The sequence below is a fragment of the Erpetoichthys calabaricus genome, chromosome 10 (genome assembly GCF_900747795.2).
Source record: "Erpetoichthys calabaricus chromosome 10, fErpCal1.3, whole genome shotgun sequence".
Lineage (NCBI taxonomy): Eukaryota > Metazoa > Chordata > Cladistia > Polypteriformes > Polypteridae > Erpetoichthys > Erpetoichthys calabaricus.
In genome coordinates, this window is record NC_041403.2 from 81,884,568 (window position 1) to 82,172,925 (window position 288,358).

The window sequence follows — 288,358 nt, forward strand, 5'->3', positions numbered from 1 at the left end:
TCCCTCGGCATTTGCAGAAGACACCGCTCCTACTCCCTGGAGGAACACCCCTTCCTCAGCCTAAGCTCCTACTGCCCTGAGGCTCACACCCGCCCACCTACCTCCATCCTAATCAGCTTGACTCTCTCCCACCTATTTCTTTTTTGGTCTTTCATGCTTTTTCTTCTCCTTTTACCCTTCATTCCTTCCTTTCTCTCCTTCCGTCTGCTTGCAGGCTCCTTATATTGCCACGGTTGGGAGCGGATGTGACCCTTCACCCACTTCTAGGTGTGAATGTGGCACCTGACCAATCCATTCTCTTTTACATGTGAGTGCACGATCGGCCAAGCTACTACAATCAACCCTGGAGTGGTGGCGTCTTGCACACACCTGCACCCAATTTGAGCCTGCACATTCTTGAATTCGATTATTTATTAAAACTTGCATTATGTCATGGACCACTTATCACACAAGGTCACAGGCAAACACTTCTAATCACCACTAGAAAAGTGTTAAACAAAGACAAAAGACCAGGCACTAATACCTAACACTAGTACCTAACACTAATATCATCTTGGAAGCATCTTTCAGTTTTCCTATACTGCTAATGAGAAAGAGCCAGAATTGGAAAAAAAGAAGATTCAAAGCAAGAATACTAAGACATCTGTGCTTCCATTTTATATATTGTGAGCTTGGGGGCTGATCGCACCCCTACAGGTTAAAAAAACGCTGAAAGACTACCTTCACATTGCTCCCTTGCTTGCTGGGCTTACTTGCAGCCGATCTATCTCGCGATCTGCGCGGTAGTTCTCAGAGTTAAAAGTCCGAACAGCACCTATTGATTTTTGATTGTTTGCTTTTCTCTCTCTCTCTCTGACATTCTCTGCTCCTGATGTGCACTCCTTTGAAGAGGAAGATATTTTTGCATTCTTTTAATTGTGAGACGGAACTGTCATCTCCGTCTTGTCAAGGAACACGTTTAAACTTTTGAAAAACAGATATGTTTGTTTGCAGTGTTTGAATAAAGTTCCTGTCTCTACCACCTCCTGTGTTTCTGTGCAAATCTGTGATCCAAGTGTGACAATATGCAGGCAGCGATGACAGAATACATAAATGTTTTCCTAACTTTTTTCTGTGGTAGCACAGTTTCTGTAACCAAAAACATCCCAAGGCACACCACTATTTTACTAACCACAAACTCATTATAAGTCATACATGTGGTCAACTGTCCAAAGCGGCGGGATTACTGGAGACACAGCACTTCGTGAGCACTTTTGTGGCATCTGCCAGATTCTTTGTTCCTTTGCATGCCACTCTCTGCTTCCGAGGCAACTTTTAATGTATGCCCGCTAACCACCAGTGCTGTGAGACTTTCTGGCAAGAACAATAGACACTTGGAATAAGCTACCAAGTAGTGTGGTAGACAGTAAGACTTTAGGGACTTTCAAAACTCGACTTGATGTTTTTTTGGAAGAAATAAGTGGATAGGACTGGCGAGCTTGGTTGGGCTGAATGGCCTGTTCTCGTCTGGATTGTTCTAATGTTCTAATCATATACCCAGGCAGATGGATTCTAGTAGCCAAGAGTGGTCTATGTGATGTGTCTGCAACATAGTGATCATGGAGCTGCTTTTATGCCAGCTTCTCCAGGTAGTCCTGTAATCCTCAAACAAGTCTTGACCTCCTGAGGAGCTTGTGGCTCTCAGGTTCATCAGATCAGACTCTTTTAACAGTGGGGTTACACAAGCAATTTTAAAAGTGGTTGGTACAAAGCCGGTGTCATGGGATGAGTTTATTATTGTCATAACAGTCACGATAATACCATGAAGGCAGGATTTAAGAAGTGTGATGGGGATGGGGTTTGGTACACAAGCAGTGGTCCGTCTCATCTTACAAAGCAGGTCATTAACCAATGCAGATGTGGTTTCGGTGGCAACTAGGCGACAGTCAACTGGGCGAAAAGACAACTCGACAAAAAGACAATTCGGCAAAGAAACAAGTTGGCGAAATACAAATCGGCCACATCCTTTGCCAGTTAGGTAATAGTTAGGTTCAAAGAGATTTTTTAATTACATTTAAATGAGAAAGTGATTTAAAATGTTGAAAATAAATTTATATAATTGATGAACAAGCTTCATTCTGCAAATGGAACAAACTTTATCTTACATTATCTTCTGCAACCAAAATTGCTAATCCTTTATATAAATTGTATTGATTGCAATTGTATGATAACGTTATTTAGAATACAAAAGGTGACCTGCGTGTACGGCTTAAGGAATATCTTTACTCTCAACGTATTTGGACTTTCATAAAGCAGGAGATTTTGTGGATTTTCACGGCGCCCTACGTTGTCATTTAAATATTATTAAACAATCTCTTTGAACCTAACTATTACCTAATTGGTAAAGGATGTCGCCGAGTTGTCTTTTCGCCGAATTGCCTTTTCGCCGAGTTATCTGTCACCAAGTTGTCTTTTCGCCGAATTGTCTTTTGCTGAGTTGTCTTTTCGCCAAGTTGTCTATCGCCCAGTTGCCCCTGAACGGCAGATGTGACTGGTGAAAATTTAAAAAAAGTTAGCTGGGTGGAGTGGGAAGACAAGGAAAGATATAAATGGATGAAGGATTTATGTTAGTTGAATTATTTAGATCTTTAATTTAATTGTGGAAACAATGGAGGAACCTTTCACAGACTTCAGTAGAGGAGGTAATTGGGCCAGATGTAGGTTGAAGTAGTTTATTAACTAAGGAGAACAAAACCCTTGGGTTATCCTGGCCATTTTCTATTATTCTGCCATAATGTGTATTCTTGGCAGCGGTTAGTGCATCCCTGTAAGCTCTTTGATGGTTAGAGAAAGCCTGGATGTGCACGGTGAGGCCAGACTTGCGTGACATTCTCTCAAGACAGAAAAAGATCACTAATGGATCCAGCAAGAATAGAGGGACAGATATGTTTAAGGTTTCTGAAAAAAAATGATGTTTACATGTAAGAGGATGGAAAGGTAATGAAACAGTGAAAATTACTGCTTTATGATCAGAGAGTCCCAAATCACTACTGTAAATGCTGCTGACAGATGAGCCAGATCTACAGATCAATTTCAAAATATGACCACGAGAGTGAGTATGAATATCAACATGTTGCACCAAGTCGAAACAGTCCAGTAAGAACAGGAATTCATTCCTCAGTTTACATGTCGGTGTGTCACTATGGATGTTGAAGTCACCGAGAATGACTGCCTAAGAAAGCAAACTTAGGTGGGTTAAAAGTTCAGTCAGATCAGCAAAGAAAGATCCATTGTATTTTGGGGGACGATAGACAACAATAGGTAAATTACAGGACCAGATTTCGCAATTAGCATATCATATCAAGGTTGGAATCTGTAATGAATTCTGATATCACTGATGCTTTACCATTAAGAGATCTTGAGTTAAACAATGCAATATCAACTAATGAGGGTTTGTTTTGTATAGATCCATAGCCAGAGGTTATTTTAACAAATTGAAAATTTGGCACAATGAAACTTTTATTTCCAAAACCATGAATAGGGTGGGGTATTCCTGAAGAAATGCTGCCACTCAACTTTTCATTCGCAGCCTGGTGGTGGCGGCGATCTGACCCGTAATGTAAATATTTCGGGTGCTGCACAATGCCAGTGCCTTTTAGGGCATTCCAGTCTGACCACTTGCTCTGAACAAACTGTTTAATGTGAAAGAGTTTAGCATAAAAGTATTTTAGCATAGTTTAGAGCAATAGTCATCTGACAGTAGCAGAGAAGCAGCGCAGCACAGCATAGAAGGTTAGACGGGTGGAGTTGGGTGGCGCAGAGGAGCAACAACAGCAAAGCAGCAAATACAACCCTAAAACATGACGCTGCCATGGTATTGCACAGGTGATGAGTGGTAACTTTAAGCTTTCTGCATGTGTTGGTTAACTAAATGGCTTAAAGATGTTAAGTTGTGACTGTGAATGAGTGAAATGATGCTGCAGATGTTGAAATGGATTAGGTGGGTCAATAAAGGATGGAAGGAGTAACTTGTTTAGGAAAGGCTGACAGTTATGTGGAAAGCTTTGCAGATACAATGCTAATTAACCTTACCTGCATATCTTTGGAATATGGGAGGAAATTCACTAACACAGAGAGCAATGACCTGGCTCTCCTTTCACAAGTCCGGATTGTCCTCTCTATACATTTAGCTTCTTGACCTCCTCGTTAGTCCCATGCCACTTCAGTGCTCCATTTGACCATTTCCTTTATTCTTAAATAATGCATTTTGTATTTAAATATATTTTTACTTTTTCACTCATTTTCCAAACTTCTTTATTCCAATACAGTGATCCCTCGCTATATCGCGCTTCACCTTTCGCGGCTTCACTCCATCGCGGATTTTATATGTAAGCATATTTAAATATATATCACGGATTTTTTGCTGGTTCGCGGATTTCTGCGGACAATGGGTCTTTTAATTTCTGGCACATGCTTCCTCAGTTGGTTTGCCCAGTTGATTTCATACAAGGGACGCTATTGGCAGATGGCTGAGAAGCTAGATTGCTTACTTTTCTCTCTCTCTCTCTTGCACTGACTTTCTCTGATCCTGACGTATGGGGATTGAGCAGGGGGGCTGTTCGCACACCTAGACGATACGGACGCTTGTCTAAAAATGCTGAAAGATTATCTTCACGTTGCTATCTTTTGTGCAGCTGCTTCCTGAAACGACATGCTGAACGGTGCTTCGCATACTTAAAAGCTCGAAGGGCACGTATTGATTTTTGACTGAAAAATAAACTCTGTCTCTCTCTATCTCTCTCTCTCTCTCTCTCTTTGTCTGCTCCTGACGGAGGGGGTGTGAGCTGCCGCCTTCAACAGCTTTGTGCCGCGGTGCTTCGCATACTTAAAAGCCAAACAGACTTATTGATTTGTTTGCTAGAGATTGTTTTCTCTATCTATGTGACATTCTGTGCTCCTGACACGCACTCCTTTGAAGAGGAAGATATGTTTGCATTCTTTTAATTGTGAGACAGAACTGTCATCTCTGTCTTGTCATGGAGCACAGTTTAAACTTTTGAAAAAGAGACAAATGTTTGTTTGCAGTGTTTGAATAACGTTCCTGTCTCTCTACAACCTCCTGTGTTTCTGCACAAATCTGTGACCCAAGCATGACAATATAAAAATAACCATATAAACATATGGTTTCTACGTCGCGGATTTTCTTATTTCGCGGGTGGCTCTGGAACGCAACCCCCGCGATGGAGGAGGGATTACTGTACTGGGTCTTGGAAGCCTAGGGCCTAACTCAGCAGCGTCAGTAACAAAACAGGAACAAACACTGGGAGGAGTGCCACTCTATTACAATGCACATTTATTTGGGTCGGACTATTTTAGAGTTACCGGCCAACCTGACATGCCTGTTGTATGTTGTTTAGGGGACCAGAGACACATACAAGGAGAATGATTATCACCCTATAGCACTCATACCAGTCATCATGGAAGACTTTGAGAGGCTAGTCTTGGGCCACTTGAAAAACAGCCTTCACAGATCACATGGCCCGCTCCCATTTGCTTATCACCTGATCCATCTGCAGCTACTCTTCATCAGGCCCTATCTCATCTGGAAAATAGAGACACTTATGCTGGAATGCTTTTTATTGACGTCAGTTCAGCTTTCAATACCATCATCCCTCAAGAAGCTCATAGGGATGTTGGGTCTGCTAGACTACAACACTTCCCTTGGCCACTGGATAACTGAACTTCCTGACAGAGAGACCCCACAGAGTCTGCATCAGAAACACCATTTCTAGCACACCATCCTGCTGGTGCTACTAAGGGCTGTGTACTCAGCCCACTTCTGTTCACTCCCCTGATTCATGACTGTATGGCTGCGTGCAGCTCTAATACCATCTTTATAAAGCTGCAGATGACACAATGGTGGTGGGTTTCATCAGCTTACAAAATGGAGAAACGATGAATAGCAGACTAGTGCAAAACCTGTCCCTTAAAGTGGACAAAATGAAAGGGATACATTGCACATTGAGGAGTTTGCATTGGAGTTGGTCAAGCACACCAGATTCCTTGGTATGCACATGGCAGTTGATGTTTCTTGGTCAATTAACACCACCTCCACAGCCAAGAAGGTGCAGCAACATCTTTACTTTCTTATGCATCTGAGTAAGACGAGCCTACCTCTCCCCACGATTCTCACGACGATCAGAGGCACCATCTCTGATCAGCTGCATCACTGTCTGGTTTGGGAATTGCAGTGTTTCTGTCCATAAGGTACTACAACAGCGCACAGGAAAAACGATCATTGGGACCTCTCTTCCCTCCAATAAAGACATCTTTATAAGCTGTCGCATCCTTCCATCAACCTTCCATCTTGCAAAGGTACTATAGAAGTTCTACCAGGTTGTACAACAGCTTCGACCCCATGGCTGTCCGGACTCTGAACTCCGTTATGCCCAACTGCTCTCAGATCTGCTCCTAGTAGTTTATAGGCAGTGCATCTGTTACACTTGTTACTAATGCTGTTTTTTATTATTAGTTGCTGTTATTATTTGTTTACCATTCTGGCCTCAAGGGGGAACTCCAGCTCTTCAAACCCACATAGACAGACAACAGGCCCAAGTGCAGCAACACACAGGGTTTTTATTTTCTGAAAAACTCTTCCATAAGCGTTTCGCACCTGAACAGCATAGTAGAAAGTACAAAAGCACAACACAGCTTCTTCTTTGTTTTTTTCTTCTCTCTCCTTCCTCTAGCAAACTTCTTCCCTATTCCGCCAGGCTACGACTGCTGAAATGAAATGAGGCTATTCCTTCTATGCTGCACCCAGGGGTACTTCCGGTGGCCTGTTAGTGTGGTCAGGAAGTACTTCCAGGTGAGGTTGGAGCCTGACAAAGTAGCCCCTGGCAGCACTCCCAGAAGCCAACAGGGCTGAACCCACAAACTCCATGTCCCAGAGAGCCCTGATGCAGAAACCAAGAGGGGCTGCCACCTAGTGATCTGGGGGAGATCATGCCCTGTGCATGATCTCTCCCAAGTCCTTCCATTATGAAGATGTCCCAGGCGGGTACAGGTGCCAGATTTCAAATTGTAACTATTTATTCACTTATATATTATTTATTTATTCATGTGGTGGGTGCGGCAATGTGCTGTAATCATTGCATTCTCCCAACCTTATTACCTGTTCATAGTATAGTATAGTTCTTTACCTACCTCTCACTTGTCCTGTGTTTATGTGGATGTTGCACTGTGGTCCTAGGTAATGTTATTTCATACCACTGTATGCTGCACTACGGTGTAGGGATGGTGTGACAATTAACTCAGTTGACTTGATCTGACCTGACTTAGAAATTGACACCAGGGTTGTTAGGCAGAAGTGCTGATCACTGAATCACCCAGCAGTCCATTGCAAATATAAGATGTTAAACACCATGCAAAATATACAAACAGTCATAGATAAAGCTTTACGCATATGATGATAAATTTAATGTTTTGTAGTCTTTCGCCTTTTGGTTTTTAATGAGGGCAGTGTACGTAAATGGTAATGGATGTGAGATTATTGGGAAATGCCAGGCTTCAGTTTTACATTCTGATATTGGCTGATAAGTAACCAGTTTTCTTCAGACATGACTCTGCATAAAAAATAAAGGTGGAAACATGATGTGTTCAGTATGATTTGGAATCCAGCAAGCACTTCAGGTTTAGAGTGAATTCCATCTGCAGCGAGACTACTTGCTGTAAACGAATCGACTTGAAGGAGGAGTGCACTGTGCCTAATGATGGATAATTTGTTTGGATCACACCCAAGACTGTTGCAGATGGCCTGCTGTGGATAAAAAAAGTGAAGAAGCATCACTTGTACGGCATGGGAAAGTCCTGCCGATATACACCACAGACACAAGACGTGCTTCAACCTGGGAAAAGGTTGTCATTGAATCCGACTGCTTCAAGGATTTTTCATCATTAAAATCATTTAAAAAATTAATAATGGCAGCCAAGTGAGACAAAAATAGACTTTTAATGGGTATTGAATGCTGTCAATTGCCAAGTCACTAAACCAGATTGGAAAAAGACAGATGATCAGTGGGCAGACTTGGGAATATAAATGAGATGTGAGATCAGCATGTTGGAAGGTCTCGATTAATAGATTAGCACATACCATATTTCTGTGGTGCTTTATTTATTTACTGATGTTATTTTCACTTCATGTCTGGCATAAAGGGAATAAACAAAATATTTACCTAAGTGAAGTCCGCCTTCTTCTCTCAGATATAGTAAAGATTTAGGACAGAGAGCTGTGGTCATGCATCATCTTATGGCTTGCAAATATTTTCTCCCATTTCTGTTCACACACACAAAGTATGTTTTGTATAAAAGTCACCGTCTACTTCTGTTGTGTGTATGAGAAGCTTAACTGTCTGCTCAGCCTCCTTTTTATCATTTTATGGTTTACAATTTAACCCTGGGAATAAAAGAAGTTTTAAATCTCCTAATCTTTAGTATTCACTCTGAAACTGTGAATTTTGTCTTATATGATAAAATTGGCTTTCTTATCACCCTGCCTGTAACGCAGCTCTGGGAGAGAAAACCAATACATCCACCATCACCCTACGGTATTGTACAGTAGAGAATTTAAAAGCAAACATCACAGCGGATTCAATAAAAGGCAGACAATTCAATTTACAATAACTTTATGAACTTTAAACTTCAAAATGCCAAACTAGAGAAGAATCAGTCCGGAAGGATAAGGAAAGAGCAAATGTCTGTGGCCACCATCTGCAAAACCATTCAGTTTTTTGGGGGATGTCCCCTCCTGTGCACCTGTTGTCACTTTCATTTGCACAGAAGCAGGTGAAGTTGATTCACAATCGCTTGCTTATACTTCCTAGCTGGAAAGATTGATATCCCTGAAGCTTAACTGTCTTGGTGTTAAACTGTGATGACTAAGTGTTCCCTTAATTGTTTTGAGCAGTGTATTTGAAGCAGTCCTCCATAATGAACATTCCTGGCCTGATACCCTTCCTTATATTTTAAGCTTGTAGTTTTATCTTACTTAACTGAAGGACTCCCACTCAGCCCTCTGTGCCACAAAGGAAGCAAGTCATGTTGTGCTGTGTGCAAGTGAAAAAATAATGAAGAACTCCTTAACATATGGCAGCCCTTTATCAATGCCAGCACGGCCTAACCATAAACACTAACACACTGGACTTTCTGGGTTCATGTGCTCAATTGTCCTCTTATTCCATTTTCACTTTTCTTTTCTTATGATATCTAATGTTATGTGTTGTTAAAACCACTGAAAATATGTGAGCAACTGTAACTCTATAACTGGAATAAGCAGATTTAGATAAAGAATTGATGACTTTATTTAATTTGTTATCCTATAACATGTTTCCTCCCACAGTCCAAAGACATGCAGGTTAGGTGGATTGGCGATTCTAAATTGGCCCTAGTGTGTGCTTGGTGTGTGGGTGTGCTTGTGTGTGTCCTGCGGTGGGTTGGCACCCTGCCCAGGATTGGTTCCTGCCTTGTGCCCTGTGTTGGCTGGGATTGACTCCAGCAGACCCCCGTGACCCTGTAGTTAGGATTCAGCGGGTTGGAAAATGGATGGTTGGATCCTATAACATATTATATAGGGTAAATAAAACACAAACAAGCATATAAAGAGTTGGGGATTCCACCCTGTATACTTGGCAATAAGAATAAACAAGGAAAAACATCTTTACAGACACAAATTCAAAATGCAAGTGAATAATTAAATAAAAATGTTGACTGTATATCTTGGTGACAGAAAGAGGCAGTTTCAAGGGGACCGGAACTGGACATGACGTCTTTAGGAAGGGGGTTCTTCTGATGGTCTGCAGAGGGAAAGGAGGTGAAAGTGTCAGAGGACAGCGCCAGCTCCTGGGCCGGCAGAGAAACACATTGAGCCCCCTGTAAACTTTCTCGCATGTGCACGTGTGACAATAGTAAGTTATTGTTCTGCCTCTTTACATTATGTAACAAGTTAGACAATGTATGCATTCTGTAACACTGAGGCACATTCAACAACTAAGTTAACTGATATAAAAACTGAAGAATTTCACATTTTTTATTTACTTCATCATTGAGTCATTATTGCAATTTTGTTTATTAAATAGTTTTGTGACATTTTGTCATTTTCAAAAGTAATAGTGATAATAAAATGCAATTCCATGTGTTAGTAGACCGTATTAAATATATGCTTTTTAATAGCACTTTACAATGAAGTTAAAAACGGAGCACAGATTGGCTTGTGGTTTTCTCAATTGCTTTCATACACAGCAGAGTCCAAATCAAGTGATGTGAAAATGGCATCGACTGACATCTGTTAGTGGTGGAGGGCCTGTGACTAAGTGTTGTTCAGTTTTCTTTAACATAACAGTTTTGAAAGCATACCCAAAAGAGTAGTGTGCAATAATTAACAACTGAAAATATCAATTTATACAAAATGACCAATAACAGCACAAAATCAGTATCAATATTACCCTATGAAAGGAGAAAAGGAATTCAAATAAGTTCCCTGTTTAGCTGTTAATATCAGTTAAAACACACTAATGTATTAAAATTGTGTGAATAAGTATGAATTTGGAAAATAATGGATTTATTGCATAATGGGAATATGAATGGTACACAATGGGCAAGAAGATCAGGTGCTTGTTGCGATTGTTGGTGTATATCTGGGACTGAAAGACCAGGGACTGGTGCCAGAGTGCCAGAGATGAGGGGCTTAAACCACTGAAACCTCCCACCTCCTGATGCCACTGTCCATTCTTGAACCCGTCCTGTGTTTATATCAGTTAGGGAAGCTACACTGTTTCATATGTCATCTAAGCACATGGAAGTCAGTGAAACTCTCGCCAGCTCATTTCATGGAAGAGCATGCTTGATAATGTTATGTGGATTTCACCCTGGCAGGTTGCATCCTTACTTTCTTAGCTAACTGAACTTAAAGACTGAGGCAAAATGGCTGCTGGTCTGATGATTTTTGCTTATCATTTGGATGACTGTAGGCTTATTATAAGACTCATCTTCTATGAATCATGTATAGAGACACCTTCAGGAATTCCCTCATGGTTACACTTATCCTAAAAACTGCAGAAGAATTTTCCTAACTTTCTTGCAGGAAAAGGACATCCATCATGGCCCTATTTGAGGGTTAGACTGGTCACCTAGCTCTGTGAAGAGGATTACTTGTGTTCTGTTTTGTGTGTTGTATTTACTCCATTTTTGCCAACCATTGCATGCCCAACTTACCTGGAAAGAGGTCTGTCTCTGAATTGCCATTCCCAAGAATTCTTCCTTTTTTTCCCCTACAAGGCTTATTCTTTTGGGACCCATGCCCAGCCGGACACCCCTTTGTCACTAGATCCGGGGAGCAGCCATGGGAGCCACGCTACATCCCTCAGAACCTTTGTTGGCAGAGTCGGGGCCACTTTTGTAGAACACCGGAGCTCATCTTGGTTGGGCTCCATGGCCTCCGCCAGGGGGAGCTGCATAGAGCTGCACGGCTTAACAAGCCCTTCTGGGTGGGAGCGCAGCCACACCCGGAAGTGCAGCCAGAAGTAGGTCAACGAGCACCTGCAGCACTTCTGGGTGGGCTGTAAGAGGAGCCTGCAGCAACTACTCAGGGCGCCAGAGTCGGGAGTAGGAGGACGACGAAGCAGCCCTGGGAGGAGTGGAAAGAAGAGTGTAATTTGGGGTGATTTTTCTTTGTATTTTGGGACTGTGTTGTGCCTGTGGGGTTCACGGGGAAGACATGCCCCACAGGTGAAGAAGAAAAATAAATCTTTTTGTTTATTTTACACGTGCCTCCGTTGTCAGTCTATATATCACAATATATATATTCTTAGAGAGTCAAGGCTTTGGGTCTGTCATAAAATAAGGCCTGTTAAAACCCATTGAGGCATTCCTTGTGTGATTTAGGACTATACAAGAAATAAATTGTTGTTGTGTTAGCATCATAGGTACCTGTGTCCTAATTGTCCCAGATTGTTCAGATATGCAAATTTTCCCAATTCATTTTTGATAATACCCAAGTTAAAAATTGTGAGTATTTATGTTGCCCTTTTGTAGTATGGTTTAATATTGCTATAACAAATGTGACTAACAATATATTGGAGTAAAAGTAGCTCACTGCTTGACTTGGCCATAACCTCTGCCATCCATATTACTAACCGAGAATGCTAAACCGGATGATGGACGCAGGCACATCCGGCCATGGGCCGTAGCTGCAAAAAGACGTACTGCGCCGGCGCAACAAACAGTCCGCGAGAGTCGGCTGAGGACCCGAGAAAGGCGGACAAAAGAGGGCGAGAGAGGCGGATGAGGGGCCGCGAGAGACGCAGGCGCAAAAAGAGTCCGACAAGAGCACAGAAAACAGGAGTGAGCACATACAGAAAGGAGTCACAAAAATGAGGCTCAACAAGCACCAAAATAAGGAAAAGGCACATAAAAGAGTACTCAAACGAGGGGAAAGCACGAAACACATTGCACACGAAACTAAACACACCAAAAAAAAAGAACAGACGAGCGCACAATAGCAAGGCACGACCATACCCCCCCCCCTACAGGCACGGGACGGGACGGGACACACACCAAGAGGGGGATTCAACAAGCCCATGGAAGACCAAAAAAAAGAACACAAAACCACCCCACAGACCCTACAAGCAAGGGACGGGACACACAAAGAGGGGGATTCAAACAAGACACAGGAACACAAAAAGAAACAAAACGCTCGCGTAGCAACGATCCCCCCCACACATCCATAAGAAAAAATGTCTCGACTCCAAAAACGCAAAGCTCAACTAAAGCTTCTAACTAACGATGTACCTAAAAGTAAAAACTTTATGAACTGCATTAGATCCTACAATAGTTCATTTGCTTTTGCATATACCGGAGTAAATATCAGGCCACCAAAAGGCAATGGCCCATACTGCTTTCGCATATGTGCACAAATACTGCATCGCATTGGAACAGTGCACCCTGAAACAAATCAACAACGCAAATATGCACAAATCTACATCCTAGATCCACATGACGCAAACTATCAATCAAAGTGTTGCATCGCAACAGGCACGGATTCAAAACGAAACACCTCCCGTCTCAGACATACGTTAACGGCAAGGAAGGCTACAACGGGCGTCTCACACAGCACAGGCAAATCGATTACAGCTCCAAAACAACACGTCCCAAATACTACACATGCAACAACGCGCCTCTCAAACGGCACAAGAAAAACATACACCAGGAAAATTCATTCGGATTAATGAATGTCATTTGCAATCATTGTCATTCAGTTCACTTCCCTGAAGAAACAACTGGCAATACAAGTAATACATTTACACGTTGTTGTCAAAAGGGTCAAATTAGACTGCCTTCTTTACATTCATATACTGAATATCTACAGAAGATTCTAACTGACGATGTACCTAAAAGTGAAATCTTTATCAACTACATTAGATCCTACAAATCGGTATCCACTATGAACATTAACGGTGGCACTGCACGTGACATCCGTCTTCAAAAAATGTTGTTTATTGATGAATGTTCAATGACATGAAGTCACTTACTCAACACCATTCATAAACTTCTACAAACGTTTATGAATAATAATATTCGATTTGGAGGAAAGGTACTTTTATGAGGAGGAGATTTTAAACAGTGATTAGCTATTCTTCCAGATGCCATGCACTCAGCTATTGTTCAGTGCACCTTAAAATACGCAGACAATTGGCATTGCTTTCAAAAGATACAGTTAGTAAAAAAGATACGATGTCCAGAACCAGATCATAACAATTGCTTATTACAACTGAGAGATGGTACACTCACCAATACAGATGGACTTCAGCCACATATTATTACAATTCCTCAAGCCTTTATCTGCGACGACTTAGTTACAGAGACATTTGGAACAGCAATCTCATTAGACCAAATGCCCCTTTTAACACAACGCACTATATTATGTCCAAAAAATATTAATGTGGAAAACATAAATACCCAAGTCATTCCATTACTTCCTGGAGAGACACAACTCTTTCTAAGCTCTGACAAACTTGACTCTGATCACGATAATGACCATCTTCATTGACCTTACAAGTTCTGAGCTGGAATTACCTTTTACACTTAAACGGCGTGTACAAAGAAATTTTCAAATAAACCTTTACACTGTGCCACACACTTTATTGTTTGCTTTCTATTTGCATCATCTACACCGTCACACTATTCTATATCTCATTCATACATCACGCTCTTTGTCATTCCCAACACCAGGGGTTGGCGAGCGAAGCCCACCCCACAGACCCTACAAGCAACGGACGGGACACACACAAAGAGGGGGATTCAAACAAGACACAGGAACACAAAAAGAAAGAAGACGCTCGCGCAACAACAATCCTCACCACCCCCCCCCCCACACACACACACACACATCCATAAGAAGTGACACCCAAAGCCACATATTCTAAAGTGAACGTCAACACCTTCACACTAGACAGCATGGGTGTCACCATAGGTGGATCTCCTTACAATAAAGCACTATTAACCGTTCAACTGCAGAAAAGGAAACATATTAACAGTGACTGCGATCCTCCGGAGTGGCAGCAAATCTGTTAATAAATGGTCGTACATGTCACTCAATATTCAAAATACCGGTCCCAATCACAGAGACATCAGTATCCACTATGAACATTCACAGTAGCAATGCCCGAGACATCCGTCTTGCAAAACTGATAATTATTGATGAATGTACAATGGCATCCAGTCACTTACTCAACACCATTGATAAACTTCTACAAACGTTGATGAATAATAATATTCCCTTTGGAGGAAAAGTTCTTTTATTAGGAGGAGATTTTAGACAATGCTTAGCTATTGTTCCACATGCCATGCGCTCAGCTATTGTTCAGTCCACCTTAAAATACGCAGACAATTGGCATTGCTTTAAAACAATACAGTTGGTACAAAACATGCGATGTCCAGATCCAGAATATAACAATTGGCTAATACAACTGGGAAATGGTACACTCACAAATACAGATGGACTTCACCCAGATATTATTTCCATTCCACAATCCTTTATCTCAGACGACTTAGTAAAAGAGATATTTGGAACAGCAATCACATTAGACCAAATACCCCTGTTAACACAACGCACTATATTATGTCCAAAAAATATTAATGTTAATCACATTAATAACCAAGTCATTTCATTACTTCCTGGAGAGACACAGATCTTTCTAAGCTCAGACAAAGTTGACTCTGATGACGACAATGAACATAGACCTTGCCCTTAAAAACGGAACAATAATCATGCTATTAAGAAACCTTAACACAAAACAGGGTTTATACAATGGCACACGGTTAGTCGTCAACACAATGACACGCAATGTTATTCAAGCGACATTTCTTACAGGATCACATGCTAACAATACTGTTCTCATTCTTAGAATTGACCTTACAAGTTCTGAGCTAGAATTACCTTTTACACTTAAACGGCGACAATTCCCCATTAAACCTGCATTTGCCATGACCATCAACAAATCACAAGGACAAACCATGGACAAGGTTGGCATCTACCTCTCTGAACCCGTTTTTGGACATGGACAACTTTATGTTGCCTTCTCACGTGTTCGCCGTTCATCTGACGTTAAAGTTAAAATTATAAATAATCCATGCCAAGGAAGACTCATTCAAGGACAAGACACCATCTTTACTGCTAATGTTGTATACAAAGAAATATTCCAATAAAACATTAATATATGACAAACACTCTATTTGTTATTTCTATGGGCATCATCCAAAGCTGCACACTATTCTATATCTAATTCATACATCTGACTCTTTCTCATGTCCCAACGCCAGGGGTTGGCGAGCGAAGCGAGCAGGGGGCGGAGCCCCCTAGTATAGCAGAGACACCAATGCTTATAGGGTGGCTGTAACGATGTTGGAGCAATCCCTACTACTCCAACAGGACAAAATGGAATACTGTCTGTAACAAGAGTTGGGTGAGAGGTGCCAGTACTCCAAACCTGACTAAGATAGCAAGTGCCCAAACAGAGGAACACCATATATGAGAGGCCATGTGTTCTTGCTGAAAACAGAAACTGACCAATCACCAGTTGCTCAGGATGTGTAATTTTTTTAGGTATGCCTTTTAAATTTTGATAATTTTTCATAAGTTGTGCACTGACTAATTGACATACATTTAACATTCAGCATTTTTTCCTGTCATTTTGCACTAATTTTTAAAATTTTAATTGTTTATATTACAAATAATTATGAAAAAAATAAATCAATTTTATATATATATATATATATATATATATATATATATATATATATATACCATATATACTCATATATAATTATGAAAAAAATAAATCAATAATATATACCCCGACTTGTACGCCCATTCGAAAATGCAACAATTTTTTTTACATCTTCTTGCCTCCTCCAATCTCGCATCAGTTTCTCAGACGCATCGAATTTTGTTGCAGCACCGCAGTTATTAGTTTCTTTCACCACTTTAATGACTTTTAATTTAAAGCCAGCTTAGTATTTTCTTCTGATCGAATGCTCCATCATAGATAAAGGTAAAGGTGTATGAGGGGTTGAGGTACAAAAAACACAAATCACTGCAAACGTTGCTTCGGAACAGTTCGGGTATTACCATGTGGTCATGTAGGCACAATAGAGAGAGAGACATTAGGAGCACACGCTGATACAGCGCATTGCCGCACCCACATAGAAAAAAAAGGCAGCGTGCTCCGTGGTTACTCTCTCAGGAGGGTGTTAGCATATCATAATCCCTTGTACCAATGGTGTGAGTTTTCTGCATTTGACTTATACGACCAATATTATAAAATACTAGAAATTATACGGTAAAATCAAGTCCCAACTTATCCGTGAGTATATACGATATATATATATATATATATATATATATATATATATATATATATATATATATATATACTGTATATATTATCACAAGAACGACAAAAAGACATTGCAAAGGTTTGGGGCAGCCACCCGTATAATATTTCCTGGCTGCAAAAACAGACATGTTCATATAACTGAGTCCAAAACAGAACTGATATACGGCTTTAAAGGCCAGTAAAGGAAGTGATGTCATCAGGTCTGGAACCAGAAGTGACGTCGTTGGCTGCCCCAGAAACAGGCAGGATTGCCCGAGAATGGTCTGCAAGGGATTGAGAGAGAATTAGTACACTTTGCCACCCCCTGGCCCGGCGTGGAATTACATCTAATCAAGCCCTTTAGTTGTCTCCTAAACACGCGTGTGCGACAATATATATAATATAAATAAAAAAGGGTAAGGGTTATGTCTGTCTGCAATGTGAACCACTGGGGCTAGAACCTTAATCTTAGTCTTACTCGAAAGCTTCTGATGTGATACGTGCTGGTGAAGAAAAGAGATTTTAATTGCTTACATTAAAAATAAATATGAAAATGTAATAAATCTGTATACTGTAAAAAGCTAAGGTTTGTGTGTGTCAGTCACACAATTGCTCAAAGAACCATTGGGACAAGGACCTCGATCTTAGTCTTAATCAAAAGCTTATGAAGTGATAGGCGCTGGTGAAGCAGAAAACGTGGCTAGCAGCAACCTCTGTAAAGTTCTTGGTGTTTGCGTCTTTCTTATGATTAACTGCATAGAGAAACTGATCAAGAAGGTGACATGATGAAACGAAAAACAAGAGCAGCGACATCTGCGGAGTGTAAGGCAAATTGCAAATAGGAAGAATGACAGCTCCGGTATCTGTTGTGCATGAAGCACAATGCAGCGTGACAGTCTGCTGGTACTTGCAAACTGCTGGGGTCCTTGGGAGGACTGGGGGTCCAAGTGTGTTCTAGTATTATTGTATTACTAGAGAAAATACGCAAGCAATGCAAAGCACTTCATTCAAGAAAACATTCATTTCAAGGCAGTGCACCACAATATTTACACTCTTACTGTGAAGGTCTGCCTTGCTATACAACATTACCAAAACAGATCTGTGTTTCATTTTTAACAAGATTCTAATGCTTCTAATCACAAACTGAAAAAAAGTTTATACGAACTTCACGAGGAGAAATTCCTAGAATTTATAAAAAGCCTTGCACTATTTGGTTTGATGTTTTTTCAGAAGTCATAATGGCTTACCTGTTGAATAAACAAGACTGCTTTAGGTTGTTTCCAGGGTCCAAATGAGGTACACTTGCTTTTTCCATTTTCCTTAGAAAATTAAAATCCTCTCTAGCAGAGTTGCCATCTTCAGATTATTATGGGAAGCCACGAGGATAAAAATGCAGTCATCCATAGTCTGTGATTTAGTGTTAAATATAGAATTGTGCATTATGGACTGGGCTAATGTTAATCAGAATAACAGACACATTCTGAAGCATAATATACCATTCTTGAACACATTTAATTCAGTGTAGGATTGTGGGAGGTGGTGAGTAGGGCATATCCCAGCAGCCCTGAGGGCAAGGCAGGAAACAGCCCCAGAGAAGGTGCCAGTCCACTGAAGAGCCAGCTCTTGTACATACCCACAGTCACACAGGAATCGCCATCCAACAGCACTTCCAGAAAGCCAGAGCACCTGGAAACAAACCCAGACATGAAGCTGGGGAGAAACATGCCGACTCTCCCAAGACATTGAGCAGACATGTGGCACTGCATCTGTAAGGCATTAGCACTGCCCTCTGTGCCACCTTGCCAACCCTCCTTTCATACAAATTAAGTCAAATTACTCTTGTGTCTAACAGCTATTTTAGAAAAAAAAAAGGTGACATGCGCTCCAACGAATGGACTTTGCATTCCTCCGATATCAAAGGCACTCAATCCACTTCAGAGCCAGAATCTTTCACAGCAGCATCAGGAGCAAAGAGGGATCAGGCACACGGTGCACCCTTTAAGCACACACACTGGGCCAGCTGGCAAGTGCAGGTCTTTGGCAAAAGCAGCGCCACCTGCAGACACAATGAGAACACGCCGACTCCTCGGAGAGGCTGAGATTTGAGCCTGGGACGCTGGAGGCGGGAGACAGCAGGACTACCCACTGTGTCACTGTGCTGCCCACACATCAGCTAGCTTTTCTTAAACATTACTAAAATATTCTTATTGATAAAGCAGTTAAAGCATCTTTCATTTAACATACTACTTCCATTTCTCTTTCAGGATCTGAACAAGACTGTGCAACATTGGCAAAACAAATAAATATCTGGTTGGCAACAGTGCTGTGACTTCACTGGCACTGCGATTCCTTGAATGTGAACACATTTTCCAAGTGTAGTCTTTTTAGGTTTTTAAGCATGGTAGCATATTGTATTTTTTTTTTTACTCATTTTGTTATAAAGCAGACCTGCCAATGACTTGGAAACAAACGTTCAATTAAAAAATGCACAGCTTTCAAAAAAATTACATTTCTGCAAATAGTTTCTAGAAAGTAAACCTGATATTGGCAGTCCAGAAAATTCCTTCGACACTAACGAGTCGATCTTACCAGCTAATTAAATTTCATCATTTTTGCTTCTGCCTTTACTCCCACGGCTTCTGTCATGCCCAGTGGTTTGAATACATACCATAATGGAACCAATTTATGATTATAAAGGTATAATCTAGAGACCATCTCTTTCTGTCTTCCTAACCAGAGGCTATAGTTCATTACACAGTCACTTTGAGATTAGTTGTTAAAGAGGAATCAGACCATGCAGGGCAGCTAAAGCTTATTTATGCTGAAGACAGTTTGAAGTGCAGCCATTTTTCCCAAGAAGCAATAGAAAAGCCAAGAAACAGAACTGGGGAGATGCACAATATTTTGTTATCTTAAATCCCTTCTAATTGGGGATTCTGAAGAGCGTAATTACTCTCGTTGTTACTAGCAGATATGCTATGAAAAGGAGAGAAAGCTCTTGATTAGGGCTGGCCGACTGAAGCCCTGGAGGGCATGAGGGTTATTAGGGATTTTCATTGCAGCTAAGCTCACATTAACTCTGCTTCTTATTTCTTTCAATATACAAATTTATTACTTATGAAGGCTCTCAACATAATTTTTTCTTTACAGGGAGTGTAATCTTATCCAAATTAGCTTTCGACATCCACTGTTAAATGACAGGAAGGAATTTATCATGGAATGAAAGATTCGAAAGTTATTGGACAGGTCAGATCTGCAAAAGCCGCCTGTGCTAAGTGGAGCTGTAAAATGAATTGTCTCCAGGTTTTATTTGAGTTACATTTTATCACTAGGACAATTAAAGTCAATACGAGTTTTAAACGTCGACGTGCAGTATTGGTAAATTACACGGAGAAGAGATAAGTACTGACATGTGAAATAACAAGTGCTTTTCAATATGACGGATGTAATTCAAAGTCAGATATTGCTCGGTATTATTGACATCACAGGCACATGGATTGGACAGAATGAGAATGGTTGGCAGACAGGAATACGTTATCTGTGTGAAAATAACCTTTATGAGAGTACAGAAAGGCCTGTGTGGAAATGCACATGTACAAGCTGAGCTGTTAACCGGCCTGACATTAAGTCCAGCATACCCCAGTGCCCACTTTATATCATCATCTCCTGTTAAAGTAACTAGGATAGGGGAAAGATTACAGATAATGTAAGATCTATTGGGTGGCATGATGGCACAGTGCCCTCCCCTCCCCCCTCACAGATCTAGCACCCCGGATCCAAATTGGAGTTTTCACTTTGTCAGCATGTCCGACTGAGTTTTCCTCCCACATTCACAAAGACGAGCAGGTTTGGTTGATTGATGATTCCAAACTGACTCAATGGACCAACACACTACTAAGGGGCTGTATCCCACCATGTGTCCAGTGCTGCTGGGACCCCCCGAAGACCATGTGTTGGAATAAGTGGGTTTAGAGCTGATTAGGGCAGTTCTGATGAAAATGGGCCATTCAGACCAACAAGAATGTCCACCCTAATTTCTGCAAAATGCAATCAAGTCATGTTTTGAAAGACTAACATCTGTCATTGATGATTAAGACAAGCTTTTACTTTAAAAAAAAATCAATTACAGTAATTGCCGTATATACTCATGGATAAGTTGGGACTTGATTTTACAGTATAATTTCTGGTATTTTATAATGTCGTATAAGTCGAATGTGAGAAACCCACGCTATTGGTACAAGGGATTATGATATGCTAACGTCCACCTGAGAGAGTAACTACGGAGCACACGGCCTTTTCTTCTATGTGGGTGCGACAATGCGCTGTATCAGCGTGTGCTCCTAACTTCTCTCTCTATTGTGCCAACGTGACCACACAGTAACACCCGAAGTATTCCGAAGCAACGTTTGCACTGATTTGTTTTTTGTATCTCACACCCTCATACACCTTTATCGTAAGAGCATGCCTTATCTATGATGGAGTGTTCGATCAGAAGAAAATAGAGACTGGTTTTAAATTAAAAGTCGCTGAAGTAGCGAAAGAAATTGGTTAACTGCGCTGCTGCAACAAAATTCGATGCATCTGAGAAACTGGTGTGAGATTGGAGGAGGCAAGAAGATGTAAAAAAAAAAAAAAATGCATTTTTGAACTTCATATAAGTCGAGGTCTGATTTTATGATTTTTTGGGTTCCAAGACCCAACTTATATGTGAGTATATATGGTAAAAGAATCAAATAACTTATCTCTGAGGCATCTTTAACAGTGGAAATAGCCAATATGAACATTCACTAATACAGTACATACATTACTTCTGAATTCAAATATTAAAATGTATACTTAGGATGCAAGTGTTAGAAATTGTCTTTCAAAAATATTTATACCAGCAGTCACACCGCATGCACTCCAGAACACGACATCCACCTTTTCAGACCTGGCCAGTACTTGGATGGGAGACCATCTAGGAAACTCTTGGGTTGCTGGTGGAAGAGGTCTTATTGAGGCCAACAGGGGGAGTCAACTCTGTGGTCTGAATGTGGATCCCAATGTCCCAGTGCAGTGATGGGGACACTGAGCCGTAAAAATGGCACCGTCCCTTGAATGAGACGTAAAACTGAAGTCCTGAGTCTCTGTGGTCATTAAAGATCCCTGGGCATCCTTTGTAAACAGTAGGGTGTATCCCAATGTCCAGGCTAAACTGCCCACCATGGCCTACTCATTTAAGCCCTCTAATCATCCCGTCTCTAATTGGCTATGTCTCACCTAACAGCTAATGTGTGGTGAGTGTACTGGTGCAAAAATGGCTGCCGTCACATCATCCAAGAGGTTGCTACACATTAGCGGTGGTTGAAGAGGCTCCCCACTCATGATGAAAAGCACGTTGAGTAGTGAGAAAAGCACTGTATAAAATTAAAGACAATCCATCCCATGATCTATTTACTAAAAGCAGCTGAATCGACTAAGCACCTGCAATTCTATGCAAAGTAAGCAAGCAACACAAAGTGGGAGGAGAAGAATATAAATTGAAATAAAAGATTTACCCATTAGCACAGAATTCAGGTTTGGGGTCACACGGGCCAGAGCCTTGCCTGGTAGCATTGGGCACAGGGCACAAGTCAACCATGGACAGAGTGTGTGCCAGGATCCATTTTGTCAAGCCCCGAATTTTTAAACCCCATAAGTAATCAAACAGGAATTCCTTCATTAGAAAAGAGTACAGTTCAAGGCATACTTTGTTTGCATTACTGCTACTTGGTACTTTTATTTATAAATATCTAACGTCTTCAGTAGTATAGTATACACGTTTCCAGTTTTTTTTTGGAGTTAAGGAAAACAAATATCAATATTTTCTTTAATATAGCAAAATGGCATTATTTGTTTTTAGAACACTTTCTGAAAACTTAATAGCTTTGTAACACTATAGAATGCACAAAAAAAAGAACAACAAAAAGACAAGCTCTAGGAAATGGAAAGTAATTTTAGTCCGCTTCAGACTAATAAATCTGTACACCAAAAAGTTCATTTTTGAAACAAAAGAAACTATTTATTTGGAATATGCATTACCAGTACAAATTAAGAGACCATAAAACCTACACCTTGTTAGTTTTCTCACAGAACACAAGAGTTTATTTTGGAATCAAAAAGACACTATTTTTGTATTTTCATTTTTTATATATTTTTACATATGCAGATCTTAAAAGTTAAAACTAAGCCAACTTAGGGCTCAGTGACTTCATACTCTGAAATCATTATAAAAAAGAAGAAACATTCAAAAAACACTGTAGTATTTTCTTTAAAGAACAAAAAACATGCAACAAAGTAAACATTTGATGTTTTACAAATTGCTTCTTTTTTCATTTTTTTTTTTTTTTATTTAAAAATAAAGCATCATTACATGAAGCTTTAAATGATAGTGTGGGACTGCAGAGGAGATGTGAAAAGTGAAGCAGAAGATGTCAAATGCCAGAAACGGCTGATCATTTGGACTACTGTAGTTAAACTGGACTCTTCATGCGTCTGAATGAGCTGCTTGACTTTGTTATCGGATAATATTTAATATTCAGCAGGCTGTAGAGATTGTTACAGCCACACACACTCTCGCTCCCTTTCACTTTTATACGTGCCTTAGTTAGCTACCCCAACAACAAGGGTATGTAAAGACCACCAAGCAGTATGGCTCTGAAGAAGAATTCTCCAAAGTATTAAACAGTACTGGAATACGGAGTGGTCATTAATGCTCAAGTCTTGCATTAACCTGCTTTACTTTGAAACTTTTCACATCACCTGCAAATGGCAGTATCCATTTTTAAAAGTAAAAACAATCGTAATTACTAATCTTAATTGCAGCCCTAAACAAAATGTCTGAAATATTATTATTATTATTATTACTATTATTATCTGTTTCTGATGGCTGACAATGGATTACAAAAATGGACACTGTTCCTTTTCAAAGAAGTGAAACAATAACAAAGGTGCACATTCACATCTTGGAGTTAATTCACAGATGCGTAACATAAAATAAAATTAAAATTTAAAAAAAAAAAAAAAAAACCCATAAAAATAAAAATGTAGGTAGTTCTGTGCCACGACTTAGAAAGAAAAACGTTGTCATTTCTCTATAACAAAATGACGTGTAAAAAGAAACTGTGTCTGTGCGCTGTGAGGGTATTTCACAAACCGCTTCTGAACTCTTGACTGCATTTTTGGTTTTGAGTATACAAGAACATTCATATCAAATGTTCATCAATACTACAAAGAACAAGACACATTTTGCAAGAAACCATGAAAAATTATTCATAAAGCTGACACTATATAGAATTTTCACTTCTGTAGTTTTTGGTATCAAAGTGATGATCTGGGCAGACATGTTAAATTACAAGAAAAGGCAACCTGTAGAAACTAGAAAGAAAACATTTTTAAAATGAAAAAATGTTTTTGATTGGTCTTATGAAAAGAGAGTGAAAACAGGAGAGGAGGTTTATTATTACAAGCTGGTTTGAGGTTTTCATAAGTACTAGAAAAGTGATGGATCTTTTCAAAACGAAAAAAAACCAAAACAAAAGTAGATTCCTGTAAAAACACTTCTTTCTTTCTTAATTCTAGTAAAGCCATTTTCAGACGTATGCTGTTTTGTTTGCCCTTATCTCTCTTAATTTAATTTAACACATTACTATAAATGGATTACACCTTTACATTTGTATCCATTTAGAAAGACTCTGACAAACCAGGAAACAATCACGAAAGCAAAAAGCGTTTATTCAATAGCGGTGGTGACTTGTAAAGAACTGATCAACACTAATCAGACTTGGTCTGGCGCTTCATGGTATTACTTGCAATATGGTAGTAAATTAAAGAGCACATTGATCCATCAGGCAGAATTTGAATATCTACGCGAATATAAAAAGTAACAGTGCTTACGGTTCATGCCAGAAGTACATACATACGCCTTGAAATTGCAGCACCGTAGTAAAAATTTGGGCTAAATTGTGTCACAAATAATACCTTTCAAAGACTGTTTCTAGCTCTACGCTTTCACCAATTAAATCAGCACCTGATGAGACCACAAGCAATACACGTGTAATAAATCCTGAGACTGCACTCAACACGCTTTGCTTTAAATTAAGCTACAATTTGGGAAAAGGCGTACACTGAACACTTGACTTGCATCTGCTAAGTGTTCTGTTCTCACGATATCGATGCAGCCATGGAATACTCTCTCTGCATCCAACCTCTGAGATTTAACACTGCATGGGTCCCAACATGTAAGTGAAAAGCCTACTGCTGGACCAAGCTATAGTACTGAGCGGCTAGAAGAAACACAGCAGACTCGCCAGACATGAATCGCGCCAGTGGTCTTGTACGATATTCTGTATTTCCAGGCTGATACTGTTCCACCCTATGCTATACTTTACAAAATGTTGATGGGAGAAACCACAGCTTTAAGACTTTTTCTTCTTTTGTTTCTGGAGATTCTTGCAGAAATGATTCATTACAGAGTCTTCTCTGCTCACGCAGTACTTCTGCCCAGAATACCCTGTGCCCTGCCCTGCCAAGGGGGAGAAGCGCTGCTACACTCGAGTAACTGTTCACTGCTAGCCTTAGAAGGGTCTGTAAGCAGGCTTCCTCTATTCCTCTGTGGTGGACCTTGGCTTTATTTAATCTAAATCTATCATGTCTTCATTACAGGAATCCATGCAACACTTAAATATGGTGGAAAACCTCCAGATGTTATGTGTTTAGTTTCTTTCTTCTTGAGAGAGATTGTTAAATATTACAATACTACAAATGTATTTGCAATCCCAGAAATACAGTCACAGGAAAAGTGTCCTTTATGTGTAACCGTTCACAAAGAAGACGTTGAACTAGTGCTTTCTGCTTATCATTACAAAGTTTTTTTGTTTTTTTTTTTAAAAAAAAGAACATTTTTCTGTGTTGTAATTACATTTTTTTTTTGTTTCTTTTGCTGAGAGGTAGAGTGAAAGCAGTTAACCTAAAAAGCAGGGTTGCCTATAATTTTGCAAGAGATATTACAGTGAGGAGGCAAACTAGACCCTCAGAATATTATGAAAATGGTACAAATTGTTTCTTAAATTGTATCAATTATTTGTATTTTATAATGTAAATTCTTGAAACGGTTCAAATGTTCCTTAGTGTCATGGGGGGCTTCTACCCAACAAAAAAGAAAGGGTACAAACAACTGTCCATGTTAGTGTTAATTTTTAAAGCACTCCAAAGCAGAAGGAAATCCTATTTCTTATTGGTTGGTGGAACTCCACTCTGATTGGTAGGTGCTGGAGAAATCCAGCACATGACAAGGATCAGTTGGAGGTATCGGAATGAACACTCCCTGGACCTTCTGTTGGCGATGTCACTGATGAGGGGGTAGTTGCGTCCTGCCAGCCTCCATTAGCCTGTAAGGAAGACAAGATATTTTCTATAAGTCTTTCTTTTGTTTGTTTAAGCATACATAGTACAATACAATACAATTTATTTTTGGATAGCCCAAAATCACACAAGAAGTGCCGCAATGGGCTTTAACAGGCCCTGCGCCTCTTGTCAGCCCCCCAGCCTTGACTCTCTAAGAAGACAAGGAAAAACTCCCAAAAAACATTTGTAGGGAAAAAATGGAAGAAACCTTGGGAAAGGCAGTTCAAAGAGAGACCCCTTTCCGGGAAGGCTGGGCGTGCAGTGGGTGTCAAAAAGAAGGGGGTCAATACAATACAATGCACAGAACAGAACAAATCCTCAATACAGTATAAAATAAAAAGTACGGAACAGAATTTAACAGTAGATGATATCATATAATATTATTTGGATTTGTTTAGAGTCCTGGAGACCTCAGCCATCAAGCGCCCTCCCCTATTTGGCCATTCCACGGCTGAAACAGCGCTGGACCAGTCAATCCAATGAAAGAACCCCTCCTTCCCATGATTCCTGCAGTCCTCCATCAGGGATGACTTTACCTTAGGCAGGCAAAACAACTTGGCAGGAGGGCAGTGGCACCAAGTGCCACATTTGAGTACCGAGAAGAGAAACAGTACATAAATCTGAAATGCAGAATGTGGACGTTCACATGTTTACAATTTTAAAATGGTTAATAGTATATCATGCAAAGAATTTTTTTTATGAAAATACACACAATTTAAGTTACTCTCATATATAAGGGGGGTCAAGCAAAACCCACCCCTTCTTCTTTTCATTTCTAAACCTGTTTAATCTGTGTTACAGTTGCAGGGCACAGCATCAAGTGTAAGGTGGGGACAAGTCCAAGATGGAGTGCCCGCTCATCACAGGGCACTAAAAGCCAAAAAAGATTTAATTGCAGAAAGCAAAATCAAATGCAAATGAAAAAAAAAAATCAAATGCAAAAAATGTAGTCAGTTAATGAAGGTGACTGCATGACTAATGTAAAATGAACAATAGGCAAAGTCTAGGGTTACACCAGTCAAGGGGAACTGCTGAAAATCACCAAGTACAAGGCTGGCCTGCTACAGAGAAGATGGACATTGGGAAGACTCAGATATGACAAGAGGATGAGATGGGAGGAACCCATACTATGTAATAAAAAAGAGCGGATAGAAGGGCAAGAGTCAAACAAAAAAAGACTGCCTAGCAAGATGAAGAGGCTAAAAAAAAAAAGAAGTAACGCTGGCTGGTGTCATAAACCACTGAGATAAAAAAGAAACTAAAGTAGCTTGGTGATGGCTAAAAGGGGCACAGCATGGGAGAAAAAGGCAGATCTTCCTTTAAACACTTAATCCATCACACATATTTATTTATTATCACATTTTCTAATTTGTAATACATATAAAAATGAAGTACTTACAAGTGGGCTAAATAATGCAAGTTAAAGTAAGTCACGGAAAACTGACAAGCCGCAAGTCTTTAAAAACATAAATATATATTATTTAGCATCTTCCCCCCCCAAGAATGAAATCTATGAGAAAGATACCAAACACAACTCAAATTACTATATTGAGAATGTATCAAGTCTCCCCTGAAACAAAACTCAAAAGACAAGCAATGGAAGAAGCAATTATACCAAATTATCACATTCGAGACTGGAATGTAAATATAATGGGGAACACTGAACCCATTTCAAATCCCTCAGACAGGCTTGCTAAAGAGCATTTAGGACATTAATAGCAATTTTCATGCCATCAAAAGAAGCCTGAAAATGGTCGTTGGCAACCCCTTATTTCAAAGCCTGTTATTTAAGGTAGAAGCAGTCTGTAATCAAAACAAAAACTTGCAAAATCTTCAGCTTTAGTGACACTTTACATCTATTTCAGAGCCATAATTACTGTTTCAAGGCAGAGGAAGAAAGTCTGCCACATACATGCATTGTGTGCTGACTTGGTCATTACGACAAACTGAAGGGAGAATGGAATAATTTAGCAGAAAAAGGATTTTGCCCTAAAAACCTCTTGCTCTCACAACAAACCGTGGCTTGAAAATGAAGGTCAGTCCTGACTATGGGAACCTGAGGTGTTTCATGATTGCAATGAATATTTATTTCGTTTTGTGCTGTGCGTTGAATGAACACAATGAACAAACAAATAAACATACCCTTTTCCCTCAAAATGGGGGAAAAAAAATGTTACAACCGGCTGCTAAATTGTAATTTATGCATATTTATTATTTTAAAAGCGCAAGTGAATTTTACGAGCAGGAAAACAAAATCAAAGTAAGTACTTTTCTGAATTTTTAAGAGGAATGCACCATTTAAAACCCTTATATAAATTTAAGCATAAATTACATGTCAAATCTAAAAGCCTTGGGTCCCTTTCACTAGAAACAAAGCGGGAGAAGGACGAGCAGATCTGTCACGAGAAAAACAATAAAAACTGTTTAAACATTACTACTGAAATATTGTGTATATTTACAATATAAAAATCATTTGATGCCAGTAAACTAAAATATATGCATGAAAGCCAATAGTACAGGTCATCTAAGGTGCAAAATGATCATCTACCACAAAAGTGAATGTCATATGCGACACACACAGTAATCTATTAAAAATATATCACTTGTGCAAGGTAAATGTTGTTATAAAATTTAATAAATCAATCAAGTACAGAGTAAATATTTGTCAACTATGAATGTAAACAAATGTTTTTCCTCTAACGAATAGAAACCCCAAAATAGAATGACAAATGTATTATGGCATTTCACTTGAGTATCCTGCAAGATGCTAAATATTAAAATCATCTGTCTTTTATGAACATACTGCTTGAAGGGAAATGAAAATCCCTGGTAATGCAAATGACATAAAAATAATAATAATACGTTCAGCTCTCTTAAAATGTGTAGAATTTACTCAACAAAATGCCATTTAATCATTTTCTGGCTTCAGAGGAAGGCAGAAAACTGGCTGAGAACACATCTAGGTTTGTGTCTGTCCTCCTGTCCCAGCTTGCTGTCACCGCCATTAAGATGGCAGACGCATGATCTGAGAAATGCAGTTGGATTGCTGTCCCAAATCTACATCCAGTTTTCCTTGTGTCTGTCTTATCGATTTTCCTCTTTACGACACAGCTTGTCGCTGTGAATCTTCATGCTAGTCACAGCCGCCAGCATACCCAAATTAAAAAAAAAAAAAAAAACCAAAATCAAAGACAACGTTGCTCCCCTTATTTTCCTTCACCACCCAGTGGATTTATTTTTAGAGGGACTTATCCCATCCCAGTGGATTATGGCCATTGGCCCCTGTATGGAAATCACAGTCCGGTCCCCGGTGACATTTTAAACTAGTGTTGCACTAGGTGTCACCTGTTTCGCAGCTCATCTCGGCTGAGCGTGTGTGGCCGCAGGTGCCATGCGAACACTGATTGTATTTGACAGCCTTAGACGCCAGCTGCCTGCATGAAGCCTGCCCGATCACCACTTTTCGTGGGCAGTACGCTGCCGATGGCGTGACCGATACAGAAGCAATCAACTAGGTGACCGTGAAGCTCAGACAAGTCCTACTAAGTGGCATTCTAAGCCCTATGGCTTTGAAATAATTGGTAGAGGGAACAAAATAAAAAACAAGCCTATTTTTCTTACATTGATGCCCTGCGGACTGTACATCTGGCTTGCTGTGAGTCCATCACTGTATCCGCCTGTCTGACTGATAACATGGCGAAGGGTATCCACCTGAAAAAGAAAGAAAAGGTTTCCTCAGATGTGTTGTCCCTTAAGATTTTGGCAGTCCACCAAAACACCTCAACCTTGATAAACAACATACAGTTAAGCTAAGTTATATTTGATATAGCGCCTTTCACAAAGTGCTATGCAAAGCGGTTTTTTTTTTTTTCATTCAATGAAAAATATCAAGTTATGAAAAATCTTAAGTTAACACTGCTAATAATTTCTAACATTTTTTCCAGTTGCTTCTATCAGTTGAAGCTTTTTAAACACCCAACTGGAAATAAAAAGTCATAGCATCGGCATTGCTTTACAGGTGAGGCAGTAAATCACAAAAACGGATTGCTGGGTACAAAGCTCAAAGCAGCCAGCTTTTCTCAATGTGCTTTGGAAATTAGACATTACGTATGGAGAAGAAAGGAAAATGACCTTGATATCTGTAGTAACTCGGATTTCGTAAATCATTAACTCAGAAGACCTCTTTGTTCATTCTTCATCCTTCAGGCCCTCATTGAATATGCTCATTTCAACACCCACAGCATGTGGGGATACAGTCATATTAAAAGGGGGGCAAAAACACTGCTATAGGGAACATTTTGCTGCTGTCCTTGCAAAGCAACAGTGCTGGAATTGTTCCCACACTCAGAATATATGGCCATAAGTGCCTCGAGCACGACAATCTGACCATCATTTTGCGGTGGCGTAAGCAGATGAATGTTGGTTTTGTTCCAAAAGTGTCTACATGATCTGCTTCTCAGTGTGTGCTGACGAGGAAAATTCAAATTTTGTCAAAAATCCAAACAGCTATGAGCTATCTCTGAACTCCTTTCTTCTTGAAAACACTTAAATGTGGAAATTAATTTGTAAAATTCCACATTTGTATATAATTACATTTCTGTTGGATACAAACATATTCTACGAGAACTGGAAATGAGATTCAGCAAATTGTGCTAACTAATGATTTGTTTATGCAACTATATCTTTAAAATGTTGCACCATGCTTGTAATATGCTGTACACAAGGGAGCTGCGAGGCAAAAAAAAAAAACAAACCAAAACATCATGGAATGGACTGGCCTGGTGAGCATGCTTTGCAATAGAAAATAAGTACATTCAATGTGATTTGGATGTTGTGCACTACGGTGCTCACACCGACTATGATTTGGAGGCTGTAGATGAAGATCTAATGTACTGTGTACACCAATCCATGAGTATACCCAGCAGGGGGCACTGCATTCAATTTTTTGGCAACATTTTTAAACCTTAACATTTTTTATACACCCATGAAGATGCAAAGGTGTTTTTTTTTATCCCCTACACTACTTATAGAATCCAATTGTCAAAGTTGTTTACAAGACCTAACATATGTCTGAAAATGGGAGAAACCCCCCTGAGAGAAATACAAGACAAACAGAAAGACAGCTGTCATAGACACTCTCTGAGAACAAGCCTGAGAATCTGTCTTAGACGACTGGTCTGACTGGCCGGTTTTCTTTGGCTTAATGTTGAGTACTGAGAAAAGCGCTATATAAATGTAATGAATTATTATTATTAATGTGATCAGATTATAATGGAGGAAAAAGACCAGTCTGCTCCCAGCTGCACTGCTGACAAAATATGTGTTGCATCTACTATGATTTCTTGAAGTCTTTTAAACAAGGCTGCACTGCATTGTTTTTCTCTGTCAGAGATTTCACTACTTATAGAATACAAATATGAGTTAAACAAAATATGTGCCTAATTCTAAGTGAACCTATGCACTGCAACAATCCCTACCTGCGACTGTACGTTGGCTCCAACCTGGGCCCCTTGGTAAGAGTCCCCATTGAGTGACTGCACGTTCATGAATAAGTCTCCCGAATTTGACATGTTAAAAGAACCAGAAGAACCTGAAAGGAAAGAGTGAGCACCTGAATCACAGAGAGAAGGAGGGTCAGTCTTGCTTTGGCCAGAACACAAGGCAGTGAACATGCAGAGCAGGCATCTCCCATTACAGTTAGTGCAGGGAGTAATGCAAGTAGAGGGTTCAAAGGAAAGTCAGGGAAGTGAGGGGAGTGGGGTAAGTAGGGTGGAGGGTGTGGAAGCTTAAGTAACAGGTGCAAACATTAGCAAAGACAAGTTATAAATTTTCTCCATACAAAGTAGAAAATACATGCTAACAAAGTTCAGAAAAACACCTAAAACTGTAAGTTACGTAGTCATGGGGGGTGGGTTCATATGACAAATATACAGTAAAACTTGTCTGGCAGAAGATGGCAATTAATATGAGAGGAGCTTAATCTGTTACTGTCATTTAAGCAATCTTCAACTGGAGGCAAGAGAAACATCACTTTGTAATCCCAATGAGCCCTTCTGGACAATTTAGCTCAACAGCTATATTAATATATCATTTTTTTTTATATAATACTGATTATATCATTAAACAGCTAGAAAGGTTGCTGGAGATAGCAATGACTTTAACACCCAGATCTTAACACCAATCAATCTGGATCTGAGTGGCACTCTTGCCAAAAGCCCACCATGCAATATGGCTGTGTGCACAAGATGACCCTCTCTTCACTCAGTGACTAAATGGCACTTCAGGAAAAAAACCTCAGCCAGAAAGCCAAAAGAGTGGAGCTCAACATTCACTTTTCAAGCAGCTGATACTTTGAGCTACAATATTTTTAGAACTTAAAAAATGCAGTTAAGGAAGAAAATTATTAATAGTTAGTAAAGTCTGTACAGGAAATATCAGTGTAAGCCATATGCAATGCAAACAAGCAAGTGGCACATCACAGAGACTTCCAGTAGAGAATGGGGCCCAGGTCAGAAAGGATATATTATATTACTGTATGCCTAGGTATCATAATACAGGAAAATAGCTGACATGTATAAATGAGAAATGAAGACGAGTTTATATATTTTTTGAAAACTAATAAAATAATAAAGGTGTTAATCACTAAGTTCTTAATTTATTTTCAGCAAACAAAAAATAAATAGTCTACTATAAACAACAATAATAACACAAACAAAAAACACCCGCCCACCACCCCATCAAAATGATCTCAAACTTGGAGAACTACACTTTCTTCACTGCACAGAAGCTGCAGGTTAATGTTCTTATCCCAGTGCTCATCCCACTACGGAGGGTAAAGACCTGGGATTCTACAAAACACAAATCAAGCAGAAAAGATCTACGCTGGCAAAGAGCACCCTTCTCCAACTGTGGCTACATGAAACTTTGCTGAAAGGCGAATTGAAGAACGCTAACCTGCGGAGTTTGGAGTGGAGGGAGAGTTGGCTTGGCTTCCATGTGCAGATGCATTGGCAGCATTGACGGCGGTTTTGGCAGCATATATGTTGGCTTCTTCTTGGAACTTTCCAATGTTTTTCTTGTATCGGATTCTCTTGTTACCAAACCAGTTTGATACCTGCAGGAGTCATAACAAGTATTAATTTCAGATCAACATATTTCTTTAAAGAGCCATCTTAGTAAATGAATGTATAATTACACGTAAGTAAAAATAATAAAGCATATATGTTTCATTTGTAATTTGGCAAGCAACTGCCAAAACCTACACCATGATAAAATTTGCTGTTTTGTTCTTCCTTTATTTAATTCAAATTATGTAAAGTATCAGACACAAACATCTGCCATTGCTGTTGGTGATAAATAATAAATGGGTTGAAATATTTAATAGTACACCTGTAGCAGATAAAGTTTTTTAAATAAAAATTTTAACTACTTTAGAATACTTCACTTGCTCCTGAGGTTTTTGTAGAAAACTTAACATATATACAAATGACTATCTATGTTCTAGTTTTCCTTAGTAAATCCCAGAAGCAATGGGGTACACGTCCATTCTAGGGAGTCAATACAAGCCCCCACTCAACTCCACTAGGCTAATTTAGTGCTTCTGCCTACCCATAGAGCTTGGCTTTACATTATGGAAGGGAACAAACATCTGCAGGAAACCTATGAAACAGGAGAAAAATGTGTGGACTTCTAACTCAAGAGGTTTCAGTGCAGATTTGAACCTGAAATTCAAGCAAAGTTATCCAATGACAAAGTATTCTGTCACCCACTAATTATGACTCATTCATCCATTTTCTGTACATATTTTTTACACTAGCTGTGTTACCCAGCTTAGTCCAAAGAAATTTCCTAAGACAATGGGCCTCAGTTACAGTGCTGTTAATCAGATATATCATAAATACTACAGAACTAACTGAGCACTTTTCCGTCTATATTTTTTTCTTCTCCTGTAGGTAATATTAGGAGTAAAAATTATATATAGATCAGCTATAGATCAGTTCCTGCCTTTTCTAGTGATTAATCTTAGCGTTTACTGATAGTCATTAGAAAACATAATTTTACAGTAAAACATATTACTTTGAATTAAAACAGGTAATTAGTAGGGATAATGGGAATTTGGGGTATCTATAATAAAATGCTAAGGTCTGAGTGTGTGTCCAAACCCTCTGAGCAGTCTGATTGGTCACTTTGGCTTTGGCGTGATTGGTCAGTTTGGCTTTGTTGATGCGATCAAAAGAGGAAGGGTGAGTGTGTGATACATGAGGAGGGGTAAAGGAGTATGAGCCACGCTGAGAGTCGCCTTCAAAGACAGGAAGAATAAAAGCTGACAGGAGCCGAGCAAGGTGCTTTTAGGTGATAAGAATCTTAGAAGCACACTTTAACGAAACATGCTCAAGAAAGGGGTTGCTGAACAGGAGAGGCGCTGAAGGTACATGTAGGGCAAGTGATAGCAAATACTTTTACTTGTATTCGGTTACTTATCTTTGACAGGTATGGTGGCTAGTAAATAAAATTTCACCCAGTAGTACATCCTGTAAAAATGCGCGTTTCTATCAGATTTGAATATAATGCTTTGATCTGTAATTCTGCCCCATCACAGTTTTGGAGAGTTTAGATCCAAAGCAATATACACTGAATTGTAATTCACTTTATTGCATACAGCATTGACTTTTACAAGTTGCACATTTACATGGGACCTGCAAAGGACTGAATGTTTTTAGCATTGTACAGAAAGAAACAGGTAAAAAGTAATAACATGGTGAACTATGCACAATGTCCCAGTGTTTGAAGTGGAACCAAATTACTGAATATTGGCAGTACTATATTTACACAGCATCTTGTTCCTTGTCACCCTTTCGTCATTACTTTCAGACCTTTGGGTTTCAGAGCACTGTACTGCACTAACATTCACTCTTGTGTTTAATAGATTGGGTGTATGCAGTTAGCGATCCACTGAAAATGCACTGCAATGTCGACCTCCTCTATGCTGTGTCCATGGTGGAGCTGAGTAAGCTTACCAAGGCACAATGTCACTCCTGACTTGTACAGACATAAAGCTTGAAGTGGGCTGGTATGTTGAACCGTCAGTTCCCTATTTCTGTTTTGCAAACCGGAGCACAGCGGCACATCACAGTCTGACCTCCAAGTAAACACCCCAGTTCTGTGCAATACTGTGTGTATTTCGACACCAAGGGCCCGTTATTGCCCACCCTGTTTTTCAAAGAATATGTATGATATATAAGGGCGATGAGCAATCCATGGGGGACAACCCCCTTTCAAATTTGTACATATTTTATTCTGCACTGCAAGGAGTAAGAAGAAGCTAACAAATTAGGGAGTACTGCGTGAACCCATGGAGTCAACTTGCTAAGCACGTCTTCTTTGAGCTTCACGGAACTTTTGTCCTTCCACTTCACTTCTGGTCACAGCCTTCATTTGCATAAAGTGGGAGCCCCACTTCTCTGTGGGATTCCTTCCTTTCCACTGCAATGCTCTGCAGAAAAAATACATTGTCCCTGATAGCCCACTCTTTAAAACATTATTACCAACAAATACACAGAAATAAAAACATGTCAGCTAATTTTCTTTTCTCTACAATGTCAACAAGTTTCAATCAAGAGATTTTGGGGTATCTCGTTTTTCTATTGTGGGGGTGAGTTTAGAGGTAAATATCGACATTTCCTTTCTTAGTAGGTGCCCACTGCCCTAGATGTACCATCCTGCCAAATTTCAGCTTTGTGACTTAATGGGAAATAGTGTTTTTGTGAATGAGTTAGTAAGTGAGTCAGTCAGCCTTGCATATATATAACTCTATATGTATATAGATTATGGGGGCATGCAAAAGATACAGTTATTGCTTTTCAGCTTATTTCAAAAGGGCTACAAGAAATAATAAAATAAATAGTAGAAATAACACTCTTTAAAAGATGTTCAACTACTGTAAAAATGTAGAGGTGTCAATTTAGGGTTTTTCACTCTGAACCATTTCATTTATTTTTGAGAGCATCCAGTGTGAAAGAACGCATAATCAGATGCAATAAATTTGTTGTTTTAAATTAAATTAATGAACACTTGCTTAACACATGAATTACTATGCAGATTGAGAACTGCTCTGTGTATGAAGTTATGATTCCTCAATATGTTTTTAAAAAAGAAAAACAGTAATGTATAAAGACAACAATATCAATAATTACCATTCTCAAACCAGCTTAATCAAATTCAGAGTTGTGGGGGCCTAAGCTTATTCCAGTAGCATAGAGCATATGGCAGGAAACAACAATGGACAGGATGCCAATATCAAACTAATAAAGACTACTAAAAAGTCCTCTCTACATCACAGAAAATGTAGTTTCACATAACATGCTATAATAAAAATGCAAAAATCTAGAGAATACAAATATACCACTATTGTATATAACATGAAATGCAACAGGGGGCCATGTCAAAGATTTAAAACAACAAAACAGAAAGGTAATCCAGGTCTGTTTACCAACACTATTCATAATTTTACTTAAGACTACTTCCATTTATTATTTAGTTTGTACTTTTATGGTAACCTGGTTCAGCCATAAAGTTTAGACAGATATTGAAAATGAGTTAACTTACACACACACACACACACACACATATATATATATTTACATACATATAGTTTAAGTGTCAGCATGAATGACTATAAGATCTAAATTATTAATTATAAAAAACAAAAGGCTTTTTCAAAAGATGACGTCTTCTGGTCACCAGAGGGCAGTACATACACACCAGAGTATTCCATGGATAAAGGGTCATTTCATCTGCTAACTTGGTCTTATTTTGTTAATTGAATTGAAAATGTGTCATTCAAATGGTTTTAACAGCGGAAACCGGTGAAACATTTACAGCCTTACATGCAGCCATATTAGAATTAGATTACTTTTAAAATAAATAGGTTTCAGTACAACACTGACAACTATCAAATATCCAGCATCCATCTGGCTATTCACCTTCTACATTACCACAAAACATCTACAGTTCAAAAATTGTTATAATGTTTATTGGAGCCCAGTAATGTTTTTTGTTTGCATTTAACTGAATGTATTTTTTCTGAAATAATCTTTTATCAAAAGTTTTGTGACATAGATTACAATACTGTTCCAAAATGGCATTCTTTAGAGCCTGTTTTTTGCCTGTAAAATCGTATTAAATATAAAACTAACCTACACTGACATTAGATGGCTGATTTCTATGGCTGTCTTCAATCTCTATCCCTCGCAGTTCAATCAGCACACTGATATCAAACCAGATAAGGGCACAGACTTTCGTTGCACTACTGCCAATATAAGCACTTGACCAATTCAGATTTCATTAGAGGCGTTATGAATCTGGAGCTCCCTTTACAGGGGTGAATGGGAGCAAACACAGCTACAGCATTTACGGATGGAAAAATAATCTACTCACAATGTACAGTACCACAACATTCAAAAGACACTATTTATAAAATATGAAACGGCACAGAGCTTATTCAGAGGATTCTCACAATAACACACCACTCAGGAGAAAATGTTCAATTCATATTGATACACAAAACAGTCTGCAATCATTTAAAATACCTTAATATTAGCTAAATATCTATATTTAATTCCAAATTAGTAAGTATAAAAGTACTCCCATTTAAGACTGAATTATTTAAGGTAATCTAAATATGGTGCACTCAAATTTAAATTTGGGATTTTTTAGACATTATAGAAAGAACTGAGTTGAAACAACCAGCAAAATTATGTATTTTCTTCTTTTTTTAACCTGTAAATGTTATTTAAATGTTCAATATTTTTTACATCTATGCTAAAAAAATATTAATGGGGATGTCTACAAATGAAAAATGCTTATTTCTCATGAAGATTCAAAGCAAGAAAAGCAGAAAAGAGCATTGCTTGACTATCAGCTACTTCTAAACACAACTAAGCAGAATATATTAAAAAGTATTTTTAAAGTAGACATTCACATTTAATTTTTCTGCTTTTCAAAAAAGTTACAATTATATCTCTACAATAAACAAAAACATCTTTGTTTCTACAGACCATTTATATAATCCTGACAATCTCCAAAACCCTGAACTGGATAAACAGGTTAGAAAAGGGTTGGTTGACTAGACCTTTGTAAACTGAACACAACTTCTTACCTCCACAACAGTTTTTACAAACAGGCACATAAGCAGGTTGAGGGACTCGCTCAGGGTCACACAGTAACTTAAGAGGTGGGAATGGAAACAAAGTTTAATATCTCTGTCTTTAGGCTAACAAGCTGTGTGAGAAATATTTTAACCCCAACCAATTGGGCCTGACAACTTTTCTAGCAATATGACAGCTTGACTGTATAATCAGTAAAAAATAATCTGTTTGTGGATTAGTTCCTTTGGACACAATATGGAGATTAAAGCATATCAATTGAGATATCAGAAACCATGTAACTAATCAACAACATTTCCCTTAGTGTTCAAAGAAAATATGATATAAATGAAATGGCTAAGGGCATGTGCTGCCCCTAAAGTGAAGAGAAAGACATTCCACTTCCTGTTTCCAAACTGTCCCTTACCTGTGACACTGTGATGGCACACTTCTTTGCTAGTTCTTCTTTGGCTTCCTCGCTAGGGTATGGGTTACTGAGGTGGGAATAAAAATATTCATTCAGGATCTCTGTTGCCTGCTTGTTAAAATTTCTTCGTTTCCTCCTGTAAATATAAAGAAACAAATTATTTAATTATTAAAAAAAATATTACAATAAGCCTGATTCTTTTAAGTTATAATTTGAATTCAGAAGGCAACTCTCTGAACTCCATACAGTAACAGAACCAACCAATACTTCACATGCATAATCCAAATCCTATACAGTAAATGTCTAATTTAAAAATGTCTTGCTTCTCCAAGAAGTGAAAACCTTGAGTCAGACAGCTTAGAAACACAATGTTTTTATAAAAAAAAAATACATAAATAAAGTAAAATTTAAATGTTGGAGTATACCTGTACTTTTATTAAAAATGTCAGGAGTAATGTACAAAATGTGTAGTGGCAAACCTAAAGACCTATTAAAAATATACTGATTCATGGCTAGGTTATTTTTAAATTGAACTTCAGTTTTTTGTTGCCGTTAAATTTTATTTTTTCATCAAACCATTTTGACAAATATCCTTCAAATTATAAAAGGGCTATTAAAATATACAGGTTCATGGCTAGGTTATTTTTAAATTGAACTTAATTTTTTGTTGCCGTTAAATTTTATTTTTTTTCATCAAGCCATTTTGACAAATATCCTTCAAATTCTTTAATTATAAATAGAGAGCTAGCTAATATGTTGTAAAATCATTCAAATCAATCTTGACTCCTGATACTTGTGCTTTCTACTCCAGACTTAGTACAGCATAATAGTAATAAAAAAGACATTAATAAAGAAAGCAAGCAAATAAGTAATTTAGTGAAAATAAACAAATGTCATATACTTTCTGGTAGAAACACTTTAGACCATCTCCACAATGTATTTAATTACAGCTGCTACTTTTACATTTAATTCCTTTAATTGTACTGGTGCACTAGCTGACAAATAGAAATGCATTTTTTGTGCGCTCAAAAACAGTCAAGCATTTAAACTCCAGATTTCGTCTAAATTACAATTAGCAGGATACAATTAAGTAGTGGGAATTTTTTTGTCATATTAAGTCTTCATTTTTTTGCAAAAAAGTTTAGTGTTATTTTCTACTTTGCCTCCTCCACTTTGGGTTATTTACTGTTTTACAGCACAGCTATAAGTTTATTACTATTGTCTTTAAAAAAAGTGAACTTTTTCAGGTGACCTTATTAACTTTCTACTGTTCAACAGACTATCATAAAAAGAGCTCCTGCTTCAACGTAAACTGAGTGAAAATGGACCACAACTTGTTTAAACAGAAAGACATGATTAGAGCTTAACAGTACAATTTATGTGATAATTTGAACATATTTTGAATGGCACAAGATGTATTTAATTCAAAAAACATTTTTTTAACTGGAAAGCAATATAGGATGGAACAGTCCCAATCAGAACTTGTTCTACAGATGTATTGACGTTATACAATCTGTGGAAAGACCTGCTTAAAGAGGAGCTCATTTAATCAAAAATCATCAAAGACAATATGAGGCTTGGGGATTGAAAATTCAATACCTGGGAAGCTTACCCATTAAAGAATTTAACAAGGAATTTTAAAATAATGCTCTCTATTTCATTTGCCTAAAGTGTTGTCCCAAACTTGCAAAAGCAGTGAAATACTAAATAAAAAAAACACAATAAAAATGTAACGATTGTAATTTAAGAATAAATTATGAAATCCCAGTCCAACAACCCAGACTTATTTAGAGTTCATCATGTTGTAGCATATTTTTGCCACTAATCAAAACACACACAAAAGGCCAAAGTGAAATACAAAACTCTATGTTTTCTTCTGAATTATTTAAGAATGCATTATTGATTATGACGCTGTTAAAAGGGCTCTTCGTTCAACTAATTTTCCCTAAAAGTCATATAATGAGATGAATGGAGTGCAGCCATTTGACCTCAAATGAAATGTAGCTACTGTACCTACAGGAAATCTCACATTTGCTTAAAACAGTTCTTAATAAAAAATACACGAGTAAGACAGAGGAACAGTAAAACTGAATCCCTCATAAGGCAACTGGAATTCACCAACCAAGAAGAAAATAGTCATAGCAAAGTACCAAAAGGTCTGTGAAAGAAACAGAAAACATTAAGGCGGAATACATCTGTGAATCTGTGCACAACAGGATGTCTGAAGAAATGAAAATGGCACTGGTCAGGAAGGACATAAAGAGATCCACTGAGGTTCTAAGCCTTCCAAAGCCAAGACGGGACACTGACATTAAGAATAATAGAATAGGTGTCCATAACCTTAGTAAAAATAAATATCCACAGCTGCCTATGGCGCTGTTAAAACTGAATCTAAACTATAGCATACATAACTAAAGAAACTATGAAGACATGTCCAAAAAAGATGATGGTCAAACACAGACAACATAAATGAGACCAAAAGAATAATGCAAAACACGGATGAGCTGAAGCAAGAAAACCAAAAAGGAGCACAAGAAAAATGAATCCAGAAGGTAGGTCGAAAATGGAATTGGAGTAACAATAACTAGGTATCAATAACAGATATATGGGGAACTTTGAAATGCTACAAAATTTACAGACTTAAAAGCAAACTCTAACAAATGGTAAGCAAAAATTTCTGAATTTAAAATGTTGCCTAATGTTAATTATGTTTTGTGTGAAAACAATACACAGCATGCACAGGCAAGGAAAAGTACTAATCAAGAACATTGATAAGAAAGCTCTTAATATCCTATATGTGATAGTAAATTTGACATTTAATGCAGAAGATGAACTTTTTTTTTCTCAGAAACTAAATTGTTAAAATAAGACTACATTCACGCTGCTTATTTTGCAAGCAATCCAAATTTGATACGAGTATGTACCGATATCTAGCTTGAATGTGCTCCCCACATGTGCAAAATTAATAAAAACAGATTTATCACACAGATGTGACTTAATAAACTATCATAAATAACACAAACAGCATGCTGGATGCTGCATTATGTAACATTACATTCAGTGTAGGACATGTGAAAATTCATCAGCTCATGATGGCAAAGGAAGATAAATTGAAAATGAAAGATTGTGGAAGTTGCTTCAAGTGCAAATTTCACTATCCTATTTGTTCATGGATATCTGTGAGAGAAGCCAGAACTGGTGGGGTTGAGATGTTGAGGGTTTTGAGACAAAAACTGACGTTCTTAAATTTATGAATGTCGCGTGTTTGTGGCGTTCAATTACTAATCTCAACAGCTGTCCACAAACTTCTACAAGAAAAATATAAACATGAGGCATGTCATTTCCATCAGAAAATATGCGACAACCAGGCTGTAATGGCTGGTTACAGTCACCTCAAATGCTTAAGTCTGTAATCTTACTTCATTTTCAAACACCTTAAAAACAGAGACATGAAAAGGTTTTACTTAAGAATTGATGTAAAATTAGTTGGAGAGTGTAAAGTATCTATCTATCTATCTATCTATCTAAATATCCAGACAATTGGAATTCCAGCATTGATTCCAAATGTTTTCGTATTGCTGTTCACACATCTCTAGATGTTTCTCATATGAGCAAAACAATTAGAATTGAACTGCAATGTGAATGTAGCCTTCTTCTAAATGCTGTAACTCCTCTGTCAATCCACTTTCAACTTTACATCAGAAGACACGGTTCCTTAGTAGACTCAAGGTGATTTCACCCATTTTCCACCCAGTAACTCATCACTGTGAATGTAGTTCAGCATAGTGTGTTTTTGGAATTTAGAAACAACAAGATCATCTAGTGAAAATGAAGATACCACCTAAAGTTAACTTAATTTGCTGGATCTTGATGTAGTACCCTGCTAAGGATCAAAAAATACCCATACCTCAACTTCTCACTGTTCAAGACCTTTCAGTAGGTCACTTGCAAATCCCTCAATTCTTATTATAGCCATCATTATAAATAAAAGGAGCAGTAACTTGTGATGTTTTGTGAACACTGTCCGTAAAAGTGTAGAGGTGGCATGTTTAAGAGAAAGACCTCATTTATTCAGCATTTATATAGTGGAAAATTTAAAAGAGTCCATGGAAGTTCTTTACCCATTTCATGTAAAGAGAAGAAAGTTACCATTCAGTATGGCTTGTGTTGTGCTAACAGGAGCACTCTTTCAGATGCTGGTATGAAAAATGACAAGCTATCAGAAGTAGCAGAACAATGGATTACATTCCTTCAACTTAAGGATTCTGCCTATAATGATGCATGCAAATGCTAACTAGCAGCTACTCATGTTTAGCTGAACACAGACGTATTCTCTGGTGTTTCCATATACAGGATCCATGACAGCCTTGTTGAAGTTTGCACCTTTTCTAACTGGATTCACCCATCAACACCTATTAAAAAGAACCATTTCCAAATGTACAGTACCTTGCATCCAGGAAGCGTGAACGTAGGATCATGACAGCCTCACATGTGCTCTGTTTTAGCTGCATCTGAATGGAACTGAATTTGCGATGAATAATGCTGACCATTCGCTCTATTTCTTTAGGAGAGATGGGCCTAGTTCTGCTCTGTTCACGAAGCAGATTCATCACATGAGTCGTAAACTCATTGCATGCCTGAAAGGTGAATAAAGAATGATGACATTACAAAGTTGCGAAAGGCATTTTTACATTAAGTGTTGCATCAGAATACATTAGGAAAGACAAACCAGAGTAAAGCATCTTTGACTATCATTGACCTAGACACTTACACATACTACACTGGAATTGTGGGTTGAAATTACCAGTGAGACAGAAAGCAAAAAAAAAAAAAAGTTTTCTTTTTCTGTTTTTTTTTTTTTTTTTTTTTTTACTTTAATGACATAAGTTTAAAAAGCATGGAATATGAAAACAAACAAAAAGTAATGTAATCACCAATGTTAGAGTTAGAAGATATACAGTAATATAACCAAAACACTTTTAGGAAATAAATGTACCTTTTAAACTGTATTCCCTTTGCAAGCAACTGAACAAAAAATAACCTCTAACTGTGGCAGATTCAGGGCTTAATATAAAACAAGCAGTTTACTTGGAGTAAGAAAGACATTATTTAATTGAAATACTAGTGAAGATATTGAAATGGTCTAAGAAAGCCTATTAAGGGGACACTTGGTAATGAAGGGAACAGAAAATTTCAGTATTAGAAAACAACTACAAGGCCTTCCTTGCCATTAGATTTCATAACACTCAGGGAGTGTTTACTGGCCAAGGGATTAGGAGTTTATTTAAGTAAAAAACATTCATGAATTGGATGTATAATAATAAATGAAGTGCATTCAGGGAGCTAAGGAGATAAAGATGGCCATTTAAGGTAACCTTAAACAAAGCATTAATTTAAAAGCATTTTTTAAACCTTTTCCCTTCTCTTCAGTATATATACTGTATAAGCACATGCTACCTTAAGAAATCCAAACAGTATTACACACCTCAGTCATCCTGCCCAGTCACTCTTCTCCCTCTTACATTCCGACTAATAATACAGGACCATCAACACTTACGTCACTAGACTCATTACTAGGTTTTATTGAGGCTAATCAATGGCCACTTATACTGTACTTTTAAAAAAAAAAAACTGTTTCTTGTGCATGTCGCCTGATGTTGCTTTTAATTCATACAGTTGTATTCACTTTCTGCGATTACTTTAACTGTCAGTTGTTGGTATTGTCCTAATGTCACTAGTCTGTGGAAATCATGCAATTAAGAATTTAATTGCACTATGAACACATGACCGTGGATTTAAACAACAATTACACATATATGGAAAGGCTTGTTAAAATAACCTTTAATAATATTACAAATATACTAACACTGTAAGAAAACAGACTGCAGCAATGCATGTCTTAAGGATCACTTTTCGGTTAGTCTTACTCTGCTTTCAGTTTCTATTTTGGCTGCAACAATAACTTTAAATACATTTGAATGACAAGAGCCTAATAAACAAAAGATGAGAAATTCTAGAGCACACTAAATGATTTCAGCCAATATGAAAATGCAATTATTAATAGACTATTCTTTTTAAACAGTAATCAAAAAACATTTTACACTTCTGTCCTCTATCACTTAAATGTTCTGCTACTGCACAGTGTTATCTATTATCTATTTCGTAAACATAATTTTTTCACTTTACTGCGGCAAACACACATGTATGACCTATCGCATGGCGCTAGGCACAAATCAGGAACCATCAAAATATTAACACCAGTCCATCATTGGGAAGTGGACAATTAACCCAGAATGCATATCTTTGTGAGGCGGCAGTAACCAGATTTGGACAGTTCAGAACAATTTTACACAAAATATATTCGGTCAGTAATTTAAAGAAAACTTTAGTGCTAGATATACATATAATTTTTGTCAATCTTAGATGCAAATCAACCAGTCATTTGCATGAAGCAGCAGGCAGTACTAATGTCTCATGATGCTGGGAAATGTATTCAATCCCTTGCTCGTGTGAATTGTGTGTGGAGTTTCCATGTTCTCTTGTGCTTGTATGGGCTGTCTCAGGGACTCGTTTACTTCTATCACACCAAGACACTGTTAAGATGGTTGTTAACCCTGAATTTTCTTGGTGTATCAGTCTGCTCTGACATTCCTTCCATGATTGGCTGCTGTCTTGTGTCTAGAGTTGTAGGGATAGGTGACCCTGACCTATGCAAGTAAAATCAGCTTCAAAAATTCCATGAGTGGTTGACTTATAAAACTGTGCTTTGTATTATGTGCAAATAAAATAGTAATAAAGAAAAAGGAAAAAAACATTATATAACATAATATATATATAATATATAATTATATATTATACAACAGATAACAAAGTGAAAAAGCATGAGACCTAGAAAAATAAAGAATTTTATTTGAATTTTAACATTATAATCCAGTTTTTTTTAATCACTATCTAATCCAATGAAAATTATCAACACTAATTAGCCAGAATGTCCCCTGTCCAGTTTTACGAACATTTATCAAATTTATATGATTAAATACCGGTATATAGGGAAAGAATACGAAAAGTCATCAGACATCATGAAGCACTTGAGTATAACTCACTTTTGAACTATAACAAAGATGAAGAAATGCAACAAATAATTTTCTTGCGTCGATTATTGTGTGATATTCAAATAAAGTAAATTCGTACTGTGTTTTTTGTCAACAAGTTTTCAAATCCCAAACACTTCTAAATTTGGGACTCCTTTTCTAAACTTGATCACCAGTCTTTTCAAATTAAACCAGAAGTAAAGAACAAAGACTGCATTTTTTCATTTACTGCAGTTTTACAGCTTAGACCTCTTATAATGTCCTGATATGCAGAAAAATTAATACATTGATTGAAGCAAGAATCCTAATCAGTAGAAGAAAATCTGAACACATCTCACTGGTCTTTGCATCATTACATTGGTTAGCTGTGTCCATTAGAATTTACTTTAAAATACTCTTAATCGTACATAAAGCTCTGAACAATCCTGGCCCTGTTTATTTTTGGAGCACCAGTCCTCTTATATTCCCAGTGGTGATCTTAGATGCTCGAAGCTGCTTTGCTTATTGTTCCAAGAGCTAAGCATAAAATAAGTTGTTAGCCTTTTGTTGTTATGCAACAAAAATCTGGAATACTTCACCAACTTTCACATGCCAGGCTAAAACCGCTTTTTTAAGTTGGCTTCTTCATAGTTGTGTTTTTTTTTCTTTTGCTCCAGTTCTAATAAAAATTTTTATATGCATTGCAACATCACACACTTCAAAGATCTGCAATCATTATTAACCTCTACTATTCACTGCTAAAATTTGTTAGTATGATTTAACATACTGTAGCTTGTTATGAAAGCTCTATTTTGTAGTTTAACTGTTCAATAAATGTCTCTGAAATACTACAAAAAACACAACTAGACATTAACAACAAAAAGCTGTTAATTCATTTGAATTGATTTAAATGCACACTATGCCCCATTCAGAATAGCCCTGTGGAGTAAGGAGATCTGAGTATACTTCCTGAGCATTTAGCGTTTTACCTTTGACTAAACCATAGTCTTTTTCAGTATCTACTGTATATATTGCAGGTTTTCTTCTTAAAATGATTAGAAACAGGGCTGCCAGCCAATACAATAAAATTTGACCTGGAAAAAGTGGTCACTTGAGTCACAGTAAAGTAGCATTTTACTAACCTCTACCAAACTACAGCATAAACAATATAAAAGATAAGAATAGAAAATGTGGATGAAGGTTTGTACCTGCATTCCGTTGGCTGCATTTCCTGTGAAACTCTGACTGCCAGTCCTCCCGCAGGTGGATATCATCTTAAATATATAAATTATGAACAAATAATGGCTGCATTTGTAGTATAGTATGTATTGAATACATAGCGTATTATTCTCTAAAATTAACTTCAGTAAATTAGTTGATGGCTGGCAACCCTGGATCCAATAAACATTATTTGTAGATAGTAGAAAAGAAGAAATTTCACCATATAACACAAAATATACACATGTCAAAACTTTCATACTAGCACATCTTAACACATGTGATCAGCTAAGGAAGTTGTCGCCTCGCAATTCCAGCAACATCAAGTGTATATGGACACACTCGATGAGTAATATTCAATTAGCGGGGAGTATTTATCCCTTTTGACATATAAAACCCATAACTCCATACTCAGTGTTGACACTCAAACAATTTTTATCAGCTGCTTTGATCTTTAATAATTTAAAAATTTCCACCTGATTTTAATAATTCAAAATTTTCCACCTGAATGGTCATGTCTGAAGTGACCGAACTATATACTATGCTATTAAGCATGTATACAACAGCAACACTATATTTGTGTAAAAAAATATCAAAAGGTCAAGAATTTAACAAGCCAGCTAATATTTCTTCAGGCTTGTTTTGTGCTCAGATGATGCAGAATGAAACAACACCTTCTACTATTGGCCTTCTAAACAGGAAGCAGATCACTTAGTGTTCAACTAAGTTCAGTATCTTACTTCCAGATGACTCATCCACATTGGAAATCTCATTGATATTTCATTACATTAAAATGTAAACAACAGAAACTTTGACCCAATTCTTAACTGATGAAATATTTATCCAAATCGAAGACACCAATAAAACGTCTAAAAGACGACTATGGCCAGTAAAAATAAAAGTGCCTTCATAAAATATGTGAGATAGTTTGTGATATTTAATGAATTTCTCTGTGGAGATATGGAAAGAGAATAGAGTTATAATGAGTTAATGTGCAAAAAAAAAAACCCAAAACATATATATAAGCTTAATCTTTAATCTACAAAATTTCATCTTTCACCCAACACTGTTGCAGGCCCCAAAAAGCATACATCCTTACTGGAACATATATTCCATCTACCATACGTAGAAGGCCTTTGATTTTAATAAAGAACACTACATCAGGATTAATTAAACACTCATTCACTAAGATTAAACAAATTGAAGAAGCTTTATCATAGTCACTAATGCCGTTTTGTTTACCTGGTACACAAAAAAAAAAATAATCTTAAATTCATATGCTTCTCTGAAAAAGAGGGAAGTTCTTATAATACATCTATTACAACATTATATACTCAGGAGAACAAAATATTTAAATAACTTTTAGAAACAATCCTTAAAATAAAGAGGTCCTTCATTTGTACGGCCATTCAAATTTCAAAAACAGGTCTCCAGTTCAATGTTGCCGGGAGCCTGTGCCAATCCCCAAAATACTTGGGGAGTATTGTGGTACGGTGTGCCAGTTCATGGCAGGACACATTTCCAATCACTAATAAATGGGCAATTTAACTAACATATTTAGGATAGGAAGAGAAAACTCAATAAACCCAGCAATAAAATCATGCACTTCAAAAAAACATTTCCTTATACAAAAAATAACAAGAAATACATTAAACTATGATGGAACCAAGGTAGATAGATGATGGGCTGTCATAATGACTCTGATGACATCTTGCATAAACAGCCATGTCCTTTTAGCCAAAACGTCTGATAAACAGGAAATGTTCAAATGAAGAAAATTCTAGAAGTGTTAGTATTTACCAGTAGAGACACAAGACCGGAAATGATATGTTGAAGAAGGTAACACTTTATAAAAAATCATAATCAATTTAAAACAGTCTATTCATTTACTTAAAAGTAAACACGGTTTAAGTAAAACGCCCAAAAGAATATTTGTTCCACCTAGTTTAATAAGCAGATGAGAAATGGGATAGGATGAATAAGGAATGGGAAGCACAGCACATTTTTTGCTTTAATGTGAATACGTGGTCCATATATGGACACAACAATGTTACCTGCTCATATTTCTCTAGTTCTGTGTGGTAGATCTGTCGGATCTGGGAGAGTTTGGCTCTGTAGTCCGAGTGCTCTGCAGAGTTGTCTGATCCTGCGCCTCCAGAGGCTGCTGCAGCAGCGGCTGCTGCAGCTGACCCGCCACCTTTCTCTGGACCAGAAACGCCTTCTGCAAGTAACATATTGTCCAGGCGCATTAACTGTGCATCTGGTGGCTCCTCTTCCTGCGCACCTCGGATACTTAACACTAAAGTCAGAGAAAAAGCAGAAATAAAATGTTAATTCAAGCAGTTATTTTTAGAAGAAGGAAAAGAAAACAGGTACACCAGCAAGTACAAGAGTGTACATATTTCAGATATCATAAACTATGTTCAATCATCTATTGCTTCTCTGTCAGGCAGGAATATATTTAAATATTCCACGTGCGAGTCTAAGCAGCTACGGGTACATTAATAGGACCTGGTTGAGTGATTTCTTAAATGTTTTCGGTAAGGATATTATAAAATTCTAGTTTAAAAATTCTTCCTTAATTTAAAAAAAGGACTTAAATTAAAATTTGAGTATAAAACCCAGTTCCGAGTTCACATTTCAACATGGACTTTAAAATAATGTTGTCAAAAGCACAGCTCTTTTTTACACTGCCTGTGAAAAGTACAGCAACAGACTTCATTTCAGTTGTATATTTAGTTGACTTGGCATGAGGCAAACTGGAATTAAGAAAAATTATGTTTTAACTAATAATGAAAACCTTAATTAAAAATGTAATTAAAATTCATAAAAATCTAATAATCTAAGTCTATCAAATCCATGTACGCTCTGAGCCTGTTTTATCTCAAGCAGGGCTATGGGGAACAGCAGCCTGGCACCAGCAGTTGCGGTGCTGCACCTCCTGTGTCAAAGTACTAACCATAATTGTCTAAATTTTAAATGATGATGACAATAATTATTGATGATATCTTATAGTACGTCTGTTGAATGTTTAAGTGTCCAAGTAATCATCAATCCCTTCATTTTGTGAGCATGCTTATTCCAATTTTAGGGATACAGAGAGAAGGTGACTATCCAATATAAAGAAATCTGTACAGGGCGCTACTCCACTGCAAGTCAAACACATGCATACACATTCAACCATTCATATCAGGCCAGTTCAGAGTCATAAATCAGCCTAACACACATATGTCTCTGGGACAAGGAAGCAAACTCTAGTAGTCAAGGAAAAACTCACAAGAAATGAGAACAATGTGTAAACTCCACACAGACAGTGATGAGAGTGGGACTTGAACCCAGTCTCCTCGAGTCCTAAGGGAGTAGATTGAACCACTAAGTAATCAGTAGAGCATATTAATTAATTAACTACCAAACAGAATCAATTCCACACAGAAAACTGAATCTGGCATATTACAATAAAACACATAAGACAATACTAATAATATCTAAAAAGAAACAAATTCTTTTTTTCCATCTTTAATCACAATGGCAACATGGCATATCATTGGTTATTGAAACATGATACTGATGGCCATAAACAGGCAAAATGTTTCATACACCAGGTTTGTCAAAGCTAAATCATGGGTTTGGATCTTGGTGTTTGTACAAGCTGAACAGTTACATCACAGATTATGCTTTCAGAGCTCTCCATAAAAAGTACAGAAGCATTGCACTGAAGAATATTCAGAAATGTGGAAAGCCTGGGAGACTATGGGATGAGTTAACTATGGTATGGAGTTTAGAACTGACATATTTGGCAGTAGAGACAGGAAGAAAGACATAATGTCAAAATTAAGGAGGCATCAAAGATGATTGAGAAAAATTACTTTTGTTAGAGGAAGCTGTTGTATGAATTTAACTTCAGATGTCTGAATAATAAAAGTAAATAGCTAGAGTCAAAACAGGATAAACATTTGCCAAATTTCTGAATTTAAGGGCGGGAGCGGACCAGTTTTTTTGAATTGCATAAGAAGCTACATGAGAACTGATTTTATGTTACTCGGGCCAAGCAGTATTCATATCATGGAGACTGTCACTGTTCCTGCCCATTACTAAAGAATATCAAGAACTGATCTGTAATCAGAAATGGGTAATACCAGTGTAAGCTTAGAGGAAGAAATCATTTGTGGGCCAAGTACATAATCCTGAGGGACAGCAGAAGGGAGAGGATGTAAAGAAGATCTACTTCATTAAAACCACATTGTAGTTATGAAACAATGCATCTAATGCATAGTTTGTGCTTATTCAGCTGGACTTGAGTTCATAAAGTTTGAACAACTTAATTTTTTAGGTAATATAACAGATTAAGTATTTTGGAGATATTACAGAAATGATTATAAATTGAGATATGTTTATAGAATATTGTGGAAGGTGTTTATAAAGACTGTTGGATCAGCACAGTATTCCTGCTTGCTCACACCTTCAAAGTCAGGGGTTAAAATGCCAATTCAGGAACAGTCTGTGAAGAGTTTTATTTTGCCTACATGGACACATCAGTTTCCTTCCATCTTAAACAACGCATTATTTTTTACAGCCAAGTTCTGTAAAATCAATATTTTTCCACCTTCAAAATATGCTAAATATCATTTACTGATACATTAAGTTACACTGAAAAAGTCGCTGTTAATTTTACAGTGTAAAACTGTTAAATAGCGAAGGTAAACAACTGTAAAATGTAAAACGGTAAAGCACTGTTTCAGTAACACCGAAGTTACGATATTTGCATAAGGAAACGCCCCCTTTTACCATATTGTTCCTGGTGAATCACATACCTTTGAACAGTAGGGATAAAATCTTAAAAATTAGCTGATTTATTTTTACTTGCATGCTGAAGGTTTTTTGAGGTTATGGAAGCAGATTTATGGTGGGTTGTATTCGATAAGTTGGCACACCTGTAGGACACCATACACCATAAAAGCAAACTTTACTTCTTCACCAGACAATGCACCATAACGTCCTTAAACACTGAATTCTTTTCAATGCATATAAATGATTAATGTTTGCTATTGGTTGCTGTCACTTTCAAACTGTGTATTGGTGATTGACCCTGACAATATTTTCTAATGGTTTATTGATTGGCATATTTATTACAGTACATGGATTTCAGGTTATGGTTAAATGTTCACTTCTATTGGAACGAGTTGTAAAGAGAAGTTATTTACTACAAACTTATACTGCAGACCTAAAAATATTGGCACCTTATTTTTTATGGTAAAATTCTGGCAACCACAGCTGCCAGTTTTGTACCGTAAATTAACATTTTTTTTAAAGTGTATCGTAAACCTAAAAATATTGTCACCTTCTTTCTTATGGTAAAATTCTGGCAGCCACAGCTGCCAGTACTTTACCATAAATCTAACATTATTTTTTTTTGTTTTACAGTGCATGATAAGCTCCAGCTCTTTGCGACCAAGTACTGGAAACATATTTGGACAACACACAAACAAATCTAGCATAGTAATATCTTCTGGCAACTCCACCATCCAACGCTAAGAAGTAAAGCGTGTCCTGGAGTACAGAAATGAATGAAACGGACGTTTTCCATTTTGCTAGCTCAAGGTGTGTCTCACTGAGAAATACTCAACACATAGTTCTGATATAGGGCCTTCAGATTAGGTGTTTCCATAATATACATCCACTATTGCCTATATAATGTATTGCTTTAAAACTGGTGAGCATCATGCTAGTAAGAAAAGTGTAAGAAATAAAATTTTCAAAAGTGCCAAAAGGCATTATCTAATAGAGGTACAAATCAATTGAACAGTGATCATAATCAATCAGCAGATTTCTGTTCATAATGCAAGATTAGCTCATCAATTGATAATATGCCCAGTTTTACCGATTTTACATTAAAGTCAAAAACTCGTGCTGTACTGGAATGCCATCATCATTTTAACTGAAACCTTGCAAAGTAAAATGTTCATTAGTTGTCATTTGTAGATAGACTAATAAATGAAAACCAAACTTTTTCTTGTGGTCACTCTTACTCTTGCTTAAAAAAAGAAAATCATAAGTGATCAGCACATGCATTGCATTGTTTAAAAGAAACCTAAGTACGACAGACTGCTTATATAACTTTGCTCCTAAATGGCTGAGCACTGACTAATTCCAGTCGTATTATTTCAATGTGGCTGCAGTTAAGTTATTATTCAGGGCTTCAAAAAGTCATGGCTGAGTCCATCAGGCTGGAGAGTAAAGAGTAAGATCTGGACAAGGCACATCCCTAACAGATCCTGACATAGACAAGATACTTTTCTTTACATAACCTACCTGGAGAGTGAATTTATAAAGTTTAAGATTATGTACAGTATGGCTACCTTCCTAATCGGGATTAACATCACAGGCTCCTTACATAGGTTGTTTTACACATTAAATTGTGATTCCACATTTCACCTTAAGCCCAAACCCCCATTGTAACATTATTTCTACAGCTGTAGTAAATCCAATTCAAGCACATGGAGACATTGTGTACTGTGCAAAGTTGACAATCATTTTCAGAAACGGTGGTGTCCATAAGACAGACAATGCTATGCCACTGTTTACTGCATCTGCATCTTTGAAGTAACTTCCCAGTGGTGTACAAAAACTGTACTCCTAACAGTGAAAAAGAGTGCCCAAAATGAACATTTTTTCCTGTCCTAATACTCCTAATAGTAATTTTTTTGTTAAAATTCTGATGGAAAATTGATAAAAACCCTTTACATATCAAATTAAAGTAAAACCAATTGCAAAAAACTAAAATCACATCTTAATCAGAAAGCGAAAATTTGAATCCCTTTGTGCTTACAACTTTTTCAGGGAAGGGCAAAACTATACAAAATATGGGAAGCCTAATTATAAAAAAAACACTTCTAAAGCTTAGTTTAGGTCTCAGCTGTGGGCTGTCATGTAGTTAAAGCCACTACTGTGAAAGTAAACAAGTACACACACACACACACAAAAAAAAAAAAAAAAAAAAAAAAAATATATATATATATATATATATATATATATATATATATATAGCCACAGTACATTCTCTTTCATCCATCATTGAAAAGATGAATGGTAAAAGTCTGAAAGTAGACCGAGTTTTGCATTTACATAATAAATAAAATAACAGATAAACAAAACCGATATAGAAAAGTGACAGGTCTAAAGAAAACAAAAAGGAATTTCAACGCTCCGCTTTCTCCCAGTAGATGAATTACTAGCAGCTGAGCAGCCACTTTGATTGTGGCCTGATATTAGAAGGAGCTGCCACAGTAAATGCATATCCTGGGGAGCTTCACTTTGCTGACGAACGTTTAAAAGACAACAAGAAACTGCACAGAGGGAACCAGGCTTCTTTCATTACCAAACTGAACAGCAGAGGTGCAATTATCTTAAATATATGAAACACTGTGTGGACTTTACGTGTAAATAATTGATTAATCGTATGCAATCACAAAGAAACACAGATACTCCATTCCCCCATAATCAGTCTAACATATTACCTGAAAAGCCAATCAAATACAAAAGTAAACAAAATTCTCCAAACTCTGTCGGTAGGTTGACAAGATGTATTATATGATTCAAAGCATGGGCTTAACACTAAAAATAAACCACATTCACACACACACTCCAAACAATCATCCAACCACTTATTATAGTATTGCAATGGATCCATGCAGATACACAGCTCAGCCATATTTAAAACAATGTTGCATAATCAACTGCTAAAATCAGATAGCTTGTGTCTTTGCCAGTTTGATGTACAAATTAATGAAGTTGCAAGAAGCAAGAATCATCATCATCATGACGACTGGCTGAAAAATATATTGCACTTTAAAAGATAATGTCTTTGGATTCAAAGAAATTATTTTTTGCTTTTTCTTTTATTTTTGTCTAGCATCTTATGAAAATCAACAATAAAACAGGATTCAGTGTTTGGAGAATTACCTTCTTCTACATTCCCACTAGAGGTCTCTCTGTGTTTTATGGAATATAATTAAAAACTGAAGGTGCTCAAAAAGAAAGAGAGGAGGGATGGAGACAGCGAGTTTATGCATGTAAGCAATTCACATTTCTAATTAACAGTTATTACTCTCCAATTGTCGGAACACAAAAGCTCTTCAGAATGAAGCGAGGATACAAAGAAAAAAGGGGGAGGGAAAAAAGGGACAGGTTAGTTATTTTCTAAAATGTATACCTTAAAGTAGCAATAGTCTCTAGATGAACCTAAAATAAAACCACCCAGGGAACCTCATTTGCATGCTGATGCATTTCATTTTGTTAAAAGCATCTAGGAAAACGAAGGCCACCATTTTCAGTGATACCAAAAAAAAAAAAAGTGAAAAGAAATAACATAAGAAAAGCCTTTGTCTCAAGCAGTAGCAATTTACAGATGACACACATATGCACCAAGGTGGTGAAAACAAAGGGAGAAGTGATCATCGCTCTGTGTCTCATACTCTCCAAATATGTGATGCACTAATAGCGTCACTGCCTTTTTGAATGTTCACTCACTCAACACACCCAGTGTACGACTGTTCTAAGCATTGACTTGCACAGAAAAAGACTGGAATACAGGAAACTATATGTGACCTAAGAAAGGCTAAGAAATCAGCGTTTAAAAGAAGAAAGATGTAAATGTTTCTAATTCTTGCTGTTGAAACATCATTATCTTTAGAAGAATACTTTGGTGGATCACTGATTTAGTGTATTTTACTGTATTTCAGTCAGCAAGCCAATAGCACCCAGCAGTGTCAGCTTGGGCTGTGGAAGCCTATGGATGTATAGTGCATTCAAAAGCATTTCACCTTGAGTAACAAAGGGGCCACAAAATGTCCACCGTAGGAAGTGCAAAAAATTTAAATCCCTGTTACCCAAATGTGACAAATATTATGATGTGAGGGGTTAATATGTATTTGTGACTTGTCAAAGGATGTCCATGATTCATTACAGTTAGTGAGAGGCAAAGGAGATTCTCTTAAATATCTCTCTCCTTACTACAAATACTTAACAAATGTGTTGTCCTAGGGAGCATCTGCACAACAATAAGTATGTTAAAAAGAAAAGAATTTGCAAATTTATTTAAAAAATTCAGCACAAGTAAAAACAGCACTTACTTTGACAGAGGACATGAGGTCATGTCTAACTAGCCTCAAAATGTCATTCGTTGTACAACAATAAAGGCACCTCGACAGGCAAATGTTGCACAGATCAAGGTGTCTAAAACTTCAACCTAGTGACAGTTTCATCTAAGTGGTTTTGTACCAGCTGGCTGAATATTAACCTTGCATGTTTTAGAGAGATACATAAATGGAAATGTACACACAAATACACTAACACTCAGAAATCAAAGTGTTTATCTAGTGACTACAAAAGTGTTTTTATATTTTAACAAGATATTTATAAGGGTGCAATTAACTAGCAGTTGACTTGCCATTAGCAGGTAAAAACCTTTTTGTCACAGTCATATCAAGGTTTCTATTCAAGAGTGTAGCTTTTGTGGAAAATTAAGAAAATGCACAGTGTGCATTTGCTAATGATGAAAAATGCATCAGTGCAGGTTTCTTGCAATTTCTCAAAGATCTGTAGTTTAATTTGCAATTTTTAATCAGACCAGAGACAGTGAGGACCCTGTAATTGATTGGCACCTCACCCACATGTTCTCAGAATTGGGATAACTGGGTTTGCTAAGTTCGGTTATGTATCAGTGCTTTAGCTGTGTGTAAAAATCTTGAGGAACAGTTGGCTATATATATATATATATTAAAATACTGCATTTTCATTACTGTGACTGTATTATTTAATTTCATAAAAAATGCAAAATACACCTAATAAAACAAACATTGCATTTATAACGTCTTTCACAATACTACACCTTACTGGTCTCTTGTGCTTATGGTGGAAAACAAAATCTATCAAACTCCATTGAAAGTGTTAAGTACAGAAGGTACTACAAAGAGGCAAAAAAAAGGCCTGTACTTGAAAAAAGGTCAAAGCTGGATTTTACAAAGGTAAAGACAACAAAAATTATTTATGTTGTTAAACTCTACAGGGCAGGACAGCATAGTAACTATATATGTGCAGCTTGTACATTCTGTCACAGTTCAAGTACATTTTTCTCCAGGTCCTCTAGTTTTCTTCCCTCAAACCCAAAGAAGTTGGCGTTTAGTTAATTGAATGTGAGTATGTGAGTGTGCCTAGTGATGGACTAGTGCCCTGTCCAGTTTTGTTTCTTCTTTCTGCCCCATGCTGCTGCATAGGTTCATACTCCTGTGACACTGATCTGGGCCAATCGGGATCAATAAATGGATGAATAGATGGAAGGGCTAATGGAGAAAACTATCAATGCAACAGTCATGAGTCAACAACATTCAAGTTGAAGCCATCCACAAGAACAAACTGTACCTCAGGCCTTTATACAAAAAAGAAACATCATTCAGAAGAAATGTTCTATGTATTATACTGATCTACTGCTTAAATAATCAAGTTAATTCATAGTAAACAGCCTTTGAATGGGTACATAGGACCAATTAACAAGAATGTGCTGTTATAAACAACTGAGTAACTTCTTTGCATATCTTCATATACCATTCCAAAAAGTACTGTACATAAAGCACTAGAGGGTTAGCCTTTGCAGTGTGGTTAATTTCAAGGCTTCAAGATGGAAATACCTAGTATTTATAAAGTCTCCAGGGTTTCTGGAGTCATATGGCATATTAAAGCACAGATATGACCATAATCATATCTTCCTTGAGCCCTTTCATTATTTACAAGGAGGTCCTGATAAATTCACGCTTTTGAAATAAACATTATTTGTAACTGATGCTGCCTGTTAATTTAAGATACCATTATTTGAAAATGAAAGGATGTTGGTGTTATAGATAGTAGCTCTATCTAGCAGTAACCATCTGGTTTAGGCTTATGCACTGTGTATGTGCATTTAATTTAGGTACTCTATTTTTATTCTTTTGCATAATCCAACTATTTTCTCTGTTTTTTGAAGTTAATGTTGAATGTAATTTAGCTCAGAGTGATGGAGTGTAATTTTAGGTGAGTACAAGTCTGGCATCCCATCCAAGATCTCACTCGCCTCGATCTCTGCAAAGCGGGTAGTGTGCATATATGTTCTCCACCGATCCACAGGAGCTTCCCTTAAGTACACTTATTTTTGCACCTATTCCAAAGTTGTGCTTGCTAGGTTAACTAGCATTGTCAATGGTTTTATTATCGTGAGTATGTGTATGCGAGTCTTTCCTGTTAGGGATTGGCATCAATTTTTGCTTCTATTGTAGTTAATGCTGCCAAGGTCGTCTAAAGGAACTCATTACCTTGTAAAGGGAAAGGTGTATCAGAAAAATGGAACAATGAACATAACAAAAACTCTCCTAACAGAAATGAGCTGAAACTGCCTGTATTCTGTTCTTGAGGATATGCATATATAAATATTAAAGAAGATCAAAATAATTTAAAATAATAATATTGAAAATAATAATTTAGTAAATGGGCGAATAACATCAGTGAAATAAAAATCTCCAGCACGGCACTCTAGCTTGAGACATCAATTTTCGTCTTCAAGTAATGCTTTGGTGAGGAAGATACGGATATTGTACTCAAAATATGAGAGACAAGCATATACGGTAGATAAATCCAATTTCAAGTTAAGGATTACTACTGTTTTACGGGAAGATTTAAGCAATTTTACCCTTGGCAGCTTGCAGAAGACATAAGCAGTCTTCAGAAACTTAATAACCTCTGCTCCCGCTTTGCTTGATTTCTGAAACCACCAACACTAGGCTATCTAACACTGAACGGTGAGGAAGCAATATTGCAAGACGTGGATCAGAATTACAGCTGTTGGCATGCAGCTCAAGAATCCATAATCTAAGTGTGCGAATCAATCGCAACCAAGGTCAGAATCATTGTTCAAGCAAATGTGACAACTGCAAGTTCCCGAACAGAGATATATGATGAACACAGCCTGGATCAATAAAAAATTGAGAAATCTCCTTTCGCCATTTACCCGGAAAAAAATAATTTGATTCTGCAAGGCAGACTTTCAAACTCTAGAAGAAGCTAAACGCTTGGTGGAAATATTCACTCTTGAGTGTCACCTTCTACACAGTTTCACAACAAAACCAATGTTGAGATACAATACAAAGAATGCAGTCTACCAAGCAAAGAAGTCTCTGTTGCTCTTTCCAATTGTGTAAAGCTGTATCAAACTGGATAAAGTTGGTTTAAAGCAGAGAAAGTGTGACATTTTCAGCATTGTAATACATGTCAGAGACCACTACAGTCCTGAAAGTTCATGCTTATTATTAAACTATTGATATTTTTTCAGCCTATTTTAATTAAATGTATTCTTTTTTTTTTTTGGTGCATTAAAAAACAATCTTCTGTTCACATGTGAGTTTTCTGGTTCTGCACTACCTAGGAGTGATTATTGGCAATCTGTACTTATGTGCTTGGTGTTTTCTTGATACATAATCTGAATTTTTATTTATTTATTCCATTCACAGATTAACTAACCAATTGTGATGCTTCTTATATGTAGCTAGAACAGGAATATACATGGAAGATGTAAGGATGGAGAACATTAGTCAGAATGTTCTTCTGTGTTAACAGAAAAGTGTGGGAAAAGTGTGATCTTATGGACATTCCCTTAAGGTCTGTAAATGTATCATTCTCGCAGGCTTGCCCTGAACCTTTTATTAGGATGATTCACATGCCAAAATATTCCTTAAAATGAAGATGCAGCTCCAATGGAGGATGAAAAGAGCTGGCAACAATAACGGAAAGCTGGGCAGAGTTTGACATTGTATGGACTTTAAAAAGATTGGGCTAAGGGGTTATCGTCTGTCCCAGAGATGTCACCTAACCCCGAAAGAAATCTCAAAAACATAAGTTCTGTGAATGGAAGGAAAATGCTAAGACAAAAAATACTTAGCAGAAGAAAGTGAGGTGGGGACTTGTCTGAACAGTAAAATAACAATGATAATCTTGATAAAAAAACGGATGCTCTGCTGTCCAGCACCGTCTATGTGACATTTATTTATATGTTTAAGAAAATGTGATCTAAGATCAAGCAAACACAAAAAAACTAAAATAAAAAATTTAAAAAAATCAATTAGTTGCAAAAATAAATCCCACATTTCCACTGAACATTTTACAACGAGTCCTTTTTTCCACTTAAGTACCTAAAAATAACATGCATTTTAAAATTCACTTTGCAGCTGCCTGAAATAAAATGCCTGTGCAGACCACCACAAGCAGTAAGAAAAAAGGAAATGTATTCTAAGTATAACTTTAGCAATTCCATATCTTCACCCAAATTAGCAACAATGATTTTATCTTCAGTTTCTTAACAAACCAGGATGACTATCAGCTGCTGAGGGTACTGACCTCCTGATCCACTGACTCCAAACATTTACTTAGTTAGTGAAGCATTTCCTATTCCTCATTTCTTCCTAAACCAAACACAATAAGATAGGACTTTGTTTGAAAATAAAAAAGATAAGATAAGCCTGCATGCCTTATACTGCTGATAAGCAAAGTTGACTATTTTAAAAATATCTAAATAAATAAATAAATAAAATCAAAACTAACAGCTTTCGTTTATGTAAGTGAACATGAACAAGCAATGGCAACTGGTTTGCATTCATCCAAAAAAGCGACTGCAAGACAACATTTACACATGAACAATTCTCTCTGGCGCTGTAAACATTCAATTTCTCCCAGCTAGGCATTATTTTTACACTGAGAGATTTTTAATTGGTTTATGAACCAGGCAATAGGACCATAACACCAGAGACTTGTCTAGATAGTGCCATAACCACTTTTTTATGAATGCAATTTTAAAAAGATTAATTGTACTTTTGTTATATGATACATCTAAAAGTTACCATGCATGATAAATGATTCACATGACTCCCAAACAAAACGAATGACAGTCTTCCAAATTCTGTATTATACAGTAACATCCTGCTATGTCTGTTTCAGAGGAGCAACATCAACAAAAATGTAGGAACCAACAACCCAACCAGCAGTCCCTATGGTTCCTGGAAAAAATGTGGAGTACGCCAAGGAAAGCCAAGCAGATACAAGAAGTGACCAGGCTGGGCATCAAACCTGGCTCCTTGATAACCACTGCACCATCACAATCTTATTTTAATTTATCATGGAGCTTATATATTGCCTATTTCAAAGAATTCCCCCATTCCAACAGTCAAAAACTGAAGTGAGATACATTATTGCCCTGACCAGCTGCACTTCTACATAGGCAATCCCATGTTTTATAAATGGGGTGACCATGAATCTTTATCAAATTCGAAACCACAAATCTTCATAAAGTTCGAGGTGCTATGTACCAATGTCACTTCACTTGTATGTTTTTTTTTGAATGCCAGGTTAAACTGAAATAATTTAAAAAGCTGATGAGAATGCATAAAAGAAACATATGGGAGAGCAGAACTGTTAAGTGTACCAATAAAGTGCCCTGGAACAGCAGAGTTTTAGATGAGAGAGATGGTGCAGGATGTCACAAATCTGGACACACACAGTACAAAAGGAGTAGCTATTGTGCCCTTGTAGCTATCACACTGGATTTTACACCAAAGTGATGTGTGATGTGACTTCAATTTATGTTTATGATTTACTGTGTGACAGGGGAGAGTCACGTAAACCTGCTTAAGTGAACTATGCAGGGTATCTTTGAAGGATATTTTCTATAGGTTAGTGCTATACAATAAAGTCTACTTGTTTGTTATAATACACATGATGATTTAGTGTGCCACGCCGCTGCAGTGGTTTGTACTTAATTTTTTTCTGCCCATTGACTGACCGTGTACAGTTAGCACATTCTCCATGTTTTCCCATGAACTTTGTCTGATTACTTACATTTTTTCTAAGATCTAAAACACTGGCTGACATCCTGACCATGCATGTATGGTTCTTGCCTTACATGTAATGCTGCCGAGATAGGCTCCAACATCCCTGTGACCCACTGAGGGACCATCCAAGTTCAGGTAATGGATAAATGGATATAAATTTATACAGCTTACATGTCATTGCTTCCTTGTAGTGACATTTTCGATTAATTTAACACTAAAGAAATAGCACAAACACAGGTGCACAAAGAGGCATTTGCGCATTTTCAGGTCAATTCATTTTATCAACTGTACAACGGCATTGTAAAATCAGCCTGCTGTGTTTAAACCGGAGATATGCAATCACAATTTTGCAAATGTTAACTTTAAAATCCCTCAAGAAAACTCAGTTGCCATGTGACAGTGAAACAAGATTTTTTTTGCATGCTTCTATACATAACTTTGACTTAGGGCTTTATAATCTGAGGCACCACTCACCCTTCAGGAAACAACATCTCTGCCAACAAGGTGCCTGTTGTTAACAGAAACCAAGCCTCTAGGAGACTCGGCTACTGTGCATGTGGTAACAGAAAATGGCTGGTAGTGAAAACAGTGTGAGGCCGAGCATCATTTGGTGGAAATGTCTCAATTATATTGGACTTTACACAGAACTGTGTCTCTTATACTAGCTGTTAAAGTCAAGGTAGGTATAATTAATAGGATTAAAATAGTATTATTAGTCGTTCTAAATTCTTTTTCGAAATGTATATAAAATACAACAGTATAATATTCTAATACATACTGTAAGTAACATGTTACATGAAAAATTAAACAAAATCCACTGAATGCATTTTAGCCCAGCGTGCTGCTTGAGATGCTGCTCAGCACACACTATATTTTGCTCCCTTTTGCACAGCCTCTCTCTAACAAAACTAACATCTTGCTTATATACAACTAAAGCAGAAATTCAAAATTGAAAGCACTTGCAATCAAGCATGATTCTGAATTCTTTATTAGTTGCATTTCTAGTGCTTCTGCTCACACTTCAGCTGTTAGAACTGAATGGCCTGCAGCATGCAGTAGATGTCTGCCTAATACTGTGCATCATTTAACTGCCAGTAACACTTTACTACACAACTGCCCGTAAGCAGCCCCGGCACACACTCTCCTATTATGAGCCTGAATTAGAAAATTCAGGAAGAGGCAGTCCAAAGTTCCTTCAGTAAAGCAGTATGCTACACGGCTATAGGCCATGGCTTAAGACCCAGGGAGCTACTCTCCACCGAGACCACAGACTCGGCCCACAGGCACGTACGATTATTAGACATGGATGACACCGTCCCCTCCCCCACTCCAGTGTGTCTTGTGCTTGCTTTCCGAGTTCAGGTTTATTCCCGAGAAGTCCCAAAGCTCAGCAGGGATGCATGGGTGCCTCTCTGAAACCAGTGTAATAGCCATGGTAACAAGCTCACGTACAGCATCTCTTTATTCTGGAGATGCCCTGGTGGAATCGAACATTGATCAAGGAGCTTAAGGCAAAAATCTGTTTTGGAGAAGCTTTCACAGAGTCTGGGAGGAAACAGCCTAAACATCTCCTGCTATCTTAAAAGGTGATAAAAAATTGCTTTTTTAATCACAGGAGGCCAACTGAGACAGGCATGTCTGATGGTGCCATAGGGATGCTATGCTGTTCTTGATATCTAATTTTTTTTTTAGATGGTGAGGAGCAGAGGCACTAAAAAGCCTTTAGAAGCTAGCAACTCATTTCATTGATTTCATCTATAAATTAGTTCATGTTCTATGACTGTTGATATTTTTTTTAATTGAAAAGCTAGTGATTCTTAATCCATAAACAGAAGTGGGGTTTACTCACATTGAAGTGTCCTATAGTATAACTTATGAAAACATCTTTTTATACATTGCTGTTTGTTTTTTTGTGCGACTTTAACTTATAAAAAACTACAACAACAACAAAAAATAGTGGTTCACAAAGACAGCAAGAGAAGCATTTTCCAGTTGGAAACTTCCAGTGAAGCATTTAGCAAAGCTGAGGAGTTAAGGGAGTACTAAATAAGTTCTGAAAAGAGAAAGTACTGTGTCTGTCACTAAGTAATACAAATCTGGGATAATACAGTCTATCTGACCTAAATAGCAAGCAAGTTGTTAGTATAAATTTTAATTCGGCTTTCTAGTTTTCCTTGGTAGACATTCTTATCAAATGGCAGAAATTAATTCCTTTAAAGAAACGCTCAGAGGAAAGTTGGATTTTCTTCCAAAAGCTCAAAACCCAGTTTGGGAGGACAAAGGCTGGTAACTTCTCTTTGACATGTGTTCAGAAACAGGAAAGGAGAATCTACATTGGAGTAGGAGTTTATAGATGTAGTAGGTGAGGAGACAAAACCACAGTCCTCATTCAGTTTTTAGATATTTCACAAAAACAAATCACAAAATAAATACCCTTGGTTTCAAAGAAACTAATCTCATTAGCACAAGCAAAGTAGAAAAAAATACACTAAAACAAGTTTTGAAAAAAAAAAAAAAAAAGAAAAAAAAATTAATTTGAAAAAATTACCTTCCAAGATCTCTCGCATCTCCCCAGGAGTTCCCAAGAATTAAGCTAAGCAAGCGCATTTATGCACCAAATAAGGTTAACTATTTGCCCGCAGGGAATAAACAAAATACACATATTGGCTTTCTCAATTTCCATCTCCACTGTCTGATGAAGACACACACACATACTATCACACATACATACAGTGCACACAATTAACTTGCAAAGGTACTCCAAAGATATATTTTAGAGAGTACTGTCAATTCATTCATTGTAAACTTTGTGTCGAATCTAGTGACTGACATTTACTGCTTTGTCAATCCCCTGTAGACAGAGCAGCTCGAAAATGACTTTCTTAGAAGATGACACAAGCATGCACACTGTGATGTGTCTGCAGTGCTATTTACAAACATACGATTAAATGCATAAAATGGATTATCTTAAATAAACACAACTAATAAAAACCCTCCAGCTTTCATAAATTTGCTTCGCTGTAGGTGATAATTAAACCATCCCTTCCAAGTTGGCTCAATTTTAATCCTTTAATAGCAGGCTAATTGATTTGTCCTAATATTATAGGCCTTGGGTCCTTTGAGTTTTGCCATTCGGGGTGTTATTCCATTTCTAAGATGTGCAACTTCGTCACTAGCCCAGGTGCACATAAGACAACAGCCCCTGTGACAAATAATTATTCCCTTCTTTCATCAAAACCATCTTTAATCCTGCAAATTCGGCTTACTGTGAAAATATTTTGGTCTCTGATGGACAAGTTTTCCCATTTGCAACAATTTCAAAGATGACTTGCTGTTAGTCAAGACTTAATCCTACTCCCAGGACACTGACGTGATTCCCATTTGGTATCCGATTAGAAACAATCTTTTATCCTCACACTTTGATTCTAAGTCTTTGGTTTGTCTGTAGTGTCTGGTTTGTATTTATTTCAGCAGTACCTCATCTTCTCTCATGTACAACTGGCTACGGCATATAAATTAAAATACAACCTGTATTACAATCAAACCTTAAACCATTTTTTTTGCCCACCTTGACAGAAAAAATGTATACTGTGGACCAGCATTCCTGGCATCTTCCAGATACAGTATATGAAACGTTTAAAAGGTCGCAGCAAGTCCATGAGGAGTATTCTGCAGAAAGTTTGAGTTTATTCTTTTTTTATTGGACCTACGTCAAAGAGGCCAGCTAACAAAGGAAGGAAGGAAGAAAGAATGAAACACACTTCAGGCTTGCTTTTTTTTTCTTGTTTCCAACTCTTATAACGTCTGGTCTCTGTAAGAAAAATCAATATTTAATAAGAGCTCAGACACAGGAACGTGTGAGCCAGATTTGATATCCTTCACTGAAATACTTGTTTGATGATGAAATGCATCACAATGTTACTGTTTAACTAGGACACAAAAACTGAAAGCATGACTGATTTACCCCAAAGACGACTCAGTATTTTCCTTTCCCTCCTAATTAATGAAATACTTTATTTCAAGGGCTAGCATAGCCCTACAACGTTTTGTCTTCCAATACTGGGTTAAATGTGGGTGTGGGTGGAGAGGGGGCCATCAAATGTGGGGGGCGGGTAGCAAATGCTTTGCTGATCTTCTTGCTTTCTGTCATCAGCAGGGACGCACAATGAACCAGCTCATGATACTGTTTAACCCTCAGCTTCTACAATTTTTTTTTAATGCAGTGCAGACTGAAGAGAAATCTCATTCACTCTTCGCATCCATTATTGAACCTTGTCCAGAAGGATGAAGTGAGCACCATCTGCAGCGCAGAGCACATTAGCAGCCGGCGGAATGAAATATTTAAATTACTTTAGGCCACCCCGCATTTTAATGAGTAATTGACAAAATGGGGAAATTCTCGTATGTTTATGTGAGAGGCAGGGACGTGTTAGTCTGCCTACTGTGGCACATCTTGATGGTTTGCTTCTCTCTTGCTATAAGTCAAAAGTATTTTTTTTAATATTCTAATTAAATAAAATGAAATAAACAAGCCAATAATTAAATAAGGCCCCTCAAACTACTCACTCCCCCCTCCCAATCAGAAAAGGCAACCAAGTCACTCCTTTTCTCATGCTAAGCAGTTAAATTAAACCATGTTTAATTAATAATGTTGGAGTATTCTGTCACAATTAGGAAGATGTATGGTCAAACAAGCAAGTTGTGATGTTTCTGACAGAAATGATAAAAGTTCTCCCCTGTCAGGCTGGCAGATCCTTGGCTTTTAGAACAGCTCCATTTCATGTCGATACAGCAACATGATCACTGCCTACCTCTTGAAGTTACTGGGAGAATTGAGCTTGCCTGCTGACATGTGCTGGCCACAGCATGACAGCTCGAGGGTAGGAACCTTCAACATGACAGACTTCCTTTTGTTTGCTTATTGGTTCTTTTATTCAAATATTGATGAATTAAGTTTTCTTGCATGCTTATCAGTTCTCAAATGGTCTGAATTGATTTGCCACTACAGCTGTTACATGCACAAATTGTGTCCTTTTTCAAATACACTGTTTTCATTTAAGCATCAGTTTTTATAATTTATATAATTATATGTTGAAATGCACAATATTAATCAAACGACCACCTTGACAGCTAGAGGCTACATAATTTCATTTTTATTACAAGTTCTGTTCTACAGGCAACAAATGAGGACTGTGATTGTTTGACTGGGCTTAACTGTAGCACATCCTAAACTATTATCATCAGGAATAGTATTTACATGAAACACATAATCCCACTGTTTTTTAGCCTCTTTTGTTTTACAATAATGTACACTAATATATCTGTAATTCTATCATTTCTATTTGTATTAGATTTGGGACATTCATTTGTTTGATCAATAGCACTCAATGACTCATTTACCTTTCTACATTAATCTCAATACATATATTACAAAAATACATCTTCATTTTTTTGGACAGTTATAAAACTTTCACATTGAAGATGTACAGACTAGTTGGAAAAAAAAGTTTAAGATAAAACATTATTTTAAATCTTCACTATCTACCAGTGTTAAATATTGAGCACAGTATAAAATATCCATCCACCCATTATCCAACCCGCTATATCCTAACTACAGGGTCACAGGGGTCTGCTGGAGCCAATCCCAGCCAACAGAGGGCGCAAGGCAGTATAAAATATAGAAAATTTAAATTAAAGTCTTCTTGTAAAACTTTTATATTTCTCCAGGTACCCTAGTGTCCTCCCACTTGCCCAAAGACATCCATATTGGGTGAAGTGGCGTCCACCACAATGAGCATAATTTGCGCACATCTGTGTGTGTGAGTGAGTGTGCCCTGCAGTTGACTTGGGATGGTTATAACAGTTTAGAGCCCTGTAAAAGGAAAGAGTGGAGTCAATTAATAATATGATAAATCACACAGGAATAACATAAAACATAATAAAATAAATAAATAAAATCCATAATTTGTACTACCAATGGAATGATGTAAATGACATTTTGTGATTACCTAGTTGGCAAGTAAGTACTTTAATGAAATTGTCACCCCAGTATTTTATATACAGTACCACACAATGAACTGCTTGTTCGTGCACAATGTTAGCCTGACAGCAGGTTCTTTCCAAATAAAAGCAAAGCATGATGGGTATTTTGTTATATATACACATATGTTTGTGTGTATAAACAGCATATATATATATATATATATATATATATATATAGGGGGTGTCAATGACCCCTTGACACAACTGCTAAAACACAATCATGGGTTTAAACAAAAGTGGATTTATTTGATAAGTACCTTTGACAGACTTTTTTTAAGTTAGTCCAGCACAGTATAGTACATCACAATCCTACATTTCGTTCTTTCCATTCTTTCTTCTTGTCCACACTGCCATACACACACACACACACACACACACATATATATATATATATACTTACATATACACACACATTTTATATATATATATATATATATATATATATATATATATATATATATATATATATATATATATATATACACACAGTACATCCGGAAAGTATTTTTACCTTATTTTATTTTATTTACCTTATTTATTTTATTTTTATCTGCATTATTATCGATCTTTAATTTAATATTGTTTTTTGTATCAGTAAGGTGATGCTGGAGTATGTGAATTTCCCCTTGGGATTAATAAGGTATCTATCTATCTATCTATCTATCTATCTATCTATCTATCTATCTATCTATCTATCTATCTATCTATCTATTCACAGCGCATCACTTTTTCCACATTTTGTTATGTTACGGCCTTATTCCAAAATGGATTAAATTCATTTTTTTTCTCAGAATTCTACACACAACACCCCATAATGACAACATGAAAAAAGTTTACTTGAGGTTTTTGCAAATTTATTAAAAATAAAAAAATTGAGAAAGCACATGTACATAAGTATTCACAGCCTTTGCCGCGAAGCTCGAAATTGAGCTCAGGTGCATCCTGTTTCCCCTGATCATCCTTGAGATGTTTCTGCAGCTTCATTGGAGTCCACCTGTGGTAAATTCAGTTAGTTGGACATGATTTGGAAAGGCACACACCAGTCTATATAAGGTCTCACAGTTGACAGTTCATGTCAGAGCACAAACCAAGCATGAAGTCAAAGGAATTGTCTGTAGACCTCAGAGACAGGATTGTCTCGAGGCACATATCTGGGGAAGGTTACAGAAAAATTTCTGCTGCTTTGAAGGTCCCAATGAGCACAGTGGCCTCCATCATCCATAAGTGGAAGAAGTTCGAAACCACCAGGACTCTTCCTAGAGCTGGTCGGCCATCTAAACTGAGCGATCAGGAGAGAAGGGCCTTAGTCAGGGAGGTGACCAAGAACCCGATGGTCACTCTGTCAGAGCTCCAGAGTTCCTCTGTGGAGAGAGGAGAACTTTCCAGAAGGACAACCATCTCTGCAGCAATCCACCAATCAGGCCTGTATGGTAGAGTGGCCAGACGGAAGCCACTCCTTAGTAAAAGGCACATGGCAGCCCGCCTGGAGTTTGCCAAAAGGCACCTGAAGGACTCTCAGACCATGAGAAAGAAAATTCTCTGGTCTGATGAGACAAAGATTGAACTCTTTGGTGTGAATGCCAGGCATCACGTTTGGAGGAAACCTGGCACCATCCCTACAGTGAAGCATGGTGGTGGCAGCATCATGCTGTGGGGATGTTTATCAGCGGCAGGAACTGGGAGACTAGTCAGGATAAAGGGAAAGATGACTGCAGCAATGTACAGAGACATCCTGGATGAAAACCTGCTCCACAGCGCTCTTGACCTCAGACTGGGGCGACGGTTCATCTTTCAGCAGGACAACGACCCTAAGCACACAGCCAACATATCAAAGGAGTGGCTTCAGGAACACTCTGTGAATGTTCTTGAGTGGCCCAGCCAGAGCCCAGACTTGAATCGGATTCAACATCTCTGGAGAGATCTTAAAATGGCTGTGCACCGACGCTTCCCATCCAACCTGATGGAGCTTGAGAGATGCTGCAAAGAGGAATGGGAGAAAATGGCCAAGGATAGGTGTGCCAAGCTTGTGGCATCATATTCAATAAGATTTGAGGCTGTAATTGCTGCCAAAGGTGCATCGACAAAGTATTGAGCAAAGGCTGTGAATACTTATGTACATGTGATTTCTCAGTTTTTTTATTTTTAATAAATTTGAAAAAACCTCAAGTAAACTATTTTCACGTTGTAATTATGGGGTGTTGTGTGCAGAATTCAGGATATGGATATCACTTTATAACCCAATGACGAAAGACCAAAAAAATACTCTTGCACAACAAAATGCCAAAATGTTAAAAAAAAAGGCCATAGCATTTAATGGAAAGAATCCTTAGGTACTTTACTGTGACCTACATACTCATTAGAGACCATGTGCTCTTTTTTTCTTTACCTACAGACATGCAGAAAATTATAAGCTTGCTAAATAACAGGACAACTTACCACCAAACTGATTTATGATAAATAAATCATATTTACATGTATTCAAACACACATCATGTATGAATGAATGGTGAATGTAGCACTGAGTTTAAAAAGGAGGCAAAAGTACCACTGGATGAAAAGCCTCAAATGTGTACAGTAGAGTAAAAAATGTGATTTTAACAGTTTGATGGCTGTCATCTTATTTGCTGGGCATTTTGGTTTCCTATCCATTCCAGTACACTGCGTTACTATAATGAATGATGCTGATGTTAAATTAGCATGTAGCTGTCGCTTTGGTTCTGGTCCCTGGTAGCTGACAGGCCCACCGTAGCACAGGCAGGGTTGCTGTGCCAGTGATTTATTAACTTCTGAAGCCACAATGAAGTGCTCCCAGTGAATCACCAACATAAACAAATCGCACTAAATTGTCACTATAAATTCTGCCAGGACCGTAAACCAAGTGTTATGCAAAAGGATTTAATTATTTTACAACTCTTGTTAACTTACATCAAAAAAGATACGTAAATTGCATATCAAACACATATACATATAAGAAAATGTCCACATAAAATTTCACATTCATGTTTTAATTCTGTTGTAATGTTTAGATAATTCACTGCTGTGTTTTAGACTTTCTATATGCAGTACGCTAGACTTTTGTCTATCTTTTAAGTTATTATTTTGTTGTACTTTTCCTCCCCTATTCTCCAGCATAGGACTATGCAGTGAACACTGTGTGCTGCTGCATCACCCATGATTTTCCTTAGAACATGATATGTGAGGATCATATGCCCTGTTTTCCATGTTGAGGAGGATATAAAAAGTTGGCATGCAATAACACTATGTCTTTATTTATGAAAGGCATTTCTTAAGCAAGACACCGCACAGCCTTTGCTGCATACCATACAAGAGTGCTCTTTTAATAGATTAGCATGAAACATTCAAATAAATAATAATTGGACCTACTGATTTTATAGCACAAAATGTCACTCTTTACTTGTACATTCACATTGGGAAATCAGCAATAATCTAAATGTCATTGTTCTGCTTCTTTTACAGTAGGCCATCATTTTGCCAATTGAAATGGGAATACTACAAAAATTTGGGAGGCATCTGTAATATACACCAGATAATTTATACACTTGGTACATATTTCAAGCCGGTGTCATGCAGCAAAAATAAAATAATGAAAGAAAGTGCTGAAGACCACAGTGATTTAAATAGCACTTTTTGGGTTTAATAAGCAATTACCACATAAGCGCGGTTTGAAAGTATCCTGCCTTCTGTCACCCTTTCATACTGTTAGATTGAGTAGCAAGGAAAGCTCAAAGAACAATAAAAGTCGGGAACAAAACAAGAAAGGAAAAAGAAAGTAAGGTGTCAATTAAAAAAATGAACCCCAGCGCATTTTCAATCTGACAGCTTAACTTAGTGAACCTGACAGGCATCACATTAGCCAGCTTTGGTGGCTTCTTGTCTTTCGTGGTCCCCTGAGCTCCAAACCAGTAGTTCCAAGGCGATTGGACAGGCACACACTTCATTTGGTGTTCGAACACCTCCCCTGCAGCTATGTCTAATAATGGTAATTATAATCATTGGAAGTCAAAGCAGGCCAAACCAGGCCTGGGGCAGGTTGTAATGAAATGCTACAGGAAAAGCATTTTTTACTGTGCATTTTAACTCAAAATGGGGTCATTAAAAGATGAGTATTCTATATTAAAAATAAACAATATATTATGCCTGTGGCAATTCAGGCTTTTCCACTTCTTTGTCTAAAATAAATTATATATAAGGTCATTTGATGTATCATGACTCATGTAGATGTGTAGTTATACATATCCTAAGGCTCTAAAATTACATATATTAGCCTACATAATATAGAAAGAATACCATATAACTTTAATAGAAAGAAAAGTGCTTACCATTCTAAAACTATAGAAAACATAAAAAGAAAACATTTACATCGTACACACAATGTGCATGTGTTTACTGTGTATGTATATGCAGTAAATATTTGTGTCTGTCGCTGTGAACTTAAAATGTTTTGTATTCCACTTTATTAAAATAACTCAATGCAAATAATACAAAAGTACATAATAAGAATTTCTTCATTTAAGTAGTCCTTCAGCATAGGTCTTCTATCCTGTAATATGCTACAGTATGCAACTTTACAGATTAAGATTTGCTATGTAAAAAGATTAACTCAGCATTCATTCATTTTAAACAGGGATATTAACGGTAGATGCACCATATTAATAACTCGGGCTGACTGTAATTTTAAATGGTACATTATGTCCCAGACTGGGATAAAACCTCCTAAGGGGGCATCTTGATGGACCTGTCATGTCATTAGTACTACCCTACCTCACCCTAATGCCCTTATTAAAGCCATTCATTCATAGGGCTAAATGAATGTGTCACATTCTTTAACACATTTCAACAATAAACTGGACACTCATGCCAATAAAAACATAAATAATAAAATATTGGAATGACTTCCGAATGCTTTGGTGATTTCTATCAATGACAGACTTCCTTGAAGCACCTATGCTCTAACTGTTGTGGCAGGCTTCTCTTCCTTACCCTTGTCTGCTGCTTTCTTTCATGGTGAAAGTGCATTTGACCTGTTTTCCCAATTAATTATGTCTCCACCCATTTATTAAATCCTGAGTTGATGTCTAGCAGCAACAGCAGCATGCAAAAAATGTAAATGAAAAGCCATTTGTTCTTAGAATTGTCACCCTGTACAAAGACAATACCCTCTCTAACTGCATTTCATTCAAATTAAAACTAATATTTATAATGTTAATACAGTCCATCCATCTATCCATTTCCTTGTTTACAAGAGACTGGGTGTTTACTGTATATACACAAATAGAACTTTCAATGATTAGAAAAGAGATGTGGTCAGTTCAGTTTTTGATTGGTTCCAACAAATGATGATTCTGTCACATTATTACCAATGACAATTTTTCCAGCATCACATTTTATGATTATTCATAACCAATTATAGGTTTCAAGCTTCTGATATTCATTCTGCATTTTCAAGGGGTTTGACAGCAAAAATGGCTAGATATTGCCTCATCATAAATAGCTCTTTTAATCTACTGAACACTTTTTATTTTTTCCACAATTCACTGCAAATGCTGCTCACTAAGATATGCTAATCTCCATATATGTGAGGTAAAAATAAGAATCTATCCAGTCTTAATAATTTATTTTTATGGAGCATAAAGATAATGTCTCACAATTTAAGGTGACCCTCGATGAGAATAAGGGAACTGCCCTGTCACATCTACAAGAGGTAACATCGGAAGGCCAGGGCCTTTCATACCCGTCGAGGCGAATAAAAACACCTGCCATCATCTCACAGGCCACCGTGTTTGTGTTCACTTATGTGGCAGCTTTCATAAGGCTTCGCTCTTTGACTGGCGATGAGTTTATGTGAAAGTAATTAACAGTAATTAATCCTTAATTACTGTAATTAGCCAAGTCGCAGTAAATTAAACCACATCTGGAGCAGATGAGGGTTTCTGAATGGAAGGCAGGCAGCAGTGACGATCAGAGAGACATTGACTTCATCTGACAGCTTTTAAATGTACCTGTTGCTGCAGGTTTTGTTTGCATAATCCTTATTTACTTTTGTTTGGAGATCAGGAAAAACAGTCTGAATGAAAGCGACCTGAGCATTTAACAGCAAGTAGAGGCTGTCTTCATTGAGCTCCGGAAACAAAAATTATAATTTACCTCACAAGAAATACTCCAGCATGAAAATATGTGCTCTTTTTGAGAATTGAAACAAGTCTAGTTCAGCCTCAGCACACACATAATATGCAAGCAAAGTGAAAATGAAGCCAAGGTCACGGTTTTCAATAGAACTGACAAAAATACTCTTTTTTTGTCACTTGGTAACAAATACTTAAAGCAATCCCACCACAGTCATTAACTGCCATAGTGCATTGAAGCTGCCGATGTCTTTTTTTAACCTCTAAAGGTGAGAAGGGCAATGAGGCAGCAGTTTTATGAGCTTCATTTCAAGTCAAAAAAATAAATCCAGTGTTTGTAAAGGTGACACTCTCATTTAAAATGCTTCTGTTAATTGATCCAAAACATCAATAAAGAATATATGGCTCTGCACACCATTTGAATTTCTGGAAATTAATGAAAACTGACATTTACTCATCTTCTGGACCCAGACAAAAACCAACACAGGATGGGATTCCAGTTCATCAATCAGGACCCTCACTCACATCCACTCCAAATTGTGTTAGATACCCTGTTTGCAAAAGTGTTAGTTGCAATCAAGAGCAAAATCGTGTGGATGATGCTACCCACTGCTATCTCATGACATTCCTGGGTGAAAAGTGCACTCAGACATTTTTTGGTTTTATGTTAATTGCATTCCCAGGATAATATTACTGGTTTTTAAAGGTTAAAATGCTCATATGCCATCCATCCTTCCATCCATCCATTGTTCAAACCCGCTTATTCAGATCAGGGTTACGGAGAAGCTGGGTCCTATTGAAATGGTATATTATTTGTCACCACATACTTTATATGACATTCAGATGTGTTGCCAACTCTAAACTGGCTCAATGTGAGTGAGTATCAGTGGTCAGTCCATGTTAGGCTTTCACTTTTCAAATTACGTCCAATGTTACTAGGTCAGGTGGTGATTAACCCTGAAGAGAATATGAGGATCAGAAAAAACCTGCTGTTCAAAGCAGCAACACCCAAGTTTCTACTTGCACATTCTTTGGAAATTCATGACAGTTAACCAAGGTTTTTTCTTCTTTCAGTTATTTCAAATAAGATTCACAATTGAAATGTCATTTTTAATATATCTTATTTACTAACATTTTTACTTTTTAGTGTTTTGCAAAATTGATTTTATACTTATTATGCACATTTCAGTGAAAAATGTCAAGGACTGAAGATGCATACTTCTATCCTTTCTTGATGTTACTCAGACTAATGGTAGAGATATCCCTTTTTTTAGATTTACTTTTAATGAAGTGTAGTTTATATTTTCTAGTTAATAATGGGTATGGCTATTCGCAAATACATGTGCCATGACTGCTGCAAAGACGTTATTGATATTTAACTTTCATCATAGCAAAGAAGGAAAAATGACTGATATATCAATGGTGTGTTACCTGTAATTAAAAAAAAAAAGCAAATATATATATAATTCACTGTCAACAGAATGTGATAAGTACAGAAGTGCTCTGCTGATTGGACAAAGGTACACAATTTGTGGAATAAACTCATGCATCCATCTGCCCATTTCTGAACCCACTTTATTTGTTACTGGGTTACATGAGATGGAGAACGTCTTATAAGTAACCCTCCTTTTATAAAAAAAAATTGTAAGGAATGAGTTTAGTGTTAGAACAATAATGTCTTAACACGGGAAGATAGCAAAAATAAATTCAGTATAACCACAACTAACAGAAGCAAAGGATAACAATACATAACATAATAAAACAGTAACACAAATTTTAATAAAGTATACTCCTGACCTTACTAAGTCTACCAAGTGAAAGTTGGGAGTTGAGAATATAGAACTATGGGGAGTAAAGGGCATATCCCATTATTAGATTAAGCAGACATTTAGAAATAAAATAGATGAGATGAGATGTAATGACAAATAGACCTTGTACTGAGTGAACTTTAATGTTTTCCCAATAGCAATACCCAAATGAGATGAATACCCCCGAGTCAAGCGAGCTTATTATGCCTGCTTGTTTTCTAACCTCAGATGTTATGGCACATGAATAGACTGAAGTTGCAAAGCCCCGGTATAACTTAAAATAAATATTTAAAAGAAATATAGTACATTTTTGGCACTAGCAAATGCTGAATGTTGCATAAAATTCCTTCAGCATAAACATCCAATCCAGCATTTAAAGCCAGGTTTGCAGGTGAAACCTTTGATACACAGGAACACAAGTAATCTAGTTATCTTCATACAATGAATAATTGCAAGAAGCCACTTGCTATGTTTTATTGAGGTTTTAATATTGAATCCAAACTGATAGTGACTTGCAATAAAGTTCCAAAGCCAATGATTCTAAGCAGTGGTTGTGTTATGAAAGGATTTTAAAACGAGGAAGTATAATGTCAGGATTTTACTGAACAAAATGGAAAGAAAGGGTCAGAAAGAGTTGAGATTATCTGAGCAGCAGAAATAGATTTGTTCCTTCATTGCTCATAATGTTGAACATAAAGGTCTTTCTTGTCTAATACATGGTAAAATGATGAATACTAATGTAGTATAGACTGTATTGTATTAAAAAAAAAACAATTTTTTAAAACTGGTGACATCTACAAAACAATGAAAAAATAATTATGAAAAAACACATTACATAAAACTTCAGTGGGCTGGCTCCCTGCCCGGGATTTGTTCCTGCCTTGTGTTGGCTGAGATTGGCTGCAGCAAACCCCCGTGACCCTGTGTAGGATATAGCGGGTTGGACAATGACTGACTGACTGACATTACATAAAATCAATTATTGTCAAGAAAGAATTAGCAATTGAAACCCTCAGTTTAGAAATTTTACCTATTACTCCATGACCACAAGGGCAAAAAAACTGAAAAAAAACTCTACTGGAAACTAGAATGTTAGCTGCTCCATAACATGCAAAGGATACGACCAGCTCAGCTATGGTCTGGGCAAAAACAGGAGCAAAATCAAAGATAGCATCAAAGTCTAAAGTCAAAAGAAACAAACAAAAAAATATATATAAAATATAAAAGCTACAGACTTAACATTGGAGACTCAATTATACAGATAAGGAACCAGGTCAACTAAATAACACATACAACTGGAAACCATTCAGAATATACCAAAACATTCCCAAATGGCTAGAGAGTCTGCAAGAAGACAAAATGGATGTGGCTCAGAAGAACAGCAAGATGTGCAGATAAGTACATCCAAAGGATGCACTGGGATGCATCATCAGTGATGTTTCCTTGGGTCACTGGGTCTTTCAAGTCTCAGAACATCAGACACCCTTGCCCAGGCAACCTATCTAGGGGGAGATCATTCCCTGACTTCCCTGCCAGTAGCTGTGGTTCACAGATCACCCATTTATCCAGAGCCATCTGGAGGCTCTTTCCATGGCTTCTGTGATGCATCTTATGGCTAGGCTCATTGTGACCCCTGTAACACCAAGCAGAGTGAATGTTCTACAGACGTAGCAAAGCCTGTGCAACCCACTTCCACAGACAGGCAACAAGCTTGCCATCCTTGTCCCTGGCATTGCTCCAGAAGGTTCTGGTACCTTCCTCTCATATGTGCCCTCCAGGCAATCCTCTCAGGGCACAGTGGTATGACTAGTTGTTTTGTGGCTATCTGGACACTGCAATGTTGCTACAATGTTTGGTGGGAACTTGAGCTGTTTTGCCTAAATCCACTGTTAGCTGCCAGTCTCAGTCAGCTAAGCAAGCATAATTATTAGACATTGCACATATTTTTTTTAATCAAGTAAGAATTTATTCATATTTAGTGTGCCAGTTTTATTTTTGAAACAAAATATAAATTATATCTGAGAACATTATGCTGTTTGACACTTTGTAAAAGACCCATACACTATGCCAGAAGCTCACTTTTGAAAGAGGTCTTTTTCTTCTATGACATTTAAAGAATGCTATGCATTTCTATAGCAGTTGTTTTACTAATTAACTGATGTATTTTGTCCAAAAAAGAAGGTGTCTTTGAGTACATGTGAGTTGTAAAGGAATGCAGGACATGATATAAAGAATATGTGCCCCTTCTTGATTACCTGTTCCTGTGAAGTGAACAAACATTTCTTTTTTAGTCAAGTGAACAAAGATATTCAAAACCACCTGGCTCGGTGTGAAAAAGTAATTGCCACCTTGCCATCGACCAAGTTAATGGCATGACTGGGGCTGGTGACGGAACACAGCCAGATTTGATTACAGCTAGCCCTGCTCCATATAAACCTTACTTATTTTAACTCTTATCCACAGAGTCAAGTTTCTAGCACAAAGAGTCAACAAGCACATAATGTCACGATCAAGAGATAAGAAAAAAAAATCCTTATCTCTCATTTGTCAGAAAATACTTAAGATGATCCCTAAGCCTTTTTGGTAGAAGTATACAAATGAGAAAGAAGTGAAAACTTTAGAACAACGCATGTTCCATTATACCTGGCATAAAGTAAACATATCACTCCATACTAATAGGATCATGCCAGTAGTAAAACATGGTGGTAAGTGTATGTTTTACTGCCTTTGGACCTGAATGACTTGCAGTAATCAAATAAACCATGAAGTCTGCCCTGTTTCAGAAAATTCTTAAGGAGGATGTCCAGTTACCTACTGGTGAACACTGTAGGGTCATGCAACAAAACAAAAATGCAAAACATAAAGTTAAGTCCACATACACATAGCTAAAAAAAACCTAAAAATAAATTTTGGGCTGGGCTAGACAAAGTCTACACCTGCAGTAAATCCAATATAAAGGTATGACAGGACTGAAACAAGCAGTTCATACCCAAATACCTACTAATGTTTCTCAAATAAAGCAAATCTGCAATTGAGAGTGGGCTAGATTTCCTCTACAGTGATGTGAAAGACTGGGATTATAAGAATTGTTTGACTGTGGTCACTGAAGGTAAAAGTGGTACACCCACTTAATGACTGTAAGGGCACAATTATTTCTTTCATACAGTGCCACATGCTGCTGAATAACTTCGTACATTCAATAAATAACGCAAGTTTAAAAAAAAGTGCTCTTTACCTGATATTAGATTTTGTTTAAAGACCTGAAAACATGTAGCCTCCAAAATAACAGAAAAATCAGTAAAGTGTTGAATCAGTAAAGTGAAGCTGACCACCATTACCAAAACTCATAAAAACGGTGTGGACATACAAAAACACTGAAGGGCAAGCGCCACACATGTCCCAAATGAGGACCACTGAGCATAGGAGCTCCTCAAAAACTTATTTTGATCTACTAAAGCAAAGAGGTCCTGCTATTTTTAGCCAGGATCCCAAAACTAGTCAAATTTAAATACAAAGTAAATCATAGGATATTTCCTAAACCATAGAACAATGGTCGCGCTGTTAGTTACTTCTTATTGATGCTATGGCAAATGATGTTACGGTTAGGAGGGTCCAAATCTATTGTACTATCCACATATTTGCTTGCGTGCAGGCACAAATCAGATGCCAAGAAGCTTTATGAAAATTGCGTTATGTTTTCAGAATAAGTGAACCACAATTGATTTTAGTCCGGGGAGTTCATCAAATCAAACAGGTTTTTCTTCACACTGTAGCTGCCCCTCATATACATGGTCAGCTCTTCAAACTGAAGGCTAATTTGCAAACTGCTGTGCTTGTTCCACACCCTTAAATGCTTATGTTTATGACTACCTGTAGAAAAAAATGCCCAAGAATAAGCTATGCTTAACATAAAAAAGAAAAACAAAAAAAACAATTTTAAAATGCACTATGGTGTAGGGATGTTTAAATATATGCAGCCATTTTATGGAGGTCATACAGAATCGAGGTAGTATCTGGATACAACTCTGAAAAACATTGCATTTTTTCTAGCTTCCTTTTCCAGTATCAGAGTAACTTCTATATTTTCAATAGAGCAGGGACATTCTGATATGATATTTTGATAAAAAGGGAGCTTTTAAATGATGGCATTTTGTTCTTAGCACCCCACTCCCAGGAGAATCTGCTTTGTTTATGCAAATTAGTTTGCACAAAGTACCAGCTGCTTGACATTTAGGAACTAAGCAATGTTTAACATGAAGTGAATGCATACTGCACAATTACCAAGGCAGAGTTGGCCTTTTTTCAGAAGCTTCATAATCCCCCTCCAAATATTTACTAGAATGAGTTGTGGTATTGTGCAATATAATAAAAAATATAATTTTACTATTGAACTTTAAATTTTATAGGACTAAATAATAAATATCCCCATCTTAGAAATAACAGAGTGATGATCAAAGCCGAGATTCAAAGTACACTCACTAAAATACCATAATGAGCCATAAAACGGCCTTCTGCTAAAGTCCCTCCCTATTATACATCTCTGGATTAATTACTCATTTTAATGAGATGAAATATTTATGTGAGTCTTACTTAGCAGTTTAAGAAAATACACCGGTGTAGTCAAAGGAAAGCCAATGGGTTGCTGGTTCTAATTATAAATGCTGCAAGCTGCCTGTGGCATTAATGGTATGTAGAGGTGGAAATAACAGAATCTTGCCTCATACATTATACGTGTAATTTTATACAGTTTTTCAGGAAATGTACAGTGCAAAGTAACACAAATGCTAATTTAAACTCACATCTTGGCATACCGTAATGATATGTGCTATTTTTAGCTAATTAAAACCAGCACAATTGTACATTTAATACAGAGTGAACATGATTGCTCAAGCTCTGTAACAGTACAGTACTTTCTGTTCATATAAAGCATTTCATGAGGAATTAAAAATCTAAATCAAAGCATTGCTCCTTTTGTAAATTAAAATTCACTAAAAATGCCAGTGTTACAAATGTTCTAAACTGAAGAATACATTAAACATAAGAGCAAAAAAAAAAAAAAAAAAAAAAACGAAATCAACAGGCATTACTCTATTTGCTTCTGGCAACTAGGAGGATAAAAATCAGAATGTAATAAATAGACATTATGAAGAGCGCCACAGTTCAGTTTATTACCTATATTGTAGTATTTTACCTCCATTCTCATCTTGCATCTAGGCAGTGTGAGGGGTGTCCCAACGAGCAGCTATAAGCTCAGTACCCGTGCAAGAGAGACAGCAGGGTTTTTGACCTTTGTTTTCTTTGCATTTTGTGTTCTCCTCTTGTTTGTCTCTACTTGTACAACTTACATTTAATAAATGTACCCTTTTTTAATATATGGTGTTCTTGGCATCATTTTGGCAGTGGAGAAATGTCATATGGATATCTATTCCTTTCTGAGCAGAACTGAATTTTCTCCTTTTTGTTTACCTAACTTCTTCCTGTCCAATATGGCAAATTGTTTCTGAGAATCACTAGACTTGTACCAGAACAAACAATTTTCATATTCTGTGCCTCTATTTGGAGTTCATGATTTTTCACACCTATTGAAATATACTTACTCTTTGAATTCCTACATACTGCATACATTCTATCACTACAACACTTTCAAACTAATCACACTCACAATACTGTATATATTTATGATGATGGACACAGGACATCTTTCTTCCTTTCACACCGTATCATCTCCTCTTACCTATAGCCTTTTCTTACCCTTTTGTTGCTTGGATCTGTGTGGTTCATTCTTTTTCAGTTATTTAAAGCATCTACAAATCAATTAAAAGAAAGAATTTTGAACTTTACAATTCCTATTGGATTTATTAGGTTTCTTTAATGCAAGATACACCATTTTAACCTTTCCTACTCAATCTTAAAACTTAAACTAGAGTGCATTGAAATGTGGGCCATAAGAAGCTGAGCAGAAGATTGCGGCAAAATGGCCCCCATACCATTATTGTCTCCAGACCTTCATTCATGCACAGACATTTACACAATTACACTTTCCCCTCCCTTGCCACTGCTGAAACAAATAGAATTCTTGATTTTAAATAAAAGATTAGATTTACAACATAGATTGATAAATAGCTCTTCACTTTGAACTGGAAATCAAAAGTCAGCCAATAGAAAATCATCATAACAAGTTTTCTCAGAACCAAAAAGACTTACTACTTTAGTCTAGCATACCCTGACTAGAGCTGCTGATTAGTTATGCATGCTGCATTTCTGTTTTGTTAGTCACTTGTACACAAATATAGGTATCACAATGTTTTAAACCATTACTAACCCTACTGTATTCTACTTTCTTTCTCTGCGTCAGCATGTGGCACTTGGAGCCACTGCTCTACTGCCAGGCTGCTTACCTGCATTTGAAAAAATCATCTCTGATAAAACAAAGTTGGAATCATCAGACTCCATTATAAAAAATCCAGGAGGGGCAGGCAGCCAGCTGGCCGAAATCTCCAGGACTGTGACTTTGTTTTTGACTTTTCTTTTACAATTTTAATCTCCTCTGTTATTATCCTGCCATAGTTCATCAATTAATTCATGGAAAGATATTGCTGGTTTCGATTGATCTGTTTCTTGTTGTTTGTGTGTTTTAATAAATCTGAATTTATTATGTCTACCACCTCTGTATTTAGTCATTAGTATACTCCATACTTTGGAGCCTTCACTGATGCCATCCGTGGCAAAAGGCTCATGAGTCATGACAAGGTTATGAAAGAAGCTGCTCACAGTGTAGCATTTAGACTTGTAGAACAAGGGAACAAATGTTTTTTGCTGGCAGAAGTTCAGTTAATGTGGACAATGTATGATGTAAGAAATATATTAGGCTATCCTACATTGCGTATGTGTGAAGTATTATATAATAAATTATCACCAAGAAAATTGTGTTGAAAAACGTTCTGGGCAACTTTTGTTTATCATAAAAGCTGATCATTAAGGATTGTTTATCTAAGTTAATTTAACTCATTTGCAAAATTAATATCAATGGTGGAAACATGGCACCTTTATACTGGATAAGATTATTTTGCAACTGAAAAATCATTTCGTGTTTGCAGGTGCAAAGTACTGTGTTCAATGTTGACATATAATGAAACCTTGCACAGTATGACTTATCAGGCTTCAAAATGAGAGAGAATTAATAATTAAATGCTTTTATCCTACTCTTTACATATATCTATACGTTAACAAATGAGATGGACATGATTCTCTATTGGTTCATTAGAAGAAAAGGATTAGAACTTGTAATGACAGCTCAATGCAGTCCTAATGAAGGTGTTGAGAATGCTCTGTGGTGACAGCCTCAGATAAACTGTTACCAACACATGTCCCTTGTGTCCTCCTGTGCATAGAGCCAAGTATAATATTGCTTAGCTCATTTGCTGCAAGAGCTGAAAACAAACTCAGACTTGCTGTGCTAAGCTACGTCTTGAACAAGTCCATTGTAATTTCCAAATGCCCCCATGAGATTGGCCATTTTGGTTTGGCGCAGATACTGAAAGCTGCCAATACTAACTTTACTCTTGGCACATTACTGCAAAACAATAAAAGCTATTAAGAATTAAAGTTGATTATACTACATTATGTACATTGTCAACCACTAGGAAATGTACCATTTAGATTTACTTTATAGAATTACTAGCTTCTATATAATATTTTAATTCATTCATTAGTATTTCATTTATGTGTTGCTCATCTACAAAACAGACTTTAAGAATTAAAAAGCTGCCTTAGCTTCACTACAGAAAAAAAATCTCAGTGGCTTAAACGTCTAGACACACTTCATGCAGAGATGAACTCCAGCCAGGCAGAACGCTGAACATGGTCAACACAGATGAAAAGCTTTCAGACTTTGTGTGGTTTGGCATTGAGATTGCACATGATCACTACCCTAATATTGTCAGAAGCAGACATTAATCATGACAGCACATGTATTTGTTAATTTTTGCAACAGTCTCTTGCAATTAAAGTTGTGCGTAATAAATATGAAAAATTAATCAGACTTTTCATATGTGACCATACTGAACTGTCATTCTAAAGAATGATCTGAAATTCCTCAATCTGAAAAGTTGTTTAAATATAAAATCTTTGTTTTGAATATTATAAAAGTAATTATTTTTCAATATATCACAGATAATTTAACTTCTTGGTAGTGCTGTGGTTAATGCTGCTACCTCACAGATCCAGCTTCAGGTTTGACTTCCATAACCAGTCATTATTTATATGCTATTCTCCCTGCAGCTGTATGGATCTTCCTAGATATACTTATGTTTTCCATCCACCTCAACAAAAACATGCAGGTGAACTTATCTGGTAACTCTAAACTGGATGTGTCGGCACTGAGATTGACGGACGTTGCATTAATGGTTGCTTCCTGCCTTATGGCCAGCACTGCTCCCATTCTGCATGTTCCTGAAATGGACTGAGTCCATCAAATTTGGTGTTGATTTTTGGTAAAATAAGGTGGGACACTACAGGGATTTGTTCTATTTTTGAGATGTGTGGTTACCTGAGAATATAGCCTTTCCATTCATTCATTCATTTAGCAAGTAACCAGCTATGTTATAAACGGTTTGCATAACTGTGTACTACTTTGTCTTTTCCACAATAGTATCATTTTGTTGGTGCAGCAATGGTGAACACTCTCTCTGCAAAAAGTATTCTGAAAAATTTGCTGTGAATATCTATCTATCCTGTGTTATAATAACAGCAAAAAATGAAATGGGTGTCAATTTGTGTTGAGCAGTAGGTTTCCATCTGAGAGCAAGTGGCTTCCAATGGCAAACAGAAATAGTATAGCTACATGAAAAATTGTAAGATGCACTTAGACCTTTAACTATGAACCCCCAAACTGTGCTTAATGCCTATACCATAACTGTATGAAAGTGATCAAAATCAACACCAGATAAGATGCAGTCCCTACAGTAAAACACTACACAAACTTTATTTATTTTTTAGCATACAATTAAGTGTACATTTCCTTCTGTGGAAAACAAGCATTATACATTATGCATAACAAAGCACAAATTTGCACTTCTTTCAAAAATATACTAAAGGAAAAAAAACACAAACCCTGCAAGGAACATGTTTTATACTCCTTTATAGCATAAACATTAATAACTAATGAATGAGAATAAACACATGCATACAACAGACTACTAATGGAGAATGATAAAACTGAGTTGGGGGGAATTCCTCAAGGTCCTGTCTGAATAAAATTTGCTCTTTTCATTATTATGCAGCTGCTAAACAGGAATAATCTCAAAGAAGTATCATCCCCAAGTGCACCACTAGCCTCTGGGAACTGTTTCTCTGTATAATAATGCCGTGTTTCAATCAGGTCGTACTCCTAATTGTGTCCCACATTGACAGCACACTATCAGGGGTTTTTAGCCTTAGAGAAGCATCATGCTGAGAGGACACATTTCGGTATGCTCTTATCTTCTTCAATCTTCCTGTAGGCAGGCATGCTGTACAAATATGTGGCTTGTCCCAACCTTCTGAAGACAGAGAATTACAACTTTTTCTTCTTCGTCTTTTTTTTTTTTTTAACGTACCAAAGAGCCTTTCTAAAATGGGTGATACATGCTCTGAGTTTATGCTCATGGTACACACCTGCCAGTGGAATCGGGATGCACAATAATCCCGCAGCTCCAATGCTCTGTAGAACTCCCAGATGTTCAAGGTATTTTTAGCTTCAATTTTATTTGAACACCTGCCTGGATTGGAGTGTTCTCACAGTAAAGTTTGGACCTTTTCCACTGGAATATTCCAGTAAATACAAACATGTGTTACTGGCTCACTAACCTACTTCAGGCTGCCTATCCCAATTATCTTTCTATCTCTTTATAAACAGCAGTTAAATAACAAGCAAAAAATACAATTGTAGGAAGTACAGGGTGTAAGCTTGTTACATAATTTAGAAGAAAAGTATACCAAAATTTTTTTTACTTTGCATCAGCTATCTTATGCCTCTCTGAAATCTAGCCGGTACATTTTCATCTCTTTCTTTCATCATTAGAGCACCTGGCTAATTTCTAATGGGGTGCTAGACAAATGGTAGTTGTCTTTTATTGTCTTCAATGCAGGTTTATTTTTAATAACAAGTCATTCTCAAAACACGTGGTAAGCAGTTGCATTTGATTTGATAGATAGAGGAATAATTTATTGAATCAGAGAATGTAATAAATTATTAAGTTAGTTACATCATCAGGAATCTTAAAGTTCTCTATTTATTACTACCATGCCAATCTAATCATTGAATGTCTTTCTGTTGTTATATTGCTCAGGAATCTCAAGTGCATATAACTCCTGTAGATTTGAGAATCAAAGAGCCAGCATCTACTTAAACAAAATAATTACCTGCCAGCCCAGAGTCTAAAATGCAGCCCAGAGTCTAAAATGCTAATGGTGGCTGCAGTTCCTTAATTGAAGGAGAACATAACCAAAGTAGCCGTGTTATAGGCATGGACATTGAATGAATTTCGTCAATAATCTAATAGCAACATTTCTCTTTCCATTCTTGAGTTAAAAGTAAGTACTTATATTGCTATATTAAAGTTATAACTAACCAAATAACAAGGTTACCAATAACTTGGATCCTTGTGGCCATATTTGTTTCAGAACCAAACATTTAACACTTGAAAGCATTGTAGTTTTCTTCACTTCTCTGGTCATGTATCAGTCTAGTAGCACATTACTCTTTATGAATGCTTCTAAAGTAACTGTAACCTTAATCTCTACCTGCAACTTTGAATGACAGAAATCGGCCAGCCAATATAACACAACTGCTTCCACTGCCCACCCTTCTCTCTATCTACTGTAGTGAAAAGTCAAGCAAAATGACACCTTTTATTGGCTAACTAAAAAGATTACAATATGCAAGCTTTCGAGGAATCTCAGGCCCCTTCTTCAGGCAAGATGTAATCTCTATCTACTGTGATATTTATCTCATTTACTCATTTGTTTGTGCTACAAATTTCTAACTTTTGTCATAATGTTACACAGTTTGTCTTTAAAGTTCAGTGGGTCCTTATAGATAGATAGATAGATAGATAGATAGATAGATAGATAGATAGATAGATAGATAGATAGATAGATAGATAGATAGATAGATAGATAGATAGATAGATAGATAGATAGATAGATAGATAGATAGATAGATACTTATAGTAGTAGTCCATTGCCTAATTGCTTCCAAACTTAAACATTCTTTAGTAGCAGATCTCTTTTTCCTTCTGTTTCTACAATATTTTTTACTATTTACATGTAGGCATGGAGCTGGACAGTTTGACATCCGTGGCAGAGCGACAGGCACTCAGCAGGCTCCTTCCTATCAATTATGGAGAATCCACTGCATCCACTAAACAGTGTTATCTCCAGACAGAGGAGCAGCTTCAGCGACAGACTGCTGTCACTGTCCTGCTCCACTGACAGACTGAGGAGATCATTCCTCCCCCAAACTATGCGACTCTTCAATTCCACCCGGGGGGGGGGGGTAAACATTAACATTATTCAAAGTTATTATCTGTTTTTACCTACATCTTTATTACTCTTTAATTTAATATTGTTTTTTTTTTTTTTTTTTTTTTGTATCAGTATGCGGCTGCTGGAGTATGTGAATTTCCCCTTGGGATTAATAAAGTATCTATCTATCTATCTATTTAATCATTATAAATTCAATAAAGAATAGCAGAATTAAAAGTAAGAATCTTTGGATCACACTTTATGTAAGCCTTCTGCTTATCTCTGAGTTAGTCCTCCGATGCAATCTTTTGAAAATTTCTTTCAAAAATCTTCTAAATACAATGTGTATAGTACTAGAAGAAGTGGTTCAACGTGCATGAAAACCAGGGGAAAGAACAGTACGGGCAGGTACACAAATGATTAGGCCTACAAGTCTGTTATAAGCAGCACTTGATGGAGATGGATCTCCTGTAAAAAAAACAGAACAGAATTGTTGGTATTTTTATGAGTTCAAGTGGTTAGCTCCAGGTATCAAATTTGTTCAAGTGTGGATGAAGAAAGCAGTAAGGTTCCCTTGTGCTTCAGGAAGAATATAGGAGCCTCTGAGGAAGAGCACTACTACATGACAGATTGAGTATTTTGTAGTAAGCTGCAAATATGGCTTGCTCCATAGTGTGACTTCACAACAACTGCATCTGGTGTTCAAAGTTAGTAGCCTAACTACTGTGGATTAATGTAAGGTCATCTTAAAAGATAAGTCCTGCTTGGACTTACACAGAAAGACGATGAGGGCAATGGTGCAATCAAAGCAAAATTGTTGAATAGCACATCTGGAAAATTGCAGATGTCAAAGTGTAGGATACAACTGGACATTTGAACATCCTGTCAATGATCTAATGTTCTACTGTGAAGCCCTGCCAGGTGTCATTTTCTAAAAAAAAACAATGCTTAGAAGAAACAGTCACTAGACTTGTGTCACATAAAAATATGGGAATCCTTTTGGGAAACCAACTACTATTCATTCAATATCCTCCCCCTCCTGGTAGAAAAGTTGAACACTGCTTGTGTGGATGTGCCACAGGACACATTTAGCACCTGAATGACTCCATACCATGATGCACAGTCACATATATTACCAGCCAATGAAGTTTATCAAATATTAATGACCCTTATTTGTTTTCTTCTTGTACAGCAAAACCTACTTTCTTTCCTCAAGTGTTATAATGCCTTATTACTCATCTATCATGATTTTATGCCAGGTTCTTTTTTGTTTTGCCAATTAAATCCCTGCTGCTTTATGTAACTATTTCTTTGCTATAGGCTGTATTGTCTCAAACAAAAACATTGTACTTCAGTTACTGCTATTCTTATTCCATGACAGTTCCCAAATCCAAAATTGTTATTTATTTAATATAAAGGAAATTTGTAATCCCCTCTAAAAGTTCCAACAAGATGCCCCACATTATCTTGTATACAACAGAAGCAAAGCTGAATGTTCTAATTTTATTGTAGTTGCTTTCTTTTTAAGTGCCACTAAAGTATGTTAGATGATCCTTACCAAAAGACCACCTGGAGTAAGGATTGAATAGGACAAGCAGTATTTTAGTGAAATAGTTAGTTTAAAAGAAGCAGGCAGTAGAGAGAAGTTGCTCAAAAAAACAGAATATAAACCACAAGGTGTGATGGTTCAATCCCCAACTCCAATTACCTGCACAACCTTGAATAAATTACTTTAGCTGCCATTGCCCCAATTATGAAAAGTAATAAGTAACAACTCCTGTGCAGTGCTGTGAGTTTTCATTTAGCCCATCCCTATAGTGCAATATAAAATAATGTTTAATTGACTGGTGTATAACACAGGGTAAAGTAAGGTAAACATTCCCTTAATGTTAAGGAAAGCAGACAGTAAATTAATAAATGATAGAATATTGCACTTTAAGAGGTATGCCTTGACCTGTTAAAGTAATATCTGGAACATACTCTCTTTTAAAATAATATAAAAAAAGGATCTAATTTTTAGGTAGAGATATCGTTACCTTTTGGTTGAGGATGTGGCTCAAATGCCGTAAGGTAACAGATTCAGATCCCATTGTAAATCACTTAAGAATATGTAAATGGCATTGTTCTTCTCATGGTTAGTTTTCTAAAACGGTGCTAAAAACAGAATGAGCAATCAAAGTTCTGCTCTGTGATTATGAATAACTTTGAATGAAAACCGCACAGAAAATATTATCTAATTCTTTACTAGAAGCAAATTATAGATGCATAGTCCTTAAGCACTGAGGTGTCTGATTTATTTTTTTTGTTTATTTACATAAACACTTTTACATTCTGAAATGTTCCTCAATCACTGATGTTAAATATGCTGTATTGCAGTTCACTCACTTGTAATCTTGTTTTCTTGGTGCTTTCAAATTTTCATATTTTAGTTTATTGAGCCCATTACCAAAATAAAACAGAGTGGTTGATACCTTTCCTGACATTCTTAAAATCTCTGTGGGACAGTGAGAATACTGCCGACTTACCAGTTTATTGCTGAATAGTGTCAAAAATGTATCTAAACAAAGCTTTGGCTGCAGCTACAGGCAAACACAATTGAACTAACTGTGCTGCATGTTTCATCAGATTAAGGGGTTGATCATAACTGGCAAGAATTATGTTTTGAAATTATTTTATTTTGAGATTTATAGCATTGTATTCACGAGTGAGGGAAGAATGGAGCGTGAGATCGACAGGCGGATCGGTGCGGCATCCGCAGTAATGCGGGCGTTGCATCGGTCTGTTGTGGTGAAAAAGGAGCTGAGCCGCAAGGCGAAGCTCTCAATTTACCAGTCGATCTATGTTCCTACCCTCACCTATGGTCATGAGCTATGGGTAGTGACCGAAAGAACGAGATCGCGAATACAAGCGGCTGAAATGAGTTTCCTCCGCAGGGTGTCTGGGCTTTCCCTTAAAGATAGGGTGAGAAGCTCAGTCATCCGGGAGGGGCTCAGAGTAGAGCCGCTGCTCCTCCGCATTGAGAGGAGTCAGATGAGGTGGCTCGGGCATCTGATCAGGATGCCTCCTGGACGCCTCCCTGGTGAGGTGTTCCAGGCACGTCCAACCGGGAGGAGGCCCCGGGGAAGACCCAGGACACGCTGGAGGGACTATGTCTCTCGACTGGCCTGGGAACGCCTTGGGATTCTCCCGGAAGAGCTAGAAGAAGTGGCCGGGGAGAGGGAAGTCTGGGCATCTCTGCTCAAGCTGCTGCCCCCGCGACCCGACCTCGGATAAGCGGGAGACAATGGATGGATGGATGGATGGATAGCATTGTAAATACCAAAATGCATGTAAAAAGCACAACATGCATTCAAAGTTTACATAAATTACACAAATTGCCCTTAAGATCTACTTTCCTAGAGTGCACCTCCTTATCAGCAATAGCCCAACTTGACAACTGCAACCAGAGAGCAAATACAAGGCTGACATTGTTTCACTGGTACATGTGGCTCTCCCACACCTGGAGGGATGGCTAAATGGAGATAAGGTTGACTGTATACGTAATGAAGAGAACAAATAAACATGCTAGCAGGGCAGTGGGTTCAGGGAAGCACTTGTTGCTGTGATGCTCACTGTTCAGAGGATTACACTACAGACCTATAAAGAACACATCTGCTTTCTATCCCCTCCTTAAAACTTTCCATTTCTGAAATAAATTTCCATTCCTATCACCAGATCAGCCAATCACTGCTGGAGGGTGGTCTTGTATACATATAAGATAATGTGTTTAATAATATCTATGAAGTGGTCAACTTTGACACCTAGAGATGATGATATGCCTAAAGAACATTTACAATTTATTGCTCTCTGAGGTGAAGTGCCTTATGCAAGAACTTTCATAAAGTCCCCCCATCCAGTATCGAGTCATGGCATAATGCATGTATGTTCATATAATTAATTGCATTTTTTTCCTTTAAGGTAGGCTTTACAGGGTAAAACATTTCAACCAGAAATCTGCTTCCAGATTGACTCTAATGACACTAAAAAAGAGAGACTATTTAGTGATTGATAATGTAATGGAAAAATCTGTGAAAATATGTCAAGAAAAACTAAAGCTAGTCAAACAACAACTAAGTCCTCTGCATGCATTGAATCTGTATCAAAATGTGAACAATGCTCAGATATGAGCCATAAGAATTCTATGAAAGGAAAATAGTTCACAGCTAGAGTACGACTATAAGAAGGCAAAGTACAAAGGCACAGGTAGACTGAAATCACAGCTGACTGGTGTTATGGAATGTATCGAGGAGGCATAGACAATACACACACCCACCCACACACACATGCACAGCAAGACACTGGCATATTTGTCTTTACAATTCTTAAGGTGAATATGTTAATACAGGGGGTCCTCGGGTTACAACGTCTTGACATACGACGTTTCGAGATTACAACGCTCACTCCCATAAAAACTTTTAAAAGTTGAGACGTGAGAAGGAATAAAGGTAAGGATTTGTTTTTACTTATTTTTACAGTACAGTACTGTATATTTATGTCCTTTTCCTTTGTCTGTGGCTTAGTTGTGTTTTTATGTTCTAGATTATGATTTTGCAAATATGTTGGGATAGGTAAGTGACTTAGGCTAGGGTGTGTTTCGACTTAAACCAAAATTCAGGTTACATCACTGTTGTAGGAACAGAACTGTGTTGTAACCCGAGGACCCCCTGTATTTAAAAGATAAACACACATATTAAAGCATCTTCCATCATGCTCCCATTCTCAAAAACATATACCTATGGCTTAGTTTTTGATATGTCAACAATATAATGGATAAAAAGATCCTTTCCACTACTCGGCCCTTCAAAGCCAGAGCCTACCCTGGCTGACATCTGCTGTAGGGGCTAGAAGTACAGTAAAACTGTCTGCAGACTGCTCAGTTACAAAGGACATACACACTCAGTCACATCTGACCAATTAGAGGAACGAGAATGGCTTTTAAAAGTACTTAGAATAAACCTGTGGGAACATGGAAAGAACCCAGATAGGACCTTGAAGGTGTGAGGACACAGTGACAACCACTGGTACAATGTGCTATTATACAAAATTAGCTTGAAGACTCACCCTAAGAATACCTAAAAAGTAGGCATACATTTTTAATGATGTTCAACAATATAACACAACATCTAGATATTATCAGGCTTCTTTCTTTGGCTAAGATCAATATCCTGCTTTACCTCAAGAATGATCCAAATGCCTTGGAAAATACTATAAGAATATTCCAGAGGGAGATGATTCAAAAGTGTAATGTGTATTCCATAGTGGAAACCTCATACCTTAGGTCAAGCAAGTGATGACTTGTCCTACTTGAAGGTTCCATGAATTCTACTCTGCACCAGAAGATTTTTTTTTTTCTGCGATTGTCCAGCTATCCATCTGCAGTCAGAAGGTGAAATGCAACTGGGACACACAAAAAGACAATGATCCAAAACACAAGAGTCTATACTGAAACGGTTGAAGAGAAAAAAATTTTAAGTTTTGAAAAAGCCTAGTTAAAGTCCAGATCTATACCCCATTTGAGGAATTGTGGGAGGACCTGAAATGAAAAGCTCATGCTCAGAAACCCATAAATATTACTGAGCTTGAAGCAGTTCAAGTACACTAAGGCCAAACCTCACTCAATGCTGTAAGAGTCTCATCAATAAATATAGGAAACTTCTGGTTGGATTTATTGCTGCTAAAGGTGGCATAACAAATTTTGACTACAAAATGGCAATTTTACAATTGATGGCAAAGTTATGGCATAACCTTCTTTAATAAAAAAAAAAAAAACTATCAAAAGTGTGTGTTTTGTTTCCTCATGGTTCCTGTTATCCAACAGATTGACTTAAAATCTGATAAAATTCACAATGCAAAATACAGGCAGTAGAATAATTAATCAGTTGAGGGCAAATACGTTTCACATAAAGATTTGCATTTCATTTACAACTGGTTACTACAAAACACCAAATTCTGCCTATTACACAGCATTAAATATATCTGATATGACATGTAGGATATATATTATGTATATATGCACACAAACATTTTTAGTAAACTTGGAAATATATCTAAAATCATGTATTCATTATGACACTCTGGGGTATTGAGGATCTTAATACTTTCTGAATCCACTGTATGTACAAAGTAGTGTGTCCTGTATCTGCTGGGGATATGCTACATGTACCCCCCGAAGATGAGTTAAATTTTGTAGAGAATTAAACTACTTTACTGTATATAAATAACAAGTGCAGTATATGGAGAAGTTAAGTGAAATGAACCTAGACCTAGACCTAAGTGATGCAGCCCTCTAATCTGAGTGAGCAGCTTCAGATAATTGTGCTTTACTTATTCAATTTTTGGTTCCCAGGCCCCTTGTTATTAATAATTATTCTGAACATTTTCCCTTGCAGTAGGCAGACTTTTGTCTGACCATTGTTGTTTGAAGCTATCTCTATTGGAAACTAGATTTTCCGAGTCCGAGAAATGTTTCCTTCCATAATGTTTGCAGACATTGTTACAGGTATCATTTCTTTAGAATTGCATTTTCCTTGAGGAATGTTCTGAGAATAATGCACCCTATGAGTAACCCAATTATAGTTACCTGACAAATGATACTGGGAGTACTACTATCATCAGTGCCTCCTTGTTCCTAAGCATTGCTTTTTTGACTGGCAGAGATTACTTAGTGGGTTGGAGACTTACCCACTAAAGTAGGTGACTCATTGTGGAGACTTACCTTATTTGTAATTTCCCCTGCAATTCTAACATTTTTGCATTCTTTCCTTCTTACAGTTCATCTGTTATTGTGGTGACAAACACAGAAATCAAGTACCCTTATACAGAAATACATCTACGTTTTAGTTGAATTCCAAGTTGTACTTGTATTGGACCTGTTGGAGTTTGGGCATGTAGATTGGTGTTAGGGAAGTAAATAGTATGCAGTATTCACTTTCCAGTGTTTCTGGAGTGGGTTTTTCATTTTTGATCATTAAGGTGAATCCTAATGGCTTAGAGGGAGGAGAGTTTGTTAGTGCAGTGGTCAAAGGAATCTAAGTCTGTGGGTGCTTTGCAAGTTGTGAAGGACAGATACAGAAAAGAAAAAATAAAGATAGAAGTGGACAAAGCAGACTAACTCCACAATAAAAAGAAAGCATGACCACAGGAATAAAGAACAAGTTGAGGACATTTGCTTGTGCTACAAATCTTCTGTTAGATGACTAGGAGCCTAATGAGCAAAAATTGTAAGGTTGAGCAAAGCTAGTAAGAAATACAACGTAATAATCTACAGGGACACGATGAAGCTCATACGCTCATCTTTGATCTACGACTGAACACCACAGAGCTGTGAGAAGAATGACACTTGTACAAAGAAGAACATGAAAGTTCTACACAGAAGACACCACTTTCATGGGAATAAAAGCAAAAATGTACCATAAAATGACACAGAAGAAGGGACACTTTTAACAGAATGAAAACAGTTAGACTTTAAAACCTGATATAATATATATATATATATATATATATATATATATATATATATAGATATACACTCATTGGCCGCTTTATTAGGTACATCTGTTCAACTGCTTGTTAACGCAAATATCTAATCAGCCAATCACATGGCAGCAACTCAATACATTTAGGCATGTAGACATTGTCAAGACGACCTGCTGAAGTTCAAATCGAGCATCAGAATGGGGAAGAAAGGTGATTTAAGTGATGTCGAATGTGGCATGGTTCTTGGTGCCAGATGGGTTGGTCTGAGTAGTTTAGGAACTTGCTTATCTACTGGGACTTTCACGCACAACCCACTCTAGGGTTTACAGATAATGATCTGAAAAAGGGAAAATATCCAATGAGCAGCAGTTCTTTGGGTGAAAATGCCTTGATGATGCCAGAGGTCAGAGGAGAATGGCCAGACTGGTTTGAGATGATAGAAAGGTAACAGTAACTGAAATAACCTCTTTATTACAAACGAGGTATGCAGAAGAGCATTTCTGAATGCACAACACGTAGAACCTTGAAGCAGATGGGCTACAGTAGCAGAAGACCAGACCAAGTGCCACTCCTCTCACCTAAGAACAGGCAACTGATGCTACAATTCGTACAGGCTCACCAAAATTGCACAATAGAAGACTGGAAAAGTGCTGCCTGGTGTGATGAGTCTCAACTTCTGCTGCGGCATTCAGATGGTAGGGTCTGAATTTGGCATCAACAATATGAAAGCATGTATCCATCCTGCCTTGTATCAATGGTTCAGTCTGGTGATGGTGGTGTAATGGTGTGTGGGATATTTTCTTGGCACACTTTGGGCCCCTTAGTACCAACTGAGCATCACTTAAATGTCACAGCCTACCTGAAAACTGTTGCTGATTGTGTTCATCCCTTTATGACTGCAACGTATAAATCTTCTGATGGCAACTTCCAGCAGGATAACACCCCATGCCACAAAGCTCAAATCAATTTCCATTGAGTTCACTGACTCAAATGGCCTCCACAGTCACAAATCTCAAACCAAAAGAGCACCATTGGGATGCGGTGGAATGGGAAATTCATTGATGTACAGTAGATAAATCTGCAGAAACTGCATGATGCTATCACATCAATAAGGACCAAAATCTCTGAGGAATGTCTCCAGGTACTAGCAAGGTGTACCTAATAAAGTGGTCAGTGAGCTTACAGTATATAGATAGAAGACATAATTATAATGTGCAACATAAACAGCAAACTACAGGATTTGGGCTTTTTATAAACATCTGTCCATTATTGACCAGTTACTTTAGTATTTCTTTGTCACATAGCAGTATTTTATATGATTTAAATTCATCTTAACTTAATCTTTATGTCATGAAAATCAGATAAATGTAACATAATCCTGATATGGATTTTACAGCTGTACACAGAAGTCCTACTGTATCTGCAACAGCTCAAAATAATGAAAAACAATCCTTGGTGTACTTCAGGCATAACAAAATAAATAAACAAAAGCAAAGCTTTAAATATTTCTTATTTCAAGTATATTAGTAAATGGCCAATTTGTTGTTTTTTCCAGTCTGTATTCCAGAGTATTTTCTGAACCCATGTAGGGTTTATTTAAACACCACTCATTTAGGTGAGATCACAAGAAACCCTGCTATGGTGTAAAAGTGGAATTCATTTAGATTGTTTCCACCTTTGAGTATCTCATACTTGGCTCTATGCTGCATATTATAATAAATGTTACTTGTATATTTTATGTCTGTGTTTTTATGAATGTTTATTCAAAATACTACAGTGAAAGAGTTGACTTGCACTGTGAAGAAAGAAAGAAAGAAAGAAAGAAAGAAAGAAAGAAAGAAAGAAAGAAAGAAAGAAAGAAAGAAAGAAAGAAAGAAGACACTTACTGACAGAGGTCTGAGAATGGAGCGGCAGAGGATAGCAAATCCACAAAGACAGCACAGCGGAAGCTTGAATGTCATGGTTGCACTGGAAATCAACCCAGGAAAAACAGCATATCCATGTCAGCACATACATACAATAATTAATAATAGCTCAGGTGGGAATTTATTTTTATTAATATTTTTAAAATATTTTTATGTTCTTGACTGCAGGTGCAAGAAAGCAGCTTTGACAATTTTAAATGAGCTAAAATATAATGGCGGTGTTCTGTCAGCTATTTTAATACAATAAATATATTTTCAAACTAATCCCAGTGGTTGTTTAACAGGCTGCAGCCTGCTCATTCATAATACAAACCAGTGACTCATGTCCCTGTTGATATCAATAGAGTTATCAGAACCCTTTAGCTGTTAGTCAAAACTGTTCATTGAATTCTTCTGGCATTTTGATAACAGTAATCTTAGTAGTCACACTGCACACACTGTACATAAGGTTAAAATGAATGGCCAGTATTGATCTGCTGCTTCTAGTATGTCTTGTTTCAACTGATTCATACTCTATTAAAAAAAGTCAGTGTAAGCCACTGCCTTAATGGAAAACAAAAATATTGGTTCTTCTGCAACATATTTAATTTTTTCTGAACAATTGTGTATCTATTGTAGCTACTTTTTTCTTGTAAACCATTTTCCTCACTACAGTGCACCTGTGCTCCAATTTATACCACTTTTTATCAAGCACATAATGACAGCATATATTTAGGAATCCACATGATCTGAATGATGCCTAGCACTGCAGCTTCTCTTTCTGCTTAGCTTTCTCCTCTTCTTGGTTTCCTAACATCACCACTGCCATTTTCAAACTGAATGCTGGCACATATTTCAGGCAGGGATCACAAATGCATTAATAATTACAAAATTTTTGAAATGATGAACTATGGCTTTTGAATGTGACACTTGCAAGTTTCTGATGCCTTCTTCTGAGCCTTCCACTGGGTTAACTGAAGACTCTTTGCAACAGGAAGACCACCGGTGTCATAAGCCGTGTTTCCAAATATTGTATTTCATCACTGCCTCATGCCTGAAACATATTCACTCTTGATTAAAATTATATATTATATGCTTTTGGGGGCACATTATTAAGGGCTACTAACGTGTAAGTCCAGGGACTTAGGTTTAAATCCCAGGATGTGTGTGACGTCTGCCACATGAGTCTCTAAACAATCTATTTTGTTCCCATATTCCAAAGACATTTAACTTTTGGTTAGCTGGCAGCTCTACAGCAGCCTGGTTTTAGTGTTTGTGTTGAAATATCCTGAGATTGAGCTTTGCATCCAAATTTACTTCTACCTTGCCTTGGATGTCAAAAAATGTAACTGCCAGCTTTGTGATGTTTCTTTAGGAAAGATAGCCTTCAGAGAGTGAGGAAGACTGCAGACTAACAGTTCTATGTCTCGCTACTCACTTCCAGTGCTTCGTCTTTAAATAGTAGAGGAAGTTTGACTCTGTCTCTGTGGAGGCTTGTCAAAAATTTGTACTAATATAGTCACAGAAGTATAACATTTTTGTTTTAATAAACCATCATTAAGACTGTACCTACCTTAAAGTATTTGTTAATGCTAGCAATAAAATTTTGCATCATTCATAAGGATGATATGCCTTACTTATCCTTAAATGTTATAAGGCAAATGCAATGAAAAAAAGCTTTATTGCAAATAAACCCCAGGTGTGATTAGCCTGACAGCTACTAATTCAGTGCACAAATAAAGAGCTAGGAAGAAGAAAATTGTTTTCTCTCTCTCTCTAAAAAAATCCATTTGTTTTGGACTGTCTGCATTGATAATGGATCCTTGGACATTTGTTCATTTAACCAGACAATTACACAATCTTCATCTTATAGTAGAGTAAGCACTAAAGTGAGCACTTTCACAGTAAGCACTACCATAAAGTGGATAACAAAGCAATGAACATCCTTCTATTGCAGATTGGTATGATTCTTTGACAGGTTTTACAGTGTGTAAGTCATTATTTAGGTGCCCGATGAATCTGCAATGTACAGATATTAATTTTTGATCAGTAAAAAGTCATCAATTTAGACAATTCAACTGTGCTCCATCCAGGATTACTGCTGCTCTTCTCATGCGAGAAACAACTCTGCGTACACTTTTACCAACCTGCAGGCTGGTCAGTGTTTTGGAAATGGAGGACGTTCAAAATAAAAGGTGACGTTCTAACATGCAGCCCCAAGCATGTCTAGAAGAAGCAACAAAAATCATCATTACTCATTCAGGAACTAAAACAAGTCATGAACAAAAAAACAGAAAATGCAAAGGTAACAAAGGAAAATCAGGACTTAAAACACCATATGACAGAAAACTGCAAAATGAAAAAAAGAAAAAAGGTATACTTTCAGTCTTACTGCTCTATAAAAAAAACAGAAATTCAAAAGGGTTTCAAACACAGGAAAGGGGGGGGGGGGTGCTGCCATTAAAAATACAAGCAATAAATGGTGAGAAATAATAATAAAAAGGAACAAAGAACAAATCAGCATAAAGGCTGACAGCAGAACAGTGAGGTAAAGAAAAGAAAAGAGAACAGGGTAGTAAGAGATGGATGGAAGGCATAGAAGTAAAGAAATGTATTCACAGAATAAGAAAGAACAGAAAAGAATAATGTATGATAAACGGTTGTGTTTCTGAGGCAACACTGAGCTTCTGAAATATTCATATCTCATAATTTTTATTCCTTCGCATACAATATCAGCACATAGTTTGCATCCTTATTTTTGGACAGCATGATTATTTACTTTTTTACAATATCATTTTTCCTTTAAACTTACCTAGAATTCCAGTGTATTCTGCACAAAAATACAACTAATTTGCAATCTGATTATGCCTACATACTGTATATGGAAACTCTCCCCCTGTCTCTGTTGCTCTCTTCCAAGATGTATTTTTTTTTGTATTTTTGTAATGGCCATTTTCCAGGTTCATCCAGGTTGAATAGTTGCCCCCGAGATCTTTGGGGCACTGCAGCAGAAATTCTTAGAGCTGGATACCAAAGTCTCATGCCTTCAAATTTAACTCTCAACAACCAAGGCAGTTTTCTTTTTTTTTTTTTAATATTTCATTACGCAGTTCAGCACTGTTAGAAGGTGCCAGGTGATTCTTGTGGGGTCTTGGGTGAACCAATGTCATCATATGGGCGAAACCACAAAGTAAGGTTAGCCAGTGATATTATAAGGTACAGCTGTAAACATGTTTGGACAAGAGTAATGGTATGAAATATTAAAATATTAAAATTTATATACATGCAAGTAAAATAGATTAAAATTAAATTATACAAATAATGCAACATCACACATGCATGAATGGCTTAGAGAAAAGGACCCCTTTTACCACTATATGAAACATCCAGAGGTGAGATGCCTACTACTACCTTTTAGGTTGAAGATCTTTTTTGTGCTGCTAATAATTAATATCTAAAACACTACCAAAGTTAATATTTTACCTATTCCACTGATGTATAATATTCTTGTATTTATTTTTGAAATATCTGGTCATCTAACCATTTTTAAAGCCACTTATTCAATAAAGGGTTGCAGGATGTCCCTAACTTTCTTGGCAAACTGGATGCAAAGTTGCTACGACCCTGGTTGTGGGAAAACCACAGTACTTTATAAAAAAAACATTGGGAGAATATACATGTCCCATACAGGCACACGAAATTGGACCAAGGACTCTGGAGCTGTGAAACAGTAGCACCAACTGCTTTCGTAAAGAAATGTATGTAAAAAGAAGTCTGCTAAGTTCTTGTTCACCACATCACAGGACTGTGGAGAAGTGCAGTATGTTGATCCAACAAAAATAAAAAACTGTACTCTGCACAATACTACTACTACTAGGAGTAGTGGTACTTCTACACTTAAAACAATAAAAATGGTAAAATGCATGCATCCCACAGACCAGCAATAAGCCACAACCAGATGTTTCCCATGCTGTTACCATAAGGCTCTGAAAGTTATAAGTGGACAAAAAGTACAATACAAGTGTGATCAATTACCTGCGCATGAAGAAATGCACATTTTTTCAAAAGTACAGGTACAGACTTTGGATCAGGTAGCTGTATCAACTCTACATTTCACAGTACCTTCTGTATTAACCAAAGAGCAACCTCAAAATAACACCAAACTCACTAGTAAGCATTTAGTAAGAAGTTGGTGTGAACTGTTGATACTCACGCTGTAAACAGATCTGCAGTGGGGCTAATGTGGCTACAAATGAAGGTTCTGGGAGACCCAATAACAGTGTTGAAAACCATATTTTATTTCCATAATGGATGTCCACTCAACTGGGTAAGATGCCAGCAACTGATAAAATATATGGAATTATTATGACTAACTACCATATACAATCCTGTGCACGTCTGAGTGAAAAATGCTTTGCATTTGATTGTATAAAACACAATCTTTTTTTATTTATTTATTTATTTATTTTTAGATTTTTGTAATATTATATTCCCAAACCTGCTCTATATAATTGAAGCTTGTACAAGGTTAAAGTTTCATTCAGCAGCTTTAGGAACAAAGCAGGAACCAGCTATATATGGGGTGCCAGTTTCAGAGGGCCCATTCATGAACAAAGATAGAGGAGTCCAACTTAGAATTACCTAACGTGCACATCTTTGGGACATATGAAGGAAATTAGAATACATTTAAAAAAAACCCTTGTAGACAAGGAGAGAACATGCAAACCCTACACAGAAAGCAACCAGGCAAGGGAAGTCAAGGGATTCATCTTGAGCCATCTTTTGAGATTTTGTATCATTAATAATTTCTCTGATCTCTAAACTCAATTTAGTTACAGACTGATCTGTCCCTTTCACGCACTGACAAGTTTCCATAATCCTGAAGTGGAATTTTCTAAATGGGGGTTAAATGTGAATGTCAAAGTGGGAATGACAAGTAGTTATTGCGGAAGTAGAATTAAATGCTTCTATATTACACAGACATGCCATAAGAAAGAGGAATATTTAAGGAGATGTGTTCTCTTTGTGTATACAATTTTAGAAAAAACTACACAAGTTTCTTTTACTTTAAAACTAGGGGGTTCCGCCCCCTGCTCGCTTCGCTTGCCCACCTCCGTGTTTGTTTTCCCGGGTATACAATTTAAAGAGATTGTTATTTTAATGGGAATTGTTACGTATGCATTATTTTCACTTCTACTTTAAAAACTTTTGTAAAAACAATACTTGTCCTTTATTTCCGGCCCCGTGCGTGGTTACATCTCTTTCTCGCCAGACGAATAATGTTGCTTGCATTGTGAAGGGTAGGGGGGCACCAAGGATATGCCGTCAGATCATCTGCTGTCTTTTTGCTGCTTGCGAGCTGCCTGTTCTGCTTGTTGCATGTCATTGCTTTAAGAGCTGGGAGCACATGATGCTTGTCTGCCAAATGCAATCCAACAACTGCTAGGTTAGATGTCTGTGGACTTGTTTTAAATGATGGCTCACTGCCTTGTCTCGCATGACATTGTAGAAACAATAATTGTCCTTTATTTCCTGACCCGGGCGTGGTTAAATCTCTTTCTTGCACGATGTATTACGTTGCTCGCGTTGTGAAGGGGGGCAGCTGCTGTCACGCTGCTCTTCGATCATTTTAAAGCTTGTACAGCTGCTGTCCTTTTTGCTACTTCGTGTCTCTGCTGCTCGCGTTGTGCTTGCTTCTCCGTGATCATAAATATACACCTGACCGAATTGTGTTTTCTTTGAAATTAAACTTGTCGTTGCTTTAACTGCTTTAACTGTTGCGGGACCACAGATTCTCATAGCGTATGTTCCATTATTGTGTAAATCTACATTTTGTGCACTGAATGATGCTAATGCAAAAACACTTTGTTTTCTGCTCTTTGCCTTTTATTTCTGACCTCGCTTTTTTCCTGCTATTTTTTCAATTACACCTGATGATTAATTTCCTTTTGTTTGCGATAATGCGATGTTTTAATCGTCAACGTTTCATTTATAACGTATTGTCCTTTATGCGCTTTATATGCACTGAGACACCTGCATCTGTGTGTGCTGCTTCCCTTTACAGTACTGATTTTTTTTTGCTGGCCGTGCTCTGATATTGCTTGTAAGTGAGGCATGTCTTGCAAGAATCTCATGTTCTATATCCCTACGATCTTTCGTCTTGTGGGTCTTTTATTTGTCTTCTGTGATCTTAACATGAAGATCACATATCATTTCCTAGTCATTCCCTCCCACAGGATTTTTTTTTTATAATAGATGTTTTTTTGCATCAACTAATTACAACAAAATGTGGAAATGTCCAGTGGGGCAATGAATGTTGTTATTTTTAAGCTCCTCCATATATAAGTGGGCATAAGGCAACTAGACTAGACCAAGAAGTTCCAGCAAAGGATTAATTTACTTCATTATTCCAATACTCTGTATAGGGAGGAAAACGGTTGCATCTGCTCTTTACAAGCTGGAACTCTCACCTAAATCCTCAGGATGGCTACCCTCATAGTAATCACAAAACAGACATATCTTATATTTTCCATTTCTTTATTTCTCAACATCCATATATAGAAAACCATTTAATTCAAAGAGGCTAACTCTACAAATAAGGTGTCTGAGATCAGGTGGCCACAGACCTTTTAAGGTAAGTCACATTTCCCCAGGGGAAGGGTGCAAAAGACCAGGTTTCAGACAGAGACCATTGTGATTGAGCTAAGAACTGAATGGAGATTGTAGCTCACTGACAAAAGTGAAAGAGTGAGAGGGAGAGAGAGAAGCAGGTAAGGATTAAAGGGGGTCCCCTCAGAAATTCTGGCACACTTGGTCAGACAGGCTTGAACTATCCATACAGTATATAGTGTTATAGCTTTGTGAACTGATGTTATATTTCAGACTCATAAGTAAATCGGTGGCAATTCTTTTAATATGTACTTGTGCTAAGGTACATAAAAAAAGTGTATAAAAAATACTTTACATACCGGCGGTACCTGTCAAGATATTAGGGAAGAGAATATGTGTAAATTAGGTTTAGACGAAAAATGTTTTATTTCATATATGGCGTTTTTGCATCCTCTGTACAGGTTTGAGACACCTTCACAACACAATAGGTGGAATCACCAAAAGATTTTTCAAATGTATTTACCAATATAGGCAAAGGACAACTAGGAGTCAAGAAATGTATAAAAACAGATATCAAACGGCTCATGGGCTGATTTTCTGATACTGCATTTGGCCAACTGATACCATAAGCAGGAAAGTAGCTCTATAAACGAAACTGATAAATGAGAAAAGCAAAAAGGCACTAAAAAGATTCATAAGGAAAATAAACAAATGATTCTGTCAGGCAGCATTATATCTATGAGATGGAAGATAAATTAATCATATGCTTTTTTATAACTTCACCCTAGCAATGAAGTAGAGGACTGCATTTTAGATTTTTGCCTTTCACTCTCAGCTGCTTTACAGTAAATGCCTGATTACAGAGATTTTTAAAATTGATAACAACAGTACTCCCTTGATATTAACTTAGAAAAGAAATGGGGGAAGGGGGTTCTAAAAATAAAGCACCAGCAAGTGTGTACCTCCAGATTGGGTTTTGTGTTGCTGATCTGCTCATTTTGGCCTATCTCCTCTAGTGATAAAGCCGCTAACAGGCCGTTATCAGTGACTCAGTGGAAATGTGCTCCTGCCAGATTAGACTTCAGTCTCTGCCAAGGTTATAAACAGCCGTTATCGGCTTCCCAAACAGAATAATCCGGACAGTATCAGCACAGAAACATATGGGCCACACAGAGAAGATAGCCTCTGATGGACGCTTCATTTTAATTGCAATGAGTACTCACCAAACAGTAAGGAAGGGGAAAAAAAAAATCACAAAAGACAGTTTTATTGTCAACATTTCAGAGATGGCTTGGTCTTGGAAAGGTATAAAATAAATACAATAACAATATATGTGAATTTTTACAGGACTTAATAGTTGCAGTCTTTGCACATATTGATGTTCTCCAATATTTTTTATCCATTTTCTAAAACATGAATGCATTCTGAGCTGCAAAATTCATCCCCGCTTTATAATTAATTTACAGTTTTACCAATTATTCGCACAATTTAACGTAACATGTAAACTGTTAAAAAAGAAAATCTGAAAGGGAGTGGGGCATAAAGTTGTGGATATGAACTTAAAAGTCAAATTCATCATCTGTTGTGTCAAAAATTTTCATTTGAATGTGTGTCCTCATTTTAGACTGTGCAATGCAATAATCACTGCCCAGACCTAACCTTCACACACCATGCCAGAGGCAGATATCTTATAAAAAAAATCATACCTGTTTTAATTACTGCAACAGATTAGACATGGACAACAGTAAGAACCAAAAGGCTGTCTTCTAGAAAGTCATATGCAGAATTATATGTAAAACACATATGTAACAATTCACATATAAAAATTAAATGAAAAATTAAAATTTTACAGTACCTGAAGTTTTATTCCACCACACTACTTTTAGTTCTAGGTTGATTGCTATGCAAATAGCTGTGCTAATTTACACACTTAAAAGAGTGTTACTTGTAATTACTGCTATAAACACTGAGAGGACATCTTGGCTCCTTTTCTTGAAAGATCAAACTGAGCTGCTTTTATCTGCATATTGCCTGGGAATATCCCAGGAGTTGGAAGAACCTACTAAGGATAGAGTAACATGGTTTGTCCAGCTTGGCATTTTGTCTCCTAGTCAGGATGAAGTGAAGGTGGTGAAAATACTTGTCTATGGCCAACAGGATTCTAACACTGCATATCTACATAAGATCTCAGAGGATGGCCTAGGCTTTTCCTCACCTAAAGCCAAGAGTCAACACTTTTGACATGTAGCCTGGCTTACTAGGTAGTTCAGTCTTTACACTACATTCTTGTGTTATCAAAGCAGATTGGCTGGGTGGAATGAGGGGTTACTTCAACCAAACAGCAGTTAAATGCAATCTTGTTATTCAGCTCTTCCTGTCCCTGAAACACATGCAAGTATCCTATATTGCTTGGTTGCAATTATTTACAATAAATATTCTGATATGTGTATTCTAAAAGGCTATCTATCTAAACATCATCATAAATTCAGGCCATGCATTGGCTAAAATTTGTAAAATAGAAATGGTGCCATAGACTCAGGCCCTAACACAGGTAAGACAGAGAAGAGAGAGAAAAGTAATAACCACAATGATATACTGTACATGGTAAAAATAAAGCTATAAGCTATACCACTACTTACATTTGTAAAACCTGTATATTGTGACAATCCTGGATAATGCATTATACACATCAACCACTTTTAAATCAAGTAACAGCCCTTAGCAGCTTATGTATTTTATGTGAAGTTATCACACATTCTCATACTTTAAGCATAAACTCCAATTCATTTCTCCACGAAAATGCAAACAATATTGTTCACCCAATGTGCATTACTATAAACATCCATAGGACTTTACTATGGGTTTGGTAAGCTGATCCCCATGGATCCCTGTGTCAGCAATTAACATTGGACAACAATAAAGCTGTCTCGCTTATAGGAACTATGGGCAATCACACTGACACAGATCCTGCTCCCTCTGATCTCCTTAACTTGAAATGAAGAGAAATTGTCTTTTGATGACAACAAAGATGATCACTTGTAAATGGCCCATCTATTAGTAAGTCTCAGTGTAATTAAACCTTGATCATATTTCTATTCTATGCACTTTTTACTTCAGTAATACTGTTGGGCTTTCAGAATAAAATGGATGGGTTTAATGTATGTTCTTGCTTGCCACCAATCTGACACCAAGGGATTAACGGAGTCAAGGACCAAGAACATGAAGCTCTTTTTCCCCTTCTTTCTTCACGGAGCTAAAATAGCTTTAGTTGGCCTTGTCATGCATTTGGGTCCCTGACCGCTAAAGGATCTTACTTTCTAATCAATGTTTTTTTTTTTTTTTTTTTTTACATTTTAGGGTGCTAATAATAGGGGTTATATGATTTGATCCTAATGATAATTTTTCAATTATGATGCAGGTAGAGATTCTGAAATGCAATCTAATAAGCACCACCTCACTTGACTGTGGTTATCAGATGCCTCTCTTTGGATTATTTGTTGGAATTTGTCCAAGTGTGCTAATTCTCCATCTGTTCTAAGTAAGTTTCTTCAGGCTTGTCAGGCACCGAAAAAGAAAAATCTGACTTAATAAAGATACAAGCAGTAGACAAAAGGTGCAGAATATTTTGATTAAATGAGACTGATAAAGCTGCTGTGTTTGTTTTTGCTGGTAATGAATTTCTCCAAAATAATAATTACTATAAAAATAATATAAAACATGCCAATATGAATGCATTTTTTCATGTAGTTTTATTTTTAGCACTGAAAACAAATTTCACTCCCCTTCATTTCTTGTTTTCATATGACTTAGGTTAAGCATGGCTTTCTTTCAACTGACATGGTTGAATGGCTTGCCCTGTTCCCCTTGGCAAAATAAATCATGTGAAGCAATATAAATATATATATATATATATATATATATATATATATATATATATATATATATATGTGTGTGTGTGTGTGTGTGTGTGTAATAATCTTAAGTATTTAAATGAGAATGTCTGAGAGGACAGCATGTGGCTTCTTCACATTATAGTAAACCTGGATGCCTGACTAATGGCAGGCTTTCACAAATCCTAGTGACATTTCAACCTAGGTAGCAAAAGCAGGCGAGCAAACAAGTTTAAACTAAATCACTGTAAACCCAATAATTTAACCCATTAATAAAACCATTTTAAATAAAAAAGTGTTTCCATATTAAATAAAAGACACAAAATTTACCCTTGCTGGTAATGCTACTTAAACTGATTAGTTCATTGCATGTCTATCAGTATTGCAATAATAATGTAGAAGTGTATGGCCATTTCAAAATTCCTATTCATTTTTTCAATTCTTGCTAACAAATGTGTTCCTTCTGTATTTAATTTTATTGCTTAGAAACAGAAGGTTGTATGTTTTAGAAATATATGATTAAGAATAAATATTGCTGCAAATAAGACTTACAACTTTACCAGAAAGAAAGAACAAAATTGTCTGACTTGCAGAATCTTCCCAGTTTTATAAACTGATTTACCAGTTGCTATTTGCATTAACACTATGAACTGTGGGAGAAAAAAAAAAAACTTTTTGTAGTTTTTTATCTTCTCAGCAGATATTGTATAATGTTTGGTCTGGGCACTCATTCTGAAATAATGGCATTTTTAAGCCAAAGGTGACAAGTTGTAGGACGTTAGAATACAGGACTGTAAGTTCACATTCTCCATCAAGATGGCTATATGACTCGACCTGATGCTCTCCCCATGCATCTGTAACTTGTGTTATGCAGTCCCTATAAAGTGTTTAGGGCTGATGTTCAATATAACACATTCTGCATAATATTAAAGTTGACTGAAGCAGGCACAATAGTTATTGATGTTGCCTCACAGTCAGATGGCACTGATTTCAGATTTTGTGTGGCATTTGCACGTTCTCCCCATGCCTAACTGGATTTTTTCAACACCTGTAAGCTGTGGGTCAAGCTGGGGGTACAAGCACTGTGACAATGCTACCTACTGTGCAGCTATGATGTCAAACATGAACATTTCAACTAAGAAAAAAAGTCACCCAGTAACAGTCACTCACTTGAAGGCTTAATGTTTATTTTAGCAATATACTTCAACTGGTTACAGTAAGTTTTATCTTTACAGGTAACAAGTAACCAGAATGTATTATTTGAACTATACTGTTATGTATTTGAAGGCATGATTAAACTGCCAGAGGAAACAACAGTCTAAAAAGTGAGAACGCAGCACAGTCACGCGACTGACTGCTAAGAATGAAAGAATTCAATTGAAAAGGACACTTATTTTGACAAAACCTAATAAATTCCCAGTTTTATATACTACCTTCAGATTTAAAAGTCTTGTTCAATAAAGTTTAAAATGTCACAGTAGAGCAATAATACAGATAGTATAAACCCGACCCTGGGAAAGCTGTACAACAAAAAGTGCCCCCTTTCCACTTGTGCAATAAAGTTTTATATGTTTGAACTGACTGTAAAAAGGTTTGGAAGTTGTCAGCTGGGGAATAATTGGTCTTCTTTATTGTTATTATCATATTTCCCACAAGACTCTTTTCAATGTGTCAATCTGTCTTGCATGTGACACCTTTGTACTGTCAGCAAAAGCTGTGCATTTGTTTGCTGTGGTATTGGGTCTGTTTTACATCAAATTATGTTTATCCACAATGTGATTTATATCACACTTCCTGTATACGGTGGCCTATGAATATTTTTCTTCTCCAAATATTCAAAACATGTTACAAATTGAATTACACTTCTCAGTCATCTTCTTTCCCTTACTTTGGTATATACATTTATTAAGAGAGTTACTCCAGTGAGAGCTTTCAAATTAACTCTGATCAATCAGTCAATCATGATCCATGCACTCCTGGACTGACATTTATCATTTTATTGCCCCATTCAGAAATGTCACTCTTAAACATAAGAAGAAATAAAAAAGAAAATCAGCCACATTAATACTCTTCTCACTGCAACAACCAACATACAGGTTACACTGGCACTGGCATCATGCCCTTCAATCAATAAGCCACCCTTTACTCAAGGAAAGAGGAATGTTTTTTACTTTATTAAATGACTTGTGTAAAATTTGCTTCTGGGCCTGCTGATTTTGATTCCAGCATGTTTGCTCTCCTGTTTCTTTTTTTTTCTCTTTGTGTCAGATAAGACAAAGGAAGCATGGAATTGGTAGGGTTAAGTTCAGTCTCTAATGAGCTCCTCTGTTCCAGTATGTTGCGTAAACCCATTACCTCCCGCCACATTACCTCATTCATTTCTTATATGTGGATGGTTTATTCTCCCATGAGCACTCTGGCTCAAACACTGCTTGCAATGTGTTCCCTCCCCCTCGCTTTCTATATATCACATTTAACACTCTGACAGTAACAGTCTATAATGTTTCTATTCTACAAGACCACTCTGTCAACTTTTAGATACTAGAACAGCAACTGAAGAAAATGAATCACACTCTGACCATAGTTAGCAAGTCTATGGGAATGAGGGGTTAAAAAAAATAAAACAATTAGATATGTATCATCTGTCTGATTTATTAATTAAATGTGTCTGGAATGTTACTGTACTGCTTTGTATTTCAAAAGAAAAATTCTATGTTTGTAAATGACAGGCTAAAATTTTACATAAAAGTAACTGCATAATAATTTTCCACAGTAAATATACAAGGAAAAATAGCATACATTTACAGTCTGTCCTCCTCATATCTGTGTACTTTTTATCTTGATTCCAGACCAAGATTCCTGTGACCAGTTAAATGAGACACACATCCTAGGCAGCTGAATGCTGCTCCTGTATTGCCTTCTGGGACTGAAGAAAAAAATTAACAAAGGACACTGACATTGCAGCACGGATGTGCTTACATACTGTACATCTTAATTCTTCTGTTTCCAACCCCCCAACCATCACCCCATTGCATCGTAGCAGTTCTGAACAGTGACTGTTGCTCAAGACCATCCACTACTGCTTTTTTTTTTTGTTGACGGCATCTTGTATTCCAGCTGCCATGCTCACATCACCTTGGAAACGGTTTTTCTTGAATTCAAGGTGATTCATGTTGTCTCGGATACTGAGGCACCTGTCTCATGCATTTTTACTGTCTGACCCATCTGGAACCCAGTCAGGTCAACTGTTTTATATACTTGGACAGAACGCTGCTGACAGCAGTTTAAAAAAGTGGTTAAAATGTAAAGGTACCATTTTTTGTCAGGGTTATGACAGCAAATCATAAGTTGTTGAGTTCAACAGTACATTTTTCTCTTTTTCCCAGCTTGGTTAAGAGAATAGTGCTTCCACTTGTGATTTTAATTTGCAGCTTTATTAACTTGCATGTTCAATATACAGGAACAGCAATGATCATTCATTGACTGATGAAACAGCAATTAGAACGCCTGCTTAAAGTCGATCAAGCTCAGGGTTCATGTGCTTTTCCAGTGAGATCTTTCAGTAATTTCACTACCTGTCCCCAGCTGCTACAGCGTCATAGTTCAAAGACTCACAGTCTGGTTGGTAATGCTGAAAAGCCTCGGTGCACCTATGTGGTTGTATGATGTGGTAGAGTTTTTTCTAAAAATTATTAAAATAAAAAATGATTCTCTTCTAAAACAGGGAAGTCTCTTTAATTACAAATACATTAAGAGCAGAATGAAAATGTAAAATGAGAAAGTAACTGGAAAAATAATAAGGAAAGCTCAGACACAAAGAAATGTGGAACTCCATTTACAATGACAACTGTTGAGCTCAACTTGGCAATAGTAATTTTATAGAACAACTTTTAGAGGGAATGAAATCACAAGATATTTTTAAACAAATGCAGCAAAAGAGTAGATTCCCCTTAAAAAGCTTTTTATTAACATTTTTGTTAAAAATGCATACATATGAATCAGGAGTTTTAGTTAAGAATGCTTTATTAGATGGTAGTCCAGTCAAGGAGCACTGCCTCTCCTTTAACATTTGCTTCTCATGGTATTTATGTTTTAGACACCTTCACACTTTTTAGTAGTCAGGCTTTTGATCGTGAACAGTGCCTTTTGTGATAAACCCCATCCCAATGACATTTACATGAACACTGAATTTGCATGGGTTATTAACGTGACTGGATTCAGACACTGATCCAGCCCCACCCAAGGCCTTGTACCAGCTAGACCAGTTGCAGGATCACATTCTAACTGAGGAATTGCACTGGAAACAAGACAGAAGTGAACTCAACTGGGCCAATTTATCCTTTATGCAGGTAAGGTCACCTTGTTGGACAGCAAATGACACAAGACAGCAGTGCGCTGTGTGGGGAAATGACATTAATAATGCTGAAAATTCCATCGCCAGCTGGTGTTTGTCATTTTCTGTCCAATCTCTATTTATGCAAATGTATTATCATGCACAAATAGGGTAAATCTATATTAAACTGCAGACTTAATTATTTCTGCAGTCTACAAGGCACATCTTCATTATGTCTTTTACAATTTGCCAACTGCAGTATGTATAAATATATATATATTGTACTCATAATCCTGTACTCACTGGTATAATCTGATAACTGTTCTGTCTGATGAAGTCTCACCTTACAGGTCACTGTTTAGGCAACTGTAGCTGCTACTCAAAAGAAATGCTTTATATCTAATTTATATAAATAAGTGAAAACACACAAATTATTTTTTCCTTTGCAAAAAGTCTTGTGTTTAGAATATTACAGCACTTGAATAGAATATGTATGCATGAACAAAGAAGTAAAGAAATCCAAAGATAAACAAACAAACCCTAAGTTTAAAGGACAAAAAATGCTAAGAGGGTCAATAAATCTCAATTGTAACAGACAATCGCTCCATTCTATGGAAGTGAACAAGAGTTTCCTATATATTTTGCAAGGATAAACAAACATTCATTTTACTTTACAGAGGTATTAACTTTAATGTACTGTCAGCATGGCTAGCAATGAGGGAACATTAATTTCAATTCACCATTTAAACACTTTGGTTTGTCACAATCATTCATTGTACCACACCACAAGTCAAGAGAAACAATAGCCCTATTTTTCAATCTAATGGTAGTGTTTTCTTTAGCATTAGTGAAAGGGTTGTGCCTTCGAATAAATAAAATGTGACTTCTATTTAAATGCATATTAAAAATTAATAATAAGGGTTTAAGACAGCCATACTCTTAGCAAACAGTCTCTGGATCGAGTTTAAGAGATATTGTAGCCTGAGGCCAAAAGATTTGTTATTTAAGGGTTCTGATTCACCCGATTAGTGGAAATATGACACGCTCTTAATGTAATGGACTAATAGGTGATGTCACTCATAATCAAATCATCAAAAAATATTTAATTATCTCTAGATTCCTGTAATGCTGGCTTTGAATGCAGTTTCTAACAGCCATGCTAGTACAGATGTGGAAATGCTTTCCTAATCAGAAGGTACTGTACATGGCAAAAATCTGTTGAAATTCCAGCCAGGAAAAACCAAATTGTTTTTAATATACAGGTGTTGCATATTTTATATAGTGCATCCTGGACATTCCCTGTGTGGAGTTTGTATATTCTCCCTGTACATGTGTGGGTTTTTTCTCTGTGCTCCAGTTTCCTCCCACAGTCCAAAGACATGCAGTTAAGTTGAAATACTGGTGCTAAACATGGTCCTAGTGTGTGCGTGTGTGTGTGTGTCTGTCCTGTGATGGACTGGCACCCAGTCCAGCTATTGTAGCTGCCCTCTGCCCAATGGTTACTGGGGATGGCTCCCCCTGCCCCACAACCCTATCCTGAATGAGCTGGTTAGGAAGAAGGATGAATGGATATTTAAACAGTTCTGTAAACATAAAAATGTCAAAAAAGAGGGACAATGCAAATACACATGCACACTCATTGTATCTTTTATTCTGATCACAACATATTTGATAAGAAAGACAAGAAAGCATAATCACTGCGCACTTTCTTCTATGGAGTTTTTTTGTATTTTAGTGTGCTAAACTTGTGACTGTGTATAGTTTACTTTTCTTATATCATGAAAGGGAAAACAGTACATTGTTGCTAAGTTCATTATAAAAAAAAATAAATTTACATTCAGCACAGTCCCAATCAAATAATAAATGGTAACAGCATTTGTGGAAGAAGTTAAGAGTCACGAGTACGTCAGGATACACTGCCGCAAGCTTTGAAAATCTGGATATTGCAATGTTTGCTAATGCATCTTTGCAAGCTCCTCAGACTGGATGGCAACTTTCAGTAAAAAGCACATTTCAACTCCAGTTACATATTCACAATTGCAATGCATAACACTAACTCTTGTTTTGATCACCTTCCAGTTTGTTTTTGACTTTTAATTTTTAATCATTAACCTGCAAAAACATTACTATCTGCCCAAGTCCCAGTCCCAGTTTAGAACAATCCTAGTTTTATCAAATAGTCTACAAAAAAATAGAGAAACATTCCAGTGAAAGGATGCTTGCACCAAATTGTTACACAACAAGGATAGGGCTCCCATAATGAACAACGTTACGATTGCATCAAACGTAGCTATTAGCCTTAATGCCACTAAGTCACTTTTGAGTCTCCCTTATGTTTTCTTACAAAGCATATGTCTAGAACCAATGTTAATGAAGGCACAACTTCTTTTATGTTATTCATGGAAAACCAATTTAATTCTCAAGAGTTGTCATCAGCCTGTTAGTGGCTTCCCTGGTTGGCGAGTACACTTCTGGTTACTAAATTCAATTTTGAATCATATATAGATTTACTGCTATAACAAATTTTTACCAAATTTGATGCATTTTGGGTAATTTTCACGTCTCTGTTGATATTCTTAGACTTTTTTTCCCATTATGGTTGACAACCTCTGTCAGATTTACTCAGAATGATCTTTCACCTTCATGTTTTGCTCTTAGGTGATGCCTTAACAAACTGTGGAGCTTCTGAGATATTAGCATATTTAAGTGGACCTTGTGGACTCTATTCAACTTAAGTGATACTCAATGGTAATGGTCTACACATGAGCCAGTTAAGATTCTTCAAAGTGAAGTGTGTGAATTTACCACTTTATATTTGTATGTAAATAAGTAGTTCATAAGGATTTGTTGAATTTTGTTTTAAGATTGGTAACACATTACATTGTTACATTGAACCATATCAAAAAATTCCAATTAAATAAGTTAACCTTCCAGTCTGAAATAAAACAAAAAATTTGAAGGACTGTAAATACTTTTTTGATAGCAGACACTAAGTCAGCACAGCCTACCAGATTCTGCAATTAATTCCAATACAGCCCGATGAGCAGAAGAAAATCTGCTAAAGACAGAATGAAACCTGTTTGATTTTATTGGAGTAAGTTACAGACTAGCTGTAGTGAGTCTCTGGGAAGGTGACATTAGGTAAATGGTTTCACAGAAGCATGTTGCTGACTGCCTTCAACTCACTAAGATTATGTAAATTATGGCTGGAAGACACATAATGTGGGATATAGGAGTATAGCTGCTGGCCAGGGAAGCAACACTCTGTGAGTGATTCCTTGGCAAAGACTACACATGTCTACAGTCATTGGTTAATGGTGGATTTCATGTCATTATTATGCGTTTAACATTATAAAAAACTGCAGGATGTTTAAGCAAATGGTTGACTATGGAGTACATATCTATGTTTCACACTTTAGTTTAAATGTTTTTTTTTCTGATTTAATGTAAAGTAATACTGCACTATTGCCATTTTATTAACAAGTCTGAAGCATTTTTCTGTAAATTATGTAATAAAGTTTTATATAGTTTTGCCAATTTCCCATTAATGGCTGTGTTTCAGTGCAAGTCCCGACTTACATACAGAATCCGGTTACAGACATTCACAGTAATGGAACTTGTACGTAACCTTAGACCAGTATGTATAAAAATAAAAAAAAAAGTTGAAAACAAATTCAAGTTTTTTACATACTGCCTTCACTTACTGACTTTTTATTTAAAATACGAAGAGCTTAGCCACAACTGTTAATGCTGCTCAAAGTGCTTCATCCTAAAATTCAAATCTTGATTGGGACTTTCCCCACATGAGGCCTGTATGCTAGATATGGACTTACTCTGAGTTCTTTGAGATACAGTACTCCTACAGTTCAAAGACAAGCCACTTTCACTGTTTTACAAGAATACACTAATGTTTTTTTACACCCACAGAATTGTAGATGTCTATAAAATATGTTGCCTAGCAGTGAAGTGTAAAGAGACACCCTGGGGAACTTTCACTATATGTCTTAATTGGAACTATTTACTTATGTTCTTAATTGGAAACACATAATTGCTGCACTGTGCGAGGGTATATGCATTCACAAAATACATTAAACAATACTATCATTCAAGGTGTGAGAGCTTAACACTCATCCATGACCTGAAATGTGTATAAATTGTGTAAGGTAAATGAATGGATAGAGCTTAAAAACTGTTAAAGAAGACCTTAAACAGAAGCCAAACAGACATGAAAGAGATTTTGAAGATCTACATCATTCTGATTAGCTAGTAAATGTTTGAAGGCACTGTAAATTAAGAATAAACTACAAAGGTATGGAGACATAACAATAACACATTATTATGAACAACTAACACATTATTATGAACAACTAACCTGTATGTTGTGGAAAATCAAGCTACTTCCTAATTAAAGTGGTGACAATATGTTAGCCTATATTTTCCGGACCTTTACACTTTATTCACCATACCCGTTGTCCTCAGGCTGGGTTAGAAACCTCAACCTGATGTTCTATGCAAAAAGACTTCCGTCAAAAATGGATTCAGATTGGTCAGACTAAGAGGCCGGTAGTGACAGGAAAGTAGTTAGTTTTCCAGGCAGCACATTAGCCTCATAGTGAGGTGTGTTCAAGTAACCCCAGTGGGGAAACAGGGTTGCATTTGTTTAGTTATACTTGATATGCTCTCCCTTGGGGTTTTCACTTTACCTGCAGCCTGGCCTAATTTGTGAAGGTGCGACCTGACTGCCAATGGGCACCAGTCAGTGTGTGATGTGACTCAAAGAGCTAAGGGCTGCCATTGGGCTCTCTGGGACAAACTGCACACAGTGACAAGATTGCAAACATACAGAAAGCCAAGTGTTTTTATTATTATTTATTTTTAATATATCAAGGGTGATATTTTTCCCTAAAATGTTTGAGATATACTGACATAAATGCACAAAATGTGATTTACCAGCATCAATGTACTTAAACTGTAACTCAAGGTTGGCTTTAAAACTTAAGCTGCATAGCTCTCAAGCATGTAAAATTGTCTAATAGGCAGTGGGATTTTCATTTATCATTCAGACTGATGTCTATAAGGCTTGCTTCATTTTTTTTGCCAGTGATAACATATACTCTTGTTTAATTATCCCAGTGCATTTATATTCATAGGCAGACGCAGTGGTGTTCTAATTAGGCAAAAAAAATCCTAGCAATTTTCTTTTACAGTTATAAATGATGCATAACTAGTAATTATAATATAATACTGCTAAGGTTTATATTCTTTACATGTGCTTTTCTTCATTTTGCAACAGAAATATACTAGTTTAAAAAATGGAAACAGTGATCACAAGCTGTTACATATTGTTGAAGAAAGACCAAACGGTTACAGCAGGCTAAAATGTGGTTACAAAGCATAATTTATTCAAATATCGATATAAGAAAGTCTGAAAAATTATCCTAAACAATTCAAAAACATTAAGTGATAAGTAAAAGAGCTCCTCATTAGCCTTTAAGTGCATTTTTCTCATGTTTTCTGAAATTTCTGGTGTCATGTAAACACCTGCAGTATATCAAGCATTCCATTTTTCATTCTGCATTTCCAAGTGTTCTCACCTTGCAGTGTTCATCACATACCTCCCATGATCTATGTCAGCAAATTATTGAGTTGTGGTGAAAAAAGGAATTCCCTGATGAACCAAGGCAAACATCTACAGGCAAATGATATACCATTCATGTTTGAACCAGGGACTCCTTTTATATTGAAGTAAAAAGGGAATGCCGTATTGTGCAATCCCATTCAGAGTCCTATGCCTGTAACATTAAAAATGCTAATTTTACCTTGTACAGCAGGACTTTAATATTTTGGGTCTGTAGCTATTGTATCTTTCCATCTTTAAGTATATGTTCTGTAGCTTGGAAATATATTTTACAGTATTCTCAGAAGGGGAAAAATGGGGATTCCTGCCCTACATTTCCTCAACTGTCTCATGGACCAATTCCTTCCTTTCTCATCCATCCATCCATTTTCCAACTTGCTGAATCCGAACACAGGGTCACGGGGGTCTGCTGGAGCCAATCCCAGCCAACACAGGGCACAAGGCAGGAACCAATCCCGGGCAGGGTGCCAACCCACCGCAGGACACACACAAACACACCCACACATCAAGCACACACTAGGGCCAATTTAGAATCGCCAATCCACCTAACCTGCATGTCTTTGGACTGTGGGAGGAAACCGGAGTGCCCGGAGGAAACCCACGCAGTCACGGGGAGAACATGCAAACTCCACGCAGGGAGGACCCGGGAAGCGAACCCGGGTCCCCAGGTCTCCCAACTGCGAGGCAGCAGCGCTACCCACTGCGCCACCGTGCCGCCCTCCTTCCTTTCTCGCCTTCCAAAATTACAATAAAGCACCTGCCATCTCACCTTTTGTCCATTTTTTTACACCATTACTTCCTTTCTCTATAAACGTCACCCAGCTCACCACCACACACCTCCAAACTTCCTATCCCAGTAGCTAGAGGCACCTTTGAACACCATAATAAGGTTACCTCTATGTCAAATGGTTAGGGGAGTGTAATTACAGAAATACGCCAACAGCAGTAACATTTTTAGCACCTGTCTTAAAAGGGCATATGTAAGGGTTCATGTTTGAATCATAAAATTGAAACTGTTCTCTTATACATTCTCAGAGCCCATATGCTATCTCATGGTGGCATGAAGGATTTGTGGTAGACTCCTACCAGTCACCCATAGCCTTCATGTCTCTTTAGCAATCTTGGAGGTTTCATTTGGTTTTTACCCCCTCAACTGTTAACAACTACCAATACAGTGGCAGGCTTTCTGACACTGTAAGTTTGATTTTTACAGTGAAGCAACTTTTGGCACCATCCTCTTAACTGACTTATCTTCCTAGTAGCCTTACCTGTTAGGAACCCCTTACTTGAAAAATTAAATAAGCTTGATAGACTTCACTTTTCCCTCTCATTTAAGAGAGTCTAAATTTAAATCTCACTCCACTTTCTATTAACAAAAATCAATAAAAGAGTCTTAATATGGTAACTCAACCAGTGAATTGTCACATTTCCTCAAAGTAATGCTTGAAATATTTTTTTTGTTCATGTGCACTGTGAAAACTGTAACAGAAACCACCCAATGAAATGCATCCTCTTCATAAGCCATTAGTTAGTTTTTAATGTTTAAGTTAGCATATACAAAGATGTTCAATGCAAGCAATGTCTTTTCTATTTAGGATTACAATATTTATTTCCATTCAAAGCATTTATCAAGTTCAAACTACTAGACTGAAACAACAAAAAAGCTAGATAACATTTTCTCTGTTGTTTTATTTAACAAAAGAAGAATATGCAACACGATGAGCCCAAGCAGGAAAATATAAAAAGAAAATACAGATTTATACCCTGGCAATGTCAGCATTCAGGCCTACTATATTCAAATGTAAATAATGACAATAATGCACAGCAGTATTAATACATGGTGCTCTTTGAGATAATATATAATGTATTATTATTTTTTATTTCAAAGAGCATGTGCTGAAGTGCCTGAATGTCTTTTCATTAAGACTATATACTAAAAGTATCACAATGATTGTAAATCATAATAAAAAAAAAATGTAAAAAGAAACATTCTATGAAAACAATGCAATAACGGTGTGCCCTCCAATTTCTTCCTTTGACCCTTAGGTGTCTGATGCTTTAAACACGGCAGGCAAGTGTTCATGCTTCACTGAAATCAAATGACCAGCCTGATTTTTTTTCACTCTGCTATACCTTTAAAGTCTAATCTCAGACTCAGACACATAAGCTCTTAGCACTACTATTAAGGCCAGGGCCTAAATTATTGATCTCCTGCCTTTATCAGCATAACAGTCACGTCTGAGTATCGAGATCTAACTACACTGCGGTCCCTTTGCTGTAGCCACTGAAATAATTAGGAGAAATTCTCATTAAAGGGAAGTGAAAGGTTCAGAGAGTGAGGCTGAGCAAAGGGCCTGCGAGGTGTTTAATGCGTCCCACAGGGCCAGGAGATCGCTCTGATCAAATCCCCTGACAGCGTCTAAAGATGACAGGTCTTATCCACAGAAAAATACACACAATAAGAAGACAGTAAAAGAATAATACATGAAAAAGAGGAAGTGGGGCTATAAATAAAGGTACAGTGCATAGGACAATTCAGAGATAATTAGCTATTTGAAGGATTAAATCAAACATAGCCTCATTGCCATTGCCATAGAATAAACAACATATTCATATTCTCAAATAATTTTTAGCATTACCCACTCCTGTGGTGCACATTTGTCCCCTCCCAATATTAACATAATGCAATTTGTTTTTCTTTACTATCAGGATGTCTTGTTGAGGTGCAGGCTAATGCACGTCTGCACCAGTAACCACAACCCAAACTTGTAAGGAGTGGCACAATGGCAGCAAACTTCTGAATATGTAAAACTGTTAAAATTTACAAGTCACTCTTGAAATGATAGCAAATGTATGATAAAAGAGTCATTTTACAGCAATTAATAATGTTTCCTTATAATAGCAGCAGCTTACACTACAATAATAATAACAAAAATAATACAGAACTCTCACGCCTATGATAAAACATTCATTAAAGTTAGAAGAAATCATTTATAATATGTAAATAAAGTAAGTTACCATTAGTAACTTGCATAATGTGATCCAACAAGTGTTGCTTTTCCAAAGCAATGTCACTGTGGTACAAGTTCAAAATTATGGCTGTCCTGTTGTTATTCCTAAATCCGTTACACTTTAATAGAAATCACATCAAACACTGTTTTCACCATTAATTGCATATGAATGTTATAAATATACTAATGTTCTTCTCTATAATGAACACTAGTTAAGAAAAGCGAAACATGCAGGTTTAAATCAACAGGCAGGTAAAATACATAAATTTTGTACACAATAATGAAAAACAATGATTCACTGGTTGAATCAAAATCTAAATTACCTATACATAGCTGGGTATACACCCCCATACAACAAATACCTTCACAAATGTAATGTTAGAGTTTGAAGTTACATGCCATATACAAATTGCTTCTATATTAAAATACAAATCATATCATTCAAAAAGGTTGAAGGTGGGAAATTCTGTCCATGAGGATTCTTAAAGATTTTATATATTTTATGTACATTTTGTGGCCTTCCAGTACAGTTAGGCATACTTAGGTAACATTAAACAACTTAATAGGCAACTTGTGTAAGCCAGAGAACAAGGCCTCAAAATAAAATATGTACAATATCAAGGGAAGAAAATCTGCAGTCTCTACTAAGGAGCAAGAGACACCATACAGTTTACTTTCTTCTCTCTATGGTGGACATCAGGGTAAAGAAAAAACAAAGAAAAGGGTAAAGGGTAAAGAAGAAAAACGTTTCCAATATTTGCCATCATGTAGTGGCTGTCCAGTTCTCATTTTAATGTATCATGTGTTACAACAACTGATGCCCAAGGGTCTAAGGAAGAAAAATGATTACATGATGTGATCACCAGGGTAGGGTGCAGGAATGTCATATTCTCCTAACATTTTCAACAAAAATTCTGAATTCCATTAAGTTAAGTATATACGGGTGGAATGTGGTACTGTTAAGCCAGTGTCTCCTGGATGACAGACACGTTAGTGGGCCCAAATTCTGGGAAGGATGTTGCATTGACTAGAGGGGAATGAATGGTATACATATGTATGTAGATATACTGTGTGTATATATATATATATATATATATATATATATATATGAATTTATGATGTGCCTGTGCGTGCGAGTATATACACATATACATATAAATATACAGTATATACAAAGCATAACTCCAACTAACTTCAAATTGAGCCATTAAGTCTTTCAAACACCTATTGACACATACATTTAAATACTAAAGCGAAAAACTGCATTGCCTGCCACAGAGAATGCACTGCTCATCTAATGTAATGAATTCTATTACAATGGTCATTAACACATGGGGACTGTAAAAGTCTAAAGCACAATATAAACGTGCTTTAGACATAAACTGCATGGTTATGAACTGCAAAACACCATGTCTTGGCAGTTGTGGTACATTTACTTGTGGTAAACTCCTCAATATACTGGGGAGAGGAAGCAGCTGCACCTTGTCGTGCTGTGTCTCAATCCTAGACTTCAACATATCCAAAAACGTCGAGCAGACTGTTACTGGTGGAGTGTAAGTGAAGCGAACAGTGGGTGGCAGCGCTACAGGGTGTGCCAGGATTGCTAAGACAGACGCCAGACATTTTCTAGCTTGTTTTACCTTAGTATGATTAAATGCCAGTCCTAGTCATGAGCTTGGTTCATATTTTGCCATTAAGTTTGCAAAATAAACAAACTATCAGTGACAAACTAATCAACACAACTCTTCCAAATAATTATTTCAAATTCTCACAAATAAGGAGTTCATGTATTTTCTTATACAAACTAATTTTCCTTTTATAATATAAATGCATCATGTAAGGCTAATTTTTAAAAATGTTTATGTCTTGTAATGTTAATCAGCAATTTGTATGATCGTGTAAACCAATCTGTGGACTGCAATGCATGTATACTATTCAGCCTATTTGAGTCCCGTCGGCAGAATGCTTGAAGGTAGAAGCAACCATTTAAAAAGAAACAAATCCAGATTTGTTTGTTTATTATTGCATTTGATTAATGTAAACTTCAGTTGAGCTTTTTTTTCTTTCTTGTTTCTCCTGCTGGCCCTTCCAGATGTCATCTTGTTCTGATGTCCTGTATGCCTCAGCTTTCAGGGCAAGAAAATCATTAGCACAGGTGAATCACATTTATCCAGTACATGGTTCACCATTTAGCACAGTACATGTGAATCTTTTCAGTTTTTTCACAAAGTATTCAAAGTTTTAAATCTTTCATATAACCTAACAAGAGTGAAATCTGTGACTGTGGTGTTTTTTCAAACATACAAAGAACCAAGAACTTACATCATTATACAGATGAGCAGCATTTATCATTTGACTGTTAACAAACTGTATGTACAGCTGAAGAAAATGCACAAGGCATATTGTTCAAAATATAAAATATATATGGCAAGCTGCTATTCTAATATCATTTTGAAAATGAGTGATTTTTCAGTGAGTAGGTTAGATTTTAATCTTTTTAAATTGCCAGTCTTCCAAAGCTACAAAAACATGAAATATCACAGGTAGTTCATCTTCAAGCATAACTGACATTATCAGAATCCAGGAATACAGGTATGATGCATAATGCTCAAAATGTTTTTGTGAATTGTATAGTAGTGTAGAATATGTATGAAACCTAAAGCGTGATTAAATACCTAAATACGTGGGTTATTTGCATCAAATAATTAAACATGTTGAGTGAAATTCAATACTAAATGTAGACTGCTAATGATATCAGTTCATTTTTAGTGTGCATGTCAAAATGCCACTGCATGACAGAGATGTCAAGTGTCATTTAGTGGATTACTTTGCACGGAGTACTCACAACACTACATTTTAGTTAATCTTCAGTACATTTTCTCAACAAATAGTGAAAAGATATATGTTTTAATAAATCTTAATGTAGAGAAAAATACTGCATGATGAGAAAGCAGAAGTTCTACAATATTATCCCACATGAAGACTTTTGCTTGAATTGGCACCATATTTAGTTGTAACATCCATCAATTAGTTCATCCATTTTGTAATCAACTTCATCAGATCAGGTTACAGAATACAGATGTAACTCATTTCCTAAATACAGATCAATTACTGATTTTTGTGCAATAACAAAAAAAAAAAAAAAAAATCTATTCTTTCATTTACACACTGAGCTTATCTCAATCACAGTCACAAGGAATCAGAGCCAGCCCCAGCAGCAACAGGTGGAAGTCAAAACACAGCTCTCAAAGGGATTTGGAGCAACCAAAGGGCACATAAAAACAGGCAAGGACACACTCAGTTTGGAGCAATTTAGAAATTCCAGTGAGCATGACTGCTTGTCGGCTGGAGGTAACAGGAGTCTGAAGACAACACACCTCTGCTGGAGGTAACAGGAGTCTGAAGACAACATGCTGACAGGGAGAAATTTGCAGACTGTACACAGATGACATCATCAAATTAACAGAAAGGAATACAACTCAATATGGCTCTAATGGTCAGAATAAAATACAACTGTTGTTCAAAAGCACTTGTATGCAAATTCTTCAATATATATTTAGGTGTTTACAATCAATGAAAATAATGAACAACACAATGGAAAAATACAAGGTTTAATAGAAAATTCACACATCCAATATTATTTGCTTATAGTATAAAATATACAAAAGTCAAAAACGGTGATGGTTAACAAGAATGTCAAAAAATACAGTTTCAAAATGTTTTTCAAATGCAATGTAATGCATTGCTGATTGTTTCTTAATATGTTACCATCAATATGTAACAAGAGACAGACACGTTCTGTAGCAACGGAAGCACCTACACCCAAAATCTGAGGGTGACTTTGATACTTTAATGATCCAGAGAATAAACCAAAGGTAAACTGAAGGGAGGAAGGCTGTATCAAAACCATGCAACCCTTTGTTTTTATTTTCCAAATATTATCCCCAGTTACAGTAATCTTTACAAAACAAACCTACTGATGCATAAAATTTTCATGTCTGAGTATATATATTTTTTACAGCTTTAAGACAATTAAGCAATCTACATAAAGGTCTGTTAACTTTAGACATTTTAAATATTTGTTAAAATATAGTTTATAAGTTAAAATAGTAACATTTTTTAGCTCAGGTGCAACACTAGTGTACACTGAGTAGCACTGCCACTTTATAGATCAAACACACTGCAGCAATTATCTGTGGCAAGTCTGAATGATCCCCCTGTGTGTTTGTCTGTACTTCAGTTTGGTTAAATGGTCCCAGTGTGAATGTGAGAGTGGGTGTCTGCATGATTGGACCCAGTGATGGACTGGTACCCTGACTGGGCTATTTTCCTGCATTGTGCCCAGTACTGACAGGATACTGCTCCCTGCTCCTCTGAACTAGAGTGGGTTTGAGAATAAATATGACAATTATCAGTTTGCTAGTGAACATTTTTTTAAATATGTATTTCCAAAAGACTAAAAAGAAACGTAAAAGTGAATTGTGGTATCATAGGGAAAGTCCTGATTTTTATGCTGAAATGTTCTTTTTAGAGTTAGAAAGGTGGTAGCCTTCAATAGCCCATTTTTGTTATGCTCAAGTTATCTTGGAGCACTGTTTATAATCTGTTTGTGTCACTGATTTTCACTTTTCAGATGCAGGTTTAAAGGCAGTCAGCCCACTATAAACATGTAAAGGACTGATGATCGTGTATTTCTTTAAATTTCTAAACACAGTCTGTTTTTAGCCTTCAGTTTAGCAAAGGTTAGTCAAGTTTCTTGTAAAGAGCAATGTAAACAGAGGACCTCGACTCCTGCTATGCACTCACACAACACCACCGCGTGTTCCGGTCAACAGCAAAGGTAACAGGAAGGTGACATCCTCTGCATATGACATTAACAAAATGTAAAACAATGAAAAAAACAATAAATTCTTATGTAGCAAATTTAGCGGTTTAAAAACATGTTTACTACTCCCACAACAAGTAAAGACTGCTTACCAAATAAATATGGGAAAAATGTGGGAAATTTGCACATTAAAAATTAGAATTTGCACGAATTAATAAATTTGTGCGGAGATTTTCACAATCCCGCTATACATTTCAAACCCTATTTAAGCAAAAAACTAAGTAATAAACTATATGCTGGTATCTTGACTAAACATTTCAGTTTTACTTAGTAAAGAAAGTCCATCTTATATTTGCTGTTTGAATCCTTCATTATGGAGCAATCAAAAAACAGAAATTTGCAGCAATGAATAAGGTCCATGCAATTTTGAAAAAAATAGAAAACACAAACTATTTTAAATACAGTACAATATTTCTGTGTATTTATAAATGTGTGACATTAAGGAATGATGATTAGTGCGGCTGACTCACAGCTTCCGAAGACTGCATAGCAAGTGTCTGTGTGTGGTTTGTTGTCTCACAGATACTCTGGCTTTCATTCTACATCCCAAGGATGTCTTTTTTAGGTGAACTGGCGACTCTTAATTTGACAAGTGAGTATGTCTGTCATGTGTGTTCACCGTAACAGAATGGTACCCCATTCAGCGTGTGTAGTTTGAGTCCTATATTGTCAATATAGCCTCCAGTCCCCCATGACCATAAATTTCATGGGTTTAAAAACCGAAGATGAATAGATCTTTATGAATTGATCTTTATAATTATTTTAACTGTTAACGCAGTTACAAAAAATACAGAAGAATCGATTGAGTGAAGACCTTTGGAGAAGTCTGGCTTGGATCATCACATGCCTAAGAGCGGTATATTTGACACAACTAAATTATAAAAAAATATGTCTATGACATTTAATCTGTGGTTTTCATCAAAAAGCTATAAAATTATCTGCTGCAGGTACACTACAGCATCATTTAAATATCTTTTGGAAATTGCTCATAAAAGATATTCCAGAGAAAATTTCAATTGAGATTGAAGAACTGTAGACAAACATCATAGAAGAAGGTATACTTGAGGCTTGTCATCTCTGGTTTTTACAGTACCATTCCTGCTTGCATAATCTCGGGCAGGTAGGGGAGCTTTCAGCATCTTTATTATTAAAGACATAAATGTTTTAAAGAAATGTTCATGGCACTCTTCGTCAATCAGTTAATTAAAGGTTTCACTACTATCTATTTTAGCACTATTAAACAAATAAGAATGTACCAGTTGTGCCACACAGGCAGTGACCACAATTAACACAGTATATCATACATAAATTACCACAGTGCACAACTTAACTGAAAGGTTTCAATGGCTTTGTTTTAAAAGGCCTCAAAGAGAAATGTAAAAACGTAAATGGGCTCTCTACTAAAAGTGAATCTAATACGTATGATGACCACACAGGCAAGGCTAGCACAATAATTAATTAATGATTTTTCCAGCTTGTAAAATTGTTACATTCTGGTGTAATGAGCATTCTTTAAAATCAGCGTTATATTTTCTGAAACAGGGCAGCAGAAGTATAAGCTATATACTACAGGTTATCTCCTTTTTACCATTTTTAAATTGCCAGTCGGTGACAGAGTGAGTCACTTCAGGCTTGCCCAAGGCCATAAGACCTCAAATCTGCTAATAATAGAAATCTGTGCAAGAATTTCTTAAAAACCTTTTAAAGTATTATTTAAAAAAAAAATGTCAAAAGTACTGAGTTGAAAGCATAGCACAATAAAGGTACCTATATTTGTTGATAGGGTCAGAATGGAAGGAGTTAAGAATAACAATGCTTCAACCTCCCCTTTCAATAACTCAGTCTATGCCGATCAATATAGTAATGACAGCACAAAACACCCAAGAAGATGGACATATTACGTGTCATGCTAATTGCTTTGTGAGGCACTGCATGTCTGCATTATCTGATATGGAATCTACTGCGTAACTGTATTAATATTGAGTGTAATATGCTAGTACTTTGTTATTTCTGTAGAAATGAAAAATGACATTTTTTCCCTCTAAATCCTAAAGAAACAGCACTGCAGATACAGGACTTAAAACACACTGCAGAAAGGAACGCTTGTCTCCTTTGTAGCATCTGCAAAAACATCAATCTGCAGTGATTAACGAAGAGATTGGTGTAAGAAGGCGCTGCAATTGCAAGGACGCTCATCTCTCCCACTCTTCACATCACCCCCCAGACATTTTTTTTCTGCCTTTTCAGGCGCTTATCACATTTTTAGGAGAAAACAAGGAAATTCACAGTTTATTTCCCATCTGCAAAAATGAAGACCATCCCTCTGTTGCTCACAATGAATTTCTGATAGACAAACCAAATTCAGGTCATGTTATTGAAACAGACTGTGAGAAGCCCTTCTGAGGGGTGTACTTTGCATTGCTTGATGAATGAACTTTGCGGTTCACATTATTTCCAAACTCACCAAATCAAAGCAAATTGTGTTTTCAGGAGTAAAAGCCCCGTGAGAATAAATACTGCCATACATTTTCCTAATTCTACCTGCATTCTGAGAGGGTTTTTTTCATAAAATGGTATTGGGTTGTTTAAGAAATATTAATTGACAGTAAAAATTACAATTAAAGCATGAATAAGAAAGAATATTTGACATTTTATACTAAAAAAAATCAAATTTTAACATGTGCCATAAGAAATAAACACAGCAACTGGCATTTTAATAGGGTTGCTTCTTTCAGTTTCATTTAAAGAAAATTTCACAAGCAGCATGAGCTAACATTTCATAGCACTTGCATCTACTATTATAACTTAGGTTTCAATGCCTCAGTGTAAGAACACTGTACATTCTCCATGTATGAATTTTTCTCAAAGTTGAAAGATATGCTCTCATTATCACCCTTCTGAACTTTACCTTGTTGTGTGTATGAGCATGCATGTCATACTGTTGGGAAAAAAAGCATTTCAGCTTAAGAAATTCTAGCATCAAACTAAATTAACATGCATTTTCACATTACCAGCGTTGCCTTATGGCCGATGATCCCATCTAGTTACTTTGCAGCCTTTTCCTGGGGGCTACTTCTCGAAATGTATTAACACTTTTTCCTATTATTCATATCAAATATGAGCAATTTAAAGAATGTCACCTTCTATGCAAATATGCTGAAAGGGATCCCACTGCTTCCCAATTAAATCACTTAAACACTGAACGAAAATTCACTTCTTCCTAAGAGTTGTGATATTTGGCAGGATGTTTAGGAGATATGGTGTATTTACTTTCACATGCCTTGTGCCTAGCTAAGGTGGCCAATCTTTAACAGGCTAAATAAGATTTAAAAATAACTCCATAGAAAACCTGAACTGTGTGCAAGAACTGGAAAAGTTCATAACTGTTAAACTGAAGATCATTTTATAAGTTCATTGTTAGATTCATAAACAATATGGCTTGCAGAAAGAGCAGGGGCTCAGTATACAAATTGTTATTAATGTGGTATGACTGATTCATGTTTATATTAGGATGAAATGCTTGATAAAGATTTAGTAAAGTTCAGACTTAATATAGTTTGATCTTGCTGATCCAAATTATATTTATAGAGTTCTGAATGTGTGTTCAATAATTTAAAAGAACAATTCTTTATGATCCTTACCATTTTTGATTATGCATTCAATTTAACATCAACATGAAAGTGAGAGGGCTTATTGCAACCCAAATTATTTTTCAATTTTTAAATTTTCAATAAATAATATTAAAAGCTGCAGCAATATCACGTGCAGGGTCTCAGAGAAAGGGATGTTGGGAACCACACCCAGCCTGCATGGAAAGGCATGATTATGTAAATCAAAATCTGAAATGATATCAAAAAGCCACATGTCTGTTTAACTATTTTCTCTCACAGAGGCACTTCTTTTCCCCAATCGCTCATATAGAATCATAGCCTAATAGCATCCCATTAACATAATTGCCAACACAACTAGTGTTCCGTGTCTCTAAACTATTCTCTTCTTTCTACCATAAAGAAAGAAACAAAAAAGGGAGGGGGGGGGGGGGGGGGGGCTGCAGAATTCGTACAAAGAGGACCTCTCTTATCACTTTTAATTAGTAGGGTTTGCTTTGTTTCAGAGGTACATTATGAAAGAATGAAATGTGTAATACACTGTGTTAGCTTTTCCATGAAGAATGCTCAGTATTCATATGATAAGCTGTGGCAGACGCATGCTAAAATTTAAACTGATTCTGCCAGGCGAAATGAAATTCCCATTATTTTTAATTAATCCTTAATTAAAATATATTACTCCACAGATTCTGCAAATCTCTCTTAATATGCAAATGTGGCCCATTCAAGGATATTTACATATCATTAATTAAAGCGGCACATTCTTTCAGTCTAACAAGCTGTGGACTGTGGCTGCCAAGGTGCTGCGTCTCTCTTTTCCTGAGAGTGTACTCTAATTGTTTTTTCGTATCAAATCATTCAACCTGGATAAAGCCATAAAGAATAAAGATAAATCACAATTTTCCTGAAAACAGGAAAAAAGTAGAAAAACAAATGATCAGACTCCTTTAGTATCTTTGAATACCATTTAGTCAGTTAACACACTACCATCAAATGAAATGAGGGAAAAACAAAGTAGTCTTGTCATGACTATGAAAAATAAAGTAACCTACACTAAAGTAACTACTGTAAACTACTTGAATTCTATCCAGTATACTGCTACAGTTTTCAATTTTAATTGCAAGCTCATCTACCTTGTGCTTGCTGTAGAAGAAGTTCTGATATGTTGGTTATGATTAGCTAAATTCTAGTGAGGAAGTGTGCTCCTTCTAAGGACACTCAATCAATATTTATTTTGTATAGTGTATTTACTTGTTAAAGAAATACTCCACCTAAAAATGACATTTTGTTTAAATGTTTCTTACCCCACATGCGTTATAGTGATGGCTGAGAAATATTTTAAATCTCATGTTTTATTCAGAAAGGAGGTAAGCAAGTTTCAATGGTCACAGTAGTTGACCAGAGCAAGACAGCAGCAATCATTATCAAAATGTCCATGAAAAAAATCATGTTTCTCGTGTTGCATAAATCACATACAAAGTCATCCATTCATTTGTTCACAACTGCCAAAAACATTTTTAAATAAACCGCTTCTGGAAAATGCTCTTGTAGACAAGGAAGGAATGTGCATACACACAAAGTGAGAATCTGAGTTGTAGACCCGCCACTCCCCCTCATTCATTGGTCAAAAATCCTGTCTTCAGTTCCAAAGTACAGAATTGAGGGAATACGATGTACTGTTTACACAAAGTGTGCTGCTTTTCCTGGAAATAAATGTTAATAGCATTATAGAAAAAATACATACTTTTTGCATGTTTTGAGCATTCAGCTGGATAACTGACCTATTAATAATACAACACAAGTAATTTAAGTATTTTCTTTCTTTTTTCCATGGACATTTTTCACTTTGTTTGCTGCTGTTCGCCATTGGTGAACATTAGCTTCCACTAAATGATAACACTGTTTTCTTTTGTTCTACCTGAGAACATGAGATTAAAATTTTTTCTTTGCCCTCACTATAAAGCACATAAGGAAAGTAACGTTTAAACAAAATATTGTTTTGCGTGGGGCATTCCATTAACGGAATTTCCAACATCTTCAAAAGTTGCCAATTGAAAGGGTAATTACTCTGCCAATGTTAGTAACACCAGGTTAATTATATTACCAAAATGAATCACAAAGTGAGATGGCTTTAGGACAGAAGACTGTGCTCTTGTCCATTTAAGCTCCTTCATCACTACATCACACTTCTTCTCACTAAACATACATTACTATCAACACTCCTTCAGCAGAGTCTGCTACTTCAGTTCAAAATCTCAAACTCATCCACGTAAGATGTGTCTCCAGGAAAGACCAAGCTTCATGACTCATAGTTAGCATTTCAAATACTTAAACCTGGACTGGCTGAGCTATCATTTGATCAAAAAGCAACTCTCAGATATGAATTCAATGATACGGAACTATAATATTAATACAAGTAAAAAAGCTCTTAATGCTTTAACCATCATTTCTTCTTAGAAATAACCGCTTAAGTTTTTGTGAATGAGCTTTATTACTAGAATGGCTGTTTTCACATGGCTTATTCTAGTCGTTCGGAAGGCTCAATTTTTTTTTTAAAGTCTTGGAATACAATCAAGTATTGCTTTTAATGAGAAATTTTAATATAAGTGGACTGAACAAGGAAAAACATGCAGTTACAAGTCCTGAACGTCTCAATCTAACAACATAACTTTCACATTACTAAAGTGAAAAGCATCACCTTAGTGTAACAACACATTTTTGTTGCCCCTCAGTCCAGAACTGCTACCCCTTTCTAATCTCTCTATGGAGCATTAAAAGCAAGCTTAGACTTTTGATATCAGGTGATTACTTGTAACAGGCCCACAGTTATCGAGTGTTGATACACTCTTCCCCTAAAGGTGTAAAACTGTTCAAGAAAGTAAAAACAGCCCAAATCTATTTAAATAACAGCAACATGACCAATATGTAAGGTTATGGTCTTTAATTCTCTCTCTACATGTATTTTTGACTTATACAAAACAGGTCACACAAACACAGAAACATGTCAAAATTCTTAAAATGGCAAAATGATGAACCCCAATCTTTTCCTCAGAAGGTTTCAAAACTTGCCAATTCAGTTTTAAAACCAGACATCAGGCAACACTGTTTTTTTCACCACTGAATTTAGGTACCAACAACAAAGAAATTGAGATTTATTTCTCATATGGCTAGAGACTTAGACTCATTAAAAATAAACAAACTAACAATTGTGATGAAATAAAAACAGCTGTAATAACAATGACACCAGACATGCTTAAGTGTCCTGGGAAAAAAAAAAAACAAGAGCCATGTGGATGTTTGAAGAGGTAATAAAGGTAGCAGAGATAATGTCAAGAATACAGGTATCACCAAGACCTATTAAGGTATGGCATTAACAGTTTGATTTTCTGCAGATTAGACCAATATTTAGAATGCCACTGTATTTAAGCACATTCCTTCTAATCTATAATGACAATCAGTTTTAGGACAGTGCCTGTGGACTTTTCTATGCATTCTACAAAGCCCCCAAATTCTCAATTGATTGACCAAATCTGATCAATGACTTTCAAACTACTGGGATAGAGCTGATAAGTACACAGATGTTTTCAATGACTGCAAAGTATTTAAAGAATCTATAACAAGATGTTTAGATTAATGTCTACAATATATGTCTTTGAAAGGTACCATAAATATTTAAGATCCCTTTCCTCATACTAGAAATGAGCATTTAAGATTTAACCATATCTTTAAAATATAAAACCATTTTTGTATGTAAACATAAAGCAGTATCAGTTCTTACATGGCATGCGGTAAATCCTGTTGCAATGCTCATGTGAGCAATTTGGGATGGATTCCCCTATGAAAGTTGCTAAGAAACAAAGATTGATTGATTGATTGAACCGATTTACCATTTTGGACTGAACTGTCTCCCCAGATAGACGTAAACGTGCAGTACCACCGATTTCAACCTGACTTATACATCATCAATCAGACTTTTTACTCTATGTAAAAAGGGAAAATTTTATTTTTATTTATTTAACAGTCAGTCCTTAAGAATAAAACTGAATAAGCAGGCCTGTGACTCAGGCTATTGTTTCCTAAAAACAAAACACTGCTCTTTAAATGAGACAAAAAAAAAAATCAGGGAAATAAAAACAAAGTCTACAATCTTTTGTATTCCTTTCTCATTTGAAACTAACTTGCACTTCACAGAAATATTTATCCATGGTTACAGCCTTGACACACTCTCCACACTTCAGACAAAGCTGAGAAGTTTAGGGGAGAAATGTAAAAGTGTTATTTTGAAGACAAAGGGAAAAATAAGCTTTTGTTTGGAGTTCAATTATGAAACATATCACTGACATAAAAAATGTTATTTTCATGAACAGATTCTTTGACCTTAATTTGCATTATGCTAATATTCATGCAAACAACTGCGCTTTGCCTTCTTCTTAAGAATAAAAAGGCAAATAACATTTAGTTTCATTTGATTACCCCCCCCCCCCCCAAAATATCTCTGTCTAAGGTCATCAAGAAAGCCTCTGCTGCCACCCCAACACCTGAAATCCTTGCCTCCTCAAGTATGCACAATCATCTAAAAATGACTAGAGAGCACGAAACAATTACAGTATATGACTTTCAGCTAGATGATAAATGGCCCTACAACATGAAGGCTTCATTTTTTTGATAATTCAAGCATGCCCTCCTGGGTGCACATACTACAATATAATCTAATTGCTGAAAAAGGCTACTGTACACAGCAAAATAAATATGATTGTTAAGAGTTAAATCATACACTGAAGTCTGCTCTTATTTATACCAGTTCACCCTCCCCCACAGCTGGCCACCCCTTGGCTTCCTTTTTTCTTTCCAGGCTGGTTTTAATTTGACACCTTGAGCTTTGGTAACGAGGTGGGGAGAGAGCAGCCGCTGCGGAATTCATTAAGCTCAGCACTGCAGGGTCCGCTCTCTGTGCGTTAATGACATCGGAGGATAGGGAAACGAGACAGCCGAAACGCTGGATGAAATAAACATGAGGACTGTCAGCAGTGACAGCCAAAGCAAAGGGACAGAATGATTTGGGTAAGGACCTTCAGTCCTTAAGATCACACCAGACAGCTTGCAGGCTAAACACTCTTTCTTTTATAGCATAGTTTAGAAAGCAGTGCAATTAATAAAAAGGGAAGATGCACTGCTATGCAGTGCATTTATCTGAAGTGTGAACAAGAATGAAAAGGTGGCAGCAGATTTTGCATGCACTCTTCCTGTTCTAGAAACAATGCCCTTGAGGGAAACCAAATACGCAATTATAATTAAAACACTAATGCATTTACATACACACCATAAAAGTTGCTGGGAATGTAATGAAATTTTTGCATGACACAAAATGTTTTTTTATAGCACACAGGACAGTAATGACATTTAATGACTCAGTCACCCTCCCAACCCAAGCCCCCTCCCCCGACCACCAATCCCTAGCTGCTATTGTTCAATTCAAACTTGCTTAAAAAAAAGTGAGCATCAGAAAATAAAAGGCCATACATAAGGATTCGCATTAGTAATTTCACTACAGCTATTTCACGTCATTGTGCTTTAGAGATGTGTCACACAGTGTCAGGTAGAACAGCAGGGAACTAGAAGAAATTGCTTTTGAAATGAACAGCCTAGCTTTTACCAGGTGATTTTACAATGCTTATTTACAAAAATGCAAAATATAAAGTACTAAAGCACTATATATGCTATACTGATGGATAAAAGCACTAAAAATGTACGCCAAATTTTTTTCTACCTATAGGAATCATTTTTTGAATTTTCTAGAAGCTTCTATCACTTCTCCTCATAAATGATTTAACGTATTTTTTCTTCCTGCTGGACACGGTGGCTGCCTGAATAACATCTATATCTATGTTTCAAAAAAAAATTACTGATTACAAAGACGAAGGAAAGAAAAATAAACAGCAATGGACAATGTGAGGGGGACTGGACAAGAAGGAGCACTTCCAAAGTTGGGTGGTAACATGGAGCAAATTCACCTGCTTTGAACCCAGCCCTCTTTTGACAGTTTTCTCGTCTAGCACTGTAGGAAGAAAAAACTGCACACAATAAAGGAACAGGAGGGATTAAACATTGAAATAAAAATGCTGACAATTCTGAAAACAACAAAAAAAAAAAATTCCACCTCCATGTCTTTGGCAGAACAAAACAGCACAGACCATCAGTCATTTTTCACTGGCACCAAAGTCTGTTGCCACTATAGCATTGGGACTGAACATGTCCACATGAGAGCTTCTCAAGATGTATACCAAAGAACCATGTCCTGCCAGGTACTAAAAAGGTCTTCAGAGACTGGCACACTAGCTGTAATCAGTAGCTCCTCATTTCTCTGCTGTTTTGTGAAAACAATTATTTTACCCTAATGACCACATACAGTGTAGGCAGCCCTGTATTGCAAACATATCTCACATTGAAGCCAGAGGACTCGATGCTCCTGAAATAGCCTAATTAAGAAAGAAAGGTCTAATTTGCATATTGAAAATTCCTGATGCTCCTCAGTGTGATTTCAATGAAGAATCAGCAGAGAGGCACTAAAGCAACCCCAGTGATGTGACCATGCCCAAGAAAATCTTGACAAATTACTACCAGTAGTCTCTTAAATTAATCATACCAACTAACAAGAATAAATAGCTTTGCTTCAAAAGTATATTTAACATCTCTGTTACATGCCTTTGTCAATTTTCACAAATTTATCCTATAACAGATATAGAAATATACACAAATGTATACTTATTGTGACATTTTCTGATTCTGCTTACCTATACACACAAAATACACAAATACACACATATATATATCTAGAAAATTAACAGCAGGTTGCAAGCTTATTCCTTACCAGCAGGAGGTGCTACAACAGGTGTACAGGCTTGAAGAAAGCCCTAAAACAAACACTGTAGGTCAATGTGGAGCTCCTCTTGAAATGCTGGAAGTCCCCCAAGTTGAAAGAGGGCATTGTGAAGCTTCTCCCTGACATTCATCCTATTATTTCTAAGAGGTTTTGTTGTTTAGAAGGGCAGAAGTAACTTGGACCTCCAGAGAGGCCTCCTTACCCACATGCTTCCTTCCATATGGTGTCCAAAACTACAGAAGTGCTTCACTGTGTTTTCTTGAAAGTAATTCAGGACTCTGCCTGTAAAGCCCCATCCAGCCAGTACCAATATAAGCTTGGAATTGGGAGGACTACAGGACAAAGGTTCAACTGGTGTGAGCAAGGAGAAAGCAGAGATTAGAAAACGGAGTGCTATGGAACATGAGGAGAGTATTGTTTTTGGTTATTAGAGTGAGTAATCAAGCAGTGACCCCATGTGCCATTTAGAGCTTACAAATGTTTAGGAAAATTATACTAAATGGGCATAGGTTGTTTTATATTTTACCTTTTTATTTACATGTTGTATTTTCCCTTCAGTATATAAAATTCCTTTAATGAAACAACATTTTCAGTTTGGACTCTTCTTCTTTTTTGTTTTGGGGAATGGCTTGTGAACCCTGCCAATAGTCCACAACATACATACAGACACACACACACACACAAACATATTATATATATATATATATATATACACACATATACATATACATAAACACATACAGTATACATATACATGTATATACTACATTGGAAATATCCACTGGTCCTTACTTATATATACATATATAGAAGTATGATGTCAGGTTTACTTTGGAATATTTTAAACAAGGGCGGCACAGTGGTGCAGTGGGTAGCGCTGCTGCCTCGTAGTTGGGAGACCTGGGTTCGCTTCCCGGGTCCTCCCTGCGTGGAGTTTGCATGTTCTCCCCGTGTCTGCGTGGGTTTCCTCCGGGCGCTCCAGTTTCCTCCCACAGTCCAAAGACATGCAAGTTAGGTGGATTGCCGATTCTAAATTGGCCCTAGTGTGTGCTTGGTGTGTGGGTGTGTTTGTGTGTGTCCTGCGGTGGGTTGGCACCCTGCCCGGGATTGGTTCCCGCCTTGTGCCCTGTGTTGGCTGGGATTGGCTCCAGCAGACCCCCGTGACCCTGTGTTCGGATTCAGCAGGTTGGAAAATGGATGGATGGATAAAAGTTAAAAAGTAAATAAATGTTAACTCAACATCTATTTAAATTAGTAATGGAATATTTTAACCAATGCACAAAAATTAAACAAGTAAATAAAAGTAAACACAATAGCTATTTAAAATTAGTAATATTTTATGTTCAATAATCCATCTATTAATTTCTTTACTCCACAGAGTTACTCTATCATCTGAATAAAATTACAACATCTATACGACATCTATATATCTATACAATTCAGAGTAACTGGCAAGCCCTGCGCCAAGCCGTGGATTATTCCAGATATGAGATAAGAAAATAGGAAACCCAGTCAAACACTGCAACATTATGTAAAATATACACATAAACTAACTTATCTGGGAATTTCTGGTGTTCAGGTACAAGAAGTTGATAGCACTCTCACTATACAACTAATAAAGTTTATTTATTTAAGATAATTCATTTTTAATAAATCTTCTCAGCCATCTAGATTAGTAAACTAGTTGTTGGTGGTGATTCTCAGTTCCTCCTCACAATGTAATAACAAAAAAAGCTATCAGACTTAATTAAGAATTATGAGTCAGAACCAGGGTCAGAACCAGGGAATGAGGGGGGAAACAAGGAAATGACATGTTTCTGTATGTAATTTTTCATAATATTGAAGATAAAATACTTCCATGCACTTTGCAGTCATTTAATTATGGAAAGTGTAATTGCCTCACAGCACTTGGGTCTCAGATTGAAGTGAAGTAGAGTTATGATCTATTCGACGACTGCAAGTTCTCCAAGTGTTTTCTCAAGGGACACCAGTTTCCTTTTACAGTCCAGAGGCATGTGGTTGGGTTGGGTTAATTAACACCAGTAAAGTGGCAGTGTGCATTAGAATAAGACAGAGAATGGTTGTGTGTGTGGCCAGTAATTAGATGAAATCCCAATTAGTGTGAGAGTCTGACTTACAAATATCCATGTTTGGGAAAGCTGAAGAAGAACATTCATCCATTTACTGCTCTTTCCACTTATAAGCTGCAGGGAGTCATAGTAAATCTTGGAAACAACTCTGGATAAGGCATCAGTCCATCTCATCAGGCCATGCTCGCTCACACACACATACTCACACACTCTCATTTAGATTAGATTATTCTTGTGATGTAGGAGCAAAAACTAAAGTAACAGGGGAAACGTTCATGCAAACATGTGGAGAAAGTATAAGTTCCACACAGAGAGGCGTGCGCTGGGATGAGGCAGTGAGACAACAGCTCCAAAAATAAAGATTAGGATGGCACGGTGGTGTAGTGGTAGTGCTGCTTTCTCACAGTAAAGACACCAGAGATTGTTCCTCCCTTGTGCCCTAGCTAGCTGAGATAGGCTCCAGCAGACCCCCCGCAACCCTTTTCAGGACTAAGTGGGCTAGAAAATGACCAACTGATTGACTAATGAAGATTAAATAGTCCAAAAATAGTAGAAGGAATAAATATTAAGTGTTTATTTTTTCATCATATGAATGCACTTCAAAATGTCCAAAAAAAAAAAAACAGAATTTGACATTTTACATGTATTTAAGTATAATAAAAAAAATCACTACTATATTTGCATGACTTTCAGTTGATCTGAGGTATCTATGAAGAAAATTAATTTATAAAAAAAAAAATTATAAACACATCCTTATTCTCCCTCTGGGGAATATTTTGCCACTGGCTTAAATGTACATGGTATACTTTAGGTTTAATATAAAGGAGATGGTGCTTAATGCTCAGAACACAGGAAAAGTATAAATATCTATATATAATTGTGAATTACCATGAAATGGCTGACCATTATAATGTCCGGTTATTTTAAGTTCATTCATTCATTCATTCATTCACTGCGGTGGGCTGGCGCCCTGCCTGGAGATTTGTTCCTGCCTTACACCCTGTGTTGGCTAGGATTAGCTCCAGCAGACCCCCGTGACCCTGTGTTAGGATATAGCGGGTTGGATACTGACTGACATGACTGATTCATTCATTCACTATATTGTTATCACTCTTTTATTTAATATTTTCTTTATCAGTATGCTGCTGCTGGAGTATGTGAATTTCCCCTTGGCATTAATAAAGTATCTATCTATCTATCTATTGTACAAAACATAACCAAAAAGCTTTTCATGAAATTCCAATAAAAGATCAACAAATATATATTTTGTGTAACACAAGAAGAAAATAGGAACTTATTTGCTCAGACAAATAAAGTTTTCAATACAATGAAGAGTGGTTATCTGGAATCAAAATAATCATGTACAATAAAAAATACAGTCAAAAAAATAATAATATCAGATGATCTCAGTAGCAATTTATTAATATTCATCAACTGGGATTTCTTGAAGAGATAAATAAATAAATACCCTGGTACACTACAGTAGTCAAAATTTTCTTCTCGCTTCATTGTCCCCTGTCATAAGTGGAATTTGCTGATGTATAGAGGTAAGATGACCTACAATCACCAAAGAACAAATTCAACATGAATGTGATGGAACAGATTTAAGTGTTTGCAGCAACTGCTCACTTGTCTCACTATGCCTTATAAAAGCAAGTGCTAAAAGTTAAAAAAGTACTCACGCCAACTTGTTTTATTATTCAATCATTCATTCAGTCTATACTATAAGCCAACTGTCACATGAACAGTGTATAATCATATACATGCACCCCATGTTGATCACCCTTTATGGGGATGAATGACCTTGGTGTGTACTACTTACTCTGTTTCACAGCTCTCAAAATCAATGCAGACCTGGATGACAGTATCTTAGCAGAATGTATTATCAACACTAAAGTCACTCACACTAGTTACCAACAGGCCTGGTATGGAGAAAGAGACCTGAGACAACAATAGAACTCTGTTCATAAAGTTCTGGCTCAGAGGTAAAACCAAAACAACTAAAAAAGGAATCGGCATTCAGCAGTTATTCTATGTCGAAGAATACACAGGACTACGAATAAGAGAGAAGGCTGAAGACTGTTATAATGATTAAAAAAAGAAAATTAAAAAAGAAAAAGAAAAGAAAGCTTCAATTTTAAAAAGAAAAAGTATGAGGGACACTATTTATATATTTGGCTGACACCTTCATCCAAGACGACTTACAACATTTACAATTGGTTATGTTTCTTTTGGTTTTCCAATTGGAGCACAGGCAGGTCAAGTGACTTGCTTGTGGTCATAGTGTCAGTAGTGGGATTTGAAACCATAACCTTAGGGTTTGAAGTCCAAAGCCTTAAACACAACATTGCACTGCATGCTAGGTAAGAGTGTAAGTTTACCCCTAAATGCCTTAAATATACTGAGAATGCAAAAGCACACAAGGCATAGCAAGTCTTTCACTAGGAGTACTGATACAATTAAAGTACAGGAAGGCAGGCAGGCTCCGCTGGATGCTCACAAAAAGTTAACTAAAATCAGGGTCTCTTTTACATTCTGAAACAGAGACTTTTGGGTCCCGTCCTTACCTTCCTGTGATCAAGAATGGATTTGTGCAACATGGTGATGTCTATACAAGCCAGAGAATCACCCTGTGCTGTTCTGCAGTTGAAGTAGTTTAGTGGGATAGGAACCTGCGTTTTTCAGGTGTCTGAAACTGAAACAAATAACAGATTGCCAGTTATGCTCATATAGCCCTATGTAAAGTTGTATAAATTTCATAATACTATGGAACAGTTGATGAAATTTTCATTTTCTCTCTTTTTTTCTTTCAGAAATAATATGGAGAGGGCTATTCCAATACGACTCGGAGTCCTGCCACGTGCAAAATTTCGCTGACGACGCTGCTATCATGGGCAGCATCAGGAGTGGGCAGGAGGAGGATTATAGGAACCTAATCAAGGACTTTGTTAAATGGTGTGACTCAAACCACCTAAAACTGAACACCAGCAAAACCAAAGAGCTGATGGTGGATTTTAGGAGGCCCAGGCCCCTCACGGACCCCGTGATTATCAGAGGTGACTGTGTGTAGATGGTACAGACCTATAAATACCTGGAAGTGCAGCTGGATGAAAAACTGGACTGGACTGCCAATACTGATGCTCTGTGCAAGAGAAGACAGAGCCGACTATACTTCCTTAGAAGGCTGGCGTCCTTCAACATCTGCAATAAGATGCTGCAGATGTTCTATCAGACGGTTGTGGCAAGTGCCCTCTTCTATGCTGTGGTGTGCTGGGGAGGCAGCATAAAGAAGAGGGATGCCTCACACCTGACAAACTGGTGAGGAAGGCGGGCTCTATTGTAGGCACGCAGCTGGACAGTTTGACATCTGTGGCAGAGAGACGGGCGCTGAACAGGCTCCTGTCAATCATGGAAAATCCACTGCATCCACTGAAAAGTATCATCTCCAAACAGAGAAGCAGCTTCAGCGACAGACTGCTGTCACTGTCCTGCTCCACTGACAGACTGAGGAGATCGTTCCTCCCCCACACTATGCGACTCTTCAATTCCACCCGGGGGGGTAAACGTTAACGTTATACAATGTTATTGACTGTTATACCTGCCTCGCACTCTCCACCTTGCATTTTTTAATTTGCACTGCATTTTTATCACTCTTTAATTAATATTGTTTTTATCAGTATGCTGCTGCTGGAGTATGCGAATTTCCCCTTGGGGATTAATAAAGTATGTATGTATGTATGTATCTATCTATCTATCTATCTATCTATCTATCTATCTATCTATCTATCTATCTATCTATCTATCTATCTATCTATCTATCTATCTATCTATCTATCTATCTATCTATCTATCTATCTATCTATCTATCTATCTATCTATCTATCTATCTATCTATCTATCTATCTATTCCCCTCTAGACAATTTTTCTGAAAATGTGGCCAGCTGCTTTATGTAAATTTGCACACTTTACCTATAAGTCATGTCTACAGTAAATTTATTTTCAAGCTACTATCAACAGGAAGGGATTAAAAATAGACCCTTTTCTGTAAAGACAGGCATATGTACCTAATATTTGTTGTAGTCAGATGTGGAGAATTACACTTTTTGAAACAATGGTCTGTTTCAAGATAGCATCTTTTTAAACTTTTGTTATATAAATATCTCACCACTATAAAAGTATAAGTAAATATTAAATTATTAATAACATAAGTTTATGATTAAAGGGTTCTAAAAACTTTGAAGTCCTAGAATTATTCTCTAAAATTATGAAAGGCTGTACAGAAAAAATTGCTTTAAAAAAACTACTCATTTTATAATTAAAACAAAAGTCTGTGCTTAATTCTGTCTACATGTTGTCATCTTTTTAATTTTTCCTACATATACTACAGGAGTGTGTATGAATGTTATATGCACACACACAAAGTAGTACAAACAGTTGTAATTGTTTTGTCACATGTCATATATATTTAAAAAGTATTGTGATAGGATAAAAATTAGCTTTGAGTTTTACACATTTTAAAGTATTGCTAAACACATTTTGACCACTGAGTGTCTGTGAATCAGAATGTAAGCCTGTGGACACAATAACTCAAAAATAAATCAGTCAATCCAAATGAAATCTGACACACTAATTGGTGGTCCACATTCCACATTGCTAATTTGATGGAATCTATTGCTGACAGTATGCTGATAATGGTGATGTCTCACCTGTGATACATTAGTGTCTCTTCCAAGTGAGGGATTGTTGCTTTCAGAGAAGACCCTTCCAATGTCTTCAAGTATAACAGCATGAACACCATAGAACATTTTATAGGGATGTCATAGGGGTACAGAAAAACCTCTACCTACATTTCATTGATCATACTAAAGCCATAAATAATTTCCTCAGCACTTGGATATTGATGGAAAATATAATCACATCTGTTTTGGGAACAAAGAGTAAGGGTGAGAATGGGAAATGAGACAAGTCATTGTGTTCATATTAAGAAGGGGATCAGACAGGGTTGCATTTTCTTGCCCAACATATTCATCCTTTAGAGTAAGAGGATTCTATGGGAAATTAACTGTATCCTGGGCTTGATAATTGGTGGATACCATCTGAACAACCTTCAAAATCATATGACACCTTGCTGACAGCTGTTTCTAAAGAGGACCTCCAAGAAATATAAATTAAAATTGTTTAAGAAAATGAAAATAGAAAATTGATCATGAACTGTAAGAAAACGGAATAGATGATGGTCACAAAGTAAAATAAATACAAAAGAAAGCTACAAAAAATATCAATTTTTATGGATTCAAAGTTCAGTGTGTCAAGGTGGAACATTACGGCACCAAATGTTGTACAATGTCAAAATAAAAGGAGAGAAGACTTGAAAGTAGAAGATGTGGTTTTTGAGAAGAATAACAAAAATAATGTCAGGTGAAATGATGAAATGGTGCGAAAAGCCGGAATAAGAAGATAACTGAAGATAACTGATGCCATCATTTAGGAAACAACAGCTAAAATTTTTGTGGCATGTGCTAAGGAAAGATAACCTTGAACTTCTTGATGTGACAGGAAAAAATAATGTAAGAAAGAGTTGTGGTCAACAACAACACATGATATTTATCATACAAAAAAGTTTTTAGGACTTAGTACAATATCTCAGATTAAAGACAAATGGAAGACCATATGACATGCCACATGATGAGGATAAGGATGATAATGAAAACTCTAGAACCTAATATTTTAACAAATTTCATTCCATTTTATTTTGCTCTTCTGAGTTCATGATTTTGCATTTTACTGGTAATGGCATCAAAATTTGAAATTCACACTTTAATTGAATTTACATTAATTCATTCATTTGCTACCGCTTATCTGAGACTGGGTCACAGCGAAACAGCCTTAGCAGCGAGGCTCATTGATCATTTTCTCCAGTCATACTTGAAATCTCAAATTGGGGGATACTAAGACATTCCCAGGTCATCTGGGAGATTCAATCCTCCCAGCAGGCCCTGGATCTTCTCCTTGGTTTCATCCCAGTAGGTTGTGCCAGTAAAACCTACACAGGGAGGTATCTGTATGAGATGCCTGAACCACCCCAACTGGCTCCTCTCAATGCAGAGGGTCTGCAGCTCTACTCCAAGCCTCTCCCAGATGTCTGTGCTTCTCACCCTATCTGCAAGGGAGAGCTGAGCCACCCTGTGGAGAAAGCTCATTTCGGCTGCTTGTATATTTGAAATCTCGTCCTTTTGGTCATTACTCAAAGCCCTCGATCACAGGTGAGGGTAAGAACATAGATTGACTGGTAAATTAATAATAATAATTTTTCACATTTATATAGTGCTTTTGTCACTACTCAAAGCGCTCAAATCAAAAGCTACGGATCAGTATAGCGTCCACATAACTGCGCTCAACACCCCGATCCACCTGTTGTCCACGAGGGAAAAGAGGATGGTGGGGTCAAGACTCCTCCAATAGGGACCGGGTTTGATGTGTGAAAGGCAAATGTCTTGGTGGACTATAATTTAATTGTTTTAGGCAACTCTGAACATGACATGACAGGCTGATGTCTATGTGTGAGTGTGCGTATAGATAGATAGATAGATAGATAGATAGATAGATAGATAGATAGATAGATAGATAGATAGATAGATAGATAGATAGATAGATAGATAGATAGATAGATACTTTATGTAGATGTTGTTGTTGTGTGCAACATAAAAGACATATTACTTGACCCAAATGAATCTTGCACCAGATATTAGCATTGCAAAAGTATTTCAAGAAGTTTACATTAATTTCAGTATAGAAAATAATGCAAATCTATGACTTGTGGTGTCTTTTGATAAACATTTGATAAAAACTTTAAATTCATTACAAATAACTTTATGCTCCAACTGCAACAGAACTGAGGAACTGATCGACACATATACATTTTACATAAGTACAATATACATTTTTTAATTATGTGTTAAACACATCAGATGTTTTTAATAATGAACACCAACATTATAACAATGATATGGGTATTCTGTGATATATATTTTTCTTATATTACCCTCCTAGAAGAGATCTTGGTCAAGGCCAGAGAAAATTAACTGTATAGAAAATTACTACATCATTGTATATGCAGTGTGCCCAACAAAAAACTTAAGAACACTAGTCAGATCAATACAATGTTCTTAGATAAATTATTATCACTACACATTACAATATTACACAACCGTACTGTAACATCTTGGTGAAGCATGACTAGATTTTCAGAAAAAAATGAATACATACAAAGGCTGCTTTAAAATAATGACGACACACACCAAGTCTGTTAACACATCTTAATTTATATAAAATATCCTCTTGTATTTTGGGATCGAATTACCTTCCTTTTTATTGTGGAGAAACAAAAGGTTTAACTCATATTCTCCTTCATAAACCAACATTTTGCCTAGTATGTAAGCTTTTAAAATGAACTAACTAGAACCTACAAAGACTGTGGCTTACTATTTTGCTTGTTTTAATGCAGCAGAATGTCATATCTAAATCTGCTCTGTATCTTGTACATATTGTACACCCCTGGGCAGCTCCTTGTAACAAAACCGCCAGTCAAATTGTTTACTAAGCACTTATTAAATGGTTAGCATTTGGGCAATTATAATTTAGCAATCTGAATGTTGACACCCTAGACATATAGACACATTTGTATTACAATTAACTAAAATTACAACCCAAATGTGAGTTTCATCTGGTTGACAAAAATAGAGCAATAATACAATTGTCTGGGACTATTACAAGATGTGCTATTTGTATAGCATATCTCTTGAAACAGAAAGAACACTCACAGGAGATGCACTAAATTTGGACAGTAAGTAGCATCACCCTGTCAGTGTGGTACACAGAACATTCGAAACGCCCCATTTAACTGCACTGTACTCCTATCAAGTAGCTTCATTTGCATACTTCAGCTGTGCTATGATGGATGAAGATAGATGGGAGAAAATCAACCTCATTGAAACAACTGTTTTATCAAGGTTAAACTATCCTAGAAGCTCTTAACCCCTTTTTTATCTTTTTTCCCCTGTAAAAATGTTCATTAATCTGTTAAAAAAAAAAGTTATTGCTGCAATTTTCATCAGGCAAACAGTTCCTACATGATTCCCTAATAATATTTTGTGCAATAAGACTCATTCAAAATACATTACAATAGGTAAAAATGAATATGTTAAAAATCATTGGGCAACCAGAGTAAAACACTAGAAAATGTTTATTTTTTTCTTACAGCTTATTGTTTTAACCTCCTCCTCCATCTCCTTATATAAAACACAATTTTGTGCAAAACTAGGGGTATTTCAGAAGAAATCTTCAGTTAGCACAGTTACCACAAAGCGTCAGCTGCACAGAACATCACTCACACTAAGAACACCGCATATACAGTATATAGTATGTATCTGATCTCATAAAAAATAATCCAAGTTAAAATTTCAATCAAATAAAAATAAAACCAACAAATTAAAATGCTCCACACTGCAACCGTGATCAGTAATGTGATGCTACCAGACAATCAAGTAAAATGAATGGCAAAATAAAGACTACAAAATTGTTTCATGTTTTACAGGGTTAGCATTAAATCACTACTTACCTTTGTAAAACAAATAATTTGCTTATCTAGAATCTATATTGGATAAACTAAAAAACAAACAAATCTTCGGTTTCTTTAATTTACTTATCATAAGTATCTCAAATGCTAATGTTTTTCCTGTAAGTAATACAGTATGTATACGGATGACTGTTATGTTATTTTTAAAACACATCAAATGAAACTAGGTCGTATAGTAAAAAAAAAAAATTGAGTACTTTAATAGTATATTTGTTTGATTTCACAGCTTGCAAAATGTGAGCATATATATCCAACCATTTTCTGAACCCTCTTTCTACAACTCAGGTACTGGGGGGTGAAACCTGTCTAGGGTCAAAGCATAAGTAAAGAATATAACTTGAAGAATGCAGACATGGCACTAATACAAGATGTGCAGTACGCACAGTATAACATATGCTTTGAAATGAAACAGAAAGAACACTCACAGAAGATGCACTAAATATGAACAGTAAGTAGCATTACCCTGTCTGTCAGCATGGTGCACACAACATTTAAAATGTCTGGTTTAACTGCATCATATTCCTATCAACTTATTCCAGTTTCTCAAAGTTTAAATAATAGCACTTTGGAATTATTCTAACAGCATAAATTATGGCAAAATGTCTCACAATTCTTTATTGAGTACAATCCAACACACAGAAATCTGTATGCGCTATTGCATAGGAGAAACCATTGTGGAACAGAATATTTCCAATATTGCACATAAAGAAAAGCAAAGCCAGCATGAATATTCTGATGTCATGACAAAATTAAAATCTGTCTAGTTTTTACATTAAGCCTTGAAATTTGAGAGAAACACTAATGAACACTGTATCTGAAAAGACCCAATCAGCAATTCTCGAAATGGAGTCCATACATAAGCACAGCCCAACCCCAGCAAGCACCCAAACAGCATAAAACCAAGTCCCTTTTTTCTTCAGCACACATACAAAATCAAAATGTAAAAGCATGTGATAAAAGAGAGAGGAATTATGTGAGGAAAAAAAAGGAAATTGTAGTCAGTCTTTTCATGAGGAAACGGCATGACTGAACAACAAATACGAAATAAGAACAATGGCCATCTGACACATCTAAAAGAGAAATATGCCTATAGCAGAAGATTTGTGTGAGATGAAAGGGTGTTAGAAATGAAACATAACAACTGAATAATCTAGAAAATACCACCAAATGTTAGAAAAGATCATTTCACTTTGAATGTGTGTGGGGAGAAGTCAGGTTGGAATGATTATTAGAGTACTGAACCTTCAGGGAAAATGTTGGCATTTCAGATACTATTCATTTATTTTATTTGAGTGAAGCTGCAACATTTAAATAACTGCAACCAGCAAAAGTAGAATGTTGCATAGTTATTATTGCAATAGAAGGTTTTCTTGGGTGGGGTAAATACAAATGCTAAATAAAGAAACTGGAAAAGTTCATAGTTCATAATATAACTGTGGCCTCACTGTCCATTTATAAAAGCGTTTCTCACATGAACACTCATAAATTAAAGTATCATATTCACACTTGTCTGGCAAGTGACAATGCCTGTATCTAAAGTGATCACATGTGAATTTACATTATTAAATTAACTCTAAATATCTGAAAATATAAATATTCGAAGATAGATAGACCATGAATGGAAAGTTACACCTCACTACACAATACAGTAAACAGCCAAAAAAAAATTAGCAAATACTTGTCCTGAATTAACCTTTTCTAAGTTTCAGAAAAATAAATCAGTGTGACAAAGCCTTGGAATGAAGGAAAAAAAGGCTAAAATAAATAAATACTTAAAATACATACAGATTATATATATATATATATATATATATATATATATATATATATATATATATATATATATATATATATATATATTATATAAAAAAAGAGATTAAAATACGCCCGAAGCTGGAAATAAAAGACAAAGAGTGGATGACAAAGTAGACAAAGTCCTAAAGAGGTTCAAAAACTTTGGCACGATACACATGCAGACCAGGTTAGAAATAATAAAAGTACTAAAATTCAAAAGTCTCAAAAAAATGATAGTAAAGATTGTATTAGTGCAAAGAAAAAGAAATTGTTACTCTGTGAAATAATGGGTGAAAAGAGATGGAATATATTGTTCAGATTTAAACTTTAAGTTGGAGACTTGTAGACTGTCTAATTTGTGTTGCCATCAGGGAAAAGTAGTGTTTCTTCCCAATGAAGAAGCGTATACGAGAGAATTAAAAGGTTTGTTGTTTGGTGAAAGTGAAATCAACATACGCAAGCGTCAGACATGCAAAGTGGCTGGCATGTAGCGCATGCCGGGGGTTAGAGAGTGAAGTCCCCAAATATACTAATAAAAGGCAAAGCCCTCACGGACTCACTGATCACTAACTCTCCAACTTCCCGTGTAGGTAGAAGGCTGAAATTTGGCAGGCTCATTCCTTACAGCTTACTTACAAAAGTTAAGCAGGTTTCATTTCGAAATTCTACGCGTAACGGTCATAACGGTCGACAACGTCCGCCATGTTAAACTTTCTTATTTATGGCCCCATCTTCAAGAAATTTGGTAGGCGGCTTCCCTGCGCTAACCGAAACCGATGTACGTACTTATTTCAGTGGTATGACGCCACTGTCGGCCGCCATGTTGAACTTTCCAATGGTCTTTGTTACTTATGGGCCCATCTTCAAGAAATTTGGTACGCGGGTTCCCAACGCTAACTGAATCCTACTTACGTACATATATACGTCCATAGTCTGCAGCTTGGTCACCGTGTGAGGCGGCGTTGGGTCCCCCATCCCCATGCTTCCCACGTAGTTGGCTGCCTGCCTATATAAGGCTGTCCGTCGTTCCGGTCTCTTCACTCCCTTTCTTGCTGCGCCACGGTATTCACGTCTCCCTGCTGATAACTGCAGCCTTTTTATTTAATCCACGGCTTCTCCGCTGTTTTATTGTTCGTTTATTACGATTATAGTTATTGTGTAGGTATTTTAGACTTAGTTTACATTGTTCAGGTACCCATTTCCTTTATTGTTCCAACTGTACCCCCATTAACATGTCTATCGAGGTGATCACCATCAATCAAAGAACTGTCACTTACCGAGTTGTTTCCATGCCCGGAGGTGGCGACTGCCTTTTCCATTCTCTGTGTTACATATTGCACGGCCATATCAGGCTCACTCTTGATATCCGGAGGAACATTGTGTCTTATGTATTGAATGACTGGAACAGGTTCAAGGTGTGGACTGATGACAGTACAGGAGATAATTATACTACACAGGAGCACTATAAGAGTGAAATGCTTAAGCCCTTCACCTATGGTTCTGCATGTGAGTTGATGGCTGCCGCTGAATTGTTAGGTTGTCGCTTTCAAGTGTACCGAAATGGCCAAATATTTTACACCTTTGGACAACCGCCAATGCCTCTTAAACATCTTAGATTCACAGATGACGATTTGAGTAGTGGACACTTTGATATTTATGAATGTTTAAACTCTCAAAAGCTGGATGCGAAGTTATCGATGAAACCCATTTCAATTCAGACGCCTCCAATTTCCAGTAAGGCTCTGCTTCGCAATGACAATTAATAAGTCTCAGGGACAGACCCTTCAAAAGGTTGGCATTGATTTGAGGCAAGATTGCTTTTCACATGGCCAACTATACGCTGCATGCTCAAGAGTAAGCTCAGCGCACAGCTTGGTCATATTACAACCGGAGGGCCAAACTGACAACGTGGTATACAAAGAGATCCTTAACAAATAATTATTGGTATATTTTCCCTCAGTTTAAAAAGGTTTACTTTTCTTCTTAATAAAAATTTTAAAGCAGTACTTCGGGAATTTTGCTAGTATATATATATACATATATATATATATATATATATATATATATATATATATATATATATATATATATATATATATATATATATATATATATATATATATATTAAATACACACACACACGCACATACACACACTCACCTGCCAATTCATTAGGTGTTTAACTGTTTTACACAAATATCTAATCAGCCAATCAATTAGCAACAACTCAATGAATCTACAGTAGACATGTAGACATTGTCAAAACAACCTGCTGAAGTTCAAACCGAGTATGAGATTGGGGAAAAATGGTGATTTAAGTGACTTTGGGGCCAGAATTTGGTATTAACAACATGAAAGCATGGATCCACCCTGCCCTGTTATTAATGGTTCAGGCCGGTGGTAGTGGTGTAATGGTGTGGGGGATATTTTCCTGGCATACTTGGGTCCCTAAGTACCAACAAAGCATTGTTTAAATGCCACAGCCTACCTGAGTATTGTTCCTGACCATGTCCATTCCTTTATGACCGTAATGAACCTAACTTCTACTTCCAGCAGGATAATGTGCCATGTTACAAAGCTCAGATCATCTCAAACTGGCTTCTTGAATATGACAATGAGTTCACTGTACTCAATTGGCCTCCACAGTCACCAGATCTCAATCCAACAGAGCACCATTAGGATGTGATGGAACAGGAGATTCGCATCATGGATGTGCAGCCAACAAATCTGCAGCAACTACGTGATGCTATCATGTCAACATACACCAAAATCCCTGAGGAATGTTTCTAGCACCTTGATGAATCTGTGACATGAAAAATTATGGCAGTTTTGAAGGCAAAAGGGTGTCCAACCCAGTAGTAGCAGGGTGTAACTAATAAAGTGGCTGGCAAGTGTATATATATATATATATATATATATATATATATATATATATATATATATATATATATACACACACACACACACACACACACACACACACACACACATATACATATATGCACAGACATTTCTTAAGGGACAGATAAACTAAATAAATAAATAAAATTATAATACATAAGGAATCTGACATTTAGAAAGCCAAGATATAAGAGTTTTTAAATAAATTACATTTTTATTAAATGCAATAAAGAAAATTTTAAGAAGGAATTAATTTATAGATTGTTCCTCTCTTAAATTATGTTTCTGATCAGGTGTCTTTGCATAAATTCTAAAACTAACCAACCATGTGAAACCTGTGTCTGTGTACAGTATAAAGCTTTGTTAAATGATACATTACATATGAAAACCATAAATACAAATTAAAATTCCAACACCAACAACAAACTGATTGTTTTGTTTTTACTGTACCTGTACCACATGAAAATTCTTCACATAAATACTAAGACAGAGGCATGCAAGGGATTTAGCTTCCCAGCATGAGGCTAAAATAATGGTGATCCTAACAGCTTCATTCAATTTTCATTCAGTAATTAATTTTTAATGGTATTTGTATGTTATACAAAAATATTTTCTTTATTTAGCCTAGATACCAAAGGACACCTTCAATTAAACTAAGTGGGTAGATGCTTTAATATAACTATATAAAAGCAGAAAACAGTACAAGGTGGAAAGAAATGGAAACTTACTACTCACCAGTAATGTATTTCATGCAGTGTTTTACTTGGGAAGAAAAAGCAACTCTCTATACTGTAATTAATCTAAGATCCTAAAATATGCTTAGAATTACACTATACCTAGAAATTACAGACAAAATGGCATTGATTAACCTGATAAAAATCATATGTTTGCTAAATGATAATCACATGTATCATACGGAACCAGCTTCTAAAACACAAAATCCTGTATTGCTGACATGAGTTTTATTGATTTTTGTAAATCGAACATAAAATAAAGTATTACCAGCATTTCTTAAGACACCTTTAAAATCTTTACAGACTGTTTGCCACCTTAGCTCATGTCTGCAGTGGCAAGGAAAAGACAGAGATCAAGAAATACTAGTGCAAATTCCACTCCAGAGCCCAGAAACAAAACAAGAAAAGAAAGCAGTTAGTAGCAAGACAAATATGACCTGACGGGAGCAGACAATGAGTCAAATGAAACAGTGAATTAAGCAGGAAAAAGGGGCACTGTTACTATGAGCAGAAAAATAAAAAATAGAGTAGAGAAATGCAATACGTTATATGTTTCAATGTTGATGCAAATGAACAGCAATATGATTTGTGATTACATCTAAGAAAACTTCACCCTAATCTTATTGATAAAAATTAATATCTTCAGCTTTAAAAAGTTTAAACAAAAGAACTTCTAGTATTGAAAGAATTAAATAAATGGAAACACTGAATTATACCCTAAGCTGCAGTAAAAATTTAAAGGGTAATGAAAGAATAATAATGTAAATTTCATTTGGTCCAAAGTTTCAGTGTCAGTCTAAAATTGTATAAGACCAATCCCATGAACAAAAGATATGCCATGGATAAATTATTTTCCGAAGTCTTTATTCAGGTGTGATTGCAATCAGACTTTACCTTCAGTAACAGTGTAAACTCTTAAAATTGTCATCAGCTGTCGGGGCAAAAAGCTTTTCTATAAGAGTTAAGTCCCACAAAATCATTACTACAGCCTAATGATATCTTGTCTTCAAATATTCTGGCTGCTTAATTATAATGCACCCTGAATCAGAATGTTAAATATTACCTGCAAGCATTCATTACATTAAAGAAAGCTTTTCACTTAAAACATTTTATTAGCATGCTAATGACCTCTTTTTCCTCACAAAGAATCATGCTGGAAATGAAAAAGAATAAAAATCCAAAATGAATAATAAAAAAAAAACTTTTCTTCTTGTCAGCGTTTCTGTGTAGCCCTTGGCTTCAAAGTAATTTTCTAAATCTTAAAGACAATATTTTGCACCACGAGCTCATACAAGTCAGAATAAAAAGCTTTGGTCCATTACTGTAGTCACATTGTATGCAGTAAAAAAATTAACCCTAGACAGAGCAAGAAAATGTCAAAATTCTGCATTCTATGTATTTTTAAGATACTTATTGAATTAATAGGAATAAGAAAGTATAGTAAATAATTTAATGAAAATGAACAAAAACACTTTTTATTAGGTTCAATTAACATTTTGACTAACAACAGAACTCACGATTTACAAACATTTTTGGAAAAGTAACACGGAAATAAAAATGATTAAACTGTGCATTACAATAACCATGTGAAACCTGTGCCTGTGTGTCATAAGTTAATGAAATGAGAGAACAAAAGCATCAGTGTTAAAATAGTTCTTCAGAGTTTAACAGTTTTGCTTGAAATAATTAAAAACTTTAAAATTGTTCTATGATATTACAACAACTTTACTCAAATTCTACCAAATCATATTTTTCTACAAAGAAATTAAGAACACATTTCATTAAAGATAGAACATTTAATACATTTGTTAAATCTGAGTACGATATGTGAATATAATCATGACGTTTTTCCTCCATAAGGCAATTATGTTCTTTAAACATTTAACATAATTCACAGGCTGTAGATGACGGTGTGTATACAGTGCAATTCATTGGCACTAACCTTTAAATAGATTTAATAAAAATACAATTTCAAAATGGTGTGTTACTAAAATAAAGTATAAAATGGCAAACATAAAAAGTGCTGAAGGGATTTTAGCAGAGATGTTAATACTTCAAGCATGTATATGTACATAGTTTTGCCAGCATTAGCATGTTAATTATAGAAGACTTTATTGAACAATGCAGCATGCTGTATGCTTCACAATACCTGTCTTTTTATTCTAATCTGTGTTGAAACTGATGGAGAAAAGAGGAGTTGCAGAGGAAACAATGATATGATCTAAAATTTCCCAGATATAATTCCATTACACAAACACAGGCATCAGCTTCTCAGCTTTGTGTTGTCATATTAATCCCTTAAGTAACAGAAAAGCAGTTTTTGATTTTCTGTTATAAAATGAATTTGGAAAGCAAGTCATAAGTCAGGATGTCTCATATATTAGCATTAGCGTTCATAACGTAATGTTTATCCAAAGTGATATTTAATTGAGAAATATTAGATATTACTATCTGCACATCGAAACAGGGCTCAGATGACATCTAGGCTGCAGGTTAATTTGAATATAGCAGAAATGGCAGGTGAATACTAATATTGTCAATCTGAGCAAATACATCCACATACCATATGCATAATTCCAACATGTACTCATTTTTATTTTAACATTCTGTGTCACATTTTATTAAACAGAGGTCTTTAAATGTTATGTATTGCTTGCTTTTAGATATAAGCAAGTAGCAGAAAGGTTTTTTGCTAGTTAGTACTTGCAAAAACAATATACTGTATTATAAGATACTATACATGAAATTCCTTAAATGTCCACATAATATCTTTCTTAACAGATCCTCACAATAGATATTTACTAAATTAACTTGCTAAATCTAAGTTGCATTTCTTGAATTATATAAGCATGTAATCAGACTATCAACACCAGCTCCCAGTGACTCTAATTTGTGATAAGCAGGTTCACGAAATGGATGGAAGATATTTAGACTGGATTCATGAACACAAAAATATAAAAAAGAACCTCACAAAGTGATATGAATATATTCTTAGCAGCTGGTATTGGTGCTTCTCCAAGTTTAATTACCAAGTGGTGCTGCAAACTAGAATTCTAATAATTATGGTCTGCCTTGGAATTATTAGGAGAATTCATAATATACACCTCACTGAGCACCAAGTTAAATTAAAAAACAGACAGACAAAAAAATGTTAACAACAAGCTGTAAATATCTCCCTAGTTAATAAACTTAATGTTTCTAAATCCTGACATTAAATTTTCAGTGTTTACCAACTTATAAGCAACAGCATGTACATTTAAACCATGCACAGCTCAGCCATAGATACAATTTACAGTATGTGGGACCAGAAAGTCTTGTGTGTTGAGTTTGCATTCTAACGAAGTGTTGGTGTAGGTTTTCAGAAGTTGCTCTTGTGTATTCTTCTTAACTGTAGTCTCCACATTGCCCAGGTTGAAACATACAGTATGTGTAAATGGCTGTGAAGGTTTTGGCGGCAGGCAGCTCGTATAGATTATACTCTTACTTTGAGGATTCTGCTTGTAGGAAAAGTTCAATCCCCTCTCATTACACTAAAATGGGACAATGTAGAACTGGGAAATAAATAAAAGACTTTAAAAAGCTGTTAACATTTCACTCACTGATTTTGTGAACCTGCTTTTCAGGATATAATCTATCCTATTTATTTTGAACCGTGTTTGATGGAATATGCTCTGGCTCAAAACATCTCTTCCAATGGAACTGTCCTTATATAAAGGATGCTTGTTTTCATGGTAAATGTTTCAATGACTGCAGTCTTTTCATCTTTTGCATTCTATATTTGAACCAGTAAGCCAGCTTGGATAACAAAAATTTTCGATTAATTGTAATTTTTTTGCAACTAACTCAAGATTAATAATAATATAGTACAAGCTCTGCTTTAACTGTTATAACTAAAAACTATACACAAAACATCTTGCAAGCTGAAGACTATAATGAATATTAGATTCACACTGTGTCCAACATGGAATCAGATTGTGTCTGGCAAAGGTGACATGTGGATGAGTAGAGTGTCAGAGATTCAAATTCGTTTTCACCAAATCTTTTTTCCTCACAGCAAATGATTCACATGCCTGCTTGCAAATGTTCTCCTGATCACTGCTCAACATGCAAACCTGTAGGAAATCGCTTCTTTATAGTTAAACACAAAATGTGGTAACACTGTATTCAGAAACTCCCACTCGCAGAAGCATATGCTGCATCAGAATATAGCAGGTTGGGTTACCTCCCTTCCATTTAACAAATACATAAATTCATTCCTTCGTTAGCATAAAACACATATCATGACTATCTGCTGAGTTAATCACCTTTATCAAACCCTGTAACCAACCTTGTAACCAAAAAGAAGAAAAAAATGTTTTACATGTGTTATGCAAATACACAGATTCTCAGCTTGCTGGAATTTCAGCCTTAGTAGGATGTTTCAGGTAAAACATATAAATGTTGAAATCATATAATCAACTGAAGCATATTTCCCAAATCCATAATGCATATTAAAATTAGCAATATGCTATATAATGGACTAACACACTGCTCAGAGTTGGTTTTTGTTTGGTGATTTCTGCTTCTAGGTTTGCTGCACTGTCTGCCTACAACTCTACAACTGAACAGACACAAGTATAGAGGGATGCATGATAATAGAATGTGAAATATGAAACTGCCAATATTATAATGACAATTAATCCATGATGAATAGATTTATGAATGTGTCAGTCAGCACATGTTCATTTCATGAACTCTGTATCCACATTTTTACTAAACTTATGATGCATTTCATGCCACGTTTCTTTTTAACAGAGGTTCAAGAAAAGAACAAACCACTACTAACCAATGTCATATGAACCTGGGTGTTTAGCTGTTTTTATGTTTTGGACATTATCTGCTTTCACACACACCATGGAAGGGGTGAAGTGAGGTGGTTCAGGAGTACCCAGTCATTACCCTTTTCCTTGGAGAAAGTGTTCTTCAAACATCAGAAATATAATTCATATAATAAACCAAAATGCTAATGAATAGACAAATAACAGTTCAAAATAAATAGTATGATTTGTTTAGTGCTTGAAAGTACAATGCATTTAAATTTACAAACCTGTGATATACAAGTCACATTGCATAACAACAGGCAAATCTATACATGAAAATAAAGCGAGAACAACAAAAGAGAATAATATAGGAAGAATTCATTATGAAAACCATTTAAATTTTTTTAGATTTACAATATCTATCACTAAAACAAAATGACAGATAAAAACTTAAAAAACACCAGATCAAAAAAGGTACAAGTAAACAAAAATGGTATAGATAACATATGCTATGCATGAACCAAAGTGATAGAAATTCTCATATATTGTAAAATATAAGATGTAAATTAAAAGAGAAAAATCTATTATGTATCTAATGTACCCTGAGAGCAAAAAGCATGCATTTCTATAAGGAGTTGTGCAGTGGAGAAGGGTGATATATGGATAGGCTGGATGAAGGGTGAAAAGCGTATCGAGATGAACGGCGAAACTGAGCAGTCCGCTCTCACTCCTCAGAGCCCAGGGCAAAAGACGAATAAATGTTGATTAGTGTTGATTTTGTCCAACGAGCGCATGGCGAGTGACAGTTGGACTAAGCTGCTGTGAAAGAGAACCATTAATCTTGGTCTGGTTTAAGTAGTGTATATTAATTTGTGTCATTTTTACTAAGTCGTACTGAGAAGCGCTTCTTACAGCTTTGCATTTGACTGCTTTGGTGGTTAAGCTCTTTTATATAGATACTGCACTCATGTTCAAATGGAGCAGCAGGGAGGGAAGGAAATGAGATTCCAACCCCTGAATTAAAGAAAATGAACTCCTGGGGTGTTGATATGGCAACCACATTTGAAACTGGCACTGGCAGTTAAATTTAACGTACATAACACATTTGTGGATTTTAATAAATTTGCAAAATACTTGGAAGATGTAAATGTAAGGAATTGTTTAGAGCAGCAAATACATAGATAAAAAAATCTGTATTGTTATTTATAAAAGTATACATGCCAGATAATAACATGAGCACTAAGGCAGTTATACTTAAACACTAGTATAGTTCAAACCTGCAACTGTTAATACAAGCTTTTTTATTACTGCATCCTCTAAAATAAACTATCTGTTGGGCATACAGTTGAAGAGATTAGGAAGAAAAAAATTACAATATCTGGCGGTAAATTGTCTTTCCAAAGCAGTTCCTAATACAATAAGTGGTGGTCCATTAGTTTGTTAATGCATTCCGGTACAATACCTGTCAAACAATTCAAACTATGGCAGCAATTTTAAAATCAAGAAAAGGAGTTTCAAAATAAGCAATAGCAGACACACAATGATGTGATATGTCTTATAAAATTACTGTAAAGGCTTTGAAAAAGGCCCAGGAGCTCCATAAACTGCAGTGAGTAAAAAAAGTATTCTGAATGCTGCTGGAAATGTAAGGCCGAGATCAGAGATTAAAATGAAGGTCGGGGCTTTGAAGGATAACAGTTTCTTACAGGAGTTCAAGCAAGTCAAAGCAAGCATTTCTGCTTCTTAGTGAACATTTAAACCAGCAGCTAATTTTCAAACTGGTGCACTATAAATCAAAAGAAAATATGAGGTAAGGTTTTGTTTTCAAACGAATGCATGTACACTGGACACACATGGTATCACATGATTATTTTACTGAAGAAAATTTGATATTATTTTACTACTTTAAACAGTAATTTTACTTACATATATCAATATATTTATACATTAAATATGTCATTTTAACCAAAGAATGATCATAGAAAAGTCAAGACTTTTAGTTAAAAATGAAAGTTAATATTTACAAACCACTGTTTTATTAATGCTCTAATAGCTTTAACAGAATTTACTCAATGAATATCAAATGCACATTATCATTTTACTACACCTCTCTGAAAATGGTTAGCAGCTTCTTGGAAATGTAATGAAAGGCTCGAGGGTCTCTGGCCCTTGACTACTCAAGCCAGTCATTACTTGTCCAGTTCAAAACAGAAATGAGTTGCAATATAGCGTAATTACTTTCACATAATTAACAGGAAGGTTCTGCTTCTACAGCCTAACAGGGGGTTCTAATTAGAACCTCCTATTCTAGACAATAATATATCCATATAATATCTACGCCAGATTTTAATTGTACTAATTTTCTTGTGGGACCTCAGCAGCATGTCAGGAGAATAATTTTTTATAAAGCAGAAGCAACTGTTAATCTTGTCATCTCAGGAGTCTTATTGCTGTCTGCCAACTCTAGCGTATTAAAAAAAATCTAAACTGGGATATAAAAACAGAGTTGTAATGCACATTCAACTCCTGTTTTACAAAAGGCATGTGCGCTACTGAGGGTATCTTATGAAATAATAAAATCAAAAAACAATATAAAACTGGGAAGGACTAAAAGCTTAGTGACACTGTAGCAAAATAATTGTGTCAAACTTGTTGTCATAATTAATTACCGGATCACATGCGCAGTTATATACTTCTGTAATTAAGCATTTAAAAAATGATTAACATGTCTCAATTATGGTGCTGGTAATTTGCATAATTTATAAGGTGTCCTAATTGCACACAAGCTCCGATTTTAAGATGGGTAATAACAAATCCAAAATACACTCTGCATTCATGCTAAAGCATATCCTTTTAACCACAATAAGTAGATTACAGCAGTCAAAAATATTAAAAAGCATTTTTTAATGTTCAGGTGACTTTTTAAGTGCATTATGCACAAGTGGAGAAGTAAAATATGCATAATTTTTTTTTCTGTTTAAAAGCATAAGTGTAAAATTTAAGATATGAAAATGTTGATAGCACTGTTTTTTAAAATATACATAATGTAAGTTGAGCATAACTACTGGACTAGCTGCCACCACAGCATTAAGAAGAAATAACCAGAAAATAGAGCTAAAACTTACAAATACTTAAACAATAAGTAAAACAGTTTGGCAATTTTGTTTACATTATTTTCACATTTATTTAATCTGCTTGCCTTTATTTAATATGTTATATGGTATTTCAGATGCCTATGGTGCCTTTTCACTGCTCTTTGGTCCTAGGTTCAAATTCTGGTCCGATCACTGTCTGCGTGAAGTATGTATAATCACAGTGTCACAGCAGGTTTTCCGTGAGTTCTTGGAATCCTGCTACATCCCAAAACGTGCATGTTAGGCAAGCTGGCATCTGTAAACTGGTCCAGTATGAGTAAATGAGTGCTGGTATGCTTAACGGAAAAAAAAATTAAGCTTATGTTTTACTACAGAATGGAGAGGAAAAAAAGTGCATGACATAAAAGAAACCAATAATGGTCAGTGCTGTACAATGGCAAACAACATGAAAAACGTTCATGGAAAAAACTGGAAAATCTCATGTTATACCTTTGGTAAGAAACATTTCAAATATATCATTTTGGGTGGAACTTTATTTTAATAAAAGAGCACCTTGTAACAGATGGACATTCTATCTGGGTCTTGCTACTCCCATATACCCAGTGCTGCCATGATAGGCTTTGACCCTCTGCAACTGTACAAAGCAGATTCAAAATATTAATGAATGGGTAGATCAGCTTTCTTACTGCTGTAAACTTACTAGGGAAACTAAGATGAAACTAAATTAAAAAATCAATAACCTGCCAAAATATCAGATATAATTTTATTTTATTTAAGTAGCACTTCGAATTAACATAACTGCATTTTGCTTTTAGTTTCAAAAAATTAATCCAAAAACAGTGATTAAAATACACATGTGAATAAAGTTTTAGTAACTTATTACTATAGGAGGTGTGCTTTGTAAAATCAAAAAACTTAAACTGTGTGGACACTCTCAACTCCCCACAACTAAACTATTCCAATTCATTTTTATAAGGGGAGATCTTCTGTTCTTCTGTGGTTCAATGGCCACCTCTGGGCACATCTGAATACCGCACAATCATATTTGTTAGGGTGTAAGCAAAACCGAATGTGTGTTGCACCAGCCGACTATATTAGCAAAGCAAAAACTGTAATGGGATATTACATCTTTATTATAGACTCGACTGTAGTAAAAATAGACAGGTGCTGAGCCGCTGATTGGATTGAAACCCCTCTAACAATGCATTCAGTTATATAAATTAGATCTTTGCCTCATTTCACCAACATCAGCCATTATTCTGCTGACCTCTGTAAAATACTCTCTTTTCACTCATGAAAAATAACATTACATCACACTGCTAGTCATATTTATAAATGGGTCATCCCCAAGGCATGTAACTTAATACTAGTTAAATACCGGCTAGGAGAAAATTGGCCACTGCAATCCAGGAAGCTTAAAAATAAGCTAAGCAAAGTAGACCGAACTTAAATATTAAGAATATTAATTATAACACATGTTCAAGTTGAGTAACAAATGTAGCCACATTAGTTATAAAGTTGTTATTATAAATGTTGCTTTCTAACATTTCATTGTTTTGTGCATGTATATTTTCAATAGAAAAATTTGTTATCTCATTTCCATTAGGAGTATGAATAATTAGGGCTTTTCTTTGTCTGTTTCTTCATGCTTATATATATGAATATGTATATACTGCAGTGAACTTGTATAAAAACATGACTATATAATGTTATATTATGCACAAACCTTCTAACCTATGGCCTCATGCTGATCAGCTCACCACGACACAAAGAAGAAGATTAACTTAGCATGCTGAAATACTGCAAATTCATCTCACTTAATTCTTGCATGGTGCTATTAACAATGTACTGGCATACAGTACAAACGCGTATTTATAACTTTTAATATAGCATCAACAATAGGAATGCTTCTGTAACCTGGCAAAGTCAAGTCACTTGTTGACACCTCATGCTGATGACAACAACATAATGAGCAAGGTAACAGATTCATTCTTCAATTCTGCTACACTATATACACAAAAACATACACATTCATCCAGACAAGCATCACATTACATAAAACCCAGGTACAAAAACAGAAAAAATAAAAAATAATAAATAAATACACATCTTGTGCTGAGAAAAACTAATCCGACCTACCAGTTTCAAACCTGCTTTGTCCAATTCAAAGTCATGGTTGGTCCAAATCATTATGCCCAATATACAAACCAATCACATATAATTTAGATTCAATAAATAACATAACACACACGACTGTAGGATACGCGAGTACATCTGGAGTATCAAGAAAAAAAAATCCAGGCAGACATGAGGCAAATGTGCAAACACCACAGACAGTAAGCGGACTGGGATTCCAACTCAGTCGCCTGCAGCTGTGAGAAAGCAATGCTAACCACTGCATATTACACTGACCCAGGAACATTAACGTTAAACCAAATTCCAAACATAAAAATGTCATGTAATTCTACAATTTATTTCAAGAGGATCCAAGAATTTCAAAAACTATCCACTCATGATGAAAATTATCTTCCAAGTAAAATCTCCCATTAGTGAAATTACATCATGTAAGACTATCCTTTCTCTGTGTCTTTTTAATAATAGCATGACAGAGGTAATCACTTGTGGAATTATATTCTTTAATTAAAAAAAAACAAAAAAACAATTAATAAAATGTGTTTCGCTTAAAATTGTATAAGGAAAAAAATATGGAGATCAGTGCCATCTTAAAAATAAGCTTCATGTCTTTTCCCTGCTTTTTTTCCTTTGTAACATATCTATCTTAATTTTTCTTAAATATGACAATGTACATATTAGTAAGTTTGTGATGAGTTTAACCTTTCTGTGTGTGCTTAACTTTCAGTAATTCTAACCTTCTCTCTTTATATTTCACTTTACAATATATACTGTATAGGTTACAATCTTATTGCCAGTTTTAATCTAATTTTATAATAGATTATGAACTGAACATGATCTGTGAAAACAGGCTGAGTGAACTTTTCACACTGAGGTAGCAGAATGTCTTATGCTACCTCATTTTTTATTAAAGCCCTGAAGAAAAAAAATATACTGGATTATATCCAGTGGCTGTTTATTACATTTCTGCTTTCTTCCACTTTCAAAGGCTGCAGGCTTTCTGTTAAAATAGGCTGTTTATAGAAATGTCCAGAAAAAAGCAGTAATAGGACTTTATGTTACTAATGATAGTATTATTAAAAAATATGCCTCAATCAGAACAGAATGTGGTGCTAAAATAGTTTAGTTTATATAGTAGCCATTGCATCTCCTAAAGTCTTTTGATTGAAGGAAATGGCTCATTTCAAAGCAAAAGATGCTTATCACTGCAGGAAACTTTGCACCTTTTAATTGTGTTTCAAGACGCTGGGGATTTGGGCATGATAGGGGAATTCCCTTTTCATTGACAGCAGTGATAAAAGTTCAGGAAAGGTCAACTGTTAAGTGATGTGAAGCAGGAGTAAAAACTGTCTGCTCTGGCCCTGTCCTGTGCGGTAAATTATGTAACTGGATAGAGTATATTATATACAAACTGAAAGACTGAAAGTGAAAAAAGTGTGCCAGCACAGTGCAACAAAATAGCTAGGAGCACATTGAATATTTAGATCTGAACCATAGTGCCAAATACTTAAAAGACCACTGAGATTTTAAAATAAATTTTAAAATATGATTAAGTGTAGTATAAATGATATGCTTAACTACAGTATTTTGCTTGCTAGCATTGTGGGATAAACAATCGCCTTGTTGATCATGCACCCAAAGTTTGAATCCTGTTTGCATATTCTCCTGCGTCTGCATATATTTTATTTTTCCTATTCCTTACGCAAGATTTCCTTTGACATCCAAAAGACATGCATGTTAGGTTCACTGGCCATTGTAAATTGACCCTGTGCAGATGCTTGCATGAGTGGGCCCTGCAGTGGACAAGTGTACCATCCAGGAATGATTCCCGCTTTGCAATCAATATTGTCAGGATATGCTTCAGCCCTTTATGATGCTGATATGGATTAAATTATGGCAGTAATGTTCTTTTTTCCTTCTCCTTCCGAATAAATGAATACAACCAAGTAGAGCTTTAAAATGATGCAACAAAGTTTTTGTTTTTATTAAGAAAAGTCTACAAAATAGCATAAATTCCTATAATTTGTTGCAAACTGTAAATATATAGTACTGCTCATATATTTATACACAAGTCAATAGTTTATACAACCATGCACTTTTTGTGAACTTTCAATTAGTTAAGGTAAAGAAAGCTAAATAGTTCAAGTCCAAAGTCATATGTTAATATTGGGCAGCAGATAGACAAATAGATAAAAAACAAAATGTGATGCAACCATTGAGCAGTTATATGTATATACACATGCACATACTGTATACACCACCCTTAAATTAAACTGAATTTTTGAATGATGAACTAAACTGGCTTTATCATAACGTGATGCAGTACCCAACTGTCACACTCAGTAATCTCCTCCAACTGTTCAGTGATGAGCATATACAGGAAACCATATTCCTAACTAAAGGCTATCAAGAAACTGACATAAAAATTAAACTCTCTGGTACATGGGTTGGGAAAAAGAAGTATTGTTTTCCAATTACAAATGATTAACAAAACAGACAGTTTAAAAGATGTACCTTGGGAGGAATGGTGCTAACACTGGCAACATAACACCCAAACTCTGAATCCTTGAGCCCCAGTTTCCAATCATGTCTGAAGTGTCTTTTATTAATTTACAAAGCTGCAGAGCTTGCATTTCCTCCCCGTGGTTGCATGGGGTTCCTCTGGGTGCTATGGCTTCATCCTCCATCCTAAAGACAGGTTGTCAGGATGACACTAAATTGACTAAGTGTCAGTGTGGGTGTATGCTTGCTTTAATGTACCGGGTGACAGACTGGTGTCCCAGTTGGGGATGAATCATTGCCGTCGGAGCTTCTAGTAAGTATGGAAAAACTGAATGGTGTTGATACACATTATACGGTATGTAATATGACGCACTACCTGAATGAAATGAGCTTAATAGGGCTGACAAGAAAGGTACACCAAACAGTTTCACAGTACAAATCACACTAAAAGTGAAAGTGATTCCACAAGTTACCTGACTACAACTTTGACTGCATAAATAACATTATGTCCTACATTCTCAGACCGTGCACAATCCATTTCAGGGACTCAGGGCACCATCCCAACCCACACATGGCACTAAGCAGGAAACTTCTCTGGATTAATGAGGGTACCTGTCCATCACAAGGAAAACTAGTACACACATCCATACAGGTTAAATTTTCAATCACAAGTTAACTTAAATTGCATGTTTTTGGGAATGTGAAATGAAACCCAGAATGTCTCAAAAACCCCCACAGACACAGAGAATGTGCAACCTCCAAACAGAGAACAACTGGGCAAAAAATTCACACCCAGGACCCAGTAGCACAAGCCTCTTCTCTGCCACAGATTTGGTTCTTAGATGACACAAGATGTCCCCTTCGCTTTTATTATGGTAAATATATTGTATTCTAGGTCCAGCTTATTCTGTCTACTAGTAATAAAAACAAAGATTTGTACAGTAAGTAATGTAGCAAAAGAGCAATTTGAAAGCCACTATTACACTGTTAAACTCTACATTTAACAAATATAATTAGGCTAAATTGTAAAACATTATACAGCGAAAGTAATCCCTGAAATATTCAGCTAACACACACACACACACACACAAACTGTGCACATGACCCTGCACCACATTACCTTACAAGAATTGTTACTTTATTGTTTTATTTCAACAGCATAAAGACTTTTCCCAGCATAGAATTAGCAAAAAATAAAGCCATTGTCAGTTTCAAACTCTATGTCATGTTATATCAAGCCCAGCACATGCTTTCCCAATTTTAACTACTTAGAAACAAACTGGAAATATTCATGAGTCTTCTTGATGGACCTCTTTGTCACTGTCATATCTAGCAAGGCAGAGAGTTGCAAATGGCATCATTGTTGTTTCTTACTAAGTTCACAAGAATACCAATGTCACCAACATCATGCATGTAATGAGAGGATGAAGCACAAGAACGTACTGGTCTGAAATCAAATATTATAAAATGCTAGACTAAATGCCTGCCTTCCCCTGCTAGTTTAGGAATGTCTGTACTACAAAAGTTCAACACAAACAAATCTTTGAGCAGTTTGCCTCACATTTTGAGCAAGAACAAATAATCTTACTAACACAGCTGATTCAACAAAAATAAATAATGTAATTAGAATTGCAAACCAAAGTAGAAAGAAGACATCCATAACAAAGTCTGTTACCCAAAGCCATTTGATTTCTTCTGACATTTCCTTAATCTTGTGAAATCTTAAACTTTTGACCATATTTTCACTCATTACTCTGCATGCCCTCCATCTGACATGGCTCAGTGGGTCTATATAAAAATACAGGCAAAGGTCAGGAGTTCAAGTTGCTGCTCAGCCTGTCGCTGGCATTTGGCCGTGTTAGAGCTGGCAGCTGTTCAAACCACCTCTGAAACAAAGCAGGGCCCCGTTCTGGACTGTGTACAAGCTACCATTAATAAGACACTACTTGGACACAACTAAATAATTAGTGTTAAAAACAACATTCAAATCGCTTTCAGCAACTCCTTGTGCTTTATCAACAGCTCTCCATTCTTCATCCAGCAGATCTACACTCAAGAGTGCATTGCTTTGATCCTGCCACCGCAACTTCTTTCAGAAAAGTATACATTCCGGAGTATTTATACATGTGTGATAGCAACATGTTTACAGGTTTTCAACAGCACGTCAACATTTTGAATATGTTTAGCTTCACATATATAATTAAATCTAACACATTTGACATAATATGCTTTGGTGAAGCAGTGAAAAGTACTCTATGCTGTTCAGTTCATTGAAGTACAGGGCTACTCTGGTTAGCAAGCAAGAAACAATGTAAAAAGATTTGAGTGATAAAATGTATTAAGGAAAGATTGTCAGCGTGAAATTCTGTGTTGTCAACATATAGCCTGTATTACATTACACTATTCAAAAGAAAAATTTAATAAAAATAGAATGGACAACATTAGGACATCCATGATAAAACCAGTTTAAAAAGGATAGATAGATAGATAGATAGATAGATAGATAGATAGATAGATAGATAGATAGATAGATTTTTATGTTTAAACTCATATTGTAATTTAATTTACAGTACTTCTTCAATAAAACGGCTAGCCAATTAATCTTCCACAAAAAAATACATTTTGTGGCATTTTGCTGTCATTAAGAGAGAAAAAACATTTAAAATGATTATAGTACAAATTCCTGTTTTACTGTTTCAAATATATTAAATTATAGAAAACCTTGCTTTATTTAGTTTTTTCAACTAATTGCATGATCAGTGAAGTCAGGGTAATAGTAAGCATGCATTTTTCCATATATATGCAAATGGTTTATAATGTTATTTTTAATCTTGTTTCGGTAATCACTGTCAAATGGCTGAGACTTTTTCTTTAGCTATATTTTAAAAAGGATTTAGAATTTAAAGTTGTGCACAATAATTCTTAAATCTGGCAACAGCCTTAGCAATAGAAATTTAAAAGAAGCAAAAAAAACAAAATCTATCAGAGAAGTTAGAAACTGACAAAATGTTAAAACTAAAACTTTAGTCTACCTGGACAGGAAAAAAAAAAAATCAGTGCATAATGCATATATGCGATCAAAATATGATTTCATTCAAAATTATTTTATAAATAAAAATAGAACTAACTAAAACTTTGAAAGTTTTAAGAAGCCAACCTTTCAGGAAAGTATGCAGTGACTAGTTGGTGTTTGGCAGTTTTGGCTACAGTAAACTCATGCCAAGGAAAACAGGGACACTGCCTCCTTTTAAAGAGAACTTGTCTTGACTTTAAGCTTGTTGGCTGCAAGCCTAGAACAGGCAAGCCATAGTTTATTCAACAAAAAGGAGAACTTTTTCAGGCATACAAAGTGCATTTGAATGTATCTTATTTTTCAAAATGTACCATATTCTGTGACAAAGCTAACTTGTCAAAACCCTCCACTTCCACATAAATTGTACTTTTAGTTATAGTTATATTGTCATGAAATGACCACTTCGTTTAAAGAAGAATTTCATCTATTAATGCACTTTGGAATGCTTCAAAAAGCCTGAACTGAAATTATGCGGGTATATTATGTTGATTTCCTTGTATTATGAAGGGCTAGCATAATTTTCTTTGATGAGACTTTATTACAGAATGAATCTAAAACAAAGATTTAAATTCAAACAAAGCTGAAAATATTCTGCAATCCTTTTCATGTAATCACAACGTTAGAGGGGCCAGCAGTCAAAACTGTGTGCAACAAAATCCTACACCCTTAAAAGCATCAAAGACGTAAAATTACTTAAAATGGTAACATTAAAAACCATATTTGAACATTTATTATGAACTACACATACGCCTGTTCACATAAATGACTGCAGCCGAAATATTTTTTTCAAAACCCTAATGTCCCTCACAAATAAAATAAAACTGGTTAGGAAATCATTAATCAGAGAAGTTTTTATTTTCTTGGAATGGCAGTGCCTAAAAGAAGCTCAGTGTGTAAAGGTGTGATTAATTAATTACAGCATTAATAAAACCCTTCAGAGACTTGGCTGAACTAACTTTTGATTTTCTCTCGCTATCCATCTCACAAACGACCAATGCAACATTTAGTAAACAGAACACAGGTTCTTTCTGATACCCTAAATCTTTAAGGTATATACAAACTGTGATATTTAAAATGCTGTGAGAAAAATGCTTTCTGAAAAAAGAACTAAAATGGAACTTTTTCCATAATATCAACAACTGCAATCATGTAAAAGGAGGAGGCACATTCATTAATGGATATAACTGAACAAACTTCAACAAACATTTCTGGGTGTTTGTCTCAAGTAAAACGAGTACGGCATTATGGGACACAGTGTTCTTTTGGAATATGAATGTAATCTCTTTTATCAATACAGTGCTTGAAGTTCTCAAGTGAAACAAAACCACAGCAGGGGTTACCCAATAGCAAGTCAATGGCATTGCCTGCAGGGATTTTTTTCTGTTATCATTTTGTCATGTAGGCATGTGAAATAAATAAAAGTAACTTTTTTATTCAAAAGACACAAAAACAGCTCTAACGATAAAGAATGTGATTTCTGAAAGTTAAAATAGATAGATAGATATGTAAACATGTACATATTTAATTCAAAATAATATTTTATTTATCATTTTAGGATAAACTCATCCAAATACATGGGTAAACACATAAGAGTGGAATATTCAAAAATTGGAAAAAAAAATCTGTTCATTTTAATACGAGCATGAGTCTTTCTCAGAAGCTTAATACATTATCATCATCATTGTGAAACATGTATACATATTAAATTTCAATGCTGTTTTATACAGTTTAAACTGTCCATTACTTTACACTAAAGAATGTGGCAACAACCAGTCCCTTTAACTAACAAATAAGCAAGCTGTTCATTAAGACAGCTGAAAAGTAAGGGTAAGCAGTCAGGAAAAGGTCCAAGACACTTTGTTCTTCGGTTGGATACGAACTCTGAATGAACCCAAGAAAGCACTAGGGAGTAAAACACCATGCATAACTCTTTCACTCCTTCGAAAACCTTACTAAACAAAAAAGTGGAAAAAAGAAAGCTGCATTCTATAGAGCCCCCTACTCTCAAGAGACACTGGTCAATTCACAACGCTTTTCAGTGGGTAACTTCAATAAAACTGGATGCCAGTGTGCTTGCCTTTAAACAAAACAGCCTGTAATAACGTGCCAGTCGCAGCAGAAAAATCGTCATTTTCTAACTTAAAACTGGAATAAAAGTTTAATATAAACCTGAAAACCTAATAAGTATATAGATAATGTATGTCAAAAACACTTTGGTTATTTTGGATCATCACTGTAATTTTAGGGCAATCCAAATTTAATAAATGTTAAAACGATATTGCTTTAATGTGTGTTTAACTATGTAGAAATATTTTACTCACATTATGACTAGTGTCCATTTTCTAAATGCCACTCAAATAATAAAGTGTACAATGTTTTCTGTTGTGATAGATAGATAGATAGATAGATAGATAGATAGATAGATAGATAGATAGATAGATAGATATCAGGTAACAAATATGTTCTGATTGGTTTTTACCCATTAACTTTCAGCTTGGCTTTGGTTAAGTACAGTCTGTGTCAAGCACCGGACGCAACACCTGCATATTCAACATTCACCACTATTAAGTCAAATAAGGATACTGATTTGAGATGTATCGAATTAAGTGTGAGATTCTTTGTCAACTTCTGTCTTACACCCAATATTTATTACAGTGAAACCATTAAAACTGTACATCCCCTGTCCGATAAAGTAATCCAAAGCAACTTATGGGTGAAAATAACCACAAATTCCTCCTCACATGCAAATTTGTCTCTCAGTGGTAACACAACACAAGTTGTCAACAAATAAAACTTTGTAAGTGTTTCAAGAGCACCAAGCGAAAATGATAGATAGATAGATAGATAGATAGATAGATAGATAGATAGATAGATAGATAGATAGATAGATATACTCTGTAAATGACTTGGTTTTCATGTTCAAAATTAAATTATTATAGAAGCAATGCGTACTATTCACATTCTCGTACCCCTTCAATTTGTAACGGACACACATCAATTTCTTGTGCGTGTTTTCAAAACAAAAGCAATGTTGCGTTGACATGAATGTTGACATGAAGCCTTTGGCTTGTTAAAACTCGTGGGCGTTAAAATCAATCACAAAGTTGTCAAATGCAAATCGAGTTTTCAGCTAATAGATAATGGCAGAAGGTTTTATGCGGTGTCAGTTTGGCGAGCCATACGTACGAAGGAGCAATGGAATTCTCGGACCGGAGCGCCAGACACTCTGCCTCAGCTGTTTACCGAGGTAACTTTTTCTAAGAAAAAGACTTACTTTAATTATTGTTAATGCCTAGAGAATGATGTTTTCTGAGACTATATTTTATGAACAATACAAATCGCATAATTAGAAGTGTGTATTCCCTTCACGCATTGTTAATGAACGGTACAAACTATTCTAATTAGGTACACTACAATATTACACCGAAGAAAAAATGTCAAGTGCCATCAATCGTCAGTGATAAAGCATATACAGCAGTATGTATGGACAATTCTTTTTAAGAAAAGTTGCAGAAGAAATCAAAAGACTTGTTTTTCTTTTAAGTTATTCAAAAGCGTCAGGCCTCTCCTGTACAATCCCATTTGAATTTAACAAAAGATAATGGCCATTTTATCATTGGCTGAAAAAGTGTTTGCTAGTATTAAAAAGGAAGGAAAATGCAACATTTACCTGTTTTTTCCTTAATTTCACACAAGACGTTGAAGAGTGCAGGCTTCATTCTATGACAATTTAAAGCGTGTTTCCTGCAACAAAAAAATAAACGCAAATTATTCAGTATAATTACGAATGCAACCCCATTTTCGTAACGCTGTAGATTATTGTTATCCAGTTTGTTTCTTTTTCATTTGAAATTATGTTAGAAATATTCAGTGCTGAGTAACTGGGGTAAAACTATTTATTTTGCTCCTTTTTGTTAACACTATTTTTTTGTCAAAACATTTAACACCTAACGACAAATGCTGCACAACAAATAATGGACAAACAGACCTCGGCTTTTCAGTCTGGAAGACTTGATGTTCTGTAATAATTTTGCCGAGGTAATTTTATTAGCCTGATAACGTGGTAACAAAAGTAATAACCCATCGGAGAACATGTGTCCTACTGTTGTACAGGCGATTTCCAAAACAAAAAGGAAAATATTAAAAATAAATATCAATATAAATTCTTAGAGAAACGCTTTTACAAGGAACTGCTACAGAATGTGTGTTAATTATAAACATTGCACAAAGCATCTGACTTGCTATATCTCTTACCTCGGCTTTACTGTAATATAAATATTTCAACACTTAAAATCTTGTTCTGTAGCTGCATTTTACAAGAGCATTTAACCTTCATCCAATACTGTATATTCTGTTAAGCCAGCTTCTAATTCCTGGTTTAAAACCACGTGTTTCTACTTCTTATGCAAGGTGCAATGCCGTGGAAATTCGTACATAATTCATGGGAGTATTACGGCTTGTATACATTTTCTAGCAAATGCAAATTTAGTACACTGCAATTGATAATATAGACACTGCCAATTTGTAATAGAAATGAAATACTGAAGAAGGACAAAATAAATATGAATTGGTTACTTATGGTGTGTTGCGTTTAAGAATTATCGTAAATGTTGGATTTCTCCAGACCTCTAGCAATGCATACATGGTTTATAATTCTAATTGTTAAAATAAATGAAAACCTGATTTAAGACAAAAGACAAAACATTAAATTATCGCCGGGGTGTAGGCATCGTGGCTGCGTTATAATGGAAATGCACACTTCGGTGCTCGTGCAGACAGTCAAATCTTGCGGGAGGCTGTTAATATTGTACGTGTTTACACATTCACCTAACCCTGCTATCTCAATTGAATTGAACTGAAAAAAAAGTTAAAAATCCAAAACGCGACATTTATCTATTGACGTTACCTGACATTTCTACAGGACAATCATACTAAAACTATAAAATCAATTAGGAATATTGTGGAATTGTAATGGTCATCAGAAGTTTTCTTAGCTGTCAAGATAATTTTGTCCATAATAATATAAAGTGGATGTCAAGTTTCACCGCGCATTTGTCATAGATAGGCGACTTCTGTGCAGAGTTGAAAATTCCGTTATTAGTATGCCAAACGTGTCATGAAACTTTACATACACGAGATGGCAAATGGCAAGATAGGCAGAAATTTCAGTATTTGAAATGTCAAACTCTTCACTTATCTTATAACTAAAATAATGTTTGACCATAAGCTGAGACTTAATTATGCCAATGTTAAAATATTTTTCCGCAAGATGTTATGCCAAATAACTGATTATGACCTGCAACAACAGTAACAAAAAAAAATCGTCTATCTAAAGAACCTACCTGGCCTGCGCTTCGTCCAGACTCTGATCTGTAATGGTCATTATTTGCTGTAAAATGTCACCAATGTCCTGTTTTCTGGCTCCATCCCCGTCTGCCCCCCCTGCTCCATCTTGCATATGTTGGGACAGGCCGGGGTGTCCAGCCATGCCGACCCCAGCGTGAGAGTGCATCAACCTGGGCTGATCATCCATTTGCACCTCCTTGTCTGCCTCACCTCCTCCACGGGAGCGCCACACGTATCCTTCAGGCTGGAGCTAGATCCTACAAAAATTCCTTCGGATCGCTGTGTGACCACAGAGGAAAAGCGAACCGTCTCTCTTTCCCAGCTGGTCTAAGTGAAATCTGATATGAAATGCTGTGTTTAGCCACTCCTGCTCTGCACAGAAAATAGGTCCAACTTTCAATATGTTCTCTAATCCTGCAACAACACGGGCGACTCAGACCTCCGATATACGCTAACTTTTCTTCCCCGTAAGCTTTAATATATCTGTGGCAAAATGTGTTCCCCTCTTCACAGGTTACTTCTGTTGTTTCTTTCTCCTGCTTTTGTTTCGCTTAAGACTAGGAACTGACACATAGCAAGAGTATGGAGCTCAAACTCCGCCCGAGTGACATGATTGGACAGGAAGAACAACTAGCCCCGCCTCCGACGCGCAGATTATGAACTGTCAATCAAACGCCTGAGAAGGTGGTACTTGCTCAGTAACACAAGATATAGTCTAAAAATGGAGGCAAACCGTCCCACTTCCATTCAAACGATCGACACTGGTATACAGGCTACTTTCGTTCTAAGATAAAATAAATGACAGCAAAGGCGTGTTATATTGCGTTTATTTTAATTAAACTTTTGAAGCAATTCATGTCATGGTTTTGTGCATCCTACACGACCCAAAGCCAGAGCAGGTTGGGATACTTGAATACTAACATATGCAAATAACGGAGAGGGGGTTAGAGCACAGAGGATATTATGCTGCTAGAAGGGGTCAGGTGCAGCAGACCTGCTTGGGGTTTGCGGCTGGCACGTCTGCAAGGTGCAATTTGTGACAATACTACATAATTAACTACACTTGGGTTTAGAATTAGAGCTGATGCTGCTGCCAAGAATATACATGTGCTCAACTCAGTAATATAGTGACTTGACCACTGCAGTATTTAATTTCTTACATAATTTATTCAGCTTTTGTTCATTTATGTGGCATTAAAAAGAACCACTAATTATTTTATTGACTCGATTTAACATCTTATCCTAACACATGGCCCTTCAAAGGTTCAGTTTTTAATTGGTAATCCACTGGCCACAGTGTACAGACAATAAGCATGTGGCACTCAATTTTAAATCCTAAGATTGCCTATTTATTTTTGCCTCCATCATATTATGTGGTCCTTAGTACATAAGTCAGTTAAACTGCCTATATATGCAGTAGTTAAATAAGAAAATTGTAAGTGGCCCATATGTTTTGCAATGAAATAGGCCCATTGGCAAAGGAAGCTGGTATTTAACCTAGGCTCATTGCAATATATTTCAACAATCCTAGGCTATACATGCTTAGTGTCTATTTAATGAGGTACACCTGCTCATATATGTGTGTGAGTGTGTGTATATATATATATATATATATATATATATATATATATATATATATATATATATATATATTCAACTGTAGAAAACACATAATAGCAAATATTTTTTTATTATTTTATCTCAGCCCTGTGCATATTTTCAGCAATATATACAGTGAGGAACATAAGTATTTGAACACCCTGCGATTTTGCAAGTTCTCCCACTTAGAAATCATGGAGGGGTCTGAAATTCACATTGTAGGTGCAGTCCCACTGTGAGAGACAGAATGTAAAAAAAAAAAATTCAGGAAATCACATTGTATGATTTGTACAGAATTTATTTGTATTGCACTGCTGCACATAATTATTTGAACACCTGAGAAAATCAGTGTTAATATTTGGTACAGAAACCTTTGTTTGCAATTACAGAGGTCAAACGTTTCCCGTAGTTCTTGACCAGGTTTGCACACACTGCAACAGGGATTTTGGCCCACTCCTCCACACAGATCTCCTCTAGATCTGTCAGGTTCTGGGGCTGGTGCTGAGCAACACGGAGTTTCAGCTCCCTCCAAAGATTTTCGATTGGATTTAGGTCTGGAGACTGGCTAGGCCACTCCAGAACCTTGATATGCTTCTTACGGAGCCACTCCTTGGTTATCCTGTCTGTGTGCTTCGGGTCATTGTCATGTTGGAAGACCCAGCCACGACCCATCTTCAGTGCTCTGACTGAGGGAAGGAGGTTGTTGCTCAAAATCTCACAATACATGGCCCCATTCATCCTCTCCTTAATACAGTGCAGTCGTCCTGTCCCCTTTGCAGAAAAGCACACCCAAAGCATGATGTTTCCACCCCCATGCTTCACAGTAGGGATGGTGCTCTTGGGATGCAACTCCTCCTTCTTTTTCCTCCAAACACGGCGAGTGAAGTTTAGACCAAAAAGTTCTATTTTGGTCTCACCTGACCACATGACTTTCTCCCATGCCTCCTCTGGATCATCTAGATGGTCATTGGCAAACTTCAGACGGGCCTGGACATGTGATGAATTGAGCAGGGGAACCTTCCGTGCAATGCGTGATTTGAAACCATGACGGCATAGTGTTCTACCGACAGTGACCTTTGAAACTGTGGTCCCAGCTCTCTTCATGTCATTGACCAGCTCCTCCCGTGTAGTTCTGGGCTGATTCCTCACTTTTCTTATCATCTGTGATACCCCACGAGGTGAGATCTTGCATGGAGCCCCAATCCGAGGGAGACTGACAGTCGTCTTTAGCCTCTTCCATTTTCTGACAATTGCTCCAACAGTTGATCTATTTTCACCAAGCTGCTTGGCAATTGCCCAGTAGCCCTTTCCAGCCTTGTGGAGGTCCACAATTTTGTCTCTGGTGTCTTTTGACAGCTCTGTGGTCTTGCCCATGGTAGTAGTTGGAGTTTGACTGACTGTGGGGTGGACAGGTGTCTTTAAAGAGCTCAGACAGGTGCTACTAATTAAGATTACTAAGTGGAGTAGAGGTGGACTTCTTAAAGGCAGAGTAACAGGTCTTTGAGAGCCAGAATTCTTGCTGATTGCCAGGTGTTCAAATACTTATGTGCAGCAGTGCAATACAAATAAATTCTGTACAAATCATACAATGCAATTTCCTGAATTTTTTTTTTACATTCTGTCCCTCACAGTGGGAATGCACCTACAATGTGAATTTCAGACCCCTCCATGATTTCTGAATGGGAGAACTTGCAAAATCGCAGGGTGTTCAAATACTTATGTTCCTCACTGTGTATATATATATATATATATATATATATACATACAACTGTAGAAAACATGTAATAGCAAATATTTTATTATTTTATCTAAGCCCTGTGTGTACTTTCAGCAATCCCTGTCACCTCTGTATCTGCATGTGTCTGAATCTCTCTTGACTCTCTTAAGTACGTTCCTGCAAAGCTTGCTTCTCTGATTCTGTCATTATTTTCAAGACACCTTTCTCACCTCCTTGTATGTCTAACACTTGCACTTCCTCTTTCAAGGACATCACCAAATTCAAACTGGTCAATCACAGTAAACCCAACCTGACCAATCAGGCTCACCAAACCCAAACTGACCAATCAGGTTGATCTGAAGGACTAGATGCACAAACAAACCACAATGTTTTACTATATAGTAGATGTGTGTGTGTGTGTGTGTGTGTGTGTGTGTGTATACAGTATACAGTATATATATCTAGCTACAAACCGTATCACAGACCTCCGCTTCCATTTGTATGATCAAGATGCCCTCCAATGCATTAGATGATGGGAAACTTCAGCGATATATATTGCCTTTGATTCCCGTATGTCTAATTATTTTCCTCTGATGATGACACCTAGCAGGTTGTCAAAAGCTTAAGAATAAAAAACAATTTTAAGATACGCGAGTCATTTTCTCCCTTTGTGGATCTCAAGCTACAAATATGCAAAACTGTATCACACACCTTTGCTTCAATATTTATATACCAAAATAATATATACCATATATTAGAATAGACAAGATCTATGTGATCTAGGTGATTTTGTCCATGGTGTGGCTGTTGGCACCAGACATGATGGTTCTAATCTAGCATCTCAGATAACAATAAAAAAAACAATCTTGTGTCTGTCTTCTTTGTGAGAACATTTTGTTAATGAGAGTGGTCAGAGTAGAGAGTTGAGAGATTCACTCAAGCTAACAAAAATCCAGAAATACTCAAATATTACCTCTTTACAACAGTGGTGTGCAGAATGGACATATCTGAAACCACATCACAATGGATCTTGAAGTTGATGTGCTACAGCTGGAGGTGACCTTCCCACGTTCCACCTCTGTTAGCTAATTACAGGAAAATGAGACCATAGTGAGCACTTGCTTGCCAAAACTGGATTAGTGAAGACTGGAAAAATTGTGCCTGGTCTAACAAATGTCAATTTCTGCTCTGAGATGCAGATGGTAATGTCAAAATTTAGCCACAAATCTGTGCATTCTTTTCATCTTTTGTCAACACTAAAGGCTAGTATATGAGGGAATGTTTTTTTTACACACAAGTCTTCTAACAACAAGCACTAATTTCATGTCACAGTATATCTAAGCACATTTATCCCTTTACAGACAAAGTTTATTCTCTTTCAAATGGATGTTTCCAGCACAATGATGTGCCATTGCATCATTTCAAACTCATTCCCTAGACATTACAGTGACTTCAGTTTACTGGTCTGAACAGTCCACTGGTTGTTCCATTTGGAGAGGGGGTCTTTGAGATGAGGTGGAGTGAAGAGTTTGAAGCACGAACATATGACTGAAAAATCGGCAGAAACAGCAAGATGCTGTCAATCATCCTGGACCAGAATACTAATACCAGATACTGTTGGTGCACCTAATAAACTGGCACTGAGTGTACCTGGTGGCTATATACATGTGTTATAACATTTGGCAGTATCTGACACTGAAATGCAATCAACAGAATAAACAAATTGTAAGAGCTTCATTTATATGAAATCATTTTGTATTGCAGAGACAAGATTAAGAAAAATGACAAGTGTTCTTAAATGAAACAGCATATAAATGATTTAAGAGGCCTAATTTGTGTCTATATTTGTTACATAATTTTCACCTTCGCAATAACTATAATCAATAAATGTTTGCTCTTACAAAGGCAAGAGTAAAGTTTTAACACCCATTCATCCATTTTGTGAATTTGTTCAGCTCATAACTATGTCATAGAGAGCAGGAAATAACCCCAGCAACACTTGACACAAGGCAGGGGGTAACCTTAGATGTGTTGCCTTTTCAATAGCATAACATATACATATACACAGAATAACTTAATAATCTATCATTATGCAACTAAAAGGGCACATGGAAGTAGTAAAGACTTTGCAGGTAAATCCTGGCAACATTAAATGACTGTCCTTCTGCTTAACTGATAGATAAAGTTGAAGAAAATCAAACAGGAAAAAGAATATATTTGAATTCAAGAGACATTTCAGGTAGAATAATTTGGGTTTGCAATGAACACATGTCTGACCAGTAACTTTAGAAAAACTGAAGAAATAAACAGTTCAGCAGACACAAAAAAGAAAACCATATTCCTTTTTATGCTATGTATGAATAGAGACAATTGCCCCTGGCTCAGCTCTCTACTATGGTGCTCCTCATCATCAGCATCAAGTTTTTGTCTCATGTTCGTCTAGCACCTTAAGCATAATTGCTAACTTGCCAAAGCACCTGTGAACACGTCAACATATGCAGAGGGCCTCTGGAATTTTTAGGAGTTTGTTTTGTGCAAATTTCTTCACAAACATATGCACACAATGACTTTCCTTTGGGGGACTTCTTACGTCCTTCCAGGTTCAGCTTTGCTATAATTCATCTTTTAATGTAGCTGTAGAAGTTGCTTATGCATTCATGACTCAGATGCCTGTTACATAGAATTTCCCTTTTTATGTCAATGTCAATTTAATGTTTTCTGTACCTGTTTAGTGTGGCCTGACACAAACTTTGGAAAGCCTAATTTGGGTAGGCCATGGTAAGAATGCACCATAATACACACATTACAACATATTAAGTGTAACTCTGTCTTTTGTATTGAATGGGATATACAGTACATCTGTTTAGGTTCTGCATTTTTGGAAATGACATGCACATCACAATAATAGAATTGTTCTTATATTACTAAGAATTGCTAAAGCCTCTTAGTGAGACATGGGTGTAAACTGAACCAGTAACCTTATCATTTGCTGCCAATTGTCTTAGCTACTGGGGCATTTTTTTGGTAGCAAACATTTATACTTTTGCACTGCTTTGACTTATGAGAATAATACTAGTATGAGGGTAATGTTCTATATGCTCAGAATATATGTGAACAGGCAAATGTTCATTATGTAACAGCCTTCTCTATAGGATGGAAATATGACCACCTAGAGTGAAGGAGATCACTTGACATTATTAAGAACTGACTAGAATTTACCTTTAATTTTATAATTGCATGTGGTGATGGATATTTCAGGTCTTTCTAGTGGGCTAAATCGTTTCACTTAGTTTACCAAAATAATCATGTGTCAACTTTTTCAGCAGTGGTGTTATCTTTTCAATCAACAAACCTATGATATTTGTAATGAAGTCAAGGTTTTCAAGTAGTTAGGATGTTAATTCACATAAAACTGACATTAAACATTACTTTTATTTACTTAAACATTTTTGCATTCATGTATCTTTATTACAAAACACTTAATACAGGAGTGGATAAGGAAGGATCATTCCTGGAATATGTAAAAAATGCTGTTTAACTAGCAGTTTATCAGTATAAAAGCTTTACCGCATGATCATCAAAAGAAGTCAGTCATTTTGTAATGACCTATCAATAAAATGAACCCTAACCATACAAAGAAACTACTCTACACAAAATAATGTAATTGCCTGAATTGTTTGGCCTATAGGGTTTTTTTGGTATCAATATACAATATATAGTCACATGTCTGTGGAAAACGCAGCGATGGCTGATGAATTTAACTATATTACAAACACAGTTTCTGTGCTCTTTGCCCTGCTGTATCTCAAAATGTTCAAATGGAACCCTTGGTAGTTCATTGCTAATGGAAAAGCATACACTGAATTTTTTACTCATTTTGAACTGTGGCATTCTGTTTAGTTTTACACCTGTGATTCAGGAGCATGTACATACAGCCTTTTGTTGAAGATTATCTTCCCGCAACACCAGTACATTCATAGTTCTTCTAAGGCACTGGTATCTCATCTTCTAGCAATGCTGGTCATAATTGTATGTATACTTTGAGGATTTTTACAGTGTTTCTATAAATGGACGTGAGGATGCTAGAATGTGAATTTCTTAATTAACTTACAAAGGAAACCTGCGTGAAAGTATTTGCATCTCATTAACTCACGCTTTTCCATATTTTTGGCCATTATGTATATTGGGTCAATTGCATAAACAGCTTACAGACTCTTGGTAAATCCATCATTATCCTTAACGAACTAGTGAAAGACATAGTGTACACCATAAAGAACATAAATCATCTAATTCACAGGGCTTCCTAGCCTCATAATAAAACCTGTTTGTTCTTTGTAGTGTTCTGCAAGACACTTCCCTCACAAGATATTTTCTAGGGTCACTATTAGTCTCCCAGACTCTTCTCTCCTATTGCTACATGTTTCACATTTCCCAGTACATAATTTAAAGATAAGGACAAGCCAGACTCAATTTAACCATTGCATTGTTAAGAGAGAAGTAGAAAAATTGCGAAGCCCTTTAGTATTTTGCAGGTAAATGTGCTTTACTTTTTTTAAGTATGATATTGTTTTGTAATGTGTGTTTGTGTCCTCATGCTCATCCAAAATTCCCACATGCTCATCATGAAGTAACATCTCTTCTTATATTTCTATTCTTTACATATGCGCTGCAGTGCAGTGACCTGAAACAAAGACTCTTTGGAGAATCCTTGGGTACCGCTGGTTTGACTTTGTGTCAAATGAGTGGTTGCTCATGCAGTCCCAAATGAGCCACATTACCTGCATTGTGAGGGAGTGTCCGTTATGGCATTATGGCCAAGGGGATGCCCGCATAATACCTAGTTATGGCAGATAGATGGTCATTTCTGGAGGGGGGACTGGACTGCTTGTCAGCCTGGGGGGTTGCCAGCCAGCATCCTAAGCTGTTTAGCCATGTGGTGGGTGCAGGAATATGCTGTACCAGTACATGCTCCCCAACTTGTCCTGACATATGCAGCATATAGACAAAGCATGGGGTCATAAAACTCACATTGTTCAAAATATCTGAAAATTAGGGACTGTTGGGTAATATATATTTTAAACTGGAGTGACAAAAAACTGGAGTGACAAAATGGTCATAGAATGTAGAAATTCTTGTTTTTAGTCCTCTGTCAATCTCCCAATGGTTCCAGATAGCTAATCATAATTTAGTCTATCAACCCATGAACAGCCTAGTCATTTATTCATCATAACATCAACATCTTGTTTTATTATTACAGTGAATTATTTTTTTATTTGATGCATGAAAGATGCGTGGAACAAACATTTACCAGCTACACAAACGTATGCATTAAACCACTGGGAAAATGACAGTGATTTTTAAATGAACGTTAGAACAATCTGATATATTTTTATGAACAGTACACTCGAAAGCTCACATGAATAAGACCAGAGGGGAAATGGAGATCATCTTTATTAAAAATGCATTCAGTTCTCCTTGATCAAGTATCCTGGTGAGGAAGCAATGTTGCAATTTATTGGTGCTGTCCAGGTTTGGCTTAGGGTCTTAACAATTAGGAATAAAGACATAATTTCTTTAATCATCTGGTGTCATACTAGTTGCTGCTTTATCTACACAAGCAGCTTCTATAGACTATGCGGATGAAGCAGCAAAATACCAACCTGAGTGCCAATATAAGACAATTCCAGAGCTCTACCAGAATCAAACATTTTTTGAAGAAGAAATTATTACCCTTGTTCAGGGAATATTAAGAGACTGCTGTTTATAATTACTGTAAAGAGAAACTACTTTTTAAACACATTAATAGAATGATTACAGTCACACCTCTGAGACAGTGGAGAAGTGTTCTGTAATGGTATTTGCAGGCTTTGTGAATGTACTGTATATAATGTAATTGATATGATAGGCCTTAAGTCAGGCTATCCACAGAGTAAAATGTTGCTCACAAAGCCCAAGTTGTGTTTTAGCAGATCTGCAGAGGCATGCCTGCTGATTTCCTTCAATGCTGACAGCATGCCTTTTTGGATACTTCATAATGTGCTACTTGCTGTTCATTTTTTTGGGAAGCACCTTCTCTAAGTAAAACTTTCATTTTCACCCCGCCATGATGTGTGTATTTTTCTGTCTCTAGATGTTGTTGTTAAAAGTAATATAGTAATTATCCCAGCTCCCTCATTTCAGTTCAGGGTTGCTGGGGGAGTGTTTATCCTAACATAATTGGCTACCTTCGATAGAGCACCTGTCTTCCTGAAATGTCTAAAAAAATAAGACTTGTGGCCTTGTTTTCTTTTCACATCCTGGCAGCAAATCAAGTACAAGTATCTATTGATGTATCCATCACCTTGTTTAATCCAATTTAGTGTCGCAGGAATCACAGGCAGCCCTGGACACATCAGACACAAGGCACAGACCAGCACTGGACATGTTGCCAGTCCAATGTAGAAAACACACTCATGTGGTGATTTTAGAATCACAGAAAAAAAACACACACACAAACGCAAGGAGAGTATTCAAACTCCAAGCACAGACAGTTCTATCAAGATGCACACACACACACCTTAGTTTTATATGCTAAGTTATCTGCAAAGTTGTAGCCAATTCATGTCAGTGGATCCATGCAAATAAAGTAGCCACATTTAATTTTCTAATCCATGCCTGTCTTCTCATTCTAATCCACTCATCTCCCCAGGGAGGCGCACTGTCAGGCTTTTGAAGAAATACAAATATTTTCCATATTATCTTCCTCTCTATGCCTATGGACAATTTATCCTTCCTTAGCTTCTAACAGAAAACGTTTACTGTGGGGACAGTGAAACAAGCTTTACTCCAGGTGTGAATCTGAATGTATCAGAGGCACAAGCTTGGATAGAGAGAAGACATAAAAGGGGATTATGGGTGATTTGACTGACTGAGTCCTCTAGCACAGGCAAAAATAAAATGATTGAAGTAGAGTCATCCTCAGTGCCTTCAACTTGTTTATGAATACACACACTTCATTTTTATATGTAACATCTACGAATACAGCTTCACATTTGAGACTAACTTTCAATCCATATAAATATATGGGCTCTTTAAAGAGAAGAGTTCTACAGCTGCATAAGCAACAGTCAATACCAATTTCCACAGACAGATCAATATGCCTTAGGGCTCTGTTGTAGCAAAGAATCACAGACAACTCAGAAAAGAAATCACTTTTACTGAATGTACAGATACCATAGCAAATAGCTGAACTCTGTACTGTACAGTGTATGAATTTGTGGTACTAGATTACTGATCCAGGTTCATTTTAACTCTTTCAATGTGCTATCCGAGTTGTGTGGTTAAAGCTGTAATGGTTAAGCATGTACATGGGGTCCAATTATATTCAGAATCTGTGGACGTGATATAAACTAATTTGCCGGGATGAGCCATGCACTAACATTTCCATCAAATCAATAACAAAAAAGCCCATTTAGTGATTGTAATTGAAGTAAAAATGTTCTAAGGTTTCTTATTTCATAGTTTCTGTAACTGCAAATGAATCCCATGTTAAATTTCACATAGCTTAAATATCGTCTATATTCTTTACAATGTACCAGTAATACAGTATATTTGTACATTTTTTGTATTCTTCATTCATGTACTTTCTGTCTTATTCTTTGTTTAATGTTCAAAGGTTCACCTGTTCTCTAATTTTATATTTAATAGTCCAATAATTCAAAGAATTCTAGTAGCTTTCAGATGTTTTTGTCCTTCAGAATCACTTCTTGTGCTGTGTATGATATTCTCTTACAGATCAGTGGGTCTATGAGCATCTTTTACGGTTTTCATTTTGATCAAATGCATCAACAGCAGGGAGTCATCTGTACTGTAGATGTAATCTTTGTTCTTATTTAATTTGTGGTGTCCTTTTAAAGTTATGGAGTTGCACTGAGTTTATCTCTCTTATGATTTGGGTGAGGAAAGCACACAGTAACACTTTTAATTGCACAAAATCTGCATTTTCTTTTATTAAGCAGACCCTTTGATATACTTGGTATGGTTAAGTTTCCCCTATGGTTCATTTACGTTATGTAAACTTATAGAGTGATAAATAAAATATGTTATTGTAAAGCATTAGCTCAATAAAATGGGAATTGTAAAATATGGGTTTGTATTAAACATATAGATAATAGGGTTAAAAAGGAGAATAAAGCAAAAAAAGTCAGTAGTTATGAAATGGAAGAATTTCAGAACCACTAGGACTTTTCCTAAAGTTGGCAGTCTGGCCAACCTGGATATTTTGGTAAAAAGGGCCTTGGTCAGGGAGGTGACCAAGAACCCCATGCGTTCTCCAATAGAGCATAATAAACCCTCTGCTAAGATTGCAAAATCTGTCAGAAGGATGACCATCTCAGTAGCAATTTATCAATCAAGCATTTATGGTAGAATGGATCTAGCCATTCTAAGTAAAGGCATATGACAGCATGCTTGGAGTTTGCTAGATGGCATTTAAAAGACTCTAAGAGTATGAAGAAAAAGATTCTATAGTCTTATGAGACAAAAACTAAACTGTTTGCGGAGAACTCCAAGCACTATATCTGGAGAAGACCAGACACTGATCATCACCTGCCTAATACCACTCCTATGGTGAAGAATGGTGATGGCAGCATCATGCTATGGGGGCGCTTCTCAGTGGCAGGTTCAGGTTGACTGGTCAGAATCGAGGGAAGGATGAATGCAGGCAAATACAGAAAGGTCCCTGAAGAAAACTTTTTCCAGAGTGCACGCAACTTCAGACTGGGCAAACGGTTCACCATTCACCATGACAATTACTTGAGGCATACTGCCAAGACAACACTTGAGTAACTTCATGACAAGTCTCTGACTGTCCTTGAGTGGCACAGCCAAAGTTCAGACTTAAACTCTGTAGAATATCTGATATCTGAAAATGGCTGTTTACAGACACTCCCCTTCAAATTTTAAGCTGTACTGCTTGTAGAGACTTACCCAAAAACTCTCAAAGTAGTAATTACTGCCAAAGTAGCTTCTACACAGTGCTAAATTAAGGCTCTGAAGACTTAATTTTTTAATATATTTGCAAACTTACCTGAAAACATGTTTTCACTTTGTCATTATGGATCATTGGGTGTAGACTGATGAACAAAAATGACACATTTATCCACTTAAAATTTAATTTCCAATATAATAAAGTGTGCAGAAAGTAATTCCTGAAACCACTGTGTAACTGAAAGTCATATTAGTGGTTACGTTTTCTTAATCCCAATCTTTGGTTTAATTCTTTAGGAAATGTTTTTTTTTTTTAGCATAGCATAGTGGTACCTTGCATGGTAGAGACAGGATTCAAATCTCAACCTTTGAACTTTGCAGGTGCTCCCATTGTTTGTATGGCTTTCCTTCCTCATACCTATGACTTATGTATTAGGTTCATTTGTGACTCTCCATATGAGTTGGTCCTTCTGAGTGGACTGTGTTGGCCAGGTTCGTTTTCGGTCTGGAATGCTGCCAGGATAGACTCTGGCCTCTGCAGCCCTGTTCCGGATAAAGTGTATATGCTAACAGTTATTTCACTTTGGCCTGTGGCTTTAAATGACTTGTAGATGTGACTTAAATAATGATTTTTATATCTATGGCTAATTTTAAATTAATCCATTGTTGCTGTGATAGACCCCAGATCCCCATTACCCTAATTGGGGTAAATGGATAAGAAAATGATTGGATGGATTTTTTTAAGGCCATTACATTATATTACGTCTTGCCCTGTCTTGGCACATCGCGAGAAGTCACACAGGTAGAAACACGTTTTATTCTCACTTTAGTTTTCCTAGTTAAATAAAGGTTACTGCTACTGCTGCTATCTACTCTTATCTATTTCACTTGATGCTGGGATACATTTCTACTTGATGAAATGAACGGTATATACCAACACCCCAAACAGCAGCCACAGCTGATCTTCTTCTAAGCTTTCATCCTCCATTCTTGTTCCATCAGTTGCTTTCATCTTTCAGTGGAAATCCACCCTCTGTCCACAAAACTAGTGCTTCAAAGAACTACTTTATAGGTGGCTATGCAAAATAAAAATCATTTCATGTCAGCGTTATGAAATGGTGTTAACCTGTTACTGTCCGTGAAATCTGTTTTGATGTGTAGTTAAAGTACTTTCTTTCTAGCACTGATATGCTGTTTGTGTGGGTTTCCTCTGTGGATGCAGGATTTCTCTCACAATTTATAGACATGCTGTTGCCTGATAACTCAAAATTGATCCAGTGTGAGTGAATATTGGTGTGTCCATGTTAGGTTCCTGCCTTCAGCCAATGGTGCTGAAAAACACTCCATTTTCATATGACCTTGAAGAAAAGATATGCTAGGCACATATAAGGTTTAAGGTTTCTTTATTGGATGGATAGACACACAAGGAAGGCATGTATATCTAGGGCTACCTATCTTTTCTTTACATGGTGCTGGAAAAGATTAAAACTCCATGAATAAGTTAAATGCCAAGACAACAGGAGTAGACTTAACTTCTATTTACTAAAATACAACGATTCATTCACAGACTACCCATTTTATTTTTCAGGATTAATTACAGTGTCACTACCAGCCATCACCAGGCTCTCAACTACCATATTCCTTTTTCTATTCTGAAGTTTCAGGTTACAAGAACGTTACAGGTTCTGAGGTGCTGCTTTGATGTACTGGCTCAATTGTCAAAGTGAAAAATAAGAAAGGTTACTATAAGCAAAGGGCATTCGCCAGAATCCTGTGCTAACTCCAGTCAAATGCATACATATTCATGTATAAGCGCTATCTGAATTAATTTGAATTTTTAAAAATTTTGTTTTATTGAAATAAAAAGCAAGGGAAGTAAGGTGATGTGATTTAAACATCTGTTTAGTGGTATTCTCAATTGTGTATTATTGCAAGCAACCTTTTAAAACATCTTTGGAATTATTATGTCACATTTGGTTAGTTGAAAAGAACAGAACATTTTTGTTAATACTTTATTATTCACAGCTAAATTTGTCTGTTTATCTGTGTATGCTACTAGGCTGTGAAATATTTATGAACTAGTCTTATGGTAAGTAAAAGAGACAGAACATTTATTATTGTATGGAAAGAGCCACAGTGCTCCCGGACTTATAAAACAAACAGCAGAGCCATCTATGAGTATAATTCCTAAGAATAACTTAACAAAAAAAGTAAACTGTAAAAAAAATTGTTGCTGTTTTATTTTTAAGAGACATTCATAAAACATATTTGACAGTAAAACCAGATATAAGGAATACCCAGTACTGCTCTTGTGAAGCCCAGTTCCTTTTATTCCAAGCAAGATAATTTTATAACAAAACCCATGGAGAGTATGGATGCTGAATAATAAATTGGAGATGGGGAATGACAGATGATTAGAATGAGTTAAAGAGACAGTGGAATTTATTGACAAGCACAATAATCATCATCATTTAGAATAGACTCTAGACTCTGAGAATATGGACACCAGGAGGTCAGCTTGTGCAGCTATACATCTTCCTCAATAAACAAAAGGAAGAAAGAAAACGAAAAATGCACAAGGGACTGCCTTTACATTATTATCACATTAAGACAAAGCCGCTCAAATCCCTGTAGGAAAATGTAATTATACCACACAATTGGAATGGCCTACTTTAAAATCCACTACAAGTTTTTAAGATGCATGTTGGAAATGCTGAAAATCAAACCAAAAATAGCACCTAGGAGGCTAGACTGTGTGTTTTGGTTTTTCAGGTGATTTTTTTTCAACAGTTTATTCCCAATTGTATCCTGACGTGCCCTCCAAAATATACTTTGCCACTCCCGTCAGGCATAACCTAGGGAAAAAAGTATGATGGGTGCCTGCAATCTAGCTTTTTTTTCCTCTAAGTCATTCTGTTTCATATACCGCTTCCTTTTTATTAATTTATTTGTTTGGCCTATTCTTGACATCCACAAACCTGTTTAAGCAGATTATGCAATGAATTCATATATCTAGCTATTCATTTTTCGACCTAATCATTTCAATATAATAAAATACTACTTGCTTGTGTAAAATGTTCAATGTGGTTGTAATCTACATAAATATTATATTTGGCAGTCACTCTTACACAAACAGTCAAGGTAATTTGGGTCAGTGCTATATTGTCTCTCTTTTTGGGACGAGGTACATGGTTATGCTGTTTAACTCGCATCTACTGCCGTCACAGTGAACATGCACAGACTTAACATGACTACAAAATTTCATTAGAGAAAAAATGCCCTCTGCTTCCCAGTAGAGTACACCAGAATATGTGTTTATTAGATCTGGAAAACAGATTATGTCTCCCTGAATTGTGATATTGTTACATCTACAAAGGCTGGCTTCAGCTGGTGCTGGAATAAATGGTCACTGACAAAAATGAGATGCCTTTCAAGAAATGGTATCTATATCTTGGCAGCTCATTGCTTGTAAATCATAATGGCATAAGAAACTGCGGTACTGGAGGAGCTGCCTTCATTTGAAACAAAAACTAAGGTTCAGTTAGTGGTAGGAGAGTAGCCAAGCATTACTTGACAGCAGCTTCTTGTTGAAGCTGACTCAGTATTAATGGAGGTTTTAAGTAAAGTTTTTATTTTGCTTTACCCATATCTGTGAGCTAAGTGGCAGGTGTGCTTGGCAATGAGCTTTTATCTAAAAACCTCTTTTGGACAATTTGGTTAAGTGCAATTAAAGGTGAATCAAAGGAACTGTAATGTTCCATTTGTAATTCATGCAATCATCATTAATTAACGTTGGATTTCACTTTTCAGCGAAGATCTCTCATATTACTTACATAGTCAAATTTTAACAAACAAGAATTTCATCCTATTCATTTTACTGACTTGTAACACAGGCTGATGAAACTAAGCACTCTTTGCCAGGCTTCAGAATATGTCATTCAGAAGAACCAAATTCACCAAAAAGCAAAAAAAAAAATCCATCCATCTTTAAGCATATTTTCATGTTTTTTTCACAATTCCAGTTAAAAGTGCCAGAGCTGCCCATAAAAGTAAATGTCTCTGTTCAAATAATATGCCCAGAAACAGAGTGAAGAATGCATACATTTTTCACAAAAGACACCTGCACTGAGGCAGATCTTTTTATTTTAAGATTCTGAATTTAGGTAATAGACAATGCAGTAGCAATCAGAACAAATGGAGAAGAAAGGCTTTCATTCCTGGTATTAGAATGAAACAACTGGACAAATAAATAGGCATATCTAGGTCTGTAATTTTCTACCTGTTACAACAACATAACAATATACTGTACAGTATATATAAGACTTTTAACTTTCCAAAATAATTCAAGCTGAAGGTGGGCTGTAGAAGTTGAATATCAACCAATCACTGTGCTTACTTTGTCCGTTGTTCCACTCCATTGAAATAAAGAGATAAATTTCCCAAGTCATACCTAATGTGAAAATTCATGTAATTATGAGTCAACACTTCAGCAAGATTATCTGCCTTCAGTAGCTCCACAGTTTTTAATTGTTTAGCCCTTTATAGTTGTTATTAATTTCAATGAGTGCATTTCAATATAACTGAATAGTACTAGTCTAGTCAGATATTCAGTATTACGTCTTATTCAAATCAGATTAGATACACGCTACCTTACCCATCTAAAGAATGGGGAATAAAAAAGAGTTAATATGAAATAAAAACTGAAATCCCCAAAAGAATACCAATTGTCCATTGAGGACAACAACAATAAATGCCATCTAGACTAAAGAACTTTTGAATTATTACTCGTAATGTGAATTTTTTTTTTTTCATTTAAATAGTAAAACCTTTTCCTATTCCATATCCATGGTGGATAAATTAAGAGTCTTCCTGGTCTGCAAGATAAGATGTGCTAGCATTACAGTGTAAGTGCAAGTGATTATTCAATAAGAAATAATGTCCCAGCAGGACCCCAAAAAGAGCCGTTTGAAGATTAGGGATTAATGTGAAGACGGTTTAAAAAATGAAAATTTTATGGGTCTGAGCAGAGGTACATTTTGAATACTTTAAACTGTGAAGCACAGTTCTAAGTTGAGTGGACCATGCTTCACAAAAACTGAAAGCAATGACTGACTGACTTCCATTTATTATCTGAATATCCAATTGAAAGTGCCAATCCCTAACTTTATTTTACATTTTTTAGAGGTGCATTTTTTTGAAGACACTGGTTCAAAGACTACATACTATATGTCTTTATCGTATTTAGACATTTCTACACTCGGTATACTATATAATAAGTGAAGGATGGAAAAGTTGGTTAGATTTGTCAGTTTTTGGCAAAGTTCCTAACCTGCATGTAGTAAAAAAAATGTTTTGATAACGGGCTAAGTTGTTCAAAAGATATGAACATATTCCCAATACACAAATCTCTAAAGGTCCTAATGTTTTGCGGAGAGTGGAAATGTATGATTGTCTTGTAATGATGCAACTGAGTGTCAGTGTCTCCTGTATGTGAGTCCACCTCAGGGCACAGTCATACACACCTCTTGGAAATTGGGAGGAAAACCTACAGAGATATGTTGGGAAAGTGCAGACTCCACAAAAACTCTACCTGCACAACACATTCAAGCTGTGAGGCACTGCCAGTCTAGAAGGTAATGTCTATTGGAAAACTGTCCAGATTATTTGTGGACTGTGGATACATATTCCCGAAAATACTTACTTAAACCAAAACCATAGTAAGAAATATGAAACATGAGTGCACAAGCATAAAAGTAAGATTTACAACTACTTTGCACTACTACAGACTTTTAAGGTGATCCCATATTGGGGAAAAAAATTCACTTGGTCAATTCTTTTTCCTCCGTGCTCAAGAGTCTATCAATGCTTTCTTCCACTGAAGAGCTATGACAGCTTGGCACTTTAATAAAGTCAGGAAGAGATTATTTTTTTTTTAATAGATACTGTATGTTGGTAACCAAAATATATAGGTTGATTATTGTTTTAAAATGCAATTATGGAGAAAGAGTTGCATTTATACCAACTGCACCAAACAATTTGCTTGGGTAGTGTCATTAACAACAGAAAGAAAGTTCAGTTCCCCTAATCAATATCATTAATTCAAATGTTCTTCTATTTTTCCTGAATAGTACCACTATAGAGTATAGCAGTAATTCATTGACATTGCTTTTTATTTTGTTAGCCAGCTAATAACAAATATATCATGACAAACATGTGAAAACCCCTCTGCAAATGCTAAATAAACAAACATAAGCAAAACATTATTTGCAGATTGGGTTCTCAGATATATTTGTTGAATTGTGCATTTCCTATACATGCCAGTTTCTGATTATAGTGTTGAAAAATATTTTTCACATATGAAAAGAATTAAATATGGTTCTCATTCTACAGCAGTACAGGGAAAGATTTACATAGCTCTATTTTGCTATTCATTAAAATGGACTTGTCAAACTTTTGATCTTCTTCAGTTTGATTGAATTATTTGCATAAACAACCCTGCCAATTTATAATATGCAGCAGTGGGCATTTAAAATTTTGCAAATTATGTTTGAATATAAAGAATTTGTTCATGTTACATTTCTTTTACAATTCTTTGTTTTTAATGCATGGTTGTTGGTCACAGTTCTTTACAGTTCTAGTCTGTATTCATGTATTCATTCATTCATCTAGCTGTGCTACCTGTCAGAGACAGGTTGAAATCCAAGTAATCATTATTTACCTCAACATTAATGTTTGCAGTGCACCATGCAATGCACATGTCTCTGTTATTTGCAATTTGGCATGGGATTCATAAAGCAGCATTAATGTTTGTGGTGCACCATCTATTAGAATGAAAAATGCATCCATCCATCCTCTTCCGTTTATCCGAGGTCGGGTCGCGGGGGCAGCAGCTTGAGCAGAGATGCCCAGACTTCCCTCTCCCCGGCCACTTCTTCTAGCTCTTCCGGGAGAATCCCAAGGCGTTCCCAGGCCAGCCGAGAGACATAGTCCCTCCAGCGTGTCCTGGGTCTTTCCCTGGGCCTCCTCCCGGTTAGACGTGCCCGGAACACCTCTCCAGGGAGGCGTCCAGGAGGCATCCTGATCAGATGCCCGAGCCACCTCATCTGACTCCTCTCGATGTGGAGGAGCAGCGGCTCTACTCTGAGCCCCTCCCGGATGACTGAGCTTCTCACCCTATCTTTAAGGGAAAGCCCAGACACCCTGCGGAGGAAACTCATTTCAGCCGCTTGTATTCGCGATCTCGTTCTTTCGGCCACTACCCATAGCTCATGACCATAGGTGAGGGTAGGAACATAGATCGACTGGTAAATTGAAAGCTTCGCCTTGTGGCTCAGCTCCTTTTTCACCACGACAGACCGATGCAGAGCCCGCATTACTGCGGATGCCGCGCCGATCCGCCTGTTGATCTCACGCTCCATTCTTCCCTCACTTGTGAACAAGACCCCGAGATACTTGAACTCCTCCACTTGGGGCAGGATCTCGCTACCAACCCTGAGAGGGCACTCCACCCTTTTCTGGCTGAGGACCATGGTCTCGGATTTGGAGGTGCTGATTCCCATCCCAGCCGCTTCACACTCGGCTGCGAACCGATCCAGAGAGAGCTGAAGATCATGGCCTGATGAAGCAAACAGGACAACATCATCTGCAAAAAACAGTGACCCAATCCTGAGTCCACCAAAACGGACCCCCTCAACGCCCTGGCTGCGCCTAGAAATTCTGTCCATAAAAGTTATGAACAGAATCGGTGACAAAGGGCAGCCCTGGCGGAGTCCAACTCTCACTGGAAACGGGTTCGACTTACTGCCGGCAATGCGGACCAAGCTCTGGCACCGATCGTACAGGGACCGAACAGCCCTTATCAGGGGGTCCGGTACCCCATACTCTCGGAGTACCCCCCACAAGATTCCCCGAGGGACACGGTCGAATGCCTTTTCCAAGTCCACAAAACACATGTAGACTGGTTGGGCAAACTCCCATGCACCCTCTAGGACCCTGCTAAGGGTGTAGAGCTGGTCTGCTGTTCCGCGACCAGGATGAAAACCACACTGTTCCTCCTGAATCCGAGGCTCGACTATCCGACGGACCCTCCTCTCTAGGACCCCCGAATAGACTTTTCCAGGGAGGCTGAGGAGTGTGATCCCTCTGTAGTTGGAACACACCCTCCGGTCCCCTTTCTTAAAGAGGGGGACCACCACTCCGGTCTGCCAATCCAGAGGCACTGTCCCTGATGTCCATGCGATGTTGCAGAGGCGTGTCAACCAAGACAGTCCTACAACATCCAGAGCCTTGAGGAACTCCGGGTGTATCTCATCCACCCCCGGGGCCCTGCCACCAAGGAGTTTTTTGACCACCTCGGTGACCTCAGTCCCAGAGATGGGGGAGCCCACCTCTGAGTCCCCAGGCTCTGCTTCCACATTGGAAGGCATGTTAGTGGGATTGAGGAGGTCTTCGAAGTACTCCCCCCACCGACCCACAACGTCCCGAGTCGAGGTCAGCAGCACACCATCACCACCATATACAGTGTTGACACTGCACTGCTTCCCCCTCCTGAGACACCGGACGGTGGACCAGAATCTCCTCGAAGCCGTCTGAAAGTCGTTCTCCATGGCCTCCCCAAACTCCTCCCACGCCCGAGTTTTGGCCTCAGCAACCACCAATGCCGCATTCCGCTTGGCCTGCCGGTACCTATCAGCTGCCTCCAGAGTCCCACAGGACAAAAGGGTCCTGTAGGACTCCTTCCTCAACTTGACGGCATCCCTCACTGCCGGTGTCCACCAATGGGTTCGGGGATTGCCGCCACGACAGGCACCAACCACCTTACGGCCACAGCTCCGGTCAGCTGCCTCAACAATAGAGGCACGGAACATGGCCCATTCGGACTCAATGTCCCCCACCTCCCTCGGGATGTGGTCGAAGTTCTGCCGGAGGTGGGAGTTGAAGCTACTTCTGACAGGGGGCTCTGCCAGATGTTCCCAGCAGACCCTCACAACACGTTTGGGCCTACCAGGCCTGATCGGCATCCTCCCCCACCATCGAAGCCAACTCACCACCAGGTGGTGATCAGTTGACAGCTCCGCCCCTCTCTTCACCCGAGTGTCCAAGACATGTGGCTGCAAGTCCGATGACACGACCACAAAGCCGATCATCGAACTGAGGCCTAGGGTGTCCTGGTGCCAAGTGCACATATGAACACCCCTATGCTTGAACATGGTGTTCGTTATGGACAATCCGTGACGAGCACAGAAGTCCAATAACAAAACACTGCTCGGGTTCAGATCAGGGGGGCCATTCCTCCCTATCACGCCCTTCCAGGTCTCACTGTCATTGCCCACGTGAGCATTGAAGTCTCCCAGCAGAACGAGGGAGTCCCCAGAAGGTATGCCCTCTAGCACCCCCTCCAGGGACTCCAAAAAGGGTGAGTACTCCAAACTGCTGTTCGGTGCACACGCACAAACAACAGTTAGGACCCGTCCCCCCACCCGAAGGCGGAGGGAGGCTACCCTCTCGTCTACCGGGGTAAACCCCAATGAACAGGCTCCAAGTCAGGGAGCAATAAGTATACCCACACCCGCTCGGCGCCTCTCACCGGGGGCAACTCCAGAGTGGTAGAGAGTCCAGCCCCTCTCAAGGAGATTGGTTCCAGAGTCCAAGCTGTGCATCAAGGTGAGTCCGACTATATCTAGCCGGAACCTCTCAATCTCACGCACTAGCTCAGGCTCCTTCCCATTCAGAGAGGTGACATTCCAAGTCCCAAGAGCCAGCGTCTGTAGCCGAGGATCAGACCGCCAAGGTCCCCGCCTCGGCCACCACCCAACTCACACTGCACCCGACCTCCTTGGCCCCTCCCATAGGTGGTGAGCCCATGGGAAGGGGGACTCACGTTGCCTCTTCAGGCTGTGCCCGACTGAGCCCCATGGGTGCAGGCCCGGCAACCAGGCGCTCGCCATCGAGCCCCACCTCCAGGCCTGGCTCCAGAGGGGGGCCCCGCTGACCCGCGTCCAAGCAAGGGAAAACGCCGTCCAAAGTTTTCTTTCATCATAGGAGGTTTAAACCGCTCTTTGTCTCATTCCTCACCTAGGACCAGTTTGCCTTGGGTGACTCTACCAGGGGCATAAAGCCCCGGACAACAGAGCTCCTAGGATCATTGGGACACACAAACCCCTCCACCACGATAAGGTGGCGGTTAAAGGAGATGAAAAATGCAGTACATTTTATTACTACAAATGGTTATGATGTACCATCTTTTGGAATGACAGAGATATAGCTGGACGCACAGACACATCCTTTTATTAAGCTGGATTTCACCCCTCTATTATTCCAATAAAACATTTTTGGTGGGTAGAGCAGCTTATCCTGGCAAAATTGGGTACAAGTTTTTTTGCCAGCACAGGATGGGATACCAGTCCGTTGCAGCTCACACAACCTTGAATCATACCAATCAAGCTAAGCTTCACATCTTTGGGATAAACAAGAGTATCCCAGTGAAAACCCAAACATACTCTAGAAGAGCATTTCAGCTCCATATAGCCAAGGCAGGATTTAAACTCTCGAGATTCTTGAGCTATGAAGCAGCTGTGTCAAGCACCTCTTCAGTCTACAGAGCTTTATGAACCTTTATTTAATCTGTAACCTGATTTATTTATTATTTATTTATCTGTAACACCTTGTTGTTTTTTTACCTTGGCCTTCTTAATGTAATATGCTATTCAATTTGGTTGATGTCTGGTGTTAGTTAATTAATTAAACCACTTGTTGCAACAGATGTAGAACAGACTCTCCTTAAGGAATTAAGATTAATTTATTGCTGACTTCTGTCCCTTAACCTTTCTATTTCTGTTATGGTCTTTGCTTTAATTTTTCCCAGATATGTTTAGCTGATTATAGCTAATAGAAATAAGTTGAATAAAAAACACAGACATGCAATATACTGTATTACTCCCTTGGTCAACACAATAATATTTCTATGTTTGGACTCTGTAAGAATGTTGATCAATAGATGACATATTATGTTTTGTCTTTTAAAATTAATCCTATATTCAGTTATTGTGCCAAGAAATGGTTGAAATTGTTTGAGCTGTGGTAGTTTGTGTGTGTATGTGCGTGTGTGTTCACCCTGTGATGGACTGGCACCCTGTCCTGCTTGTTCCTGCCCTGTGCCCTATTCTAGATGGGAAAGGCTCCAGCATCCCCCTGACCCTGATCATGACTATGCTGTTTAGAAAATGACTGACTGAAATCATGCATTTTGTAGAGAAATGTATATGCACACTATAGAAGAGGGGCTGTATATTGAAATTAATTAATGCTACCAACTAATTTTAGCTTTGAAGTTTACGCATGCATAACTAAGTTTGTCTGTTTTACTTCAAATGTTTACTTTTTTCCACTAGCAATCAATATACAGTATATATATATATATATATATATATACAGTACTTTTCTAACGGATTTGCACATGGACCAACATGAGAGATGCAATTGGTATAAATAAGGAAATCTTCATTATCATACACTAGTTGAGTTACCCGGTGTTACTCAGGTGAGAAAGTGGAAAAGTAAAAAGAAATTATAAGTTATGTATTGCCAACATTTAATTAAATATTTTCTACAGTATTAGCAAATGTTTTCACATTTTACTGATGTAGTCTGAATATGATCCCTTTACCCTCCTCATCTCTGGAGACAGGGTTATCCCAAAATGTTTACCACTTTCACTCAGGTGGGTTGTGTTCTTTCACTCTTATGAGTTCTTATTGTTGTATCTCTTGTTATTTTGGTTTTGATTCAATAAAAAAAGACAAACATATATATCATCAAACTTTATTATATTTAAAATTGTTGCATTTAGTATATACATACTTCTATGTCGCAGGGTGGCCTGTTGGCCAAAACTAGGAAGGATGATAGTTAATTGAAGCAAAATTTAAATTTAATGGGTGGAAATTAAATTTTGATATCTTGTTTTATAGACAAGCATGCTAACCATCACAACCTGTATGATGCTGATTCTCTGCCAGTAGTTCACACTGTAGCATTTTTTGCCACTTGCTTCCAGTGCCAGTCAAAGCCCATTTGGAACCCTTGATGGGGTCCGCCCTTGGTGTCTGAAGCATGCTTCTTCAGCAGCACAAACAGCACAATTTTGTGTATATATTGCAAACTTTAAGGAGGGCATGCATTTTTACTTTCATAAGTGGCATCCAGCGGGTAACAGCACCCACTCAGTATCATCAGAGATTGATGATTGGATTATGGGTCCAGAGCATGCACCCCTTAGCTTTCATAAATGGTGCCCCTCAGATGATGGCACCCTAGTTGGCGGCTTTGCCACCTAATGGATTCACAATCTTTGCTTGCTCCATCCCCATGCTACCCTGACCTATGGTGAGAAGTATCTTTGTGCCAAATTGGAAGCCAGTAGCTTAAAAAACAAAGTTGTGCAAAAAAGAATAACAAGCTGAAATGTTCTTTTATAGATAAAGAGCATAGGTATTCAATGCAATTCCTGGTGGGCTGCTAATTAACTTGTTTTGTCTTACTTTTTAGTGACTTTTGAGAGAGATTCAGACCCCTCAGTTGTTTCTTTTTTGCTTAATTAGCAGCCAAACAAAAAGTAAGACACAAAATAGACCAACACACGACCAGTTAACCTGTGTCCATCATACAATATCTGAAAATAAAGAAAGGTGAAGTTCTTAGTAATGTTGATCTGCTCAGGTCAACAAAATATTTTGATGGTGCTCTTAGAAAAAAGAAAATCAATCATTTCAGAAATGTCTGCTCAGCAGAATGAGAGCACTCACGAGCCATGCAATTAAACAACAGGTATAATTAACAACAAGACTCAGCTTCTAATTAAGAAAGTGGTTGAAGCAAAATTAGTTTGATGCAGCAACTTAGTTGGTTATCTATTATCTCACTTCATATCTTACTTTTGTTTGACTGACATTTAAGAGGAAAAAGAAACAATTCAAAGGACCAAGTGTTAAATAACACAACAACTAAAATTAAGGGAAAAGAAGTCAACTAACAGTAGAAATAGGTCACTGATGAAGAAGGTGGCAGGAAGGAAAACCTCCAGCCACAGTAGCTCTCCAAGACTAGAGTTGGACATCGCTGATATGGAGACAGACAGATGAGCTACTGCAGGCAGGAAAAGACCCAAATTAATCAGTGGGTCTGCTATTAGAACATTAGAACAATCTAGATGTGAACAGGCCATTCAGCCCAACAAAGCTCACCAGTCCTATCCATTGAGCTCTTCCTTAATAATATCAAGTCGAGTTTTGAAGGTCCCTAAAGTCCTACTGTGTACCACATTACTTGGTAGCTTATTCAAAGTGTCTGTGATTCTCTTTGTAAAGAAAAACTTCCTAATGTTAGTGTGAAATTTACCCTTAACAAGTTTCTAAATTTAAGCCTGTGCTCTTGCTGAACTCATTTTGAGGTAAAAGTCTTGATTCATTGTATTAGTTCCCTTCATAATTTTAAACACTTCAATGATGTCTCCTGTTAATGTGCTTTTGCTTACACTGAAAAGGCTCAGCTCTTATAATCTTTCCTCATAATCCATCCCCTGTAGACCTGGAATCAGCCTAGTTGCTCTTCTCTGGACTTTACTAATGCTTCTACAGTATGTCTTTTTGTAGCCTGGAGACCAAAACTCCACACAGTACTCCAGTGCGTTATAAAGCTTGAGCATAACCTCCTTGGACTTGTACTCCACACATCAGGGCACTATATAACCTAACATTCTGAACACTGTCGGGAAATTGATAGTGTCGACTCTTAAATCCTTCTCATAAGGTGTATTTTCAATTTTCAGACCTCCCACTGTGTATTCAAACCTAACCTATTTTTGACTCATATGTGTGATGGATGAGTGTGGAAAATTGGTGGTCAAAGAGCGCCCAAAAGATAAATACAAATCTAAAGTTTAGCACTAGTTCCCAAGCAGCATGCTGAATTACATAAGAACTGAAATACTGTATACAAAAAAAATGTCTTACTTAGAAATAGACTCTTGTATGGTAGAAATGAGAGAATTATATAGCAGTAAGCTGTAGGATTAAGGAGTGATTTTTAAAAGAAACTACCTTTACCCAAGGGAAAGATTATATATTTTTCTGTTTTGCTCATAATATTTTTTTACCTTGCAGATAATCTTATATTTAGATTTAGGTCACTACGTTATCCAAAAATACAGTAGCACTTTAAAATTAACTAAAATTGAATACCTGTTTAAGAAACAAGAAACTTATTATCTTATCCTGTGATAATTAGAAAAACTTGTCTGATGACTGTTGGTACTTCTATATTTTAGATTCGTAAACAAAAATAACTAATCTTATTTGAAATCACACTGCAATGATTTTCACACACTGTGGAATATAAAGTAGACAGCCAGCATGAACCTGATGTAGGCAATGGGAGAACAGGCGAAGTGGCACATAGTGACTGGGGCAATTGAACCAAGAGTAAAGAGCATATTGGTGGACAGTGCCTCACTACCAAAGTTTTCATAGACATGACAAATCTGATGACTGCAAGTGCTAGAATAAATGGCTGCCTTTTTTGTGAAAATGATAGGAGAGATGCAACTTGGTACTTCACCATAAATGAAGAGCCTTTTAGGAGAAATCAAATATATTTTGAGTACAGCGATACAGAAATGCTGGCAAATGTATTGAATTACATACACACAGTCAACTGTATTGAATCACAAATGTGATTTGATGGCAGATCTGTACACACACAAAGAAAGCCAAATAATGCAAGTGAGTTAAGGTTCTCTCCTCCTCATAAAGCATCTTGCGTGTTCTCCTCTTCCCGTGTAAAACTGAAGCCGGCTGTGCAATTCATGTACTGACAGCTGTGCTGCAGAACTTCATCGTGTGTTGTAACTTATAAGTATGTGTGATATCACTACCTGATTGGTTCTCCAGCCAGAAATGCATGTTGCATGTGCAAATAAAAAAAAGAAAATTGCAATATTTTCTTTTGAGGGGTACATCAACTGTCCATATTGAGAATATTACAAAAATCCTTCATTATTCTTAATATATTCAATGTACATTGTATCTTCACTACAGCACATTTTATGCTCCTTACTCTGCAGTGCACATCGGGTAATGACAGGGACAGCCCCAAGTATATAACACGGAACCCCTTGCATCAAGTAGATAAAAGACTCAAAGTATTATGAACTCAAAACATAATTTTATCTCAGGGAGTCATGGTGGTACAGTGGTCAGCACTGCTGCCTCACAGCTCAGGTCACATTTTTGGACACAATAAACAGAAGTAGTTTTGTTCTGGATCAGTTCGCAGCTGAGTGTGAAGCGGCTGGGATGGGAATCTGCACCTCCAAATCCGAGACCATGGTCCTCAGCCGGAAAAGGGTGGAGTGCCCTCTCAGGGTTGGTAGCGAGATCCTGCCCCAAGTGGAGGAGTTCAAGTATCTCGGGACCTTGTTCACGAATGAGGGAAGAATGGAGCGTGAGATCAACAGGCGGATCAGTGCGGCATCCGCAGTAATGCGGGCTCTGCATCGGTCCGTCGTGGTGAAAAAAGGAGCTGAGTCACAAGGCGAAGCTCTCAATTTACCAGTCGATCTATGTTCCTACCCTCACCTATGGTCATGAGCAATGGGTAGTGACCGAAAGAACGAGATTGCGAATACAAGCGGCTGAAATGACTTTCCTCCGTAGGGTGTCTGGGCTTTCCCTTAAAGATAGGGTGAGAAGCTCAGTCATCCGGGAGGGGCTCAGAGTAGAGCCGCTGCTCCTCCGCATCAAAAGGAGTCAGATGAGGTGGCTCGGGCATCTGATCAGGATGCCTCCTGGACGCCTCCCTGGTGAGGTGTCCGGGCACGTCTAATCGGGAGGATGCCCAGGGGAAGACACAGGACACGCTGGAGGGACTATGTCTCTCAGCTGGCCTGGGAATGCCTTGGGATTCCCCCGGAAGAGCTAGAAGAAGTGGCCGGGGAGAGGGAAGTCTGGGCATCTCTGCTCAAGCTGCTGCCCCTGCGACCCGACCTCGGATAAGCAGAAGAGAATGGATGGATGGATGAAACAGTAGTATATAGGAAGGTAACTTTGTACTTGGTATCACATTAAAACATTTCAATAACTTCTTATTAGCTAACTTTTACATCAATGAATGGAGTGGAAACTACTAATAAAGGATCAGTTTAGCCTTCATAAGTGTAAAAGATATTCATCCATCACTTTCATAATAATGAGATGTGCATTGTATGAATCATATCTGTTAAGATTATATTCAACTGTGTAATTCTGTTTGACGTCTCACCATGTACAGCATCTTGAACAGTTACTTTATCTGTTTTCTTTTTAAGCATGAATTTTTTATTTTCTGTACATATGCAGACATTACTTGTGCAACACCAAAAATGTGGGACAATTTTATGGAAAACTGTAGAAGACGGCACAATAGACCAAAAGCAGGAGAGGCAAAGACAGCTTCTTTATCATGAATATAGGCTAGGTAACCTGACAGAATGTGGCTTGCTCTGTCATCTACTGTAAATTTTATGTTGTAAAGTCCTGTTGTGCTCTTCATTGAAATTAGCGTGTTTTGGCTTTAACCTGTACCATGTTTGCTTTTCCAAACTCCCAATAATAAGCCTGATGGGCTCAGATATTCCTATTTCCTGTCACTTTGTAGAGTGCAGTGATCATGGTAAAGTGACTGCTGTTCAGAAAAAAAAAATCGATGTCTATTGTTAAAACTCACATAAATAAAATTACACTTCATTATAACTGTGCTTTTCATTATTATACAAGAGAAATGTAAAAATAAAACTGATTAGATAAATCCATTTTTGGCTGAAGTGCCCAAAAGTGTTGATTCACTGATAAACACAACCCACAGATGATTACATGGTTTCAGAAAGTAGCTTAACATTCAAATGGTTGTTACTTTTATGTAGTGATATGGTGAAATAAAAATTGCTTCTGGCAGTTATGCAAGCCTAGCACCTTTTAAGTTAATACAGTATGCATTACTGAATAGCAAGAAGCCTTGGTCTAGTTGCAGATACCTTGTCATTAGGCAGAAACCATTTTTTTTTTGCTAAATCTGCCTTTTATTTTGGTGTAATAGATTGTAGTAAAAAATCTGAAGAAATCTTTCCTCATTTGAGTATAGACCACAGACATATTGCCTAATTTTGTGTACAGATGGTAGCCCTATTGGCATGTGATTACTAAGGACAAAATACTGCCATGGCGGCAAAGGAAAGGAGACATGCCCAAATGAGACTAGAGAGATAGAGATAGAGAATATATATGAGCACTGACAATCAAAAAACATTATACACGTAGTGTGGGCAAAAATGGGTTATTTCCTTGAGATGTTTCATGAACCTGGAAAGAAAATTCTCTGAGGCCAGTAGAGGCAGAAAGAGACCACAGAAGGCTGCCAAAAACATTTTATATCCTCCAAGACCTAAAGAGTTCCTATATGAAACAGTTCTAAGCCTGCAACCAATGATAGAGGGCAAGTTGCTTTGCCCTAAAAGAGAAGGGGTTCAGGGATAAAGGTTATCCATTTAATTTGTAGAGAATACTATGATAGAATTGCAACCCGTGAAATTTAGGGATTCTCCAAATCTGTAAATAATTCTGTGGGTTGGCCCAGAAAATATCCTTGGGCAGTTTACATAATAGAATTCAAAATGCAGTTATTCTGCAGTCAGAAGGTGAGTTTTGAAAAACGCAACAAATTGTAGGAGGAAAAGATAAGTATAAGAGACAGGATAGGATTTGGGGAGTCACCTCAATTAGAGTTTTATACTTTTGTCACTATTTTTAGATTCTCTTTCTAATCATCCCACTCCTACTTGGTGATGCTACTCATATTAATAGCAAAATCTATCTATCTATCTATCTATCTATCTATCTATCTATCTATCTATCTATCTATCTATCTATCTATCTATCTATCTATCTATCTATCTATCTATCTATCTTTCGATAGGTAGATCTCAGCAATCTATAATCAACGTAAGTGAATATATTTTTCAGACCAGATGTTCTGGATGCTTTTAGTTCTTCGGTCTCCTTAACAAGTGCACATTGTTGGGGTAATGTCCTTATAATCTCTTATACAGTATGATTCTCCTAAAGATACTGGCTTGGAGCAAGAAACTCCTGATCATAACTGTCAAATTGTCAAAACTATCTACTGTAAAGATCCCTGAATCATGTCCCTTCCTTTGGAGTTTGACCAGAGTTAAATGTGCCCTCATCTGTGTCAGGATAACCAGGTGAACAATGCACTCTGAGCAATGAATCCCAGGTAAAGGAGCTGAAGGTAGAGGTGTGTTTGTCAACAGCCTTGCAGTAGTGTTACGTGTTTTCCCTGGATTCTCAATAAACTCCTCTACCCTTGAAATAGGGATGGCATTACCCTGGAAGACCTGGCTCACTTTCTAGAAGTTGTTGCATTGACACCAGGAACTAAAAGGTTTAGATATTTGAATAAGGAGACTGAATGATGATGTGTAAAGCAAGCATTTTCTTAATTTCTACCTTGACTTGTACATGTTGTGAGTTGGAGTGCCAAACATAACAAAATAGGTGTGACACATCCAAAATAAAGCCACAAAGCAGGTCAGGCACTTCACTGGTCAGCCCAGAAGTAGTTCCCACAGGTCAGCATACTCATAACTATTACCTGCTAGCTTCTGGCTTAGCACACCCCAAACATGGAAAGCTGGCAAAATAACTTGAATAGTCCCAAGATATAGAAAAATACCACAAGAAGAAGATTGGCAAAACAAAGCATCTTTATAAATGGAGATTTTACCAACAAAAAATAGATAAACAAGGCATAACTATTTAGAACAGGAAAAATGACAAGTCCCAAAACACCAACCTAGAATCAGAATTTAATACTCCGAGCAAAAGGATCACAAAACCAGAAGAAAATCTCAAGAAGAACAATACTCACAATAAAACTCTTTTAAATGCAATGATCTCCTGATTTCAGGATACTCTGCATTGGTCTAGATAGCCAGAGGGAAGGCTCAGATGTAGGGATGTTAGAGTGGTCCCACCTTCTGGGACTGCACCACACAAACACATGGAATAGAGGAACATTAAAAAAGACAGTACATTATTACACACATCACAGAAAACACAAACAAATATAAGTCAGTCATTTTTCTAACCCATTTGGAACAGGGTCGTAGGAGATTCTGGAGCCTATCCCAGCTAGCATAGGGCGCAAGTGCATCGCAGGGCAAACACTCACACACACACGCACACACACACACACACACACACACCACTACCACACACTAGGGCCAATTTAGTACCACCAGTCCACCTAACCTGCATGTCTTTGGACTGTGGAAGGAAACCGGAGTATCCAGAGGAAACCCATGCAGACACAGGGAGAACATGAATGTAGGAACCAGCGTGCGAACCCTAGTCTTCTTACTGCCAGGCAGCAGAGCTACTGCTGTGCTATCATGCCGCCCACACATAAATATGAAAAATAATAATTCAATGACAACAAAAGACAACAATAATATATATATTGTAGAAAAGGCAGTATATATGCGCCCGACCCGGCACAGACTTATGCAGAGGCACGTGTAAAATAAAGTCTTTTTATTTTTCTTCAGCTGGAGGGCACGTCTTCCCCGTAATCCCTCCAGCCACAACACAGTCCCATAAGCACTTATACAGCACAAACAACACTTCTTCTCTCCACCTTGGCACCACCACTCCTCCCAGGCAACCTCGTCCTCTTCCTCCCGATTCTGGCCCTGCGTGGTGAATGCCAGCCCTTTTTATAGCCCACTCGGAAGTGCTCCAGGTGCTTGATCACCTGTGGCTAATTGTACTTCCGGGTGGGGCTGCAGAGATGTCCAGGTGGGTTCCTGGCTCCATGCAGCACCCCCTGGCGGCCACCCCAGCTCCCCACAGGGCTGTGGAGAACTTCATCTCCCATGAAACCCTGCGGGAAACTGAGGTACCATCGTCAGCCAGGGAGGCTGCCACCAAGCGTCCCGGGGGAGGTAGTGAGATGTCCATAGCTGCTCCCCCGAAACATATACAGAAGGGGCGTCCCGGCCAGGCATGGGACCCGGCCGCCTGTCACAATATATATATATATATATATATATATATATATATATTATACACATTTAAACTGATGTATAACAGTGCACATTTAGCTTCAGGGTTCCTGTATGGGTGCTGTTTTACTACAACTCTTGGGACTGTATGGTTATTGTGCTTGTCTTTGGGTTGTCACTTTTGGTTCTTAGGCAATATTGCTGGATTTAGCTCTCTTTTTGTTTGGATTGATTATAGTTTTTTTGAATTGGAGTCAGAGTACTATTTGGCCCAGGGCTTCCTGCATTTAAGAATTTAGAATTTTGCTTGTCTGTTTTCTTCTTTGTAGTGTTTTCCTTAGAACCACTTGTCAATTGTGTTCAGTGTAATATACATTTTTAAGCAGTTAATTATATGTATCTATTTCTTTATCCTTTGTACTGTATTTTTGAAGTCTTAATTATTTTTCTGTTAATAAATATGTAATTTAATTGGTTTGTTAATTGGGAAGGTTTAGATGGTGATTATCGCATGAGGGTGCTGATGGGTGTTTCCTTTCAGTTGTGAGTGGCCCTTAGGAGGCAGTCATGTCATTCCAGATGTTTCCAGCCATACTTCACCTTATAAAACAGACCAATTTCTGCACATATTTCATCAGTGCTCAAGTCAGATATCAGTGCTCAAAAGTCTGTTTGGCACACTCACAGATGCCAAGTCTTCATCTTGAAGTAAGTCACACTGGGTGGTAGTGTTCTCTCTTTGATGAAAGATGCTAACATATGTCAATTGCTCCTTGTATATATCTTGATTACATCCTGTGCCAGCAGCAAGCAGAGTAAAATGAAAAAGAAGAACCAATTAAATGTGTTCAATATAGCTGTTGGCCAGTCTTTCATTAGGATAATCGAGGTGGACGAAGAGCATACAATGACAAATCAGGGTTGGCTTGTCTTTCTACCTGTGTTCTTACATAACTTGTGGTATAAGGAATTGTCTTTATGTATACACCTAAAGTTTTTGTATTATAATTCAAACTGTCTTGCAGTATTAAGGCTTTTGAAACAATTGAGGTGTCACTGGTTTTGCCTTCTGTTGTCTGCTGTACATTTTAAAGGTCTGACATGCTGGCTGCATTTATTTTTATTTATTTATTTATTTTTTGATTAAGAGCATCATACACATGAACATCAGGAGTGTCTGATGTGCTCGCACGTGGTGAAACAAGCGAGGCAGACTCAAGAGATGAACTATTTACAAGACTCTGTTCTGTTCATGCCTTTAGAGTAGAGTAGAAACACCAGGAAGATGGCTGGCATCGCTTCCACTGTTGCAATAATAGCTCCATGTCTTCCACCCACACTGCTATTTAAAGCACTAGCTGACTGGAAGTCGGCATTCATTTCAGTACCAGCTTGAGGTTAGACCTAATGGAAGCTTAAATTCAAACCCTGACTGATTTCTTTTTTCTTTTTTTTGCATTTAAATCTTTCCGTCAAAGTTAGACATTAGACAGGACATTCATTGGAACCCTAACCCTTTATGCACTTTGTTAACTTGAGGGATATGACGACTTTCGCTGTTGTAAATAAGTGACAAAGTAAGGTCCAACATATAATAAATTGGCCTCACTCGACAAGCAAGTGACTTTGTAGATGGCCACAGATGAAGTGTGCCCTTTTCCCACATTCTTTAAATATCCTCTGTAGGCTGACATTAAGAGACAATTCAATCTGTTTTTTAGAACTCTTTTTGCTGGGGTCCTCCATATTTGATCTGGTGTTCCTTCTGGGGTATTCTGCATAATGCACCTCTGATCTTTTCCTGAAAATACAGCAGAACAAATTATGAATATCTGGGTTCCTGTCACCCTTTCAGTGTGTCCCTCTTTTGGTCTGACAATGTTTTTGCATGAGGGGATGGAGTATGACACTTCACTATTTACTTTAGAGCTCCAGGGACCTACAGTAGGTTTACTTTCAGCTTTCCTATGTGGCTTGCACATATTCTCCCGATGTCAGCATGCTTTTCTCTCTGGGTACTCCTGTTACCTTCCACATTTCAAAGCTATGCATGCTGCAGAATTTTAATAGATTTCCCTGAACTAGCTCAACATGAGTTAGTGCAAGTGTGCCCTCTGATGGACTGGTGTTCTGTTGAGAGTTGTGTTAGATACTTTTAGAACAGGCTCTTTCTGCTTATGACCCTGCAATAGAAACAGTATTCAGAAAATAAATTAATGGATGTATTATTATTATTTTACCCTTTTATGAGTATTTTGTGGAAAGGAGATTGAAATTTGGTTTGTTATCAGTAGGCAAAGGAATGACTCAATGGTTTCAGCCAACATATTATGGTTGAATGACTTAAGTATTCTTGTCACATCTTGTTTAATGGTTCACTATAAGGTTGTTACTGTAAAAAGAATGAGGTATAGGTGCACACGCCCTTTACTGCTCATGTCTTGGATGCAATAAAATGACTGTGTGACTTAGAAATGCTAAACTGGAGTTGTTCTTCAATAATATTTTCAAAAGAAAAGATGTACAATCTCTAAATAATTGTAATCAGTTGGATTACTCTTTATTTAAACAACAAGGAGCCAGGCTATAGATTGTGGTAAAACAATAGTATGATTATATTATTATAATATAGAATCAATGTTTTAATTTTCATACAGTAACTTCAGTTTCTTTTTCTTTGTGACTTTTCACTGTCACTTCCACTTAAAACAGTACATTTACTGAATGAATGACTTGAAGAGCTTAAAGTCAACTGAAGTCTTTCCCAAACACATACATTTAGGTTGGTTGATGATCCTAATTGTGCCCATATTGTTGTGTGAATGGGCCCCACAAATACGCAAAGTTTGTCATTCTTGTACCCATTGCTGCTGGAATAGGTTCAATCCCATTGTGACCTTGATTTGGATTAAGTAGGTTTCAGAATCTTATGTGATACAATCCAAAAAAAATGCCTGGTGAAATTGCAAAAGAAGCTGTGACATACATCTCCTTCACAATGAAAGCAATGTAACATTATTGAATTAGCCAGGACAGTAACATGCCTCCAACAAAGGATAAATCAGACAATGAGGCACTTTAGGAAAAAAAAAGTCTGCTGGACACTCCAGTATTGTACTTGGAATAGATTGTACTGTTGAAGTCACCTAAAATGACAAGGATGCCAGTAATGGTTATTTGTGTGTCCTTAACCAGGTGAGGAATCCACACGTTGAGTCAGGGTGCAGTGAAGGTGTTAGGTTCCTTTATGAAGTGTCCTGTGCCATTTTGAGTTTCCCTCCAACCCTATCCACCTCTCACTGTCATTGTTCTAAAACATCTGATAGACAATAGATCTCAAACTGAACTGCAACTTGATGGATCAGGTGGTGCAAAAAGTGACATCCCAGGGCTACGGTCTCATAGCTAATGATGCTAATCTAGCCATTTCAATGGTAGGTCTAGAGGATGTGTCCTAAATGTTTTCTCTGTCCAATATGTGTTCCTACAATAATAAAAGAAAAACTTAAGTAGCGTGTTTGGCTATGATAACTCTTTGGAGATTTCAAAGGTAATTCGGTCTGATAATAAAGGATTACAAATTACAGCTGGGGCAGCTTTCTTTGTCAGCTAAATAGGCAGGCAGCTGAGGAATAACACAATTTACCAGCATGTGTAGGAGGTACCTATTCTAATAGAAACTGACTCCAGGCTGTAAAATACCTACATTATGAGCTTTGAGAAATTACAAAATTGAAACCACACCTGTTATTCCCTTTAGTTGCTCACCTTAATGCATTTCTATTCCACTTCTCAAATCAACAATGCCTATGCACATCTTCTAGTTTTAATCTTAGTTCTCCAAACAATCAACATCTTATTAATGTTTATTGCGTGTTTGCTGTTCCTAGTGATAACTTTTTTGGGACTGACTTTTTTGGGACTTTATTTGGGAGTGCCTGACTTCTTTCACATGTGAATCATTGATCACTACAACTGGCATGCCCCATCCTATGTAGGGCCTGCTCTATTTTTTTGGAAGCCATATGCAAAAGTGAAAATGTCACGGCAAACCACAGTGCCTTGAAAGCAATTGCTATACACCTAATTTTAGACTGCAGTTCACTGCGGTCTGGTAATCCACTTTGAGGATTTATACAAGTTGTATATGGATGATGTAACAAAAATCGTGATTTAGAGGTCCCCATTGGTGAGTTCGGTGCGCTAACACCCAGCTAACTAAATTCTGGCCCTGCAAAATTGGATTTTTTTTCCTGTAGATGCTACAAAAAGCTAAACAAATATGATGCATGCAAGCTGTCAGATTAATAGGTTTGAAACAGAGTATACAGTAAGAGAATACAGATATTTGTCTAATTTAGAAGACCTCAAAATTAAATGTCTATCAAAGCAATACCTTAAAAAAGAACAAAAAATAATCACCCTTACAAATCTTTACAAAATTAACACACCCTGTGCTTTAAAAGTATATGCTAACAATATAAACACATTAGTATACTATACTGATGTCAAATTCTTTAAAAAATACCTTAAAACAATCATTCTTTAATGTTTTATATTGTTTTTGAGATGTGCTTTTACTTCAAAGTTTCAGATTGTCCAAAAAAAATGGTGTAATTTCTTAACAGGCCCCATTGGATGCAGAGACATCTCTAGCCTTACTTTGGCCCTGGGCACATTTCTGCTTTTATTAAATACTTTTCTAGTTGCTTTTATTTTTGTTTTATTTGTTTTTAGTTGATGGACAAGGTATTATGAACTACCTCTAGAGAAACATTCAGCCTACTGATGCAAGCTGGCCCTGAATGTAAGGATACTTCATTCATATGTGAACCCCTGGCTTTAGGAACTACTTATAATTTTTACTAGGCATACTTCCATTTTTATTGAGTATTTTCATACTTCCTAAACATATTATTATTTTGTTTTATATTCATGTGAGTAGGACCTGAGACAGACTGGGGCCCATGCACATCTCACCTTCATTACACTGAATTGTGTTTAACAGGTTTGAAAGAGTGGCAAGATGGGGTGTTACCTGCCAAAAGCATGTGTTAATCTCAATTGAGCTCTGCCTTTTTCAATTTTTTATTTTTATTTAGGAAATTTGTAGATAGCGGTATCATAACCATGGTACAACTTGGTACTTAAAAAATGTGTCAGAGGTACTGCCAGCTCGAGTCAGAGGCCTGAGTATCTTATTATTTGATCCTTTATTTAGGCAGGTGAAATCCCACTAGAATTTTGATTTCTTCTACAAGAACAGTTCTGGCAGAGACAGCCTGTAAATAATAGGAAATATATACTGTATATGTATTTACAGAATATACAGTAGATATATATATACTACAATACTACAACTGCAGTATAAATATTACAATATATACTGTATGGTAGATACAGTATATATCTATTATAAAGATAAACACAAAGGTCTGTGTGTCCAGTCCCTCTGTGCAATCTGATCGGTTAGTTGGCTTTGGTGATGTGAAGTGTGAGTGTGAGATGCACAAGGAGGAGTAAAGGCATATGAGGCATGCTGAGAACGTCACCGTAAAAGATGGCAAATACTGTATAAAAGCAGACAGGAGGTGAGAAAGGTGCCTCAAAAATAATGATAGAGTCTGAACAGTAGGCTTTACAAGAGCACGCTTGACAGAGGGAGCGTCAGTGAAGAGTCGTTCACACATATGCAAATACAAAGGAAAGTCACTCAAGCTACATGTAGAACAAAAAATAGTGAATATTTTTAAATTCTTCTATTACCTGTCTTCAACAGGTACCTTAGACAGTGTATGTGCTTATTTTACCTGTCGAACGAGGTGTTGGAACTATGTACTAATGCCTTCTTTCTTTGCCTCTCTGCAGAACGGAAGATTGACAAACATTCCATCACTGACATCACTTCCATTGTCCATCCTTCTAGCCTGATTCTCATATGACTGGAAGGTTGGACATATTTTGAGTTAGTTCTGCATTGGACTCCAATCTGAAAAGATGTTATTATAATCTTTTTAAAAAGATGTCATTTCTTTTTTGTTTGATTTTTATTATATTGGGTCACAGATGTGTCCCAAACCTCTTTCAAGTTTTCTTCTTTTCCTACAATATGTATAGTATCACATGCATGGACATTGGGAGCATCTACAAGGCTTAAACAAGGTAAGTGATCACGGTCGATACTGCCTACTTCTCATTCACTTGCTGACCAGAGGACAAGTCCTAAGATGGGCCCTGATGTCTTAGTTTCACCTGAAGGTCCTATCTTTTCTGCCTCGGGTGCTATTTAAAGAATGATGGCAGTGGAAGTGAGCATTCAATTGGGAACCCGCATCCAATGAGCACAGAGCTCCACGGATGAAGATTAACCTGACTCTGTGAGAAATTCACTAGGATATGGAACACATAGCCAGCAGAGGTCACAAGACATCTGCAACTTTATGTTGAAACTCTTTTTTTACTATTCTACTTTTCTTTATATTGGGGTTCCCCAGCCAGTCCGCAACCCTTTATGTTCTCTCTCCCTCTTTATCATTAAATATAACATATAAATATGTACATACGCATTTAATAAAAAAACACAAATGAGCAAATATCAAGATTAAACAATAGTCTGGGCCAAGTCATCAAGCCTTTCTCAGAAATGCAGAAATTTCAGAAGCAAAAATAATACAAATTAAACCATGCATGAGGCAGAAAAAATATGACAATTATACTGTGCCTAATTATTCTGAATGCATTTTGATTTTGCTTGTGTATTTCTTAGCAAGGGCTATAGATGACAAAAGAACATTATTTTTTTTTCTTAAAGTCAGACACATAACATCAACCTCATCAAATATCTGAAATACACAGTGTAGTTAATTTTTACAAAATTAGAGATGCCACGAATTTCTCACTCATACAAATTATCTATACAGGCATAAATCATATATTAAAAAGACTTTGTTCTTAAAATGTTTTTCACCTGCAGAACTATTTTTGTTTCTTTTCAAAATTACATTGCAATTAAAGGCCCATAATTATGAACGTTGTCAAATGCTGACAGTTACCATAAAAGCCAATAATTAGTCATTACAAATTAGTCTCCATAATTTTCCATTTAAAATGTTCTCAATCACTTAATTTCCAATTTTGTGACCTGACAGAGCAATTGTGTTTCATATGCTCCTCTTTTCGTGTCAGTTTGGCCAATTTAAAATCCTTTTAATATGTACAACATTTTCATGAAATATTTTAATTGTTTGTTTGCTCAGACTTTGAATTTAGGGTTTTAAAGAGGGTGTTATTCTTCAATGATAATTATATCTTTTTAAAGTAAACCCCAATTGATGTTTTCTTTGAAGGTAATAGGAAAATGAAGCTTATGCCTTTGCTCATTGATATTACACTTGTAAAAATCACGCCGTAAAGCTAAGCTCTGACATCAAAGTGATTCTGTTTTCATTGCTTTTATGGTTTTGATGCAATGGTTGGCTGAAGAATAGTTAATATGTCTGCCTATATGTCAAATGCTCATTGACTTTACTACAGCTAATCCAGGAAGTGTTTTATGGTTGTTTTTTGAGTCAGAAAAAAATTATTCCTTTTGGTGCTGCTTAAGTGTTGTTGCATGTCATTTACTGCCCACATGGTCAGCAGACCGTGAATTTTTCTCTAACCCCATGAAATGGCAGATTCCCATTTGTCTGATATGCAGACTAGAGCTTCCATTATTGCAAAATATATCTCAGATAGATGCTGAGCAATTACAGGCCAAATACTTTGAAAATAAAAAACTTAAATGAACAACTTCAAAAATAATAAATAAGTAATGAAATTTTATGTTTTGAGAATTACTATTATGTGGTTTTATTTTCGGTCCCCTAAACAAAGGAAACTATACATTACACAGTAATAACAAAGCTTGTTTTAAATAATTATCACTCCATTTCACTACGTTGTATCATGGCACCAGCAAGAATATGATATGTAATAGAGGAAAATTACGGATGCCCATCGGCTTAAATTCATACTTTCATATAGAGGTAGGAAAATGGAGAATGTAGGGGAAAAAGGCAAACTGGGAGAGTATGAGGAAAATGTTTCCCTGCTCTTTTCTGTGTAAGTAAAACTTCATGTGCCAGTACGCTCACTGTGGACATAATGTGATCACATAACTGTTTCATCAACTACAGTGTTTATATACAAGAATTTCGTATTTAATGATACCATGTTTCACCAAAGAATTTTAATCTATCTAGATATTTTGCTACCTCTCTATCCAATGTATGATGGGCTACACTGTTCTCCATATTTTGATTGGTGTGAAGTGTGTGTTTTATAGCTACAGCTGTTTATAAACTGACGCTCTCACATATCTCTTCAGCATTTAATATGATGAACTGAGCTGTTCATATAGTATGTGCTTTCTTAGGCCTGTCATAATAAAAGATGTTCACTGGAGCCACTGCAGTAATTTGGTGGCAAAAGAAATATTCACGCTTTCTCACCATGGTTTTTTTGCTTGCATGACCTCCATGATGTAGATCCTCCTTGAATGTCGCCGGATTTGGGAGAGCAATCATGGGCTAACCTGGTGCACTGGAATTAATCAACATGTATGAAAAAATATTTTTTCTTATTTTCAAAGATTCAGAGATTTCAAAGATTTTCAATTTGATGTCACAGGAAAAGTAACCTGGGAGCACTGAGTGGGGCGCAAGCCCAATACATTGCAATCTACACTCACTGCTATTGAGCCAGTTTAAGGTCAGTCACTAACCACTTACATGATGTGGTATCTAGAGAAAAGAAAATAAATAAACTATCATATGCACAAAGTAATAAAAAAATGCTCTCCTAAAAAATTACAGTTGTGCTTGAAAGTTTGTGAACCCTTTAGAATTTTCTATATTTCTGCATAGATATGACTTAAAACATCATCAGATTTTCACTCAAGTCCTAAAAGTAGATAAAGAGAAACCAGTTAAACAAATGAGGTAAAAAATATTATACTTGGTAATTTATTTATCGAGGAAAATGATTGAATATTACATATCTGTGAGTGGCAAAAGTATGTGAACCTCTAGGATTAGCAGTTAGTTTGAAGGTGAAATTAGAGTCAGGTGTTTTCAATCAGTGGGATGACAATCAGGTGTGAGTGGGCACCCTGTGTTATTTAAAGAACAGGGATCTATCAAAGTCTGCTCTTCATAACACATGTTTGTGGAAGTGTATCATGGCACGAACAAAGGAGATTCCTGAGGACCTCAGAAAAGGAGTTGTTGATGCTCATCAGGCTGGAAAAGGTTACAAAACCATCTCTAAAGAGTTTGGACTCCACCAATCCACAGTCAGACAGATTGTGTACAAATGGAGAAAATTCAAGACCATTGTTACCCTGCCCAGGAGTGGTCGACCAACAAAGATCACTCCAAGAGCAAGGCATGTAATAGTCGGCGAGGTCACAAAGGACCCCAGGGTAACTTCTAAGCAACTGAAGGCCTCTCTCACATTGACTAATGTTCATGTTCATGAGTCCACCATCAGGAGAACACTGAACAACAATGGTGTGGATGGCAGGGTTGCAAGGAGAAAGCCACTGCTCTCCAAAAAAAACACTGCTGCTCATCTGCAGTTTGCTAAAGATCATGTGGACAAACCAGAAGGCTATTGGAAAAATGTTTTGTGGACGGATGAGACCAAAATAGAACTTTTTGGTTTAAATGAAAAGCGTTATGTTTGGAGAAAGGAAAACACTGCATTCCAGCATAAGAACCTTATCCCATCTGTGAAACATGGTGGTGGTAGTATCATGGTTTGGGCCTGTTTTGCTGTATCTGGGCCAGGACGGCTTGCCTTCATTGATGGAACAATGAACTCTGAATTATATCAGAGAATTATGAACTGTCCATGAACTGAATCTCAAGAGAAGGTGGGTCATGCAGCAAGACAACGACCCTAAGCACACAAGTCATTCTACCAAAGAATAGTTAAAGAAGAATAAAGTTAATGTTTTGGAATGGCCAAGTCAAAGTCCTGACCTTAATCCAATCAAAATGTTGTGGAAGGACCTGAAGCAAGCAGTTAATGTGAGGAAACCCACCAACATCCCAGAGTTGATGCTGTTCTGTACAGAGGAATGGGCTAAAATTCCTCCAAGCCGGTGTGCAGGACTGATCAACAGTTACCGGAAACGTTTAGTTGCAGTTATTGCTGCAAAGGGGGGTCACACCAGATACTGAAAGCAAAGGTTCACATACTTTTGCCACTCACAAATATGTAATATTCGATCATTTTCCTCAATAAATAAATGACCAAGTATAATATTTTTGTCTCATTTGTTTAACTGGTTTCTCTTTATCTACTTTTAGGACTTGAGTGAAAATCTGATGATGTTTTAGGTCATATTTATGCAGAAATATAGAAAATTCTAAAGGGTTCACAAACTTTCAAGCACAACTATATCCTGTATATATCATTAGTATTTATAATATGAGAGTGTTGCCTATTATTTTTAAGTATATTTTTATTACCGTTAGACCAGAATGTCTTGTCTTTAGATTCGGATGTTCACCTGCTCATGCTGAGCTGTCTTACATGTATTTAGTGCATGTTATCATAAACACCAGTAAGCCCGCGATTCTCAAAAGAATCGCAAATCCAAGAATGGCAATCACTTTCTGTTCCCTCCGATATGTGGAGGGATGCAATATCATGGAGGGTGAGTGCGTTCTGGGACATTTTTCATTTAATTAAATAAACATATTTGTACCAAAGTGGTTTATTTTGGAGCCACCTTCGTTTATTGTTTTTATCCATGCAGTGTCTTTTTTGTTTTTCTATGGCTGTGTCGTCAGCTAGAAGTCGTTTGCTGACGGCGGCAGATTCGTGTGCTGAAGTGACCATGGCGGCGGATCCGGGCATGGAGGGCTACATTACTAAACGAAGGTGGCATATGCGGTGGTGTGGTCGGTTGTCTGTGGTTGTGTCGTTAGGTAGAAGTCGTTTATTGTTAGGAATCATAATCCAACTTACTTTTAATACTGAATTACCATCATGTGATTCAAATATGCCACACTGACTGCTGGCACTGTGGATTAGAGCAAATTTAGTTTACCGGTTGTGTTGTTTGGGCGCCACGTACTGACTTTGGGAAATACGGGCTCGGTTTTGTATTACTAATCAGTGAGCTCTTTCCATTTGGAGCCGTGACTCCTTTGCCTCTGCTGTGTGAGAAGTGCATTGTCGGCGCGGTCTCGTTTTTGTTTTTCTGTGGCTGTGTCGTTAGGTAGACGTCGTTTACTGTTAGGAATCATAATTCAACTTACTTTTAATACTGAATTACCGTCATGTGATTCAAATATGCCACAAAGACTGCTGGCACAGTGGATTAGAGCAAGTTTAGTTTACAGGTTGTGTTGTTTGGGTGCCACCTACTGACTCTGGAAAGCCGCTTTATCCATGTGGTCTCGTCTTTGTTGTTCTGTGGCTGTGTCGTTAGGTAGAAGTCGTTTACTGTTAGGAATCATAATCCAACTTACTTTTAATACTAAATTACCATTATGTGATTCAAATATGTGTTGTTTGGGTGCCACGTACTGACCCTGGGAAGCCGCTGGGTTTGACTCTGGGGCGCTGAGGCGCAGCGCGCATGCGCATCGGTGCGTCCACTGTCCGAGGCGCAGTGCTCATGCGCGTCGGTGCGTCCGCCGTCCGTGCATAAATTAAACTGTCGTTTAGTAATATAGATAGTTTTGCTGTGTTTCTTGTATAAATAACAGTGCATTGAGGAAGTATTCACATCCCTTCACTTTTTCCATATTCTGCTATATTGCAGCCTTGTGCTAAAATTATTTAGATTTATTTTTCCCTTCATGAAGTAACACTTTATACCCCAGAACGAGAAAGCAAAAACATGGTTAGAAAATTTGGCAAATTTAATAAAAAATAAAAAAAAATATCACACTGACACAACTATTTAAACCCTTTGCTATAACAATTAAAATTTGCGTTGTGTATGTCTTTCTATTGTTCATCGTCGAGATGTTTCTACACTTTATTTGGAGTTTATCTCTGGTCAATTCAATGGAATGTATTGCTTAGAAATAGGATTTTGATGATGTACAGATCTGGGAAAGGTTACACAAAATTCTGCATCATTTTGCATAATTCTTAAAAAGAAGAGGTTTCCAACAACCATGACAATTCCTAGAGCTGGCCACCCAGCCAAACTGAGCAATCAGGGGAGAAGGGCCCTGGAAAGTAAGGTGACCAAGAAACTGATAGTCACTCTGCCTGAGCTGCAGAGAACTTCCAGAAGGGCACGTCTCACTGCAGCACTCTGATGATCTGAACTTTTGCAGATTGATCACATGTGAGACTCTCTTCACTAAAAGTCATTTGAAAGCCTTGCTTGCTCGGAGATTGCAGAAAGGTCTAAAAGTCTTTCAGATTGTGAGAGATAAGATTCTCTGGTCTGATGAAACCAAGATTGAACTGTTTAGCTGCAATTCTAAGTATTATGTCTGGAGGAAACTTGACACCTGCACAATACCTTTCCAATGATGAAACATGATGGTGGCAGCATCATGCTATGGTGTTGCTTATCAGCATCAGGGGCTTCAAAACTAGACAGAGCTGAGGGAAAGCTGTAATGAAAGCCTGCTCCAGAGCACCCTGGGTGGAAGGTTCACGGGACAATAACAATAAACATAAAGAAAAGACTACACAAGATTGGCTTAGGGACTCTGGGAATATCTTTGAGTGGCAGGGAAGAAGGGCCTTGGTAAGAGAGGTGACCAAGAACCCGACAGTCATTCTGACTGAGATCCAGAGAACCCATGTGGAGTCAGGAGAAACGTCTAGAAGGTTAACTGTCCTTGAAACACTCCACTGATCTGAGCTTTATGGCAGAGTGGCCAGATGAAAGCCTCTCATCATTAAAAGACACTTGAAAGTGTAAGTTGACTAAAGGTTGCATAAAGGCACCTAAAGGACTCTCAGATTGTGAGAAATAAGATTCTATGGTCTGATGAAACCAAGACTGAACTGTTAGGCCACAATAAAAATAAGCACAAAGAAAAGACCACACAGGATTGGCCTAAGGACAAGTCGGGGACTTCGAGTCTAGACTGCATTGAGGGAAAGCTGAATGGAGGAAAGTATAGGGATATCCTAAATGCAAGCACTCTGGGCTGGAGTTTTAACTTTCAACAGGACAATAAGAATAAGCACAAAGAAAAGACTACAGAGGACTGGCTTAGGGACAACTCTGGGAATGCTCTTTACTGGCAGGGGAGAAGGGCCTTGGTAAGAGAGGTGACCAAGAACCTGATTCAGTGGCCTGAACTTGAACCCAATTGAAAATCTCTGGAGAGACCTGACAATAGCTGTCCTCAAATGGTTTCCATCCAACGTGACAGAGCCTGTGAGGATCCGAAGAGAAGAATGGCATAAAATGTCAGATGTGCAAAGCTTGTTTATGTCAGACACAAGGAGACTTCCAAAGGTGTCTCAGCTGTGTGCTGAGTAAAAGGTCTAAATGCTTGTGTCAATACAATATTTCAGTTTTTTATTTTTAACAATTTTCCGTAAATTAGTAAACCCTGGTTTGGCCTTGTCATTCTGCGGTGTTGAGTGTTGCTTGATGAGGGAAAAAAATTAATTTGAATAATTTTACCACAAGGCTACTGCATAGCAAAATGTGAAAATTAGTGAAGGGGTCTGAACACTTTCTGAATGCACTCTAAATTTCTTTATCATAATCAGCTACGAGGGAAACCACATACCAGATAAATTCAGAGGTTCTAAAAAAAGCTTAAATTTCTTCAGAAATGAAACAGCTGATTATAGGACTATATCAAGAATATTTCAGACAACAAATGAATAATGCAAATATTGTATTATTAGCATTGAATATTGGCCTAATTCCCTGTTTTGCAGGTGCATTAAAAAATGAATTATATTAAATAAAGTGCACTTCTCTAAATTCAGTCAGTCATGCAAAGTTTCATTAATAGTTGATTGTTTTGAAGGTCAAATCTTCCTTCCCTTCTCAAACAGCACAGATACAGATTCCAAATAAAAGCACCTTCCAAAGCTTGAGATTTGAGAATACCTCACTGGCAGTGCAGTCAAATTACAAAAGCAACAGCATATTGAAAACTGACTATCAAATAGAGTCTTGGTCAAAATGAAGTAAAGATGGTTTGCGAACTGATTGATACTGTATGTCACAGAAAAAACACATTGAATCTGTGCCTGTCCACAGACATTGCTGACTGCATGCTAAGATCTACCTCTCCCGACTAAACAAATCTCTACACATCTGCCTTTATGTACTGTGACAGCATGTCCAGCATGTCCTTACTGCCTACTGCAGATGTCTGGGTAAGGTGGTGGAGCACTGGCAGGTTAACTACTGCAGGATGAGTTTCCTGGGACATTTACTGATTTTTAATTTGCTGCTCTGATAAGAAATCCCATCTATAGCTGCCCTGGGCTGACCCCACTAGACTAGATCTTTAACTCATGCACTGTCTCTAAGCATCAAGCTAGTTGGTGAAGTCATAGAAGAGGCCCACAATGTAATGTCAGAATCTTTTATGGGCTAATATTCTTCACTTTGTAATTACAAATTTTGTTATTTCATACAAATCTGCCTTTGCTGTTTTTGATTTATTCTGTTTTGCAAGGCTCTGATGTTTTGCATAAATTTTCTTAATGTGTTGTCTTATTTCTTTTGCTTTCTGTTCATAGTGGTGGTCACTAAAATAAAGACTGACTGATTAGTTTGTGATAAATTCCCACATATTTAAGGTGTATTTGTGCCTTCTTCCAGGTTCTGCCGGCACTAACTTGTATCCCCAGTGGCCCTGACATAGATGAATAAGCGTATCAGGAAAATGGAGGATTGATTGACAGATTGATTAGTCAGTGGGCCAAACTCAATATTTCTTTGAATTGGTTTCATTATTTCATTCAGTGGTTACAACATTAAGCTCTGCCTGCCATAAGGCAAGTTCAAGAAAATGGTAACTTGGATTCAGTATTTATGTACAAAAAAATCATAATAATAATAACAGCATACAGGGTTTTACACTTTAAAGGCACATATCATAAATAATCATTGAAGTTGCCAAGAACTGTAACGACTCTCTTCCCTGGAGGTTGTAATGTCACGCTGCTATTTGAGACAATAGATGATGTCACCTCTAAGTCCTATTTATGTTCACTCTTATTTATGGATTCAACTATTCTGGAATACTGGCATTTCTTTGTATTTATCCTTTGAGCTATGTTATGTACTTGTAGATTTCACATCAGCCACTTCCATCTTCATCAACAAAACATTGTGTACTAAAAGATGTTGCTACTTTTTTAATTCATTATTATAATTTCTGTGCACTATGCATCTTTTTCAGAAACCTTAGAACAAAATTTGCTGTCCAAGAATTATATTCTAGTGCACCCAACAGTCCAACGTATTTGCAGATTTGTTTTTTTAAAAAAGAGTTTCAATACATAATTCTCTCAAACCTGCTTAATCAAATTAAGCATCATGATGGAAAATCCAGGTAGCACAGGACATAAGGCAATAAACAGTCCTGGACTGTGCACCAGTTCATCAAAGGGTCCACTCACACTTGGACAATTTGGAATCACCATTTTAAAAAGTTTGCACATCTTTGGGGATGTGAGGAGAAAACCCATGCAGATGGTGAGCGAATATACAGTTTCCAAAAAGACAAGAACTGGATATAAGAGTCAAACCCAGGACACTGGATCCTGAGGCAGCAAATCCTGAAGCTGCAATACCAACCACGGTGCCCTAAATCATATACAGTACATAATGATAGTTTAAAAAAAAAAGCAGTTTATATCATTTACACGCAGCCTTGAGCTTGTCCTCTGTGTGAGTGCCTGGCATGCATGAGCACCTCCGGGAAGCATGTGGATAGAGCAGAATGTTCTCCATCTACCTTCAGCTTTTTGCAATAATAGTGCTCTGTGGCTTTTTTTATTGTTTGCATGCTACTTCAAGCAAATCACTTCCAGTGTTTGTGAAAGAAGAGAGTAAATACTTTTAAAACATCTAATGTAACAATTACTATTTTGCACCTTCAAAATTTGTTTGCATTAAATACTTAAATAAGAGACATGTTTTCAATGACCATAAGTTCTGCATATATTTTATATTGTGACACATGAGTCACTGTCTTGCACCCAAAACATGAGGCTGAGTCCAAAGGCTTCAGGAAAGCCAACATTAGTCAAGTCAAAACAGGAACAGCCAGGGTATTTATTGAAACAGAAGCTACCACTTCAATACAAACAGACAGCAAACAAGCAGTGATGTTATCAGTTGTCCTGCCTTGGCTCCCTTCTTCAGTTCAGGAACAGATAATCCTCCTCATCAGGTAGGTCCAGCAGCTGCGGACCAGTGGCCGGGACTGGGTCATCATAGAGTGGGGAAGAGGAAAAGAAAAGATCAGGCCAGATCAGTGGCTGGGTTAAAGTGTTCCCTTCATCGATCATTGGCCGACAGATGCGTTACGTAGTTGCCTCTGTAGCACAGTGACCCTGCCGCTGCCTCGGCAGTGGACAAGCAACTCTTGACAGACAAGCTAGTCCCAAAGGTGATGAGCAGAACAATTTGCATAAAATTGAAATGGCAGTAAAACCCAGTGTTTTTCAATTCACAAAAATAATTACAAAATAAATTGTGTTTCACTCCTAGCAAAATTTGTCCCCTAGAAGCACTTTAATGAATTAATTCCACATGCGTCTGCCTATTATTTAGTATTTAAATAACATCTGTAGTGAACAAAAGCAAAAACACCACAAGTGTGCATATCCTCAACTAGGATAAGGAAGTGACTACATAACGGTGGTGGGGAGGAGGAGATTGCGAGCATGCATTGATTACAGCGTGTTGCCACACCCACCACACAGCAAACCACCTGGATTGAGATCCAAGTGCAGTTTTTTTGCAGAGGCTGGATTGCCAATCATGCCACCAACCCCCAGGTTTTCCCTGCAAGTTGGAGGACATGTTTGCTGGGCTGGGGTGGTTGGAAATGGTTGCTTTCTGTGCACTGAGATTTTCCTGCAGAATAAATACAGTAATGTCCACAATGGTGTGTTTTAAATTGTCTTTATGCAAAAAACATGTAGAATGTTTTTTTCTTAATGTACTGCACCCCTCAGCGGTGAACATGAGAATATAATGTAAATAGAATTGATTTTACCAGTGTGGTTAGGATTACTGTTATGTTTTGGCAAGGGCTTTAAACCTGGCTTAGGTTAACATTCTTTTCCTTGGTCTATTTTCGTCTATTTGAATTTTTTTTGCCATGTTTTATATCATTTTTGTTAATATTGTTAGGTTTTGTTTAGTATCTGTGTGTGTGTGTCATGTTGTCTTCTGTCCTTGGCGTTTTGTGAGTTGTTCCCTAAGATGCGGGACCACTCTGATGTCAATGCTGCTGAATCCTTTCCTTGGCTATATATTCTGTCAGGACAGCGGTCTATGGAATGGGTCATTGAAGATTGTAGGAGTTTTGATTTGGCTTACAGAATGATATTTGGGACTTGTTGGCCTTTGATTGCCTTTCAGGCACCTATCTTTGTGCCTTTTTTGTTATATTTTCTATTTTCAAATAAATTCCCAGTTGTAAGATCCTCATCATATATTACCTATGCAATCAAGAGTTTTCATGGTTTCTCAGTATATTTTGAAACAGTAAGTGCATTTTGAACTTTTAAACCAAGGTCCCCATTTTGGGTCTTGTCAACCAGCAGCCTACAGGTAGTAGTTAGGGATATGGCTGATTTGGGGTGAAGCAATTTTTTGGACAGGCTAGTGGAGATCCTGGCCTGCTCTGGTAGCTTATTTGAAGGCCTCACACACTTTTCTCTTTATGTATGTCACTCTCACATATAACAATTACATGCATTACACAGTTGCAGGAAGGACACAGGTAAACATAAAAGCGTGAAAGGCACTTCAAGGTGCAGCTTTCGTTGTCTTCTGCCTAAAAAAATCTTTTAAACTCCACAAAACTCTTTAGATACTTTTGCATTGTGCAGTTGTGAAATTGCCTACAAAACGCATCTTAGTGGAAGTATGCGAAATTAAAGTCATCACTGGTGTATCAGAATTTCAGGATTTTGTATTATTGAAAAAATGTTCTTGCAACATATTACAGATTCAAATATTTAATATATTTTTTGAAATGCCCTGATCATTTATAACATTTTTTGTCATCATTATCTTAAAAAATAGTATTTATTACATTTTTATTTATTTTAAAATATTTGCAATTAGGAATGATTTCTGCGTTTTACGGCCCTCAAAAGAAGTAATGTCTGGGACCTGTTTAAATGTACGCATATTCACAGAGAAATGTATAGCAAACAGATTTCTGTTTGTTTTAGGCTGTCTCTGTTTTTACCTTTAGCCCCCACCTAAACCAGTCTAGCTCTTTTGAAGCTAAGATGGAATCCATAATTTAATTTATTACACAAAATTTTTAGCCTAAACGTAAAAAGAAAACAACAATAATAGCTAACTCATTCAAACATTTTGCAAAAGCTATTAGGATTTCTTCTTTAGCCCTCTGACTCTGTTTGTACTTTCCGCTTTTCAGGTATTCAGCCCTAATTTCCCCCTGGTTGTTCAGTACATAAAATCTGTCAATCAGGGTCAGCATAATCCCTCCAGTAAACTTTCTTCATAAATCTGTTTTTTTGTATATTTTGTATTTCAGTAATGCTGTATGAATTTATCAGGAGTTACAAGTAGTCATCACCATCCTTACAAAAATAAAGATTATTTTCAGGTAAACATGAGATATTGACTTGATGTAGAAGAAGAGCTAAAATCTCCAGATGGACTCGGTATCTGCTAATGTTGTATAGGTTGCAACTGTCAATAAAATATAAGAAATACAGATGAGAAGATGCAATTTAATCTATACAGGCTCACTTAGAACTGTTCAAAATTAGAATCTATTATTTACGGGGAGACAGAAATGCAGGAGGGGGAAAAACGGAAAAATTTTCCACAATTACAAATCACTCCTTATTCAGGTTAAGTGAAAAGTACCATTTCAGCCTCTTTTTGAAAAGGACCAAGGTGTTTTATCCAACGATGTCTCCTACCAGTGATATTCACAGATTTACAAACCTTTGCTTGAGAGCCCTCTGCTGTTCCTATGTCTTTTATATTGTACTATAATTTAAACACAACTGTCATACCTACTCATTACTGCCTGGCCCTTTACAATATTTAGAGGTTAGGCTTCAGTTTCCTGTGCCCCATTCTTCAGAACTGCCTGATATTAGGGTTTAAGTCATTTTTCTGCTATTATTTACCATTTTGCCAGTGACATCATCACCGACACCCACTTTGTGTTCAAAAGCTGTGCATCCTTTGAATGCTGACGTAAATTAGGCCAGTTATACAAGACCAAGACACTTTAGCCAGCACTTTTTTCCTTTAATCCTGAAAGGAAAAAACATAATGGGACTACTAGGGGGCGCCTCAGAGTCTGAACACCAGAGACAACTTCCACAGACACAATTCCTGGTTAAAATGAAGTTAATTTATTATTTTTATCAATTTATTTATTTATTAATTTAATATTAACAGGCTTCTTAGTCAGCCCAACACAGTACAATATATTATTTCACTCCTCCTTACCAAGCATCTTGCTCTCAATTCTGACACCCAGAATGTGGCGAGACATTATTTTATTAAATAACAATACCTCAGCAGGGTTGGCCCAACACAATACACCATAATAAGTACTTTCCTGACTCCCTTCACTCTTCTTCCTGACTTTTACTTCAAGAGTGTAGAGACATGCCTCCTTTTCAGTTGGATCCAGAAGTACTTCAAGCGCCACAGCAGTGCATGATGGAAGCAGTTCCAGGTCACTCAGAAGCTGCACACAGTAGGGAGGTCCTCTCCCAGCATCCAAGGACCCCAGCAGGGCTGCCTTTCTAAGCCACATGTTCCAGGCAACCCTGTGGGTGTCCAAACTGGGAATAAGACTGAGGGGCATAAACTGTTCTTGATAGCTGTTATCACTCAGCTCATCCATTATTCCTTCATCCTGACTGGGATATGAATTGAGGTCCTTCCCGGCTGGGTTACGCCTCATTTCATACTGTTGTTCCATAATTGCTTCCTGGCTGGGCAATACATCACCCTCCATCCCAGTCGGGATGCCATTCCGCCCTTTATAATGCTCACAATAATAAAACAAGTTTTTTTTTATTTATTTATGCTTCTTAATAGTTCACACATTTTGTTTATCTCCTTTGGTTTTGTTTACTGTGTCAAATTCAATGTTTTTCACCAGGTATGCCCAACTACTTATTTGGAATTTCCTTTTTTTACTAAGTTCTTGCCACTGAGTAATAAATAAACTAAGCTCTACATGACAATTATGCAATAAATCAAAGGATATTCTATGCACTCTTCAAACCACCAAACAGACCACCAAGAAAATATGAAAATCACTTTGGAAAAGCACCAGCCAGTGCTCCAGGAGGTCCAAAAAATGTCATCTGGAAACTGCTTACTGAATGATCTCTGTACACATACCCTGGAGGAGAGTATTCAAAGTCCAGATTGGAGAGGATAATTCAGTTGAAGTCTGAAGGAGACATACATAATGGTAGGAAGAAATTAAAATTAATTAAAAAAATAAAAATGAAAAATTTCAAAATTAAAATCTTAAAATTCTATTTTCTTGAATTCTTTAATTCTATTACAAAATTAATCCAGTCTGCTACTGTTCCTTAAACTATAACCTTTTATTAATGTTAGTCCAAAACATCTCTGCTGTAGACTCTCGATTCTTCACCTGCTCATATTCTGCTGTCTTACTTACAGTATATTAGGTGCAGTCTATGACATGTGAGCACAAAGTTTCCCAGTATTCTTTATATACATAAATTTGTTTTTCATAATTAGCTGGGGGTGCAATGAATTTTATGAGTGTCTCACATCCTGGATTGGTACAGAGGTTCTAAATCAGGGTGAACTGTTTTTAGAAATGGATTAGCAGATTATTTGATAGTTTCAAAAATATTTCAGAGAGCAAGTGAATAAACCAAATATTGTAGGTAAATGCACATTGGTCTTAAATATTGGCACAGTTGATTATTTTACAAGTGAGTGAAAATTAATTATATTAAATAAACCTTCCAAAGTGCACTTCTTTGAAATCAGACAAGTTTCAGTAATTACTGGTTGTTTTGTTGAATTTTTCTTTTCTTTTTAAACAGCACAGATCAAAATTCCAATAAAATAATATTAAATAAAAAACACTCCAAAGATAGATATTTGAGAGCACCTCACTGGCAGTGCAGTAAAATTACAGAAACAACTTCATATTGAAAACTGACTATCAAATGGAGTCCTGGTCAAACTGAAGGAAAGATGGTTTGTGAATTGATTGGTACTGTATGCTACAGAAAAAAGCACTGAGAAAACCGTAATGCTGGATAATACAGATTGAATTCTATAATAAAATGAATCCAGGCTATTACAATTCCTGATACTTTAATGTTAAAAGAGAGTTCTTTGTGCAGCTGCCAATTAAAGATGGGTGAGTTTTTGTAATACTGCTTTGCAAATTTATTCATCCAAGACTCTTAGGCTGTATGCATATTTGCCAGCATTATGCATAATTTTGGTGGTCCTACTTTGAATGATGCTTCACAAATTCAACAACACATTAATTATACTTTGTATGTACAGTTTATTACTTGATAACCACCATTATTCAAACAACACATTTTGAAATCAATCAATGCTGTTTCAAATTATAAAACAAAAACCATTCTGCTTAGACCCTGTCTCTCACTCACTCTCCATTTTCTTAGTGCAGTACTTTTTCAGTGAATTAAGCCAAAAGCCAATGTCTAAATTTGACCCTTTCACCCTTACTTTCAACTTGACTGATCATGTTTGCTGTAATTAAATAGCCATAAACAAGAACATAAGAAACATCAAAACTTAAAAACAAGTAGTGATGTGCTTCAGCTTCTGTATTTAAATTTTGAACAGAAGCATGGCCTAGTAGTGTATTGAGTGGCAACACAGACAGCCCCAGAGTATTGAAAAGGACCTGGGGCCTCATGCATAACTAAAACATGGCATACGAAGAAAAGCGGAAATGTTCATGCGCACAAAAATCCAGATACATAAATCTGTGTGTATGCCAACTTTCATGTTCTTACACTCCATAAATCCCGTTAGCGTGAAAAGTAACGCACGTGCATGCGCCTGCTGTCCCGCTTCTTTGAATATGCAAATCAATATAAATAGCCCTTAAGCTCAGGGTTCTGTGAAAAGGCAATGGCAAAAGCACGGGGGAAAACAGAAGAATTTCAGCGAATACCAAGTTGAGGCAAGGAAAAACATACTATTTATTGGTTTAAACAGTGGTATAAACAACAAAAGGAAGTTGATCGAGTGACACAGAGTGTCGGAGAAACTCAAAAACTCAAGTTCACAAAGTTGCACAGTGCCTGAAATAAAAAAGAAGTTGTCAGATATCAAAGTCACCGTGAAAAGGCGAGTTGTAGCCCACCGTCTGAGAGTCATATGGAAGCTTATTAGGGTACAGAGAAAAGAAAAAAAAGTAGGGACACAGTGGGGAAAAAAGCACAGAACTTTAGTCTCTTAATACCCATTTTAATCATGTAGTTTATTTTGTCATTAAAGTAGAACATCATAAACTTAATCTTAAAATCGTTTAATTTACTAGTTTCTCAAATACCATCGAAACTAAAGTAGTACGTTAAATGCTTTGTTTTGTATTTGTTCTTCTATGTGCTGTATGTGTGTGAATCAGTTTGTGCTTCTTAAAAGGGCTTTGTCTTCCTCCGACAGGGCACAGAATCCATTATATTCATGATATTACAGCTCTCTGAATAATTTAAATACTGAGATGTATACTTGATATCATTTCAGTATTCATATCATATCGATTAAAGCATGTATTAAGCATCGGAACATGGTGGCGCAGTGATAGTGACGAACTGGTGCCCCATCCAAGGATTGTTCCTGCCTCATGCAAGATGCTTGATGAAATATATGGTAGCTATTCTTTCATCCTTCGATGAAATAATTTATTGCAGCAGTACTGTCTCTTTCAAGCGTACTAACCCCCAATTCCTGTCCTTCCCTTTCTTTCTCCAAGTACCCAATCACCACACAATCAGCTCAGTAATAGACATTAAGCCATCTGTAAGCTTAGAACTCCGATGCTTCAAAATGACAAACACAATTTGTTCTTAAATGATCAAAAGATAACTCTCAAAACCACATGTAAAACTACAGTAAATCCAGAAACTTGGACAACTTGTAGATGCATGATGCCAACCCTTAATGCATTGCGCTAGTGACATCACCGATCACAACCTCCCATTGTTACTCGGTAGCAATATGCATAGCAACTACAAGCAATGAAGCTCAAAATGCTGGTGCTCATAAGAAAAACAATATAGCAGTGTGCCAAGACTCCAAATATTTTACATTAATTCAAAACTATGCCAGGTAAGAAAACCAATGACAAAAATGAATTCCACCTATTTAAAAACCTCTGAAAAGAAGACAAAATCACAGTAAATGAATAATCACAGAGTACAATTAAAAGTTGTTAATATTTGTGACACATAGCGGCAAACAGTTTCTTTAATAGCTTTTTTCTAGTAAAAAGTACTTTATAAAATGGCCACTTTATTTCTGAGGATGGGTTAAAATTATCCAAAGACCACTAAAGATCTACATAATCTCAACTGTTATATTGTCAAGCCTGCTTTGAGCTTGCTAGGTTATTTTGAAGGACTTTCAATCTTGCTCTACTCAGTACACCCTTAGAGCTGTGAACCCATATAGAATTGTGACTTCCTTTCCTGACGCTTTAGTGTTGACGTGTTGCATGTTGATTGTCACATGCAAGTAACAACTTCATTGTCCCCTGTGTCCCATAACCCTTGTCATGCACATGCAGGTAAGAGGCATCCTCAAGGTTCTGTTCAGGTAAGCAATACTACCCTGGATCGAGGTGGGGGACCCTTGTTAAGACAACCTCTCTTTCAATCTGCAGTTCAGGGGAAGTCAAATCTTTCATCCAAATTGAAAACGTTAACTAGAACTTGAAATTTGGGAAGTCAAAAATCAAAAGGACTTTTGGAAAGAACTGGAATGCTAAACTATACCTACAAACTTGAATATTCTGGAAAAGCCTGAGCTACATTTTATGCTGTTTCTCCAATGATGACATAAGCATTGTGAATTCTGGAGAAATTTACTAATGAAACCATCAACACAAATGTTCTGAAATTTTGGCACTCATAGAAAAACAAAGATGTCATTGCTTCTTAAAGCTTAAAATATTTAACTTTTTAAATTCACTCTGAATCCAAAAACTAACATTAGATTCATAATTCTTGGGTCCCAAAACCCCTAAGTACTGATTTTCTGTAGACTGAATGTGAGAATTCCTGAGTGGTTTCAAAGATGTATAAAAACTACTGATTATAATACTTCTTTGCTTCTCTTCATCAATATTATAGTTTTTTACAGTAATAATTTTTTTAGGTTTTCTTTGTTTTCTAGGTCTTCTTTTGGGTTTGGGGTCTGTTTGGCTGTCACCCAAAAATTCTGCAGTCATATAGCATTCTATATTATTGTAAAACCTGAGTTTCCTGCAATTCTTCTGGACTATCTTGGGGTGATATACTACAGTTAAATCAACTTCTGATAAGACTGTCTTGTGAGAAACAAGAAAGAGAAGATGGCTCAGTTTCAAAGCTGCTTGCAAACAGAATGGTTCAGGATGTTAATTGGCCCTCTGACCACTGCACATGCCCAATAATAAATGCTCTGAGACTAAACATGACTCAGACACACACAATAAATAGGAATGAGGCACGAGTGGGTCATGTACTGAGCCTGCATATACACTCTCAGTATAAAAAACTTTTGTTGATGTACTGTTTATTGTCTCCTTGTCAGTTTAGGAGTCGGAGAATTATTGATGGGGCCAAAGGATGTGACTGCAACACTATGGGGTAAGGTGGCATCTAGTGTATTATCATTCCAAACCAATAAATGTTCTTAGTTATTTTGCACTTACTTCAGTGTAAACTTGTATCCCTCAGATAAACACAATGCACAAAATGTATTTTTCTGAATATATTTAAATATTATGTGTGTTAGTTGATTTAATAATTTATAAAGACCTTACATTTCTAATTATATTTTTTACATTATGATTAAAAATAATTCTATCATTCTCTTTTTATCAGGTACAGAAAGAGTGTTGTAAATTCCTGGTCTCGTCTGAGCATTAAAATTTCTCAGATGGTGTGCAGTCAATAAGGTTTTGAGGTTTGAGTCCACTGACATGCTGAATAACTGAAAGCCTCGAGGGGAGTTCAACTAGACTACAGGCTAGGGCAAGAATGAATGCTTCCCCACAGAACTATAAGACCTTGGCTATAGACCTAGAGTTATCCTTCTGACATACATATATATTATAACTAGAGAATCATAATAAGAAATAAAACTAGATTATTTATGGGTAGGACACTTTTAAAAGCCTGGTTATTCCTTGTTGCTCTAGTCAGCAGTAACGGAGCCAGACATTTTATACATTTAAAGTAAGAATGAACTAAATAGTTTGTTCTGCATTCAGCATTAGGGTATCATTTTGTTTTTACACATTTATTTCTCCAGGTTTGATGACTTGTATATGCATTTGCTGAAAGCTAGCTGAAACAAAAATAATCATTATGCACAAACCAAAAAAAAAAAAATCTTATGGCCTTAGAATTAACCTTTAATCTAAGCATTGATAAATTAGCAGGCAGCAGTTGACTCAGCATTTCATTGCCCTGAAGATCCATTGACCCTGAGACTGGTGCTGAGAAATTGAGAAATGTTCTTTTTAATGTCTATTCAATAAATACAGCATCTACCTCAAGATGGGCTGAGCAATCAACTACCAATCCATTAGAGTGAGATGTTTTTTTTCACGATTGACATGTTGCTCAAGATAGTTTTGGCTTTTGTTCAAGGTTAGATTTTTTTTTTTCTTCTTGAATGCAGCTTGAAGTGGAAAATCCTAGGAAATAGGGAAGCTTTTATTTTTGCTATGATTTATTTTAAATTTGCTTTATTTAAATAAGCATTTGACTCTATTCCATAGTGAGGTCAGGCTATTACACACACTACTTCATTCTTTTATTCTATTCCTCAACTTAATGATGGATCAAAGGTGAATTATAACTGCCAGCCAATGGAATAGATATTCTGTATAAACAGTATTGAAGGGCTAGTCTGAGTCCTGGAGGGCTGCAGTGGCCACAGGGTTTCATGGCAGCCGTTCCTTTAATCTGAGATAAATTCCAGGTAAGTAAGTAAGTAAGTAAGAAGTAGGATAATACCTTTATTGTCACTGTATAATACAATAAAATATCATTTGCAGCAAGTCTATAGATGTCTTAGATAAAAGTAAATACGAGTAGACAATAAAGTAAGTAAACATTAAGTTACTATTCACAGTTCCAAATATACACAGAGTAAAAGTAAAGGTACACATGTAAGAATAAATAGAGAAATGATAAATGAAGTCACAAGTAAAGGAGTCACAGTGAAGATTACCATCAATACAATGGTCATGAGTTCCATATGGATCATGTGTAAGTGTGCGACCACATATGTGGTTGATGCAGAAGTTTAATTCAATCAGTGGTGGTTCTGTTATAGGACGGGGCAGTGATTGTTTTATATTTAATAGGCCGATTACTTTGAGGCAAAAGCTATTCTTCAGCCTGGTAGTGAGGGCATGAAAAGCTCTGAAACACTTGCCAGAGGGGAGAGGAATGAAAATGCTATGGTCGGAGTGGGTTTGATCTCTACAAATATTCTTCACTTTTCTGCTGCAACAGGTAGTGAAGATATCTTCCAGTGATGGTAGCTGAGTGCCAGTAATTCTCTGAGCCATTTTGATGATACGCCGGAAAGACTTCCTGTTCTTAGAAGTACAGCCAGAGTACCATGATGTAATGCAGTACATGATACCAGACTCTGTGGTGCACCTGTAGAAGTTAACTAGCAGCTGTTGTTGGAGTTCTGTTTTCTTCAGGCTCCTCAGAAAGTGAAGCCTCTCAAGACTTTTCTTAGCCATTGCTTTTGCGTTTATTGTCCATGACATTTCCTGGCTGATGTGGACTTCCAAGAATCTGAAACTCTGGACTGTCTCCACCCTCTTGCCGTTAATACTGGTGGGATTGTGACCGCTGTTGTTCAGTCTCCTGAAGTCCAGAATCAGTTCCTTTGTTTTCTTGGAATTAAGTGCAAGCTTGTTCATCTGGCTCCAACTCTCCAGATTCTTGACCTCTTCTCTATAGGCTGTTTTGTCATTATTGGAGATCAGGCCTATCACAGTGGTGTTGTCTACAAACTTAATTATGATGTTAGTATCTTGGGTGGGTTTGCAGTTGTTTGTGGAGAGGAAATAAAGGAGAGGGCTCAGCACACAGCCCTGTGGTACTCCAGTGTCAGTATTATGGATGAAGTGAAGTGCTTACCCATGTGCACAGTTTGTGGTCTGTTAGTGAGAAAATCTAAAATCCAGCTACACAGGTGTAAGTTGGGACCTAAGTTGTTTAGTTTGAGAGCCAACTAGTTGGGGGATAGTGTTGAAGGTGGGCTGTAGTCAATGACCAGCATCTGCACATAGTTGTTCCTCTGCTCCAGGTGTGACAGGGCAGTGTGAAGGACAAGTGAGACACCATCCTCAGTTGACCTGTTTGCCCTGTAAGCGAACTGGTATTGGTCCAGGGAGGTGGAGAAGTTGCTATTATTGCTATTGAGGACAAGTCACTCAATGCACTTCACAACAATAGGGATCAGACCAACCTGGCGGTAATCACTCAGGCACCTCACCACTGCATGTTTTGGAATAGGGAAGATTGTGGTGGACTTAGGGTTAGGGATTTGAGGCAAGTGCGGACAGTGGCTTGTTCTAGAGAGATATTAAATAGGCTGGTGAACAATGCTGTCAGCTGTTTCGCATGATGGTTCAGGACCCATCCAGGAACCCTATCAGGGCCCGCTGCCTTGTTAGGATTAATGTGGGTTAGTGCCCGTCTCACCTCATGTGTATTCAGCACCAGAGTGCATAATGGGCACTCTTGCTGGGTTAGTTTGGTGATAGATTGGTGGCTGTCCTTGTCAAATCGTGCAAAAGGAACTATGTGCTTTAATAGATGTTGTGTTTTCCTGCTTCCACCTCACAAGATTTGAGTTCAGAATTTATGTTTATGATAAACTTGATGATTAAATATATGGTATTTATTTTGCATCACATCAATCCATGTGTAAATTTTTTAATACTTTAGTGTTATTTTTCCTAGTTTTGCTTATTGCAAGACATGAGTTAACAGAGAGTAGAACATGCAAACTCCACACAGATCATGGCAGGGTACACTATTGTGGAAAAAGATGACAGCAAATTGGTATTAATAAATAATCAGGGAAAGAAAAATTACAATACAGGATTATTGCCTCATAGATCCAGTGCCCTGGGTTTTAATTCAGTTGCTGCTTGTTTTCTGTGTGGAGTTTGCACATTCTTCCCATGTCTTTGTGTCGTTTTCCTTTTACTATAAGTACTCTGGTTTTCTGGTTTTTCTCCGCATCGAGAGGAGTCAGATGAGGTAGCTCGGGCATCTGATCAGGATGCCTCCTGGACGCCTCCCTGGTGAGGTGTTCCGGGCACGTCCAACCGGGAGGAGGCCCCGGAGAAGACCCAGGACACGCTGGAGGGACTATGTCTCCCGGCTGGCCTGGGAACGCCTCGGAATTCTCCCGGTAGAGCTAGAAGAAGTGGCCGGGGAGAGGGAAATCTGGGTATCTCTGCTCAAGCTGCTGCCCCCGTGACCCGACCTCGGATATGCGGAAGAGGATGGATGGATGGATGGACTCTGGTTTTCCTCTCCCATTCCTAAGTCATGCTTGTTACATTAGCTAAGATTACATTACATTCTCAAACCTAGTTCAGTGCCATCGCATATCCTGGCACCAGTTCATGCACGCACCCACACAGTATCAATTTAGAATGGCCAGTTAACCAAACCAATATGGGAATGTGCAAAGAAAACTGGAGTATCCAAAAGAAAACCCTGGAGGTTAATGGTAGAATATGAGGACTCCATATAGACAAGAACAGGATTTGGACCCAGGTAGCTGGAGTTGTCAGGCAGCAATGTTACCCACTGCTCCACCATGCTGCTATATTAGTTTAAATGATGATTATAAACTGGTCTGTTTATGTGTAAATGAGTGTGCTTTTTAATAGCCTGGCACTGTGTCCAGAATTGGTTTGTCCCTTGTGTCTGATATAACCAAGATAGACTCTTGCTCCCCAAAATCCTAAATTGGATTAATTGGGCTTGAGAATGTTATGTTATGACATGTTAATGTGCAGGAACATTTTAAATTCTCACATTGCTTGTCACATTTGGAAATAAAGGAGTCTAATTAAATAAGGGGCTCACTTTAGACATATGCTTGCTTTTGATTAAGTCTATAACATATAGGAGCAGCTTGCCCTGTCAAGGCTGTCAGAACTGTCCATGGGGTAACTGAGAAACATACAACATTGGCTCCATCCTAGAAAGGCATTGGGAAACAATGATGGAATGACAATATTGACCAAGAACAGGAACCCCAAAGTCATACCCCTCAACTGTATAGAAAATATACAGAAATAGCCAAATAGCTAAGGAACTGGAATTCCTTCTGAGGAAGAAAGAATCTGGCTGTCAAATCAGCTTTATTAAAAAGGATAAATCTACATCCCAGAAGCAGAGCCAATGGGTCTATTATTTTTTTAAACCCCAAAATATATACAAATATGTGTATACAGGGGTGAGGAAAATAGGTTTACAGTTCTTTGTATGGAAAAAGACATACAGGTTATAATTGCTATACTCAAAGCACACAAATAACTGATACAATAATTAATAAATAAATAATAATGCAAGAATAAACTGTTTCACATACTTAAAAATGTAGACCTACTTTTGCCCACCCCCCTGTATTTTGTGTTTATTTTATGCATGTTTGTCTTAAAAAATACAATGCCTAACTTAAATAGGCTAAAATACAATACATGTAAAAAACATAGGGCTTAACAATTTTTCTATATAACATCTATTAATGTAACATTATACTATACTCTGTTATTCAAATGAAGTGGTGCCTAACTGGCAAAAGGTTGCCAGGACACGGTCACCACCACTCTGACCAAAAGGGAACAACTAAACAGGCCAGCATGGGAAGGTAGGGGTGACAAGACGCTGATAGAACCTGTTGCAATGATACCCTAGAAGTGTAACAAACAGCTACAAAACTGCAGAAGACAGAAGTCTTGGGGAAAACGTAATGCCCCCCTAGGGATTAGGAGCCTCAACTTAAACTGTGCGGAGAAAAACCATGAAAAGTTAGCAAGTCAGGAGCATTGGCCTATATTGCTATTATATTTGTTTTTAAGAATGGACCAGAGAAAGCATCTCTGTTCTTTGAGCTGTTGAAAGATTCTTGTTAATCAAGTTAGTTGTGGTGTTAGACACGTGTTAGTAAACAGCCACTGAGCACCATAAACAAAACATCAAAAGTTAACGTTCTTTTCCTAAAGTCATAACTTACACTAAAAATTTTTGTCTTAGAAGTGCCTTGCAGCCTACACTACACTCAGTTTTTCCTTACCCAGAAAGTTCAGACACTTCCTTGTCAGAACAGCCTTGTTTTACGGAGGCAGCTTAATAACATTAAATGTTATGTGATTTTCACATGACATGTGATGCACATATGTGCGCATGGTCCCTGAGTATGAAGATGATATCAGTCTTAAAGCAGGAAACCCTGAAGTTGCCTGTGAGGCCTGACCTTTTAAGAATTGCTGAGGACTCGGGGGCTACAGGTAGACCAGGGTCCATTAGGGGGATGTGAAGGACCATCCCTGATTCAGGAAATGATGAGACTTAGCTGAAAGTGATACAAAGAGGGGGTTGAACACCATCACAAGCCAGAGGACAAATTTAGAAGTGCTCAGGTGAAGGCTCAATGTCAGTGGAATCAACCAGGATTGTAAGGAGACAAAGAAGAAGAGAGAGGAGATAGATGAGTGGCAAGAAACGTAGGGCTTTAATGTACTTGTTACACCACTCCACCTGGTAGATATGGATTAAAGACTTAGGTGCAAGCCCAATGGGGATGAATTAGGAATACAATCTTGTTTTTCCATTTGCCTATTTACTTCTACTTGCTTTTCTTATATATTCTTATCTTGTGCATTTTATGCAAGCAATGCAAAATTCACATTTTATCTTGATGACCGTTGTCATACATGTGCCTCTGGGTGTTACCTTTCTGATTCTGTTGAGGTAAGAGGTATCACATGGGATAAGAGGAGTCTCTGTTGCTAACACTATCTTATTTTTCACCTGCAGTTCCAAAAGGCCACACAAGGACAAAACTTAGCCCCTACCTTCTGCCCCAGACATGCTCTCCCCCTTCCTGTCAGAGTACAATAAAAACGGGTGGTCCTGAAAGATGGAGGCTCATTCTGGAACCAACTAGCAATGGAGACGGAGCTCCCACTGATGGACTTTTCTTTTGTTTTTTGACGTTTGTGGCTAAAGTAGACCTAATTCTTATGCCTAACTACCCAAACTGCCATTCTTATTTATGTTTCTTTGGCTTGACACATTACAGTTAAACAGGGTAGCTGAGCTGGTGTCCAAACTCTTCTCCTGACTCCTTGTGGTCTGTTCACTGGTCACACCACATTTTGGGTGCCTAGAGATGCCACAAGGATGCCCTCTGCTATCACCTATATATATTTTTACTCTAAGCACTAGAATGACATGAAATTAGGTTAAGATCAAGGTTTTATCCTCTTTTATTCCTTGTTGCACCTGAGACCTATTCATTACTTGTCAGTAATGCACTGTCTTAACTCCTCTTGGTCTCTCTGCCTCTCCCACTGTCTTTCTCTTTAACTTCCACTCTGCATCACATCTCTTATACTCCTCACAAATGCTGCTGAACATTAGAGGCTCTGTGACCATTTTATTTTTAAAGTACTGATGTCATTAGTGATTCTGTGTTTACAGAAGGCCAATGGCTTTAGAGAACACAAGTGGAACTCCTTACCAGTCAGTTTAACATAAGGTTAAGCTTGATTGTATACTGGAGTTATCTACTGTGAAAGTCACGATAGAGTTTGTTTCAGTCACATTTTCTTCTTCTTCTTTCAGCTGCTCCCGTTAGGCATTGCCACAGCAGATCATCTTCTTCCATATCTTTCCGTCCTCTGCATCTTGCTCTGTTAAACCCATCACCTGCATGTCCTCTCTCACCACATCCATAAACCTCCTCGTTTCCTCTTACCTGGCAACTCTATCCTTACCATCCTTCTCCCAATATACCCAGCATCTCTCCTCTGCACATGTCCAAACCAACGCAATCTCGCATCTCTGACTTTGTCTCCCAACCGTCCAACTTAAGCTGACCCTCTAATGTACTCATTTCTAATCCTGTCCATCCTCATCACACCTAATGCAAATCTATGGAAAAAAAAAACTTTCTCACTCAAGCAGCACAGAAGAATCAAAAGTAAATAATGAAGAGGAAGACAAAAAAATCAAGATTAATATCATCGTGGATAATTCTGCAACTCTTCAAGATCTAAAAGTTATTGGAGTGGTGAGATACTGTCTATCAGGTAATCTGGAGTCAGAACTAAACAAAGAAATAATACAGTACAACTACAACAACAGCAATATGCTTTACCTAGATGTTCAAGTACAGAAAGTGTCTAAAAAAGTTGGGAAGTAAATTGAAACGAAAATACCAGGGTGATGATGGATACTGTACATGTGAGAAATGAACTGAACAACAAATGTGAATGTGAAGAAGCAGGTCTGCAGCTTGAATGTGAATCTTAATATCAATTTTACGCCTGCAGCCTAATGCCAGATGTTCCACACGTCCTTTATTCATATTCCTGTCAGGACTGCAGGTTTGTCAGATTCTATCCCAATGTCACCACACATAAGACAGAAATGCACCCTGTAATGAATGCCACTCCATTGCAGATGTTTTAATTTGGACTGTAAATCTAATTAATGAATATGCATTCTGCAAAAATGAGTTTGCTGTGTTAGGGATATAGTAGTAACATTTCACAGTAGAGCTACCAAATTGCATCTATCAATCAGTTATAATAAATGCTATTTTTGGTCTTTTTAAAACTTACAAAGCAGTTACAATGCTTTCTTAAAGGAGCTTTAAGGGCTTACTATGGTGGGTCTGTTGATTACTTATAGCTAAGTAGAAAAACATTAATTAGACTTTGTTCATTTTACTGAGCAGTAGTTGACTAATAAATGCAGTATAACAAGAATTCAAACCTTTATTATAGACAATATCATGTATTATTAAAAAATTAAGAAAACCTAAATTTTAAATGTAAATGCTTTTTATAAACTAATTACTTTTTTCACAGAGATAAAAAGACAAATATTATTCTTAGCAGTGAAATACTCTATATGGAAAATTATGACAAAGACTAAGTTTGATGGATTTTTGCTGTTTTCCTTTAAACTGGCCAATTATCTGCTAGGAGTTTGCTTGTACTCTCCATACCCATGTGGTTTTTTGCAGGTTTTTCAATTCCCTCCTTCTTCATGAAGTTCTGCATGTCTGGCTAACCGGGCTCTTTAAACAGAATGTTGGTCAGTGCATGGATGTCTCCTCAAATGCATTGGAGTTCCAACCAGGGTGGGATCTGCTTTGCACATGACAGTGCAGTTGAGGTCCCATCTCCCTGTTATCCTGTAACAGAAGATTAAGAGGATGCCTCTAGTAAGTAATATCTTTTCTTTACTTTGAAATTTTAAAAATGTTCCCTTAATCCTACTTTGTTTTCATGTCAAATGTTCCCCCAAAATTTATTCTGTTTTTACAGATACATATTTTATGAAGTAAGTAAGTAAGGCAAATATGCCAGAAATGGTTTAATCTCAAGTCTAGAGCAATTCATGTCATGCCTGTCCATTCAGATTGATCCTAGGTGGAACTAGAGTGAACAAAATGTAACAGCAGATATGCTTAGTTGCCAGCATTTCAATGGTATTTTTTTTTCTTATAAATATTCAGATTTTGGAATCAGTGTTTACTGCTACTTGAGACAGGGTTCAAATCCCAGTCTGGTCACTGCCTTTGTTGAGTTGACGTGTTTCTCCTGAGACTGTGTGTTTTTTACTGAAGGTGCTCTGGTTTCATTCCCATTTCTCACAGGTGCGGGTTAAGTTAATAATGGGGCTGCCAATTGGTCTGGTGTGAGTGTGCCAGGCAATAGAGTGGTACACCATCCAGAGTTTGTGGTATAGCGGGTCCACAGCTCCCATTCAAAAGGCCCGTTTTAAAATAAATAATCGCGCTCACGGCTTAGCAAGGGGGCGTGGTGGTTGTGTGGCTGAAGCAGTTCTCAGGGCGATTTGCGATGTGGGCGTTTCTCACCTAAGTGCACAGGTGAGAGACTGCCCACATCTGTGATTGTTCCTGGGGCTGCTAATTTGCCGCAGCTGCTATGCCCTCTCGATATATAGAAGTGCGAGTCAGCTAGAGGGGAAAGAAGAAAAAAGTAAATGAAAGAAAGAGAACGGGAGGTAGCAAGAGAAGACAGGAAGCAGGTGGAGAGAGCGATGTGAGGAAGAAGGAGAGCGAGCGAGCAAGGGCAGGCTCGCAAGAGAGAAAGCAGGCAGCTGGGAGGTGAGCCCACGAGGGGAGTGTTTGGCCGACACTCAGTGGGGCTGAAGGAAGCAGTCGCTCCAGCTGAGCGATTTAGGAGCTGGCGTGACCAGTAGAGGCGACGACTAACCGTTGACAGGAGCGGGAGTCGAGGAGGCTTTGGGCTGGTTTAGTCCCAGCGTGAGCGCCTTGGCCAATGGGGAAATAACCAAAGTCTCGGTCCGGTTTGGAGCCCGACGTAGCCAGGGATCGGAGGGCTACCAGACCAGAGTGAAAGGCAGCTGTTCCTGCAGGTAGGTGACTTTCCTGTTGAGCAGCCCAGATGGGAGTAGCAGGGGAGCCGCCATGGTAAAAAGAAGACACCGGGCTTTGTAATTTTAAAGGATTGCTTCCTGTGGTATTTTACCTCATTGTTTTTAGAAGATTTTTCTATTTGTTTTAAACCTCCACTGTGTCACTTTCGTTTTATGGATTATTTATTTATTGACGTTTTGAAAGCACTGCACTTTATTTAATTTGAACATTGTTTTGTTGATTGTTTTAATAAAAGCACTTGACACTTTTGTACCATCCCCTTGCTATGTTGTTGCCTCACTGCTTAGCTCATCGGTAACATTACCTACGGTGACGGGTTCAAGGGCTCCCGGACATCAGATGGGATTGGAGCCGAACCTGCATCGTCACAGAATTGGATTCCTGCTTGACAACCCAGTCTGCTGGGATAGTCTCCAGTTCTCCCGAATACTAAAACTGAGTTAAGTGCGTTCAGGAAATGAATAAAAAATTTGGGAAAAGTTGGCAACCTAAAAGTTAATATATACTTCAGCTTCACTTGTTTTAATTATGACTTTAGTTTAAAATGAGAAACTTTCACAGCAATCTTGCAGTTCTTTTTCAAATAACATTGCATTAGTGTGACGTTTTCTGATTGGTATTATTCAGGTCATAAAATGATTTCTTCAAAATGTCACATATATTTGTCTCTTTTTTTTTTTTCCAGTGGTGCATTGACATCATGCAGCAGAAGGTGTGAGCTTATTCAGTGCGAACAGGAACACGCAGGTGGCTGGGTGCTTGTGCTATAACACGCTTGACCTGGCGGCATTCAATGCACATGTACTGTACAAGGCATGCACAGATGGAGTGCGGTTTGGGTTGCACTGAGAAAAGAAGAGTGTTCATGGCTCTCCTTGCAGAGGAGCTTCGTCGTCACTTCTTACAAGAAAAGGCGATGGATAAAGCAAAAGAGGATGCAACATTGAAAAGCTTCTGTTCCAAGACAGCTGCTTCCCCAGCCCCTTCAGTGTAATAGTAACCACAGCACAGAGAGAAGTGTGCACATTGCAAGAGGTTCACATATCATAAATGTAGAAAGGATGGTCCTTGGGTGTGTGGGAACTGTTAACATTTGAATCTGATGATTGCATATAGCGCGGAACTGACCTCTCTGTACTATTCTTTCCTCTGCATGTCCTGGAGTACAAAAGAAACACCACCATTCACCCAAAAGTGGACACTGGCAAGATCGAAAAAAAAAAAAAAAATGTGGTCACTGATTACAAGTGCAAGAAGGCATGCGAATGAATATGAATAATATGAATAATGTTGCATCAGTGCCACAATGTTTTCCGAAATGTACTATACAGGTCATAAAATGAGTTATTCCAAATATCATATATACCTATGTCTCTGTTTTTTTTGTCAGTGCGGCTTTGACATCATGGACCATAAGGTGTATACTTATTCAGCGTAAGCAGGAACACTCAGTAAAACAGAAATTCAAGTGACGATGAGATACGAAGAAGGCAGATTCACCAGCGTGTGTGTGTGTCAGCTTTTATCCATCCAGATCACAGAATTTCCAGTTCCATTATCTCAAAACACCACTCACATCTACAGTTATTCCCAGTTTCAGATAAAAAGTAACTGCGTCAGATCTGAGGCGGGGGGTGGTTGTTGTATCGTGATCATGACTGAGAGAATAAAAGTGAAAAAAAATGCTAACATTTACAAATACTATCAATTTACACAGGCTGTTACAGATGCAAATCAAATGTATGTTTTTATTGTATAATATTAACAATAAGAGCAGCTCAGTACTCAAAACGTTAAATTTGCCGTAGAGCTGGTTTTGAACTCACAACCTTCAGATTATAAGTCAGCGGATTTTACCACTACACCATGGAAACTCTCATGCTGAACCTGCACCTTTTGTGAAAGTGTTTATTTAATATTTGGCCATCAGCCTTCACACATCATACAGTTCATGTCTACATTTTGTTATTTAATACTAAAACATGAACAACGTTTCTGTTTTAACAATGTGTTTACATAGATTGTTGTAGACACAAAACACACATCAAATTATTTCCCCTTCCAATTCTGGGTAGATACTCAATCAAGGCAGGGACTGGGAGAACTTCTTGCCCGTTCTGATGTGGTGGGGGGGATGGTATTGCAGGCTGCTTGTTGCTTGGGCTTATTGACACATTTAGAAGACAAAAGAGGCTGACGGTGAGGTGCGAACAGATTTAAGGTGGGCCGGATTTACGAGTTTTTTCATTGGCTCTGGTAATTCTAGTGTTAATTTTTTTCAGAATTTTTAAAAATGAATTTAATACATTAAATGTCATTCTACCAGGCCAACTTTATTTTTTCGTAAAATACAGCATCTGGGCTATCTTATGTCCAGTTAGAAAAGACCATGTAGCAATGAGGCTGTAGGTATAGGATCTCAGCTTATACCCAAAATTAAAAGAGCTGATTCCACAAATGTACCACCATTCAATGTTTATGAAGAAGAACCAAGACCAGCACTCTTCTAAATCTCAGACTCCCTGTAGACCCTTTCCTGTGCCCCTTCAGTAATTCAGTTCAGTTTGTGGGATAACCCTTTCATGATTTTTTTTCCTTTCTTCTGTATTCATTTTGATCATTTCAACTATAAATAATGATCTCTCTTTTCATTACATGTTATTATCTTACAGTGTAAAATGTTCAAGCATCTGAGATTTAGGATTACCAAAATTAAAAATGGTATAGAGTCAAAGTGAAAAAAATGTAACCATACAAATAAATGATGCATTAAAAAGAAAAGAATTAATGTAGTACTCACCTCACTGATTTTTTGAAGGAATTTGGGACCTCAGAGCCCACAAAAAAACAGTATGATGACTGATGAGATACTGTATATGTAAGTCCAGTGACAAGTAGAGTGTTAGCTAAGTGTTAGCACACATCATCCTGGGACCAGTGCCCCATTCTTTGAATATGGTGGTGGTGATTGCATCATGCTCAATGGATACTTCTTTATGATATGGGTTGCAATACTTGTGAAGACAGAAGGCAAAATGGCCGCAGCAAATTACAAAGAAATCTAGTGATAAATCCTACTGCAGTTTGTTTGAGACCAGAGACCTGGAATGCGATTTATCTTTCAGTAGGATAATGGCCCAAAGCAGGCACAAAATACAAGGGCGTGTAATTGAGAACCCATTGTTTTTGACAAGAAGCTTTAATCTTATACATGCTTACATGATTTCAAAACAGAATTAAATAATTCCAGAGTACAAGATAGATAAACTGATAACCACAAATAGAAATCCAACCTCAATTCAGAGTCAGCATCTGAAGAAAGATTAGCACACCAGCACCCCATGTGACACAATTGGCTGAAAAAAATGAGAACTATATCTAAATGGTTTAAAAAAAACAAATTGTCAACGTTCAGAAAAGAATCTGGAGTTTGTTCATAGGTGACCTTCCATTCCCATGCAACCTGTGAGTATGTCAATAATTTTTTTTAAAAAGGATGGAGCATTTTAGTGCAAAGTCCAGATGTTCAAAGCTCAAGAAGAACAAAGTCTTGGGGTCAAAATTTCTCTTTTTATAACTTATAAGTTAAAAACTTATTTTTTTTAACTTATGGAGTCAATTATTTTCTACTCTTTATTTATAATAATAATTATCTATCTATCTATACACACACAGACACACATACAGTATATATGTACTGTTTATAGTATATATAAGGAGAGAGAACAAGATACAGATGTACGGTATAAATATATGCTAAGATGAATATACTTCTGCACTCCCTAACTTCCTGACTAGACGCTGATAACTGAAAGTCCTCCTGAAGGTCCAGCAGTACAACTGCACCCATTGGTGTAGGCTAAGGGTGCACAATATTCATGAATTACCATGCTGTGTTCACCCTTTTAGTATATGTCATGTCATGTATTCGTATCAATGCTCTTCACAGTATTTTGGTGCTGTACTGTACATGCAGTATTCATTTCCTGTCGTGCTGTCATGCTACTATTTTAAAGAGCTTGTAAATAAAGAATACTTTTCATAGTGCTGATGGAGTCTTCCTTGAAATCTCTCTCTCTTTCTCTGTATATATATATATATATATATATATATATATATATATATATATATATATATATATATATATATATATATATATATATATATACAGTAATCCCTCCTCCATCACGGGGGGTTGCGTTCCAGAGCCACCCGCGAAATAAGAAAATCCGGCGAAGTAGAAACCATATGTTTATATGGTTATTTTTATATCGTCATGCTTGGGTCACAGATTTGCGCAGAAACACAGGAGGTTGTAGAGAGACAGGAACGTTATTCAAACACTGCAAACAAACATTTGTCTCTTTTTCAAAAGTTTAAACTGTGCTCCATGACAAGACAGAGATGACAGTTCAGTCTCACAATTAAAAGAATGCAAACATATCTTCCTCTTCAAAGGAGCAAACAAATCAATAGTGCTGTTTGGCTTTTAAGTATGCGAAGCACCACGGCACAAAGCTGTTGAAGGCGGCAGCTCACACCCCTCCGTCAGGAGCAGAGAGAGAGAGGAGAGAGAGAGAGAAAAAAATCAATACGTGCCCTTCGTGCTTTTAGTATGCGAAGCACCGTTCAGCATGTCATTTCAGGAAGCAGCTGCACAAAAGATAGCAAACGTGAGATAATCTTTCAGCATTTTTAGACGAGCGTCCGTATCGTCTAGGTGTTGCGAACAGCCCCCCTGCTCACACCCCCCTACGTCAGCGCAAGAGAGAGAGAGAAAGTAAGTTGGGTAGCTTCTCAGCCATCTGCCAATAGCGTCCCTGTATGAAATCAACTGGGCAAACCAACTGAGGAAGCATGTACACAGAAATTAAAAGACCCATTGTCCGCAGAAACCCGCGAAGCAGCGAAAAATCCGCGATATATATTTAAATATGCTTACATATAAAATCCGCGATGGAGTGAAGCCGCGAAAGGCGAAGCGCGATATAGCGAGGGATTACTGTATATATATATATATACTGTGTGTGTGTATATATAGGTACTCCGAATGCCAGCAGGGAATTATGGACAGTGGACTTTTAATGCACAGCCCTGCTGGATACCACGGGGGCCGCCAGGAGTCACTGCAGGGAGTCCCAGGGATTGTTATTTGCACCATAACCTGGAAGTGTGTCTTAATCACAGCGACACAAGGAATGACGTGCTTCCGGGGTGAAGAAAAAGGATTTTTATCTGACCCGGAAGTGTCCCATGTCACGTGGACAGAGAAGGCGAAACGCTTTCGGGTCAAGGGCTATAAAAGGATGATGGGAAATCCCAGACGCTGAGCTGAGTTGGGAGGCAGGGTGGCTAAGTGTCTGGGAGTGGAGGATTGTTTATTATTGTAGTGATTATTGTTTATTGGAGTGGTGTGCACTTATTTATAATATTAAATATTCATCTTTGGACTTTTACCTGGTGTCTGACGACTGGTCTGAGGGTTCAAGGGGTCGACAGTGCCTCTATTAGTCACAGTTGGCGTAGTCCTGGTAGGATTCTCCTGCCGTCGGTTTGGCAGAGGACCTGTATTAACAAATTTACTGTGAACAGAGAACCCTAAGAAGGCATCGTCGAGGCACGCAGAAACATTGCCACAAACCCTTTTTTTTTTAAGACTGTCATGGGGAAGAAGAAGGCATGGCAGAGCAACAGCGCTAGCGGAAGTTCCATGTTTGTCATGGCCGACACTCGGGATGAGCGACAGGACGGCTACACTGATCAGGAGAAGCCTCCGGACAAAGAGGAATACAATGAGGTATGTGCTGGGAATATCTTAGATAACATATTTAAAATTACTCATTTTATACCGTGCACATACCTCGGAAAAGATCATCCGGAGGTTCTGCGGGATGCAGGAGAATCTCCCGAAGACGGTGTGGCGCTTTTGTGCTGGCAGACGGACAATTCAGAGGACTTTCGCATATCGGGTGCTGGCGAGGGACACGTGACCCACCCCGAAGGATTGGGAAAAGGAGGAGGTACGCGTCCTACTACTTTCGACTTTGCCCACACGAAGATGGACTTGGTTTTTCATCTTTGGACTTTTACCTGGTGTCTGACATCTGGTCTGAGGGTTCAAGGGGTCGACAGTGCCTCTATTTGTCACTATATATATATATATATATATATATATATATATATATATATATATATATATATATTATAATGTATATATTTTAATGTACATAAACTGCTCAAAAAAATTAAAGGAACACTTTGAAAACACATCCGATCTCAATGGGGAAAAAAATCATGCTGGATATCTATACTGATATGGACTGGGTAATGTGTTAGGAAGGAAAGGATGCCACATCGTTTGATGGAAATGAAAATGATCAACCTACAGAGGGCTGAATTCAAAGACACCCTGAAAAATCAAAGTGAAAAAATTATATGGCAGGTTAGTCCATTTTGCTGAAATTTCATTGCAGCAACTCCAAATCATACCCAGTAGTTTGTATGCCCCACCACATGCTTGTATGCATGCCTGACAACATTGGTGCATGCTCCTAATGACATGACGGATGGTGTCCTGGGGGATCTTCTCCCAGATCTGGAGCAGGGCATTACTGAGCTCCTGGACAGTCTGAGGAGCAACCTGGCAGCATTGGATGGACTGAAACATAATGTCCCAGAGGTGTTCTATTGGATTTAGGACAGACAAGTGTGGGGGTCAGTCAATGATATCAGTTCCTTCATCCTCCAGGAACTGCCTGCATACTCTCACCACATGAGGCCAGGCATTGTCGTGCACCAGGAGGAACCCAGGACCCACTGCACCAGCATAGGGTCTGACAATGGGTCCAAGGATTTCATCCCGATACCTAATGGCAGTCAAGGTGCCGTTGTCAAGCCTGTCTGTGTGTCCCTCCATGGATATGCCTCCCCAGACCATCACTGACCCACCACCAAACCAGTCATGCTGAATGATCTTACAGGCAGCATAATGTTCTCCACAGCTTCTCCAAACCCTTTCACGTCTGTCACATGTGCTCACCCTTTCAGGGTGAACCTGCTATCTGTGAAAAGCACAGGGTGCCAGTTGGGGACCTGCCAATTCTGGTATTCTATGGCAAATGCCAGTCGAGCTCCATGGTGCCAGGCAGTGAGCACAGGGCCAACTAGGGGATGTCGGGCCCTCAGGCCACCCTCATGAAGTCTGTTTCTGATTGTTTGGTCAGAGACATTTGCACCAGTGGCCTGCTGGAGGTCATTTTGTAGGGCTCTGGTAGTGCTAATCCTGTTCCTCCTTGCCCAAAGGAGCAGATACTGGTCCTGCTGATGGGTTAAGGACCTTCTATGGCCCTGTCCAGCTCTCCTAAAGTAACTGTGTGTCTCCTGGAATCTCCTCCATGCCCTTGAGACTGTGCTGGGAGACACAGCAAACCTTCTGGCAATGGCACGTATTGATGTGCCATCTTGGAGAAGTTGGACTACCTGTGCAACCTCTGTAGGGTCCAGGTATCACCTCATGTTACCAGTAGTGACACTGACCATAGCCAAATATAAAACTAGTGAAAAAACAATTCGAAAAGACGACAAGGGAAAAATGTCATTGGCCTCCACCTGTTGAACCATTCCTGTTTTGGGGGTCGTCTCATTGTTGCCTCTCTAGTGCACATGTTGTTAATTTCATTAACACCAAAGCAGCTGAAACTGATTAACAACCCCCTCTGCTACTTAACTGACCAGATCAATATCCCAGAAGTTTCATTGACTCTGATTAAAAAGTGTTCATTTAATTGTTTTGAGCAGTTTATATACACACACACACACTTTACAGCAACCATCATGTTTTAAAAACACTTTGAAGAACGCCATTTAAAATTTAGGACTAGTCAGTCATGAACATTATCAGGCTTTGAAAATGGCCATGTTTCACAGCTGCAGTTGTGAAACAATCATGCTGTTTAGTGGTCTTTGTTATTGCTTTTTTAAACATAATGACCCTGAACAGATGTCTATCTCATTATGCAATTATGCTGCATGTAGGATATTGAAAGATTGTTACTTGGACTAATTTTGATAATATGATGGAGTTTAGAAAATGAGATCTTGTTTAGTTAGTTTTTCTTTTCTGTTTCAGTTCTGAATGTGTGTATGCTTAAACCCAATTTTCACAATACTGTCCATTTCTATTTCATAATGATCTTCTTGTTTTAATATAGTGTTTCATTTCATTGAGGGGGTCCTTCAGATATATTTTTGGAAATTTCAAGAGAGGTGAGAAGATGACAAGTTAGGGGTGAAACTTAAGTGGGCTCAATGTCTTAGATTTGAATGGTTCTCCTAGTGGAGTCTGTACCTCCTTTTATTTCTGTATTGTTTTTCTCTCACATCTCTGAAGATGAGTTGGCAAGGTTAATCAGTGATGCTAAACTGGCAAAGTGTAAGTGATGTACAGGTATGTGCATGAATGAGGTCTGTGATGGACTGACTCTTTGTTCTTGACTTTGTTCGTGTCCTTTGTCCAATGTTTCTAAGTTGGGCTCTGTCCCACCCTATAACTCTGACTAGAATTAAGTAGAGTTGGTCATGCTATGTTATAACAGACATCCATATTTCTGTTTATTTTGCTAACCTGTTAGTCACATACTGGGTCATGAGGGACTGGACTGCATCCCAACAGCACTGAGCACAAAGTAGAAGTCAACCCCAGACAGGATGTCAGTCCATGCCAGAGCACACTCATAATCACACTTACATGTGTTTATTCTTTGCTAGATTCAAGTTATCATTTTAGATAAAGTGCATATATATCTGATCTTGGGTACGGGTATAACCTTATGCAGAAATGGAAAAAATATACCAACTCGACACCTGCAATGGCTAAGACAGGAGCTGAACCAAACCCCTGCATGTATGATCAAGTAGCGCTAGCCACTGCATCATCATGCAGCTTTAGGTGACAAACAGTAATTTTGTTTATCCTACAGGTACAGATGTTTTCTTAGATATGACTTGCAAAACATTTTGTAAAATTAGACCTGTCTGTACTATCCACTCAAAAATCAGTTTTCGATCATCCCAATTGAAAACATTAACATAAATTACAAGGCTTGCGTCAATACTCATTCATCAAACTGTTTTACTTTCCCATGTTATGTCTGTCAAGGTTATGGCCGAGTCAGATTCTATCCCGGCAGTAACTAATCCAAAGCAAGACCTTACCTTGAACAGCCATCAAAAGGCACACAGTGAAGTGCTCAGACAAGAACATGGAGATGAAGACACTTTAAGTGATGGTATTCCAATACTGAAAACACAAATTCCTTTCAAAGAAATAGTAAGAAACATTCTGTCTTAACATATTAAACAAGGACGTACAAAGTAAAAAGAAGCAAACTGACCGCGCGGTTCTTCAATCTTCCCAATGTTAAATTACTTTTCACATTACATTTATAAAATGGTATAGAGATAACAAAATTTTAAATGTACTAATTTAAATTTGTATAAAACCATATCAAGATGGAAATTATTGCCACAATGACTAATTAACTTAAAAAACAAAATCTTTATTAGCTATGAATGAGTGATGAGTAACACAGAAGGAAAGTACAGCAAATCAGTGGAAAGAGGAACAAACAATCCAAGCAAAAATGTGCTCCAGTATCAGATGTAGGTGCCACGTGGGCTGGACGGGCATCCCAGCCAGAAGAAAACCCAGAAGGAAGGACCAGAAAGGGTGGATGGACAGCCCATTAAAAAGAGAAGATGGGAGCAGCCCTGGTTATCGGTGCCCCATGGGAAGTCAGCAGGGCATACCAGGAAATGTAGTCCAGCAGGGCAGCCCTGCTGGGGTCACGGGGTGCCGCAAGAGGGTGCTGCAGAGAATCATGCTCCCTACTGTGATGATAGACTTCCGTGTGACCTGGAGGTACTTCGGTTGGGCAATCGCCCTGGCACCAGAAGTACTCCCGAGTCTGTAATAAAAGGGAATGCATTGCCCTCCTTCAGTCAAGTGTTGCCTCTCTAACACCCAGCTCCGACTCGCCTGGATAAGGGAGTGTGGTCCCTTTTTATAGTCCTCGACCTGGAAGTGGTTCTCCTCTTGCTAGCACTTCTGGGTCAGATGGAGAACTCAATTCTTTAATCAGCCTGGAAGTACTTTGGGGCTTCTATCTTCCTAGTACTTCCAGGCTACAAGCGAAGCATGGCTCCCCAGGTTCTTTCACAGCTCCCCGGGGAATCCGGGGCACGACTACACTCCAGAGGAGAGCTGCCATCTAGCGTTTTGGTGGAGGCATTGTCCTGGAAAAGCTGCCTTCCCCCATCCTTCCATCTCATGGGCGTCCCGGCAGGGTTGAGCTGCCAGCCATCCGCCACACAGACAAGAAGTCAAATTCAAAATACAAAAGGAAAAATTCCAAAATGCAAGAAAAAGAACAAATATAAAACAAGCATGAAACGAAGCAAAGCTGACTGAAGAAGAGAAGGACTTAGGTTAAGACAGAGCACTATGATTGCTGTTATCATTCAAAAGCAAAGGAAAAGTAAAGTATTAGGTAAAAAAACATACCAATGTAGCCAAGGGTGCTTTCAGATGCTTGGCAAAACAAGCTTAAAGAGTGTTTAAGTCTTTAAGTCTCCCAAACTAGCAATGCTATTTGTTTTATGCAATTGACTGTCTCAACGCCTTAAGCTAATGTCACCACTGAATCTCCCTTATAATTTGGGAGAAAATTCCCAGCGCAAATAACAAATAACACACTAGTGTATCCCAACCGGGAGTGGCACTTCACTTCCACTTCACCACTTCCCTGCTGGCATTTGAAAAAACCCTTCTTCAATAAATGGAGAGTTCATCTGATCCAGAAGCAATATGCCATCTCATGCGGATAATTAAATATCTCTCTGATTAATTTTGAGCATGTGTCAGGAGCCTTGCACTTCATCCAAACATGGCTCCTGCTTTGCATCCAGTACAGTTGGGAAAGACTCTGCCTCCCGCAGGTTAAGCAACCTTGAAAACAGACCAGGTATAGATTGTAATCGGGGCATGAACATCTTATGGCAAATTACCTATTTATTCGAAGGAATTGCCAAATCTGTGTTGTTATCGTTCATATTGTGTATACAGAAAACATGTCACAAATGAAAATGGGGAGTTGGTAATTCAGAGGAGAATGGGACACCTGTCACATTTACTATAATATCTTCTAATGGCAGCTGGAATGACTTACAGTAAATGTCAGAATGTGTCATTAAAATAAAGCAGGGCTTACCTCTGTTGCACTAGACTCAATCAGCCATTGCTGAGTCAGCACGGTAGTAGAAATTATTTTTCAAAAGTTTTCTTTTTCAACTCAGTTATTACCAAAATGAAACAAATGATATTCTTCAAGTTGCTGAAGTAAAGTTCAATGCAATAACAGAGATATTTGATATGATAAGGGACATTGAAATCAGCCTACACTGAAATCAGTCATAGTAAAATGAATTAAAGCAAATGATTAGAACTTGAAATGCCCTTATTCACAATAGCTGCACTTTTGTAGGCACTATTCTCAGCCATTTGCCACGGTGCTAAGTGCTGCTTTACTTCATGTGTATTCTACAAAGAGTTTAATACAAATATCAGTTATCTTTCTTAAAATGCTCTACATTGCTAGAAGGCACATGGCTCAAAGATGCTGAATTCCATTTATGGACTGTGACTTTGTCAGTTTTTTGGGAGAATGATCACTGCAGACTCTAAATGATAGGTGGGTGCCTCTCAGACTGAAGTTGGAGATTAGTGCAGGCTTTGCTCTCTCTTTTAATAATTTCGTTCTGTAATTTAATCAGTAAGTCTTCAGTACTCACAACAAGAACTTACAGAGTATGGCATTCACATCTTGGACTTCTGCATGTTTATACAAAGGGATGTTTCCATGCTACAGCTTGGGAATGACATTATTTCTGTAAAACTACAGGATCTATATGTGTAACAACACTCATGGCTTTTATTAAAACTGAAAAATGTGACTGATGCAGAAATGAGAAGCCAGTAGCTGTTGCTAGCATTTTTCTCTAGTAATTTGCATTAATAAAGAGGCTGTTCCTTGTCGGAATGTGTTTTATCCGGTTTAAAATCCCAGGGCGATCCCTTTCGGAAGAGCTCTGGGAAAATCCGACTGTCAGAGCCGACAAGACAAATGAATCCCAATGTCAGCAGCGTGTGGTTCAACGATGACAGATTGAGAAGAACTGTCCCACTGTCGACAGGCATGCTTCATTTTCAAATTAATAAATCTGAATAAAATATTTTTCCTTTCATTATGAGTAGTGCCTGTTTGACAGCTCTGCTGACAGGAGGGAGTAGGGATTCTGACGAGAACAGCTTGTTCGAATTCCTCCTGGGTTTCGGCTGCTGTATTTTTATCTAGATTTCTCTTTGTTATTCCTCTTTCCTTGCTGCATTCACCTGCAAACGCACGCCATTGCAAAAAAAAAAAAAAAAAAAAAGTCATCATAGATGGGGCTGCTTTCCGGATTTTTTTTTTCTGCACATCTGTTCCAAAAAGGCACAGGCATTCATAAAAAAAAAGAGGAATAAATAAATAAATAATTTTTAAAATGTTATTTTGTTCACTGGCACCAGAAATATGAATGTTGGAATGAATACACATTTTCCGGTCAATTAATCATCATTAAAAATAATGATTAGTCAATTAAATACCAAATAATTATCTCTACCAATTCAGGCTTAAATATGAAAACTTCATCTACAAGACTTGTTAAGATTCATTCACCCTCCCCTTGGTTTTATTTCCAAAGGGAAGTGTTATTTCTGTTGTCTAATTTGTTTAATTTAAAAGCATTATAAATTACAGCTGGGTTGAGTGCCTAAAAAAACCCAAGAAAGGCAAGTTGATGGAATGTGAAGGTTATTCTTCAGTTACAAAACAATTATTTGAACATTAACAGGACTTGCTGTAATGCTCCCTAGGAGAATGTGGGGAGATTTTTTTTTTTATTGTTGTTGGGTTTTTTTTAGCACATAAACGCGCATAACTTAACAGGTAAATGCAATCATTTTAAAAATATGAGACTAATGCATCATTTAATGCTCTGTGTAAGTTTAAAAATGATGTCGTTGTAAGTTTGTCCAATAATAACATTGGTGTCTTTTATCCTTTTCTGACATTTTTATGCGTTTATTGTTTTGCTTACTTCAGTACAAATACACTGCAACCCTTTTCCAGTCTTTCACAACTAATTAGCTTCTTCAGCTTGGGACTTGCATATTACATTAACTGGTCAAGACAGATGGATCTTTGATTTGAAAAACCTCAGTTTTGTTTTAACCATCTTCGTTTTGCTATAATTAAGAATGAAAGAAAAATGATCTGCAAAACTGTTTTGCTGTTTAAGAAATACTTTTTGCATCCTTTTATTAAAGGAAAAGCTGACCCAAAAATTCCATTTTTAAATGTTATTTATTCCATTTAGTTTGTAGTGATGTTCAAGAAAAAATTTGGCTGTCATAATTTTTTGCAGAGCAAAAAGTCTAAGGTGACCAGCATTGCACAACAGCAAACAATATCAAAATGTCCATGGAAAACTCCCATGTTACTCGTGTTGCATAATCCCACATGTGAAGCCATCGAGTTGCATGCTCACAACATACCAAACAGATGCATATTTGCTAAAATATTGTTAAATAAGTCAGTTCTAGAAAATGCTCTCGTGAACTATAAATGGAAACTCATCAGATGTGTGCGAGTATTTGAATTGTAGACCCACCCAATCATCGTTACATTTACTGTTGTGGTTGTTGTAAGGAATTGCACGTGCACAAGCTAAAAATGTTGGCACGCCAACCTGGTTGTTCCTGTTTAATTGTAACATTCATCCAAACAAAACATGCACTCGATGGTACTACTCAGGGACATTTCTCAGCTGATAAAGCTGTGAGAGTCACAGGAGGAAGAAGCTCCGTCCTGCATTGCATTCTCGTAATGAATGGTGCTTCCTTCCGGGATATGTAGCTGGGGGATTGGATGGGGTGGAGTCAGTTGCCCTTACTGGCAACAGAGTGTAATTGCAGACCACAGTACCTATGAGGTCAGTCAAGTAATGCCCCAGCATCACGAAATGCCATCAACATCCATCACAAAACTCCCATCACATTACACTGTGGTTAAGATTTGGGCCTTGGTACACTATGGTTAAAATTAGGGTTGTGGGAGGGTTATCTGACTCAAAGGTGTTTCATGACTGATGCTGTGGTATTACCTGACCTATGTCATAGGTATTGCAAGCTAGAGTTATACCCATCACCTCCCTGGACATCTTCTCGCAACCATGCAGTGAAAAAGAAAGGATAAGATTAGAGCAATGATGATCTACCTTCAATTCACAAGTGAAGTACCTTGGAAATATTTAGAGGCAGGATGTGAAACTGCACAATTGAATTGACCGTCTGTTTGTTGAAGCATTCTCTTCCTGATAATGTTTTCACTCACTTTTCTTTAACTTTAAATCTTTAGTTGCCCACAACTATCAATGCACAATGCACTGTTGATATCATGTGAAATACAATGTTAGCCAATGAATAAGCTGCTACTGTGCTGGACTCGTAACCAATGAATGGGAGAAGGCTGAAGTCTCCATTTCAAATGCTCCGGTGTATCTGAGGTTGTTTCTTTTCAGTACACGAGAGTGTTTTCCAGAAGTGACTTATTTAACAATATTTGGAATGTTGTGAGCGTTGTGACATTTTTATAATGGACATTTGATATTGTGTGTTGTTGTCCATTGTTGGTCATCATAGACTTATATTCTACCAGAAACATTGTTATCTTTGTTCTGCATGAAAACATGAGATTGCATTTTTTTTCAGTAATCACTACACACTGTCAGTTTTGGGTGGAGTATTCCCTTAAACCTCATTGTTTTTCACACGAAAAGGCCATAATAATGCATCATATCAGCCATATTTTGTTCATATTCTTTCTTCCAGTTTCATGACTATCACCATCTAGAGTTTTGCAGATAAGAACTTAACACTTTATGAGAAATACAAACCGATAGTAGTCTCCAAAAGCTCCATCTTTCAGATTAATTGATTGTTCACCTTGATGCTTATGCCAGTTTTCATCTTCTATTGCAATTCATACTGTATTAGCTTACTTCCCCATAATATATCATTTGGATGATTTATCAATTCAGCGTCTTCACTGTTTGGCAGTCTGCTGTCATTCTCGACCTTTCAAATGGGGTACTGTATCACAGAAACGAGTATTTACTACTGAGAGTCGCATGAAGCTCTCAGCATATGCAAAATATGTCTAGTAATGGAACACAGCATGGTTCCTACATGCATAGTTTTGATACCTAGAGGTTCAAAAATAAAAATGTATTAATCATTAGAGAATTATGCACGTATCAATTAAAACGTTATCTTTCAGTATGACTTGATTTGCATTTAACTGATTACGCTAAATTAATCAAATGAAATTTTTATGATCTTTTCATGTATACAGTTAAATGTTTTGGGCATGGGGGAAAGGTCTTTACAAATCAAATGTCATATTATTAGTGAATCAAAGTGTGACAGGAGTGTTTAATTTAAATATCAAAATTTAAAAGTTTATTTCTGACAAACTGGCAGTTTCTTTGAAGAAGCAGCAAACATAAATGCCAAAGAAAAACTGGGGCAATATGTATGAGGGAAAAAAAACTAAAAGAAGGGAAGTCTTAAATATCCTTCCACAGTCAGGAATACTGCAATACTTAGTAAAAAGATATTTCACAACTTAATGTATTCGTGTAATGCATAATTCTTTATTAGTGAATGATTTAAAATGCACAAATAAAAATAAAATGCCAATGTTTCAAGACTGTAAATAAAATCATATGAAATATGTGTATGTTAATCAATATAACTAGTAAAAAAAACAATCTGGGCATTTCTAAAACTCACTTTATAAAGCCCAAAAACACAATGAACTTTTCTCCTCCCCTGCTACCCTGAACTGGATTAAACAGGTTCCAAAATGGATGGATGCAGGGATCGGTTTCTCATGATGACTCCATAAAGTGAAAATTCATTGGTCATTTCACATTTCCTTATATATTATGTACATTTTGTGAAAAAAAAGTCTAACTTCAGACTGAAAATTACATTCTGCACCCTTCTATATCATTTTAATGTGGAATCTATAAGTAATATGTATTAGCTTTTAAGCTGCCTTCTTTTATCACAATTAATTTCTTTATTTGATCATGCTTATTAGGGGGATAACTCCATTTTTGAGGGGATTGATTATTGATTATGAGTTATTAGAATAAAGTCTATAATAAGGCATGTGATCTTTTGTTTTGTAGAAAGGTATTAAAAACTTGCTAACACTTTAGGTACTAAAAAATGCATCTGTTACTCATTTACTATTATGCAACAAGACCTTAACATACACTTCTTTAGGTGTTCATAACTCTTCCAAAGCTTCAGTAAAACATTTATTCATCTCTGCAATGTGATCTACTAACAAAACTTCACTTTGGAGTGGGATGAGTTGGCTTAACTGAGACATATTCCTGTTGATATTACATATTTAGTATAAAGCCTGTGAATCCTTCATATTAACAAGGAATTGTACCATCATGTCAATACGCCACACTGCACAGAGATGAATAACCCATCTAATGATGTTTTATAATTGTTATGAAGGCCAAAAGAAGTCTATGTTAAGGTCTTGTTACATAAGAGTAAAGGAGTAATGGATGCATTTTAGCAGTACCTAAACTAAAGTAAACCTAAATTGCTGACGTTAATAGGTGAATTTAAATCACATCTGACATTACTGCACAAAACTGTGGGAGGAATGCATGGTCACCAATGACAAAAATGTCAGTTCTAATGGTCCAGTTTATTTCTAAGCAAATCAAATTTTATTCTTCTGGAATAAATATACCTCCTGGAAAAAGAATCCAGTTTGACAGACATATACAGGCTACCCTATATTATGGAATGAGATTAACACTTCTGCATTAGTGCTACTATGAGCTATACTTTTTACAACTATTACATGGGTAACGCTGTTTGAAGTTTTCAAATGCATACGGATTAGTCAATTACATTGTTGAAATTACAGGGCAAGCAAAAATGTAACATGTTTAAGCATATTCCTTCAAAATGTATAATTTCAGGACATTTCACTTAATGAACACATCCTATTAACCCATACCTTCAAAAGAAGTATTCTGTAATGCCTCCATAACAGTCCAGAAGAGAAGAGCACAATTTATGGATGTATTTACAATGCAGATAAAAATACAAAAGCCTTTTTTCTCTTCCCTTGTACATTTTGCAGTCTTTTGAGCTGTACAAAATGTAAGCCAATTTTTCATTTGCTCTCAAGCTTGATGACCCCCCAATTACATTTACTTGCAACTTTCTAGTTTCCTTTCATCTACCAAAAGCTTCATTTTAGTTATTTCTAGCTCTTGAAGGCTCCATGAACAAGTGTTCATCTGACACTTCTGTCAGTCATTTTTTTTTCTTATAGCTTCTGCATCTTTCATGCTGGTATCCCTTCTCTTGTTTTCGGCCTCTCACTTTATTTCTCCAAGTAGTGGAATATCTCAGTTTGCCTACACTGTAGATGATTCCAATGTGCAATCAGGTTTGATCAGATCTAAAACTGACTGTTAAAAAGTCAGTCTTGAAATTCATCATATATGCAGTAATCTTCAACAGCATCACAGTTCAAAAGTATTGATTTTCTTTCACTGGGCTTTCCTGATAGTAGAAAATCACTACACAGAGTAACAATAAGATGGACAGATTGATTCATAGACAAAGGTTTGATATTTTCATTTTATTATTTAGGACAAAAGTTTTAAATCAGAAACCTAACAGAACTCAAGATAAAGTTTGGAATGGAAGGTAAAGTAGCAGTACTGGTCTGTGACTCTCATTCATTGTTCATAACAATGAAGAAAAAGTAAATATGAAAAGCAAATAACTAAGCAAACTGACTGATTGTTATTAAAACTAATTACTGATAGAAAATCACTCTCCCAAGATCTTTCAAAAAGAACAAAGTTTGGTATTAAAAATTGTTAGGCTGATGAGAATATAACCAGTGTTTCATTTTTTTGAAGTATCCATTATTGAACATGCAGACATCATCATTATCCCTGGAGGGCATTTGAGGATTTGGTTGTTGGTCAGTATGTTGGTGTCTGGGCCACTTCACCAAGGGAGGATTGTCAGTGTATTTATACCATAAGAATAAGTTTTAAAAACCAGTTAACGAACAAATAATCACTGAAAGATAGTTTATTTGATGCAAACGTGCCATGGTTCAAGTCCATATGCCTACAGAAGATGCTGATGAGGCTAAAAAGGATGATTACCTTTATGGTCATTTTCAACATCCCGTGAATAATATTCTGAGGTTTGATGCCCAAATTGTAATGGGTGATGTGGATATCCAGATCAACACAAATTGACAGGATTTTGAAAATGTTACTGGAACTTTTGGAACAGCATGATAACAACTATGAAATCAACATCTATTTCTATTGCACATTTTCACATAAAGCATGTAGCTCAAAGTGCTTTACAAGATGTCAAAGAAACAGTTACATGCAAAGAAAAACAAATTTAGATTAAAATAGTAACGAATCAATAGTATACAAAAGATAAATAAACCATGAATACTTACATCAGAAAGACAGATTTTTTTTTTTTTTTGTTTCTAAATGATGATAAGGTCAGATGGTCACCGTACACCGAAAAAATAAAAATAACTCCATTTAAACTGGAGAAAAAAAAATCTGCAGGGGTTCCAGGCCAAAAGACCACCCAGCCCCAATGGGAATTCTGTCTGTTCTTAAGTGGTTTCTTATTGGCTACAGTCTGTTGGTCATTCTGGAAGTCAAAAACAACAACTTCAACCATAAAAAAATACACAAAAAAACTTGGAGGTCAGCATATGGAAATGTTACAATGAATTTTTCTACATATGAATCTATAAGAAGTGGAGGTCAGCACTCTGGGACTAGAGGTCACAAGAAGGAATAGATTTTGACTCAGATTATTACCCGATCAAAGCCAACTTGCAGCTGTGACTCAAAAAGCAACAGTGGAAATAACATGTGCGGACACCATATGCCATTCAAAGATTGAAGGAAACCTGTGGACAATACCAGCTACAATTCAACAATTTATTTGAAACCCTGCAACAAGCCACCATCCTGAAAGATTAATGGGACTTGTTCAAAGATATGTTGTCTAAAAAAAGTGAAGGAAGGTCTGAGAAGGACAGAAGTTCACTCAATTTTGTCAGATACAGAAATGAATGCTGAAGTTGATCAATGAAAGCAAGAAAGGAAAAATCAAATGTGAACAAGTAAATACAGTATTCAAAAAGGAAGTGCCTTCAGATGGACACAGATAGCTTGATCACTGTGTGAAATATAGTTGTCATTGATAACAAAAGTTTACAGCTGGTAGCAAAAGAAACTGTACAGGCAGCAAAAATGAAGGATTTGAAAACAACGAATAAAATCATCAGGGACCTCACTGGAAAACCAAGTAATGCTCATGTTCCTATCAAAGACAAAAGTAGGAATGTCCTACTGGCATCAGAAAAACAGAACATGATGTAGATGGAACACATCCAGTTAACCTAAAATCAGCCAGGTTCAACTGACACATTTGAGTCTGGTACAGATGCCTCCTATGAATTAGAAGTTAATTTGGAGGACATAATAGCTGCAGAATCCATCTAAGCCATCAGCATAATGAAGAATAACAAAAGCATAACAACTGAGCAACCCTCTGCAGAAGTGATCAGATATAATTCACGTGAGAATTTGGAGGCTGGGGTAGAAGGAAGATTCCAGAAGAATGGGCAGAGGGGGTTATAGTTAAGTTCTCAAGAAGAGAAATCTGACTAAGTGAAACAACTGGTATGGATTAGCTCTCATGTCAGTGTTTGGAAAAGTGTTGTTTGCAATACTGTTAGGACGACTGTGTGGGGTTGATGTAAATATATGGATAAAACAATTAGGGCTTCTGGAAAGGATGATCTAGCCCAGGCCAAATTTTAACACTCAGAAACATAACTGATCATGTGTTAGACTTTCAACATGCATTGTCTATTAATTTTAGTGACTTTCAAAAAGTTTTTGACAGTGTTAATCAAGACTCCCTTAGGAAAATATACTGTTGCTATGGCATTTGTTAGAAGTTTGTTAACATATTCAGAAACATACAATGCAACTTCAAAGTTCAGCATTAAAAAGTGGCCTACAGGCTTACTTTGAGATTTTCACTAGATTTCACCAAGGATGCATTTTCTTAGCCCCTTCCTGTTTCTTATGGAGATTGATTTTGTCAGCTTGGTATACTATGGAGCCAAAGTATACTAGCTGAGTTGAATTTTACTGATGATCTTGTCTTGTTGGCTGAATTGAAGAAAGCTTTACAAGAACTCACCATCAGACGCAAAAATGATACAGAGAGCATTGGGCTAAAAATCACTGTAGTGAAAGTGAAGGTTACGTAAATTAGTGTGGACACAACAGCAAAAAGGAAAACATTATTCAGGAAACCTGTTGAGAAAACAGGTTGAACTGACAAGGGATTAGCAGTCATTTAAAAATGAGACAAATATGGAATGCAAAATCTTTCAGTTGGGTTGCCATATTACCACTTTACAAATCAAGAGTTCTACCCTCAGTACTGCAGTGGCTGTGAATCCTGAACGACAATGGCATGAGTGGTGCACAAGTTGAATTTCTTCCATTTGAGATGCCTACTCTGAAGATGAGGTGCCGTGATCGTGCAACTGATGAGAAGACCCAAAACATTCTCAGTGAAAGAAGACTATGTCACACCCTCGGGTACGCTAATTATCACCATCCATAAATTGCAATGTGATTTTTTTTATAGTGGTTCCACACACTGGCAGAAGAAAAAGGGAAAGACCAAAAAAGATATGCTGAAGAACACACAAAAACCCTAAATATAAAATGAGAAGCAATCCTAACTAGGAAAAGAAAATCCAAGAACATTTCTCCAGTTTTGATGTCACTACACTGGTTACCTGTGTCATTTAGGATTGACTTTAAAATACTGCTTATGGTTTATAAAGCCTTAAATAATCTCGCTCCATCTTATATATCGGAATGTCTGACGTGTTATATTCCAAATCATAACATTAGATCCTCAAATGAGTGTCTCCTTAGAATTCCAGGAGAAAAACTTAAAAGAAGTGGTGAGGCGGCCTTCTGCTGTTATGCACCTAAAATCTGGAATAGCTTGCCAATAGGAATTCACCAGGCTAATACAGTGGAGCACTTTAAAAAAACTGCTGAAAACACATTACTTTAACATGACCTTCTCATAACTTCACTGTAATTTAATCCTGATACTCTGTATATTCAATTCATTATAATACCTATTCATTCAAAATCTGTACTAATCCCTACTCTCTCTTCTGTTTCTTTTCCCGGTTTTCTGTGGTGGCGATCTGCGCCACCACCACCTAATCAAAGCACCATGATGTTCCTACATTGATGGATTAAAAGCCAGAAGTCTGTATGACCATCATCATCAAGTCCTTCCAATGGGAACCCTAAATACAAAGTGGACTGTTTCATTTATGTTAGGTAGAATGCCCAGAGGGGACTGGGTGGTCTCATGGTCTAGAACCCCTACAGATCTTATTTTTACTTTTAATTGTTTTTTCTGCCCCCCCCTGGCCATTGGACCTTACTCTTACTCTATGTTAATTAATGTTTTATTTTCTTACTTTGTCTTTTATTTTTATTTTCTTCATCATGTAAAGCACTTTGAGCTATATTATTTGTATGAAAATGTGCTATAGAAATAAATGTTGTTGTTGTTGTTGGAGGACATAGAGTAACTGCAGAAGTAACAAATTGCAAATGTTGGCAACCTTTTATGAAGAAAAACTGGGTAAAGGACTAAAAGCAGTTCATTCAGGTCATACACTGTACGATTTCTAACAAGATCACGCTACAGAAAAGCTGCATCAGCAGAAGATGGTAGAGCAGGTTTGATTTGTTGAGCATAAGAAAATGGCTGTCAGTCCTTTAAAATTTTAGTCATGAAGTTAAATGAACAAGAAGCACAAATAGGTTGAGTGCCATATCTATCATCAGGAGTTCTGATGGTCTTATCATTTCGTCTGCTGATGTAAAGACTTTGAAATTGTAAAACCAAATCTTTTACCTTTTGGAGTGAGCAACACAGACAGTCTTTTTCAAATGTTACATTACAATAATACCAACAAGACATTTTACAGGCTTTACAAACTTTTATTTGACATTGTCGTCCTCATCTTCTGAAGGACTTTACAAATTCCCTGCCTTAACATGTTGTTAAGTGTATCCGGGCATGAATGCATAGCAGTAACCCCATATTATAGCTTCTGTTACTCACTCTTTAAGTGCACAACAAAAAGCAACAGTCCTGCTTTCATTACAGATTAATATATGCACTTCAACTTAAAAGTGTGTGTCCCATATGATTTTCCCCACAGTGCTTAAATGGCAGAGATTGGGTGTTTGGGGAAAAAATGCTAATTTGAAGTAGACATTCAACTGCCTGACAATCTACACGTTAGGAAAACAAAAAGGTACAGTGCAAATAAAAGTACTAATATGTGCTCCAGGGAAAAATAAAATGCACAGTCGTCTCTTTAAGGTTCCTTTGGTGACATTTTGCTGTATCATTGCTGGGAATAAAATGTGCAGATTTAGCAAGTGCAGATCAAAGTACACCTATTCTGTGGAAACCGGTACAAAACATTCTTTCCCATGTCGTGCAGGAGGCCTGGGAGTTCTACAGTTGGCATTTCTATCTCTTTCAAAGCTTTGATGATCGCATGTCTTAAAACATAACACATTTGGCCAAAATATATTTACTAAAGCAATTATATTTGAATACAGAAAATGACACAAAGTTAAAATTTCCATGCACTCATATTCCTTTCATAGTTTTATATTTTTGTACATATTTTAGAAAAATTACAGAACCATATGCTCCAGTCCATACATTTAGAATTGAACAGATATTGAAAATGGATCTGCTCTCCTTTTGTTTGAGAAACACAATATAATTATGGAAACCCGGTGAATTGAACTATGTCAAGCTGTAGTTTTGAAAATTTTAGAATATTTACAATAATGGAGATAATTATAATGAATTTAAAAATCACAGACTTTATAATGTTTTAGGCATCTTAGTGGAGCATTGTGGTTGAGGGCAGCACAAATCCGCATTTTAAAGTGTGGGAGGCAAATTATAGTCTTTTCAAAAAGAGTGGGGGGATCCAGTTAATATTGATTTAATTCATTTTCAAGAGACTGGAGGAAAAATATGTGCAGTTAAAATAGGATAAAACTGAAGAGCAAGGGGTAAAAGTACAATACAAAAGTGTCATGGCGGCACATTGAGCCCATGTTCTGAGATGTCATTCACAGATCTTCTCAGAGTCAGGCCCTATTCCATGGAAAACTTAAATCGGTAACATTATTATTAAATATAATAAAAGAAATAAGAAAAAACTTTTAAAAAGTGGTGGTCTGCACAGTGAAGCAGCTGTGAAATGTATATTTGTCCCTGGAGACAAATAAAGTTCTATCTATCTGAAATGTATACTGGACATGTAAAGCACTTTAAATTAGGAATCACCATAAAATGTGCAACGTGAATAAGGGCGAGCGATTATTTCAGACGTGCTTCCTTTTTATGTTGCAGATATAGTACACTCCCGTACTTTTTACTTAAACTGTGAATGCTAAATTTCCAGACATTATTAATTGAGCAGACACCTTTTGTATTTTATATTCAGCAATATTGAAGTAGACACTGCACAATAGCACAGTAAGATTTCTTCAGAATCTCTGACAATACTCGTCTTTGTGTAAAAAAAAAAGTCCATATCATACATAGACTCACTGTACAGTACATTAAAATAATGTATGCATATCCTGAACCATCCATTAACTCACTGAAATATTATCTTTGAGTCCACAAATGGCTGTCACCAACGACAATACTGAAGTGAGTAATTGCAGGATCTTAAAAGTGGAAGAAATGTCCTTGGCTACTGAATCATGAGTGACAAGATCCACAACATATTTAAATTAAATAGTCCAGTCTGAAGAATGAAATTTAAAGCCAACACAATTTATATATTACATCCCTATAAAAAGTGGTTTGTAAATATTAAATTTGACTAATGGAGTCAGAGTGGTTCCATAGTTGGTTCTGCTGTCTCACAGCTCAAGAGTCATGGTTTCTAATTCTGCCTCAGTCACCATCTGTGCAGAATTAGCATATGCTCTCCATGCCCATAACCGCTTTTTCATGGTTTCTTCCAGCATTCCATAGATGTATATGTTACATTGACTTAGGACTCTACATTAGCCCTGTGTGAGTGAGTATTATCCATGAATAGATGTGTCCTGTAATGTGTTGGTGTCTTTGTCTGGGGTTGTTTTATGGTTTTGGTTCATCTGGGTAAGTTTCCATCAGCAGACACCAGAAAACAAACAAATGAATAAGGATAGTGTTCCTACCTTGTTGTCCCTTAGTTGGAATGGCAACTTAGAGCTTTGTGCTTTGCTGTTTTTATAGTTACAGGTGTTCATCTTCAGTGGCAAAGATCATCATGGGCATAAGTGATAGCTCCCTATTTCTAATAATAATAAGTTAACTAAATTCTCATACAAATTTTTGACTCTATGGTATCCTTATGGTATAAAAGCTGTGAGTGTCATCTGTTGAGCCGACTTCACTACAGATTCTCTGCTTCTTTCTTAGGAGATATACTTCCATTTTCTATTTGTACGTTAAATGCCCCAGTTAATGTGACAACACTTCCATATCCTCACTAAACACAACTGAGCTTATATAAAAAGGAAACCTGTTGCATTAATTAGCTGCCACCAGCCCAAACTTCAGCATTTAGAAACGATCATTACATTGGGTAATTAAATTTAATTTGCATATGCAGTCAGAAATGTAATAATGCACTTTTGGCACATATTTGGCACATCTGTTGTACATATACACATCCTAAATGTACACGTACAAACAAAAATCATCTCGCCCCTCTTGTTGAGGAAATTCTTCTTGAATCTCTGTATCAGAATGTCTGACTCCTTTACCCAGCTAATTCAATGCTTCTGTCTGAGCTAAGATTGGAGAACCTGGGGTGGCCAGATGAAGCGGTTCAAAGATTCACTAGACGCCTACACTACATAAGACCAGATTACTACCTGAGAGACAATGTCTACAGGAACATTCCCTATAGCATCATGTGATTCATCAAGCAACACTTTGCTCTATGAGACCAACTGCCATTCTGATTAGGCAGGCAAAAGACAGTGACAGGAGGTGTAGGAAGAGAAACCAGTTTTGTGGAGGCTGCTAACATAAGGAACCTACTCTACTCCCAACGCTTCTGGCTTAAAGACTGTATTCCTCAGTCATTTAAAGTCACACATATGGTATGTGTAACCTGAAGGGACATCATTCTTGTTTCAGGAAACCTTTGTGAGAGTACATATACAAAATACAAAGAAAAAATGTTTTGTTAGGTTTTTAACAAGTGAGAAGTGAGCAGGGATTAGGATTGTGCTGTGTTGCATTTGATGGATGTTTCCTTGGGAATTCCCGTATGTTTTCTGTTTATTTTAATACATCAAGTAAGTACATGATTCTAGTTATGTATCCTATCAAAAGACTGCAAGATAAAAGTGTCAAGTTAATAGATGATCAATTGTGCACAGGATACAAGTAAGATACAAATTGGGGCCGTAGCAGTGAATATTCAAAAATTTGCATGCAGATGAACCTCCGTCTTATCTCTGAAACACTTTGGGTGTTCGTTCGGAAAAATCTTTCCACCTCCTGCTTTATGATTCAACTTAGTTATTGAACAATTTTTTTCAACTGAACTTATAACTGACAGGTTTCAAAATATGGTTTTCATTTTGAACATGTTAATAACACTTTTCCACCTTTGTAGAGCTTTTAAAGACATACAGTGAATATCAACAAGCTCATCTTTAGATGGAGAAGTTCAAAGCTTGGATCCTAGTTTTTGTGAGTGTGTATATCATGGTGGCAAGACCCTAAACTGGATAAGTGGGGTAGGAAATGCATGGATGGATTGTAAATATCATGGAGTTTAATAAACACGTACCCATAATATCAATTACAAATGTATCATTTGCACATACAAAAGAATATTTTCACTTCTCACACTACCATAGGACTGGCATATCCACACTCAACATAAATGTTAATACCATTTTACATTGTTCCACGTGCGTATTCGTGACCATTGTGATTGTCAGATTAGCCTAAGGAATCACAATTATAGCACCATATTTTGTACAGGGGAGAATCAAAAAGTAAAGGCAATTCATGATTTAATGGCAGTTATATCACTTCTGCAAGTGCAGATCATTGCACTTCTTTTATTGTTCCAATAACTTCTTCATTCACTGGGAGAAGAACCTTTTTGGCTGCTCCAAATTTCCAGGTCTGCACTGCTTCCTTAACCTCATCATCAGTGGTGAACTTGCAACATTGTAGACCCTCCTTAAGTAGACTGAAGATATGATACTCACCTGGTAATAGATCAGGGCTGTATGGGGGATGTGGAAGATGTTCAGATCGCAGCTGTTGGATTGCCTCCACAGTTGTCATTGAGCAGCAAGACTGTTTTTGACATACTGTAAGTCCTCTTCTTTTGCAGTGAATTGAAGGTTTCAGTTTCTCTCAGAATGTTGCACGGGTGGCAGATTGTACCTGCTCCTTGAAAATGTGCCAAAATAGGACCCTTCATGTCTCAAAAAAGGTCATCATTATCATCTTGGTGGAAGACTGTTTTTTGAATTTCTTATTTACTGGAAGACAGTTGTTTCCACTGCATGTGTTGTCTTGCTTTCTGGCTCAAAGTTATCAACCTATGTCTTATCTGTGGTGACAATCAGTTCCGGTCTTTTTCATAATGTTTCAGGAATTGGTTGCTTGTTCAGATCAGTAAGCAGTTTGGGTACCCATATTGCACAAAGCTTATGGTACCCAAAGACATCATGCAGATGTGCAGATCCATAGCTGATGTGCAGCAAAAGAGGACAACATAATCTATTTGTCTTCTCTGATGAAGGCACTTGCCATGTTGATGTGAACTTGTTTGTCCGATGTTGATGTTCAAGCAGATCAAGCTTCATCAGTTACTCTTGTTTTTCTCACATTAAATCTTTCTACCCATTCGTAATATTTTGGTTAAGTTATGCAGTTTTCACTTCCATACTGAGCTGACATCGTTCAGCAAACTTTAGCAGATTTCGCGCTGTCTGCCCAAAGAAATCTCACTATGATGTGTTGCTCAATAATGGTGCAATCCCATGTGTTTGAACTACCCATAAGCCATTATGACCGTGTTGTGTTTCGTCAGCTTCTATCCATTGCAGTTACCATGTAATTTTCAAGTTGCCTTTACTGTTTGATTTTCCTTTTTAAGTGTAAATAATGGATATATTGAATAGTAGATATACTGAGTAAGTTACCAATCACTCAGTATAGGAGAGAGTGATAATTCGGGGATCTCCAGATTTTGACTTAACTTTTTTTATAGCACTAGGTAACAGAGATCGATGAGCTAGGTTTGATGTGTTCTCTTCAAAACGTTTCATATTTACTTCCATTATTACACTTTATTTGCAATGTGCGGAACAAGGGCAAAGAGTAGAAAGTATCCTACGCTAGAAATTGAAATATTTGGTGTTCACAAAAACTATAGGCTGAGAGTGTTATTGTGACACTTGATACAGGAAGGTAATAAGAATGAGCAAAGTTGTCACAAGTGAATACAGACATGAGCAGTGCACCTTAGTTCCCAACATGTTCAATATTACATGATTTCCAGTACCAATTTACTTTGTGATTCTGACAAAGTCACACAATAAAAAACCTTCTAGTCCTCTAATTGTAGAAGTATGTATAAAATTTACATGACATTAATAATATTTACATTTTTGTGGGACAGTCAGTGAAATAACAAAGGAAATTGTCTGATGTTACACAGACGATCAACTCCAATGCTAACATAATTCTTTAAATTGTCATGACTTGTTTATGTTAATCATTTAAATTGCTCTGTTTTACTGTGTGTTTAATGTAATTTGTGTGTTTATGTATGTAAATTGTTGCATGGTTTGTAATTTACTGTTAATACATTATAGTTGTAAATATATGCAAGCACTCTGGGCATGTGTTTAGTAAAGAATGTTTGAAAGAAATAAATTGAATTGTAAAGCTGAGTTTTCTTTCTTGCTCATATAAAGTGTAGAGATAAAGAGTTTTTGCCACCTACCCCTTTGTTAGCTCTCCTTTTTCCTGGTCAGTATCATAGGGATGAGAAGTCTCATATAACAGAATTATGGAAAATCATTGCATACAGCAAATCTGTTTCCTCTAGTCATTTGTAGATGTCTTGAAAACACTGTGGGCAGGCTTAGCTTACCCAAGTGGCAGTTCTGCAGAGTGTATACAAAATAACATGGGTCAAATGGATTTCAACAGCAGATGATGTCCCTTCCTCTGTTCCATGACTTTCACAAAGATTTGCATAATCAAAACGTAATGTATACTGAAACTAGAAACGTACTTCATAAAAGCAGAAATCTGTCTAGCAGTAACTTGAATAGCTTCCCATACTTAATAGCAGTCATGCTGACGTGACTTTCACCATGAATTGAGCATTTCAATAAGTTTACACAGACAGCATCCCGCTCCCATCACTCCACTTTGAAGAGTGCATTAAATACTAGGGAGGTATTTAATAAAATTAAAGTTATCCCTACAGTCTGAAAGGTAAGCCAACCCTGGTATCTGTGAAATGTTAACAGATGACAAAACCACCAGGCTGGGTGAGTAGATGCCACTCGATGGGAGCACTCCAGTTACATTTGCTTGACGGAGCTACTGTCATTCTAGCCTGCCAGGCAATTCCATTATTCAGCCACTAGGTAATGTGCATATCTGTAGTTATATGTATGCTGCTATTAATGCACCTTTTCCCGTAGGCGTTCACACTGATGAATGACACACATTGGATGGAAAAAATGTATTCATGGGCAGAATTATGAGGGAATTAAGACTCTTTTTCACACAAAGTTTCACTTTACAAGTGAAAGCGTCTCTGTATGAAATTCACAAAGCGAGTACACATACACTCTTTCAGTAATGACAGGTGAGGGCTTCATTACTTGAGCATTTAATGTGTAATAGTGCAGAGCATGGCAAAACTCAAATAATGTACGATATGTCCCACTGCATATTCTATAAAACGTTGATATTGCAGTATTGGAAGAATGTCCAGAATTAGGTTCATAGCATATGCAGTTTGTATGTTTATTTTTTCATGTACATATTGCGTTATGTTTGTGTTTGAGCTGCATGAAATTTTAACATCATTATGCTCTATTTGTAATTGTTTATAGAACTCATAAGCGGAACTTTGTCAAGATCAACTGAATTACTTATAACTGTATACAAAATAAAAAAGCATTGCTGTTCATCTCCATTTCTGCGAATAGTTTCAATTGCCTAGAATAATGCAGGTTTTTGGGACTTTTTCACGTTTCGCTACCTTTCAGTTTGATCTCTCCCTGCGTTGCGGAATATTTCAGACGGGAAACAGTTAACACCATGAAGACATACCTCAGCCATGACCCTTCACACTGTAAGGTATCCCCTGTGCAGAATTCTTATTCAACTCCAAACTGACAAAGTGTTTTTAATCTTTTCTTTCCTTCTCTCTTGGAGATTGGGAAACAAAAATCAATACTTGCTGGCAGGCGATCTAGCAGGCTGTGAATTACAGGGCCGCATTTTTGAAATGGTGATTTCTGCAGCCTTGAGCAGAGAACCTTGGGAGTGCCATTTGAGAAGGGAGGTCATGAGTTCAGCTCAGGACCACAGAGTCTAGAGAACAAGGTATTTACTGCCTGTACACTGTAATGAAAAATAACTTCTTCAAGACAGAAGTCGTGGGTGCCCACTCTGCTGTCTTTTTGCTCAGTTTCAAAAAATCTGCTGTATTGTGCGTGCAATAAGCAAGGATGTTTGCGCTCTTTATTTATTTATTTGCTTTTTGTTTGCCCATGCTAAAAATGTTATCAAAGCTCTATAGACAGACAAGCCGATCACAAGTTAACAATGACATTGTTGCTTCAGATTTAGATTTGCTTGCGCATTTGTACAGCACCTTTAACAAAGCACTCCATAATCAATGAACAATCCCTGACAGGCACTGAGCCCTGAGGTGGAAGGATGCTTTCAAATGGCCGTGCTAAACATATCAGCTCGCATTGTTTTCATCCCACATACTTCATCACTTCAAGAAGATATAGCCAAGATATTTAAGCAGCAGCTGTAACAACAGCAGCAGTCAGAAGCTTTTCGTTTGATACCAAATAGGAGATGTCATCTTTATGGTAGTATATCAATGCCATGAAAGAGACAATGAATTTTGTAATCATTTCTGGCTTACATGTACTGTGAATATGCTCAGGCAGCTGCATCTGGAATAATCATCCACAAGAACACAAAATATTCATAATAAGCCTTTGTTCGATTCGCCAAACTCGAGCTTTCATAGCTTCCAAAATCCAAGAATTATGCTGCAAGGTTGGAGTTTTCTCCCTGACTATGTGTTTGAAAATGACAATAATAACACCGAGTGAATAGAGTGCTGCTGCATGTAGTAAAGAGATAACCTATTCCTTTCACTCCCTGCTTTGCCACAAAGAACAAGAAGGATATTCCATTGGGTCTTTGAATTGGGCTAGAGATAGCACCTTTCAAATGTATCCAGTTCCGAGCTGGCACAGAGCCACCGAGGATTGTGCATTTGAAGTATGGGTTACATTTTCCAGCATTTTTCTCATAGGCATGTTTAATTTACCCTTAAATTAATCACTTGAGTTCATGATGATGGATGAATGCAATGGTATATTAATTATTTTGCAAAGCACCTAATGATTGTACTCACTATGAACATACTACAACAAAATATATTATAATGAGGAGATCAGAAATTCAATTACTGATTGACAGAACAGACACTTACCCCCATCTCCAGTAAGGCTGGCAATACGTGTGCCAATAGGTAACAGAAATAGGTTATGATTTGTTTGTTTTATTTTGCATGCAGAAATGTATTATACTGAAAAATCCAATTGCAAAAAAGTAAATAAAATACGACTCAGATTAGTTCGAAAACAATTTTGAGGCTGTCTGTACTAAAAGGAAAGTCTTTCACGTGCCAAGTTAAGAATATTAATGAATATGTGAGAGTGGCTCAGCCACGAGTTGCTAAAATGATCTTAAAAGGTAACATGCTCAACTTCCAGGCCTGCTCCACTGCACTGTGATACTCCTGCACCTGTGCTGCAATTGAATTTATGAATTTATGATTTATGAATATTCATTTGTTTAACTGTATTGTTCATACAACAGGCTTCCAGATTGTTTCCGTCATGAAAGGCACATTACAAAAGTGATTAAATTTTCACAGTCAATTTTAATTAGTAAACTGCTTTCAGAGTTTGTTCTCATGAGATAGTCGCATGAGGAATCCCTGCTATTTTCAAAATTACAAATAAAAAAAAATTGAAGTCAATTAGTGGTCCACCTTCAGACGGTCAAAGTCATGTCTAAATATGCAGCATTTTAACAGTTGATTAGAACCTAGTATGTACTGTGCACCATGTTATCATAAATACAGTAGAAGACATCTCTCATCCGCCACCCTACTGAACGGTTCATATTTTAGAGAGGGGCAACTTTCTATTTTATGCTTTTGGTCAAAGTTAATGATCAATGTCATCTTTTTAACATTTTTTTACTTTCTTTTTTTGGAAACATAATTTTGTCAGAGAACACAACTTTATCTGTCTATCCAATTTTCATTTGTTTGATAGATAAATAGATAGATAGATAGATAGATAGATAGATAGATAGATAGATAGATAGATAGATAGATAGATAGATAGATAGATAGATAGATAGTGTTAACCACCAGGGGATGCAACAGTCACCCAAACACCCAACATAATAGACACAGACACAAGTACAACAAAATAAAAGGCTTTTATTCAGTGGGAAACGTTTTCCACCTGTTTCCCACTCGCACCAATTAGAGTACAGCCCAAGAATACAGCACAGTGCACTTTTTCTTCACTCTCTCTCTCTCTCTCTCTTTCTTTCTATCCTTCCTTTCAACTCAGCTCAACTCAACTCAACTCAACTCAACTCAACTCAACTCAACTCAACTCAACTCAACTCAACTCAACTCAACTACTGACAAGCTTCATTCCTCTTCCTTCCGACTCTGGCTCGTCTCTGTGAGACAGCTGGCTCCTTTTTAAGCTGTACCTGGGAGCATTCCAGGTGGATCGTTAGGGAGGTCTGTAATTACTCCCAGGTGAGGCAGAACCCCAAAGTAGGGCTCTGCAGCTCCCCCTAGTGGCCAACAGGTCTGTGCTGACAAATAGTAATTCCCATATAGACCTGTGTGAATCTCCGTTGCAACCCAGAGCAGCTGCCAAGTAGCAGTTGGGGGAGATAGCACCCTTCAAAAGCCATCTCCCCCTGTCCTTCCTGTAAGGAGGTATCCCGGCCGGGTAAAGACACCAGCCGTCCCTCACTATAGATAGACTTGGCAGTCCCAGTGAGGCTTAATTGAAATGTATTGCTGTTGCTATAAGGGAGCCCCAGTAGCGTTTCTTGACACACTTCTATTGAATAGTTTGTTGGCAGCAAGTCCTCAGTGTTAGTATGTCACAGAGAAGATGTGCAGCATTATTCATAATGGCATTCAGTTTTGTTTTGATTCTCTTCTTTTCTATGACCTCCAGGGGGTCAAAAGTGCGGAGCCTGCCCTTTTAATTAGCTTGTTGATTCGGTTGGCCTCTCGTGAAGTGACGTTACCAGCCCCGCACACCACAGTGTAGAAAATTACAGAAGTATAGAAGATGTGAAGGATGTCATTTCCCACACTAAAGGTGCACAGTCTCCTAAAGAAGAAGAACCTACACTGCCCTTTCTTATACAATTCCTCTGTGTTACGAGACCAGTCCAACCTGTCATTAATGTGGGCCCTAAGTATTTCTGGGAGTGGACCACCTCTACATCCACTCGTTGAACAGTGACTGGACATTGAGGCTCTTTGGTGCTGCAAAAGTCTATAACCAGTTCCTTGATTTTGCTGATGTTAAGTTGCAGACAATTCTCTTTGCATCAAGAAACAAACTTCTCCACTTGACTCCTGTACTTTGCCTCATCCCCTTTATCAGTACAACCCATAAATGCAGAATCATCTGACAGGGCAAGTACAAGTACAAGTACAAGAAGAATAGTATGCTATAAAAGCAATCCATGGAATTCAGCATTCAACTCACACCCAAACAAGAGAGGTTTAATACTAGAGAGCCCAATCTAAAATGGTTCTTTGAACGGGACAAAACAGAAAGTAAAACAAAAAGATTCAGCACAGGGCCAAAATGCTAACTTTAGGATTACATTAATGAGTTCATGCCAAGTTTCAAAAACGTTCTGAGAAGATTCTTGTAAAATGTATTTGATTTTTCCAGTTTGATATAATACAGAGCATTGCTTTCCTAATGAGTAAGTGAGAGTGCATTGGAATTTTTCCATTTGAGGAAAACAAGTCTTTGTGTAAGTAATGTGGTATGGAGTATAACGTCTGAATTCTCATAGCACAGTTTCATCCAATGTGACACTACTCAAAACATGCTATTAATTCATTGGTTTTAAAAATAAATCTATCTTAGGGTACTACAAAATGTTTTTCCTAATATGGTTTACATGGAGGACATTCTCAGAAAATGTGATCTAACAAAAGTCTGGGGACATTTTAGACAAATTCAGATTAAATATTTGTGATCAACGAACAATTTTAGTTTAATTGTGGTGTGTTTTATGCATAGTAAACTAGAGTGTATTATATGAATGGCGGAAATCTGATCATCTGATGGAAAGGCCCTCTCATCAGATTGGACGGCCAGCACAGACTCCACTATAACAAACCCAAGAGCAGGAAGGCGGCCAAGATGGCCGAGGTCTCTAGGACTGTGACTTTATTTTTGATTTTCTCTTTTATAATTTTAATCTCCAATGTTGCCACATAGTTCATCAACTAATTAATGGACAGATATTTTTGGTTTCCATTTATGTTTAATCAGTTTCTAGTTTGTTCTCGCGTGGGTTTCCTCTGGGTGCTCCAGTTTCCTCCCACAGTCCAAAGACATGCTGGTTAGGTGGATTGGCGGTTCTAAATTGGCCCTAGTGTGTGCATGGTGTGTGGGTGTGTTTGTGTGTGTCCTGCGGTGGGTTGGCACCCTGCCCGGGATTGGTTCCTGCCTTGTGCCCTATGTTGGCTGGGATTGGCTCCAGCAGACCCCCGTGACCCTGTGTTCGGATTCAGCGTGTTGGAAAATGGATGGTGTCACACACGTGCGCATGGGGAACAGCTGAAGGGCCTAATCACTTGTAGCGCCAGGCCAGGGGGCGGCGGAGTGTACTGACTATCTTTCTCATGCCCTTGCAGACCTTTCCCGGGAAATCCCGCCTCTTGCCGGCCCCAAGGATGACGTCACTTCTGACCACGAGGACGCCACTCCCAGTTCCTGCTACGCTGACGTCATTTCCTTTTCAGGCCTATAAAACTGCCATCTTGCCTCACTACAGGCAGTTCTGTTTTGGACTCTGAACGATTCACATCATGTACTTAAAAGAGCAATTGCAGCCAAGCATAATATACGGGTGGCTGCCCCAAACCTTTGTGATGTCTCCGACTCATTCTTGTTACAATGGATGGATGGATAGTTTGTTCTCTATGAGTTTCAAGAAATCTGCATTTATACAGTATGTGTACCATTTCTGTATTTAGTAATTAGTTTAATCAGTGAAGAGTTCTATACGAAAAAAAATAAATTGTGTTGTATTGTCTTGTACTCCTTTTCAGAAATTTTAATTGAGAGATCCATTCCTAAATATCTTATAAATGTAAAAATACACTGCTGCGCTTTTCAGAATGCAGAATGAGAGAAGAGAAAAACAGACCATCTAATTAAATGAGATCAGTTAGAGATAAAATGACTTACTAATTGTGAAACTGGATGGAGCAAAAACATTCAGCCACATGAAGGTCTCCGGGACCGAGTCTGAGAACCACTGTTCACATCTGAATACTACAGTTTTGGTTCATTCTTAAGCAGTTGATGAACGTCAATTTTTGATACCATCCTCATAACTGCATTGAGGATTCTTGGCTTTGACAGTATTAGTCCAGAACAATTACTTTTACATTACTCCAACTTGTTTTTGCCTCCATGCTTTGGATTGCTGTATTTTTGCAGGTTTCTTCAGTAGGTTTCTTGTCAAATTACTCCAATTTGCTTTGTATCTTCAGATGTTTTCCAGTCACTGACCCAGAAAAATATTACTCATAGTTTGATGCAACTACCATTATGCCTCATGTAAGAAGTAGTAGTATCAATAGACGTTGTGCAGTGTTTCACTGTTATTGATAAGTACTGTACATCAGAATGAAGTTTATCAAGTCAGGATTGATGGACTGAGATGGAAAGTAAAAGAATGGCGTAATGATGTATTTTGTTGGTTCTTTTCCAATGACTGAACTTCTCCTCTATTAGGATTGCACCCTTGCATTGACTCTGTTACATTTTGTTTTGGTGTTTGTTATTGTCTTCATTTTAGTTTAAGTAACCTTATCTTGGGTTAGGAATCTGAGGTGCTGCAGTTACCTAAGAGGAGCATACAAGATGCTCACTTGCCACATGTTGTTGTGGCATTGGCATTAGCCTTGCTGAGTCTCTGGCACATTCTTTTCAAAGTAGGGCCTTATAAAGTCATACATGCTTTGTTATTTAACTTTGTTGGATTTTTTCTTTTTCTATTTCATTTTATTTTATAATTGTTTGGATAATATTCTGGCTTTAGTGCATTAAGGTTTAGAATTATGGTTAAATTCGGTTTATAGATTTTCATGGTTTTGACATTCTCGTTTTGAATTTTGGACACTGTGTTATTACTTTGTTTTAAATTTGAAATTTACACTTCTTCCTTTTTTGTCCTTATGTTTTTGTTCAAATATCTTTCTTGTGTTTCTTTAGTTCCATTAAGTTATTGCATTTGTTTTTGTTGTTAAAGTTACTGTATTTACTTATTGTGAAATAATTAAAATATTTATAGTTGGTTATGATTTTGGGGATGAAATTATAAGGTTTGGCCTTACCATCTTTGAAATAATCACATCAGTCTCCTCTCCAGCCGTCACAGCTAGTCTTCTGCTGAAAGCAAGCCTAACTTCCGTATGGTATTCTGCTTTGAAGAGTACTTGTCATGCTCTTCTTCGTGATTATCTTCTAGACTGAAGTGTTCATTAATTGCATTCACCATCATAAGATTGTTGAAGCATTATAAATGTTTTCATACCACTGCCATTTGATTAGAGTGAAAGCACAGTTGTGGGGTGAAGGGAAGTGCTTTCATTACCATTTTTCTTGAAGGATGTTTTCAAGTCTGATGCAAGTTTATATTTAGATTTACAGAAATGTCATTATTTATCCAGTGCTATGGAATGCACCACTCTGAGGGTTCTCATACTGCGGCACACAATGCAGACAATGACATTAAATTGTGGTTTGGTAAATAATTGCAGTCATGTATACCGACAGCACGTGACCATTTCCAGTATTGGAACGGCTTTCTCTCCTTTGTCAAAACTCTCATTTATTTTTGACCATGGATTGGATATAAATATAAAGGATACAGAAAATGACAAAAATAAGGAAGACATTATTAAATGTCAAAGGATAGTTATTAAAATAGTTTAAATTTAAGTTAGAACTGTATTATGTTTTTCAGTCTGAGAAAGCTGACAGATGATGAGACATACTGTAAGGATTGTAATGACCAAAAAAATTGCCTTAACTTAAAAAGTTCTTCATGTACTACAGCTCATATGCCCTCTCTGTCCATGACAAAAATGTTGCATCAGTTCACCATCATATACTCTCGGCTCCTGTTTCATGGGCATTTGATTTCATAAAAATGAAAAGAATATTTGCTGTTTTGTGCCCTTCCTTTCAGCTCCTCATTAAACTATTGAGGTTATACTTGTAGTTAGTAAGCCACACTGGTTCGAAGTATCAAGCCGTCTCAACATATTTCTTTGTTTAGTTCCTTTTAAAAGTGCTTTCAGTAAACAAACAGACTAATCAAATAGCCGGGTTAAACTGATGGCTTTGCCTGTCTGAGCACGATCATGTAATTATGTATTAACATTGGCTCACCACAGTGCTGCGGGCTTTCAGCAGTGACGGAGTGGACAAGTGAAAGGCCATGTCACTCTACAATATGAGACAGCTTTTCACCACGCAATTTAAAAACTCTGCGCTGATATGCTTTCTGAATGATCACAAAGGGACTGATGATAACATTATTTTAGTTAGACAAGTAACTATGATATACATCTACATCTTCTGGAGTTGTGAGGCAACAGCACTCAGCAACTGTGAGCCAAGAAGCAGGAGTAGGGAGTTCAAGAGGTAAGCTGAAGTGTGTTTACTATTTAATAAAATGGAATGATGTATTTTAATACATTCAAGTTTACCATGAAGATTGCATGTTGCTTGGATAAGCAAGTAAGAATTTCATTGTACTTTGCCCATGGTGACAAATTTTACTACTATAACTATTAATACCACTGTTGTTTTTGTAAGAATTACTTACAAACATTTTAAAATCTCTCTCTTTTTTTTTTTATCGTCTGGCACTTTCTAACTCACTGGTACAATAAAAACCCCCATATATGACATACCGCCCGACTCAACTTGATGTTTAATTATGCCATTGAGCATTTTGGGGTTGCCCCCTATTTTTGGCCTTCTAGACATGAAAAACCGTCATTTTTAGGCCATTGTGATCATCCGAGGAATAAGAAGCTAATGCAATTGCAGCACTTTGGAGTGCCAAGCGGGTTATCCCCATTTACTTGTCAAAACGTTCAAAAAAAATAATGCTCGATGGTATATAACAATAATATAAACAAAAAAAGGCTGTCGCTTAGCAATCAGGAATACAAATCTCTGTTGTATATGGCTCTCACAATCAACGTGCTGAGCTCCTCTCCTTGGTCGCTTAAGCCTTAAGTGACATCTTTCTTCAGGCTGGACTCGAACTTATAGCCCAGGGACTGAAGGGGCAGAGTTAGTTGCCCTCACTGGGCCTTTTTTCTGTGCTTTGGAACAAAGAGAAGACAAGGTACTCAGCGGAGGCTGAGACCCCTCTCGGCCAGGGGTGGTATCACCTACCTGTGAAAAACGTAGAAGGTGACCCTCAGACGTGCATGTGTGACACCATTTTGGACCGTATTTTGTGCAGGAAATTACCCCCATCATGATAAAGAGTAAACCAACAGATGTCTTCAGCAAAAAAGATCCTTAAGATTTGAAGTTCTGGATGCGACTTTAAATAACCCAAGGGATTCTCCCTCTAACTGCGGTGGGTTGGCACCCTGCCCGGGATTGGTTCCTGCCTTGTGCCCTGTGTTGGCTGGGATTGGCTCTGGCAGACCCCCGTGACCCTGTGTTCGGATTCAGCAGGTTGGAGAATGGATGGATGGATGGATGGATTCACCCCCTAATGATATACGAGGGGTCAAATTTATGCCTTTTCCCAAAACTTTGAAAAAATGGGTAAAATAGGCATGGGGAGTGTTGTATTATACTATTTCAAGGTCGCTGATTATGAATATATCATTTTTGATTTTTGATTCCTTACTGGTGGTTCTAGCCCTCAAAGACCCACTGCCAAATGGTTAAAAATGACAAATTTCAAACACAGGCATGTGGGATATCTTTTTATACCATTTCAAGGTCAGTGATAAAGAATATGATGTTACTATTTATTTTTGGTCCATTACTAGGAATCTAGCATTCTCTGGACCACTATGAGAGGGTGAAAAAGGACCATTTCTATTACATTTGAGACTATTCAGACTTTTAAACATTTTAACTGAAGATCAGATTTTAATAATTTTAAATATCTAATGCAATAGTTCTTGTTTATTATGTACCTCTGCCTCATGAAGTAATTCATTACATATCTTATCAACAACAACAACATTTATTTCTATAGCACATTTTCATACAAACAATGTAGCTCAAAGTGCTTTACATGATGAAGAAAGAAAAAAAAAAGACAAAATAAATGATTAAAATTAGGGCACACTAATTAACAAAGAATAAAAGTAAAGTCCGATGGCCAGGGAGGACAGAAAAAAAAAAATCCAGACGGCTGAAGAAAAAAATAAAATTAGCAGGGGTTCCAAGGCCATGAGACCGCCCAGCCCCCTCTAGACATTTTACCTAACATAAATGACCTCAATCAGTCCTCATTGTATTCAGGGTTCTCATGGAAGAATTTGATGATGATGGTTATATGTACTTCTGGCCTTTAATCCATCAATGTAAGGACATCATGGTGCTTTGATTAGGTGGTGGTGGTGCAGATCGTCACCACAGAAAACCAGAAAAAGAACAGAAGAGAAAGTAGGGGTTAGTACGGATTTTGGAGCCGCCATGAATAGTAATAATAATTAATATACAGAGCTTCAGGATTAAACTAAGATGAAGCTGTGAGAAAGCCATATTAAAGTAATGTGTTTTCAGCAGTGTTTTAAAGTGCTCCACTGTATTAGACTGGCGAATTCCTATTGGCAAGCTATTCCAGATTTTAGGTGCACAACAGCAGAAGGCCGCTTCACCACTTCTTTTAAGCTTAGCCCTTGGAATTCTAAGTAAACATTCATTTGAAGATCTAAGGTTACGATTTGGAGTGTAAGGTGTAAGACATTCAGAAATATAAGATGGAGCGAGATTATTTAAGGCTTTGTAAATCATAAGCAGGATTTTAAAGTCAATTCTAAATAACACAGGTAACCAGTGTAGTGACATCAAAACTAGAGAAATGTGCTCGGATTTTCGTTTCCGAGTTAAGATTCTAGCAGCTGTATTCTGCACTCGTCACAATTGATTGCTGTCTTTTTTTGGTAGTCCTGAGAGGAGTGTGTTACAGTAATCTAGCCGACTGAAAACAAAAGCGTGAACTAATTTTTCAGCATTTTGCAATGTTATAAGAGGTCTGACTTTTGCTATAACATGAATATGTCAAACTAGGACTGCTTACACTAATTTAGTCTTTTAATCTTTTTTGCTATATAACAGTGACAAACAAAACCTACTTATCAAACAAACTCATCCAGTTGCTCTTGGACTTAGAAGCCCCTTACTTTGACGTGGGGTTAGGGTTGTGTCTGTTATTGCTGGAGATCTACACTGGCATGCTTCAGCATGGAGTCTTCACCTTATCTGGGCTTTCATTTTATACCACAGTTGTGCTGAATAATTTGAAGGTGTGATTTTAGATGTTTTAGATGATATTACATTTCCAGGGTGCATGTTCAACTCACCCACAGTCCTGAATGGTACAGAGGAAACATAGACAATGGATGCCCAACTCAGTGGCCTCCACTTTATAGATATCAGTGGTAGGTATAGGCTTCAATGGCTTCAAACAGAATCAATCAATTAGTCATTCTTATTTTAAATAGTGTCTGTGATGATGAACTTTACAAGGAAATTACATCTTTTTTAGAATAATATTAATAAACTTATAGCTCCAGTGGATTAATTTATTCAGGGGTAGGGTGGGTTATGAACCAGCTTCTCTGCAATTTCAATTCCAGCTCTTCGGAGAGCAGGGCTGTACGTCTGTATCTACTGTATTAAGCTGTGAACAGCTCCACTGGTGCATGTGAAACTAGTAATGCAAAGAAGCTCAACAATTGTAAAAACAGCACGTTTTACATGTCACATTTTTTTTCTGTCAAATACAGCACCACCAACAAACAAACAATATTGATTTTAAAGTAGAAATGAAAATATTAGTTCTACAGTATATGACTGCTCACTGTCATAAACATTAGCACACGCATCAATGATGGATTTCTTTTTTGGATTTCAGATTTGTTTCCATTTTGATGTATTGCTCCAATTTCAGTCTTCTGTGAAACACGGTAGAGATGGCTTCAGAACTACTTTTGAGAAGATTTTAATATCTTTGATGCCAATGCATAACTCTACAGTAAGAGCGATTACCTCCTCAGTTTACTAGATTCTAGTTTGTCTCAGGCCTTCAAATAATGAGAGTGCCGATGGAACCCTGGTGTATATCAGGTTTGCAAGGCATGCTTTTAGGGCAGAATAATGGATTCATTTGGAAGGGGAACAGTTGGTTTATTTATTCACTGGGCTTTATTTTGTGTTCTACATTTTTAATACTTTAACCAGGATTGCTGTTTGAACATGTCATTGGCCTACGTGCTGATACATCAGATGAACAGCTGAGGATTTTAAAAGGAGAGATAATCAATACTTTTGTTGCTCATCTGCAGACACAGTTGCCTGCAAATGAAACTCTCCTTTAATGAGAAGATGGAGGGAAACAAATATTTTCTATCAGAAACACTGTAATTGCACTCCTCAAAGAGGTTATTTAATTTAATAACGAATATACAGTATTATCCCAGGTTAGTTAAATTAAGACATACTGTAACATATATCAAAATATGGAAATAGCACTAACTTTAGTTTTTGAGAAGCTGTTGCCATTAAATAAATATTTGTCTGCATTATTTGTTTCGTCCCAATGCTCTGTTATGAAGGAAGTAGATTTTTAAAAATTGTTTGGTAAATTAATAAAAACAAACTTTTTTTTACTGTTTTAGTATAACAGGACAACATGTGCTACACTTTTTTCTATAAGTTGCTTATTTTACCTTAAAAAAGCAATGAGTTCAGAGCCATCCCTGACCCGGGAGTTTTCCCTTGAATCCCTGGAAGTTATCCCATGACAGAACACAGAGTGTCTGGAATCAGCCGGGTGGTTTGAGGTGAAAGAGTCAGAATCAAAAAACAGTGGGATTAAGGGAGATGAGAGGAGTGAAGAAAAGTGTTTTGATATACCTGTTAAGCAGGAAACTGAGGAAGCCATCGCACCAGATAAAAAGCAATTAACTCCTTTAAAGCTGATGCCAAAAATCCTCCAAGATTTTTTTACACTGTGTTCTGCATCCCTTTCTTGTTTAATAAATTTAATGCAAATGATTTATTATTTATAATATTATAAATTCTTGTTATTTTGTCCTGCTTGTTGTTCTTCAGGATGCAGTGATTTGCCCCACAGGCTAGCCGTAATAAAACAAATTAAGTTTATTGCATTCAGTGCAATTTCCAAAAGCAATAATAATCATTAAGACTCCTTACAGATCTAACGGTAGACTTGTCATGATCTAGTCAATATATATTAAAATTTCTTTAATGGTTTCTATGTGTTCCATTATATTTTCAGTGTGATAAGCAACCTGGATGATAAAGAAATTTGTAATATAGCTCCAAAGTAAAGTATATTTTTAACACACAATATAATATACAATCAAGGAATATAAAAAACAAAATAATCACAGTGGAAGTGAATACCAACATTCTTTAATAAAGAGAGATTAGGATCAAAGTAGCATTACCAGAAAACAAAAGTCTAAATTAGCATAAGCAGCGCTAATTCTGGATGTTTATAAGTAATAAAATTATTGATTTCAAGAGGTAGAAGTACATAATAAACAAGAATAGTTCTGTGAGATATTAGGAATATTAAAATATGTGCTTCAATTTAAATGTTTAAAGTCAAAATAAAATCCAAAGTCTTTCTGTCTGTCTGTACGTCTGTCCACTTTTCACGAGAGAACTACTTAATGTATTTAGATCAGGTTTTTTTCCACAATTTGCTGTGGGCTGTGGCCAAGGGGGCGAGGCCCTGGTGATTGGCAGAGATATCACAGCCACGTGCTTTTCTCCCCACGCAGGGGGTGCTCTCCCGCCAGACCTAAACATGATCAGATACAGTGCCAATGTTTAAATTACAGGTTTTTTTTTATTGCTTTTTAAAGTATGTCCTGTTTCATTACTACGTAGGCAGAGCTGAGGGGGACAGCTAGTGCAGTATAAATTTGTAATTTTCGAACCTCCGACAGAAGTCCATAGAGGGCTAGATCCTTAGCCTAGGTTCAAAAGTAACATCATAACATTCTTAATCACTCACCATGACATAATCTAAAATGAGATTCCATGTACAGTGGAACCTCAGGTCACGAACGTCTTGGACCACGTACAAATCGGGTTACGACCAAAAAGTTTGCCAAACTTTTGCATCTGTTCACGACCACACACTCAGGTGACGAAGCCAGTTTCTCTTCTGGTTTGTATGTGCCGATGATTTCCGCACGTGTTCAGTCTCTCCCTGTGCATTCCCTGTGCAGCAAGAGAGAGAGAGAGAGAGAAAGCACGAGAGTGCGAGCGAGAGAGAGAGAGAGAGCACGAGAGAGCAAGCGAGCCAGTGAGAGAGAGAGAGGGCTGGCCTCGTAAGGCCGAGAAGGGAAGTTAAAGAATGCACCGGGCTTGTTTTTAAAGAGACTGATTTGAGCATTGTTTTAACCTCGTTGTATTTAATGAAGACTTTTTTCTATTGGATTTTAACCTCCACTTCACTTCTGTTTACAGTGATCGGTTCGTAGCATAGCGTTGGTTGTTTATTAAATTACAGTACGGATTTTTCAAATGTTCATGTTTTTCCCTGTGGGGTGGAGTGGTGGCTCTGAGGCTAAGGATCTGCACTGGTATCCTGAAGGTTGCCGGTTCGAATCCCCGTCACTGCCAAAAGAGATCCTACTCTGCTGGGCCCTTGAGCAAGACCCTTAACCTGTAATTGCTCCAGGGGCGCTGTACAATGGCTGACCCTGCGCTCTGACCCCAAGGGGTATGCGAAAACTAACAAATTTCTAATACGAGAAATCGTATAAGACGAAATAAAGAACAAAGAACAAAACTCATTAAAAAAAAGTGTTTACAGCGATCGGTTCGTAGCATGCATTGTTGCAATGTTACTTTTCTTGATTGTTTATTAAATTACGGATTTTTCAAATGTTCATGTTTTTCCCTGTGCTTAAAACTCATTAAAAAAAAGTGTTCACAGCGAGCAGTTCGTAAGGCTATAGTGTGAATTCTTGCAATGTTACTTTTCTCTGCTCAAGGTTTTCTCAGTGTTAGTCAATGTTTTTACATTTAGTTTACTATTACGCTGTGCATTCTATGGTATTATTAACTATTTTTGTGCTTAAAAATCTTTAAAAAATATATATTTACATACAGTTCGTACGGTCTGGAATGGATTAATTGTATTTACATACAATCCTACGGGCGAAATTACTTCAGGTCACGACCAAATCGGGTTACGACCAGAGTTTTGGAATGAATGTGAATTGCAGTCGTGACCCGAGGTTTCACTGTATTTAAAATTTGTCATTTGAATCTTTTGAGAGTGGCTCGTAGATGGCTCGGACCACCAATAATGAATATTGCTGCTCCCCATTTTTTTGAAGTTTTGTGAAAAGGGGTAAATTTGACCCTTTGTTTCCCATTAGTGGGTGAACCCCTAGGGTTGCTTGATATGGCATGCACAGCTTCAAGTCCTTCTGATTATTTTTGCTGATGATACCTATTGGTTTACTCTGTATCTTAAAGGTGTAAAGGTGTAAATGGAAGTTTTCTTGTACTGGTGAGTCAGGAGGTGCCAGGCAAAAAAAAAAAAAAAAAAGATGAACACAAAATCAAAAATTTCTTTCATTTTTTACAGCCTTCTCAAACGTTAGAAAAAATAAAAAATAAAAACTTCCAGTAAACTACTTGGTCCTCAAAAGGAGTGGATTCTTTGGTGTTTATCACCTATATATTTATGTGTCAGCGTTCACAGTCTCTCCAAGTCACCCTGAGTTTCTCAATAAGTTTAAAATCTATGTTTTTATGTGCATCACACACTTGAAGTTTTTTCTTTTTATTTTATATTTACATTTACTTCAAGAAAGTAACATCATGTACAATCAAGCAGATACAATTTTCGGAACCTATTGTGAAAGGCGCTATATAGGCACCCGACCCAACACAGACTGACAATGGAGGCACAGGTAAAAATAAAACAAAAAGATTTATTTTCTTCCACTGGGGGGTCACGTCTTCCCCGTGTCCCTCAGCTACAGCACAGTCCCACAAAGCACCACACAAAACAAATCAAAAATATTCTTCTTCCTCCACTCCTCCCAGGCAGCTTCGTCCTCCTCCTCCCGACTCTGGCTTCTCGAGTAGTGGCTGCAGGCTCTTCTTATAGCCCACCCGGAAGTGCTTCAGATGATAATTAACCTAATTCAGGTTGCACTTCCAGGTGTGGCTGTATTCCAGCCCACATGGGCTCATTAAGCCATGCAGCTCCTCCTGGTGGTGGCCACAGAGCCCTGAAGTCCCTCGCCTGTGGCCTCGATGTAACCTAGGAGGGCTGCCACCATGTGTTTCGGGGGACGTAGTGTACATCCCATGGCTGCTCCCCCGGATCCAGTGTGAAAGGGGCTTCCCAGCCAGGCATGGGACCCAGTTGTCCACCACACTATATAACAAAGAACTTTAAAATCAATCTTGAGAAAAAAACAACAGAAAATTTAAAAAAAAACAAATAAAATACATAAAAAACAAAACCTAACAGTATCACCTTTTTCATCCTGTATAAATGCTTCTAAATATTTTTCTAAACGAGAATTTGTTTTTTTCCAATTTCAAATAATATAGAACATCAGTTACCCACTGAGTTATAAACTGTGGGTTGGGATTCTTCCAGTTAAGTAAGATTAAGTCTACGTGCTAGTACTGTGGTATAGGCTGCTACAATAAATGTGTCCTTCTACACTTTAAGCTCATCTGGGAGTACAACAAATGTAGCTGTTGATGGATTAGAATAAGTATTTAAAGATTTTTGTCCAAAATTATGTTAATTTGGTTAATTCCCAAAACATGCGGCCTAGTGAGGCTGGACATAGATGGCAACGCTTGCATGTTGGATCTTGCACTGGGTGCATTTTGGACAATTTTAAATGAGATAAATACAATCGATTTTAAGTTGAAATTTTGGGAGCTTGGCACATATAGGGCTAGATTGTATTCTATGTATGACTGACTTCTATTCAGTTTCTGAAATGTTAATTGAAAGGTCCCTTTCTTACTGTATCCTAGGATTATTGAAGGGAAGATTATTTGAGACATTTTTACAGTATATATTGTTGAGATGCTGTCTTCAAGACTGATCAGTATTGCCTCTGCAACACAAATGGTGGGAGGTCTAGAAAATTGGGTAGATTGCTTTTAACATTTCTAATTTGAATATAGTGGAAAAATTGTGTTGCTGGTAAGTTAAATTTAAAGTGTAAATGTTCATAAAATACAAATCCTTATACAGTTCTCTTAGTGTCTTAATCCCAACCATTTTCCAAAGATTAAATACTGAGAAGGTTTGAAAAGATTGAAAAAGATGATTATCGTGTAGAGAAGCAACAACTATCCCTAGAAATTTAAACTGTTTTGATGGAATGAATTAATAGATGTCCAGTCTAGTTTGGTGTGCTCTAGAGAGTTCACTGAGAAAATCACACTTTCATTCAAATTAATTTTGAGTTCAGATATCTTTTTAAATTCTGCTAATGTGTTTAGGACTAATGGTAAAGATATCTGTAGACGAGATATATAAAGTAGCATATCATGTGCATATAAAGAAATTTTTTGTTCAAGTCCTTCTCTGATAATTCCAAGTTTTTTCTATGTATTTTGAAAATGAATAGCCAATGGCTCAATTGCTAATGCAAAAAGTAATGGCAATAAAGGGCACCTTTGTTCAGTACCATGTTCTAGTTTGAAGTAGATCCACATGCCTGAATCTGCCTGTGTTATTCACCCCCACATTTTCATCTGTTTAGGGTGTTGTAGTCTGCCTGTTGAACTCAAAAATCTTTTTTTCTAAAATATCTGTTTTTACTCTCTCTCTTTTGAAAGTCTAAAGAAGTCCTTGGTTTTCTTAAAAATGATAATTTCCCATAGTCCATAGCACAGACAACGTCCAAATAACCCCTATCTCTTAAGAGTCACTTAAACACTTCCACAAGGCATACCTCTTTCATTGCACTAAAATTGCCCCAGAATCTGATAACAGTAACCTTTACTTGGATTTAAATAACAGTAACATTTGCTTGGATTTAAAGTAATGATCAACTTTAAATGCATGTTTTATTCTATAAAATGATTTAAGAGGAAACCATTCCTAAAAGAAATAATGTAATGACTAGTCAATGAATGAATTCCCGGACCCTGGATTAAAATAAAGCATTTTGCCACCATGCTTCTAAAAAAGAAAAGTAGAAAATATATTTAATTCTAGGGATGTCAGCATGGATCTATATCTAAAATTATTCTGTATTCCACCTTTACTTCTAATAGTCTTCCTATAAAACTACTTCAATGAGCTAATCAATTGTTTTAGTTAAGTTGACAGTTAAATTAATGCCAGTATGGCATTTTCGTGCTGACAGAAGAAGCCAGTTAAGTCATTTTTAACATGTGCTTGAAAATATAAGCATTAAGGTAGATTTAACATTGTACAGTGTTTTTTTCCATTAGTGTGTTCACTTAACATATCTTATTATCCATTTCTTTGATGAAAATCAATATTCCATTTTAAAACATGTTCATTCTTTCTAATTGTAATTTTTAAAAC

General features: G+C 37.2%; 1 protein-coding gene across 6 annotated transcripts; it reads right to left on the bottom strand.

Annotated features, from left to right (window-relative positions):
• Positions 1–22,921: 22,921 nt before the first annotated feature.
• Positions 22,922–173,541, bottom strand: pbx1b (pre-B-cell leukemia homeobox 1b). Of its 6 annotated transcripts, none has more exons than XM_028811495.2 (10): positions 172,959–173,541; positions 171,287–171,360; positions 49,243–49,487; positions 47,179–47,244; positions 43,347–43,537; positions 38,901–39,036; positions 33,285–33,444; positions 31,808–31,920; positions 29,952–30,041; positions 22,922–26,314 (listed from the first exon to the last, which is right to left on the bottom strand). In XM_028811495.2, exons 1-10 carry the CDS (start codon positions 173,147–173,149, stop codon positions 26,222–26,224), a joined length of 1,359 nt encoding a protein of 452 aa, XP_028667328.1. In that variant the 5' UTR covers positions 173,150–173,541; the 3' UTR covers positions 22,922–26,221. The 6 variants fall into 6 exon arrangements, with proteins under 6 accessions (XP_028667328.1, XP_028667327.1, XP_028667330.1 ...); XM_028811494.2 differs by having other exon boundaries at positions 31,808–31,941; XM_028811497.2 differs by lacking the exon at positions 47,179–47,244 and having other exon boundaries at positions 172,959–173,540.
• Between the last annotated feature and the right edge of the window lie 114,817 nt (positions 173,542–288,358).

Coding starts and splice junctions, on each gene's coding strand:
- pbx1b (XM_028811494.2), bottom strand. CDS start 173,149: ATGGATGATCAGCCCAGGTTGATGCACTCTCACGCTGGGGTCGGCATG. Junction 49,488..171,286: donor TGAAATTAAGGAAAAAACAG/GTAAATGTTGCA, acceptor CTCTGACTTTAG/TGTTAAGTATCCGAGGTGCG. Junction 26,315..29,951: donor ACAGTCCGCAGGGCATCAAT/GTAAGAAAAATA, acceptor TCTTCCTTACAG/GCTAATGGAGGCTGGCAGGA.